Source organism: Chanodichthys erythropterus, chromosome 10 (assembly GCF_024489055.1).
Source record: "Chanodichthys erythropterus isolate Z2021 chromosome 10, ASM2448905v1, whole genome shotgun sequence".
NCBI lineage: Eukaryota > Metazoa > Chordata > Actinopteri > Cypriniformes > Xenocyprididae > Chanodichthys > Chanodichthys erythropterus.
In genome coordinates, this window is record NC_090230.1 from 26,615,745 (window position 1) to 26,887,500 (window position 271,756).

General features: G+C 38.6%; 3 protein-coding genes across 35 annotated transcripts in view; 2 read left to right on the forward strand and 1 right to left on the reverse strand.

Moving 5' to 3' along the window:
• The first annotated feature begins 23,628 nt into the window (after nucleotides 1–23,628).
• ptprsa (protein tyrosine phosphatase receptor type Sa) lies at nucleotides 23,629–233,896 on the forward strand. 32 transcript variants are annotated; one of them, XM_067396814.1, is made up of 39 exons: nucleotides 23,629–23,827; nucleotides 68,163–68,242; nucleotides 108,720–108,888; nucleotides 127,269–127,414; nucleotides 128,505–128,646; nucleotides 147,541–147,729; nucleotides 156,138–156,155; nucleotides 163,565–163,675; nucleotides 165,676–165,687; nucleotides 172,839–173,108; nucleotides 173,216–173,797; nucleotides 174,252–174,388; nucleotides 174,484–174,628; nucleotides 180,155–180,481; nucleotides 184,214–184,407; nucleotides 186,074–186,100; nucleotides 189,218–189,274; nucleotides 189,354–189,471; nucleotides 194,698–195,291; nucleotides 196,205–196,299; nucleotides 196,417–196,670; nucleotides 197,084–197,171; nucleotides 197,607–197,834; nucleotides 197,932–198,092; nucleotides 199,833–199,847; nucleotides 200,942–201,057; nucleotides 204,040–204,087; nucleotides 207,914–208,011; nucleotides 210,119–210,242; nucleotides 212,367–212,569; nucleotides 214,891–215,010; nucleotides 216,688–216,842; nucleotides 217,015–217,300; nucleotides 219,046–219,224; nucleotides 219,328–219,454; nucleotides 219,537–219,662; nucleotides 221,896–222,050; nucleotides 229,939–230,074; nucleotides 230,190–233,896. In XM_067396814.1, the coding sequence occupies exons 3-39, from the start codon at nucleotides 108,804–108,806 to the stop codon at nucleotides 230,256–230,258; spliced, it is 5,937 nt and encodes a 1,978-aa protein (XP_067252915.1). In that variant the 5' UTR covers nucleotides 23,629–23,827; nucleotides 68,163–68,242; nucleotides 108,720–108,803; the 3' UTR covers nucleotides 230,259–233,896. The 32 variants fall into 32 exon arrangements, with proteins under 32 accessions (XP_067252915.1, XP_067252917.1, XP_067252893.1 ...); XM_067396816.1 differs by lacking the exons at nucleotides 23,629–23,827; nucleotides 68,163–68,242 and adding an exon at nucleotides 75,419–75,736; XM_067396792.1 differs by lacking the exons at nucleotides 23,629–23,827; nucleotides 68,163–68,242 and adding an exon at nucleotides 75,419–75,726.
• A 17,488-nt stretch (nucleotides 233,897–251,384) lies between these two features.
• On the forward strand, nucleotides 251,385–264,355 carry tbxa2r (thromboxane A2 receptor). Of its 2 annotated transcripts, XM_067396828.1 has the most exons (4): nucleotides 251,385–251,519; nucleotides 255,701–256,560; nucleotides 258,405–258,538; nucleotides 259,933–260,210. In XM_067396828.1, exons 2-4 carry the CDS (start codon nucleotides 255,775–255,777, stop codon nucleotides 260,063–260,065), a joined length of 1,053 nt encoding a protein of 350 aa, XP_067252929.1. In that variant the 5' UTR covers nucleotides 251,385–251,519; nucleotides 255,701–255,774; the 3' UTR covers nucleotides 260,066–260,210. The 2 variants fall into 2 exon arrangements, with proteins under 2 accessions (XP_067252929.1, XP_067252928.1); XM_067396827.1 differs by lacking the exon at nucleotides 258,405–258,538 and having other exon boundaries at nucleotides 259,933–264,355.
• Nucleotides 264,017–271,756, reverse strand: part of gipc3 (GIPC PDZ domain containing family, member 3) — an 18,679-nt gene continuing 10,939 nt past the window's right edge. The window contains exons 4-8 of the mRNA XM_067396835.1: nucleotides 270,568–270,748; nucleotides 266,338–266,447; nucleotides 266,167–266,248; nucleotides 264,421–264,574; nucleotides 264,017–264,144 (exon numbers count right to left, since the gene is read on the reverse strand). Of these exons, the coding sequence (XP_067252936.1) occupies nucleotides 264,423–264,574; nucleotides 266,167–266,248; nucleotides 266,338–266,447; nucleotides 270,568–270,748 (525 nt within the window). The 3' untranslated portion in view covers nucleotides 264,017–264,144; nucleotides 264,421–264,422. The remainder of the gene's footprint in view (nucleotides 264,145–264,420; nucleotides 264,575–266,166; nucleotides 266,249–266,337; nucleotides 266,448–270,567; nucleotides 270,749–271,756) is intronic.

Here is a 271,756-nt window from a genome sequence, read left to right on the forward strand (position 1 = left end):
TAGCGTTTTTATGCAAACATTTAACCTGAGACCCTGGAGACTGAATTCAGCCCGAACATAATAAGCAGCATTTACAGTCAGGGGAATGGACTAGACGAGATTATTACGCCTTGAAGGTTAGACGAGTATAAAACAAAGAAACGGAGGAGAGACTGAGACAGGCAGCAGCAAACATACACATGAAACAGGCTTTACTCTTTCACGCAAGCGTGACCTTTCCTTTCTCTTTATTTAGGCGGGAACGAACGCGTTCCGCCACGACCGGCTCTTCAAAGTGTCATGCTGGAAAACAAAGATGGGTGACAGGAAGTCATGTCAAGGTTCAAACAGGGGCTGTGAGTGAACGGAGAGAGATTGTGTCATGCAGAACCTGACAATTCTGCTGCAAGTTTACTGGCGCTCTACTCTTAAAATATTTTTATATTATATTATATTGTGATTTTATTAAATCAAATTGTGGAAAGACATATTTTATTATATATCAATATGTAAATAATTCAATTATATTATTGTTATATTATATATAAAAATGTCTTTTTGACCTAGGTGTGAACATTTTTACACATAATCCTGATGGTTATCGTTCCGCAAATGCTAATGATGGGCGACTGATTTAAATACCCTTAAAAACAATTTATCATTCACATTCATGCAAAACAAGAATTAATCTAAAGCGAATTAGCATCCGATGTTTTACATTATCATTTGACTGTGCCAGGCCATGACTAAAGATTGCCCCGGAGACATGCTTTCAATGTGTGCGTGGAATAATAAAACGCATTAAGCCTCTGTTTCAATGTCTGCCACAAACATAATAACATCAACTGTCAAGGTTTCCAGATACAGTCGAACATAGCCTAGCAGGCTTGCTTCGATAGAAAAAGTTCACGCATTTATCAATATTTTTCATAAAGATGGTGCACCTCAGGAAATTACTGATGATCTCTAGAGGTCAGCCATGAAAAACTAAGGTTAATGATGTTTTAGCGATCAATGGCAAGGTGAGACATAGCTAGTTTAATGTATTCATGCTAGCCCTATGTGCTCACATTTCTACTTCATAAAACTCATCTACAAAACTGTTGCTCTATAATTTAATTTAATTTAATAGCGCATGGTGTTAGCAGAAGCTCTTTAACTCCAGTGTGAAAGACACTCAAAATACTCTGTCAATGTTGCACTTACAATTAAGAGTTATACACCATTTTAATCTGTGGAATATCTTCTTTTATTTATATACACTCAAAGTAAAAACAAAATGTTGTGCTTTTTGTAAAATAAAGAAAACTAACATGATGCGTGATCTCTCGTCTCCCTCTGAACAAACTCCAATCTGATAGTTCTCAGAAAATGAACTGTAACTTAGAGAATACTAATCACAAAAAAATTAGACTTATGTCTAAAGAAACGTTGAAATGTCAAGTTTTAAATCGTGCAAGTCAAATCGAAAACAAACCTTCTGTGTTTATGTAGTCTGTATGAAAAGAGAGCCATGTCAGAAGTCCGTGATTCAGCTCATTATCCGCTAATGCGGCCCACGGAGCCAGCGCTATTCAGACGCAAATTCAGAGGCAATACATGCATTCATCGTCTCAATCGTGTATTTATTGTCTTGGCGCTTATTGTCTTGAATAGCCATAGTAAGCGATCTCTGGCCCCTGTTAGTTCAGTTATTTCCTGGATTGCCTATTCTTCTTTAGCATTGTCATTTGTGGACTAAATGTGCACAGAGAGCGCCCTCCGGCTGCAATTATGAATTGAAAACAGTATCCAGCATTCACAGTGATGACAATAAATAATGAATAAATACTCCTCTGTATAGAAAATTGACATAAACATGAGAATCCATCAATATTTCTCCAAATGTGCATGCTTTTAAGCTAAAAGCCTATATGAAATGCCATAGAGGTAACATAATTGTTCAGACACTTTGTATCATAGAAATGCATTATATTTTAATAATAGAATACCATTATTTTAAATTGTAATAATATTTCACAGTATTGCTGTTTTTTTTCTGTATGTTTGATTTACATTATGATGAGCTTGAGACATGATCACATAGGGTTTTTTCACAGCCTACCTGACTGAAAGAGCTCATTAATATGCAAGTCATTTCAGGTCATTATTATGTGATTCTTTTGTGTTCTCAGGTGAGAATCACCCATTATTCATGCAGATTTACGCCTCCACGCATACTGTGTTTCTTGACCAAAGATGTTTTAGAACATTTAAATCTCTCTATTGTTTTTATATGAAGGAGTAGGAATGATATTTTTTACATAATTTTGAAGCAAAAACTCTAGTCTACAACCTCCAATACCCAGAAGTCTTGTGAACAAAGATTTAATATATATTTTTTGGCTTTATTTCAGTGACTTAAGTTTTTTGTTTTTTCAGTAACCACGCATAAACATTATTCCTTCAAAAACACAAACATGTACATACATGTTCCTCACATATTATTGTAGCCTAGTTTGTGCTGAATACAGTGTAATGACACTTTTTCCATTAATATGTTTATGAACAACTGAAAAAAACACAAATGTCAGGGCATGTCAAAACTTCTCCAGGCCCCAAATCAGCCTCAGACCCCTGAGGGTTAAAGTCAAATGTTCTGCAGTTTTGTGTCGGCTCATTGGCTAACAAACTGGTAGCCAGAAACTGGACTTTTCAGTGCACAAATGTGAATTAGCATGTTATTTTGGTGCAGACTTCTAAAGCCAAAATGTTTGAGTAGTCATACATAATGTAGCTGGGTAAAGTTTAAAGGTGCCCTAGAATTTAAAATTGAATTTACCTTGGTATAGTTAAATAATTAGAGTTCTGTACATGGAAATGACATACAGAAAGACCACTGAAAAACAGGCGAATCTCAACATAACGCCGACTGTGACGCAACAGTCGGGATCATTAATATGTACGACCCCAAATTTTGCATATGCCAGCCCATGTTCAAGACATTAAACAAGCCAGTATTAACGTCTGGATCTGTGCACAGCCGATCATCAGACGTTGTGCAGGTAAGCAAGCAAGAATAATAGTGAAAAATGGTAGATGGGGTAATATTAACTGACATGATCCATGAGAACATGATATTTTTAGTGATATTTGTAAATTGTCTTTCTAAATGTTTCATTAGCATGTTGCTAATGTACTGTTAAATGTGGTTAAAGTTACCGTCGTTTCTTACTGTATTTACGTAGACAAGAGCCGTCGCTATTTCCATTATTAAACACTTGCAGTCTGTATAATTCATAAACACAACTTCATTCTTTATAAATCTCTCCAACAGTGTGTAATGTTAGCTTTAGCCATGCAGCATAGCCTCAAACTCACACAGAATCAAACGTAACCATCTAAATAAATACTTTACTCACATAATTCGAAGCATGCATACAGCATGCATGACGAACATCTTGTAAAGATCCATTTGAGGGTTATATTAGCTGTGTGAACTTTGTTTATGCGATGTATATATAGTCGAGAGCTCATGGGGCAGAGGAAGCGCATCTCTTAAAGGGGCCGTGCTGAAAAAATCAGTGCATAGTTAATGATGCCCCAAAATTTGAGCTGAAACTTCACAGACACATTCAGGGGACACCTTAGACTTATATTACATCTTGTAAAAAAACAATCAAGGGCACCTTTAAAGAACAGAAAGTCTTGGATTCAAGAGCCGTTCCATTAAAAGAGCCAGTTTTTGATCAAGTTGATTAGCATTAGCAATCAAATTATCTATTAGCATTAAAATAGTGTTTTAGCACAATTTCAGGTAGAAAATTCCTTTGTTTTGTTGTCAGATGTTATTGCTGATTTGAAATATGCGACTGAAACATAATCTTAGTAGAAAATAGCATCCAGTGGAAATTTCTCCAAGTGAATTGGTGTTAAGTGTCTCAAAAATATCATAATTTGACCTTCTTATTAAATTATACTTGCTTGCTTGTGAGTGAAAACTTAAATTAGATGAGTCGCTGTTTGCATCTAGCCTATCGTTCACAAATGCTTATGACAAGGCAGTGAGTGAACGTAATGTTGTTGTTGCTAACTTTGCCAAAGTTATTTTGTCATTTCGCTGACAGGTCTCTGTACCCACAGGCATTCAGTCCTGACCGTGCTTCAAAAACACCTCAGTTTCTCCTCATAACTCACATCCAGCTGAAGTTAAAGAATAGCGTTAGCACCGCTCTCGCACCCACAGCTGTAACGTTTTAATAACAGCTAATGCTCTTTCATTCATTCATCATGTCGCAGCTTTTCCCGAACACAAGAAAGCCCAAATGACCTGAGGCGAGACCGAAATGTAAGCACAGCATGAGAAATGAAATAATGACCGAAATGCAGGCTGGCTTCGGCGTTCCCGCTGGCTGACAGGTGTTTGTGGAAGAGTCACATTCGCTGCCGCCCGCCGAGCGACACGGGTGATGGGAGTTTCCCCGAGAGGCCACAGATTTATATTTGCACTCGACGCTCGTCTCGTTAAGTTCAGGACTGTTTTTAATAACTAATGATGCGTTATTGCAGCTGGGAATGATTAAGGAAGTGTGGTGTAACGAGGAAGTACGTGACAGGAGAAACATTATTAGTAGGCTACATATTTGGTGGTCGACGTTTGAACAGATTGATTTTGTGACATGATTAAGGGTCACCAGAGGCAGAGGATTTTTTTTCTATTTAAAATGTTCTATTTTATTTTTATATGTTCTGAATTTAAACCATATTGACTATGTTAAAATCTTTTAAATATATTATATAATTAGGCAGCAAGTGAAAATTTTGTCCTCAAAGTTGATGTGTTAGAAGCAGGAAAATTGGGCAAGCGTAAGGATTTGAGCGAGTTTGACAAAGACCAAATTGTGAATGCTAGACGACTGGGTCAGAGCATCTCCAAAACTGCAGCTCTTGTGGGGTGTTCCCGGTCTGCAGTGGTCAGTATCTATCAAAAGTGCTCCAACGAAGGAACAGTGGTGAACCGGCGACAGGATCATGGCTCATTGAGGTGGTGGTTCAATCCAACAGACGAGCTACTGTAGCTCAGATTGCTCCAGAAGTTAATGCTGGTTCTGATAGAAAGGTGTCAGAATACACAGTTCATCAGTTTGTTGCGTATGGAGCTGCATAGCTGCAGACCAGTCAGGGTGATGCTGACCCCTGTCCACCGCCGAAAGAGCCAACAGTGGAGACGTGACCAGTGTGATGCTTTGGGCAATGTCCTGCTGGGAAACCTTGGGTCCTGCCATCCATGTGGATGTTACTTTGACACGTACCATCTACCTAAACATTGTTGCAGACCATGTACAGCCTTTCATGGAAACAGTATTCCCTGGTGCTCCTGCCACAAATCAAAAATGGTTCAGGAATGGTTTGAGGAGCACAACATCGAGTTTGAGGTGTTGACTTGGATCTCAATCCAATCAAGCATCTGTGGGATGTGCTGAACAAACAAGTCCGATCCATGGAGGCTCCACCTCACAACTTACAGGACTTAAAGGATCTGCTGCTAACATCTTGGTGTCAGATACCACAGCACACCTTCAGGGGTCTAGAGGAGTCCATGCCTCGACGGGTCAGGGCTGTTTTGGCAGCAAAAGCGGGACTAAACCAACATTAGGAAGGTGGTCATAATATTACACACACATTTTTACTAAAATAACGGTTTTCAAACAGGTTTCAATCAACAGCATTTATTATAATTTATAGTCAGTTATATATTAGTATATAGTTATTTAGTATATGTTTACTAAAATAATGACAAACAGGTTTCCCTAGCAGTTGGATAAATAGATCGTCCCATATTTGTTGTGTTAGCTGTATATCATCTTTTCTCCTCAGGCTCAGTGCTGCGCAGCATGCAGGATAAAGCAGCTTCATGGGGAACGCTAACCTGCTGTAATATTGTGCATTTTTAAGAAGCTCTTGACATGTAATCACTGCTGATGTCGAGCGGGTGAACAGCTTACAGACCGTCAGCACCGTGAGATTTGTGAGGCGCTACTGAGGGGCTTCTTTAAGTTTGCTGGAGTCTCATAAGTCTGTTTGGTGCCTCGTCTGCAGTAAAATCCCTTTGGCACAGTAACAAAACAATGATTTTTATAAGAATTCGACAGCGTCGGGACTCTTGTTGCAACCTTAATTAAACATTGTGTAGCTCTATAAAGCAGCAGACAAGCTTTTATTCAAAGTCACTCGAGCATGAAAGGCAGACTGAGGATTTTTTCTAGAAACATCTTCTCAGTATAGCATTTTTTCTTCACCAAGGCCTTAATGTTGTTTGTTTTGGACGTGTACTTGTATGCAGTGCGCTGACAGTCCTCTGAGAAAAGCCGTCAGCGCTTGTGAAACAACTCCTTGTTGCTTTTGCTGTCATTTCTGGAGAATGCTGTGAACCATTAGCTTAAAAATCACAGATTGAAACTATTTTTAGCGTGCTTCCCCATGCAAAACTATGGCGTTGGTGTTGCTGATTGATTGCTAAGGTGTTTTGAGTCCTTTTTAACATTTTCTATGTGGTTTCTGGGTGGGTCAGGAGAGAAATTATTAGTAAAATCTGTTTTAGCTGATCTCTGACTTTCTTTTCAAACGATTAAGGGTCAGTGATGTGACAATCATGTTTTGTCCAGACCTATTCATGTATCATTGTTTTTACATTTCTGAATTAAAACCTTTTGTCGTAAAAAAAAGTAAAAAGAAACACGCTGCTATGTGGTTGCTAATGTGTTGTAGGTAGTTTTAGCACATTTTGTTGTTGCTAAGGTGTTCTGGGTAGTTTTAACCTGTTGCTATGTGGTTGGTAAGATGTTCTATGCGGTTTTATCCTATTGATAAGATGTTTTGTTTGTTTTTAGCACATTACGTGGTTGCTAATGTGTTCTGGGTACTTTTAGCCTGTTGCTATGTGGTTACTAAGGTGTTCCAGGTGGTTTTAACCCATTGCTAGGGTGTTTTGGTTGTTTTTTAGCACATTATGTGGTTGCTAAGATGTTCTGGGTAGTTTTAGCATGTTGCTATGTGGTTACTACGTTTTGGGTGGTTTTATCCCACTCATGTTTTGTCCAGACCTATTCATGTATTTCTGAAATAAAACCTTTTGTCATAAAAAGTCATTATAATAAAGAAAAGAAACGTGCTGCTATGTGGTTGCTTAAACGTTGTACTGTAGGTAGTTTTTAGCACATTATGTTGTTGCTAAAATGTTCTGGGTGGTTTTAACCCATTGCTATGGTGTTTTCGTTGTTTTTAGCACATTATGTTGCTGCTAAGGTGTTCTGGGTAGTTTTAACCTGTTGCTTTGTGGTTGCTAAGGTGTTTTATGTGGTTTTAGCCCGTTGCTAAGGTGTTGTTTTTAGCACATTATGTGGTTGCTAAGGTGTTCTGGGTACTTTCAACTTGTTGATATGTGATTGCTAAGGTGTTCTGTGTGGTTTTAACCCATTGCTAAGGTGTTTTCGTTGTTTTTAGCACATTATGTGGTTGCTAAGGTGTTCTGGGTACTTTTAACCTGTTGATATGTGGTTGCTAAGGTGGTATATGTGGTTTTAGCCTGTTGCTAAAGTGTTTTAGTTGTTTTTAGCACATTATGTCGTTGCTAAGGTGTTCTATGTACTTTTAACCTGTTGATATGTGGTTGCTAAGGTGTTCTGGGTGGTTTTAACCCATTGCTAAGGTGTTTTGGTTGTTTTTAGCACATTATGTGGTTGCTTAGGTGTTCTGGGTACTTTTAACCTGTTGCTATGTGGTTGCTAAGGTGTTCTCTGTGGTTTTAACCCATTGCTAAGGTGTTTTGGTTGCTTTTAGCACATTATGTGGTTGCTAAGGTGTTCTGGGTGGTTTTAACCCATTGCTAAGGTGTTTTGGTTGTTTTTAGCACATTATGTTGCTGCTAAGGTGTTCTGGGTAGTTTAAACCTGTTGCTTTGTGGTTGCTAAGGTGTTTTATGTGGTTTTAGCCCCTTGCTAAGGTGTTTTAGTTGTTTTTAGCACACATTATGTGGTTGCTAAGGTGTTCTGGGTACTTTTAACCTGTTGCTATGTGGTTGTTAAGGTGCTCCAGGTGGTTTTTACCTATTGCTAAGGTGTTGTAGGTAGTTTTTAGCACATTATGTTGTTGTTAATGTATTCTAGATGGTTTTAGCCCATTGCTATGTGATTGCTAAGGTGTTCTAGGTGGTTTTAGCCCATTGCTATGTGATTGCTAAGGTGTTCTAGGTGGTCTTAGCTCATTGCTATGTGGTTGCTAAGGTGTTCACATGCTATGTGTTTGTTGAGGTGTTCTGAGGCTTGACAGTACATGTTGGAATGGCTGCCAAGAGAGCATTACTATAGTCCAGTCTGGATAGAACAAGAGCTTGGACGAGAATTTGTGCGGAGTGCCCTGATAGAAATGATCTATAAGGCAAATCTGCAGGACCGGACCGTTGAAGCAGTGTGGTCTGTGAAGTTTAACTGATCATCAGTCACAACTTCAAGGTTCCTGGCTGTCCTGGAAGGAGTCATGGTTGACGAACCTAGATGAAGTGTTGGATTGGCTAATACCACTAGCAGTTCAGCCTTCGCAAGGGTGAGTTGAAGGTGGTGGTCCTTCATCAAGCAAGAAATGTCTGTCAGGCAGGCTGTGATACGAGCAGTTACTGTGGTATCATCTGGCTGGAGTGAGAGGTAGAGTGGTGGGTCATCAGCATAGCAGTGAGAGGAAAAAACATGTTTCTGAATGACAGATCATAGTGATGACACGTAGTTGGAAAAGAGAAGTGGTCCAAGCACTGAGCCCTGAGGCACTCCAGTAGCTAGATGTTGCGACTTGGACATCTCACCCCTCCAAGATACCCTGAAGGACCTACCTTAGAGGTAAGACTTGAACCATTGGAGTGCGGTTCCTGAGATGCCCTTCATCAAGAGGGTTGACAGGAGCTTCTGGTGGTTAACCGTGTCAAAAGCAGCAGACAGATCCAGCAAGATGAGCACTGATATTGAAGCTGCTCTTGCCAGTCTCAGGGCTTCAATAACCAAGAGCAATCTCAATTTTCTAAAAATGCTGGATTTAGTGTGGGTTTCTTTAGTAGTGGGGTTATCCGAGCCTTCTTAAATGCTTCTTCAGGCACAACTGAAGAAGAAATACTAATAGTGATGCTTGCCTTAGCAAATGGCGCTAATAACAACAAAGTAAAGAATTAGCATTTTCTCTTATATTATTTCACAATGGTTTGAGGCTCATATTTTCTTCATCTCAATGCGGTTCACTGGATCATAACAGGCTTTGCTCAGCGGTCGCCCTTCTAATGGACTATATGAAAAGGCATCTTTTATTCCATGTGAAGTATAGGCCTATGTGCGTTTACCATACAACGGGGACAAAATAACAGCGTCCCAACCCCCTTCTAGTCTGAGAGACGGAGAGAATAAAGGAGCTCATGAATTTATATAAGATTCTGTTGAAGTCTGAAGGGAGTGGACAGTGCGGGAGTCTCGCCGAACGCTTATGAATTCATCTAAAGCTAGTGAGCTATAAAATGGACTCTTTGATTCCCCAAATACCGTCCAGCTATCCCTCCATAATTACAGAGAAAACTCACTACCGATCTGAAGTCTGTTTGGTGCATTAAAATGTGCTAAATGTTGCCGGAGCGATATTGAGAATGAATGCTATTGTAGGATTGATTCACTGTGTTTACATTATTAGTGACGTTTACGAAGGCTGAGTGTGCGCGTTTGAATGATTCCTCAGATTGTGTGTTGTTGAGGAGGCATGAGCTGTTACTTTAAGTGATCAGATGCACCATTATTCACATATAAAACATGTGAATAAACCTACAAATTTTAATTTCTGTATTTATTTTTATTGATAATGTATGTAAACCATAGCAACTGCATTGCAACTGACTGACAACCAGTCTTAATTTTTTTTTATTCAACACCCTGGCAGCCAGCCGTTGGAAGCAGGTGAGTAAAACTGTCCGTCACATACTGTAGCTCTTATACTGGTCGCCGTACACCGAGTTTCCTGACATTGTGATGTATATCTGGGCACAGTGCCATTCACTGGAGGATCAATCGCAGCTCACATCCTCTCTCAGCTCACAGCGCCACTGATAAGACCTTTACTCATTGCCCAATAAAAACGGCTTTATCCCAGGACCTGACATCTCCAACAACGCCTGTCACATACTCCATGTGCTTCAGTAGTCTTGATCTGGATGTTCAGGAACATAATCTTGCGTTTTGACAGTTTTTATGCACTGCAATGCAGCTGAATGATTGTGGATGTCAAGATATTTTAGGAAACACTTACAGCACATTGTCATTTAGTAGATGCATTTATCTAAAGTCACCTTGCGTTGATGCTCAGTGGCAGATCAATATTGACCATTGTCGTCATGACGTTGGCTATTTTCCGTGATTGTCAGCTGTTAATGCATTTGCGAAACATGAATGTGCTTCACCTGATCTCCAGCGATACTTTGCAGACTATTAATTGGCGTGACCTATTCCACTCATGGAAATGGAGGACATCCTTCCTAGTCGCTCATTGATTTCCTGTTCAGCGCAAATGAAGTGTTAGTGTTCACTGATGAGTGTGTGCTTAGTTCAACTGCGTTCGGCTCAACGCTTGAATCTTCATTATGTTGCCTTTTTATATCTTCGTCTGGAATTTCAACGTATAAATAGATTTCACTGGGCTTGTGAGGATTTTGGCTTTTCAGTGATTTTGCTAAATATAAACCATTTAAATGGATAAATCTAGTTTGTATGGATGGAAAGTTATATATATATATATATATTTTATATAATGTATAAAATGCAGTTAAAATAAAATAAAAAAATATTGATTTGTTCAAAGAATTACACATCTGATATCATATTTAATTGAATTTATTCAATAAGTTATTCATTTATTTATTTAAACCATTATTGCAGGTTTGTTCAGGTATCCATCCAATATTTAATTATTTATTCTGAGGCCTTTTACATTACACCATTTTTTAACTAAAAATGGAAAATTTTATGCGTTTTGACCATTCAGTTGCATAGCAATTGCGTTTTGGGGGCCTGAAAATGCAAGCGTTTCAAAGTGCATGTTTTTGAAAACGATACTGTTACCTTCTTCGTGTAAACCACAAAAACGTGAATTGGTGAAAACGATGACATGATGCTCATGCGTATTACGTGTTCAGTCTGAAGGCGCGTTGTGTTTCTTTACAAAGTGACATCGCCATCTACTGGCCTGGCAGCAGAATACAGCGTTTTTGGTTGTTTTTGCGGATTCGTGTGAACGGGGGTTGTTTTAACAACGTTATCGTCTGTACATGAAAAAGGCAAAGAAAAAAGGTTTCCGTTTACATTACATTGTTGTCGTGTAAACGTACCCTTATTTATTTATTTATGGCCAATTTGTTTCAAAGAGTTCCATCCCATTTTATTTATTTTATTTATATATTTCAAGCAATTATTACAGGTTTTAATATTTAACACATTTAATATTTATTTACTTATTTAAGCTATTATTGCAGACTTTAAAGTTACACATCCAATATTTGTTTTTATTTATTTATTGTAAGCCATTATTGCAGATTTGTTCAAAGAGTTACAAATCCTGTATTTATTTATTAATTTAAAATTTGATATAATTTAAAACATTTTTTTCCTTTTTTTATTAATTTTAATAGTAAGCGTTTATTTAAAATATTCATTTAAACATCTTGTCTAATTTAGTTTTTAACTAAAAATGTAATAGTTTTTTTTTAATTGTAATTGAGTGTGACTTTTTGAACCTTTCTCTTTCTTAATTTTACTGTGGTTAAGTACTTTTTTTTTTTTTTGTACAAATGCATTTGTTCATACCTCCATCATGTTTATTTATCAGAATTGGATTGTTTATGTCATTTCAATGAAATGCTTAACTATTATAAAATGAATTACACATTCCCCCAAAGAGCTGAACTAATGCTCTATTGATGTCTTTCTCTCATCCGTGATGACGTCAGCGCTGTGGATGAAGACGCCGGTGGTCTCCAGTAACGGCCAGGCGTTTCTCGTCCAGATCTCCCCCACAGCAGCGCTGCAATCAGCTCCGTCATTAGGATTCAGCAGCGGCCTCCTCTGCCACTTTCAATTGGCGCCAACATGGCAGCGGAGTAGTAAATCAAGTCTGGTAGTTCAGCACAGAGACACGGACAGATACCAAGCTGCAGCTTGACTGGATATGTGTAACCGATGCAATTTTGGTGGCTTCCTGATCTTTCTACATGACTGAGTTATTGAACACTACTAATTAATGGCAAGATTAGTGTAGTGATTGCACTGAGAACACATACGTGAATACATGTGATGTGACACAAGCTATACTTACCATCGTCTGAATCACATACGTCGACAAGAGTCAGCCCACATTGCCGTCTAAGTGCCAGGCGTGAATTAACAATTAACCAACTGTTGTTTCATAGCAACCGACACTCATTAAGAAGTTCATCATTGGCTGCTATATTCAGCACACTACCCTTGGGGTGGGCGTACATCCAGCGCAAACATCTCTTATGAAGAGATATATGAAAACATGAAGTGGAAACTAGTGTTGAAAGACTTGTCAAGACATCACATAACAGCCGGTCCCGGGAGAGGCTCTCATTGCGGAGGTGACAGGTTGATTTTTTTTTTTGTGTTTCGGAGCATCTATTTTTTACATTCGGCCCAATTAGATCAAGTCAGCAGAGTTTTAAAATCTGCAAAAATTATTGCATGGGAAAAACTATGAAGAATGCAGATGAGAAACACGAGGTTTGTGCTCCTTGCAAGTGCAAAACTTACGCCTGTGATGCTTGAATATCCTAGTTGGTTTCCAAAACGTTGCCAAATTGTTTTATCATCTGCCAGTGAAGAATTGTGTAAGTTCACTCACTTAAAGGTGCAGTAAGCAATTTCTGAGAAACGCTGTTGATATTTGAAGTCACTAAAACAAACACGCCCCTGCTCAAACGTAACACAGCCCTATTTAGGTAGCTCCGCCCCCAAATTCAAAAACACATTATGCAACACAGGCACCTCCCCTCTAACGAGTGTATAGGTCCCTTACTGCTGATTGACTGTTTGTTGCAACGTGTCAACAAGTTAGCAAACATGCTACCTAGTGTGTAGTTAAAACTCCTTTTAGGCGCGTTAAGTATTTCATTTGGAGTATAACTTGTTGCACCAAATACAACGTAATTTAAATTACAGTTTCTAAGCACATGTTAGCATTAGCAAAGATGTTTATAGCATACTTAAAACTCACATTTAACAATAGCACTTGAAGTTAGCATTAGCAAATATGCTAATAGCATACAATGGGCACTTAAACTGTTTTTGGTCACTTAAAGTATTACATTTGAGGCATAACTTGTTGCACCTACTATGTAATACTATTTTATTATAGTATTACATAGTAGGTATTTCTAACTTCAAGTTAGCATTAGCCAACATGCTAATAACATAATAATAACATGTTAATAACAACTTAAATCTCACATTCCAAATGTAATGGTTTCAGGGTTACTGTCACAGACACGCCAGGCTCCACCTCACCACAGTACCCACGCACCCAATCACCAGCTTATTAATCACCGCCACCTGCACCTCATTCACTCTGCAATCACCAGCACTACAAAGCCACCACTCTCACACACACTCACTGTCCGGTCTCGTTTGCACTACGCCATGTATATGCTTACCTTAAGGACTCCCCTTCAACATACTTACCTGCTCCAGCGATCTCCTTCTTCTCCTTCGTCTCCTAGTCCCTTCGTGTGCTTACCCATCTGTGTGTGTGAGTGTCTCCAACGTCTCCCTCCATCTCAGCTCAACTCCTGGATCCACAAACCACACAAGGACAGTATTACTTTATATTCATCTCTCAAGAACCTGATAACAGCCATTACCACTCTGTGTTCCACATATTGTTCCAATAAACTCACCTGGATTGCTTTTATCTCTGCCTCCGTGTCTATATCATAACAGAAGACCGGACCATAACAACTAACGGCATGATGACAAACGATCCATTCCAGGAACTCGTGGACGTGCTGCGTCGAGCACTCACACCACAGCCCTCAACATCGTCATCCCACAACACGGCTGTCTCCGCACCCACCAGCACCACTCCTTCACCTGCATTCACCGCCAGTCCCATGGCCAAACCGGCGCCCTACTCTGGATCGGCGGAGGAATGCAGCGGATTTCTCCTCCAATGTGAGCTGGTCCTGGAGATGCAGCCGCACCTCTACACCACAGACACGGCTAAAATAGCGTTCATTATTTCACAACTGCAAGGGAAGGCTCTGCAATGGGCAGATTCGTTGTGGACCCAGAAAGGCCCAGTCGTCCAATCCTATTCGGCGTTCGTCTCCCACTTCCGGGAAGTATTCGGGAAACCTCTGACTGATTCCTCGACTGGTGAGAAACTTTATAATCTAAAGCAAAGAAACCTATCTGTTAACGAATATGCCTTGCAGTTTCGAACGCTAGCCGCCACCAGCGGATGGAACGAGCAAGCCCTCATCACCACGTTCCGTCAGGGGCTGGAACCCTCCGTGCGGCTGCATCTCGCTGCATACGAGGACTCCATGGGATTAGAACGCTTCATCCAACTCGCCATCCGCGTGGGGTCCCGTATGCAGTCGTGCATTCAAGAACACCAGGGCCAGTCATCCACCACTAACCTCCTCCGTCGGTCCGAACCCGTCAGCTCCCAGAACCAGCCAACGAACCCATGCAAATTGATCACTCGTCTCACCCCTAACGAAAGACAAAGAAGGCTGGCCCTGAATCTCTGTCTCTATTGCGGAACAATGGGGCATAATCTCTCCACATGCCCAATCCGTCCTCCTCGACCCGTGGTGAGTGCAATATTTCCCTCCATTCAGAAAATGAAACCACTCACTACAACTGTAACTCTTACTGCTGCTAACATCTCTGTTCCAGTGGTGGCGCTCCTTGATTCAGGGTCAGCCGGAAACTTCATCTCAGGCACCCTCTGTAGACAACTCAACCTTAAGATCTCTCCTTCACCGACGAGCTATCAAATCCACTCCATCACGGGCAAACCCCTAAGCCGCAGACACATCCGTCACTGCGTGGGTCCACTACAACTCAGCATCGGTATCCTGCACACTGAACACATCCATTTGCTGGTTCTGGAGGAATCCACCGCTGACGTGGTTCTAGGGCGCCCGTGGCTGGAACAACACAACCCCAACATCTCCTGGCGCACGGGCGAAGTCCTGAAGTGGGGCGATCACTGCTTCCCAGACTGCTTCCCAGCGCTTCCTGTTCCTAAATCTCCACTCTCCAAGTCTCTTCTCGTGAATGCTACGTCCATCGAGAGCCCTGTTGAGAAGCGCTCGGTGGATGTTCCCCCTGACTACGCCCCCTTCAGCGACGTCTACTGCCCGCAACGCGCCTCCAAGCTTCCTCCACACCGGCCATGGGACTGCGCCATCGATCTGCTGCCGGGTGAACCAGTGCCCAGGGGACGCATATACCCCCTGTCCATACCGGAGGAGAAGGCCATGGAGGAATACATCAAGGAGGCACTCGAACAAGGTTACATCCGCCCGTCTACTTCCCCTGCTGCTTCAAGCTTCTTCTTCGTGGCAAAGAAGGACGGAGGCTTGAGGCCATGCATCGATTACCGTGCACTCAATAAGATCACCATCAAGTTCCGATACCCACTTCCCCTCGTCCCAGCGGCCCTGGAACATCTCCGCGGTGCCACTGTGTTCACCAAGTTGGACCTCCGCAGCGCGTATAACCTCATCCGGATACGTGAGGGGGACGAGTGGAAGACCGCCTTCGTCACGCCCACTGGACACTACGAGTACCTCGTGATGCCGTATGGCCTGGTCAACGCCCCTCCGTATTCCAGGATTTCATCCACGAGGTGCTCCGGGAGTTTCTCCATAAGTCCGTTCTGGTTTATATAGATGACATCCTCATCTACTCCCGGAGCTTGGCCGAACATCGCCACCACGTTGCGGAGGTCCTCCAGCGCTTACGGCAGTTCCATCTCTTCCTCAAGGCTGAAAAATGCTCATTCCACCAACCCTCCGTCCAGTTCCTGGGGTACGTGATTGATCACAGTGGCATCCGGATGGACGAGGGGAAGGTCTCCGCCATACAGTCCTGGCCCACTCCTACCACCATCAAAGAACTCCAAAGATTCCTAGGTTTCTCCAATTTCTATCGCCGGTTCATCAAAAACTACAGCACAATCGTCAGTCCACTCACCAACCTCCTCCGTCACCAGCCCAAGTCTCTGTCCTGGTCTCCATTAGCCACCGACGCCTTTGAGACCCTGAAGAAGGCCTTCACCACCGCTCTCTCCTCGTCCACCCTAACCCGGACCTCCCGTTCATAGTAGAGGTGGACGCATCTACCACCGGAGTGGGAGCGGTCCTTTCACAGCAGCAGGGGACACCAAGTAGACTCCATCCATGCGCCTCTTCTTCTCCCGCAAGCTCAACCCGGCGGAGGTCAACTACGACATCGGTGACCGCGAACTCCTGGCCGTCAAGCTTGCCCTTGAGGAGTGGAGGCATTGGTTGGAGGGAGCTACTCACCCATTTCAAGTCCTCACTGATCACAAGAATCTCGAATATCTGAAGGCCGCAAAGAGACTCAATCCTCGCCAAGCTCGCTGGGCTATGTTCTTCTCTAGATTCAACTTCTCCATCTCCTACCGTCCTGGTTCAAAGAATACGAAGGCTGACGCCTTATCTCGCCTCTATGCTCCTGAGGAAAAGCCCGAAGAACCTGATACTATTCTGCCGGAGTCCATCTTCGTGAGCCCCATCCAGTGGTCCGAAGAAACCATTCCCTCCGCCAATGCCTCCACACGCACTCCGCCGGGTTGCCCACCGGGCTTGCAGTACATCACACGGACACGTCGCACTCCACTCCTGCACAACGTTCACTCTTCACTTGGCACTGGTCACCCGGGGGTCAAGGAGACCCTCTCGTTGCTCAAACAACGCTTCTGGTGGCCCAACATGGCCAACGACGTCAGGAGGTACGTGCAGGGCTGCAGGGAGTGTGCCATCTCCAAGAGCCCACGCCATCTTCCCACCGGCAAGCTCTTTCCTCTGCCCGTTCCTGAGAGACCCTGGTCACACCTGGGAGTGGACTTCGTCACCGATCTCCCGAGTCTGACGGTCACACATGCATCCTGGTGGTGGTGGACCGCTTCTCAAAGTCCTGCCGTCTGATACCCCTGGAGGGTCTACCTACCGCCATGGCCACCGCAGAACTAATGTTTAATCATGTTTTTCGCTATTATGGATTACCTGAAGACATCGTCTCCGACAGAGGACCCCAGTTTGTCTCACACGTCTGGAAAGCCTTCTTCTCCCTCCTGGGTGTGACCGTCAGCCTATCGTCTGGATACCATCCTCAGTCGAACGGGCAGACGGAACGGAAGATCCAGGAGATCGGCCGCTTCCTGCGTACCTTCTGTCACGGCCACCAGAACTCCTGGAACCAGTACCTGGGTTGGGCCGAGTACGCACAAAACTCTCTCCGCCAAGCCTCAACGGGACTAACACCCTTCCAGTGCGTACTCGGCTACCAACCCCCGATGTTCCCCTGGGACGGGGAACCCTCCAACGTTCCGGCAGTCGACTACTGGTTCCGGGAGAGCGAGAGGGTGTGGGACTCAGCTCACCACCAGCTGCAGAGGGCCCTGCGCAGACGCAAGATGGCAGCCGACCTTCGACGCTCCGAGGCTCCTGTCTACCAGCCGGGGCAGAAGGTCTGGCTGTCCACCCGGGACATCAGGATGCGTCTGCCCTGCAAAAAGCTGAGTCCCCGCTTCATTGGCCCGTTCACCATCCTTCGGCAGATCAACCCCGTCACCTATCGTCTCCAACTCCCGGCACAGTATAGTAGAATCCATCCTACATTTCACGTGTCTCTACTTAAACCTCACCACCCTTCTGTTGTTCCCTCCACAGAGCCTGACGTGGCAGCCGCCGAGCCCCCCCTTCCACTTCTCCTAGAAGACGGCACAGCCTACGTGGTCCACGAGATCTTGGATTCCCGGCGCCGTGGTGGTAAACTCGAATACCTCGTGGACTGGGAGGACTATGGTCCCGAGGAACGCTCATGGATTCCCAGGAACGATATCCTTGATCCTCTTCTGTTACAGAACTTCCATACCAACCATCCAGACAGACCTGCCCCACGACCCAGGGGAAGACCACCACGACGTCGGGGTCCGCGGCCCTCAGGAGCGGGCCGTGGGAGGGGGGGTACTGTCACAGACACGCCAGGCTCCACCTCACCACAGTACCCACGCACTCAATCACCAGCTTATTAATCACCGCCACCTGCACCTCATTCACTCTGCAATCACCAGCACTACAAAGCCACCACTCTCACACACACTCACTGTCCGGTCTCGTTTGCACTACGCCATGTATATGCTTACCTTAAGGACTCCCCTTCAACATACTTACCTGCTCCAGCGATCTCCTTCTTCTCCTTCGTCTCCTAGTCCCTTCGTGTGCTTACCCATCTGTGTGTGTGAGTGTCTCCAACGTCTCCCTCCATCTCAGCTCAACTCCTGGATCCACAAACCACACAAGGACAGTATTACTTTATATTCATCTCTCAAGAACCTGATAACAGCCATTACCACTCTGTGTTCCACATATTGTTCCAATAAACTCACCTGGATTGCTTTTATCTCTGCCTCCGTGTCTATATCATAACAGTTACGAGTTTCGGTAAAGGGGTTTGTTTCAATTTTTAATTGTGAGCTAGCATTAGCAAACAAGCTAATAAAATACAATGAGTACTTAAAACTATTTGTGGGTTTGTTACAGTTTGTAATTGCATGTTAACATTAGCAAACGTGTTAGTAACATACTTAAAACTCACATTTAGCATTTGAAGTATGACATGTTTTGTGCGGTTTTATGTTCAAAATGTAATACTTTAGGGCTTTAGGGTAACGAGTTTCAGTATAGGAGTTTGTTTCAGTTTCCAGTTGTAAGCTAGTGTTAGCGAACAAGCTAATAACATACAGTGAGTGCTTAAAACACATTCAGCACTTAAAGTATGACATTGTTATGGCGACAAGTTATGCTCAAACTGTAATACTTAGGGTTTTAGGGTTATGAGTTTCGGTATGGGGTTTGTTTCAGTTTCTAATTGTGAGCTAGTGTCAGCGAACAAGCTAATAAAATGCAATGAGTATGTGAAACTCAAATTTAGCACAAAAAGTATGACTTTTTTGTGCAACAAGTTATGCTCAAACTGTAATACTTTAGGGTTTTAGGGTTATTAGTTTCAGTATAGGGGTTTGTTTCAGTTTCTAATTATGAGCTAGCATTAGCAAACAAGCTAATAACATACAATGTGTACTTAAAACTCAAATTCAGCACTTAAAGTATGACATGCTTTGTGTGACAAGTTATGCTCAAATGTAATACAGTAAAGTTTCAGTAAAGGGGTTTGTTTCAGTTTCCAAATGTAAGCTAGTGTTAGCGAACAAGCTAATAACATACAATGAGTACTTAAAACTACTTCTGAACACTTTAAATGTACATTGGAGCGTAACTTGTTGCACCAGACATGTCGTAATTTGAGTTCTGGGTTTGTTCCTGCTTCTTACGCAAGTTAGCATTAGCAAACATGTTAATGACATACAATGGGTACTTTAAAACTCACACTAGACACTTAAAAAAGTATGACATGTTTGGTGTGACAAGTTACGCTCCACTTGCGGGTTTGTTACAGTTTGTAATTGCATGTTAACATTAGCAAACATGCTAATAACATACTGAAAACTTACATTTAACACTTGAAGTATGACGTTTTTTGTGACAAGTTATGCTCAAAATGTAATACTGTGTTAGGGTAACGAGTTTCAGTATAGGGGTTTGTTTCAGTTTCTAATTGTGAGCTAGCATTAGCAAACAAGCTAATAACATACAATGTGTACTTAAAACTCACATCCAGCACTTAAAGTACAAGATGTTTTGTGCAACAAGTTATGCTCAAAATGTAATACTGTTTTAGGGTAACGAGTTTCAGTATAGGGGTTTGTTTCAGTTTCCAATTGTGAGTTAGTGTTGGCGAACAAGCTAAAAAAAATGCAATAAGTATGTGGAACTCAAATTAAGCAACGAAAGTACGACTTGTTTTGTGCAACAAGTTATGTTCAAAATGTAATACTTTAGGGATTTAGGGTTATCAGTTTCAGTATATGGGTTTGTTTCAGTTTTCTAATTATGAGCTAGCATTAGCAAACAAGCTAATAACATACAATGTGTACTTAACTCACATTCAGCACTTAAAGTACAAGATGTTTTGTGCAACAAGTTATGCTCAAAATGTAATACTCTGGGTTTTAGGGTAATGAGTTTCAGTATAGGGGTTTGTTTTTAGTTTCCAATTGTGAGTTAGCATTAGCAAACAAGCTAATAACAATATGTGTACTTAACTCACATTCAGCACTTAAAGTATGATGTTTTGTGAAACAAATTATGCTCAGTGTAATACTTAATGTTTTAGGGTAACGAGTTTCAGTATAGGGGTGTTGTTTTAGTTTCCAATTGTGAGCTAGTGTCAGCAAACAAGCTAATAAAATGCAACGAGTATGTGAAACTCAAATTTAGCACAGAAAGTATGACTTGTTTTGTGCAACAAGTTATGCTCAAACTGTAATACTTTAGGGTTTTAGGGTTATCAGTTTCAGTATAGGGGTTTGTTTCAGTTTCTAATTACGAGTTAACATTAGCAAACAAGCTAATAAAATACAATGTGTACTTAAAACTCACATCCAGCACTTAAAGTACAAGATGTTTTGTGCAACAAGTTATGCTCAAAATGTAATACTGTTTTAGGGTAACACGTTTCAGTATAGGGGTTTGTTTCAGTTTCTAATTGTGAGCTAGCATTAGCAAACAAGCTAAAAAAAAATGCAACGAGTATGTGAAACTCAAATTTAGCAACGAAAGTACGACTTCTTTTGTGCAACAAGTTATGTTCAAAATGTAATACTTTAGGGATTTAGGGTTATCAGTTATATCAGTATAGGGGTTTGTTTCAGTTTCTAATTATGAGCTAGCATTAGCAAACAAGCTAATAACATACAATGTAAAACTTACATTTAGCTCTTAAAATATGACATGCTTTGTGCGACAAGTAATGCCCAAAATGTAATACTTAACATTTTAGGGTTGTCAGTTTCAGTATGGGGATTGTTTCAGTTTCTAATTGTTAGCTAGCATTAGCAAACACTGCTAATAACATATAATATGTAGCAAGCAAGCTTAAAAAGTGTATTTTAACTTTCATCTGTGCTGCTTCAGAGCACATCAAGCTGATTATTCATGGTGCCACATTGCACAAGGTATTTATAGTATTACTGTGGCTGTGGGGATGGTGTTAGTTTTTTTTTTTTTGCCGTTATGCATAAGATTGCAAGCCATCCTTCGACAGAAGGAAGTGCCTCCGTTTTCTGTCAGAGTTTAGCACCCTCGCCTACTTGTGCCATCCGTTAGACAGTTGCCGTAGATATCCCAGAATGCCATAAGCGCAGTAATGCAGAGAAGCTACAGAAAGCTCAGTCTGCCCATTAGCCCGTAAAGCTACTGTTGGGTTAGCGATCGCTCATGTTAGCTAATGAACTGACAGCAACTGTTTGATCGACGGTGTTTTTGACTCTTTTTGGCTTTTACTTCAGTCACCTCGAGCTCCCCGAACATTTATCATTAAATCAGAGTGACGACCCTGCAAACCGAAGCCGCTTTGTGACGGATCAGTAAAAAGAAGGACGAGAGATTTAGTTGTAAGAAGAAGAAGGAGAAGCCTTCAGGGTATCCCTTTCAAAAGTGTAAATGAATCATGAAATCGGCCTGAAACGGAAGAGTGTGTTGTGTAACAGTTGGCAAAATGGCAGGAGAAGGTTTTTTTGTGACTGCTGTGGAGGATTCGAACTGCAGAAGATGTTCTGGTTGCCAAGGCGTTCTGGTGCCGACTGGCCTCCGCTCAGGCTAAGTTTGGCTCTCACGCCAAGTGTGGCAACCCACACGCGTGGCATAGGTATGTATCAGACAGAGGAGGCTAAGAATATGCCTTTATGAAGTTGTTGGAAGTCGAGAGGTCACCGTCAAAACTTTGGGGACTCGTCTTCTTTCTGTCCCTCTGCCAGCTCCAGACTGAATCTAAGTTTTTTTAGTTGTCTTAAAGGGGGAATACACCACTGGCTTTTAATAAAGCTTGGTTGGTTATTAACCCATTCCCACATGACTAGAGAAAACTGTGAAAAAAGGCTGTGGTGGTCTCTTTTGCCAAACACTTCAAATGCACTTTTTCGATTTTGGTGGGTAACATGCTGCGTGTCGTTATTACCGTAATTTAGAGATGACAACACGTGATGTTTGACTTAAAGCTCTTCACGTCTGGGAATTATGCATTTCTAAATGATGACACCATCAACACCTAGATGAATCTGCAGCAGTCAGGTGGTACAAGTAGGAGCTCTCTGAAAATTCCCACTTCACAAGCTGTAATTACGAATTCTATGAGTGCATGAACGCTTTTTACATGTTGGAATCTCATAATTAGGGTAATAACAGCATGGCATAAAACACCTAGATTTCTCCCTACAATCAAAAGAAAATTCAAAATTTTACAGTTTTTACTTCTTTTTTTTTTTTTTTTTTTTTACATTATTTTATATAAATATTACATGTAATTAGCTGTTAAATATCACAACCATTTTAAAACATTTTTACTTTAATAGTTTTACCGTAGCATTTTTTCTTTTAGAAAAGTTTTTTTTTTAATTTTAAAAATGTCATTCTCATTACTGTAATGTGAAACTTATTATTAAAATTATTTGTTTTTATTATTATAATATTTAAAATGTATTATTAATAAATTCATAATAATGGCTTATTAGCTGTTATTTTTGTTTACAATATTTTATACAAAAATTACATGAAATGTGCTGTTAAATCTATTATCATTTTTTACAATAAATATTTGAACCAGTTAATAGTTTTACTGTAGCATTTTTACATTCCAATTGTTTTTAAAATAAAGTCCTTATTACATTAATCAAAAAATCTCATTCTTATTACTGTACTTTGAAAAAGTATAATGACATTATTTTTTATAGCTGTCAAATCTATTAATCGCAATTATTTGCATCTAACAAAATATGTATATATACACCCAAACCTTTTTTATTAGATACGATTAATAAATTTGACGGCATTATTTTTGCAAATTATTAAAATAATTTGAATTCATTAATATGAAATATAATATATATAATAATAATCTTAATTGATAAAAAAATAAAAATCATAAAAATTAACAAAAATGGGAAGTGAAATGGACATTTCTTCACGCGATTAATCCCTTCAGAGGAGTCTAAAGAGGCGTGGCCGGAGTCAGCGCGTTACTGAAATGGGCGGAGTCAGAACAAGCATCTTGCAAGGGATGGGCGGAGTCCGAGAGTGAGAGAGCGCAGGAGAGAGAGTGAGAGAGAGAAAGGGGGGTGGGCGTGTCCATGACGTCACCCTCCAGCTCTCCTCAGCGCGCACAGCTGTGGTTTCTCCGGAGCGGAGCTTGAAATCAGACGCGCCGAGCGAGACGCAGCGCTATCCGGGGGATTTAAACCGTTATTCGCCGCCGTCCACACCCGGAGCTCTCTCTATCTCCTTGGATCTGCCCTCTCCTTGGATTATTATCATTCTTTATTCCTTCGCGCGATGCTCATGAAGATGTAAGGGGGTTTTGCGCGTGCAGAATCGGGGAGAAGACAGGAACGCGCTCGTTAAAACAAGGTAAGAGCAGTTGAAATGTGACAGCACCCACTTGATTTGAATGTCAGAAATGATTGGAAATCAAACTCCCGTTCTTTTCCACTTCATCTGAAGTGTGGGGATATTTTGAAGCGCGTGGAGAAGGTGGTGCCCAGTGCGCAGTTTGCGCTCCAGACGCGTTTTGCGCATTAAGAATAAAGTCAGTTTTGATTCATTTTAAGACTTGACAGCGCGTTTCTCTGTTTTCGGGGGTTGTATTTGGCAGCTCAAGTCCGTGGGACAGTCATCCTCCCCTCCAGACCCCAAAGCCTCGCTTGTGTAAACGGAGAATCGATGCCACCGTGCGCGTGCCAGCCGCGTATATCTGATTTCAAGTACGGGGACGTGTTGAGTTCAGCATATTTCTAATGAAACAAGTGCTGTGTGTTTATGCATCTGATCTGTGCTGCACGCGAGATTCAGTTCGGCAATGCCCACCTGCTGAAAACTCCCTCATTTCAGCATAGGAAATGATTATGATCACATGCAGAGAGTGTTTTAGCAGATGATTTCATCTCCAGAGTAAGAGACCTGCGTCTTCAAGCGCCAGCGATTTACATTTCATGAATGATTTATGAATATCCGTGAGTTTTTAAATCAATTGCATGGTCCAAAACTGGAGAAAATACATGTTTTTTTTTTTTTTTTTTTAATCTTCTAATTAGTGTATTGTGCATATTATAGCTATAATATGCACTGATGTTTAATTGTAAAATGTGGCTTGTTCAGCGTTGTGTTTTATTGTGTCTAGTGAGATAGATCAGTTCAGGCTGATGGGAATCAATATTCAGAATATGAGTTTTCATTGACTAAACATTGGCATTTAGTCCCTCCAGTCTTGAATATGTCGATGGCAGTGATATATGTTTATGAACCAGAGTTGAAGGAAGGGTGTTCTCGTCTCCTCCGCGGGTCATTCTGCTCCGTCTTTAATATTTCATGACGGATGGATTTGTATTTTTGCACAGTAATGGACATGTCGTTTCGGAGTGGTGTGGTTTACAGTGGATCCGATGGGAACTGTGTGTGTGCGTGTGTTTCATTTGCATAAAATGAGGCTTGACAGTAGAGTAATTCAAAGCCACACCCCTTTATGGACTTACATCATCATCTGAAGTGAATCGCATCGCACTTGATTGATTTAAAATGCTTGTTTAGTATCTCTACTTGTATGACTGTGTCTCTAAGTGTCTCTCAAGGGAGATTTTGAGTTCATTTCCACAGGTAAAACTCCCGCACACTAGGCTAAAATCTTGAAGGATTTCCCTGCTCTTTATTTCCGAACGGGATTGATTCCGCCCGAGGAGCTCGTTTGGCTTCCCTGCAGGACATTTCAGTCCATTTATAGGCTGCGGGTCAGTGCCAAAGCCTGAATCAAGTGCGCTTGTATTGTAGTCTCCCGCGCGCAGCATGACGGTCCGGCGATGAATATAGTAGTCGGATTTGTCTTTTGATTTGCGTCTACTTCTCCCGGCAGCAAAGTGGGATAAGTACCTGTCATTCCTCATGTATGAAAATGCTTGTCGTTGCTGCTTGAGTGGACATTGTGTTATTTACGCAGCGCTCCCAGAGGCCCTCTATCGCTCCAGCGCGCGCGGATTGATCTGCAGCAGCCACTGATACAGTCGCTTGTTATTGGAGGGAAAAACTGATGACGTAACACAACTGATTAGCCTGTTATTTTCTAAAATTATTAAAAAATTGTATTAGTATATGTTTTACTATATATTTGTAATAGTACATGCATTATTTATTTCTTTATTTTTAATCATAATTTATTTAGTTGTAAACCCATATTTTATGCAAAACATTTTTTTGAATTATCAAATTTTTTTTGTTGACGTAAGAAAATGGACTATAATGATTAATTTTTACCGAAATGATTTTTTTACAGAAACATTTGTAAACTCAGAGAGCAACTATTTATTTTTTTACGTGAATTTTGGGATATCGCATAAACAACACTGGAAACGCATCATTCATTGAATCAATCCCTCTATGCGCAACAATAAACTCATGTGACTTTGCCTCAGCGGAGGCTGTGATTGGATAACTGGACTAACCAGCGGACCAATCGCATCACAGTATCTTTGTACTGAAGTCATTTATGATGGAGGATAAAAGAGCCACAGTTTCTTCCCGAATTATTTCAGATATTTTGCGGCAGTTTCCCAGGAAGTGATGATTTTTGATGGGAACACTGAAAAATTGGAATATTACATGAAACATTTGCGAATAAAGCAAAGTTAAATTCAGAAACGTAGATGAAGATGGAAACATACAGCTATGCAAAGGAAAAATGAGAAAAAAAGTGATATATCTGCCTGAACAAACAAACATTTTCATTGATGCAAGAAAACGGACTATACGATGATTGATTTTTTTCCAAAATTATCATTTTAGAAAAACATCTGGAAACTCAATCAACAATTTATTTATTTTAAAGTTAGTATTATGTCTGTAAGCTGAAGGAGCAACTATTTATTTATTTATTCGTTTATTTTTTGAAGTTTGTGTTGTGAAAATGAAGCTGTCAATCTTGTATTGCACTCAACCCATATTTTATATATTTTTATTTTATTTTTTTACATAAAACAATCTTACGTTTACTTTAAAACCCATTTGTGCCCAAATTTTTCTGAATGGTTTCATGCATATAGACGTGTTAATAGTGTCCTGTGAACATGTTCTGCATTTATTTTCCACAGGTTTTTGTTTTTTTTTTTCTTAAAAATCGCATTGATTGTGCGGCAGCTAGAGTTGCCTGTGGGCAAATATGTTGTATTCACCGCTTCAATGTCAAATAACATTTGGCATCTAACTCAAAATAACTGCTTTCAACAGATCAATCTTTATTCATAAACACATTTATTATGTATAAACGTCTAAGAACGTTCGATGCGAACCCAAAAAATTTGCATCTAGCTTATAATCTCTTCAATATAAAACACAACAAACAACAAATCCATTTGTCTTAAAGTGGAGGAACACAGTGCAGAACATTAAGTTGCTTCAACAGGGCATTGTGAATCAAAAAGTTAAATAAATAAAAATATATGTGACCCTGGAGCACAAAACCAGTCACGAGTTGCACAGGTATGTTTGTAGCAATAGACAAAAATACAATGTATCGGTCAAAATTATCATTAGGATATTGAGTAAAGATCATGTTCCATGAAGATATTCCTACCATAAATATATCACAAATATATTTTTGTGAGTGGATATGCATTAAGGACTTCATTTGCACAATTTTAAAAGTATTTTTCTCAATATTTACATTTTTTTGCATTGCATTTACATTTTTACTTGATTTATTAACTTATTAACACAGTATTCCCCATTTCCCCATGATATATGTACTTACAAGTCATTTGCCCACTTGGACTTTTGACTGTGTACAAAAAACTATAAAACTCTTGTCAGATTTGTCTTGTTTGCATGATTCGAGAGACCTTCATGATTGTGTAGATATATATATGTCAACAAAAAAATGTATTTAGTAACATGAAAAATACTTACAAAAGAAAAATGACAACTATGCACTACGGAAACTATAGTTGCCGGTGGGCTTAAATGGGTTTTAAAGTAAGAAAACTAATTTTTTGTTTATAAAATTATATTTATTAATTCATAATTATTTTACATTTGATGTATATTATTAAATATAAAATAAATGTCGTATGTATTTGACAGATACATTAGAATATTATTTTAAAATATTATAAATATTATTAGACATGTTTATGTATGCTGTTTAAGCAGATTATTAAATATTAAATTAATTTCCGAGAATTATATATGCTGTAATTATTATATATCAATTTAAATGTAATTCTAAAATAAATATTTTAATCAATCATAAAGGCACGTTAATGTCATGATTTGGTGATTCAGTCTGACTGACATGCTTGGTGTGAGCAGTGATATAGCACGACATGATCTGAGTCTCTTCAGCCTTGAAGCTCTTTCAGAGAGGCTGTTTTTGTTCAGCGTGTCAGACCTCCATTCAGATTGTGTCTCAACACTGAATTACTGTGCTGTTCTCGATCACAGAGTCAGACCTTCAGCGCTCTCCTGAACATGTCAATGATTTGAGGAATATTGTGATCGGCTCTCGTATCCCAGCAGCCCTTGTTGTGTGAAGACGAATGGCCTGTGCTTGTGCTGGAGCTGATAAGGATGAGCGCTTTTCATGAGCTCTTAAAGAGCGACGCTTGCCTCGGTGAATCCATGGCACTACCTGCTGTAAAATAGCCACTTAATGACCAGGAGGAGAGGATTATGGGCCGTGAAACAACACACACATTCACACGCGTGTCCTCGGAGTCGTGCTGTCGGTACGCTGGAGCTCTGCTTTATCATACGGCGGCATGTTCTCAGATACTCTGATCTCAGTTCAGTTTTCTTACACTATGGAAGAGGATTCAGTACATGTGGTCAGATGTAAACTAGTTACTGTAAAAAAAGACTTGTTGGTTTAACTTAAAAAAGTAAGTTTCCTGGTTGCTCTAAAATTTTGAGTTCATTGAAATGAAAAATTTGAGTTAATGCAATGAAAGCGATTGATTTAATCAACAGAAACTGAAAATATTATGTTATCTGAACTACATTAATTATTGAAGTTTATTTCACAAAAGGAAAAATGTTGTGATAACAAATCATGAAAATAAACTTAAAACTATAGTTAAAAGGCAGAAACTATTTATATGCAAACTTGTCAGTTCATGTATTGTTTTTCTGCTAACTGTATTCAGCAAATGATTCACAATAAATTATTTTCCAATATTATTTTAAAAGCTAAAAACCTATGATTTATATACTTTAGAAACATTATTTTTTATTATATTTTAGAAATGAGATCTACATTTTATTTTCTATTTTATACAATTAGAGGATCTAAATAATTTTATTTTTTTTATTTTGTTTTATATTATATTTATGTACTTTGAAAACAAGGGACCTAAATATTATTTTATCTATTTTTATATATATTAATGTGAGGATCTCAATCGTTTTATTTTATTTTTGTTTTATTTTGATTATATGTATTTTAGAAACAATAGATCCAAATTTAATTTTATTTTATACAATTAGAAGGTATAAATTATTTTATTTTTGTTTTATTATTATATTTATGTATTTTAAAAACAAGCGATTTATATTTTATATTTAATCAGAGGATCATTTTATTTTATGATTACATTATATATACTTTAGAAATTAAGTATTTTATTTCAGAGAAATATAGAAACATTTTAGATTTATTTAATTTTTGTTTTATTTTATTTCATGATTATATTATATGTATGTACTTTAAGAGATCAATTTTATTTTAATTGTATTGTTGTTTTATTGTTATTTGATTTTATTACATTTATGTACTTAAAAAATGAGATCTACATTTTATTTTATTTTTTATACTATTAGAGGATCATTTTATTTTATTTTATTTTATTTTTATTTTATTTTATTCTATGATTATTAGCCTATGTTTATATTTATGCACATATGTATATTTATATACTTCAATTTTATTATTTTATTTTATTTTTATTTATTTATTTATTTATTTTATTTTTTTTATGATTATTAGCCTATGTTTATATTTATGCACATATGTATATTTATATACTTCAATTTTATTTTATTTTATTTTATTTTATTTTATTTTATTTTATTTTATTTTATTTTATTTTATTTTATTTTATTTTATTTTATTTTATTTTATTTTATTTTATTTTATTATTTTATTTTCAGTGTTCCAAATCTGTTAGGATTTAGTCTACAAGTGTCTGAACGCACACTTACTGAAGCACACCAGCAGAAGTTGCGTTCCCCCGTCTCTCATTGGCTGCTGTGTGTGAGTGTATCATTTGCTTGCAGTGCATGTGCAGAATGTGCTTTTACACTAGTATGAGCAGACAGTAAAGAGTCTGGGCTCTTATACTTGGACCTCCTGCTTGTTCGTAGCAGAATTTAGCCTTTGCTGGTGTTTCCAGGAAGGCTTCAGGCTTTATGGGTTGGAGCCTGACAGTTTAATGGGTTTGATGTGTACCTGCGCTCGCACAGGGGGCCTGCAGGAGCTACGGGTGCGTATAAAAGAATGATGGGCCGCGGTGTCAGACAAGATGGAGAAAGAGTGTTTCGCACCTCTGGGAATATAAATGCTACGGGCGGATCCAAGTTCATCCATAGTGTAAGGGTCAGCAAGACAAGCAGGGAATAATTATCTTGGCAAAGCACATCATCGGTTATCAAGGGGGCGGGGTTTGTCTTGGAATCAGGTCACAATTTGCATATATGGTGTAAAAAAAAAACTACAAGGACTTGAGAAGGAAAGAGAAGGAAAGTCGCATTTTAATGAAAGACAAATATATGTATTTTTTTGTCTGTAGAGTAATGTGTAGCAGTGAATTGTTTGAAACAAGACCAAGAATGCTTTTTAGGAAGTACATTTTGGAATTGTGGTGTAGGATTTACTTTGAAACCCTTTTTACTCAGAAATTGCTAATAAAGTTCACAAATTTCCACATGAAGTGATGTATTTCTGTTCAATGAAAAAAAATATGGTGCTGCGCTTGATTTTGACTATCTGCAGTTGATTGGATGGAGAAAAGTGTAAAGCAGATGGTTTGAGGGGCGGAGTTAAAAAATATGATGTCATCAGAAAAGGAAAGTCGTTTTAGAGTTGAAAACGGCTGCATTTTAATGAAAGGCAAATATTACTTTGTCTGTCGATAAACGTTTAGCCGTGAAGACTAAAAATGAGTTTTAGGAAATAAACACATTGGAAAAAATGGTGTAGGATTTACTTTTCACTCAGAAATCACTAGTAAACTTCACAAAAAATTATAAGTAGTGGCAAATGGTAGTATTTTAGTATTTATATTATGATTAATGCCCTAATATTCATTTTGCATACTGTAAAGTATGGAAAATGGGTTTAAATTATCTCATTTCACAGATTACAAGATGTTCGCAACCTATTTTACTTTGTAAATATACTTTATTTATATATAATAGGACGGCGAAAAGTTTATGTAAAGTATATGGAGAAAGTACGAGGACTTGATGATGTCATCAGTAAAAGAAAGTCATTCAGAGGTGAAAAAAAAATGCATTTTAATGAATGTTCGCAACCTATTTTACTTCATAAAACAATGTATTTCTGTGAAACAGGATGTTTAATGAGGAAAAAAATGTGGGTTGGGCCTAGATTTATTACTATCTGTTGTTAATAGAATGGCGAAAAGTGCATGTAAAGTATATGGAGAAAATACAAGGACTTGATGATGTCATCAGTAAAGGAAATTCGTCTTAGAGGCGGAAAAAGCAGCATTTCAATAAAAGGCAATTTTTTTTGACTGTAGTGTAACTGACAAACATTAAGCATTTGTTCAGAGAGCGTATTGCGTTAAAACAGCGCGATGACATCGCAGCGCCTCCGTTTAATGTGTGTGTGACTCATGGTAAAGGTCATTTGGAGACTGGGTCAGTAGGAGACGGATGGATGGATGATACGGTGCCTCCCACCGCCCCGTGTTCACACAGAGCACTTAGAAGACGCCGCCGGAGGGGGAGGTCGCGGCGCGCGGCTCATAAAGCTCGAAGGTCACCTCAACATTTCATCCGTCTTCCCGCCCCGCTGAGATCATTCTCCCGACGAGGTCTCCTGAGGTTAATGCATCTGGACAAACAGAGGAAGACAACGTTCGTTTGTTCTCTTCCGTCCGCTGCGTGCTTGTCGTCTGCAGTTTTCGTCTGCTGACATAATATCCATGAATGATTCATCTGCGCTCATGTATAATTGAATGAAGGCAGGCAGCGGCTCGTCTGCCGGTGCGAATGAAACTCACACAGATTCATCTACTCTTTACATCTTTATTGGTCTGTTCTGGGATAATCCGATCAGGATGCATGAGATTGCCATATGGGATCCGTGACCGGGGTTATGTGACGGGAGAATGATGGAGGCTTAGGCATCTCACTCTTTTAAAGCATTAGAGGCACAAATCCCAAGCTTTTGTTTTTGGGAACTAATAAATAAAGTATTATCTGGCAGTAACCGTGCTAGTTTTAAACCTATATAAATACACACACACATATATATATATTTATATTAACTACAAATAAATACATTAATATTAAATTATTAAAACTCTTTATTTTTATCAGTAAAATATATATTTTGTATGTATTTATTAATTTATTTACTTCTGAATATATTAAATATTTATATATTATACATTATATATTTATATAATTTTAAAATATTAATATATAAATAATAATATTTATAATATTATGTGGTAACATATATGTAAATTTAGTAGTATTTAAATAGCAATTTTCTTTAACCATTTTTAAAACCATTTTCAGTCATTATAACAATGTTATATGAATAAAAAATGAAATGACTCATATTTGACCTTTGACCTCCTCATCATTCCTGAAGGTCAAGCAGCTCCTGTCGCTCCACTCGGCTCAATAAAACATTTCCTGAGAGTTTCAGGTTGTTTTTTTGTGTCGAGAGACAAAGCGAGTGCAGTGAAGGTGTAGAAGAGGTGACAGGTGGGATGAAGCCGTCGTGACGGTCATCAGCCGTTATTGATCAGGGAGATTCGTAACACGGGCCGCCCGCTTCACTGTCATCTTCCCATAATCCCTTTCACCTCGTATCATATCCCAGCCATTCCGCACCTCACAATCCCCTGTCTAGTCTTCGGATATACACATATTATGGCCTTATCTGCTTAGTCTAAGATCTGGACACATCTGTATTCACAGAGACATTTAGCAGTTTTATCATTACATATTGAACACACACTGCTCAGCGTGAGCTCAGGCTCTGACAAACTTGCCAAATTAAAACGGGATGGGGATGAAGCACATAAAGACATGTCCAGATCATACTTCACAAAATAAATAAATAAATAATAAACAAATTTTATATATATATATATATATATATATATATATATTATATAAATAGTAAATAAATTTTAAAAAAAATGTCTTTTTTCTATTGTTATTTTCTATTTGAATTTTTTTTTACTATTGTAGTTTTTTCAATGTCAATTTCTCTCTGAAATTGTCAATGAAATGCAGAATGTTTTATCTTTATATTTGTATTATTCTTCTTATTTATTATTGTGCATAATATGAAAATATACTAATATTATTTTTTATTAACATTATTTGTTTAGTATATGATTTTTTGTTTTTTTGTGTGTATATTTATTTGTTTAATTATTCATTTATAAATGATGCATATGTTATTTATTATGATGCATGTGAAAACAAATAATATTTAATATTGTTTGACATTTGATTTTCGATTTTTTTTGTGTGTGTGTGTGTGTGTATGTATATATTTAAAATAAATAAATAAATAAAATTTGCTTTAATTTTCTATTTTAATTATTTAATTGTTTTTAATAGTTTTTTTCCAATGTCAGTTCCCCCTCCCCAGTTATTGAAATGCAGAATAATGTATTATATTTTTTTATTTTATATTTTTATTTATTAATTTGGATATTTTTAGTTTTAAAAAAATAAATACATACATGCATACATACAATTTTAAAAACTTTATTATTATTTAAATGTCAATTTCACCCCCAAATTGTCAATGAAATGCAGAATAATGTTTTATCTTTATATTTTAAGTATTCTTGTTATTTATTATTCTCATTTCTGAGTAATAATATGGAAAGAAAAAAATTAATATTTTTTATCTGTGCATATATATATATATAATATAAATTATTATTATTATTATTATTATTATTATTATTATTATATTAGGGTAATAAAACTGTTTTTCTTTTGATTTTGTGATGACCTGGACATGTGTGTTGCACCCAAAATGACTTTAGCGCTCATTTCTTGTGTCCTAAAGGGTCTCTTTTGGTTTCCACATTTTCATCGTCTTTCTGTTTCTTCTAATTGTCATGTGTGTTTCTGTGCTCCGCTGGGTTCCTGCTCTATTAACAGCGTTTTTTTCCCCTGTAGGTCCTAATGGGCTAGCGTTAGTGAGCACACAAGCGTAGCCGCGTGGCTATCGGTCAAAGATACAGCCCTGTAGGTGATGTGTCCTCTCGTTACGCTCTCGGGATTGATCGTTGCGTGATTGCAGTGACTGACTTTCCTCCAGTTTTGGATACAAAATCAGCATTGGACACAGTGGCAGGGCTGACTCCATTCAACCAAAGCAAAAACGCTGAAAATAATAAGTGCTTTTTGTGAAGTGTCAAGGTAAATTGCCAGCTCATTTACATTTTAAGCAGCGCAACGTTCTTTAATTGAGTCAGTTTATCAGCAGAGTTTAATAGTGCTAATTTTACTTACACATGGGAACACTTAAACAGATACTGTGTGTTTTTCCCCATATTCGAGGAGTATTTGGGGAGGAATGTGAGGAATTTGGCCGCTCGCTCGGTATCAGGTTGTGTTGTGTTTCCCAGGTGCGCAGCGGACAGAGATTTGGGAGCCGGCCAGCGTCGGCTGGTCGAGATGAGGACGTGTGTTGGTCCGGCCGGAGAGAGTCAACAGGATACTCACTCTTTCTCAGGCCTCGTGTTGACAAAATGGGATTTTATCCATCAGAAAACATCCTTAAAACACATTTTCTGATGGATAAAATCAAGTCTTTTAGAAAACTTTTAGAAAACAAAACAAAACTTTTAGAAAGACGCTGCTGTACCTTTAAATATGATTGGCTAACTTTCACCAGTGCGGGTCAAGTTGCTGAAAACAGAAGAGTGCAGCAGTCGGGTTCTGGGAGTAAAAACTCCATTCATTTTCTCCATAAGGGAATAGATTTTTAACGATATCTTATAAACCGTTTAAAGACAGCCTTACTATGTGCGACAAGGTTGTTAATCAAATGTATTTTCATATGTTGAAACCATTAGCCAGCATTATTTACATTTATTCTTAAAATAATCATGTTTAACAGCAGAATTCCTGGTGAAAAACTACATTACCCATGATGCTGTATAGAAAATTCCACCAATCAGAGTCAAAACTAGCAAAATCTTGTTAGCTCCACCCACTGCGAATGACGTAATCGAGTCGGTCACCCTACTCTCTCAAACTACTTAATATTTGAATATAAATGCATAAATTATTGTTATTGTTTAGAAAATATATTCCCTCTCTAAAGCCATTAAGTACAGCCTTGTACCCAGTGTTGGGATAAGTTACTTTTAAAAATAATGCAATATTGCGTTACTTGTTAGTTGCATTACTTAGTTACTTTTTACGGAAAGTAATGCATTACGTTACTTTTGCATTACTTTTTCTGACCTGGGTTGGGCTTGAATGTTTGTTTTTTGGAAAAACAATAAATTTTCATTTGAAAAAGTAACTCTGATATTTTTTGCATTGCTTGTTATATTCAAAAAAGTAATCCGATTACATAACTCAAGTTACTTGTAATGCGTTACGACAACGCTGCTTGTACCTTTGCCATTTTGTCCCATTTTCAAAAGCTATTTTGCTTCAAATCAAAGTTTGCAATTTTGTGATTCGCCTCGTAGCTGGTTAGTTTGGTTCATGGCTTATAACACTTTAACCAAGACTTTTTTAAAAATCCCTATGAATGGAAAAAATACCTCTGGAACCAATGCTGCTGAAAAAGTGGGCGGCACTGTTGCACTCTATTGGCACTGAAAACATATGAAATACAAATTCGGTTACATGTTAATGAGTTGTGATATCATCGCAAATGCAAAATCCGGTTTTCTGTTATATGATCCCATTATTGAATGAGATTTTATGGTTTACATTGGCCTAAAAAGCATTTTGCATGAGGAGTGTTTCGTCTCTCTGTGTTTTGTTTAGTGGATCATTAGCTTTGTGCTGAGTTGTCTCGGGACTCGGGATGTTCAGACGATAAGATCCTTTTTAAGGTAATGCGTTGGGTGGCACTGCTCCGGCAGGAAGAGAGGAAGTGACAGAGACAGGGTCGTTCATTACTCACGAGCTTCAATCCAGAGAGAGCTACTGTTTAATTCATGTGCTGATGCGACAGTGATTCTGTTAACCAGAGGACGTCTGGAGCGTTTGAACCGCTCATAGTCTACCAAACGTTAGCCTGGTTTAATTGATAGTCAGCTACAAACCACCATCTTATAGATGACTTAGCTGGTATTCTGATGAACTTGAGTTCCTAGTGAAAACTTAAAGATTGTTTGCTTATTTATTTATTTAATTATTTATATTTGATTTTTTTTTATTATTATTTATTTGTTTTATGTATTAGTTTATTCATTAGATTTATTTACATATTTATATTTTTACTTGTATTTCTTATATAATTTATTTGATTTATTTACATTATTTTTATGTAACTTGTATTTATTTATTATTTTATTTTGTATTAATTTATTTTTTTATTTAAATGATTTATATTTTTACTTGTATTTATTAGTTTTTATTTGTTTGTATTTATTTAGTATTTATTGTTTTTTTGTTCATTTATTTTATTTACATATTTATATTTGTAATTATTTATTAGTTTTTGTTTATTTTTATTCATTAATTTATTTTATTTATATACATATATATTTTTACTTGTATTTATTAGTTCTTATTTGTTTGTATTTATTTAGTATTTATTGTTATTTTTATTCATTTGTTAGTTTGTTTTTTATTTACATATATATATTTGTATTTATTTATTAGTTTTTAATTTTTTATTTATTTGTTTCATTTACATATAATTTTATTTGTTCATTTCTTTTAATTTACATATTTATATTTTTGTTTGTATTTATTTATTATTTATCATTATTTTATTAGTTTTTATTTATCCATTCATTTATTTCATTTACATATTTATAATTTTATTTGTATTTATTTATTACTTTTTATTTATTTATTCATATTTATTTGTATTTATTTTATTGTTTTACTATATTTGTTTTAGTTTTTAAGCTTGTATTAGTATGTAGTGAGAGTTGGTGTCGTATTGTACTCAACCCATATATTACAAAGTTTTTTGACGTATTTGCCTGAACGATCTACACAAAGTTACCCAATAGTACAACATACTGAATATTTTGTTGATATTTCTCTTCTAATTGAGGTCTGATATTGTTTTATGTCTTTGCCTTCATTTTCTGAGGCATTTTAGGATGATTCTCCTGCTGGTTGAGTGATAGACGCCACGGCCGCAGACTTTTAATTACCGCGTGAATTCGGTCTGTTTTGTGCCGCAGCTTCAGAGGGCAGATGTGAAACTTGCACCTCCTGTTTTCTGTGGCGTATCGTTTCTTCTCATGACTTCCTCTTTTCTTCCCCTCGCATCTATTTGCAGTTCTCTCTGGAGTTTTATTCTCTTTCAGGGCTCACTGGCTTGTCATCTCTCTCGCTGAAGATCTGAAATGTTCTGGAACCTTCCGTTTTAACGAGTCCCAATCAAAACCCGGGGAAATTGGATGGTGCTGTGAATCGGAAAGCGCTCAAGCGATTCTGCAGCTTCAAAAGCCTCGTCGACATGAAATCTTAATTATGCAATAGATAAATGCAGGTGTATGGATGCAGTAATTTCAGTCTGAACTGTTTGTTTGACAGTCTCTGATTATGAACCGTCCCAGTTTCTCTGTTCTCGGCGCCGGTGGTCTCCTGCTGCGTGTTCCTCTATAAGCCAGATCTCATTCACGCTCCCCACTATCATTGTTTTTATCTGCAGTTCTGGAGAGCAATTACCAACATCAGAAACTCTGCTGAATATTCATGAGGCCTCACTGTATTATGCAAGTATGCAGAGAAATATGCAAAGCAGTTTTGTGGCTACAGTGCAGGTACGTTCATGTAACTTACAAGATGCAATTGAAGAAACCTCCAACCCTAAATATAGAACTTTGGTGTTGAGGAATCTTTTGACACCCTACTAACTGCATCACAACTCTTAGAACACCTTAGCACCACCTAGCAACTGCATAGAATATTAGCGTAGAAGCACTTAGTACACCTTAGCAACTGCCTAGCAATGCCTAGAACACCTAGCAACACCCTAGAAACTGCATAACACCTCTTACAACACCTTAGCCCCACCTAGCAATACGCTAGTAACTGCATAACAACTCTTAGAACACTTTGGCAACTGCATAGCAAGTCAGCATAGCAGCTCTGAGAACACATAGCAACCACCTAGCAACTGCATAGCATAGCTCAGAACACCTAGCAACACCCTAGAAACTGCATAGCACCTCTTAAAACACCTTAGCACCACTTAGCAACACCCTAGCAACTACATAACTCATACAACCCTTTAGCAACCAACAAAAAAATTGCATATCAATTTTTAAAAAACCTTAGCAGCCACTTAGTAATTGCATAGCAACTCTTAGAACACCTTACCAACACCCTAGCAACCACATAGCCAATCTAAGAAAACTTTTAGCAAGCGTGTAGCGACTCTTATAACACCTTAGAAACCACCTAGCAACACCCTAGCAACCACATAGCTACTTTTAGTACCCTTTAGCGAGTGCATATTGACTCTTATAACACCTTAGAAAAAAACCTAGCAACACCCTAGCAACCATATAGCTACTTTAAGAACCCTTTACCAAGTGCATGTCGACTCTAGCCACCTAGCAACACCTAGCAACAGCTTAGCAACCACACAGCAACTCTTAGCAACACCCTAGCAACTGCATAGCCTCTCTTAGAACACTTTACTAAGTGCACAGCAACTCAGAACACTTAAGCAACCACACAGCAACACCTTAGCAACCACATAGCCACATTTAGAACCCTTTAGCAAGTGCATATTGACTTTTATAACACCTTAGCAACACCCTAGCAACTGCATAGCCACTCTCAGAACACTTTAGCAAGTGCATAGAGAATCTTAGATCACCTTACAAGCCACCTAGCAACACACTAGCAACTGTACAGCAACTCTTAGAACACTTTAGAAACCACTTAGCAACCAAACACTTAAGACAACACATAACAACATGCTGAAAACATTCGGAACACATTAGTATCCAACCTAGCATTGCAATGTAGTCATTTGTATGTGCAAGTTTCTTCAGAAAAGAACAAAATCCAGTTTTGTTTTCATCATTATTACAATGAGCTACTAAACAGCTCAATGGCGTGTCTCCAATCATGGTGTATTTTGCGTTTCTGTCAAGTTGTACATATTCCTCAAATGTGTCATGATGGATATGTTTTATTATGCAAAAGTTTGCATTGTTCCCCTCCAGTTTGTTTGTGTAAAGCAGGTGGTCGTAAACATCTCCGTGGTCACAGTAAATCAGGAGGCCTGTTATCGTGAGCCATATATCTGCATATTGTCATGAGACGATGCCCGCAGCGCACGTCTGACAGCGTAATGGATGAGATGTTGTGATACGCTTTTATTTGTGCTGCTCCAAGCCTTGACTCCATACTCACTGTGTCTCTTCTCGTTTGACAAATTTGTCCTAATTTATGGTTGTTTATAAAAGCCGGGAGGCAATCCATTCTGAGCTCTCACGCTTGGAAGTGCCTCCCCCCGATCAAACGGCCGGCTGTAGATCAAACCCACTCCAGCGGGCTTTAGCTGCTTTTAGTGTCTTCAACCTGATCTGCGGCTTCTAGAAGATTCACTCAAGGTCACTCCAACCACCTGGAGGAACATTATATTGCTGTTTTGTAGCTCTGGTATACGGAGCTCTGCATACGACATGCAAGAAAAAAAATTTAATTGTGTGCACGATTTACTAAAATGTGCGTGTCACCCCTCACCGAGGTCCTACTCGCCCCGCGGGCTTCGAACCTGGGTCTCCGGCGTGGGAGTTGGACGCTCTAACAAGGAGGCTAAAGGCAGCAACCTCTAGCATCAGTCGCTAGATCATCTCTTGAGATCAGAAGAGTGAGGTTTACTTGCACAGCGACTACTAGCTGGCCTCCGTTACATGCGCACAATTTACTATTTAATATTTTGTTCCCTCGATTTATAAATCATGCGCACATTTTAGTAAATCGAGGGAATGAAATGGTAAATCGTGCGGCATGTAATGGAAGAACGAATTAGTAAATTGTGTGCACAATTTAGCCTACTATTTTTTTCCTACATGTCATGTCCGGGGCTCCCTACTAGTCTAACTAGCTACGAAGCAACAAGTAATTTGTCTGTCACACTGAAAAAGCGAAAATGTTACATGATGTTACACAATCACAGCCAATCACAGTCTCGGATGGTTCTCCTTTTGACTGCAGACTTTTGTGTTGTGGTAAAGCTGACATCTCTTTTGAAACTCTAGATGAGATTACTGGTGGTCTTTTACTCAGGGGAACCATCTAAGCAGGAGATGTAAGTTTCAATTTGCTCTCCATTTAATTCTTTGCTGTATAGTAGAAACAATCTTGCTTGCGTCTGTCCTTCGGTTGACCGTTCCTGTACTGTATGCATATGCTGCAGTTAGTAGAGGGTTCGGTTGGTCACTGTGTCGATGCACTTTTGTGTAGATCAATAATTCCATTCATGGGGCACAAGCACAAGTACAGGACAAAGTGCTTTTCTGATTGCTGCTGTATGGCGCTCATATCGATTCTGGGCTGGAATGTTTTAGCCACACTGATCAGAAAGAATGGCAGATTGCTCCATTTGCCTGCAAGTGAGCCGAATATATTCAATTACATCTGTGGCATAATCATATTCTACAGATATTGTTAAATGGATAGGAATAAGATAGAAGACAAACATCTTCCCCTGCTGTCAAAGCCTGCTTTTGTCCATCTCTAATGCATGTTAAGGCGGTATGGTAATATTTGACAATAGAAATATAGCAACAGGAAGAGATTTTGCAATAGTCATTTTACTATAGTAGCGATATATCCATGTGGCTGTTTGGATATAAAAGTGGTAAAAGGATTTAAGAATGTGAAAATTATAAAAAAAAATTATGATTATTATATCCCTGCTGTATAAAAACTGGTTTGATCGTCTTTCAGCTTGGCCTGATATGCTAGGGGGCCATCAGATTGGGAGACCAGCTGACAAACAAGCTAACCAAGCTGGGAGACCATCCAGACCAGCCTAAAGTGGTTTGCTGTTCTTTTAGCCTGGACTGATTTGCTAGTTTTAGGGGGATTTTGGGGCGTTCAGTTTGGGAGACCTGTTGGCCGACCAGCTAGCAAGGCTGGGAGACCATCTAGACCAGCCTAAAGTGGTTTGCTGGTCTTTCAGCCTGGTCTGATATGCTAGTTTTAGAAGGGTTTTGGGGCTATCAGGTTGGGAGACCAGCTGACAAACCAGCTAACAAGGCAGGGAGACCATCTAAACCAGCCTAAACTGGATTGCTTAACTTTCAGCAAGGTCTGATTTGGAATAGAAGGGTTTTGGGGCGATCAGGTTGGGAGACCAGCTGACAAACCAGCTAACAAGGCTGGGAGACCACCTAGACCAGCCTAAATTGATTTGCTGTTCTTTCAGCCTGGACTAATCTGCTAGTTTTAGAAAGATTCTGGGGTGATCAGGTTAGGAGACCTGCTGGCCGACCAGCTAACATAGCAAGGAGACCATCTAGACCAGCCTACACTGGTTTGCTAGTCTTTCAAAAAGGTCTGATTTGCAAGTTTTAGAAGGGTTTTGGGGTGATCAGGATGGGAGCTAACAATGTTGGGAGACCATCTAGACCAGCTTAGGCTGGCTTAAGACCTGTTATTTCAGCAGGGGTGTAAACCCTTTCTTGTAAAAAGGGGCAAAGGATGACAGAAAATAGGCAATATAGATTGCTCAACCTTATGGTTTCAGTAGGGAACATTTTAAAAGTCACATGACTGCCTCCAGAGCGCACACATGTTTCAGGTTACAACTCTCTCCCTCATTTTTAGTCCAAGGTCACTGTTTTTTTAATACTGCTGTGAAATATGCAGGCGGTGACATTGTTACCCTTGTTGTGACAGGTTTCAGGTGCACACAATAGCGCCATCCATAAGTCAGAGTGATGGATTGGACTCAACGGTAGAGTCTCTAGACATCCACCAAACCCCTAGTAAGTCCTCAAAGAAACCCCCAAACCTTCTCCAAGAGATGCATGCAATAGTACAGCACAGTAAATCTTCCTCACCTTCCTCTTATCGGACCACACTGTGGTCAGTGTGCTTCCTGCGGTCTTAAAGGCCGATTGCACTTTCCTCTTCGCCGTGTTCGAATGCAATAATGCCTCGAGGGGATTCATAATTCAAGCTCCATTGATTTGTGGCCATAGATGTGCATTAGTGTGAAGGTGAAAGAAAACGATTCCTGCTTCCTGAAGAAAAACAGATCCTCACTTTGATCTGAACAGGGATAGTGCTTGTTCCTTTGCACCAACTCAATGAATTAAGCACCGGTGTTCTGAGAAGTATCGAATTGCCCAGATTATGGCTACAAACAAGTGTGGGCGTTAATGAAAGATCACACAGTACACTTTGGGACACGTCCATATGTTGAAGTTCCTCATCAGCGGATTTCATAGCAACACAGCTGGAGCACAAGCTCAGAGATAGTTCAGTCGCATCTATTCCCCAAGTAAAAACGGCGTGAAGTAATTACACCGTGGGTCATCGTCTAATTAACAAGCTCAAACAACACAATCAGTCATCGTGAAAAAATAACAAGCCTCTTGAAATGTACAGGGAGTCTGAAGTGTCAACTTGATGCATTGTGTTTGAAATAAGAGCTATTGGTAACTCCGTCTAGGTCTGTTAGCTCTGTCAATTGACGTTGTGTTTGCTGTTGTTGACCTCCAGTTGTGAACTATATGGATTTGACTGACAAAACCACTGAAGCATTTGAGTCTATTGGAGTCTTGATCCAGATTTTTTGGCGTACAACGCGGGCACATTTGCTGCACTGATAAACTACAAAACAAAACTGCTTCGGCGGGGTGAGGTTTGGTGTTTAAGTAGTGATCAGAGAGAGGGTCATACATCATGTTACATTTTCTCTCTTTCGCTGTGTTGTAGGAATTGAGGGTTTGATGGATAGCAGCCCGCCTGGCACTCTAGAGAGAGAGAGAGAGAGAGACTCGGCTATTGACAGTCTGTGCCCATTAGAAAAAGCTCATTCTTCTCTTTCTGTGTAGTGTGGAGCAGTACATCTTCTGGACGTCTTCAGGGTATATATGAGTGTGATCTTCACAGGGAGGGCTATAATACCTGGAGAAAGCTCTCTGTTTGCGTTCTCATTCACTCAGTGGTTGCTCGACTGATGCACAACACTCCAGTAGTAAACAATTTGACTATTCAAAAGTTGACTTTTAAGGTCTGTCACTGGTAACACATCTACTATAATATCATCAAGTATTATTCACATGTTGCTTGCAGGAAATGGAACCAGATGGAGTATTAGCAGTTAGTTACTACCAGTAGGGGCTAACTAGACCATGTTAACCAACCCAGCCTTGACCCCTTGGTATTCGGTAGTCTAAGCCCCCCTCACTGGCATTATATAGGACTGGCTAAATGATTATTTTTCAGCAGCATCCGTAGTGTTTTTAAAACCAAGCAGTTTTGCCACTAAAAAGCAACAAAACGGCCAAATTGTTTTGCCCGAATTTGATTTTATATATCTGTTTATTTGATTTTTGAAATCATATTTAAAACACAAATATTTTTAAGGTTATTTTCAATGTAGCTAGCAGGTTTTTGTTAGTAGCTTGTAGCTGACAACTTTTGGCTAGCTTGATGATGAGTAGCTTCTAGCTTGACAAGCTACAGCCTCAGCTAATGGAAAGGGGTTGGGAGCATTATTTTCCCCCTTTCTATTGCGTTTTTGATGGATGTGTAGTGTTATGTTGGATGTGAGGGGCCGGAACATTCTGCACAGCCTCACCTGATCTAAACACTTCATCATGAGAGCGAGAAAGATGATTTGATAAAGATAAAGGAGTTGCTATGACAAGGTGCCTGGCACTTAGCCTGTGGGATATGGTTGCCCCCTTCATGTTGAAAATCCATAAATATGTTTTCAGTCTTTGTTTATAGTGTTGGTGAACAATGATGCAGCTAAGTGTTAAAAAGTCTCTGTTACTTCTGTTACAGAGTCACTAGTATTTATTTTAATACTGCTATTTATGTATTTGATTATTTAGTGAATTGTGGGTTTTGTAACATAAATACTTTGTAAAAATTTTAGATATGATTCTTTTTTTAAACACATTAGCTCACTTTTTGTTAGCTTGTAGTCTAGCTATCTTCCACAAAACTATTCATTGGCCTGCCTCGTGTAAGCTAACAGATAGTGATTGTGAGCATTATTTTCCCCCTTTTCTCATTTTCCTCCTTAATTAACATTTTTCTAATAGCATATAGTTAGCTGTTTTTTTTTAGCTTGTGGTTTAGTTAACTAAATCACTTTTTCAGGTTGTTTCCCCCTTAATTAGCATATAGTTAGATGCCTTTTGTTAGTTTGCTCAGTTGAATACTTTCAGATCGTTTCTCTCTAAAATTTTTTTTTTTTTTTTTTTTTTTTTTTTTCGTAATAGCATATATTTCGCTGGTTTTATTTTTTTAGATTGTGGTTTATCTATTTCAGCTTTTTTTTTTTTTTTTAGGTTGTTTCCTCTTAAGTATTACTTATTATTGTTATAAATTTTCAGATATGCTGCGTCTGAAATCGAATACTTCCAGAGTAGTATGTCCGAATTCATTGTATATTCAAAAAACAGTAGGTGAAAGTGACCTACTGCTTCCGGTGAGATTCTGAAGTGTGCATTTGATGGACACTTTATTATCTTATGAGGCCAAGGGAGAGGATTTATTAATGGAGGTGAAGCAAAGTAACTGATGCTGGTAGGTCACGTGACATTACATTCATACTATATAGAACATACTTTTTATTGGTCACAAAATTTCAGACGCACTGATTGTTTCTCTCGTAAATAGCTTTTTTTCCAATAGCATATAGTTAGTTTCTTAATGTTAGCTCGTAGTTTAGCTAACTACTTCTCTTTTCAGCATAAACTTGGCTGTTTAAAGGTGCAATATGTAAGAATTTTGCAGTAACATATCCAAAAACCACTAGGCCTGTGTTATACATTTTGTTCACTTGAGTACTTACTTACAATATCCCAAATGTTTCCAACTATTTGTAAATCGTGAGAAAATTGCGATTTTACCCAAGGACGTGTAAGGAGTCGCCTGTCAATGGCATCACAGGGTAACTGTTACCCTCAGTTTCCGGTTTGATTTTGTAGAAACCATGGAAACACCAAAGATGCTTTAATATTTACATGTTTTAATAGGCAAGGGAACAACTGTTGATATATTTATAGACAGAAAACAAATTATTGTTATATAGCTCAACACCTTCAGTCTTATTGTTTAAATCTAATTTTCTTGATTTTTTGCGAGTACCATGCTTTACCATGCCTCAGAGAAAAACACTGTTTTGTGAAGTAGCTAACATAGCATAATCAGATGCAGCTTTATTTTTAGTAACAGTAATACATCATTTTCTCCATCATACAATACGTTTTAAAATTAATTGCATGCCATTTATCAACACAACCATCCAGCATTTAATATGAAATTGTAAAATGGATCTATCTTACTGCAGTGTGTAACAGTGTCTCTCAGCAGCCGTCGAGCGAACGCACAGAGTAACGTTATAACATCATTTTCAACACTCTCAAATGTATCTAATATGATAAACAGAGCTGCATTACCTCAAACTCCGGAAAAGCGGAAGCGGCGCCGGCGACTGTGTCATAATAAAAGTCCCGCTGCTCGTGAGGCGTGTGTTGATCAATCGCTCCAGCTCCTCGTTCAGCTCCACAACACTCGCTCCTGCTCTGCTTCACACTACAGTAACGTTAATAATGTCATCCATGAACATGATTTCTTCCCAAGTCCTATCCCTATTATTTTGCACTGTCCGTTGAGGTGAAGATCACATGTCCCAAGATTCCTCACTCAAACTTGGCATCATCAAGCTACGCCTTTGTTTTGAATAGGTGACCTCTAGTGGACAGAATTATTACATACTGCACCTTTAACTACCCTTTTTAGGTCGTTTTTCTCTTAAGTAGCGTCATTTCTAATTGTATATACAGCAGTTAGCTGCATAATTTTAGGTCATAGTTTAGCAAACTACTTCCTTTTTTAGGTTGTTTCTCTTTTAAATAGCATTCTTTCTAATAGCAAATACTTAGCTACTTTATGTTAGCTGAGCTATTTCTCCTTATCAGGTGGTTTCCCACTTAAATATCATTCATTCTAAAAAAAAAAAAATAGATAGCTATGTTTTTGTTTTGTTTTTTTGTTTTGTTTTTTAAAAAAGAGTAGCTTAATTGCACCCTAAGTTATGAGTAGCTCCAACATGGCAAGCTTGTTTCACTTCCCCAACACTGCATTAGTTCCACATCTTTGTAATCCACTGAATTCAGCTGTTCCAAGAAAAGGTTGAGTAGTTTGAATGGTTGCGATTTGCTCTGTAAGAGAAGTGATTACATATTCCACTGAAAATCCTGTGGCTTTTGGGACTGTCTGTCTCTAAACATTTAAAATTTGCTATTCATGAAGGAGGGATATTCTTCACCCTGGTGACCATCATCCCAACGGCTGTAGTTTGTTCTGGCAGCAAGGAGGAGAAAGAGAGAACGGGTGTTTTGCTTCTGGTGAGAGAAGACCCTGAATTGACCTTTCTTCAGATAATTCCCACTGACTCTGACTCCTTGTTGTCTGCTAATTAATAATTCAGAGACAGCCCTGTTCATACAGGAGAACATTTCTTCAGATGAGCCTTTGGGCATCTTGGCCTCTACTTTACTCTCTGCCCCTGTTTCTTTAAAAGAACTCAGTTCCAAAACCTAGTGGGCTGAATTGCTGTCTACTGTCTACATAGGCGGAACCCTTCTAAGGAATACCTGATAAAAATAAGCAAAAAGGTGCTCAGAAAAACCACATGAAGATGGTTAGATGCTTAAAATGGAAGCAAACGAAGAGGGATGGTGTATTTCGACTCGCACAAAAGGCCACAGTCTCATTAAACGAGCGCGGGGCGGACGAGAGGTCATGAGCCTTGAGCGCGGCTATTGTGTCTCCATATTGACCGGAATGTAATTCACCACTGCCTCCCATCATGCTCTTGTGAGCCGATAAACATTCCTCCATGTCACCAGAGCCTCTGGAATTCACTCTGATTGCTTAGCCCAGGGCTGATGTGTTTCCTGGGAGAAAAACACAAGATGGATGGTTTTTGTCAAGGGTTTGTTGGAGTGTCAGAGGCTGCGCTGTCGAAAGCCATTTTTAAAGATGTCGACAGAGATGGACCACAGTATTATGTTGACAAAAGACGTTCAAACACCCAAACTGAGGCAAATGAATTGCATTTTTGCTGTCTGCTCCAATTTTAGTAGGTAGTAGACATTTAGCTTATGGTTTTTTTTATCCAAAATACACATATTTTAGCAACAGGCACCCTGAAAATAACATTTCTGACACCAGTCTTCATTTACACATTTACATCACACATTGTTTCAAAACCTGTATGACTTTATTTCTTTTGTAGAGCACAAAATTAGATGTTTCGAAGAATGTTCAAGCTGCTCTTTTCGGTAAAATGAACTCCAAAATTGAGCTCCAAAACTACAAAAAAGCTCCAAAAAAACTTAATGGAAGTAGTCCACAGGACTGAAGTCATGTGATCGCTTTGAGTGAGGAATAGATGCAAGTTTTTCACTTTTATTCAGCAAGGACGCATTAAACTGATCAAAAGTGACAGTAAAATATTCTATTTCAAATGAATGCTGTTATGTAACTTTCTATTCATCAAAGAATTGATAATAATCATAAATGTTTCTTGAGCATCAAATCAGCATATCAGAATGATTTCTGAAGGATCATGTGATACTGAAGACTGGAATAATGATGCTGAAAATTCAGCTTTGATCACAGGAATTACATTACAATTTGCTAAATTACATTTTACTACATATTCACATAGAAAACAGCTATTTTAAATTGTAATAATATTTCACAGGTTTGTTTATTTGTTTGTTTGTTTTTTGTTTGTTTTTTGCTGTATTTTTGATGTAAATAAATGCAGTCTTGGTGAGACTTCTTTCAAACATTTTACAAAATCTTACCAACCCCAAACTTTTAAACTGTACTATATGTTCTGTTTAACATATCTTTTTGTGTTCTACAGAAGAAAGTAAGTCAAAGTGAATTCGGGAAAACTGTGCCTTGTGTCCAGCTCAAGGGTATAATGTTGATTAGCATCGCTGAGCTAAACCACTAGCCATTCAATCATTCTGTGCTATATAAAGTGTATTTTCTGACCTTATTAAGTTCACCGTTTGTCGTGTCACAGGGCCTTGTGGTATTCATAGTGGGGGTTCAAATAAGTTGTATTTTCATTGATTTTTTTTTATATTGGTTTTCTGTGGCTTTGAACCAAATGAAACGTTCGCGGTGGCTGCCTGACTAAGATTGGTTGTTTTAGCGTGTTTTCATTTGCTCGTTTCAGAAAGTGACTGTTAATCAATCAGTGAGAATGAGGAAAAGGTCCTGATGCTAAATGCTAAAGGTAATTCTTACTCAAGAGTGTTTTATAGTGCATGAAATGTCAAAATTAAGAGGTTTTTATTGTTGACTAATGTGTGATAATATCAGCTTCCAAAGTGATCGTTCCACTGTGTTTTATCACACAAACACAACAGGAATTTGTCATATTACAGAGGTAAGAATTTTCTTTGTTCAGAATGAAATGCAGTATACATTGAATATTGCCCATGCATTTTTAAAATAGCACTGTTTATTAATTAATTTATTTTATGATTTTGTGAATAATTTCAAGAAAACAGCTTTTAGTAGTGTTGAAATACAGTTCTAATACTTTTACTTCTGAATAAATGTATCTTGTTTATTAAATTTGAGATTTTAGTTTTTTTGTTTTTACCAAAAGATAATAGATAATATAAAAAAATTATGTTTTTGTATTGTTAAATATTACAAAATAATTCGTAATAATAATAAATTATTTTAAATGTGTGTGTGCGTATATATATATATATATATATATATATATATATATATATATATATATATATATATATATATATATATATATATATATATAATAATTCTGCCTCTGCTGAATTATTTGTTTCCCCGGTGGGGATAAAAGGATCACGGAAAAGGTAACGTAAGGTGATGACGAGGGAGTTTCAGTTGAACAACAGTGAACTGCGGTCAGATGAGATGTTGTCAGGTTATGTCGGTAAAACTCAGAAAAATTAACATGACTGTCCAATCAACCGTTATACTGTGCTCGTGGCGCGCACTCAAGAATTGCATGCGAAAATGCACCGGTGCGCAGTGCATGATTACTAATTGTGCAAAAGAAACTACGAGCAATGACCATCGTTGTTCTGTTGTAAGTCATTAAATGACCAAACATGCTGCCTCAAAACTGCATGCATTTATTTGTTGACATGGTTTTAAATTTTTATCCAATTTGTGGTCCTTAACACGTCTTAAAAATGCACATATGTACACCAGGGAAATCTAAATTTTCTCGGGGGAACATGTCCCCATACCCCCCTAGCAAACTACATTTTCTGACCTCGTTATGAAACCCTGCATACAGCACAGCTTATATTTTATCTAATGAAATCTGAGGTAAATGTGCATTTCTCCAAATGTGCGCACTTTTGGACTTAATTTTTGTATGTGTATGCACTGCGACCAAAAATAAATGGGACCAAACGCAATTGAATGTAAAGGTTTGTGTCTCGTTATTCTGTTAATAACTACCGATTGATTTTGCATTTCTATCAGAAATTAAGAATTATTAGTGTCATTGTCGATAGTGGTGCAAATATCTAAGCTATCTAATACTTCAAATCTCAAGGTTAAATCAGAAGATTTTTTTGTAAAAATGTTTCTGTAAACAGCTGCCAAAAATAGTATGTAGCTCCACTGTGGTTTTTAACAAATTTTCCAAAAAATAAAAAAAAATTACAAATTTTTTTTTCAAAACAACCCCCCTCTGTTTTTTTTTTCACAAATTGCACCCTGTATGTATGTATATATTTATACATATCTAATATATTTGTCTTTGTCTAGCTATGAACTTTGCGAGTTCACATAACATTCAAGGGCACTTTATTTATGTCTGTAGCATTCAGCTCTTTTGTTTGTTTTTTTGGGCCGCTGTAATGGTGTTATCTAAAGTTATTTACAGTTGTGCATGTTAATGAACGAGGCTGCCAGGGACCTTCTGTGTAATATTGAGACAAATGTTTGTGTGTCCGCGCAAGCACTCGGCTGATTAACTCGCCCAGGATGGCGTTTTATCTGTTGTGCCGTTTGATGTATGACATCTTTTTAAGACGCGGTCGAATGCAATCACAGGCTCTTTCATTGCACGGGCCCTTAGTCTCAGCAGATTGCCTGCTGTGTCCCCGGGGACGAGATGCTCCGGAAAATATTGACTGCTCTACGCTGTTTGTGTGTGTGTATGGGAGAGTGTGTGTGTGGGAGTGTGTGTATGTGAATGCGAATGTGTGTGTATGTGAGTGTGATATGCAAACGGTTTGGGATGTCAAACATCTCAAAAAACGCACAGTTTGGGAAGAAAATATTGGAAAAGGAAGGGAAATTTACTTCTGAACATACACAAGAGGCATTAAAGATGATCTTTATCTGAAAGTATGCGTCGTTTCCAATAATTACTGTCAGTCTGAATCACTTTATTTGTTGAATTTTGTAGTTGTTTTTCATATACACCCTGTTCCCTCACATATTGAATTTCACATTGTGGTTTAGTCATGGTTTAAGTCCTTTTCTCGCTGGTTATGTTTTGGTAGGAAATCTGGAGGTATTCATTTCACATGCCAAGATTTCCCATGAAGCACTGCAGCCAACATTGGCAGCAAATGGGCTTCTTACGTAGTTCCTGTATCTGCGACACTCCTAGCATGCAGTATATTCTCACTGAAGAAGAAGGTCATTTTTTTGCAGTGCAGAAGGGAATGTCCAGCGAGTCCAGAGCATCGTAGGGCTCTTTTGTGTTGTAGATCACAGCTGTATGGCCTCTTCAAGGTCTCCTGATGTCCCACACCATGCTTTCTGCTGAATGACAGTGATTATATAGCATATGCCTGATATCTCCATTTGAGGCCCTCAGAGCGGTTTTAGTTACACTCAGTGATCATCCTACCGAAGCTAGCGTGATACGAGGCCCTTGTTCTTCACAGACGGTTTCACACTAATGTGACTCCTTTGCTCTTCGTTATGTTGCATTTGTGCTGAAAAGCTTCCTGTCCTCATCAGGAAATGAAAAGCGAGAGAAATATTGTACTTATATTGTACCATCATTTCTGGGTAGATCACATCATTGTTCATGGCATTGTAAAGATTTTGTATCTTTATGCTTTTTGCTTCAAATCAGAGTTTGTAATAGTGCATTTCATTTTGGAGCTGATAGTTTCTTTGTTTTTTGTTTTTAGTAGATGCCGTTGTCAGATCCTTAACACCTGTGATATCTTGTTTTGGCTAATCAAATCTGCTTTTTTTTTTTTTTACCAGTTTAGTGGTATGTTATAGTAGTTGGCTTTGAAGGCTAAATGAAAACACAAGGGAAAATTCATTATAAACAAGTTAAAAACAAGTGAATAATCTTTTTTAATGATGTTTTAATATCTTAAGCAGTGATTCTTGCAAAGAAAATGTACTGTTTGATCATTTTTTTATATTTTAACTTAAAACAAGATTTGTTTAATTATTTATTTTGTGGTCTAAAATAAAGAACCTCAATTTATTAATAATATTTTTAATTAAAATGTTATTTTATATATATATATATATATATAATATTATTATTATTATAAAAAGTTGTATAATATTTAATCATTTAATATTTTTAAATAATAAAAACCTTTTTAAATAAAAATGTTTTATATAATAATATTTATATAGATTTATGATATATTAACATAATAAAATATTAAAATTTATTTATTTATTTATTTAATTGTTTGTTTATTTTGTGGTCTAAAATAAATAACAGCAATACTTAAAAAAAATACTTTTAATTAATAATTTTTTGTATATATAACTGATATCGCCATCACTGATCTGTGCATTAACAGAAAATGACTTTCAGGTCCAGTCTTGTGAATTGAACTTGCTGTGAAATCAATAAGTGCTGAAAAATCCCTTTCACAGGCTGACAGCACCCATCTCCTCCATGTCTGCTTTGGTTCTTGAAGTTAGGTGAATGAGTTAGCATGCTAGTGGCGGGTGGGTGTCAACTTTCCAAGGAGAGATGGGGTGAAGCGCGTCTTGCTTTCGCCCCCATACTGACTCGCCTGCCAGCAGTGGTTGCATCCGTCAGTTATCCTGTTGTCGCTGAGGGCAAGGTCCTGCCCTCTTAAACACTGAAGAGGGGCTAGGCTAATGCTAGGCTAATGCCCTCCTGGGGCAGATAATAGGAGTTTAATCCTCTTATCCATGCCTGGGGTCGTCTGTAGGAGCAGGACACCTCGGTGCAAATCTCTGGCCCCGCGTTGGGCGCCAAGTCACCCATGACTGTACTCTGGTGTTTGTGGTTCTTCCCTTGGGGAAGATGCAAAAAATTTGCTAGCGGAGAGATGTGAATGCCACATACAAGAGCTACTAGCACCCCAGATTTGATTTTTAGCTAGTTGATGACGTGTAGCATGAATTTCTGATGAATAATGTTGATGCATCTGGGCTGTTTTTTTCTTTTTTTTAAGAAAGGGCTGATTGTGTAGTGATGAATGAATTTATAGTGACACTAACATTGTAGATGAAGTTCAGTGTGTTGGTTCATGCAAATGGAGTCTTTTATACAATAGATCAAGAATTGGTTCTTATTCAGAACCACTTTCATTCACTGTTGGATTATTTTTTTTTGTTAGTTGTCCTTTGATGATTCAGCTGAGATGTGAGCTTGTGATTTTGGAATTTTTCTTATGTAAAAAAAAGTAAAATTTTTATGTAAAATATATTTACAATTATGTACTTACCCATAATACAGCAACAGAAATGCCAGAACACACATTGTTTCTTAGCATAAAACTATTGTGTGGTGCGGATGTGGCATTGAGTGACAGTGACATGTTGTCCAGTATCCTATAGTCTGTGTTTCAACTCGGCTACATATATTCCAGCTCACGACAGGCGGCGATTGAGGCTTTTAGCAGGGATGCTGGTCGCTACACTGGAATACAAATAAGCCAGAGCCGGTCTGGACGCAGCATGGAAAGTGAGGATCAATTCCCATAAAAGCCTCGTTTTACACATTCGCTGTACTTGCTTTAAATCAGACAGAAATTGAATTTGGATGAATTGCATCCTGGTTATGGTGATGTTCGCTGTTACCTCGCTCTCCCTTTTTAAGTGGTTTTTCCTTCCACTTTCCTTTGCGCTGTATAAGTGCATGTTGAGAGTAAACAGTGATGGATACAAATCTTTAAATGGGATTCTAGGAAGGTAGCGGACGGAAGGAAGGGAGGAGGCGAAGCACTGTGTTCGCATTTGACTTTGTCCATCAAGAACGTAATGAGATTCAGGGTCGATAACATGCAGCAGGGTTTCTCGAGATCAAGCGGTTTACCAACTCTTTGGCTAATGCTAGCTCACTCATGTAGCGCACACTCCCCAGAGAGTGACTTATCAATAAGTCCATGTCACTTTACCAAAGCTAGTAATTATTGTTGTAAAGCAGTCTACTGGTTAGCCTCGTGTACAATTAAACTTCTTTTTGTTTTTCTGTGTAACTGCTGTCTACACTGAAGAATACAGAGCCCCTAAAGGGACATGTTTATGGAAAAAAAATATGAAATGGGAGGAAAAATTATATTAATGTTGTCGCTTTCCACTGAGAAACTTTACGTTCATTCACAAAACTTTTGCGTTTGAGTTTACTCATAAATCATTTGCATTTCCCCAAGATACTTTGCGTTTGCTTGTTTGCATTCACTCGCAAAATATTTGCATTCCCCCGAGAAACTTTGCGTTTGCTCAAATGTTTGCGTTCTCCTGAGAAACTTTGCGTTCGCTCAAATGTTTGCGTTCCCCTGAGAAACTTTGTGTTTGCACGAAAAATGTTTGTTTCCCTGAGAAACTTTGCGTTCGCTCGCAAAATGTTTGTGTTCCCCCGAGAAACTTTGCGTTTGCTCAAATGTTTGCGTTCTCCTGAGAAACTTTGCGTTCACTCAAATGTTTGCGTTCCCCTGAGAAACTTTGTGTTTGCACGAAAAATGTTTGTTTCCCCGAGAAACTTTGCTTTCACTCGCAAAATATTTTGAGTTCCCCAAGAAACTTTGTGTTCGCCCGCAAAATGTTTGCGTTTGCTCAAATGTTTGCGTTCTCCTGAGAAATTTTGCGTTCGCTCATAAAATGTTTGCGTTTCCCCGAGAAACTTTGCGTTTGCTCGCAAAATATTTTGAGTTCCCCAAGAACCTTTGTGTTCGCTCGCAAAATGTTTGTTTCCCCGAGAAACTTTGCGTTTGCTCAAATGTTTGCGTTCCCCCGAGAAACTTTGCATTCGCTCGCAAATAGTTTGCGTTCCCCTGAGAAACTTTGCGTTTTCACAAAAAAAATTTTGTTTCCCTGAGAAACTTTGCGTTCACTCGCAAAATATTTTGAGTTCCCCCAAGAAACTTTGCATTCGCTCGCAAAATGTTTGCGTTCCCCCGAGAAACTTTTGCGTTTGCACGAAAAATGTTTGCGTTTCGCTGAGAAACTTTGCGTTTGCTCGAAAAATGTTTGCGTTCCCCCGAGAAACTTTGCGTTTGCATGAAAAATGTTTGCGTTTCCCTGAGAAACTTTGCGTTCGCTCACAAAATGATTGCATTTCCCTGAGAAAATTTGTGTTTGTTTGAAAAACTATTGTGTTACCTTGAGATACTTTGTGTTTGCTCGCAAAATATTTTGAATTCCCCTGACAAACTTTGCGTTTGCTCGGAAAATGTTTGCGTTCCCCCGAGAAACTTTGTGTTCACTCACAAAATGTTTTAATAAATGTTGCGTAAAAGTAATGTTTTAATAGTATTTTCTTGAAAACACATACTCTAATAATCTTTGATATATTTACAATTTTGAAGAAGTGTAGAGATTTTCATTATATTTTAGGTACGTATTAGTTTGGTCCAGATTAAGATGTACTTAGATAAATTTGGTAGATGCAAATGGTTCTTGAAATTTTAAAACTGTGTAATGTTTTCCCGCAGTAGAATTAATCATCCTTTCAGATTAGCATTAGCGTTGATGCTGCCTTCAAGTCATGTCAGTATGATATTTACGAGATGAACGCCACCACAGTGTCATAATTACTAGCAGGAGACTAGGGAATCTCTTTGAGCCTTGACTTTTTGCCAGTTAAGTAATCCTGAAAGCTAATTGGTTTTAGCCATATTGATAAGAATAGTGATAAAACTATAATCAATCTTCGTCATACTTCATTTGTAATAACATAGATAGATGGTGTTAAATTATATTAAAAAGGTTTTACATCTTATCGTCCTCGTGTCTATTTTGATTCGCAACCGAATGACTCTTATGAACTGATTCAATTTTTTAATGAATGAATCAGTTTAAGTACTCAAGGCTAGCTATTTAATATTAATATTTAATAATTGATTCATTTTAAACATTAATATTATTAAATGCTAATTTTATTGCATGTCCTTCATCTGCTGCCCCTCCATCTGTTCCCGGAGAGCCGGATTGCTGACGCCAGTCCTAATGTGCGCTGATGACTCGTTTAATGGACTGTCTGCCTGTAACCTACAGTTGTGTTTTTCCTGCACTAAGCTCTTAAGACGCATTCCCTCACTCCTAACCCATATTCCCAGGATGGTCGGTTCATCCGTGCCGGCATACTTGGCCTCACACATAGGCTTTAGCATTTGGCCTAGATGAGTAGAAAGCTTTTGCTTCTCCTTAGCAAATTCTTGCATGTTGCTTCTCGGAAAGGATAGATCCCCTCCCAAAAACGTGATAAATAATAATTAGTAATGGTTAGTTTAAATATTTTCATGTTTGTAGTCATATTTTTCATTATGCAATTTAATATAATATAATTATACAAATTTCATATTTTCCCAATTATAATTTTCATTACAAATATAATCATAATAATAAACATTTTAATGCTTTTTGATTATATTTCTATTTTAAAAATATAATACTATATTAATTACATTAATAATAACATTTTTCAATCATATTTTTCTTTAAAAAGGAAAATGTAAATATATTAATATTTAATAATATTTAAATGTTTGTAATCATATTTCTTTTTAAGAGAATAATATAATTCTATTACATTTTCAAATTTTGATTTTAATTTAATTAATTATTATTTAAATTGTTGTTCATATCAATAATAATTATATTAGTAAATATATCATTATAGTATTATCATTAAAATAATAAAACATTTTTTTTAAGAAAATTAAAATACTATAATTATATTGATTATAATTATTATATTAAAAATAATATTAAATAATAATACAATCATTTTACAATTTTAAAATGTTTTTCTTTTTAAAACATTAGGCACATTTCATCCAAATATTCTCATTAATGTAATGTAAAAACAATCCCATTCTCTGTATTCAAATATGGAAAAATGTGTTCTTAAAGTTGTATTAGTATTTGTTGTGTTTAGCATTTGGCCTAGATGAGTAGCAAGGGTTCGTTTCTCCTTAGTAAATTCTAGTGTGTTGCTACTGGGAATTGTGAAGACACACAGAAAGGCCATGTGGAAGCGTGAAGGATGGAGAATCGATGGTGTAGGTGAGGCTGTGGGAAACACACACACCCGTTCACCTCCTGTCTAATTATCTCACGGACGAGAGGCCACCGGAGCCGCTGCTGCTGCTTTAAGTGCGATTCATGTTTTGATTAGTTTAATCCAGCTAGAGAAAAGCAGCTCCCCAGGTGACCCTGAACACTGGAGGACCTCGGCGTTGTTATCAGATCATTGCGCTCTTCCTAACGCTTTCCTCTTTCAAGCGCTCTTTTAATGAATCCCCACAGAGATGCTATCATGCTGAACGCTAGGAGCTAACATTGCTCTTGACTGAATCTCCAATCCATCGAACGTGCTCACTTTTATTTATCGGTGGCTAGGGAGGTCAGGACTGAGAGATGGTGTATGTTAGCATTAGCGAATGAGCAGTCTCGGCCTCAGAAGTCACGCCTACGGACCATTGGCTGAACGTCTGATGCATATGGCACACTTAACTGGAAACACTTCAGGATTTTCAAAGTTGTCATCTGGTTGGTTGAATTCTACAGGATGTCCGGGAGATGTGTGTGTTGCCTTCTTTAACGATCCGCCTGGAAACAAATTCTGTGAAGCCAAACCCCCTCATGGAAGAAGAACGCCGTCGTATTTATAACTGTAACAACGAGCGCTAACCAGGATCAACTAAATGCTGGATTTTCAAAAGTATGTAAAGAACTGTGATTGGTTGCGTTTCATGTCAGTCAAACGTCCTCTTGGGCAGCCCTTGACCAATGAAAGCTACGATAGAGTCCCTGACCTTCTGCCGTCAGTCTAAAAGTCTGGCTATGCGAGACTAGCGAATAGCGAAGAAATAGACTAGGATAAGCCTCTAGCGCTAATACTTCAATATTAGCATGTGCGTTGTTTTAAATAAGAAGTAATATTAATAATATTAATAATAAAATAAAATAATAATAAAAATTGTAAAAATCTCAGTAATGAGAATTGTGTTAACAATAATGAAAATAAAAATGGAACAACAATGAAATAGTAATTTATAATAATAAAATATAATACATTCTCAATAATGAGAATCATCCATTGATAATAATGAAAAAGAAAAATATATATAATAATGTAAAAAATCTTAATGAGAATTATGTGTTGGCAATAATGAAAAAAAATCTAGTTGCATTACAGTCATCAGAGTTTGGAGATAAAATAATTTAATTGTCAAGTGTAAAAAAAAGTCTCTTTTTCTTCATTCAAAATGTAGTTGATTTCTTTGTCCTGTAGATTAGTGTGTGAAGTGTGTGCTGGCCAGGTTTCTGACAGATGTCTTGCTCCATTTCTCTATGCGACTGACTGCCTTGTAGTAGGAGACTCATTCTCAGTGGCTTTGTAGTTGGGCCTCAGCAGGCCGTCACACGCGATCAGAGAGAAAACACTCAGCCTTCATACTTTGAACCGACGCAAAACCCAGTCCTCTTCAAGTTGTCCTACTTTTGGATTCGGCCGCGCTGCTTTGTTCGGTCAGAGAGCTCTTTCTGAAGCAGTGAGTCGCGTAAGTAATGGCTCTATTTGTTTGCTGTCTGGGCTGTATATTTTCATAATGGGAGCTGAGAGGAATCTGGCAATAAAATGGCGTATAAATCAATTAGAGCTGAGGTAGATTCATATCTGGCTTCTCCTCCGTCTGAGGCTGAAGTAACTATTGCCATTACTCACACAGAGTCGAGCTGCTGATTACATCGAGACCGCGCTGCTTCCAGTTACTCCGGGCACCTTGCTAAATGGGCTTAAATTTTTAATTTCCACAGGAACAAAGATCACATCTAAGGAGGAGGATAGCATAGCAGTAATTTATTTAAGGAGCGATGGGTTATTTCGGTAGGTGCCAGGTGAACTGGGAGGAAAACGGGACGTCCTGAGTGACAGCAGGATATTGAGTTGATCGAGATCTAAATCAGTGCTTCTCAACTAGTTTCACTTTACCATCCAGACTGGACATCAAATGGCCCAGCTGAACCAGAAAACATCCAAAATGGTCTTAAGATCAGACATAAAAAGTGTCCAGTAGTTCTAGACTTAATTGTTAAAGAAACTTTTTTGTGCAATTATTCACGCTCTTAATGTGAAATCAAGCATACACCATTTATCTTGTTTAACATGTACATTTTGTCATCATTTGCTATAAATAAAACTGTATTTTCTGCCAGCTTTTTTTATAGGTAAATTTAGGTGTCTTTCCAAAAAAGGACACTTTAATAACTAAATGATATAAAGAGTCCATATAATTCATCGATTTTAAGGTGCCGTAGAACATTCTTTCACAAGATGTAATATAAGTCTAAGGTGTCCCCTGAATGTGTTTGTGAAGTTTCAGCTCAAAATAACCCATAGATTTTTTTTAATTAATTTTTTTAACTGCCTATTTTGGGGCATCATTAAATATGCGCCGATTCAGGCTGCGGCCCCTTTAATTCCTCACGTTCCCCGGCCCCGTAGCTCACGCTTGCCTTAAACAGCATAAACAAAGTTCACACAGCTAATATAACCCTCAAAATGGATCTTTACAAAGTGTTCGTCATTACATTTGATTCTGAATGAGTTTGAGGCTATGCTCCATGGCTAAAGCTAACATTACACACTGTTGGAGAGATTTATAAAGAATGAAGTTGTGTTTATGAATTATACAGACTGCAAGTGTTTAAAAATGAAAATAGCAACGGCTTTTCTCTCCGTGAATACAGTAAGAAACAATGGTAACTTTAACCACATTTAACAGTACATTAGCAACATGCTAACGAAACATTTAGAAAGACAATTTACAAATATCACTAAAAATATCATGATATCAAGGATCATGTCAGTTATTATTGCTCCATCTGCCATTTTTCGCTCTTGTTCTTGCTTGCTTACCTAGTCTGATGATTCAGCTGTGCACAGATCCAGACGTTAATACTGGCTGCCCTTGTGTAATGCCTTGAACATGAGCTGGCATATGCAAATATTGGGGGCGTACATATTAATGATCCCGACTGTTACGTAACAGTCGGTGTTATGTTGAGATTCACCTGTTTTTCTGAGGTCGTTTAAACAAATTAGATTTATATAAGAAGGAGGAAACAATGGAGTTTGAGACTCACTGTATGTCATTTCCATGTACTGAACTATGCCAAGATAAATTCAATTTTTAATTCTAGGGCACCTTTAAGCACACCAAAAAAAAAGAAAAAAAAAAACATTACAGAAAACACTTTTCAGAATTCAGTGTTCAGTATGTGTACAGTGCAACAGCAAAGACTTGTTTACTGTTTAGACAAGTCAAGATGTGATACTGAACAGAACCACATGGAGATACCAAAAAACCCTAAACCAACCGCCTTGACCTGACTGCATACTGTATGCCTACTACAGCAAACCAATCCATTCAGAATTACTAAAAACAGCAACATACACATGACAGATAAGAACATTATCCTAAACGTGTGTGGAAACAACTTGAATGTACTGAAACTATGTGTGCTTACTGTACGTCACCGCAATCGTCTTTACCTTGATAAAAAACCACATTCATCAAAACTTTACTAGCGAGACGCTGGTTTGTTTTATCTAGCCGAGAAACATAGTTTGCGTATCATCTAGCCGACAGTGGGATGTTTTGACGTTCAGTCTGTATTTCACACATGGCTCGTGTGCTTCAGAAACAATCACAGATTATGACAGAGCTTGTGTTTTAAAGCAAAACACACACTGAAATTAATAATTCACTGAAAACGCAATGCGAGTCTCTATTCTCTCTGCCATTACTGATAAAATATGCCTGGTTTTCTTTACATTAGCTCTGTTTTTGACTGATTATTTAAATGAATTCACTTACTGGATAACTGAAAACTTTCCCTGAGTTTAGCAACTTAAAATTATCTGATTGCAAACATAGATGCGAAATCGGATTAGAATAGAAATTTTCACCTAGCAGGGTTACAGGTGCTTGCGCCATTGTAGATGCTCAGTTTGATAAACTCACAATTTCTAAGATCATATAACTCAGTGGCGTAAATTACATTAATGCCGCAATTTCACGTGCTACAGTCATTATTTTGCATTAATCAGATGCATTAACGCGTTAACGTCGACATTTATGGTGGTGTTTATTGTGCTGCCGCTTCTGGGAAGTATTGCAGACAATATTTTTGTCCAATCAGATTCTCTGGATTGAGAGCAACACTTTTAATAATAATAATAATAATAATAATAATATAGCTAATTGTAAATATAGCTAATGTATAAACAAAAGCAGAAGTATGAATAGAGTTTTATTAGACGCACAACCTTTGACATCAGCAGCAAAAGATACGGAAAGCATTTTTCTGCTCTTTTGAAGGCCATTTATTTTATTTCACGATTATAAAGTTGGGGGTTACGCATTACAAGTAATGCAAGTTACGTAATCAGATTACTTTTCTCAAGTAACAAGTAACTAAAGTTACTTCTAAATTTACAACAAAATATCAACGTAATATATATATATATATGTTGTGCGCGCTGTGTGAACATGATGCTTATTCTAGACTAGTTCTAGACTAAATGTGAGCATACATTTGCTCTTTACGCCCTATTCTTCTTTGATCAAGAATAGCGGCACTGCTGAAAGGCTTGTTTGTTTGAGCTGCGCCCTCTACAGTTCAGGTGTGAATTTTCATTTCCTTCAGCCTCAGGCTCATTCATTTCACTTTTGGTGTGAGAGGACCTTTACATTTGCCAAACATCAAACATTTTTGTGGTTATAAAAACAAACGAACAAACAAACAGTCCAGCCCAGATGAGAAAATGTAACGCAAAACTAACAAAAGAAGTAAAAAAGTAATGCAATTAGTTACTTTTTTAGGGAGTAATGCAATATTGTAATGCATTGATTTAAAAGTAACTTTCCACAAACACTGGCCGCATATCCTGATTAGCATTCAGCATCGTTTTCCCTCCATTTTCCCTAAAATAGTCAGTTCTGATTGGTTCATAACCTGCTAGTTTAGATCCACCGGTCTTGAGAATCAATCTGTGTACCTCCTGACTGAGTACATTTCTTTCAGAGAAAGATAGACGGCTTTAACAACGCACCCCACTCCTCTTTCGCCGTGTTATTTGCCTTGACAATCTCCTCGAAAATGATCTGATATAGTGTCGTGCCCTGTGAGCGGGAAAGAGAGTGCGAGAGCCGCTTCAGAATGTCAATGCCTCGCACGCCGCAGTAAACTACTTCAGGCCTTTTCATTTGGTTAAAAGCCTCCGGATCCCCTCGAAATCACAACCGCCGCTCCCTCTTCCCGAGATAATGCAGATGTTGTCATTGCAATCATCATTATAAGCACTTTTTTGGCTCCTGCGTGCGTGAGTGGTGGGGGTTATTTACAGGGTCGTAGTATTTTTATTAATTCGCCATCAAAGCCGCTATTTATCCGCAGACGGGATAGGGGTGCGGCGGTATCATACGGCTCATTTCTAATGAGTGCGGATTAGCGTGGATGATCCGGCTCTGGTCCGGCGTTCCCGAGGTCAAAGGCAGGCTGGAATTCCGTGGCAAAAATCCTGAGGCAAGAATGATCTAGTATTAATAAACTAAATGATTTTTCTATAGCACCCCCTCTGCTAGTGCGGGATAAACACAGATTATATATTCATAAGAAAGCTTTGATTAATTTCATGCTGACATGTTAATAATGTGAAGTGTGTGCAGACTTATAAACTCTCTTCAAATGCATTTTCCCTCAATATCTTGTTTAGCAGCAGTGGATTTTGTGTGTCATGCCTCTCAACTTTTATTTGTCTTGCTAAGGTTTATTTCATTGCTAACATTCTAAATACACACATGAAACCCAATGAAAACCTGAAAAAGGCTTTTTAAAGGAGCATAATATGGCCTCATTAAGCAAACACCCAGAGAAAGGAGACGTCATCCGTGTGCTCAGAAAACAGCACGAGCGCCGCTGAAAAGCTTTCCAGGGTTGCAGAACATGAGCGATGAGGCTTTTGGCCGGCCGGCTGTAAACAGGTGTGGGCTGACTGATTTATCGTAATTAATCCGATGTGTCCGTTCCTCCGGCTGGGACACATCTGCGACAGAGCGCCGTTCCCAGTGTCACAATGTCAGCGAAGGGCAATGAGATTACTTTGATTAAACAACTCAAAACAATTAATTTATTTCCAGTGTTTTAGAGCTCCATGATGATCATTACGGCGCTCTTAAGATCTGCTCATTTGCTCTGGCGTTATTGAGCGCACAGCTGTCTGATGCAGCGAAGCCTCTGTCCCGTCCAGATTGGCCCGGATCAACAGCAACTGCAACAAGAACAGCGCTTCTTTTCATTTGGCAGGCTGCGCAGTAATTATTATTTTTTTGCAGTTATGGAAAAGCCTGATTATTTTAAAAGGGAGAGTAGTGGAACTTATCTGTCCAAAACAGGCCCACTAATAAATCTTGAGTCGGAATAGCTTGGGATGGAGAGATTTATTCCCGGAGAAAACAAAACAGAAGGGAGTGAATCTGTCAAATGTCACTGTTCGTAAACGCTAGAGTTCAAACGAACGTGTCCTGGTCATATTTCACTCTATATTGATTTTAATCATTTTGAAGTAATGTAAATGTTACTTTTTATTATAATAGTAATAACATTAATAATTACATATCATGTTGGTGTTTTATATTAATTGTAATCATTTTAATATTTAACATTAATATGTTAATTCAACTTATTTAATATCATTATACTATATTACTACAGCTACTACTAATAAAATATATTTAAATATTTAGTGTGTACAAAATTAATTGATAACAAATATATTTTTTTTATTATATATATATTTATATATTATAAATATACTATATATTTTAGTTAGTTTCTTAGTGGTTAAATTGACCTAATAATAATAATAATAATAATTAAATTGCATATATGTATTATATTAATGTGTTATATATTCATTGTAATAATTGTAATATTTTATATTAATAATACATTGTTGAATATTAATATATTAGATTAATAGATTAATTAATATATTTAAATATTTAGTGTGTACTTAAACATAATTAATTGATAAATATTTATTCTATATTATTATATATAAATTATTTATTCTTTTATTTTTAGTTAGTTAGTGGCTAAATTAACCTAATAATAATAATAATAATAATAATAATAACATGAGTTATATTAATTTGTTATATATTAAATGTAATAATTGTAATATTTAATATTAATACTACATCATGTAATATTAATATATTATATTAATATATTTAACAAAATTGAGAACAAATTTATTATTTATTATTATTATTATTATTTTTATTTACATTATTTAGGTAATAATAATGATAATAATTACATATGATTTATATTAATGTGTTATATATATTAAGTGTAATTGTAATATTTATTACAATATATTAATATTAAATTATTTAATATTAATATATTATATTAATTTATTTAAATATTCAGTATTTACTTTATCAAATTTATTTATTTAGTGGTTAATTGACAACATTAATAATAATAATAATAATAATAATAATAATAATTATTGCATATGCATTATATTAATATGTTATGTATTAATAATATTTATGATATTTATAATATTTAATATAGTATTAATACATTTAATATTATTATATTATATTGATATATTTAATATTTTAACTAAAATATTTAACAGAAATATTTATTATTGAGTGGTTAAGTCGACCTTGTTCTCAGTTGTCTGATTTTAATATATTTTACTCAGATGTTTGTCCTAAAGAGTCAATAGTCGTATGATGTAGAAGTAATTCCGATCGTCTGATGAGAAGTGTTCATCTCTTCTGAGATCCGTGTGGAGTCAGACTTCAGCAGACGTCTTCATGTCCGTGCTGAGAAAACAATAGAGATATGAACGAGGTCTTGTGTGTGAATATTAGCAGGAGCTCCAGTATCCGAACGACATCAAGGAAGCGTTCCCAGGAGCGCAGATGAAAAAACACTAGCCATAAGTTTTCCCTGACTTTGGTGCGCGATCTATTTATCTGCTAACTGAATCAATTTGCTCTTCATTGTGCCGTGACCTCTGGGGCTTGAGCTCGATGCGCCGACACAACACTCAATGTCAGCCGTGCTCCTACTGCAGATCCGTGCTCACTGACGGGAATGGGAATGCTGGAGTCTCACCATCACAATCACAGATTACAATGCCTAATACATAGTGCAGTTAGAGAAATGTTTTCTTTGAAACTGATTATTAAAACAAATAAATGAAGCAATAAACAGTTATTTAAAAAAAAATAAAACATGTTTATGTGTGTATTATGAATAACTTTATAATGCATTATTATTATTATTAACTTAAATTATCTTACAATCATTTATCAAAAATGATTCAGTGTGTTTTAGGAATACTTTTATAATGCATCATATAGAGTCTCCAGGTGAAGTGCTGCTGAATTTGATTGATTTAATTCTAATTTAATGAAGAATCAGTGTGTGAAGCTGCTTCTCTCTCTTGTGCGCTTGTGAAAGTCTGAGCGCTCTTTCTGCGTTCCGATGAAGCCTTTTGCACACTGTTTTTCATCACGCTTCCACCATCTCCCAATTTACCCTGCACCATGATGCTCCGCCATCTGTCGCTGCGCTGACCGGCGCCCGTGCCAGAGCGTCCTGAGAAAACCAGCTACATTCAGACTCTTGTTAGTGTGCGCTCAAGTGCAAGACCCGTTCGAATCGCGAGCGAGCGGTTCGATTCATCACAGACCCTCTCTTAACATTGAGGCTAATGTACTGTCACGTCCCCTGGCGGGCTAGCGCTAGCGTTAGCTCACATCTATGCTATATTCAGCCTGATTAATGAAGCATCTGACGGAGGGAGTGTCTGCAGTGAGGGAGCGGTAGTGCGCCAGCGTGTGGGCGCTGAATAAATGTCGTACATTAAACAAATTCCCGCTCGCTTTGGCAGCGAAAGCAGAGAGGGCGTCACGCGCCCTTCCCTCCCTGCCCCGGGGCCTTGTGGGACTTCTCTCGGCACTCAGCTGTTATGATTGGGTAGTCTCGAATTAAAGCGTCCCGTCAGGACGAGGAATCATGTCCGCCTGCTGGCTGGCCGGTTGTCGTGGAAACCGTGTCCCCAGAGGAGGCTGAGGCTTGTCTACGGGCAGGGAGAGGGATGAGCAGAGAGATAAAGGGAGGAATAAAACTCGCTTCCGACAGCACAACAAGAGCATAAAACCTTTTAAACGGCGAGGAAGCAATACACTAGCCAAAGTGGTGTTTCGCTGGACATTTAAAAAATTAGGAGACTTGATTTGGTGTGTTTTTGCGTTGTAAAATGTATCTGCAAGTCATAATATGACATAATGCATTGCATCGCAACAGGAACTCAAAATGTTGTCTTGGCGATAAACTGGCGAAAGTGAACATTTGCAGTTCGAGGACGCTTGATGTTGTGTTTTTGTGTTGTAAAATGTGCCTGTATTCATGAGATGACACAAGTATGCAGTGCATTGCAACAGGACCTCAAAGTCCCGTTACCGTTTGGTTCGCAATAAACTAGCGAAAGTGGCGTTTTGTTGAATGTTTAAAAGGCGAGGACAGTTGATTTTGTGTAGTAAAATGTGTCTGCATTCATAATACGATACAAGAAGTATGCATTGCAACAGGAACTCAAAATGTTATCTTTGCGATAGAGTAGCGAAAATGGCTTTTCGTTACACATGTACAATGCGAGGATGCTTGTTTTTTTGTTTTTGCATTGTAAAATGTATCTGCAAGTCATAATGCATTGCATGGCAACAGAAGCTCAAAATGTTGTCTTTGCGATAAAGTAGCAAAAGTGGCTTTTCGTTAAATATTTACAAAGTGAAGACGCTTGTTTTTTTTTGTTTGTTTTTGTAAAATGTGCCTGCATTTGCAAAACGACACATTGCATCGTAACAGGAGCTCAAAATCCCATTACTGTTTTGTTCGCAATAAACTAGCGAAAATGGCATTTTGTTGAACGTTTAAAAGGCGAGGACGCTCGATTTTGTGTTTTTGTGTAGTAAAATGTGCCTGTATTCATAACACAACACAAGTATGCATTGCATCGCAATAGGCACTGAAAATGTTGTCTTTGCGATAAACTAGCGAAAGTGGCGTTTTGTTAAACATTTAGAAGTAAGGACACTTGATTTTGTGTGTTTTTGTGTCGTGTCGTATTACGAATACAGGCACGTTTCACAAGTATACATTGCATTTTTTAAACTAGTGAAAGTTGCATTCTGTTGAACGTTTAAAAAGCGAGGAGACTTGATTTGGTGTGTTGTTACATTTAAAAATCTGTCTGCAATTTATAATACAACACAAGTAAACATTCCATCGCAACATGAACTCAAAATCTGTTGTGTTCATGATAAATGGATGAAAATGGCATTTCGTTAAACATTTACAAAGTGAGGAAACTTTATTTTGTTTTTGAGTTGTAAAATGTGTCTGCATGCATAACACGACACAAGTATGCATTGCATTGCAACAGTGAAAGTAGAGCTGCGTGATTCTGGATGAATTCGATACAAACAGAGATTCTGAACAGGCAGCTAAACAAAATAAATAATTTACTAGAGGTTCTGACACAATGCCTATTGCTGCCGTCTATTTAAAATGTTTAATGTGAATTAATTATTATTTAAAAAAAAACGGTTTGAATGAATGATTCAATGACTCACTCATACTGTAAATACTTGTTTTATTACTGGATGAATCAGTGTTTTTGTACAAATCTTTTGAATGATTCAATGACTCACTCATAAAGACTTCTTGTTTCATTGTTGGATGAATCAGTGTTTTTGAATGAATAATTTAATGTCAAAAACATTTTTTAACAGTCACTTGTCAGCACCTACTGGTGTAATGATGTAATTGATACAGTCGTTATTTGAAGCACCAAGTTACTTTCAAAAGGTGGATTTGTTTTATTTTGATCTCTTTCGTAGACATCAGTGTAACTATAAACTTTTATGAAATATTTTAACAGAAATGATGATATTGTGTGGTTGTTTTTTACCTGTACATGAAGTGAGTATGCTTGATTTTGTGTTTTTGCATTCCAGCTCAATTTTGTGTCTTTTATTGGGTTGTGTTATCAATTGACTAGCGAAAGTGACATAAGTTGTGATTTTTAAGGCCTTCTCTTGAGCATTTCAGTGATGCATTTCAGCATTTTGTGTCTGTAATTGATATCAAAAGAGTTTACTGAGCTCAAAATCCTGTTACCGTTGTGTTTTGGTGCGACGTTCAGGTCAAAAATGGCATTCATTTCAAAAGTGATGAATTACATTAAACATGCGTTATGTTACTATGTGAACTTCTAGCTGCACATTACCCACATGATCACAACTGGAAAATCTGGAAATGGTGAAACAAGGAGCCACCCAAGGCTACGTATCAATGGACTAGCGATCAGGGCCGTTCCCTCCAAATGGTCGCTGTGGCATCTTCAGAAAGCTGCCGTTCTTCACTCTGAGCTCAGGAGAAAGCAGGTTCATTTGTCAGTCTTTTTCATTAGCTTTTCTCTTTCTTTCTCCTCTTTATCAAGGTGCAACTGAGGCTGCAGAAGAAAACACCACTAAAACCAGCCGAAGAATGAAGCAGAAGGAATATTAAAACAACCGAGAGGTAAAAACCTTCATGATATCAAACACCATCTGAGCCTATTAATTTTCGGTTATTTTAAAGAAAAATAAGCTATTTTTAAAGTTGATTTATGGTTAATTTTGGTTCAACCAAAGCTTATATATATTTAAACAACATATTTTACTTTTTTTATTTGATATGTAAATGTTATATATTTATTATATTGTGTATTTATATATGTAATTGAAATTGTATTTATGTATTAGTGCTGTCAAACAATTAATCGCATTCAAAATAAAAGTTGTGTTTGCATAATATACGTGTTTGTACTGTGTATGTTTATTATAAATATATAAATACACACACATACATGTATATATTTAACAAAAATATATTTATATATAAAATATTTATATTTATATATAATTTATGCATGTAAATATTTCTTAAATATATACACATGTGTGTGTATTAATATATACATAATAAATATACTCAGTACAAACATGTATATTATGTAATCAACTTTTATTTTGGATGCGATTCATTGCGAATAATCATTTGACAGCGCTTTTTATTTTATATATAGCAACTATTAGTTTTAAATTATATATTATGTTTAAATATTATATATTATGTATGTATTTATTAAACGATTTAACAATTATTTTTATTATTATTATTTATGATTTATATATAATTATATATAAATATTTACATGTATGTAATAACATATATACATATAATATAATTTATACAGTAATTTATAATTTAATATATTTTAATTTTAAATATTCATTTTAAAATATTTATTTTTTGAATAATATATACATATATTACATTTTTAGTTGCAATGTTATTTAGATTTGTGTATTTATATATGTAACTGAAAATATTTGTTTTACATTACATATTGTATTATATATTACATTTATATATGTATGTATTTATCATTAATGGACTTAATTTATATATATATATATATATATATCATCTAGGCTGTCATCTGGCATGTGCGTTTATCAAGATAAACTGCTTTTTCTTGTCTGATGATTTAATGTATATTTATGAATGCTTTGAGGCCACATTTCTTCTTTTTCCTCCTTCCTTTCATCCATTAAGGTAGTTTTTGGGAGCATCTGACACAAACCGTTGGTGGTATGAACATCAAACTCTTTGCAGTGGCTGGTTTCTGTGTGTGATTTCTCATTTGTTTCCGGCCGTCAGTGATGCGTTTCACACAGAGGTATTCGAGTGTGTGCTGTTTGTTTGCTGTCGTTGAGCGTCTGTCACAGATACCAGGCTCTCGAGTCTGCGGCGCTATCAGAGGCCGAACGTTTGCCCAGATTATTTGCGGTCGGTGCCTGTTTCTTCTCAACAAGTGGAGAGCAGAGAAGGTCGGCACATCTGGGCTCGTCGCTGCAGGCTATTTGCGAACCAGAGCAATGCGATCGGCTGAATATTGCATGCCGCACTGCTGTAGAGCTGAGAGTCGGGTAATGCACATGCTTCACAAAGAGCTCATTTCTGCTTTATTACCCTCCACCATCTTCCCCTCGCCGCCGGTAAACAGCGTTTATCCGTATGCCTGCTCATTGAACATGAGAACCGCATCCGCTTGGGTCTTGTTTCTGTTGCTCTCTGCAATTAAACAAAGCCATTAATCTTTACTACACCCATTATATGGCTTCTCTCTGTCACGTCGACTCCGTCCTCCAATTATCAATGCTCTGGTTATTAATGGTGGTATTTAAAGTATTTAATGTGGATGAAGCATCCAGAGGTGGGCTTTTATTTGGTTTATTAATCGTTTTATTCAATCTAAGCATTATGCTGTTCTTCTGTGGTTCTCCGGTTCTTCCTGACTTTATTTCGTAAGCGTTTTTGCAGTGAAGTGAGGTTGGCGGGCTGGAATGGGTGTGGATGTGCCGTGAGCTCTATTGATAACCCAGCTGAAGTGTGTCGCAGGCCTGATCCGGGTCTGAATGCTGGTGATCTGCTGTGCCAGACTGAGTTAGAGTCGCTCGAGGGCACAGTGCATTGTGGGCAAATCCTGCAGGCGTGGGAGTCTCTGCCACACGGGGCCTGTTTGTTTTGGCCCTCCATTGTGTTCAAAGGGCGGACTCTGTGTCACAAACACACCGACATCAGCTGAAAAGAGGAGAGATGGACAGGAATATCTTCTAGATTAATGTTGGTCGAAATATATAATCAGCTGTGGGATTTAGCAATAGATTTTGCAATTTAAAGGATTAGTTCACTTTCAAATAAAAACTAGCTCAAGCTTTACTCACCCTCAAGACATCCTAGGTGTATATGACTTTCTTCTTTCAGATGAACACAATCCAGAATAAAAAAAAATCCATATATAACAAGTTCTAAAGTAAAATATCCAGCTTTACATCGCGTCAGTTACACTTTTTTCATGAGTTGAATAGAGAAGGCGTAGGATGTAGCGCAAGCATTTTGAACTGTGAGAGTTTTATACTTTCTTCATAAGTTGAATATGTTAGGCGGTCTGGCGGAAGCTCGATATTTTACTTCATAACTTGTTAAATATGGATATTTTACTTGCAAAATGACTTTATTAACCCCCCGGAGCCATGTGGAGCACATATTTATGATGGATGTGGATGGAGACACTTTCTTCAGCTCATACTCATTGGTCCCGCTCACTGCCATTATAAAGCTTTGATGCGTAAGGATATTTATTAATATCAGATTGTGTCAGAAAGAAGAAAGTCATATTCACCTAGGATGGTGTGAGCAGGAGTAAAGCTTGGGCTGATTTTCATTTGAAAGTGAACTAATCCGTTAAGAAGCATGTTTTCATACATGAATTTTCATTATTAATTTTATTTAATTATTATAAATATTATTAATAATTACTATGAATACTTGTTAGTGAATAATATATTGTATAAAACATTGCTTGTTTTTTTGTTATTTATAACTATGTACATTTTGCTTCTTGTATTAATAATATAATAATAACAATACCATATATATATATGTATATATATAATATATAGTATATACAATATTATATAATATTAATGCATTTGTTTATTATTATTGCATGTTGATTATTATTATTATCATCATTATTATAAATATTTGTTTTAGTGAATTTAAATACATTTTCCTGTTTATAAAAATCCTGTTGTTTTATATATATATATATATATATATATATATATATATATATATATATATATATATATATATATATATTGTGTGTGTGTGTGTGTGTGTGTGTGTGTGTGTGTGTGTGTGTGTGTGTGTGTGTGTATTTTTATAGTTTTTATCACTTATTATAAACATTTGTTTATTTAATTCTGTGAAAAGGCCCATTCACACCAAGGATGATAAATATAACAATAAAGATATTGTTCTGAATAATTATAATATAGTACACACCACAGCTGCAACAATAACAACACAAAATCATTCTCAAAATCATTGGCATCGCTTTCAGAACTATTTTTTTTTTCCAGCTGATAAATTATAACAACAATGACAGCCAATCAGAATCCATCCCGCTTTTAGATCTCGCAGATGACAAAACTGCAGCGCGCGCTTATATTAAACAGAACGATATCTTTATGGTTATAGTTGGTGTGAATGCACCTTAAAGCCCTTGATTATTTTTTTACTTATTTTTTATTTTCCTTTGTTTTTTGATGCTAGTATTAAACATTTTAAATGGGCACCAGGGCATATTTGCAGTTTCTGCGTGAGAGCGCCCTCTGGCGAAGCATTTACTACTGATCACAGAGCCGTACAGCTCTGACAAGCTGCGCATAAAACAATCGCAGCCTTTGCCAAATCGCGTGCGATAACATTACGATAAATCGCGCAGTCCTACTGCTTTGCTGAAGGTAAAGAACAGATATTATAAGCTATATCGTCTAACCTGAAGTGTATCTAAGAGAGAAGTCCTTTACAGCCTGAGTGTTTGTATGAGACAAATCTTGAGATATGGAGTGTGTGTGTGTGTGTGCTGGAGCAGATATGTGCTGATGAGTTCCTCTCAGTGGCAGGCGGTGTGTTTGCACTGCAGTGCTGCGGTGTAGCGGCCCTCTGACCTGCTGGGTAAACAACCAGAGAGTCGCTGACTCCAAATAAGGCCAACACATCCACGGCACAGAGCAGAGGCAACCTGCCATCCTTTACAGCTCACCGAACACACACACACACACACTCCCTCGCTCCCTTTTTTTTCGTTACTGTCTTTCTGTAGCCTGACTTCTCTCTTCACATGGTTTATTGAAGGGAAATCCTGTCTTTCTTTCTTCTGTAAAACACAAAATAAGATATTTAGCAGAATGTTCACGCTGCTTATTTCCAACAACAGCATACCGTGATCAAGAGCAGTCAAATTCCAGTAAAATAGTCCATATGACTTGTGCACTGTATTTCATATTTTTTTATTTGATTATCATGTTTGTGTTCATTCAGATATTACGCAGGAACACCAGCATTTGACACCAATGATGACTAAATATGCAAATGAGACTTGAGAGCTGAGAGATTTTAATAATATGATATTATTTTCACACTTTCAATAATAAATGATTTTGGTCTGTCCCTAAGCTCTTGTGTGAATATAGCACATATTTATAAAACTTTATATTTCCGTTCAGAAGGTGAACATAGTTTAATGCAGTCAGTGTATGAAAAAGAGGAAAAACAGTCTACTATAAATCTCCTTTTGTGTTCCTCGGAAGATCTCGTCTGGCTTTGAAGTGATTTGAAGGTTGAGTATATTTTTGGGTAAACTATTTCTAAATCCATTCTCTTCCTCCACCTGACTTTCTTTTTCATTCAGCGTCTGAATCGCACTGCCTCACTGGTTCTACTCCTCATAATATGAATGTTGTTTGCTTTTTGCTTTAAGCTCTGAAAAATGCTTTTGCCTTTGAGTCCTTTAAGAATCTTTCTGCTGTTATCCTACTGAGCAACGGACCGCAGGCAGCCTGTGGCATCAACGAGTGTCAAATTTCACATTTTTGGACACGCCCCCCTGTTCCAGGGACCGTTAACTGCAGAAAGCACAGTGCATCTCTAGTCATTTTAGCATTTGAACCTGCTCTCCCTGTGAGGGAAGAATGACCTCACCTTTGCATCTTTTGAAAAACAGTCATATTCTTCTTCGTTCAAAAGCGACAAGACGGTCACTTTAATATTTCTGATACTGATCACAATGACCTCTCCTTTCACTGTGAATATATAGACCCCTTTGTGTGTGTGTGTGTGTGTGTGTGTGTGTGTGTGTGTGTGTGTGTGTGTGTGTGTGTGTGTGTGTGCGGAATGTCTGTAATGAATTCATAATCTCTGCAGTGGGTCTGTGTAGATTTCTATCAGGCAGCAGATAAGATAGTGTGCTCTAATAGCTGTCAGTCTGCTTTCCTTCCTGGCTATGGATCAGTTCACTTTCAGTAGACAATTACACACATATATACACACTCACACACGAGGGGTTGTGTATTCAGAAGCATGTTCTTCGCAAAGTCGCTCTAAAGAGAAAGGCTGATGCATTTTCTGTAGCACGTTGAAAGGAGGTCCCCCAAGGCTCTGTACGAGGCCCCCTACAATTGATGTGTTTTCCCCCCAAAACTTGGCGAACGGGGGCCTCCGTCGTTTTTCTCCACTGTCAAACACGCCCAAAGTTTTGAAAGCACCTCTGCTTTTTGAAAGCAGCTTCAAAGTTCAGCATTCCCATGCCTCCGAAAAACAGTCATTAAATACACTGCGATCGTATGTGCCCTGAAGCTACTGTACTTATGGAAGCTATTAAAACGACTGTGACACTAAACAGTGCTTTGTGAGTTAATGTTGTTTGTTTATTAGCTTCACATATGCTGAATTCGATTAAGCTTTATCTATTGCTTTGCTTGGTTGCTGAAACGTGTTTATCTTTTGTAAAATGTCATATTGTAGTTATACTCTAGCTATATTCAGCAGAATTACTTGGTTCTAAATTTTGACCTATATTACCCTAATTATGTATCTAACTAGATTTTGGATCTAAAAGACAAATAAGCCGCACAATAACAATATAAAAATAGTACTTGGCTGCTTTATCTAGTTGTACACTACATAGACGTTCCTAACCCACACACTGAAATAGCAAAGAGGCAAACATTTCCAGTATACAATGCTCATTATAGTCTTATGGATTGGCTGTGTTGGGAGGTAAGTGATCTTTATCATTTCCCCCAGCGTCTTCAGATGCCTTTTCATCCCGCTGAAATTTACCATGCTAAGCTTTCCACCACCTAGAGAACGGGACGCGCTGTAGCGTTCGATTTATAAGCCTGATTAAACTAGGCAAGGGTGAGTAAGAAACATGAGGGAAATCAACATAAAATCACATCGCGCTTTACGTGGCGTTCCCGCTGATTGGGTCTCGGCCCTTTATGATGGCACAGATCACTGCGGCCCTTAAATAACGAGAAAAATGCGAGTAAACAATACTCCAGGGCTTCTCTGTAAAGGATGAGTTATTGTGCTAGGCCTTTGTTCATTGTTTGGGGCTGTAAGAGGCGCAGGCCTTTAACTTGCGGCGTGTCAACACACTATGTATTGTGAATGTTCCTGATAAACATCCAGTGGTGTGTTTTTTTTCAGTAGCTTCATGGCCCAAAACACAGAGCTCTATTTGAAATTCATCTTTATTTGAATGCTCTGTTTTTTTTTTCAGATGTAAATCATTTAGGCTTCCCAGTTTTCCTTCAATCATAAAATATTTCTCAATGGAAAGAAGTTATATTATTCATCTTATGCAAAAGATTAATAGATTGGGTAAAAAGTAAGTCTGATTTCTTTCAACAGATTTAATTCTGATAGGTCGTATAGTTTCTAAATGTGTTTAGGATAACACCGTTTGTTTTATAGAAACATAGTATGGTCATCCATGGTTTAGCTGTAGTTATTTTCTCTAAATAAATCAATGTAAAACAAATAGGCTATTATAAAGCAAATGAATCCGTTTAGAGTCAGTTTATTCCCTCCCGACTTCTTATTTTGGAGGTGGGATGGTTTTAGTCAGGGTTTCAAATGACAGATAGCTCATCTGTGCGCGCTCATGCAGTGCAGCGCGGTGACGTGAGCGCGCAGAGGCCTCCCCCGCCTGCTCCGCTGTTTTGGGGAGGGTGAGCGGGAGAAAGGGGGGGCAAAAGAAACCCCCACCAAACTGCCCCTACCCCCAGCCGAAGTCCGGGACCTGAAAGAAAAGAATCTGATCCAGCTCTGGGACGCGGTGGACCGACAATCGACCGACATTTAAAGCTCTTTTTAAAGCGCGTGAAGAGTTTCGTGCGCTCTTGGAGAGTTAACGCACGGATGCCGTCGACTTACGCAGGATAACTGTTTTCTCCCGTTGAAAACTTCGCGTATCCAAGGAGTTATTTGGACAAACATCTCTGTTTTACATGGATGCAACATAGGACGCTTTTAAGAGGATTTATATGGTCGTGGTCGCATCTGCATCGATCCGAACTAAACTTATTTGGACCTGTGTGGTGAGTAAAGGTGATTTTCTATAGTCAATTTTTTAGACGGTTTCTAATCATTAAATATACTTATTTCGAGATTTTATCGATCAAATACTTGCTTTCGTTGCCTATCACTTTGTGTATAATGAAACGTCTTGTTTTGGGAACATAATTCGTAGTAATTGAGTCTAACGGTTTTGACATGGCTTGTTAATCTGTTTTATATCCTTCATGTTCTGTTTGAGACCCCCAGTACTCTTTCAATAGCTTCAAAACTTCATGACTTTTCCGCTTCGAGGAGTGATTATAAACTAATTTCATTGTGTATTTCTCATGGAGGACTTTTGAAACGTTGCATTATTTCTGTTTGGACTCTCTGAGACTCCAAGTATAAAAATATGAAATGCATGCAATGAAATCTACATCGTAACTGTTCACTTTTGTCAGTTTAGACTTTTGGTTAGGTTAGAGGAATGCATTTTATATTTCTTAATTTTGAAAACGACTACTAATGATAGATTTTGAACATAAAGACTGTAAAGTCAATCTCTGACAGTGAGGAATATTGGAAAGTAACTTTCCGGAGGTTTGAAGTAATAGCCACATTGACATCAGCTGCTAATGTGGAAATGTGGAGGAGAAAATAATATATTACACTTTTTTTTTTTGGAGATTGTGCATTTTGGTTTTGAATAGGACGCATGAGAAAGTAATTATTGCAGATAATGTTCACTCTATTCATCAAGAGTTGTTCTTGCAAAACTATTATGTTGAGGATTTTTGGCTGTATTTTCCTGGCAGCTTAATACTTTTCTGTAAGTTATGATCTTTTTCAGCCAAGTGTGCCACGGCCTGCAGACTACAGCAGTTTAATGTTTATTTTCTTTTGAAACGGTACCTACGTTCATACAGCAAAGGTTTTGGCGAGACTGGATGAAAGCATAGTGCAGGTATTGTCTTGATTCATTTAGTCACAGATAATGCGGACCTCATTAATCACTGTAATGTGACTTCAGGGGCCCCGCATCAGAATGAGTCTGGACTGAAGTGCTCTGGTTTTGCTTTTGACATAACAGTTTGCTTTGATCTAAAAGAAATTTAGATTTAGACCTTGTTGACGTCTCATCCAATAACTTTGATGGCAAAGATCTACTCTAGGAACTCCTCGAAAAGGACGGCCATCATTGATCCTTTCATGAAATGCGTACCAGCTTATTTTTCGAGCATTAATGGCAAAAACGTGTTTATTTTCAGAGTCAAAAGCTGGCTTTGTTCTTCGTTGCAACTTGCAAACTCACAAGTATGTTGTAGATTCTCAATGTCACTATAATTGGACAATTTATCACAGCTGATCACTGTCAGATCTTGAGAGATGTTAAGACAAATGCGTAGGAATGCAGCCAAACAGAAGCCGTTAACCGTGACTGTGGTCTATAGACCTGTAGTTTGGCTCATTTGTCTTTTGTGGCTAAACAATAAGACACAAGAAATCAATGAAGTCAGATTGAGTCGGAATGAAGAAATGTTTCAGAGGATGTAAAAAACTTGGTTTGGCGAACTAACTTTGATTTCCCGTGTGCACCCTGTGTCACCTCTGGACGAAAAGTTAATTGAATTGAGCTGAGGATATGAGTTCTGGTGAAATGTCTTTTGTAAGGTGTCTTCCCCAAGGTTTTGAAATTCATTTCTGTGAAGTTATTCCTTCTGGTGTCGTTTTTTTGTATGTGTTTTCCTACACTTATCGCTCTAACCTTTTCCCCCCATTTTAAATAGGGATCAAAGGACAGTGCCTCAGAGAGATTCTGGACACACTATGCCAAAATAAATATTCTCCTGACTTTAGAGAGAAGAGAAGGGCAGTGCTCTTGCATTTGCATGCATTACAGATTTGGCCTGCTGTTTACATGAGCTAGAGTAGCTAATCATGCTAAATATAAAATGTGTGTCGTGCTTTAACGACCGCCATCTCTTATTTCATTTTATTGAATGTAGTTTTCTTTTAGCATTACAGACCTTGTAAGGTGTCTTATATCACTTCCTAAAGTACGTAAAGGCACGTTTGATAGAATAGTGTTGTGCACAGCCTTGTATTCAATGGCGCCATAGTGCAGGAAATGCTAATGGAGTGGTAGAAATATCAAAACAACAATTATACAAAAAGCTCCCTCTCACAGTGGTTATTGTAACTCGTGTGTGCCAATGTGATCGTAGTTGTAGATAAAATTAGGCGAGTTTGTGTAACAGCGAGAGCAGTGCAATTATCAGCTTGGGTTTTGAATGGCAGATTCAGTGGTGGTGGTAATGGCAGCTGCGCTACAGCTCCTCACATTATCAGCAGAAAAGGGAGTGGAAGAGAGATGTTCGCCAGCGCCTAAGCTCTGCCAGCTAATTGTGTTTATTCCTCTTAATTTGTCCCGAGTGCTAAATCGGTGCTCTTGAGCTCACGGTGGGTGCAATTTGTCTGGTGGTTATAAAAGAACGAGTGCCTTGTCTTTGAAATGAGCTCTTCTGGTCTTAATGCATCCGTTGCTTGCGTCCACACGCACGGTCGGGTTTTTCTGCCGCGGTTTTGCAGTCTTCCGCCACGACCTGAGGGACAAGCGGTCAGTCTGGCGGAATTATCCAGCACTTGTTGAGACGTGTTCCAGAGAAAATTGCAACATTGCCCATGACAGGCCTTGTTGAAGATGAGGAATAGCCTCTACTGGTAAATTATATTAACTCTCTGGCCTATGTTGCCCATTCAGTCCAACAGGTTAGCACCGAATCCAAGATAAGACGCCGAGCAACCTGCCCCTGCTGACGGGATTGATCCATCTCGCCCAAAGTTTAATTTCATCTCACGGTTGGCCAGTTGCCTACGTGACGCTGCAGGACTGATTGTCCAGTCTATGGGTACTCAGTACTGCAGCGGTGCTGATAAAGCCAAAAGCTACTACCTTCTCCCCACACACCCTTGCAAGGCCTAAGCTTAAACCCCTCACCGCAAGACTGGATTTCAAACCAATGATATGCTCTGCTTGCTCTGATGCCGCTGTGATAATGCGTTCATTACGGTAGGAGGGCATTATATCCGCGTTATACCCTACCCCTCCCAACAGCCTCGATATGTTTAGCTCATTCATTGAGGGCACTTGTTGTTTACCCCCACCATGACGATTTTTCTGCTTTCTGCTCTTTAAGTATGATGACCAGCTGGCACTCCAGGTTGACGGGCATCCCGCCCACCCCCAGGGCTTTTAGACAATGCAGATCTGCCATAAACACGCCCCACCTTGGCTTCGATCTGAGTTATGACCCCAATGAGGGTTGTGGAGACGGTCTCCACCCTGTTCTCCATGGCTGGAGGTCAAGATGCCATCTGTGATTGGTCTGCTTATTCTCCACTTTGGCTCGATAGTTTACAGACCCCAGTGAACCAGATTGAAGGGTTGGATACTTATTTGATAGACTTGGAGTGCTTGTGACCTTTCTGTAGGGCGACTCCAAATGAGGAGCAAAGTCATTAAGGGGAACCAAAACAATAAAGACCACAAATCCAAGATAGAGTCCTCTTGAATATCCCATTGGGCAAATGAAATGCTTCTAGTTTAGGGGTGTGTGCTAGTTTAAAATGGTTATTGCTTGGTGAGGCCTGGGGTGATTGAACTTGCTGGGGCGAAGACAGGGTGTTGGTTCGGCAGGTTTTGTTTGGGACCAAGTAGAGTTGAAGGGGTTTATAGTGACCCTATAGAAACCTCAGGGCCCAGTTAAGGGGACAGTTTTCAGGATGAGGGGCTTTTTCATGTGCTAAAAGCTGCTAATCCGCTGGCCTTTGTATGGGAGCAGAAAGCTCGGGGCAAGATGGGAAAGCCATGGCTTTTTCAGAGCCCAGCCTTTTGTTGTCATTTCACCCAAATCAGGGGACATCTGTTAGGATCGGGGGTAGATTCCCAGCTGACGGTGGGGAACGGGGCTGGAGGAGGAGGAGGAGGAGGGAAGGACAAGATACGCTGGTGGGGGTGGGAATGTTTGAGGGCTGATGGATGTGTGTAATTGTTTGTAATGCAAGCATGAAAACATGGGCCTCTGGGAGCCGGAGCACATTTGTATGTGTGTGGACAGAGGGGCCTTGTAGTTATGAAACAGTCAGTCAAGTGTAGATGGGGTTAAACACGAGTAAATACCTGCCTGTCAATGCGAGCCATGCTCCCTTAATTAGGAATGACAAAATGGTTTGACAGCAGAGAAACAGGGAGCACTATAGCCTCTAACTAGCACAAATGTCAACATGTGATTAAGCTCTGTTGGAAACTCATTACGTTCCTGAAACCCGGATCTGTTTTTCAATAAAAATCGCATCTCTTTTTGTTCTAGTCAGTGCTGAATTAGTGTGTGATCTTACTCAAGTACATTTTTTTTTCATTTGCATGTGTGCATTACGAGTAAGGAGTATTATTGAATTCAAACACTTCCAATGTGGGTGTCACAAAAATGCATCCAAGCTGCATTTAACCCCAAAAATAGAATGGAATTTATTTTATTTATTTATTTTCATAAACAAAAGTTTTTTACGGTTTTGTGACACTATTTGAATGACAATTAAGCACAGTTTTAATCTAAACTCCTATTACTCTTATGCACCTGAATATATTCAAACTAAATTTTGTTATTTGTATTTTTTTATTGCTTAAAATGTGTTTAATTGGTGTATTTGTCTCTCTTCTTGAAGTGTGGTGTCTATGATTATTACTTGGTCCAACTAAATATGATGTTATGTTTTGTTTCGAGCACAAAGAGTTAAAGGTAAAAAAAACAGTATGTTCAGTCCTGCATGGCATTTCGATTATGGCACTTTGTAATTATAGCTGTACTGTGTTCTTGGAGTGAACAAGGATGCGTTCTACACGACTGAGTCAGGGATGCTATGGATTCTGCGTCAGCGGGGTGTAAAAGAGCGAGTGCGAGGGAGTTCGCTCTCTCTGTCTCTTCAAGCGAGAGGGAAAGATGATTTGCTACGAGCAGAACATCCCCCAACCCTGCCCTCATGCGATATGACATTTTGACGTGTAAATACAAGGCCTCCAGGACACCGACTGTCCTCGGGCTGGGCTGATAACATCATTAACTCTGATTTAATTGCAGCATTGAGACACCACCTGAAGATGTTTATTGTATTTGTGTGTGTATTCAGATATGATGCATCACCTTTTTTTTGTGCTACTTTTCTGCTTTTTATCCCTGCCATGGAGAACATAATTGGAAAGGTAGATACAATGAGATGAACAAATCAACTTGTGTATATTGTACTGCATGCACAGATAATCCATTTTAAAAGCAATACTGCCTCTGGGGGAAAAAACCAACAACCTGCCAATATTGCGACACCAGATTAGTTTGTGCCAGGATGGAGCTGGTCATCTTATTTGTTTGTTTTCCTAGAGGCTTCCTTTGCGTTTTGAATTTTTCGTATTCTCCCATTTTGCTCATAAATGAGGCATGGAGCCATACTCGGCGCTTTGTCACATAAGTGGGGATTTGCAGGGAATGAAATCCCTCCACCGCCGAGATTACCGAGACTAATATCACCTTGCGATCTCCTTTTATTAGCTCCATTACATCCTCCGTATTCTGACCTTGTTTCGGCATTGACTGCAGCTCTTACATGGACGTTTTATCTGCCCGTTGGGGACGGGATGGAGCAGAAGGAAGGGGTTGAATCACAGACAGCATGAATGAATGAGGAGATGAATTGCACGTTATCTTCCCCCTGCCTATTCAGAGGTGATAATGTCGACAAACAGAAGGGTGTAGCCTGCGCCGGCGGATTACAGAAAAATAAACGAACAAGAGAATGTGCATTGGATAAAACATGCATGCAGTTTCAGAACTGCTCCTCCACTTGGACATGTCTGTAGCTTTGGGGATATTAGGAAAATTGTTTACACAACACCGGTTTTAAATAAAATCTAGAGATGCACCGAAGTATCGGCCACCAGTTGTTATTGTCCGATAAAAGCTATTATTATCGCTATCGGCTGATTGTTTAAAAATTGATCAGGGCCGATTATATCCTGTCAATAAAAAGGGTGCGGGAAAAGATGTTCAGACTGCAATTCATATGCATACTGTGTGTGAAGAAAATCACTCTTGTGTTGAATTTAGTTAACGCATTAACAGTTAAAAAATAGTGACGTTAAAGCAGGCTCTTTTTGACCCTATGAATCACCAGTAGTTCAAGCCAGGGTTGCCAGGTCTGTTGTTTTGCTACATCATACATTATTTGTAGCGCATCCCATCCAATAATCGTAAAGAGCTTTGTGCTTTGTTAATTCTGATAAGAAAAAAAGTTTCAGTTTTCAAATTCTTTATCACGAAAATTCAAACAATAAAAATTTGACGTGTCAGATCATTGTAATGCCTCAGTTTCTACCTCTTCAATACAAGTTATATCTCGAAAAACATGAAATATATAACACTAGAGAGGAGTGTTAATTATATGTTTGTTTTTTATTTGAGTGTATATCTGAAAATAAACAGCAGCTGAATATAATACCTTTGTTGTTAATTGTAACCTCTAATATCGTGGTGTACCAAATGAGAGGGTTCCCAGTAAAGTTTAAAGCATTGTTTGGAAGAGATTTTTTTCCTTAAGAAAAATCAAACTAACGTTATCTGTATTGCCAGATAAATGTAGTATCGGTGCATCTCTAGTAAAAACTGAATTTTTTTTATGTGATTTGGCCATTCATTTACTCAACAACAGAGTTTTGGGAGCCTGAAAATGCAAGCTTTTGAAAACTGGTTTTCAAAGTGCAAGCTTTTGAAAATGATACGTTATCATCTCTGTGTAAACTACAAAAGTACGAATTTGTGAAAATGTATTACGTGTTCAGGCTATAGCCGCTTGGTGTTTCTTTACAAAGTGACATCACCAGAGTTTGGTCGTTTTTGCGGATCCATGTGAACGGGGATTGTTTTGACAATGTCGTCTGTATGAAAAACACAAAGGAAAAAATGTTTTCATTTTTGGAGACAATAAACATTAGCATTTAGATAAAGTACAAAATTTTGAAGTAGTTCCCCCGAGAAACTTGGCATTCCCTCACGAAACTTTACGTCCCCCTGAGAAGTTTTGTGTTCCCTGAGAAACTTTGCGTTCCTTCACGAAACTTTGCGTTCCTTCACGAAACTTTGCGTTCCTTCACGAAACTTTGCGTTCCTTCACGAAACTTTGCGTTCCTTCACGAAACTTTGCGTTCCCTGTGAAATTTTGCGTTCCCCTGACAAATTTTGTGTTCCCTCGAGAAACTTTGCATTCCCTCGAGAAATTTTGAGTTCCCTCACAAAACTTTGCGTTCCCCGAGAAACTTTGCGTTCCCCCGAGAAATTTTGCGTTCCCCAAAAAATTTTGCATTCCCTCGAGAAATTTTGCGTTCCCTCGAGAAACTTTGCGTTCCCCCGAGAAATTTTGCGTTCCCTCACGAAACTTTGCGTTCCCCCGAGAAATTGCGTTCCCTCGCAAAATTTTGCGTTCCCTTGATAAACTTTGCATTCCCTGTAACGAAGGATTTTTCAAGTAGAAAGACTGAAATAGCATTTTCTCGTAAAACATACTCCAGTAATCTTAGTTTTATTTTATTTTATTTATAACTTTGAATAAATATTTATTACAGTGCATGTTTAGCTTGAAAGTTTACCTTTAACTTGCTAAAATGTCACTTTACAAAAGTCGCTAATTCTATTTTTATGTGGCTTTTCATCTGCCTTTTTACCTTTGAATACGTGTGTATGAGATACGCACGCTGCACAAACTCTCGAACAGCGTGCGCAGCCTTCAAGCTCAGCTAATAAGCTAAGAGGGCCTTACATTGTACATCACTGTGCTCTTGTTCTCTAAATAGTCGTCAGAGAGAGACGTGTTAGTAATTCGTAGCAGAGGGCGGCCTTGTTAGAGTTTAGAGCGACGGGCTTTGAAAGTGATGGATGGCCGTCTTTCCCTTTGTTTATCTCCGCAGATATCTGAATCTTAAAAACCATGAAAGTGGGAGAAAGATCTGGGAAATCAAACTAAATTTATTCAGCCAGAGATCCGAAGGTCAAGCAAACATGTTTTTGTGTGCGTGTGTCGAGCCCCGTGATTCAATTACTGGATGTTTTTAGAAGGGAATTGTGTTGCTCATATAGGCAGATGTATTGTGGATTACATTTTACCTTATAAAGTGCAAAAGAACTGAGCCATCTGATAAGAATATTACATGTATGAATAAAACAAATCACAGACTGTTGTTTGTGCAGCATTTGTAAAAGGTTCTCAATCGATGTAGACAGGAGGCTTCATATTTCAGTTCATGCATCTTCACTTGGATTCCATTTCTGTGGCTTTCTGCTGTGTAGCTCCGCCCACTGAGGAATCTCATTGGTCCAAAATCCTGCTACTCATTAAACATCAAATAGCTTCTGATTGGTTGTGATTGTTTCATCGTGCAGAGTTTCATGGTTATTTTGGACAGGTAATCACTTTTTTTGGAAACGTGTTGCATAACGCTTATTTAGTAGAGAAAAGTAGGATTGGAAATGGGTTGTTTTTGCAATCACTACGCTCAAAAGCCTGTTCTCAAAGAATAACAAATATCAAATCAAATCAAATTAATAATATATATATAAATTTTTTTAAAATAATTAAATAAAAAATAATTGCATTTTTTTTAAATTATCTGACATATTTTTTTTATCATATACACATGGTACTAAATCCAAGGTAATTATTATACTTATTTATTTATTAAAGATAAGAACAAACAATTATATATAATTAATTTTAATTATATATATATATATATATATATATGTATATGTATGTTTAATTGCTTGTTCTTATCTTTAATTAATAAAATAAATAAATAAATAAAGATTACCGTGGATTTACCATGTGTATGTTTTTACAAAATATTTTTTAATGACTTTTGTATTTGTGTTTATTTTTTTGTTCTTATGTTTAATAAATACATGTAATAAATACCCTAGATTTAGTTTGTAACAAGTCAGTCAGTTCCATTATTTTATTCCAGAGCCGGTTCCCGATTCCTGAGCCTAGTGTTTATTTGAGTGCGTTTTCCCCGGTAATGATGACTGCAATGTCTCCTGACAGGAGTTTTAAACACAAGACAAGCAAAACCAGCAATGAATCCTATAAAATCAGCAAGCATTCGTGTCCAAGGAGCGTACGCAGGCATCTGAAATAGAGCGTATCGATTTCCCTGCCTGTGCCAAACATGCATCGCATGCACACATACACACACGCACACACACTCTCTGGAGTGGGAGTGTTGGCAGCGTTCGACGGGATGCATGCAGCAACCCAACATCAGAGACTCCTCTCTTTGTGTCTGCACTCCCGCAGTTCACGGGGTGAGGAGAGACTCGGCCGCTCGCACGGCTTCAGTTGCAGTGTGTGGAGGAGGGTGGTGTGAATGTGCAAGCCGTATATTAATAATCTCTTGCTTCATAGATTCACTGTGGGCTTAATCTCGCTGGTACGTGCTGCGTTTTAGAGGTCAGAACCAGACGCTCGTGTAGCTTCTGAAGGCCGGTGTTTCTGCAAAACCTAGTGAAAGGCTTCACTGCCTACTGAGACGATTTTGTATTTAATTTATCTTTTTAGATTTATTTTTTTCTCCCAACAAAGGGTCAGTGAAAGGAGGTCCTTAACTATATATATATATATATATATATATAATATTTGAAATAAGCAACAAGAATTAAACTTAAAAATGTTTAAAAATAAATAGTTTCCTATTAATTATTAAATATTTAAATATATAATTTACAAATTGTATTAGATTATTATAAATTTTAATAATTTTATTATTATATATTATTTATAAATATTATATTTATAATTTATATTGAAATTTTAAAAATAATAATTACTTAATGACTTTTTAATAATAATTTTTTTAAAAATATTAAAAATATATTATAAATATAATGAAAATTATATACAGTTGGTTTTAACGATTTACAAACAAACAGTTTTTTGTTGTTGCTTTCAGTATTTAGCTTATTTATCATCAACATTTCTTTTTCTACATCTGCCATTTTGGATTGTATTTTTTAGCTATTTACTTTCAGTGAAATTAAATTCTTAAAAGGTTAATTCACCCAAAAATGAAAATAATGTAATTTATTACTCGCCCTCATGCCGTTCCACACCCCTAAGACCTTCATTCATCTTCTAAACACAAATTAAGATATTTTTGATGAAATCCGATGGCTCAGTGAGGCCTGCATAGGGAGCAATGTCATTTCCTCTCCCGAGATCCATTAATGTACTAAAAACATATTTAAATCGGTTCATGTGAGTACAGTGGTTCAATATTAATATTATAAAGAGATGAGAATATTTTTGGTGCACCAAAAAAAAACAAAATAACGACTTATATAGTGATGGCCGATTTCAAAACACTGCTTCATGAAGCTTCGGAGAGTTATGAATCTGTTGTGTCCAGTTAATATAATGAATCTATTATAGTGCATATACGAAATGCTCCCTCTAGAGTTAATTTCTCTAGTGCTGTGGACACTAAATGACTTGCCTGAGGTAAATATAATGCTATGTGAGATATTATTCTATCAAGCTGTTTTACAGATGTCTTTTTGCAGTTGAAACACTGGTTAAGAGATTTACATGAAAACATATCAATCGATTGTCTCTTCTTTTGCATTTTTTACTAGTAGCACACAGCATTGCATTACCGTGTGCGCCCCCTTCTGGATTGGAGTGTGGATCGCCTGCGTTAGACTGTCAAGTCATTTTCATTTATATAGCGCTTTTCACAATACATATTGTTTCAAAGCAGCTTCACAGTGACAATAGGAAAATTCTTATCAAGCTAAAGTTTTAGTTTTTAGTGGCCGCTTAAATGACACATTTCCTAGTGAAAACCGAATACCTTTAATGTATTCTTGCTCTTCATTTACATGTTTAATCTATAGGTTTGCGTGTTTGAGTGTGTATGTGCGCAGAAGCTTGGTCTTTTTTTTTTTTTCAAACTGTATTTGCACTGAGCATGACGTCCACAAGCAGCTTGAGAACAATATTTCACGTAGCATTCCACATTTGGTAAATGTTTTTTTTGCTACTTTTGGTTTTCAGTATATTCATGAACAACATTTTTTTTTTTCTCCAGGCACGTTGCAGTGAATTCTGAGATTTACTGCCAAATATGCATGTGATACTGCCTTCAGATCTGTCCCAAATGAGGCGTCTTAGAAGGTAGCGTAATTACGTTTGGAATAGCTTTAGCTTTGGCCGCGTGCCTATCGTGCGCTTAAGCGCTGCAGTTCATAGTCGTGTTTGGAAGGAGTGTGTGCTAGTTGGTGATATATGTGTAGTGGCAGAGGAATAGATTCCACTCTCCCATGGGCGTCCGGCTTATTACAGTGTGACCAGTGAACAATGGCTGTATACGTCCCATTTATCTATTTGTGTCCTCCGGCGATGTCCAGCACCACATTTATCCGACCGGCTCGGGATAAAGCTGCGCGGAGTGGCCGAATCCACCCTACGCCGAGTCACACGGATGCCCACTCAATTATCAGAGTGCCAGAGATGTGCTCCAATATTCTGTCACCTCCTAATTAAAGGCCGCCTAAATTGAGACCAGAGCATGCGGTTTTTCCTAAGTAAAGTCAATGCCTGGATGAATCAATACACAAACACAGCACCACGAAAAGGGTACAAAATAGAGTTTTACCCTTTTAAAAAGGCATTTTATTTGCTTTTTCAACAGGAGGATGTCCTTAATCTTTCAGAAAATGTTGTTCTCAGTTTTTCAATGATTTAAAGGCTCCAAATGATGTTACTACCATGATGTCACAATTGTATCTAATAGTTCCATAGAACATGGATTCGTGCCTTTATTGCTTTAAAACATAATGAGACCCCAATTTGTATTGCATTGATATTTTAGGGCTGATTCATGAGAGGTGCATTACGACCACATGAAAGAGAGTCCAAATGGTCTCATTCGATATGCTTTGTGTAGATCATAAGATGATGAAATGATCTGTTAGGCTTCGTGTGTGTGTGTGCGTGTTGTTGTTCATGCGTGTGTCGGCGCAGGCAACAGCGTGTGTGCTGGCGGGGAGTTCCGGTCGGTGTGGAACGAGGAGGCGAGCGTGTGAGCGTATGTGATGCACTCATATCCGCCGAAAAGAAGAAAAGGAAATGCAGAAAAAGATAATGAGTGAAAATGGAAATTGCAGTGCATTAAGACTAAAAGTGGCCACAGAAAATATTGAAAGGACACATTTTACTAGGTTTTTACAGCCAGGATGATGTTATACGGTTGCTAATGTGCTCTATACGGTGCTGCTACGTGTTCTGAGACGTTTCTAGGTGGTGGCTTAGGTCAAAAGAGCCTGATATTGTGTTTTAATGGCATACGGATGGTGTCATCTGGTTCTTGATTGTGTCAGATGACTGGATTTGACAATCGTTGAGATGTACATGCCAGTTAAATTAACCACAGCACTCCACTCGAGCTTAGACACACGTATTAGCAATTAAATTGTGTGTCTCTGCATTTGGTGGCAATAAATTTTCATTTCACTTCAGCTTGGTTCGCATTTGCTTAGCTAAAAGTTAGCTTTAGCAAAACAACAAGCTCAAGGTGTCTTGTGACTCAAACACAGGGGCTTTGATAGCTCAGATGGCGGCATGCTTGTAATTTTCCAGAGCTAATATTGTTAACGTCTAAGTGTCTAGTGAACAACATCTCTGTTAGCCATGAGGACACCACAAAGGTTTGTGGCGCTCTTTCAGATTCCAAATAAGGAAGCATCCCAAGTATGTTTCATGTTGTTTGGCGTCTTTCATGTGGCTCCTTTACTATTTCTTCCCATGCAGCCATCTGAGAATCGCGTTTGATGTCCGTTGCCATGTTGTGAGAAGCTTCGTGCGGGACATCTGAATCTTCACGCCAGAAAGTTCCAACAACTCCGAGAAGCAGCATGGTGACTTCCTAAACGACTCTGTGGGTGAAGTGAAAATTTGGGGATCGTTGTGAGCAGCTGGAAAAACTCAAACTAGCCAGTGTTTATTTGAAATAGTTTGGCATAAGCATATTAGAGCTATTATTATGCTTGGGAAAAGTCTGAATTTTAGTGTAACATCTCAAGACTACGATTAAAATAATTTATTATTAGTCTAGGTGACCCACTGGGTTATGTCCTTGGCCCTATTGTTTTTCGCTTGAGGTGAAATTACAGTGGCTTCTGCAAATCAAGCATTAGTCATGTTTTATTTATTTGTTCTGAAGTGAAATACTCCTAGAATATGTGTTCACTAAAAACATCCAGCATAACGGTAATAATTGTGTGTCTAGTGGAGCTGCTCAAGGAGGGCTATTGATTTTCTTCCTCTCTCTCCGGCTTGTTTTTCTTTATTTTGCCTTTGGATTCCAGCTTGGTGTGGTCGGCTCTTTCACAACCCGTTGTGAGGTTTCCTCCTGCTTCTTGGATGCCGTTCAAGCTGGAAAATAGTAACACAAGTGAAATTCGATTACGGTGACAGAAATTATGCTCATTTAAAAGGCATGAAAGTAGCTATCATCAATGGATTGCTTTATCCTAGAAGGGGGTGGCGCTTTTTAAAGATATGAGTGTCTTTTGTTTCGATGGGTGCTGCTGGCATAAACACACATGCTTGTGGTGCATGCATGGTTTCATGCTTGTATTTTCATTTGTTTTCCAGATTTAAAGGCCTAAGTATACTCTCTTTTGTGAGACTAGTATTAAGGCATTTTTTTACTCAAATATTTATGTACTGTGCAGTTAAATGCAATGTTTCTTAATGAAAACATGAAGCATATTAACATAAAAGTTGCAGTAATAACTCAATATGTGTATTTTTAAATGAATTCACCGCATAACAAAAAGACTGTGACTAGTTATGGTTTCTTTTAATGTCATTTTTTATATTTAATTTGTTTTATGTGTCAGTACATGTCTGGCTAATTTTAAAGGATTGACATCCTTTTATTTTTCACGTCTTCTCATTCCTGCCATCGGAACTGCAGTTAGGAGCTTCATTCGGCTTTCTAGATGATAAATATCAAAGACGGCTGACATTTGCCCTCTTAAATTCAGTTAGCAATGAGCAACAGTACGGATAAGCCCGGCAGCTGAATATTAATCTCTTTTCAGTGAATGTGATCAGAATCACTTTGCTTTTAAAGTCATCAGAACGTAGAGACATGTTGTCTGGATTACTGCAAATTATGAACCGTAGTACAAAATTCAGCTGAATATCAGAGGAGCACAAAGCAAATGTGAAATTGAAAAGTGCTAAATCCGACTATCATGAAGGGGAACAAACCTTTGTCATTGGAGCCGTGGTTAGTCCATGTATTCCAGGCACGTTTGGGAAATGCAGATTCAGTTTTGGCATTCTTCATGTTTCGTTCCTGTACTGTCCTTTCGCTAGTAGCAAAAGTTAAGAAATCCATTGTCTTCTCAACAGACAAGTCAAGGTACATGGAAGTCAAGTGTTTCATGGAAATAGCTATAGAGCCTCATGCATATTTCATCCATCCCAAAGTGTCTGAAATGGAGTTTGTGAGTATACGTGTGAGTGTTAAGGGTTTTGTTCAGCTCCAGTGTATATTTCTGTCGTGGTCTCCTCTTCAGATATGCTTTCTCTATAGACAGACAAAGATTCGCTGTAGCTCAGCTTGACGTGAGGGGCTTTAATGCTTACAGAAGCATCCAGTTACCCACACAAGTACCAAAGTAACAGAAATGATGCTAGTCCAAAAAGAGGCACGTTTGTGGTCTTTAATCTGTTTCATTGTGATATAGCCAAAAGTGATAACTTGCTCTGAAACCATCTGACTCTATTATGGTATGTTAACACCATTTCTCACAATCTAACCAATTCCAGATGGATAAAAAACATGTCTCCCCTACATTTTCCTTTCCTAAATATTCAGTTTAGTTCAGAAACGCATTAGTTAAGTTGAAATGATGTCTCAAATTGGTACCTTGGAAAGTTAGTACGCAATCTTTTGTGAATTGAATTGTGATTGGTAATTGTGAATTGAATTGAATTTTGTTGGAAATTGTTTTAGAGATGCCAGGGTGTCTTAGCAAACTTGTTTTCCAGACATTACTTAGTCTTACATGTATCTGTCCTAAAACATAACCCTTTTTGGCTTCTTGTACCCCAATAGAGCAATTCTCAGATCATGTCTGTTGAGCCACAGCCCAGGATCCATTGTTTACAAGATGTTCAATTGTGCAGTAAAGTCATTAATCAGTTTGGGGCCTGGTTGCCTCCGAGTTATTTTTATCTCACAGCAGGCTCTAGAGTTCTTTCAGGGCAACCCTGCTTTTTATTCTAGACGCCCCTCCAGCACTACTGCCAACTTTACCACCAGCCCCGTCTATAAATACATTCACCTCTTCTTTGAGGCTTTGAAGTCCCCATTCATGCTCCTTATGTGCCCCTTCAACTTCAGAGTCCAACGGCAGACAGGAAGTCATGCGGCCCCCTCTCTTTCCAGAGTTGTGCAGGTCACAGGGAATGGCTGGATTACTCCCATGATGGACAGATAAAAAGAGCAATTGCCAAGTGGGCGATGAGGGTCGGTTATAAGCAACCCTTCGGCATGGACTTTTTTCTGTAGTTGCCATGGAGAGCGCCAACTCACCCGACCTTTGACCGAACACTTGACTGAAACCAGACTGCAAATCTGTGGGTGGAGTTTCAGCACCCTCCCATTTGTGTCTGAGCTCCATTTTGTACCATAGATGTTCTCCTAAATGAATATGCTGTAAATTGTAGAAAATATTACCCAGAATAGCTGAAAGCCCCTCCACTCCACACGTCCCCATGTTTTTTCTTTCTACTTCCACCCCATCAGCTCAGTGTCAGACCAAGTTCTCCACAGTTGCAGGGCTAAAAGTGAGTTTTCCCAGTACCTCTATTTTTAGCCTTTGCCTCGGGTGGAGATGAAACGGGAGCTGAAGGAATAGGAGGAATTTGGGTTTTTCAAGAAGCCATCATTTCTTTCTTTTTTTCTCTCCCTTAATCTGCCAATACATGCCTATTGTTTTCAATTTAGCCACTGCTAAAATGGCCAATTCCTTCGACCAGGGAATTCCCAGAATATGGTCTCGTTATGGCATGCACAGTCTAGCTGGAGCGTCTACCTGTTTGCTAAGCTGTTCTGAATTCCCATGGTGCCCTGGGGTCACATCAGGCTAGACAGTTCTGTCAGGGGTCATATCCTGAACGTCAGTGAGGCGTTCTTTAATTTGCAGGGTTGCACGTTCTACTTGTAAGTCTCCTTTCTTTATAACTGTTCATAAACCACCATGTTTTGTATGTATTAATTTCGTTTTTATCAATCAATGTTGTCTCGAGTCCTAGGGAGATTCTATCCGCCACTCCTGTCTGTGCTGAATGTGAAGTGAGCTACTTGACTTGCAAATGGATGCAAACGTGAGTGGCGTATCACGCTCGGGTAACTGAAGAAGGATCAGTGACGCTTCCCAAAGGCAAAGATTTATTGGCGGCTCCCGCCTCTCCAGAGAACGATTCAGCCCTCCCCCTTTCTTTCTGTATGTGTGTAACCTGCAGACTCCCACCTCAGGATTTAATGGAACTTCCGGGAGACTTGCCATTCATGGTACAGCGACTGTTATGCTGCTCTCAACAGCGGCCTTAATTGCTTTCAACACGGTGGCCATTTAGTTAAAACAAGCATGCTGTCAGGGAACATCCTAGCAAATTCCGCCACACGGCTCCCCGAAGCATCTCATGCAGACTAATCTCCGCCACCGCATTGCCACCTTCTTGAACCCACAGTAAAATCCCAAGCAAGGAGCCTTAGATTATCTTTTAGGCCCAGGGAGTCGATGAAATAACTGTGTTAAGCTAGCGTGAAACTTCCAAACCAAGACTCCCCATCTCAGCAACACGTGCTAGCCTAAATGGACCTCTGCAGTTCGGACCGTCTGTTTGACATTGATACTTCTCAGTACATAATTGATATTCACCTGTCTCCTCTTAGACGAGGGTTAGATTAAGGTTAAAACCGGGGGGTTTCGAAATGCCATCCTTAGGTTTATAGGCAGAAGGTTGAAATGGCAAATCAGCTGAGATTGCCACTGTAATGAATTCGTCCCTGGCTGTAAAACCTCTCTCCATACATTAACCTGCTCTTTAAAGGTTGCTGTACACGCTCCTTCCAAGGGTACGTAACCAGCGCTAAGCGCACCACGCACATATTGTTGTCATTGCTGCTGCATGCTCCAACGAGCCTGATTGTCCCCATCATATTGTGTTTATGAAAAGATATTTCTCTCACAGTGGTAGCTGATTAGCTAACTAATTGTAACCGCTGTAAAGGGAGGCCAGGCTCAGACGTTGGCATGCGGAGAGCTACGCTTAACAGTTCCACTCCCACACTCTCATTAAAATACCATTCAGAGTCTGGTTATTTATTTTAGCTGTGGAATGCTGGGAAGGGGGCTGCCTAGCACAGGGAGGAGAGGTAGTTTATGTCGGCCGAGTGGACAGCTGAGTGCGGCTATTTCGCATTGACACGGAATGTAGGATTTGGTTTTTGTCTTCTGCAACGATAATTATCTGCTCTGCAAGCTAATGAGAGTGGAGAGTAAACAAAAGCCTAATGCATTGTCATTTCGGTGAGGATCTCCGAGAGGCTTTCTTAGCACCTGGTCTTGGTCCTGTTCATCGCAGAAGCTATTATGTGAATTATACAATGACTTTTAGGGGTTTTCTACCACAGTTGAGCACAGTTTTCTAGCATAGTTTAGCACACTTATAGCAGTTTAGCTCAGTTTTCAGATGACTTGTAGGAAGTGAAACTGTTTAAAAATCTAATTTTTGTGTTGTAATATGTAGTTTTTAGACTGACTTCCCTGCAGAAGGTTTGCAAAAGATGCAATTCTTGGATGTTTCCTTGCTGTTTTGTTGTTGTTGTTTTGTTTTTTAAAAGGAAAAAGTCCACAAGATTTTTTTTTTAGGTTCTGTGAAACTGCCACCTTTTTGTCTGTTTTCTTCAACAACCATTTCCATTTGCTTATGTGTGTTTATAACGTATTGTGTCTCTGTGACTGCCTTTCAATCGTGTGTGAGGCCGAGAGCCCCCACTTAATGATTGAAGATTGTTTTCTCTAGCCGAGTGGTGGTTGACTGAGAAATCTGGAGCGAAAGCAAGGGATGAGGAATGAGAGGGAGAGCGAGTGGGAGAATGTCAGAATGTCAGGGCAGATGGACAAAAGGGCCAGTGTTATCAGCCCCAGCAGATCGGCCCCCAGAATGCCACAGCTGGTTCACATTTCCACGGGGAGCGATGGCGACCGGCTGCACTCCACTCTAACTGACCCCATCCTTTTCTCTCGCACACATACTAAATCTAGCTCTTAGCACACACTCGCTGAGCTACGCTGCAGCACAGACACACTGGACATGTTCGGAATGGCATACTAGCTTACTAAACATTGTGCTGTATACAGTTGTGGCCAGAATTATTAGACCCCTTCATAAATATGATCAAAGATGACTCTAAAAATAAATCTGCATTGTTTATCCTTTTGATCTTTAATACATAAAATTAGCAAAAATCTAACCTTTCATTGAAGGAAAAGAATTGAAAGTGGGGGGGAAATAACATTAAGAAATAAATGTTTTTCTCCAAAACACATTGCCCACAATTATTAACACCCCTAGAATTTTTTATGAGTAAAATATCTCTGAAGTATATTCCCATTCTTATTTAAATTTTTTTAGCTCACCGGGGTGATCATGAACATGAAATTGGCCAGCCATGACTTCCTGTTCCACAGGAGTATAAACATGAGGAAACACAAAGGCCAAATTCCCTTAATCATTCATCACAATGAGAAAAAACAAAGAATATAGTTCTGATGTGCAGCAAAAGATTGTTGAGCTTCACAAAATAGAAAGTGGCTGTAAGAAAATAGCTGAAGCATTGAAAATCCCCATTTCCACTATCAGGGCAATAATTGAGAAGTTACAATCAACTAAAGATGTTACAAATCTGACTGAAAGAGGACGTGTGTCTAAATCGTCCTAATGCACAGTAAGGAGGAAAGTTTGAGTGTCCAAAGACTCTCCAAGGATCACAGCTGGAGAATTGCAGAGATTAGTTGCGTCTTGAATCTCAGAAAGCCTAAAAAAAATGTATCATAAGCACCTACATCCCCACAAGCTGTTCGGGAGGTTTTCAAGAAAAATCCTCTGCTCTCATCCAGAAACAATCTCCAGCATATTCAGTTGTCAGACAAGACTGGAACTTCAAACGGGACAAGCTTCTATGGTCAGATGAAACTAAAACAAGAGCTTTTTGGCAGCAAACCCACCAGATGGTTTTGGTGCACACATGGATAAAAAGTGCCCCATGCCCACGGTCAAATATACTGCTGGATCTTTAATGTTGTGGGCCTATTTTTGTGCTGGAGGTCCTGGACAACTTGTTCAGATACATGGCATCATGGATTCTACCAAATATCAACAGATAAAAAATCAAAACCTGACCAACTGTGCTAGAAATCTTATAATGGGCTGTGGTTGGATCATCCGTCGGGACAATGATCCAAAACAAACATCAAAACCAGCACAAAAATGGGTCACTGAGCACAAAATGAAGCTTCTGCCATGGTCTTCCCAGTTCCCTGACCTGAACCCTAAAGAAATGAGTGGAGTGAACTGAAGAGAAGAAGCACCAACTTGGAGCTGGGAATCTGAAGGATCTGGAGAGATTCTGTATTGAGGAATTGTCTCTGATCTCTTTCAGGTGTTCTCCAAACTCATCAGGCGTTATAGAAGAAGACTCAGAGCTGTTATCTTGGCAAAAGGAGGTTGCAAAAAGAATTGAATAAAAGGGTGTTAATAATTGTGGGAAACGTGTTTTGGAGAAAAACATTTATTTCATAATGTTACTTCCCCCCACTTTCAATTCTTTTCCTTCAATGAAAGGTTAGATTTTTGCTAATTTTATAAATTAAAGATCAAAAGGATAAACAATGCAGATTTATTTTTAGAGTCATCTTTGATCATATTTATGAAGGGGTCTAATAATTCTGGCCACAACTGTATACTGTGTACTGCATACTACATACTATTCTTTTTTTAAAATAGCATTTCAAAATGGAATACTAGCTTACAGGTTACTAAAAAAGTGTGCTGTATACACTGTACTGCATACTACGTCCTATTTCTTTTTTTGTAAAAAACTTTGAAATGGAATACTATTTTACGTTACTAAAATTTGTGCTGTATACACTGTGTACTGCATACTATTTTTAAAAAATAGCATGTTTGAAATGGAATACTAGCTTACATGTTACAAAAGTGATTCTGTATATACTGTGTACTGCATACTTCATACTAATTTTTTTTTTAAAATAGCATGTTTGAAATGAAATACTAGCTTACATGTTACTAAAAAGTGTGCTGGATACACTGTGTACTGCATACTACATCCTACTTAAAAAATAGCATGTTTGAAATGGAATACTAGCTTACATGTTACAAAAGTGATGCTGTATATACTGTGTACTGCATACTTCATACTATTTTTTTTAAATGGCATATTTGAAATGGAATACTAGCTTACATATTACTAAAAAGTGTGCTGGATACACTGTGTACTGCATACTACATCCTATTTAAAAAAAATAGCATGTTTGAAATGGAATACTAGCTTACCTGTTACAAAAATTATGCGGTATATACTGTGTACTGCATACTTCATACTGTTTTTTTTAAATGGCATGTTTGAAATGGAATACTAGCTTACATGTTACTAAAAAGTGTGCTGGATACACTGCGTACTGCATACTACATCCTATTTTTTTAAATGGAATACTAGCTTATTCATTATTAAAAACTGTGCTGTAAAAACTGTATACTGCACACTAGTTTTTAAAAATAGCATGTGAAACAGAAGGTATTCTGCAACGATTGCTGTATGCTGTATTGTTGACACTTGTTGTTACATTGCATGTTTTTTTTCAGCAAGTAGGATCAAGAAAATATCTTGGAAAAACTAAAAAAAAAAAAAAAAAGCATTTTAAATCCATATCTTGTGTCTGAAATTTGAACAAATAGGTCAAGAAAGAGATGTCGAAAATCGTGGCTGATACAGCTTCTACAGTATGCATACTATAGTATAAATTTTTCCTCCCTATTTCCTCAGTAATTCTGTGTTCTAGTTGCTTTGTGACCCAAACAAAGTCAAATTGTGCCTCAAATAAAAGTTAATTTTGGAGATCTAACAGTGTATTGTTACAGTTTATTGGGTAAAATTAGAGCAATGTTGAGTTTATTGGCTGTGCAATATGTGAATGTTCTTGAGCGTTTTTATAGCAGCATTTCACATTCATCCCTCTAAATAGTCTTCCACATGCAGAAAACTACCCTTAATATGCTCTTTCGGGCAGCACCTTTGTTTTCCAAGTGTATTTGTTCTAGTCTATCATCTTCACGTGACTCCAGCCAAATCTGTTTTCATCCAGATCCAGCATGTACTCCCTGCTTGTGTGTAAGCAGCCCCCCGCCCGTGCGTTTCCGGGGAATAGCTTGCTCTAGTAAACAGGGCTCCCTGCGCTGTTTCTCTCATGTGTGTTCCATACATGAGCTTATTCAATCCCACTCTATAATCCCTACTGCCTGTCTGTTTGGCCCCTCGGGCCTTGTTACCATTCACACTTGCTCAACACACACAGCCACACAATTGCCCTTGCTTTATCAGGCAGGGAGAAAGAATGTTTACCATGCACAAAGCTGTAGTTATACTATATTATGTTTTATGAGTATGTGCGTGTTTAATATAAAAAGCCTGAGAAGCAAATTTACATTTTATTTAATATTAATACATCATGTTTTTGTGAGTGTGTATTTAAGACATATACAAACATGTTTGTTAAATTATTTATATTTGTCTACAAATGTGGCCTTTATAAGCATAAACCTAACTAAATTAAATTCTAATTTATTATTTTTAAACAGCCATTTGTGCTGTGTTGTGTTGTTAAAAAACACAAGACCTTTGTTCGATTTGGTTTGCGGAGCCTGTCTGTAACACACATTTTCACCATGGGAATATGCTCAAGGTTGCTAGGCTTGGGAGAAAGCATCTCCCTTAGCAAGGTATGCTGTGGAAAGTTTTCTTGGACTCAATATCATTTCTAAAGCTCTCTGGAAACTCAACAAAGCAGAGGTTTGCCAAGAAAATACATTTTGGAAAAGACGTCTGCTGCTATTTTAGACAGAACTGGACAGCAGTAACGATGCCCAGCTTGATATTCTGCATAAACATGAGCATTTCATAGTGAAACACAATCACACATTCTCTCATTCTTCCAAACACGCAGGCAGGCAGGCAGTTCTTCCCTTGAGATGGCAGATCCGAGCAAGCCATATGGAGCAGGCTGCATCTTGCTGGGCACGCCTGACGACAGCCGAACAGCTTGGGCTGTACTGGAATGACAGCCTTCAGTTTTTTTTACTAGGTTTTCCAAAACCTGTTTCTTTTGCTCTCTCCCACCCTCTTCATTTTTCGCAGTACTTTCTCCCCCCTCTTCATTACCAAACAGATGGAATGAAGGACTAGCATCACATATTTAGCAAGCAAACACACTTATCTGCTGACAGCTTCATCCTGGCTTAACAATCTGCCTACATTCAAGCATCTCCCTAAATGATGCCACATAACCACCTTTAGCTGTTGTTCCAGAGTGCACTTGAGGGTCTAGAGCTCAGATATCAGGTGCACATAGGTTCAGTTTCCCTCAGAGGAATAGATGATGGGAATAGCAATAACAAAAGAGTGTGCCCCTCGAACACAACCTTCCCCTTCGGAGGAAGTCGTTGCTTTGAGAGCTAGCATGTGGCGGTTGCCAAAATAAAGACAAAAAATAAAGGCAACGTGAGGTTGTGTTTTCCTATTTCATTTCATTCCTTCCTAGCACAGTTGGAGGCTCAACACTTGATGTGTTCAGCTCTTCTTCGGCACCTCCTCCTACCCGTTTCTCTGTAATCAGCAGACGCGCCGCACCAGGTGGCTGGACCGGAGAGACCGGGAGAAAAGAGCGTCACAGCTTCTTAATTTAAAGTATTCAAATTCCTTGCGAGTGATTTTGATTAAGTCGGCCCACACATTCCCGTTCTCGCTCAGCAGGTACTAACGAGACATGGGCGGTGTGAAGGAGAAGGAGGGCTTCCTAGATGGTAGTGAACAGAAAAGCTCTCTGCTTCCTTGTACACACAAAGAAACACTTACCCAAAGTATCGATATTAGGTTTGAAAATAAAGTAGCTGTATCTAAGATAAGAATGTCTATTTGTCCGCATCTGATTGTAGATCTCATGAGAGCTTTGAGTGTTCCTTGGCTAATAGTAGGATCTCTAACAAGTCATTGAACCTATAGTATTGGATTAGCTTTCCCACAATTTCACGTTTTCGGTCAGCGCTGCCAATTGTTACAGTAATGAAAAATTGATTGTTGTGTAATCAGCTCAACTTGCTTGCGGGAAAATGTCCCTCTGTCAATTCCCTCCGCCCAGTCAACCTATCACTGTTATCGATTCATTGGATTGACCTGATTGTGTTCTGTCCTTCCCAGAGCAAGTAAAGATTTACTCATTTCGTTTTCCCTCCCTTATTTAGGCCCGTTGTTCCATGAATGCGGGTCAATTGAGCGTTGTTGATGGAGGGGTTCTGTGAGAGGACAGAGCGAGGCTCCCGGTGAAGCTCTGTCATCCTCTTACCTGTTCATTCTGTGAACGTTTGTCATTTCTATGACCGCTCGGACCCTCTGGACGAGCTGGAGGCCGCAGGGCAGCTGATGCACCACGACTGAGTCGAACTCTAGTGAGAGGTACTGTCTCGCAGCTCAGAGGGCCTGTCAGATCTCTTTAGAGATAAAGAAATGAAGGCGCCTCTTGCGCTCATGCCGAGTACACCTCACACCATGCAGCGCTGACTTAACGCCTGATATGGTGTTAAAAAAGGCCAGTTGCCTGACATGAAAGAGGTGCCTAACGGGGTTGTTCATGGCACGCAATGCTGGCATCTTTTGATGCCGATGTTAGTTATTGTGTGCAAGCGTACTGGTTGAATACATTTGTTTTGATAGCCTTTCAATACTAATCCCAGCCATCCCAGCAAGTATGGTTCCTAACGGCGAGTGCAGGAATGCTGCCTGGTTTAAAAAGGGCTTTTACCAGCTGCTTGACCTCTCACCTTTGATCCCTCCTGCAGATCTTCAGTGGTCTGAAGAGGTAACTTTTTTGGTGGCAAGGGAAGGATTTGTTGGCATTTCTGATTCAACTCAGTGTCAGCGCTAAAAGAACACTGCATGTCCTTCATGGTCATTTTGTAAGGTTGAACTCCAACAATCACCTAGTGTTTCTCTGCCTGTTTATGAGTGGTACTTTCATATGCAGACAGCGTAGTCTCTGTTTCCTCAATGGCTCGTTCAGGGACAAATCAGAATCTCAGGCTGCCCAAGTTGAGGATAACTACTTCTCTACCCAGTTCCTAGTGCTGCCCCAGTGAGTATGTGGGGTCACCTGACCTCTGACCCCTGATCCTGTTCTACAATCCCTCCCTTGTGCAGCTCAGAAGCCCAGTCAGCGAGATTAGCAACATGGGAAAGCGGGCCTGTGGTAGAGCTCCCGGGACTCTGTTTGCCCTTCCTCCTCACAGCTTTTATAATGGCTATAAAAAGTGGCCAGTTGTTATTGTCGAGCTGAGCTGGAGGGAGGTGACAGACAGGAGACACAAACCCAAACCTGGCCATCTGTTTTCTGTCTTCAACACATCTCTCTCTTGCTCACGTTCTCTCGGTTCAGCAGGCTGAGGGGAGGGAACCGCATCTACTCAGCCCAGTCATGAACCCAGGGACACTTACCTCACTCGCACACATTCGCGTCTGCCTCGGTGCATTTTCTCCTGAGGCTCCAGTCGCGGTCATAATGTGATTATACACTCCTGCACCCACTCACCACAGTGCTGTCATGTAATTACAGTGGTGAGGAGTCAACATGCTTGAGCAAAATGGTTTTATTATGGTGAGTAAAGGGGTGAAAAAAGCTGAATTCCCCATTTGTTGCCACGGCCACCATTAGCGTGCCACTCCTCGCCAATTCGGAGCAGGCCCCGTTGAGTGGAGCATGTATAAACAAGGTGATGAATTGACCCCTGGGTTGTTAATTAGCACAATGAAGTTATTTCAGTTAATGGGACTAAGGGGGCGCTGGCGTCCTTCAGGAAAGAGCTCTTAATCTGAACAGCTCCACTTGTGTAGTTCAGGTGCCATTTGTGCAAATACAAACCCAACAACCTCTCAACACAGAGCAGGTTTGCTATTCTGGTGCAAGCCTTGCATTTACACACAACAAAACTACCTGTGTTGTTCAGTTTAGTGCCCAAATACCAGGAAGCACTGAATCCCACCATCACTGCAAGACAGGAGCTTGAATTCATGTTGAGATTTAATGGTTCCTACCATGAGAGCAGGATGTTGTCCGCAGCATAAAACATCCTGCCTGCGGCAGTGTGGTTACACCTAGCCTAAATAGATGCACAGTGCTGGAATGCTAATGCAGCCCATCCACCCCTCCTCGGGCTTTGCCTTCAATAACGGTGAGTGGCAGCCTAATTGTCCACCTTTGAAAGGAACCATCTCATCCTCCAGAGCAGCTGCCAAATCATAGGTTGCCAGGTTCCCAAATAACAATTTATTTACACTGATTTGAATGATTCCATACTGCAATCCCGTAGCATCTATGCGTAGCTGCTATTTACCCATCTAAGAAAAGTATTCCAATTTCCAGGGAGCACCTGCGCTTAATGTAATTTTTTTTCCTTACTGGGGTCCGGAATATGAATACGCGCGATATTTCCGCCTCTAGGTTGGCCCTTGAAAAGCTCTTACTTGAGTCTTAAAGGGCAAGAATTGCATGTAGATGGCTTGGCGAGAGTCCAAAACGTAACGTCATTCTTTCAAGGACTAATGCAGATCACAACCAGGCCGGGTTTGTAATTAAATTGCCTTTTCTGAAAGGTACAGTTGAGCATGTCAAAGACTCAATGACATGTCTTTTAGACAATATGTCTTACACTGAAAATTAAAAATATTCTACTGTTTAACATGGCTTGTCTTTACAAATCAGTTCACCGATCAGGAAATTTGAGGGTGATGCTGATAGGCTAACCAACGTTTTTGCAAACATTACGGACTCTGAAAGTGCTATGTTGACATGTTTCCTCAGTTTGGGCAGGACAAATTGAAAGTTTGGCATTTTAGTTAATTATAACCAAGAAACATTATTTGCTACTTGCTATATCTAGTCAGTTGCAAGTAGTAGTGGGGTGAAGAGACATTGTCATTATAGAGAGTATTTTATTGGACAAAACTATGCACATGACTCTCAATTTTAAATGTGAATATCTTCTAAAGGTTTACTTTATCCCTGTTTAGGAGTTAGCATTAGCATTAAAGCTAAGAAATATGAACTAGATTCCACAAAGCTTTGACTTCACACGAGTGCCTTGTTTGACTGCATTGCAGCATGTCTGTTCCTCTCACAGAAGTGAAAGGACTCTTGGATTTATCTCCCTGAAAGCGCAAAAGGTCAAACGTGCCACCTGGTTTTCTCAGAATGACATATCAGCGTGAAGCACCACTCACTTTGTTCTGATGCACACACATACACTCCCTCCGTTCTGCTTGTACTCGAGAATTATGTAACGGCTGTTTGGAGAGGATATAGGAGAAAGACGTTTTCTTGGCAAAAGCCCCTGCCTGGTTCTCTTTTTTTTTTTACCCCGCCACTGTTCTGCATCTTAAGCGGAGACAGTGCGACTCCTGTGTGTGTTATTTTTCATCAAACATTTCATCTCGGCTCCACGGCACATCTGCAACGCAGGGAAAAGCCGTAGATCATCTTGCTGCCACTGTAAACAAACACAAAGGCAGGAGGCTTTGGTCACAGAAGACATTGCTGTCTTCTCTGAGTCTCTGTGGATTGCAGCCATGATGGCAATAGCAGGTGTATGCCTTGAAATGAGAGGCAATCACCTGATAATGCTGTGATTGTTATGCATCTGTCTGGAGCATTAGAGAGAGGATAGAACTGGCAAAACATATTTACATAATTCTCCCACAAATACATGCAAATGCATATGATTACTCAACATTGGCACTGTGTATCGCGAGGCTTTAGGAGGAATCTCACAAAGTCTGTCAAGAACATGTCCTATTTATACTTTTCACAAGTCAAATTTAACCCAAAAATCAAAAGAAATAAGAAATTATATACATCACATAGTGATCTAAACAAACAGGTTTTATCGTTTACTTTAAATGTAAACTATTCGAATGGAACTGAAGAGGAAATGGTGGTGGAACTGTGAAAGCAACTCTGGCTGAATTTGATTGTGTTTTTTGTTTTGCCACATGGACGGACGTTGGCCTTTCTTTGTGTGCTATTCAAAATGGCAGCTTGGACACCAAAGAGAGACACACACAAACTCAAGCCACCTGGACTACACAGTCAAATCTGGCGCTGACATGAAAGCCAGATGTGTGTGCGCTCAAACTCTCACTTTACTGCTGCGGACAGACACATAAGTGTGTGTGACCGCAGGAGGAGTGTGTGTCCTTGATAATTGGATGGAATCAAGAGCCATTCAGAAGGGCCTCTGTTTAACACAGTGCCTGTAGCATACGGAGGGAACGGCGCCATTACAAGGGACTCTTTAAGGGATATTACATTCGCTCGTAAATAGAAACGGCCACGGCATTGTTTTATGAGACCCCTCTGAGGTCTTTTGTCTTGAATCTGGTTTGAAACCATCACATTTTTAGTGTGTATAATCAGCCAGACCATTTTATTAGTGAAAAATCAGGAACCTGTGTTCCCTTCCACTTTCTTTTGGTGGCTGGATTGTGCGAAATGACTTATTACTCACTTTGTGCAAAATTATCATAGCATACATCATTTCACTTGGGTTCTTTAGCTGCATGCGTAGAATGTTAATTGCCCATCATGCTAACCTTTTTTAAATAAATCCTTTTTTGTGTGCATACTAACATTCATTGGCTTTGAATGCTTGAGGATGCCCTGTTGTTCCTTTTGAGTCACAGATGACTTAGAATTGCAGAGAAGCTGTAGTGCAGCAGGCTTCTTTAATCAATGTAGAAGTGTAATTAGCATTTGGTAGCTTCAAATGCATGCACTTCTATGCTAATGTGGAAGTTAACTTTGTAAAATATATCTTCCTTTGTAGGCATGTTAACAGCATTAGTTGGTTTCAAAATTTGCGGATAGTGTCGTTGATGGCATCTTGTTCCTTTTGAGTCAAAGGTGACTTAAGAGGTTACAGGAACATTGCAGACAAATTGTAGCGCGATGTCTTTGCAAACATGCCCGATTGCGCCGCTATCAGTGGTTTGATCTCTATATTGAGGAACGCTCTCTGGGGCGCTTAATTGGGAGTTTTAATTGGACGTTCGCCATGGTTTCTTCCTTCCATTTCCCTCATACAGACTCACTGGGGACTCCAATCTGGATTTCTCCTTTGATTATCCAGCCTTAAAAATCACACATACATGCACTATCGTCCCTCCAGTCGTTACACAGCTGCATCTGTTTCTTTTCCAAGTGTCTGCATGATGGTTTTTCCTGCTACTAGATTTTTGCATTCTTGCATCAATCTGCAAAATTCAGGACGTACTACTTCATGTACATGCGCTGTCTCTCTGTCTGCAATTCCCGGGAGGATAAACAGCACTGCGGATTTCATAATCATCACTCACGTTAATGCGAACGCATTTAATGCGGCGTGAACCCTCCACAGCTATGGGTTGTATATGGACGGTCCAAGTGTTTATGTCTATTTCAGTGTTCATTTAGAAGATGTTTTGATATTGGTGTGCTAGAATGTAGATTGCAGCTTACTGCATTTTAACATTATTTTTGCAACTGCAGGGCAGTTTGATAGCTTCAAATGCCAGATCTTTCAATCTTTCTCTCTCTCTCTCTCTCTCTCTCTCTCTCTCTCTTTCTTCTCGTATCTCCCCGTTTCAGTGCTGAATCCAACATGTTAGCATTAATAATGCATGGAAACGTGCAGGATTAGGAAGCCAGCCAGTCATGAGCGCAGCCCTGATTACATCTGACTGCTTGTGCTCTCCATTAAACAGAAAACACACAATCATACAGCATATTGGCATTGGCCGGAGGTAGCAACAAAGATGCGGAGATACAACTGAAGATATAGGACCTGGGGGGGCATAAATGCATGTCTCGAGAGGCGCTCGACTGACTCTGTTATCTTCAGGCACTGCATCTTCTTGGCTCATAATGGCATGTTTATAAAATCCTGGGTTGTTTGCATGTTTAAAATATGGAGGTGTAGAGTTTTGCAACAAAGCAGTTCATACCAAGTGTGACTCGATCTGATGCGTGCAACACATTCCCGTTTTGTTAGCGAATGTATGCCAAAACCCAATGGCGTGTTGCAAAAGTTTATAGTGTTGCTGTGCATGTAGTGTCATTCCCCAACAAGTCCATAACATTCGCCTCTCCGTACAGCTCAATTATTCATACACACAGGTCCTTGTGCATATTACATGATGGTGCAGTTGAAATGCGCCTCTTTTCCCAGCCTTTGAGGGCTAGCCAAGGTGGGGGACATGAATTGAGAGCATTCAGTTCGAGGAGTGCCTATATTCTGTTGTTAATAACAGTTGCAACCAAAACTAGGGTCGCATTTATTAGGAATTGCAAACAAGTTTGCTTTATCATGGGCTGAATATGGTGGGGTCAACTATTTCTTTGTAGGGTGCTTTCACACCTGAGCGTTTGTTTTGGAACCTGGTGCGTTTGTTAAGGCATATGTGAACACAGCAATCGCACTCGGACCCGCACCAAAACAATCACTCCGAGACCGCCTGAACGAGGTGGTCTCAGTCTGACTGCAAACGAACTCTGGAGCAGTGTGAAATAAATCCGACCCAACGGACCAACGAACCAAACAATATCATATTTTATAGTGGGAAATGCATTATATGAAATCAAGCAGTGTTCGATTCTGTGAGTGAGCACATTAATTACTGCAGTAAAAAAAAAGTGACATGTGAAGTGAAGTGACATGTGGCCAAGTATGGTGGCCCATACTCGGAATTTGTGCTCTGCATTTAACCCATGCAGCGGCGCCCGGGGAGCAGTTGGGGGTACGGTGCCTTGCTCAAGGGTCTCACCTCAGTCGTGGTATTGAGGATGGGGAGAGCGCTGGACATTCACTCCCCTCACCGACAATCCCTGCTGGACCTGAGACTCGAACCCAAGTCCAACTCTCTATCCATTAGGCCACACCTGCCCCCACACCTCATCATCTTAAAATGTTGTGTAATCGCGCTTATCCGTGCAAGTCTGCATGAACGCTGTCCTGACGAAGCCTTGATTCCCGCTCTTGCTGCATTATAACATTCATATAGTGTTTCAATGCATCTCGGCTACATTCGTATAGTGTTTGCATGTGTCTCAACAGTACAAAAACTTCTCAATCATTTTAATGGATGACACTGAGAAAACTCTGACCAATAAGGGGACAGTTGTACACGCATGTGACTTGCATAAACACATTTTGGTGCGCTTTGAAATATTGCCTTGAGAAAGCAAACCGAACCAAGAAGAAAATGCAACATTGTAATGTAGTCCCTGTTTCGGAACAATGCAATCAATCTACAGGTGTGAAAACACCCTTAATGTCTTGTTGCAGTGAAACTTCACATTCCAGACATGGTGAATGGGAGCTACTTTAGGATTCGGACTTGGGCGGCCAGCGTAGGGGAGCGTCGTAAATCAGCGTGGACATATTCCACCTCTTTGTCTGGGTATGCCGTGCTCGCTTTGGCCCTCTGGTTGTGGCGCTCCAGAGTCGAATCCCTCGACGGACTCTTTCAATTGTTTATGTGGGGCGGAATTTCAAGTGTCGCCATGCAGGTTGACAGGAAACCCCAAGCTGACAAGCCAGCTGTCACTAGGTCCTCACTCGCGCATTATGACTTCCAGGCTTTCTGGAAACGTAACACGCTGCACAACTAGCGGTGCAGACTGACACGGCGTGTGTATGTGATGACTGTGTTATTGTGTTGAAGACACAAAGGACTTATTATTAAAGTTTGAAGTGTCTCACGTGCCTTCTGGGGAGAAGAACAAGAGAGTCCTATAGCAGTGCGTTATGTCAGCACCCGCAGTCAAGATCTTGGCTTTTTGGGGACATTTGACAGTTTGGTTTTTGGTGTTGATGAAGTGTTACAAAGTTTTTTTCTGTAATGAAGTAATGTTTGGGACGTCTCTTTATTTTTTGGAAATCCCATTACATTTACAGTTATAATAAATATTTTTTACTTTAAATATATTGTATACAAAATTATTAGAATGATATTTCGGTCCCAATTTATATTAAGTGGCCTTAACTACTATGTACTTACATTTAAATTAATCATTTGATTCAATGCTCTTATTGTGTACATACACGTTTTTACATTGTACTTATATTTTAAAAACACCTGCATGTAGTTACATCTGTAATTATTTTCTGTAATTACATTTATAATTACATTGTTGACCCATCCCTTAACCCTTACCCCTACCTTTAAACCTACCCATACCACCAAAGCATGATTTATTATTATTAATATTTCATTATTTGTTTTGTTTATCTGTCCATACTGATCAAAATTGTTTAATTATGCTTGTTAGTTTTTTACATTTTAAATGACCTTTTCCTAACTCATTATTTTAAATTCTTAACACAATTCTTTAGCTAACGATAATTTTTGCATATTGTACATTATAATGTTGTGATGCTTGGAGCATTTAGTGTTTTTTGTGTTTGATGTCTAATTTATTTAGATGTTTACATTTATTTTGTAGCTATATAATATTTTATACAATGTTATAAAAAATATTATTTATTTTTTATTAAGACTGCACAATGTGTCAGTACCATGTCTTTGATCATATTATTATTATTATTATTATAATTATTATTACATTTTATTATTTATCCATAATGTCGAATATTGGATATTTTAGTATACATGGTCATTTTTCCTATTTTCACAGTTAAATTATTTTTGCCATCATTTAAAAAACACTTCATTTAATCTTTTAAAATCAGATTTTTCAAATTATTATTTATTATTTTATTATTTATAATTCATTTACATGTTGCATTTAGTGGTTTATTTCTGATTTATTTATTTAATATTGTCCATTTGTCGGTTCGTCTAGTAGTTCCTCAACTTCCACTGTTGGTCCTCCACCAGATCCCGAGGGTACAAATTAAAAAAGGTGCCAGCTTGGACTTGTTTGAACACCCTTATTGAGTCACACAGGCCTGGAGGTTTGTCTACAGAAGACACACTCACTCTTTAGAGTCTCAGTGATTCATGTCAACATCTCTTTCATTCTCGATGTGAGCGAGTGCTTCCGAAAGCAACTACACGTGTTCGCGCGTCTCTTGCCATCTTGCCATCTGATGTTCTTGCCATCTTTAATTAAATGGTGTACAAGCACGTTCGCCGGGTTTCCGCCCCGCCTGTGTGAGAAACACAGCAACCCGCAAGTCGACTCCCGAGGCAAAGAGTGGTGACGGGGGGATTAATCGCAATTTGGCTAAAACAAAGAGACGCCGTCTGAAATATTGATGAGTGTCTTGGTAATTACAAGATGGGCGGATAAGTAAATAATGACGAGATCCAGCGATAATGCCTGACTAATTATGAGTTGTGTAAAACTGCAATTGGGAGTCTGTGAACAGGCTCAAAGTCAACGTTCTGGTAAAGCGTGTGAATGAACTTGATGGTTGGCTGGTGAAAATATGTTAACATACTGGCGTTTATCTCGCCTGTCAGTGAACGCCATTACTCATCAGGATTCTTCTGTTTTGTCTCCTCCAGAGTGCCAAACGTCCAGTGTGCCGACCCCTCGTCTCCAGCCTGTGGGGCCGCGGCTCTCCAGCCAGGTCAAAGGTCATCTGCAACATGATGCCAGCCGGCCACCTGCCCATCCTGCTCTCCCTGAGCGCCCTGCTGCTGTCTCCGCTGCTCACCGGCTCCTTGGCCTTATGTAAGCAAACTAAGATGAAACTCAAGCTTAAAAGTCAAGTTAAAGTCTTGAGTGTCTTAAAAGTCTATAAGTATTATCATTTTGTTCTTTTTTTTACCCCCACCAAGAATTAAGTGTTAGTGTCATGCAGATGTTAAGACTTCATGAGTGATTGGTTAAGGGCAGCCAATGTAGGGTCGACATCAGCGCAGTACCTTTGCAGGCCCACTATTGGCATATCTAGTGGTTGAGGGTGGCCCTTTTTGGGTTGACCACGACGTAGTACCATTGCAGGCCGTAAACTCAAGCCTTAACATGAGGAATGGTTCATAACATCCAATAATCTGCTAATTAATTAGGAGATTTTTTTTGCATTCAAATACTTTTGTAAAGCATTTTTCTTGCATTATGTTTCTGACTAAATTCAAGCTTTACTGAACATTATGGAGGGTTCACGATGGTCAACTAGTTGGCTAATAGCCTGCTAGTCAATTAAGAAATTTGGTAAATTTGCGTAAAATATGTTTCTGGCCTTATGTATACAACGAATTTCAAGGTTAAAACTAAAATCAAGATTTACTGAACATTATGGATGGGTCATGATAGTCAGCTGGTTAAGAAGCCTTCCCATTACCTGCAAGTCGATAAAGAAATGTGACTTTTTTGCATATGTTTACTTGCGTAGGAAATATGTTTCTTGCCTTATGTTTGTGACAATTTTCAAGGTTAAAGCTAAACCTCAACGGACAGTGCAAAATAATAGGGATATGACTCGGGAAGAAATCATGTTCATGGATGTGATTATTAACGTTACTGTAGTATGAAGCAGAGCAGGAGCGAGTGTTGTGGAGCTGAACGAGGAGCTGGAGCGATTGCTCAACACACGCCTCACGAGCAGCGGGACTTTTATTATGACACAGTCGCCGCTTCCGCTTTTCCTGTATGGCTTGTGTTGATAAATGGCATGCAATTAATTTGAAAACGTATTGTATGATGGAGAAATGCTGTATTACCGTTACTAAAAATAAAGCTGCATCTGATTATGCTATGTTAGCTACTTCACAAAATAGTGTTTTTCTCTGAGGCATGGTAAAGCATGAGACTCGCAAAACATCAAGAAAAATAGATTTAAACAATAAGACTAAACATGTTGAGCTATATAACAATAATTAGTTTTCTGTCTATAAATATATCAAAACAGCTGTTCCCTTGTCTATTAAAACATGTAAATATTAAAGCGTCTTTGGTGTTTCCATGGTTTCTACAAAATAAAACCGGAAATCGAGGGTAACGCGGGTATGACGCCATTGACAGACGACTCCTCACACTTCCCGGAGCCTTGGTTAAAATTGCAATTTTCTCATGATATTTTACTGCAAAATCCTTACATATTGCACCTTTAACATTATGGATGGGTAATGATGGTCAACTGGTAAACTAGCTGTCTAGTCGATCAAGAAATTTGGATTTTTGTCAGAAAAGTTGTTTTTTAGGTCCGTTGAACCCAAAACCAAGCTAATTATATAGGGCTTCCTTAAAACTGATTAATCGACTAGTTGTTCAGGCGACCCACTGACTAGTTTTTTTAAAAGTGTATAGTTTCATGTATTCACAGTTTCAAGGATGTTTCATAATCATCAGGAAAAAAAAAAATGAAACGCTGGTGGGTTTAAGGATCTCCCCGTACACGTAGAGACGTAAAGCGCAAGATCACTGTTTATCGGATTATTTCGTCTCTCTTTTCCTGTTTATATCTCTTCATCAGACAGATCGGGGCCTGTGCTGTCTTTTAATTTCCAAGGCTCGAAGTCAGGATTTGTTCTGCACCATTTCTCCCCTAAGATGGGTTTAGAGACGCATTAGGGAAACAAAACAAAGAGTCAAGTGAAGTAAAGAGGGGCGAGTGCGAGCGCGGGATGAAAGCGGAGGTAAAGCCTCCCCCTGCTGCTTTCAAGCCTAAAATAGGTGTAATTCAAGCGCCGCCTGAGAGATAATGTGAGAATGGGCCGCTGTCAGATACGCCACGTCTTTGTGTGCCCAACATTGTTCTGTTCTCCTATTTGTTGGTTTTGTAGGGCGGCCCAGAAAAGAAGGCAACACGTCTGATGCCTTTACTTTGTATGCAATGAGGGTGAGCAAAACTATCACTAGTTGTACGTCTAGTTGATTAATCGACCGGTAAGCTTATTCTAGATTCAGGTTCACATTTATAAGGAGGCGGTTACTTCATATGCTTTCAAAAAATGGCTAGACGTAACAAAATGGATTGGTTTAAAAGAACAATAAACAAAGCTGGGACACGTAAAACAGTGCAAGACTTTGTAATTAACATTCGAGATGGTTCATCTAATAACCTACTAGTTGATTTGGCATTCATATACTTGTGTAAAGCATTTTTCACATATTATATTTACAACTAAACTCAAACTTTACTTAAAGGGTTAGTTCACCCAAAAATGAAAATGATGTCATTAATGACTCACCCTCATGTCGTTCCAAACCCGTAAGACCTCCGTTCATCTTCAGAACACAGTTTAAGATATTTTAGATTTTCTGTCCCTCCATTGAAAATGTATGTACGGTAGACTGTCCATGTCCAGAAAGGTGTCGGCGTTGGTAATGCACTTTTACGTCACTGTGGTTGTTTTTGGCAATTAGGACAACTGCGACATGCAAACTTACGCACCATTTTAAAAAAATATAGCAATACCAAAATACAAACAATGTAGAATAGCTTGAATACAGCGTGCGTCTCCCTCAGACTGTAAACGAAGCTCGGGCACACCGGATAACACGTCAGCAGCGTCACTACGGAGACGCGAACCACACTCCGGAGCAGAAGGGGGCGGTAATGCACCAATAAGCTGAATGCCAACCGCCGTAAAACAGGAAAGAAGAAGCAGCGGAGTCATGAACACGGATTGAAACAGACCCGGAAGAGAATACAATGCTGAAAAAAGTCGTAGTTTTTGTTATTTTTGGACCAAAATGTATTTTTGATGCTTCAAAATGTTGCGGATGTCCTAATCGCCAAAAACAACCACGGTGACGTAAAAGTGCATTACCAACGCCGACAGATGAAAGGATTCAATGGAATCAGTTCAATGGAATCAATTCAGTGGAATCAGTTCAATGGAATCAATTCAATGGAAAGGATTCCGGAAGAGAAGACAATGTTGAATAAAGTCGTATTTTTTTGTTATTTTTGGACCAAAATGTATTTTTGATGCTTCAGAATGTTGCGGATGTCCTAATTGCCGAAATTGAGTGAAAAAATGCATTACCAACGCTGACAGATGAAAGGATTCAATGGAATCAGTTCAATGGAATCAATTCAATGGAAAGGATTCCGGAAGAGAATACAATGCTGAATAAAGTCGTAGTTTTTGTTATTTTTGGACCAAAATGTATTTTCGATGCTTCAAACACTTCTAAATAACCCACTGATGTCACATGGACTACTTTGATGATGTTTTTATTACCTTTCTGGACATGGACAGTATACCGTACATACATTTTCAATGTGTTCTGAAGATGAACAGAGGTCTTACAGGTTTGGAATGACATGAGGGTGAGTCATTAATGACATAATTTTCATTTTTGGGTGAACTAACCCTTTAATATTATACATTCATGTACTTGCATAATTTCTCACCTTATGTTAACAGCTAATCTCGAGGTTAAGATTAAACTCGCAAAACCAGTGCAAGACTTCATAATTATACATTTCAGAAAGCAACGTCACATAAGACCGAGCTAGAAGCGAGTGCGTTTAATAGCATGTGTTTTGGTTTTTATGTTTATTTTTACACAGCCTGTTTGTTTACAGACGTTTGCATCTCTAATTTAAGTTTTAATATTGAAATTTTGTACAAATCAGTTCACGGTTGTTGAGATCTCTTCTTTAGCCTCCGTTTGTTGTTTCTGCTCAGTGTAGTCTGGGAGAAACAGTTGAGACATTTGTTTTAATAACCTGCCTTTCTTTTTATCACCGTAGGGTATATAATCTCTCACTGTCAGTCTCTGTTTTTTAATCGTGACGTGTGTCTCGTGTCTGTGCGCAGACCGCTGTGATTCAGATGTTTACTAGGCAGCACACATCGTCCCAGAGCTCTAATCACTCCACCCCCCCTCAAACCCCCCGGCCACCGAAACCCTCCGCACGCCGCCGTCTGATTGGCTGGGATGTCATCTGCTGTACTCTCACAGGCTCTGATCGCTAATTACTGTCTTGACAGTTTGTCGTACAGCAGCACAACATTTTGTTGTTGTTCTTGTGTCATTTTCAGTGTTGGAGAAGCTTTGAAACTAATTTGTGAAGTTTCCAACACTGATGAATCAATTTCTTTACTTTTTTTTCTTGTTAATATCTCATTTCACTCTGAAATGCATCAAATGCGGATGTAAAAATTGGATTGTGATCTGTTATGCATTGACTTTATAAATCATTTTTGTTCTTATAAGCCCCTGTTTTAAAGGTGCGGCCCACACACGTCATGCAGGTGGACTTGTGGTCGTACAGCTGTGCCACACACGGGCTCTTATTTAGACACACTCACACACAAAGCGAGTAGATGTCACCTCTGCGAGAGGTTGCCAACTGCATGATGTCATCCTTACCGCCTCCCTCACGCTCGCCTGGTGCTCATAAATCAACATGTGGAGGAGACGTTTTTAATCAAAAAGAAAAAAGGGCTGTGAATAAATCTGGCCCGTGGTAATAAAGCTGGGGGCTTGTTTGTGTGTGTGTGTGTGTGTGTGTGCAGAAAGTCCAGCAGCTTTACATTTACATGATTAGCTTATGAGTGCACACACACACACACACACACACACACGCAGTGTCTATCCTAACTATATATACACTGCACGGCTACAAAACAAAAGTTGCTGTTTGGATTTAAATAGGCAAATGATTAAGAGTGCATGACTGGATCATTTTTGCAGTGATTATTGTGTTTCTAGCATGTTATATGTCTGGCAACAGATGTTCTTCTAACCCTAATTGATGGAGTGTGTAGCTTTTCATTTCTTAAACAACCATGTAGGAAGACCCATCATGGCCATGTTAGGGCCCTATGAAATCCATTTTATTTTTTTCCAAATTCCATTTTTTCCATTTTATTTATTTATTTATTTATTTTTTTTCACTTTAAGTTTTTTGGACTTGATTTTAATGGTTACATTAATTTTTAATAATCAAAAAGAATGTCTAATTAATAGAATTCCTGAAAACAACAAATGTATTCATTAAAAAATATATTTTTTATATATTTAGTTTTTTTTTTTTAAGAAATTCTGTTGCGTATTTAAATTTTTCTGGCAATCAAATGAACGGATAACATTAATTGAATTTCTTTTAATCATGAAATTAAACCTTTTTTTGTCAAACAAAGTGCTGCACAACAGACCTTTACTGTTATAATTAAAACATGAAAGAAAAACTGAGATTGTTCCTTAAAAATATAGTTTTAATAGTTTATTATAATTATGATTATACGTCTATTAGTGTTAGTATTACTATTACATTGAAACGTATCTAAATTTTACTGTGCAGAAGTAATATGTTTCTGTCAAGTTCAAACTTTTTTATTTTGACGGGTTGTCAAGAGCTTTGAGTTACTGTGTGTTTATGGTATGACAATAGATTTTCTCAAATAAAACGATAAAATGAAAACACTGCGTGTGTGTGTGTGTGTGTGAGGTAAATGAAACCGACACACAAACATGCAGGATTCATATTTAAATAGTCTTTTTGTGGTTTAATATTCACAGACACTAGTCTATATCGTTATTTAATTTAAGTGCACTGACCTGCTTTTTATTCATTCATCAGAAATGTGACAAATTCCGTGACATTCCGCATTATATAGTAAATTCCGTTTTTATGAATGGATTCCGTGATTCCGTCCGTGTTTTCTGCATCGCGGAAATCACAGGGCCCTACCATATTCCAGGATGACAATGTCAAGATTCATCAGGCTCAAATTGTGAAAGAATGATTGGGAGCGAACATGAAGAATCATCTTCACATGTGAAAATTAAATTAATTGAAAGTCTTTGGGATGTGCTGGAGGAGACTTTACAGAGTGCTCACCTCTTGCATTGTCAATACAAGATCATGAGCAAAAATTGATGCACCTCTTGATGGAAATAACATCACAACATTTATGTCCATCAAGAGGTGCATCAATTTTTGCTCAAGATCTTGTATTGACAATTAGGGCTGCATGATTAATCGCAATTAACATGAAATCATGGTTAAACTGATATGGCTTAGTGCGATTATTAAAATTTGGCTCTGTGATCAGTAGTAAATGGTGCTCTATCTGAAAGCACTGCGATTTTAAGTCACTTATTATGTGCATTTGAAAAAACGACATCTTTCCAAACATGAAAAGCATTTATGAACCTCTTGTCCAACAAAAGACAACATTTAATAACATGTTTTTATTCCAAACTCACTTCATAACGTCAGTTGAGTGTTTGAAAACATCCTTCTGTGAGGTGATGTGGCTTCTTACACAGAATGAGGCAGACAACATGTCGATTATCATTGCATTATAAATATACTTTATTATCATGAAAATACCCAGATAAACCATTTATTGTCGTAGTCGTGTGTTTATTAATCAATCAAAGCATTTCAATCTTCTTGTTTATTCAGCTCCAGCAATAATATGATGCCCGTTGGGATTTCCTGGAATGATGTGGTTATCGTACTTCTGCGGGGCATATCTGCGCAAGAGCGCCCTCTGGCTTTCAGATGGACCATTTACTACTGATCACAGAGCCGTGCTTCACCGACAAGCTGCGCATAAATAAATCGCAGCCTTTGCCAAATCACGTGCGGTTTAATTTGGATTAATCGTGCAGACCTGTTGACAATGCATGAGTCATGTGTGAAAATGAGTCCCTCCCAATCATTCTTTCACAATTTGAGCCTGATGAATCTTGACATTGTCATTCTGGAATATGGCCATGATGGGTCTTCCTACATGGTTGTTTAAGAAATGAAAGCTACACACTCCATCAATTAGGGTTAGAAGAACTGCTGCCAAAAATATATCATGATAATCACTGCAATAATGAGCCTCTTATGCAAACAGTGACCTTTTTTTGGCCGGGCAGTGTACATATGATCATGAGAAATCAGTGTGTCCAGACTTTTGATTGCTAGTGTATGTATTAGCATTATATCAACCCGCGCTTTAGTCTCTATCCTTCAGTCTGGGATGAGGCGTCAGATAGGGGTCCATATTCCCACAATCCTCCACACGAGCTCTAAAAACAGTCCATTCAGCTTGGGTGTGCCTCCGTCTAACCACACAACACCCAATCTGAACCTCTCACCCCCCTGAAAAACCTCCAGACACCCTGTCCAGCGCCGCGCTGACCAGACCAAAATACCCCGTGTCGAAACTGTACACCACAATCTGCACAATGCTGTGGTCCATGAAAATCACGTTTGTGTTTCTGCTCGCTCAGAATCCCATTGCTCAATAACGGAGGCTTGTGTTGTTCTTTCAGTTCCAGTGTTTATGTTCTTGCATGGCGGGAAATCTACAATGATTTCCTGTGGCCGTCGCTATATTAGGAATCCCGCCAAAGGCTTATTTGTTGTCGTTCCTCTGAATGATGCTCGCTACGTCGGGATATTTCGGGAAGCGGCATGCCACGGAACGCTGTAGCGTTTAGCAATCTCCTTAAGTGTCCGCATGCAGCCTGCGCCCTTGCCAGCTCTCCTCCGCTTTGATTGACTCGGGCAGAAAGTGACGAGAGCGATTTCAATAATTTATTTTCCCTTTGAAGTTTCCAAGTGAGAGATTTCAGTCCCCTAAGGGAAAGTAACCCCCCCCCCCTCGCCTTGTCTCTTTAAAGCTATCAGCTAAAACGCCTGAATGTCCCTCATTACCTGCCTTGTACAGTGCTGCGGTTTAACCTCCCCAACACAGCTCGATTGCTAAAGTAAATCTCTGATTTTCACCGCTCAAGGCGGCATCTGTGGACCACACCAAGGTTCATTCAGGTTGCTTGTTAAAGGGATAGTTAGCCGAAAAATAAATCCCGTCATCGTTTACTCACCCTTATGATGTTCTTTCGTAGAGCACCAAAGGAGACGTTTTGTTTGTGCTGCTCAAGGGCATGTCAAGCTCAAGAAACTACAAGAAAAGCACAGTAAAACTGTATTCCAAGTCTTTACAGGCAAAATATGTTGAAGTTTACTTTATTAAAGCAAATAATGACGTATATAACTTTGGCGCTCCTAGTTGGATGCTAATTTCTGCCGTTTGAATATGCGAAAGTACAAATCATATTTCAAAATAGGAGGGTTAGTTTGTTGAAAAAGAAATCCTGCCATCGTTTATTCACCCTCATGTCGTTTCAAACCCAACCTTTTCTTTTGTAGATCGCCAAAGGAGATCTCGACAAATGTTCATGTTGCTCTTTTCCAAGAAGTGTGACTAAGGCATGTCAAGAAGAAGCACAGGAAAACTTGTTTGTATTCCAAATGCATTAATGTCGTAATTAAAAATATTGGTACTACGCGTTGGACGCTAAGTTGGTGCAGATTTCCACGGTTTCTTGTGTTGTCAAGTTTAAATATGCGAAAGTACAAATGAGATTTCAGATTTATGAAAGAAAGAACGTGTTTTGCACTCAAATATATCGTGCAACTTTAAAAGATTTGGAATATATGGATCTTATCGTTTACTCTCCCTCATGGCATTCCAAACCCATGACTCTTTCTTTCATATAGCACCAGAGGAGATGTTTTGACGGATGTTCGTGCTGCTCTTTTCCAATAATTGTGACTAAGGCATGTCAAGCTCAAGAAACTACAAAAAAAGCACAGGAACATTAGTAACACTTCAGTATAGGGAACACATATAAACTATTTACTACGACTTTTCCCTCAATAAACTCCTCATTTACTGCTTATTAATAGTTAGTAATGTAGTTGTTAAGTTTAGGTATTGGGTAGGATTGGGAATGTAGAAAAAAGGTCAAGAGCCACTATTCTAGTAACTAGTTAAAAGACCTTAAAATAAAGTGTTACCGAACATTTTCCCATATGATTTGTGCAAAGTCTTTGCAGGCAAAATACATTGAAATTTGCAAAGTTAAGATGGCTTGAAAAAGCCAACTTACTGTTATGCTATTTTCTCTCTTCCAACTCTAACTCCTCCTAGAGCTTTAACTCTACATACTCCAAACTCGGGTCAGACCTTCAAACTGTTCTGACTTAGTGTGCTATATCTTTTCTAACTGATTGGACACCGATCAGTTTTCCTAAAAAAAAAAAAAAGCTCGGAAAAATCCCATTGACTTTCATTGACAAATGAGCCAAGACTGTTCAAACTCCAATTGTCAAAATTCTAATTTGAACTACGGAAGCCCATTAGACTCAAAAACTCAATTAGACTCAACTGCCATTCTATGTACGATTTCTAATCCATTGAAACTCATTCGAACTCTATCTGTCTATCTATCTATCTGACTATCTATCTATCTATCTATCTATCTATCTATCTATCTATCTATCTATCTATCTATCATCATCAAACTCTATCTATCTATCTATCTATCTATCTATCTATCATCATCAAACTCTATCTATCTATCTATCTATCTATCAAACTAAATCTATCAAACTAAATCTAGCAACACCCTATGAACCACCCCGAGTACCCTAGCAATCGCATAGCAACACCATAGCGACCACCCTGAGTACCTTAGCAACCGCGTAGCAACACCCTAGCGACCACCCCGAGTACCTTAGCAACCGCATAACAACACCCTAGCAACCACGTAGCAACACCCTAGCAACCACCCAGAATACCTTAGCAACCATCCCGAGTACCCTAGCAACCATATAGCAACACTCAGAGTACCCTAGCAACCGCATAGCAAAACCTTAGCAACCACACAGAGTACTCTATCAAAATTACTAAACTAAAACTGAAACTTTCAAACTGAAAACTTTTAAAACTGCTTCAAAATTTCTGGACCGGCTTTTTCAAGCCAACTTAAAGTTTGTCTCGACAAACTTTTTTATCTAGTTATACTTTATCATGTCATTTGCTTTATTTAATAACCTTGGCGCTCCAAGTTGGATGCTAATGGTACGGATTTCTGCCATTTCTTGCGTGAACGTTTGAATAAACGATGACAGGACCTAAAACGTTCACATTCACTCTCACGTCATTCCAAAACCATGACTTTTGCTTTTGTAGATCGCCAAAGGAAGCATTTCAACAAATGTTTGTGCTGCTCTTTTCCAAGAATTGTGGCCAAGAAAGGTCAAGCTCAGGAATCAGCAGAAAGCACTGGACAGTATGCAACTCTTTGCATGTGAAATAGTTGCCTTCAGTGTCCTATAATGATGACCAGATAATGATACCTTTGAACTATTTCCATTCTGTCGGCATCAGAGGCAACTAGAGCAATATATAAACAAACCTTTATGCAGCTGGTCTTCAGTATGTATAGTGAGGCCGAAGATCCATTTTCAGCCAAGGCTGGACAATAAAGTACAACTAAACTAAATATGTTGACATTTGCAAATTTATTAGCTCAGGCGAATAATCAAGAGAATATTGTCATACTTAAAAACGTTGGCACTCCAAGCATTTTTGAATATACAAACACATTATATTTCAGTTTTACAATGGAAAGAACTTAAATTTCTTCCTCGATCACAATATGCTTACAATATTAGATTTCCGCAATTGAGAATTTCAGACATTCATAGGAAAGGACTTAATTTTCTGCCTGTTTCTCATGCAAATCAATCGTATGACGTCAGGAGACTTGGAATATAGTCCTTTGGACTAGTATTATGTTTTTGTTTTTTGCTTTGCTTATATGCTTTCATTGTATGGAAAAGAGCAGCTTGAACACCCATCAAAATATCTTCCACAAAACAGTAGGTTTCAGATGCATGATGGTGTATAAATTACATTTCATCTCTTTAAAATCCTCCTCTAGACGATTTGACCAGCAGATGGCGCCTTGTGGCTCGTGTCACCTCCACCTGCTGTTTATATAGACGCACACACACTTCCTGAGCAGCCCAGATTAATCTTGAAGCAGATTAGCAGGCTCGGATTTGCTGAATGTCAAAAATGATTATTGCATGTCACATTCGTGATCCTGCATCACCAGCTGAGCCCTTTCCCAGAGTCCCATCCGAGTCCATAGATTGAAAAGACTCTCTTTGTGGCTCCAAGATCAGTTTGCAAGCAAATTTGGTGACTGTTTGAATTTCTTTCCGCTTTACAAGAGAGAATAAACAGTTAATCAAGAGGCCTTTGACAGTATTACATGTACTGGAGTGAATATTTGATGATGCTGTTTGTGTTTTTGATCAGAACCCAGACGTTTTAGTTTGTTTATTGTTCTCATTTGCATAATTGATGTCACGGCTACAATTAAAAGCGGTCAACCATTGAATTCAAGCCTGACTGACATAATGATGTTGTTTGTGTTGTCTTTCCTTGGCTCTTTATTCAGCAGTATATCCTGCTTGTCTCCTTCATATCTGTGTATTTTATCATGATCTCCTTGTGAATATTCATGATGTGAGATTCCCACGGCCCGTGCCGTCCACTCCGAGGACTTTAACCCTCGAGCGACTGCAGGTGTCCGTTTTTGCGAGGCCTGTCAACAAGTACCAATCGCCCGAGGACGCTGCAAATCACATTAGATTGTTGCAATTTCCTCCTCGTCTCAGTGGCCCGGCTGTTGCAAAATTGGCCTTATTGTTAAACTTAATTTCCTAAAGCTCTCGGTAGACTTTGACTTACTCACCCCACACCTGCTAAAGATTTTCTTATCCAGACTTCTCCAGAAAAAAGTGGCTCTTTGGGGTCGGCTTGAAGTATCATAATTAGTGGTAATTGTAGTAATATGACAGGAGAATTGTGGGAAGAGGACAAGCACGTCCTGTTGTAGATGGATTGTGCGCTTTCATTTAAGTCCTATTTTCTACTTTATTTTTTGAGAAAACAAAATAGACAATTTTTGACATGCAGATTAAAAATAAGAGATGCACTGAGCTAATAATATTGAGAAGCAAAAGTCCCCATTACTGCAGCAGTAAATCTCATCCGATAATTGAGATGTTTAATATACTGTACCTTGTTTGTTTGTTTGTTTAAAAACTGAAAAGTCATTGTATTAAAGAAACTGGTGTATTTTATAATTTTTTTTATTTTATTTGACTTTTTAAAAGTGAACTCATTGTATTATAAATCGGTGCATGAGAGACAAATGGCATTTTTATTATTATTATTTTACAATCTCAATTTTGTTTTTATTAATTAAATTATTTATCATTATTTTATTTTATTCTACAAAACGCAAATGTGATTTTTATTATTAAAATTGTTTATCATTATTTTATTTTATTTTATATTTTATTTTAAAAATGAACAGTCATTGCATTAGCGAAACTGGTACAGATTTCAATTCAGAGATCTCAATAGTTTTTATTATTAGAATTTTTTAATAATACTTTTTTATGACTGAACTCATTATTTTAAAGAAACCGGTGCATGAATCATAAATGCCGTTTTATTTTATTTTATTTTATTTTATTTTATTTTATTTTATTTTATTTTATTTTATTTTATTTTATTTTATTTTATTTTATTTTATTTTATTTTTATTTTATTTTTATTTTATTTTATTTCCTTATTTATTTTATTATTTTATTTTAATTTATTTTAATTTAATTTAATTTTACTTAATTTTTTCATTTTAAAACTGAAAAGTCAATTCACACAATCTCAATTTTGATTTTATTATTAGAATTATTTATCATTATTTTATTTTATTTTAATGTTTAAGACATTATCTAATAGGAACCGGTGTGTTAGTCCCAAGTGGCGCTGTCATGCTGGGCCGTCTTAAGACCCAAATAACCCGCTTATGGTTAATGATGACCTCATGAAAACATCTGCACAAAAACCACATTTGACCTTTACTGGCATCTGTTTCAAAATCATTTTTGAGTCGATTTAGTTGCTCACAGATGCTCCACAACTGCGTTTCTGAGTCATGCTCTGCATTACGCCGATATTATAACTAGATATTTACAGTCAAACCAAAAATTATTCAGACATTTTTTATATTTTTGATATATTTATACTAGTGGGTGCAGGACATTATAGTTCAATTATGTAAGTGAGGATAGCAAAATAAAGTAAACTGTGACATATCCAAAAATTCTTTATACAGTGACTACCAGTAAAATTGATTACAGTTTGAAACCAAAAATGATTCACTCACTTTGACCTGACCATGTTTTCCTTAAGTGATATTAAGATTATTTTTTTCTGACACAGTTTAACTGAGATCTTGTCATATTTTATTACCATCTTTTTAAACTATAGTGAATAAACTGTATTAATGAATGAAATGTGTCTGATGTTCAAAGTTCAATCGTTCCTCCACATGCTCTCCTGGTTGGGACTGTTAGTCTTCTGCATCTTCTGATGAAGCCTTCACAGCAGACGATTAGCCAGCGCCACTAGTGAGAGACGCCCGAGTCGTATGTTTCCATGGCGATGTCTGAAGTCAGATCTGTTGACCGAAAGGCATGTTGGTTTCATGTGGCCGGAGAGAGAAAGAGAGAGTCCAATTGAACCGCGGTCGGTCTGAAGTCAGTCGAGCACACGGCCACAAATCTCTGCGTTCAAGCAGGCGAAGCTAAACCTGCGGCAGTCCTTTTCCTCTCCAGACACTCGCCAGGACTTTCTCTTCTAGTTTTAATCGTTCGTCACAAAGACTTTCAGTTAAATGACCTCTTTTGTCATTTTGGGGTTGCTGTGAATCTAAAGACGACCTTGTTTGTGTCTATGATTGTAGCAAACGTATGTTAGTGGACAACACCATGGTTTTTACAGGTAGCTTGTTGACCGAAAAAATCATCACATCATGTCGTTCCAAACCCGTCTGACTATTTTTCCTCCATAGAGCGCAAAAGGAGATGTTTTGACGAACGTTCACGCTGTTCTTTTACAAGAATAGACGTGACAAGAATGGTCAAGCTCAAGAAAGGACAGAAAAGGACCTGAACAGTTGTCTGTATCACTCGTGCGATCCATGCAAAGTATGTTGAAATTTGTGAAGTTATTAGCTTTATTAAAGGGTGAAAGACGTGATTGGTCACTTTTTTTGTCCAAAGGCCTTATTAATAATAAGGAGTAAAGATATGACGTCCAAAGTATGTAAGGTAGTACAACTAGATCTCTTTTATTGAATCCAAAAGGTTTTAATTATATTTTGCTACATATAAAGGTATTTTAAAGATTTTGAAGTGGTCATTCGGTTTAACCGTTCAAACGCCAATACAGCCATTTCATTAGTGATTAAAATATCTTAAAATGTAATAAACATGTATATTTTTTTATTCTGGCATGATTTTATATGTCATTGATTTGTTATGAGAAAGAATGTGCAAAAATTCATTTGGAGTAACCGATATAAACGGACCATTTTGGATCAAGTCATGTGGTCAGGATCATGTGACAGGATGTGACATCATTCAGACACCTGCAAAGGACCACATGGTCATGAAGCAAAGAAACTAAATCTCTCTTAACTATTTGAAAAACTCATGTTTTCACTTTCGCTCATATGCATGTCCCGAAACATCAGGTCATTCGGTACAACCGCTATAAAACATGGAAAATGTTGTAATATTTTAAAACCTTGCTAGCTAGATATCAGCCTGTTAGCATTGTTTGAAAATATCGTCATTTGGTATAACCAAAAGTGTCATTCGGTAAAACCGAAATTTTGGTTAAACCGAATGACTTTTTTGGGGACAAATTTTGTCAAAAAAGCAGTTTTAATTGACTATAAAAACCACATAATCTCATTGTTAACACTTAATAAAACGTATATCTCTTTTTTACACTTTTAAAAACCTTATTTGTCAATGACCCTAAAGCAAATAACATCACAATTAAAGACATTATCGCTACCGGTCAGATGCTAAAGGTGCAGATTTCACAAATCTCCATGTTCAAGCAGGTGAAGCTCAACCTGCGACGGTCCTTTTGCTCTCTGTCAGAGTTTTACTCGTATTGTCATCACATAGAAGTCTACAGAGACTCTTTTGTCATTTTGGGCATTGCTGTGAGTATAAAGATGAGCGCGAGGACCTCCTTCGCATCTAGGATTACAGCAAACGCACTTTCCATAATGTTAGCGTCAAACTCGGTATTGTTTTATTATAAGAGCAGGTGCTTGACTTGTATGTAGAGTCAAAACATTACAGATGTTTAGGCCGAAACATGCCGCTCACATTGATTTCTCAAATTACAGCCACTTAGGACATTATCTGGCTCTGGGATCCCCGTAATTGCCTTTTTCAGAGGTAAAGTACATATGATACCGAAATGTGCCTTTTTACCCCTTTCAGATAAGCCTCAATCAGCGGTTGAAAGGTGGCTATTTTAAACAAGATGGGCGGCAAGTGATGCTCTCTCCCCTTTCCTAAAACGCCCCTGATGGGCTGCCATTTTTTGCACCAGCATTTTTCTAATTCTCAGCATAATGGAGCTGTTTTTTATAAGCTTCGAAAGGGTTTTTTTACTCCGTTGATTATGGTGTTAGTCATCTAACCGCGTCTATCACCCCGAGCCTCCCATTATAGGAGACTCACCAAATGGAGGCGGCAGAATCATGTTATTGGAAGCATTTCGAGAGTCCTGCAGTTCCTAACGCCAGAGAAAGAGTCTGAAAGGAGACGAAGCATGTGAGAAAGGCATGAAAATAAATAATGTATGTTTATGTATGTATATCAGCATTTGTTCGGCACATCTGTGCTTTGTTTGTGCCGGCAGGATGATGAAAAAGGTGTTTATTTGGTATTGTTTCTCCTTCAAAGTGTACTGAAAACACAAGTAAGTCTCGGCTAGTGGAAAGGTTAATTGTGCGAGTGATCCTCTTTGTCTGGCGAAGTAGCGCAGCTCGTCAAAGCTTCTCTATTACACTCACAAGCTCTCGTCAGACTCGGCTGTCAGAAAATCCATAACTCGCTGCGCCGCAGGCCGTCGCATGTGGCCGCCAACCGTCATGGGTAAAGCGTCGATACGTGGCCGGTGGGAACGTGTGACCTCGGGCTGCACCGCAGAGGCTAAGCTGTAGGGAGCTAGTCAATCCATCACTCACGGCTGGTTTTTCTGACCCTCGTCTTGTAGCATATGTTTTTGTGCTCTACCAAATAAATTGACTCATACCAACTAAATTGGTAGACCCGTGTGCGTTGGCACTCTGCAAGTTGAGCTTTCGTAACTTCAGAATAAAACAGAAAGACCTCGGGCATCATCTTCTCCACTCTCTGGAACTTCAACGCTTCAAGTGTGTTTATCCGCACCCGGAGATTCAGGGGCTCGCCTGCATGCCCACGGGCGGTTAATAATTAATTTGCCGTGCTTGCCTGACCGTTTGATCATCTCCTCATATCTGTACGCTTTCTGGATTTTAGCATGTTCCCCTAGAGAGCCTCTTCTCATATCTTGTTGTGTCAAGCTTGACCTACTGCCCCGCGGAGAGAAAAAAGCGAGCGCCAGCGGAGGCCCACCGAGAAGAGTCGAGGTAGACGCCATGATAATTTGATGAGCTGAGAACAAACTGTGCTGGGTTCTGATGAAAAAAAACACACATTTTTATTTTCCAAAACTAGCGTAATCCACAAAGAACAAGCGGTAATGGTAGACAGAATGACAGACCAAGCTGGAATAGCTAAGTCACGACAGGAAGGCAGAATGATCCATTGTTACCGACTGTCAGTCCCAATCATCTCTGGATGTCGTTAGCTTACAGCTGGCATGTCTTATGCAAAACGTGTGTGGGGTTTTGGATGCTTCACCTGACAAGGGGCTTTCAAATCGTGGCAGAATTGCAGGTACTTTATTATACATTGGCTAATAAATTATTCACAATGGCGTCGACGTGCGCATTGTCTGTGGTGTAATTACCGGCGTGCTGAAACACAGGCACTTTCCATTTGCGCCGGTTTCTCGCCAACATTTCTATCATAGCAGAACAGGTCACTTGCCCACTTCAGTCCTACTCCTCTCACTCGTTATTTTATGGTTGAATGCACTTTGAGTACTGTTAAATTGCATGTATGTGGGTGTGTGTTCAATTACTCTGTAATTTAATTTAATTGATTTGCTGTTACAATGGCCTTGTGACGAATTGGGCTAGCTTCACTTAAAGCATACTAGCAGCATGCAACTCTTACTATTTCTGCAGTATATACTATGCACAGTATGTACATTTTTTGTATATACTGAATGTATGACATGCTTTATTTGCCAAACAATGTAGGTTTTTTTCCCCCCACAATGCAATGCATCTATCTTGAATCACCATATTCATGTGAACATGAATTAACCTTCTGGTGCTCTTCTGTCTTTTTTTTTTTTTTTTTTTTTTACTTCATCGGAATGGTACAAAACTTGGTAAAGGTTTTGGTACTTGGTGAACATAAAAAAAAAAAAATCATGTACATGATTCAAAAAGGTTATGAAAAAATAGTCATGGTCAAAAATGAGCACATTGGAAATGAATGGGAGACAAATTTCACCTAGTGAAAACTTTTGGTACTGCATCCAAACAAAATCTTACTGAAAGCTCATTTTTTGAGATATCAAGCTCAAATTTGGAACTTTTTTTTTTTAGATTTATGGCTTTGATTTTCTTGCAGTTTTAGAGTAAATTGTGTTTTTGAAAATATTAAATATTTATATTCCATATAAAAAATTAACATCGTATTTTTTGTGCTTTTTTCATAACAGTAAACAACGTTTTGTAACTTTTTTAAGTAAACTTTTTAAAACTTTTTGAAAAGAGATCAAAATTAAGTCTGTGCTCTAAAGCATTCAAAAATGACAGTTCTATGCTCAAAAAGTCAATAAGTGGATTAGAACTACAGCGTAAATATAATTTAGTACTATAAAATCCCCTAAAAATACAAAATATTAAATAAGAAACATTATCAAAATAAAATATAGTACATTTGTTTAATTGAAATAAAAAAAAACTTCTGTCTTGTTTGACCGACACGCGAAGAGCACCAGCTGAAATATCAGCTGTCATATTTCTCTTTCTTGACTCATTTGGCCAGACTGCCCAGATTTTTTTTTTTCCCCGTACAAAGCCGTTACATGCTAATTCAACATGGTGAGGTTACTTGAAAACAGTGTTGTACATGTTAAAACATTTGGCGTAAACTTTAGCGTACTGTTTCACATACTGTTTTTGACTAGATATAGAAGGCAGGATTGTAAATAGTAAGCAAGTATTCCCTTCTACACATTGTTATAGTGATGAGGCTTGAAGCTAAATGCTAATAGTATTTTGCCTGTTTCCTTGTTTAGCTGCACCCCAGTTTACAAAAAGACCTCAAAACATGATCGGCGTCTCCGGGGGTGTTGTATCCTTCGTTTGCCAAGCCACAGGTGACCCCAAGCCACGAGTAACCTGGAACAAGAAAGGGAAGAGGGTGAACTCTCAACGCATAGAGGTAAGACTGGTAGCACTTTAAGGGCAAACGTATCAGTTGAATAATCAACTATTCCTGTAGTATTTCTCACAAAATGTCATCAAAAACATTTGAGTTAGATCTCAAGTGTTTATGAAGCACGCAGCATAGCTTCTGTGTGTATTGAGCAGAGCTAGTCTGTGTCTTTTTTTCCTTGCTTGTTGAATTCTTTTGTCATAACACAGCTGGCAGCTGTAGTGTCTTGATCGATGTTTCGTATATCTTAATTAAAGCTAGCTCTGCATTTAACCATTCTGTCACTATTCAACAAAGATGAAAAACTTCCCTCAAAAAAAGAAAAGATGAACGCAAAAATGCGTTGGCAGTTCCGATCCATTCGTTGGCGCAAACCCAAGAGTATGCTCAAGCTCAAATTATCATCTTTGTTTCGTTTAAAAGTCATTTCGTGAGGGGTTTGAATTAATTCGCTTTCCCTGAAGGCTTTGCTTTGATATTGATCTACACACACTTAGGACAGTGTGCCATCACTGGGCTGCTTCTCATTATCGTAGCCTTGAAAACTCACCAAAAAAAGAAAATGAAGAGAGTTTTGCCACTGGCTTACAAAGAGACTCGTTCCTCTTTGTCATTCCCTATTGATTCGTGTGACTGTTTCGCTACAATGACATCAAATGCGAAAGCACCGCAGGAGCCTAATTAACTCTCTTGCATAATTTGAGCTCACAGCGACATATAGATGTTACAGGATATTTTGGAGCCTTAAAATAGAAGCACAACAATTTTTGTCAGAATTAACTGAATCTAAGCATCACCTGAAAAGAGTTAGGGTTAAGTTAAAAGTTGGGGATGCTGGTTGACCAAGGAAGCGAGAACACCAGCATCTAAAACTTTTCAATTAGGAAATGATGTGTCATTTACCAAGACCAATCCCTCTAGAGCAACCAGGAATTAAGTGCCTTGCTTTCGGGCACTTGGGATCGGTAACGCTCCAGTTCTGGGATTGAATTTATTGCCTTTTTGTCTCTTTAACCACCAGGCAACTGTTAATGACATTTACCATGAAGCTTTTCAATGAAATATTCCAAACCCGCTCTTTATCCCTCTCACACAGACAATAGAGTTTGACGAAGGTGCGGGGGCCGTCCTGAGGATCCAGCCTCTCCGGGCGCCTCGAGATGAGAACGTCTACGAGTGTGTGGCGGAGAACAGCGAAGGCGAAGTCAGTGTGCAAGCTACGCTGTCGATCATTAGAGGTAAGAGTACAGTCATATGGGTTGACAGTCAGATGTGTCCAATCCTGCTTCTAGAGGGCCAACGTCTTGCAGAGTATCTCTGCCTGGAAGTTTCTACACCAAAGACTATAGATATAGAAAGACAGTTCACTTTGCGTACTTAGGAATGGGAGAAACTGCAACACGCAATATGGCGGAATGCGTCCTGCCTGAAAGAGCGAAAGAGCCAATCACAAGTCATTGCATCACTGCAGCTGCCGTTAGAAGCTCCGGTTCCCTCCAGAAACCTGAGACTCGCGCTTAGGAGAGCTTTTTTAATGCTATTTGAGCATAAGAAACAACATTTATGGTATAGCTCATGTCAGATTTTGTTGCTGGTTTGAAATGTTTTATTTAAATGTGAGTTCGGCAAGCAGTTTTTGAGATTTCAGGATTCCCCCATTCAAATAGATAGGACTTGGTCTTGGATGCCCGAAATAGCTGCCTGGAGGTGTTGCAAATATGGCTGCTGACTGAACAGACTTTACTTGAAAGGAACTTTGTCTACACTTTCAGAAAAAAAGGTACAAAAGCTATCACCAAGGCAGTACACTTTTAAAAGATACAACATTGTACCTTATTTACTCATAAATGGTACATATTAGTACCTAAATTGTACATATTAATACCTTTTGAATGGGCACCACACCAGTGACAACTTTCCTCCCCACCTTTTTTTTTCTGAGAGTGTAGTGATACTGAGGAACTTGATTAGTTGGTTCAGGTGTGTTTAATTAGGCCTGGAGGGCGACCCTCGGGAAACAGGATAGGATTCACCTGCTTTAAGTTTGTACTACGTATCCCCCCTGGGATACCCACCTATAAGAATGTTTTAGATATCTCACTAATTAAAACACCTGATTCAACTCATCAGCTTCTTAGTATGATGAATAGGGAACATTCTGAGAGGTGAGTCCAGAGGACTGTAGTTGAGAAACACTGCACAAACCTTAGGATAACTTGACCAGCATTGTCTGGTTAGCTTGAATGTGTCCCAATATTATAGAATATTAATATTGCAGAAACTCTAAATCCGTCCTGGTCGGTTGCAGAACCTCTGTCATGTTCACCATTGAGTTATGCATTTGTTCCCCGTGTGCTGAGGCCTTGTCATTGCCGAGCGCTGGAGCAGGCAGCTTGCAGGCTTGTTCTTGGGCCCAAACCCAAGCCGAGGGTTTTTGTAGGCAGCCCAGTTTTACATGAAAATCCTGGCTTTGGCAAGACCCATGTGGCTCAGGAAGGAACACATGCGGTAGCACTAGGGGGAAAAAAAACGGCTGCTCCCCCCTTCGCTCTCTCATCCCCATCTGCTGTGGGCCCGCATTTACATCGAGCCTTATCACAAGAGCAAGCCCCACATGCACTCGTACAAAGGCAGACACATGTGTCCATGCGCTCCCAAAGGAGAGTGCCTCGGCTCCTGAGCGCCTGCGTGGACATCAATCAAAATCAATTAAACTGTCCACCATCATGCTCAGAATTTGTGGTCTCGAGCGGGCACTTCTTTCATTTTGTCCCTGACCAACTTCTGAAGCTGGTGACTTCATTAAGTACTCAGTCACCTTGCCGTCTTCAGGGTGTGTCCGTCCGCCTGCGGCAGAGACAACACAGAAAGGCTTTGCTGTAAATCTGCCGGTGCTCTTTCCAGGGGCTTAGGTTTGTTTTTAGCTGCCTTCTGGCTGCCCACAAGAGCGGTGAGCAGAATGCTTAAGATGTGCCATCTGCTTTTCCACCGCGTCGCAGAGTCCTCTGAGAGTCCTTGGAGGAGTCTTGGAGAAAACCAAGGCAAAGACACCTGCAACCTTCGCTGCTTCTCCTCTGTGTCACTACGGGTGTTGAACCCTTTCTTCCCCTCCTCTGCTTTCTTCTCTTGTAGCCTCACTGTTTTTCTCTTCATTCTGACCCTGGCTTTGAGTCCTTCTTGGCAGTCTTGTTCACCACCGACCCATAGCTAGCACTTCATACAGTCCAACACCAACAGCAGCCCAGGTTTTGCCATCTGCTCACACCCTCAAGGTGTCAGACGCTCGCACACTTCTTTACACATTCAGGTGTGTCTGGCCTTAACTTGCCCCTGGTCATGCTGTGTGAATGCTGGCTTCAGGGTGCTGGCCAACAAAAGATCAAAATGGTAACTCTGGACCGCACAGCTACGCGTTTGGCATCGTGCAACCCAAATCCAAAGGTGTCAGACCACCTTTCCAAAACATTAGCTCTTGTCCAAAACCCAATACTTTTTTAGACAGCATCTTAGGCTAATGCCAGATGTGAAGGCTTTTGCAGAAGTTAGGCTATGATGCCTAGTGTTAGCAGCAGCGCAGGGTATATTCTGTGTATAAGGCAATCTCAGAATGCATTGCGCCAGGCTCAGTGGGAAAAAAAGTCCATTCAAGATGGAGAGTAACTATTCTACCTAATAATTGTGTGTGCTATGTATATTTAATGCTCTTGGCCTATAATCATTTAATTATTCAATCTTATGTAATAATCAACACTCATATAGGTAAAAACATTTAAATTGCACATAAGGTTTTTATATCAGTTTTTTTAATAACAATCATTTCAACTCCAGTTTGTTGGTGAAATAAAAACATTTAAACAAAAATTACCTGTAATAACTTGTTTTCATGACAGATTTATTCAAACATACATTAACCTGTTAGCCAGCACCCCCTTTTGGAAAATCCCAAGAAATGACATACCCAAACTAAAACAGATACAGTTCATGAACCCTTTGCACTAAAAGCACAAGTATGGTCTCATTTGAAAGCAGACACTTTGCAGTTTATTGTAAAGTCATAATTAATTATTGTCACAATGAAGAAAATAGTTAGCGTCAAAGTTTTGAAAAGTTATTAGAAATGTATTTTTATGAAATATCTTTATGGAAATAAAAGTGAAGTTGGCCTTTTAGCAATCTATAAATGCACTGCAGCTAAAGCCACATGTCTGGCCATGTTACATTTCAAATCTGAAGATGATAAGTTTAAAACTCTGAGTTTTATTAAATGTTTTTCAAGACCATGTCATGAGATTTTATTTAGAAAAGATTAAAATGTTAACTGATGTTTATTGTCACCTATTCAAGTGTATTGTCTATATTGTTTTGTGGTGCTAACTGCCCCATTCAGTGTCAGTCTCCCCTGAACACATTCACACCTCTCCAGCCAGCTTATAGCTCTAATTATTCTTTTCTTTTGTCTTTATTATAATTACTGATGTTCTATTCAAGATGATTTAATCCCTCATTTCTTTCACCAAACTTCTCACTTCACCTTCTTTCAAACTGTATCTAATGCCCTTCTTGAAAAAAAGAAAAAAATCAGTGAGCTGAACAATTCAAAATGATTTATTTGCATTAGCTCAGAACAGGTGCATCCCTGGGCTCGTTAGCATGTTAGCTTAGCACATCAACAAAAAGCGACAATTTATAAGATTAAAACCATGTTTTTGCTACAATTGTACAAGTCGAGTGTTTTAAATAACCTACTGTGATGTGATGTGGCTTCGGATCAAAAATCAAACAGAAAATATATCATTTTAGGCTATTCTGCACAATAAGAAAAGCTATCTCGATTAGCATTGCATTATAAATATAATCTATTATTATAAATACCTGACATGGCGTGAAGAACACAGATAAAAAAACATATCGTCACAATCGTGTATTTATTACTTGCAAAAGTATCGATTTGCACATAATATTCATGATTATAGCATAGGATTATATAGCATAGCGAACTCTGGAAGCCTGTTAGTTCCTGGTATGTCACATGATTGCCTCTCCTTCATCATGTGTCATTTGTGGACTAGTGTGCACAGAGCGCCCTCCGGCTGCAGGTATGAGTTGAAAACACAGTAGATCCGTGTATACAGCGTTAATATGATGACAACTGCGTGTTTTGGGTAAAAATTTAATAAATATTCCATTTATTCTAGCTCTGTATAGAAAATTGACATAAACGTATGAGAATCCTTCAATATTTCTCCAAATGTGCATGCCTTTAAGCTAAAAGCCCCGAGGGATGTTATTTTGTGGAGTTTTTTCATGACGATCTCACAGGAGTTTTTTTCTCAATGGCTGAGGCTGACGCTCATATTTCAATGAAAAGGTAACGACTCCGTTTTTTCATATTCATAACTCCCGACGCATATTAACAAATAACGGTCAAGATACGATGTTGAGAGTAAAATAAAGATTAAAAATTGAAGCTCGAGTCTTAGATCTTTTTAATGATGTATAGTTTGTCAAGGTAATTACATTAAATCTAACAGTAAATTTGAGCTAATTTAAACAAAGAAGCTTCGGTGCGTCGGCGCGCCAGTACAGGTTAACAGGTTAAATAATGAGGACATCACTAACAGGTTAAGTAAAAAATATAATGAATGCAGTGCATATATTTAGCAAGATGCTCTTCTCTAGAGTTATTTTTTCTATCTAACTAATGCATTTATTTATTTATTTTATGTAATAAATGCATAATAACTAATGCATTTATGGGCATTGAATATCTTTCTTGAGGTAAATGTGACATTAATTGACATTGTATAGCCTATAAGCTGTTTAATTGTCGTCTTTCCTTGGTTGAAACACTGATTGAGTGATTACATGAGACAGGATTCATTTTGCTAATTTGTAATGTATCTTTCAATATACCTTCTGATGTTCACCCATGTTTATTTCATGCTGTAACTAGTAGTAAAGAGAAAGAGATGATCGGTTCACATGCCGCTTGATCCGTGCTGTCACAGATCCGTCACGCCATATTAAACGGCACCACAAGGATATTTATTGTTGGAATTTTGTAATAAAATCGGCAGGATTTTAAATTTGAGACTTTGGTTCATGTTAAAAGTAACAACGCTTTTTGTGATTTTTGGATAGCAGTCGCACTACAAATTTGTCTGCATGTAAAAAAAAAAACAAACAAAAAAATTAAAATAGCTCTTTCGGCAGAAACTTTTTGATTAATTCAGTTCATCCATATGTTTCCATGCTTATTTAAGTGTAGCGCTGTTAGCTTAGCAACATGCTAATGGAAAACTCATACTAATGTGAGGAGCACTATTTGACTTGCTGCCTATGAAGAATGTCTTAAATCAGCACTTTATTAGAAGGTTGTAAGTAGACTGTGTTCTTATCTTTTTGGCAGTTTGTCTTGCTTTCTGCGCCTCTTCTCATCTCCAATCTCATCCTTCGCTTCCAGAGTTCGTGCTGTGACCCTTCCTCCTTCAAACTCTGGGCGCAGGAACTCGTTAGCACTGCAGAGCGCCAGAGAGGATGATCTCACCGCGGCCCATGCCCGTTTGATCAGACGCTTTTAATTGGCTGCTACCCTGCAGGACGAGCCGCGTTTGTTCTGTCGCTCCTTGCGCGGTTTTAATTGGACTGTTCTAAACCCCGACGCTCGCCGCAGAACCCCTTTTATTAGCCATTTTTTAATCTCAGCTTTCGCGCTGCCGTTTCCAAATTCGTCCCTGTCTCGTTTGTCGCACTCAAGCACAGTTTGAGCAATCTTAATGTCACGTTTCTCTCTCTGTGTCTGGATTGAAGTGTTTTTCTCTGATCAGAGATGCTCATATCTCATCGTTATACTTCCTTTATACTTATTCTGATATTGAATCATGTTTTTAAGACCCTTAAACGTGTCTGTGGGCCGGTTATGAAATACATTGCTGGGTTTCTCCAGCTCCATTTTGTGGATCAGGGTTAAACGTCTCTCCACATACCTGATAAACCACAGCACTGGATGCCCGGCCCCCGGAGGATTGTGGGTATTAGACTCAGTGTGTTCTTACAGAGCCATGAGTGATTTGAAGTAAAAAGGCATTGCTGATTACCATTCCCGCTGTTCTCAGGTGGAAATGCCTGCGTCCAGTAGCAAAAAGTGCATTATAAAACATCAGTGCGCTGGAGGCCTTAGACACGGACCGCTACTTCCACAGCATGTGGCTACGACTTAGATGCACGGCGTAAGAACAATGCTAAAGCTACATTACCATTACATTGTTTAACGTGTTTATAAAAAAAAATCAGCACCATTTTTTAGGGAGCCGTGTCTTTAAGGTCCAGCAAATCCAGCCAGTCTCTTTCTGCTCTTCTATTGATTCTTCTCTGCGAATAATCTCTCTGTCTGTGGCTGATCCCCGTTGGGTCAATATGAGGCTGTAATTAGCGCTGGCCTGTGTTAGCAGGGCACATGGAGTAGAGTTACAGACACGCGGCTGATGGCTACCTGTTCGTTCAGATCGCTCAGTGTGCTTTCAGTGGTGCTAGTGTGTTTTCAAGCAGATCTATTTTCCATTTTTACTAACTATTGACTCAACCACATGCTGTATGGTCACAAGTGCACTATTTTAACCAGTATTTGGGTAAAACACGTATTGAGTGTTGCGTCATTATCTTAGCAACATGCTAACAAAAAACATGGAAACTTTTTCATAAAAGCATATCCTACCAAGCCCTGGACATGACATGCAGGAAAAAAATAGTTGGCTAAATCGTGCGCTTTATTTACGATTTATTAATTCGTTCCCTGAATTAATTAATTAGGGAATGAAATAGTAAATCGTGTGCATGATTTAGTAAATCGAAGGAAATTTAATTTTTTTTCTTGCATGTCATGTGCGGGGCTCCATAATATCCTAAACGCACTGTGATTTTTTTTTTTTTTTTTTTTTTTCAAAATTGTCAATAAAACAAAGATTATTGGAGTTCATAATACAAAAAAAAATAATTTTCATTCATTTCTGTCTTTCTTAAAAATAAATGTAAAAAATGTAATGTTCTTTGTAAATATTTGTGAAATTTACTAGCTAGCGAAAATTGAAAGTAATTTTCAGTGCAGTTTCTAACCATTTTTTGTTTAAAAATTAATTTTTATTATTTTATTTATTTATTTATTATTATTAAAGTAATGTATTGATAGTGTATTCATTATTTTATTTATTTGGTAACACTTTACGATAATGTTTGATTTATTAACATTATTTAATGTGTTAGGTATCATAAAGTAACAGTATTTTTATGCCATTTATTAATCTATTTTCATATTAATTATAATATTGTTCATTGTTAATTCATGTTTGTTCACAATCCATTAAATAATACTAAGTTATGTGACTTGAAATGTTATTGTATTAGTATATGTACAAATTTACACCAGCTATTAATCTAGGTTAATTTTTGATCATTGATAATTTCCAAAGTAATATTAATCAATCGAACCTCATTAACTATATTTTTGTATTTTTTATTTAATTTTTTATATTGTTATTTATTGTTAGTTATACCATATAATTACAAAGTGGACTAAAATTAATGAATAAGATGTTGTGAAATATTGACATAGCCTAATTAAGTATAATTAAGTATAATTGTAATATTTTTGTATAATTTGTCATCTAAATTGCAATATTTTTAAATATATTTTTCAGTTGTCATCTAAAAAGATATGACATTATAGTCAGGGTAAAGTAAATAAACATGACATTGAAAAAATTGACTTTTTTAATATGTTACTTTAATGTTTTTAATTTAATTTGACGTGTTATTTACTATTTAAATATTATTTTTGGTGTCTAAAAAGATATGCCATTTTAGTCGGGGTAAATTTATGAACATAAAAAAAATGTCCAGAAGATAAAGCATGTGGAAATGAATAATGAATATTGTGTTGCAGTGACTAAAGTGGGTGGACTTCAGTAGTGTCTCTGTCCTTTATCTCTCAGTTGTGGAAGTGAAACACGCTACACTAATGAGAGGAAAAGGAGCAGCGCGTGATAGAAGTAATGAAGATCAGAGAGAAGGATAAGGAGCGGATGACAGGGATTCGATTAGAGTGGAATACAGCTGTATTTGCCCAGTGCATTATGGGCGTCCGCCTCTCATAAACAAAAGCAATTCCCATCCGCGCGCTCTCAGCTGCTCCCCGATGCATAATGCATTTGTTTAGCCGCGTTAAGATCTGCCAAAATGCACGGACTCTGTCGCCTGCGCAGTCCATTATCGTCCGGCGCGTTTGAAAGCAGGAGACAGTCGTTTAGTATCTGACGTCTGATTATAGAGCCTGTGATGTTGTAAGCGTCTCACTGACATCCACTTCCTGTTTGTTACCAAGAGATTATTGACAGCTGAAATGGAGTTCATAAGCTTGCGTTGTTTGACCCTTCAGCGCTCCCGCCAATCTGACGTTGCGCAACTTACGTTTGTTTACGTCACAATGTGATGAGAACAATCTTTCAACTTTCAACGTTACAAACATTTTTTAAAAATAACATTTATAGATATTGATTTTAGTGATTAAACCTTGCTATTTGATCATTAAATATGAATAAATTTTGTTACACAATTGGTTGTAATAATTTTAATTGCCAGAAGTATGTCTTTAATTCACTTTTAAAGATTAAAATAAATGAAGGCTACATTTTTAAGGCTATTTTTTACATTTTTAAGCTTTTTCTTTTAAAAAAATGCTTAATTAACATGCAGAATTAAATTAAAGAGCATTTTTGTTATTTATTTATTAATTAAGCATTAAAAAAAAATTTAATTGGATGGTCTTTTTTAATTAAAGAGTAAAGTATAGACTGCATTTTATTTCATACAGATTTGTATTCAAATTACTGTTGAAAAAAAATTAAATATTTTAAAACATTGTTGAATATTGCCTATCATAAAATTTATAGATATTGATTTTGGTATTTAAATCTCACTATTTAATCATTAAATAGGAATTAGTTTTGTTACAAAATTTATTGTATTAATTTGAATCCGCATTTGCCTTAAAATGACTTTAATTTACTTTTTAGAATTTATTACAATTTGATGTAATTTTGTGGTTTTAAATTTCAGACAGTTTAAGGGTGATTTTTTTTTAAATAAATGCTTTTTAATTAAAATAATGGTTTAGAGTTTAAATATATATTTTTTTTAAATTAAAGAGCAAATTATTTATTATTTATGTATTATTTGTGTATTATTTATTTATTATTTATTAAAGTTTATTAATAAATTATAAATAAATTTATTATTCATGTAAGACATTATTGTTGAGTATATAAGAGTAAAAAGTAGCACGATTTTAAAATAACCTTTATTGATATTGATGTGTTGTTAAAACCTCACTAGTTCATCATTAATCACACTTTTTTAGGGGGAAAGTGAACTGAAGACGCTGGATTAGCATTAGCTGACTATAAAAAGTCTTAAAAACTCTTCAGAAGTATGTGAACTCTGAGGTCAAGCGAATGAATTCACCACATTCATGAATGAATCCAGCTGTGGGTTTCTGTCTGTGATTTTGAGTTTGACCGTTCAGATCTCCCGCTCCCGCTCTTCATCCTGGGCTTTCAGGACGGAGACGGGGATGTGAATTCGCACACAGCGCACGCTCGGCCTCGGAGAGAGGCTCCTGAGGAGATTGGCGGAGACGAGTTTATGGCACTCGGATGCTTTGATCCTATGAACCCGTAGAGCCGTAATCAAGCCTGATTGGCCACGGGGAGCGGACGGGACGCTCGTCTCTGGAGGGGTTTGGTGCTCCTGCTCTCACTGCTGATGCCTTCTCAAGGAGGGCCACTTCGTCCCGCGGGACATGATGAGACGGACCTTCAGGCTTTAGCTTTTACAGAGACGTAAATAGTCAAATTCTCATACATTTGTTGCTCTCAAGTTCTGCTTTCCCAGATCATGTTCTTCTCCTCTGTTGGACACTGAAGTCATCGTTTCTTTGTTGTCGTGTAGCAGGATGTATTTCTCATATATTTTATTTTAATTATTATTATTATTATTTTAAATAGCAATTTCATTCAGGATGAATTTAGTTGAATGTACTATTTATAAAAAAAGACGTACATGTTGAAAACCATGCATATTTTTTTTTTTTTACAGTAAATTATTATTTTTTTGCAAAGAATAATTCTCAAATTTGCCTTTGCAAAGATCATCGAAAAGGCTCTCACTATTTGATAATTAAATATGAATTAGGTTTTTTAAATAAAATGTATTGTATTTATTTTTGGTAGCATTAGTCTTAAAATACTGTAATGTGTGGTTTCAAAACTTTATTTCTCATAATTCTGAGTTTTTCTTAAAATTATTTCTCACTATTCCAACTTTATTTCTCACAATTCCGAGTTTATTTCTCATCATTCTGACTTTATTTTTCACAACTCCTAGTTTTATTTCTCACAATTCTGAGGTTATTTCTTGCAATTCCAACTTTTTTCTCACAATTACGAGTTTCTCTTGCACTTCCGAGTTTATTTTTTGCAGTTCCAAGTTTATTTCTCACAATTCTTAGGTTTTTTCTAGTAATTCCGAGTATATTTCTCATATTTCTTAGTTTATTTCTCACAATTCTTAGGTTTTTTTCTAGTAATTCCGAGTATATTTCTCATATTTCTTAGTTTATTTCTTGCAATTCCGAGTTTCTCTTGCAATTCTGAGTTTATTTCTTGCAATTCAAACTTTATCTCTCACACTTCAGAGTTTATTTCTCACAATTACGAGTTTTTTCTCTCGATTCGGAGTTTATTTCTTGCTATTCCAACTTTATTTCTCACAATTCTGAGTTTCTCTCATAATTCTGACTTTATTTCTCGTCATTCTGACTTTTTTTTTACAGTTCCTATTTTATTTCTCACAATTCTGACTTTATTTCTCTCTATTCTGGCTTTATTTCTCAGGTTTTTGAGTTTATATCTTGCAATTATGATTTTTTTCTAACCATTCTGAGTTTGTCATGCAATTCCAAGTTTATTTCTCACAAATGCAAGAAAAAAATTCAGAACTGTCAGAAATAAATGCATAATTCCGAGAAATGCTTTGTTTTCCTCCCTCTTGTGATTTTGGCCATCCATCAGAAAGTCTCTTAAAGACTGGACACGTGTTGGTGATCCTGTAGACCATCATGTGAACGTTCTCCGGCTGATGTTTGACTCGATTACAGATCTCGGTCGCCCGAGCCGAACTATCCTCCTCAGCAGCAGCAGCTGTAAATATTTAAAGAGCATCTCGTGATGTTGTATCTCCACAGACCTCTTCCGTTCACTGTCTTAGACGGCTTTGGCACTAGACCATGCAAAATGAGCATCTGTTTCCTCAAGCGTACACGTCTTCATTTCAAACTTTAGGCCGAATCGTAGCCGGTAACCGTTTGCGTGGGCAAAGCTGTGGCACCAGGTTTACTCGTCGCTCTAGGATGCGAAGGAACTGCAAGGATCCAGACAGACAGATGAGTCACTTCTTCAAATGCTTGTTATTCCCCTCGAATGTGTGACATGCTCTTTTCCAGTTCATAGACTCGGTGCTTTGCGCTCGAGTTTCACTTCCACGAACACCGGCGCCCTCCCAAGCTGTGTTTGCAATTAAGTGCAATAATAAAAATGGCTCCATTAAGGCATTTTTCCATTTATCCTCCCCAAGAAAGCGCCCTGTTGGGCCATTTAGTCTGTGGACGCAGCTCTGCTGTAATTAGATGCTCGGCTAAAAGCGCACAGAATGAAATGCTCGCGCACAGCTTCTTTCTTTCTTTCTTTCTTTCTTTCTTTCTTTCTTTCTTTCTTTCTTTCTTTCTTTCTTTCTTTAATAAAGAGTAAATTCATCCAGCAGGTTTTTAGCTGTACATGTACTTAAAGAATTAGTTCTAAATTATTTTAATTTAATTTTACTTAATTTTGTTGTTTTATTTTCAAAACAAGCACATTTTTTGTAAACATGCTTAATGTACATTTAGAATTTTATTTAGAAAATATTTAAGTTTAAGTACATATTTTTTGCAAATATGCTTGATGTACAAAAAATGATTTAGAATGTAATTTAATTTATTATATATTAATATATAGAGACTGTCACCATGATATTTTTTGCAAATGTACTTATAAATTAATAAGTAAATGAATTAATTTACTGTTTATTTAAAGTATATTTGCCCAAATGGCCTTGGTAACAGTCTCTATTTAACAGTATTTCCCTCTCGTCCACATAATACAGCATTATCAGTGTGTTACCTTCATTTATCAGGGCTTTATTTGGAGGAAAACCACTTGAATGTATTGAAGGATTGCCGAGACGTCCTGTTACACACGCACCTCGCATTACTAACGAGGCCGACTGAAGCGAGCGACAGCAGGAAATGAGTCCAGGAATGGAAACGGCCTCATTGGCATTGAGCGTTTGTAAGGGTCTGCTGGTCTCCTGTAGTTCGGGCCCGTCCGGAACCAAGCAAATAAAGAAACGCAGGAAGGCAGTTTCCCCTCGTCTTTGAGTCAGGATATTGGACCGGAGCGATTACACTCCTTACCTATTTTTAGCATTATACATGATAATTTGCCTAATATTTGGGAATACTTGATATTTGGGCTTATGTTTATGATTTTAAATTATATTTATGTTTGTATTTAGAATTATGCATGAAATTTGGGATAATAATTAGCATTTTTATATATTTTGGCTTATTTTTAGTATTATACATGATATTCATGAGTATTGTGCCTTATATTTGGTAAAAGATGATATTTGTGCTTAGATTTTTTTTCTAATATTTTAACTTATATTTAGTATTATGCATGAAATTTGAGCTTGTAATTAGTCATTTATATGATTTTTGGGCTTATATTTAGTATTATGCATAATATTCCACCTTAGTTTTAGTATTATACATGATAATTTTACTTTATATTTGGTGTTATAAAAGATTAAATGACTTTGTATATTTTATAATTGTGCTTATTTAAGATTTTATCTATTATTTAAGCTATTTTTTTTAAATAAACAATAAATATGTGTTTATATTTAGTATTTTATATGATATTTAGGATTATATTTAATCTTTTATTTGATATTTAGGCTTATATTTAGATTTTTTTATTATATTTATGCGTATATTAAATATTTTATATGATATTTAGTCTTATATTTAGTATTTTATATGATATTTAGGATTATATTTAATATTTTATTTGAGATTTAGTATTTTATATATATTTATTTGATATTTAGGCTTATATTTAGTATTTAGCATGAAATTTAAGCATATAATTAGCATTTTATATGATATTTAGACTTATATTTAGTATTTTATATGAAAGTTAGGCATATATTTAGTATTATACATAATTTGGGGCTCATATTTAGTGTTTTGTAATATATTTAAGCTTATATTTAGTATTTTATATGAAATTTGAGCTTATATTTAGTATTTAGGCTTATGTTTAGTATTTTTTGTATGATATATAGACTTATATTTATGATTATACACAATATTTGGCCTTATTTTAGTAAAATACATTATATTTGAGTTTATATTTAGTATTACGCATGATATTCCACCTTATTTTTAGGATCAAACGTGATAATTTGCCTTATATTTAGTGTTATATCAGGTCATGCCTTTATTGGCGTTGTGGTCTCGATCGAGCGCCATCTGTACCAGACTGCTACTGTTCTCAAATCTCTGAGCCCTCGTCCCGAGGATTTGGCTCTGTAAATACAGCTGTGAGGTCTCCGACGGGGAGCCACTTAGCGGGCAGGTTGTCACTGTCGCCGAGCGCATCCGTCTCTGTCACAGCGCAGGAGTCTTGCGGTGTGAGTGGCAATGACAGCTATCTCTCCTCGCTGCCTTCCGGTTCAATCTGACGCCTCCCTCGCGACCCCCAGACTCCGAGCAGGCGTTTCCCGCTCCACCTCCTCTGGTACTGATAAGTCAGCGTGGCAGATACTGCTGGGCTCGGTCATCAGCCAGACGTTTCGAACGCAACCATCGCCGCACGCCGCCACCTAATTGTACAGCACCCGACCGAGCCTGCGCGATTGTAGCTTTATCAAAGCCCAACGGGGGACGCCTGCGGGTAACGGGGCATCTGTACACGTCTGCAGCGCCTCTGTAATCCACAACTAAACACACATTGTTTTTGATCGTTTGCACACTGCAGTGAGTAATAGTTTGTAGTCCTTAAAACTGAAAAACCACGGCCTAGCAGTTTACTAGTGTTCTGATTAGCATTAAATAACTAAATAATGTTTTAATATTAGTAAATGTCAATTATAAAGTGATACCTATAGTTTTTAATCTTTATAATTTAGTATTATTCATTATATTTTTATTCTTGTACATTATATTTGGTCTTTTATATAGTTACTATTTTATGACATTTAGTATTTTACATGAAACATGAAAGCTTATAATTAGTATCATACATGATATTAGCCCTTTATACCTATAGTTTTTAATCTTTACATTTACTATTAATTTTTTTTTTTCCTTATACATTATATTTGGGCTTATATTTTGTATTTTATCTGATATTTAAGCATATATTTGCTTTTATGCATGACATTTGGGCTTTTAATTACTTTTTATTATTATTATTATTATTATTATTATTATTATTATTATTAATATATGGAAATCCAAAGTCCAAATTTCCAGCAGTTGACCCCATGGGTTAGGCTTAGTTTGAAATGCTAATGTAAGATGGCTCTGTTTCTGAGAGTCCAAAGAACCCAGAAGAGTGGAAATTAATTATGAAGTATATTGGATATTATTGGGCGATTTAAGAAACTTCTTGAAATTTGGATCGTCAGAGACGGTCTCCTTGATCCTATAGGCATACTATTTGGCAAATACCAATAGGCATGATATTGTGTGCAGAGGTCAGGCTGTGATAGTGTATCTGGAGAAGCTGAAATGGGATTCACGCTCCTTAATGGAGCATTATGTGGTTCCGCCTCGGCCCCGCAGCCCTCGCTCTCTCCGCCCCCAGTCCATTATTGGTTTCCCTGCACTCGTGTCCCTGTGTCCTGTGCAGCAGCGCATAAATACTCTGCAGTGTTTGATGTGACAGGGCAGCCGAACCCACAGCGACTTAAACAAGTAAGCACACAGACTCTCGTCCTATCCTTCATGCACTTCCTGTTATGCTAATTGGGCTGTTTTTTGAGCACAGGAAATTAAATTGACCACCTTGCAAATCCGAACAGCTGGGGCTGCAGATTAGTTAAATGTCGCCTTAGTTCTGCATTCGAAAAACACATCTTCCACCTCCCATCGTATGGTTTATATCCCAGTTTTCTCTCTTTTGCTCTTCCGCCCTCTCCTCCCAGAGTTCTCTGTAATATTAATGTGCTTCCAAAGCCATCTCTGGCTGTGGCGAGAGCTAATCAGTTAACCTGATTAAGGAACTGATGAAATTAAATCATTTCGGTAAGTGAAAATAATAAAATAGCCAATGCAGAGGAGGATACGTCTGCGGAATGTGATGCCACCCCTGAGACTTTTATCAGCAGGAAAGTGTTTGCAGGAGAGCAGTTTTTAAAAATGCACGCTTATCAAAGAATGCTTTGTGTAATTATAAAATGTGTCTCTGGTTGATAAAGCTGTTAACAAGAATGCCACGGTGCCGGCGGAAGGCAGCAGTTGTGTATATATTACCTATTTATTTTGATGCACAAGCTGCAATAGCCATTTTACTTTTAATATGTGATGTGAAATATTACACCTGCACAGATAATGAGCTTCAGAGATCATCGTAAATCAACCAGAACTCATTTGCTTATAAACATCCTGGGTATCATACATGATATTTAGTATTATTTATAGCATTTGCTGTTATATTTCATCTTATGCATAGTAAATGGTCTTTTATTAGTCACTATGGTTGTATTTTAACTCTTTCCCCGCCATTGTCGGAATTTTCCATAACGGACGGCACTTCCCCCCCACTAACGAAAGAGTACAGAATCTTCGGATCAAAACACAAGCAAAAAAGAAGAAACAAGCAATAAAAGTATTGCTTATGCACTTTGTTCAAAATGTAGCTTTTTTTTTCATGAAACTTACTGACATTCATCTGTTGATTAAAAAAAAAAAAAATGCATGAAGCTAGAATAAAATGTTCCAAAAAACGCTGGCGGAGAAGGAGTTAAAAGGATAAATCAGCAGAAGGTTGCATTTGTGTATAGATTGAATAATTGATGTACAAGCTGCAATAGCCATTTTACTTTTAATCTGTGATGTGAAATACTACAGCTGCATGGATAATGAGCTGCAGAGATCATCATGAATCAATCAAAACTCATTTGCTTATTACCATGGATGCACGTCTGCAAATCCACTTGCAATAAACTGACCACTCAGGTTAAGAGGCTTTGCACCTGTCAATTACATAATGCCATTAAATCACAAGCTACAATTAAATGCAATTACAGATAATAACAGCAAGCGTAAAAGCCCATGTCAAAGCTAACGGATTGGAGGTTTGGGGGTGAGGGGCAGGGTTTCAGGACGACTTCAGTGCCCTGCTGAATCGGTAAATACGCAGCTGTTGGCTAAAGTGGCCGGTGCACTCAGCCCGCTACGCTGATCATCATAACAGCATCATTAACATCACGGCTTAACAGCCTCTTAGTCAGGCCAGGGGCGGCCTTCAGAGCCGCCCTGATACAAACCTAGAATGAATGTAGGCCTATAATTGAATTCCGGTGTGTATTTTAAGGAATTATGATGTAGAATTAGCCCTCTGCAAAGTGCACAATCTCGGCTAGCATCTAGGAATGAATGGTGACAGAGAGTGGGGAAAGCTGTGTTTTGTCTAATGGACAAGTATTTGAAAGCCTTCCAATTAAAACTGTTGTTTAGGGTTATGGGATGACACAAGGCTAGTGCACATGCCCAGAACTTAATTATAAATCAACTGGTTGTGACAATATCAAAAATTTGTTGTAGAGACAATAGCTACCTAATTGTGAGATCGGATTGGTGGGGAATGCTGGAGTATAACTCCAGGGCTTTTTTAGCATGAATACAAGCCAGGCAGGACAGGACTAAGGGCTCTTGGCGCGGATATGCATGCCTACTGCCTGATTTCCTTCGTATTTTACCGGAGCAACTGACCCTGAACCAATTTGAGTGTTGGAAGAGTACATCTGCAAGGCAAATTCTATTCCTAGCCGTTCTCCATTACTATTTCCCGAAGAGGACATCTCTACATTGGAGTGCTTGCGGTGAGCCTCTCTTAGCGGATGATTCCAGGTCAGTTGTTGCATCCCGGTGACAATATAGACACTCTTTCCCTTTGCATTCGTATGCCTGCAGTCATTACCGCCGTATAGGCAGCACAGTGACACTGGTATTATTGCCGCTCCTGTCTCGACCTCTTTCACTGACTCTATAATAGAATTTGCATTGCTTTGACATTTCTATCAGTGACTCTGTTTGCTGCTCCCACTCGCCCACCACCACTCAAGACTCCCCAGCACTTGCCGGCTTTAATTAAGCTCAAATCAAATTACTCATCTTGTGTTTAAGGCTTAATTTGTGTGGCTTGATGAGAAATCCTATTCTGGTGTCACAGCATGGATAATCCGGCCATGGATCACATGTACAGTAAGCACAGAATGTCACTCTCCAAAGTACTACAGATTAGCTGCTTTTGAAAGAACAATTACCTGTGTAGTACCTCTTTCCCCCCAAGCAGGAACTTTTAAACATCCTGTCTCCACTGGTTAATAATCAATAGGCAGCCATAATGCTTCCCCAGCCAAAACTGAATAATAGAACATGGAAATAAAAGGTCACTGCACAAAACATTGGCTCAAATCCCCTTTCTTTGGTGTAAAAACCTCAGTTTCCGGTACTAGGTACAGTACTTAGGTTCCTTGTAATGTCATGAGCCTTGGCACACCTTTGTGATTCTCAAAGGGTTCAAAGGATGCGACCTTCACACCTAGAGCCTGACCTGTGCCCACTGGCACAGTCTACAGTGTCCACAGTTCTCTGCCAGGATGTGAGTCACGCCAGATCAAAGTGAGAGGTTTTCCCTTCCCCTTATCAGTCATTGTCTTTACAGCAGATGCCATAAAGAGCGTGAAGGTTTGTGTTCGCCTACAACAGCAGTCATCAGCCATGCTGGATTCTGTTGAAGAGCAAGAGGAGTGAATTGTCAAACTCTATTGTGTGTTTGTATGTCACCTGTCTCTTCAAATTGACTTCTGCTGTAAAGAACTATAGAGGGAGGAACCTGGGTTGAAATGTCACCAGTGATTGCCCCAATTAAACAGCTCTGTTGCTAGTGGTGTAGACTCAGATCTGTAGGGCCCAAACTGTATGTATGATGGTACAAGCAACAGCTCTGTGTGCTCTTTTCTATGCTAATGTTTGATTGCCCCTCAGCAAGTCCCCTTGAGGGTCCCCATAGAACAGGGGTGTCCAAACTCAGTCCTGCAGAGGTTAGCTCCAACTTGCCTCAACATACCTGCCTGGAAGTTTCTAGTATGCCTAGTGAGACCTTAATTAGCTGTTAAAGGATTAGTTCACTTTAAAATGAAACTTACCCTGAGATTTACTTACCCTCAAACCATTCTTGTATATGACTTTCTTAATAAAGGCCTTCTAAAGTGAAGCAATGCTTTTGTGTAAAATAAATAAATAATATTTAACACGTTATAAAGTAAAATAACTAGATTCCGCCAGATCGCCTACGGAAGGAGGTTCCATATTCAACTGCGATTCAACTCTTCAATTCAATGATTCAATTGTATTCATCAGAAAGAAGAAAGTCATATACACCTAGGATGGCTTGAGGGTGAATCTTGGGAACTAAAGTGAACTAATCCTTTAAGGTGTGTTTAATTGGGGCTGGAGCTAAACTCTACAGGACAGTGGCCCTCTGGTAGCAGGATTGGACACCCCTGCAGTAGAAGAACAGGTCCTAGCCAAACCTGACTTGGTTACTCGCTGTTTGCAAGCCAAGTTGGGTCTTCCAAGTAGGTTATTGACATCTCTATGTTTTATCCTACAGACCTCATTCCAGGTTGAGTTGATTCTTTTGTTGAGTTGATTTCTTTTGAGTTGATTCAATTGTTCTCCCCTACAGAGGACCTTCTTCCTGCGGGGTTCCCCAACATTGACATGGGCCCACAGCTGAAGGTGGTGGAACGTACTCGCACGGCTACCATGCTTTGCGCCGCCAGTGGTAACCCTGACCCGGAAATCACCTGGTTCAAAGACTTCCTTCCCATCGACCCCAGCACAAGTAACGGCCGAATAAAACAGCTCAGATCAGGTAAGACCAACGATGGTACTGCTCTGCTAACATTCATCTGTTTATCCCAATGCTTTTGTTTTAGGATTCTGCATGAGTCTTTTTTCTGATTGTAGGCACCCTACGCTCTACCAAAACAACCACCTAGAGCGCTAGCGCAACACACTAAAGTTGCTAGGGAAGCTGAAATGGAAAGATAATGACTTTTAATGAACAGTGTCAGAGGAGCTTAGTCCAGATTTTGTGGCAAGCGTATGATTAATGTCTGGTTTAGGCTAATGAAACTTTATTGAAAGACCCAGTAAAACAGAGTCTAATTATATATCTCATTAAGTCTAGCGCTCCAGTCGCCCCAAGGCCACCGTTGTGGGTCAGTGATTTGTCAGCAACAGAGAAAAGAAAAATCTATTGGGTTGCATTTGATTCAGAGCTGTTGATGCAAATTGGTATGGGCAGTAGATACTCAGCTACCAACCCTTGACCTGAACTTGCTTACCCAGAGTTCCCTTTTTCAGGATCAGTCATGGCATTTTCAAAATAAACTTTCAGATTCAAACAAAATGGTTTGGTGGTTAGTGGCGACATCTGCTCTCACTTATGCTAGACTTAAGTGCTTTGTTTTGTGCCGTGTTAATGGACAGCCTAGACTCACTGAGGGGGTATCACAGGCCTCCGTAACACTGTTGGCTGTGGCACAGGAACACAAATGCCTTTGACTTCTCCGGTTGAGGACTATAATAGTCAACCCTTTTAGCTTCCATTAGTGAAGTCACTAGCCTCAAGGTTAGGACTTGTAGCTCATTTTCAAGCTAATTTCTCTTCCCTGCTAACAGACAAATCTGAGAATGTTTATGTTAGCATACAGCCAAAGCAGTTGTCCTGCTAAAAAGTTAGCATGGCTGTGCGGCCTGTCCTCCCTATGTTTTGTTTGTCTTTACGTCACTGTGTGAGTGGGTCATACATGTTGTTGTGCCTTACTCTCTGCTCTCTTGTTTGTGATGTCTCTGTCTCTATTTCAACATTCACATGCATAACATTGACTAGCCCTCAATAATTAACATACGGGGTTCAAGAGGTGGCGTGAAACATCGACTCCGGAAACACCGGAACAGGTTCCCCTTACCCGTTATTACCCTATCAAAAGTGCGTTCGGTATGCAACAAACTAGATGAACTTATGCTGAGAGCTGAACATGACTTTGAATTTAGACAGAGCAATCTCGTTTGTCTCACAGAAACTTGGCTTAAAAATCACCACTCAACCCCATACTTAACGGGTTATACAACAATAAGTGCGGACAGAGACAAACGTAGCTCATTTAGGAGGAGGGCTGTGTGTGTGTTTTGATAACAGCTGGGCCACACAATACAGTGTACGGGAGGAAGTGTGCGCACCAGACTTTGACATTTTAACAATATCTTTTAGACCATTTTACCTCCGGCGGGAGTTCGGCCAGATCACGGTCATATTTACTTATGTTCCCGATCCTAATGTTGTGGCAGCAGGGGAGAGAATAGCAAAGAGCTATAATGATGCTCTCGCTCGCTCTGCGGATCAACCTGTTTTATGCTTGGGGATTTTAATGCATGTGACTTATCAGAATATCTGCCTACCCTTCCCCAGTATGTGGACTGTCCCACTCGTCTAAACCAGACTACTGATCGCTGTTATGGAAATATATTAAATGCTTATAAAGTGGTATACAGACCCCCCCCCTTGGGAAATCTGACCATAATGTAAGTCATCTTTTGCCCAAATATAAGACTGTAGTGAAAAGGGCAAAGCCTGTTGTTTAGCAAATACGGGTGTGGTCTGATAGAAGTAAAGAGCAACTAAGGGACTGCTTTGAGAAACCTAATTGGGACATTTTATTTCAATCATGAAACAAACTCACAGACACTATTATGTTATATATTAATTTTTGTGAAGATATTGTGTCTGAAACTAAAACTGTGAAAATTTTCACAAATAACAAGCCCTGGGTATCGAAACAGCTAAAAAGCTGTCTTAATGAAAGGAGGTTCGCCTTTTGTTCTGGTAATATAGGTTAGATCCACTTCAGTTTTGCTAAACACAGACCCTGCTAAACACAGTTACAATGCATCTTACGAATCCCAAAGCACATGTCAGGATTTTATTTGTGGATTTCACATCGGCTTTTAATTCAATGAAGTCACACATTCTCTTAAAAAGGCTTGTTGATCTTGATGTTAACACGAGATTAGTTTTATGAATTAGAAACTTTCTTTCCTGCCGTCCACAGAGGGTCTGTGTCAGAGGTGCTCACTTTAAGCACATGTTGCCCACAAGGCAGTGTTCTTTCCCCTGTGCTTTTTTCTTTATTTACTAATGAGTGTTCGATTCAGGAGTAACATTTTAGATTATTAAAATATGCCAATGATATGGACTTAGTTGGCCTATTGGATAAAACTAACTCTCTGCATGACGTTGCCTGTTTCTCTCACACTAAGGCCCTTGAAACTTGGTGTCATTTTAACCAATTAGTAATTCATGTTGTGAAGACAAAATAATTAATCATGTGTACAAAAAGAGACATGACAATCCAGCCAGTTTCACTTGTGGGTCAACAAGTAGAAATTGTGGAGAATTTTAAATATCTCGGCTCAATCCTGGACTCACTGGTGAGCTTTGTCGATAACACTGAGTATATCTTTAAAAGATGTTCACAACTAGACAACTCGGTGGCCTTGGAGTTAGTCAGCATATTTTAGAACTTGTTTACAAATCTGTTGTGGAGAGTGTACTGTCTTATCATATCCCTGCCTGGTATGTACATTTAAACTATAGATCTAAGAATAAGCTTTGTGTCAATGGCAGACCACAGAAGCCCTTAGGACAACTTTTTGTTGAAAGGGCAAGTAAGAAGGTGAGAAGTATTCTTGCAGATAGTTCTCACCCTCTTTTTAGCAAATTTGAGCCCTTGAAATCAGGTAGGCGCTACAGAATACCTCTTGTGAATAAAAATGTGTTTAAGCGATAATTTATTCCAAATGCTATCAAAATTCTCAATTCCGCAAGTGTTTGATAAAATAAATGACAGCAGCATGAGTTGTATGAATACCTTTGGAGTACTACTAATTAGTAAATTCAGTATGCACAGCATACAGCATGTACAAATTAGCTATAATCATGGTCCTAATTCAATTTGTGTGTTAGTGAGTTATCTAAATGCTTTTAGTGGTATTTATTTGGTACGTCTAATTGGTAATTAAATATGCCAAGTTTTTCTAAATCTTTAAAGATGTTTAAAGAATTTAAGGCAGTAATTATTTTAACAAGAGCAATTAGTCTGTCTGTGTTTTCACACACATATATATAAAACATAACCCTAACCTTAACTCTAACCCTAACATATTAGTTTTTGTAAACCTGAAAATTACAGGTTTTGTGAGATTCCCCCATAAATTAAATGTGGTCATTAAACGTGTCTAAAATCTGATCTAACCATCTGACGTGTCATCCTACAAAGGGATCTTCCCCACTAAACTCTATTGATTTCAGGATGTGTGAAGCTGCTGTGAGTCCGACCCTAAAATGTGCTGTTTTATTCTTCCTTTCTCCTTTTTTTTCTGTTTATTATCATTTCCAGAAGCCTTTGGTAAGTGTCTCAGTGAGTGCGCAAGCTTCCTAGTGTCCCTGAAGCAGATGGCATTTTAACTTCGTTTTAAAATGCATGTCCTACCCTCTGCTTTCCCTTTAACGTCTGTCTGTACCCTCCTTATTTCTTTTTCTTCTCCTCGCCCACTAACATGAAACATTTCCCTGTTTCTCTCAAGACTCGACCCAGCTTTTGGGGATGACACACTGCAGAAAGTCTTTGTGTGTGTGTGTGAGATTGCGTGTATGGATTTACTAGTGCAACCGTCTAGTGTTCTTCATTCACATCCAGCTCTCGAGCTCTCGAGAGAATTCCTTCTCTGGCTTTTGCTTCAACTCTTGCCGGCCACAAATATTCAGATGGTTATAAAACAGAAGAATAACAGATTAGAATTTCAGAAGCTCCGGCCAAGCAGTTGCGGTTCTGTTGTTGACCGCTGGACACACCCTCAGTCCGTGTGCCACCGAGAGCTCGCTCGACTCCATCACAATAACATATTTATCATCTGAGCAGAACCAGTCTAGATGTCTGAAAACTGCTGGGGCCTTGGAGCCTTCCGGCCCAACCTGGACCTCTAAAGCAAACATCACCTGAGGTCCCATACACAAGGGATGGACTACATTTGCATGTCCTTCATAGCCCATGTGCTTGAACGGTAAAGTCAACATGAAATGGCATTCAAAAAACATTTTACTTTTGCAAGTCGAGGTGTTTCTTTGATATAAATTAGGAAAATTCATGAAGGAATTGATTGGATTGTGAAAAAGGTGGCTTGATTTTTGCATATACATATGAGACCAGAAAAAAAAAGAATATATTTGGCTATTAATTAACATTATCCCATTTCCTTACAACCTTAATGACCTCAGCTGAAGAAAAGAAAACCCATCTTAATCTAGGCTAAGCTCAGGGCCTAAAGTTAACACTCACCAAGCGTCAAATGCAATTGTGAGAACATGAACATGAATGATGCTCGGGACAGGGAAGTGCTGAATTGTCACGAAAGTTTAAGCATTGCCAAATTAAATATTTAAACTCAAGAAGACTTGAAATGGAACTTAATTTGTTATTCCTTACTGTGTGGGAAGTTTCCTGTGCACAAACACCCAAAGCGCACGCCCTCAATCTGTGTCTCAGACAGCGCAAGAATACTGATTCGAGCTCTCTTTCATGTCTTCTTGTGCTTGAACAGACTTATTCAAACAAAATTATGTCAAAATGCTCGTCTTGGCAAGTATCCTTGTAAACAAAGTCAGTTTTTCTTAACTGAAAGTAAACAGTTGAGAAATAAAATGCACGTGTAACAGTATATTGGATCCGTGCGTTCACTCTTAAAGTGACAGAAGCCTAATATTGCTGCTGTCTGTGTTTTTAATGGTAATCAAAAGATAAAGAATAATCACTCATTGTTCTTGACTGAATAACTTTTGTAACTTTAATAAGGATTAATCTATCTTTCATGGCCGGTAAAATTAATTTATGGCTGGTAAATTTTCTGGCCATTGGCAGGTGTGGCAAAAGTTAGTTTTAGGCCCTGCCTAAGCTGTTGCAAATCTTAGCTGGTCTCCCAGCTTGGTAAAACTGGTCTGTCAGCTGGGTTTAAGAGGGTTTCATTCTGGGAGACCACCTTATCCTAGTTTAACTGGGGGGTTTTGCAGGGAGATGTGGAGTAAGCAAGTAAAAGTGGTTGATTTTGATTTCATGTTGACTTGCTTGTTCATCACGTGCTGTTGTGTTTTTGAAGCTCTTTCAGCAGAGCCCTGAGAGCGAGTGAAGGCATCCTATGTAGGGATGTTTACTTTAGAGAAATCCTGCTTCCCAATCCTCCAACCTGGAGGGATTTATGCTGATGAGAAAAAGGCCTGTAGCCGTCTACGCCAGCCAAGACTCCTGCTTTCCTGTTTTTATCTCTATTCCGAAGTGAAACTGATCTCTTTAGTTTCCAAACCGGGGCCGGAGCCATTTTTCTTGAGAGGAAAACAAGATCTGGCGTGCTTTTGAATAACCCGTGTACTTTCTTTAGTTGGCAGCAGCTGTCACAGTTGTGGCCGTTGTGTGATATATGGATCTGGTCCTGGTGTAGGTACAGCTGCAATTTCTGAAATCACCATAGGTGATACCTTGGGATGAACGAGGGAGAGATAAATGGACAGCTTCCTGCTGCGGTTCGCACTTCCTGTGCACGCTGGCTGGCCGTCTGATTGGAACAGGCCCCGAGGTGCTTGTCTAATTGATGGCTCTGAAGCTCTGCTACAGTGGTTAAGAGCAGGACTCTCACTGTGATGTGATGGACCCAAATGAACCTCTATAGCTTTGCTATATGGTTCTTTGGAGATTAAAGACAATGATGTTGCATTGTTGGTTCTTTAGGTCAGTGTAACAGTTCCAGGTCTTTAAACAGAGGAAATGTCAAGCTCTTTTCATAGGCTTGACCTAGACCAGCTCCACCTCTGTGGACCTAATGGGTGGAGCTTAACCTAATTAGGTTTAGGGTTAGGCTGTAGCTGGACCCTCAAGCTCCACCCATTACATACAGAGAGGCGGAGCTGGATGTCAAGCTCCACCGAGCTAGCAGCCTCTCTAACTGTGAGTCACCGGCCTTTAGATACGATGTTGGCGGTGAGTTTGTCGGTAGATAGAGGCGACATCTGTGCCTTGGTGGAGACATTTTTAAGGTCACTCTGCCTAAACGCATGGCGGCGAGCCGAACTCAGTTTCAGCTGTGCAGATGGATTGAGACCACGGCCAGATTGTCTGCCGCCCCCCTATAAATCCCACTTATATTTCTTGCCAGAGTAGATTGAGAAAGTCTGGTAGCTTCTTTTAGCAAACGACAGCGCGTTTTAGCGTTTTGACCAGTCAATCAGTCTGTGTGATTTTTGTGGCATTTGTGTGTTTGAAAACCTCTAACCTTTAACCTAACCTCACCTAACCAGTTCTTTCCAAACCTTAACCGTAACTTTGACTCTAGCGGGATCAAAAACAAGCTAATTCTGCTGCCTCAACGTCCCTGATACTAACTAAACACTGATGATCCCTGATCCCCGTGCCCTTCTGATTCCTCCTCAACTCCTTAAATATACATAAACAAGTTTTAAATTATAAATATTTTGCCTGCTTTTCAAAAAGAGCCTCAAAGCTCACATGCGTTCGGCTGTAGGTTGAATTATTTAGCACGCTACTCGCAGCGTTGTACATTTTATATTGTATATTGCTGTTAGGAGGCTCATAAATATAAATACTAAATGAAACCTCTTTTATTTACACTCATTTTATTATATTTTGTTTGGCAAGGCACAGCGTCATTTCCAGGCCTGATGTTGGTGTTTTTAAGCAGGAATGTTGAGTAAAATGGTGTGTTTTTGCTCTGCCGGAGCAAGTTAATATCAGGCTGATCGAGAAGCAGGCAAAATATCCTTCACGGCACACAGATGACCTTCATACTGCTGCTGGACAAAAGAGCTCGCTGTGTTTCTAAAGCGCTGGGGTCAGAAAGGGACAGGATTTCAACTAGCTGATGATAGTGGAGAAATAAACCTAAAACAGGCGATTGCGAGGTGTTAAAGATAGGAAGACAAGGGGAAAAGACAGCTTCGCTTGTGAATATTAGATATGATGTCATGTAGATGTTGGTAAGCTAATGCTAACCATTACTGGATACTACTTGCAGCTTCTGCTCGATCTTAAGGCCTCATTTTACATGTCTTGTTACAGTTGTGGAATTTTTATTTGTCTTTGTTTTGATTTGTTTTTGCGGTGCACCCTAGCAAAATGAAATTTAAAAAATAAATTTAATAAAAATAAAACATTATATTTAATGATGTATTTAAATTAATATTTTATTTGAATTACATTTCAATTATTTTATATACATTTTTAATATAATTTATATTATTAATTGATTTTTAGTGAGTCATTTTTAAGAAAAATATAGTTGTTATCATTTTTATTATAGTGTTCTTTTACTTCAGTGGCCCCTAGCCAAAAAAAAATAAATAATAATAATGTATTAAATTAACTAATTATTATTTTAATTAGACATTGATATTTTATTTATGAAACTCAATAATAATAAAATAATAATGAACAGTAGTAAAATTTATAAAATTTAATAAAAAATATTAAAATAAAAAAATATATATTTTGATTATATTTAAACTACTTTCATATTTTATTTATATTATTTATTTATTTATTTAAATTATTTAATCCATAATTTATGGAGGAAAAATAGCCATAGTAATATTAATTGAAGTAAATGAAATAATAAATTACATAAAAAATAAAATAAATACAAATAAATATTATATTTCATTTGTTTTTATAATTAATTGATTTTAATATATTTATGACACAAATATAGTTATTATTGTAAATTTTGTCCTACTATGCTCAGATATTTCATTTGCTAGAAACCACTGTTTATGTGTGGTTTGTATATATATATATATATATATATATATATATATATATATATATATATATATATATATATATATATATATATATATATATAAAGCTCAAATTTTTATAATTGTTGAGAAATTTTTTTTACAAATGTTTGGAAAAGAAAATGAACTGGTCAAAAAGCGCCATTAACCTTCACAGACATATACGATTGTTCGTATACATCTATTAAGTAGAGAAGGGAAAGAAAGATGAATGTTAAGCTCCACGTCCAGCACTGGCAGGTCTTTAACCTTTTACTAAAGCTGTGATGCTGATCTCAAACTAAACTAACCAGTCATAACCTGAACGTACATTAACCGTGAACTAAACTGATGTCTGTTTCGTTTGTGTCTTTTTCCAGAGGGTACTCCCATCCGAGGTAAGACACTAATATAAAAACACAACTAACCTTAACTTAACCACTAACTAATGACTCCAGACGACCTCTTGCTGTCCGAAACGGAGAGCGGCTGTCCTTCTTTCCCCAGCTTTCATTTTGTGTCTTTGTGTGTGTGTTTGTGTCTGTGTCCTGTCTCATGTGTGTTTAATGTCAGTGTTGGGAGTCAGACAGGTGTCGGGGTTGGTGTTTACCTACGTCTGTGACATTTGCGCTGTTTGGCAGGTGCTTTTAGGCCACACTTATCACGCTAATGAGGACACTGGGTAAACGGTGTCGCAGCTTTCCTTTCAGTCCTGATCTCATCTCCAGCTGCAAGCCAAATCACCAATGCTAATGTTACACAAATTTACCTACACTTTTCCAGATAAAAAGTCTCGTTTCCTCAGAGTTTGGAGATGATATCAGGGCTGACTTTCAGAGGGGTCGCTCCAGATCTAGATCAATATTCCTTTCATTATATATGAAAACTGTGTGCAGTTTCTAATGTTAATGAAGTGCCTTCTTTTTCACAGCGAACAGGTAGGTGAGCATCTTTGTTTTGATTTTACATTAGTTTCCTGGGTGAACGAAGCTACAATTCAAATGGTAATCACAATGAATTTTGTGCATTTTTCTTATTCAAATGTTCAATTTTGTATGTTTCCAGGTGCCTAAATTGATCATGCTTGTCTACATTTCTTGAATTTGTCTAAGTTTGTTGATTTAGTTTAGTGCTGGGTTTCATCAACTTCCATTGCGATATGCGCCATGATTTAATATGTGTTGCAATATCATAATTGGATCGCTAGTGAAACTGCATATATATTTATATCTAGTTCCATCATGAAACTCTAGAGGGCGCAGACTGACCGTTCCATTACATCATTACCACATGACTCAAGCTGATGCTGATCCTGCAGCCATTGAGATTGCTTGCTCAGCATTTAAATAGTCTGGTTCAGAGTTTGCTGTAAGCTAGACAGAGTACCTCTGAGCTCCTCCACCTCCCCAGCTCCACCTGCCTAGATCTGCTGCAGGATTTATGTATGTCTTAGTAAATCTTATATTAAATTTAACATAGCCTAATTTGATTTGCTCAGGAACAAATAGTAGATTAAGAAGACCAAAAATTGCCTGTTTTATGTACCCAAAATTAATTATATCTCATGTTTAACCACTATAAGAGCCAGTGGCAAATTCCCGAAGCACTGGCCGAGATGAAGCTGTTCTCGGCGGGTACTCGAGCACTGAGCGAACGCTGACGGCCTGGAACTCCCATCTAAGCAAATTGTAAAATAGGCACTATGATTAAATATGAGTCACAAATTTCAGGTCTAAACTACATTCTTGCCTCTAGTTTTTAAAACTACAGTTCGTGGTACAAGAAGTGTAGTATTTGTAAAAGCTACAGTGGATTTGCATGACAGTCGCTTCAAGCCAACGATGAAAATGTAGGAGTGCTGTTATCACTAGAATATCGCACTTTTCTTAGCCAATCAGATTTGAGAACCAGAAAAAAACTGTTGCATAATTTCATTTAATATTATATGCGATATTTATATAATATACAAATAAGATAAATGTACAGAGCATATTTATTTATAGATAGACTAGGTACTTTTATTAGTACATTATATTGGCCACAGCTAGTAAAGTATACAGCATTAAAGCTCTTTCTTCGATTACACACATCAACATGCATATTTATAATGTAAAAACACTGCTCATTAATCATTTTGCTGCTTGCTAAACTGAACGTGACTTATAAAGCAGCATTTACATAATGAGATTAGTGATCCAGGACACAGCTTTTGCCCAGGGCAGCTTCTACAAATTCAGGCCCGGTCTGGGCTAAATGTGCCGGAGCAGCACAGCTCTGCGTCCGTTTTAGGCACCTAAGCAAAGCTAAATTACTGCGTTTGTTAGCGACTTGGTTACATTTGTGTTTGCATAAGCATTATCTTATGTCATGCCAGTTCGGTCTGTGTTAGTTAGTGGGTGTAGCTGACCTGTGCACTGCTAAATGACAGTCCGAGCTGGATGTGTGCACGAGTCATTGCCGTCTTTATGAGAGCGCTACAAGCCAACAGATGGACGTTGACACCAATTGCATTACGTATCGGCCCCATGATGACGCTCCACATTTAATGACCTTAGTGTGTGTCCGTACGCGTACAGGCACAGTCATTGCGAGCCATCTTTTTAAAGCAGAAGTCCCATTTTTTCACATTTTTCTTTCCATTTTTTGCATGTGATTAGAAGTTTGATTGACAAGAAGTATGCATAAAAATATATTGGCTGTGTTCAGATTGGAATACTAACTTACTACTTACACATATATTGTATGCTGCATACTTTTGTTAAAACAGTAAACTATAAAATGAAATACAGTAGTATGTTTATGTTGGCACTTTTTCAGATTTTCAGTGGGGAAAAAAAATGAAATTCATAAAAAAATTTATTTCAAGCAACACTGCATCAGGTATTAAGGCAAGTTTTCATAAATTAAGTATAGATATTAAAGTGTATTCAACTGTAATGCTTCTGAATTGTTTATCTTGTTTTAGAGATTTTTAGGTATTTTATCTGAAAAATCAATTAAGAATACATTAAGAATAGTATTTTTTATTTTTTCGCAGTGTTGTTATCATCTCTGAAATAAACACATTATTTGGACATTTTTAATTAAATTTATTATAAGATTGTCTTAATTTTTGGTGGTCCAATAAAAAAAAAATAGTAAAGAGCTAAAGTGCTAAATTATAATTATTACTAACTTTCATTAGTCACACTGAAAATGGAAGGTCAACTAAATCGCATTGCATTTTGGGATGCACTAATTGTAGAATTCCTGTTGCTCAAATTGTAGAGCATTTCACTAGCAGGGAACACATGAACTGATCAAATGTATAGCAAGAGTGCAATGCGAGTCACTTTGGATAAAAGCATCAGCGAAATGCGTAAATGTGATGTATACTGCACATTTAAGCAAACCTAGCAGGTCATCCCATTATTCTAAGCATACAAAAGAATTATGCATATAATATCCAGCTAGTATGCTTTTCTGAACATAGCCCAACTCTTCACATCTCTCTCCTAATCAGTTCTGCTCATGCAGGAAAAAAAAAAAAACCAAGAATGCGGTCGATCCCACAAACAAATCAATCATACCCCAGCATCGCCCACTAATTGAATTACACAAATGGGACTGTAGGTGCTGGAAATCATGTGTGTGTGTTGAAGAAGCTCCGGTTCCTTCGGTTGAGAGCTGTTGCTGAGCTTAATCAAGCGTGCCGAGAGCCGTCACGTGCACACAGGCTCTAATAGACAGCTGCATGGTAGCGCTGGTCACGGTTCACCGCTTCCCTCGACTCCACACCTGGCTGCCACGCTCCACGCCCCAGCAGAGCTGCCTCCTGACACGGCCTCCACTTAACAGACAGCCCAGCCTGTTTTCCCCCATGATCCGGGATCGGATGGATGACGGGAGATGACAAGACTGTGTCTCCCAAGGCCATCGCTAAAGCCCCAACCGGTTGCAGGTCAACAGCTACCGCGTGTCCATCAGTCACGGGCTCACACCAACTCCGGCTGATCGTGACAAAAACACTTAATGGCCAGTTTAAAGGACACAGTTCGTATCGACACCGAAGCAGTGGAGAATTCCCAAAAAGTGCTCTCCACACTCTGTGACTAGTTGGATTTGCCGGCATAGCATGATCAGCAGAAGTCATGGTCATCAGCAGACCCACACATTATCTGTGCCTGAGAGATTTCCTCAGAAACATCTACACATCCCTGTGTGCTTGTTTATTAAATGCTAATTTGATTGATTATGCTTTCTCCTACAAACTTCTGCTGATTTTCACCCTGGTCGTCAGCAGTGAAAGTTCTGTCTTTTTCCTTTTGAGTAATTCATAGTACTCTCACAGTTTGCAGAAAGCATTAGAATCCGTTAATATATTCGTTATTGTTCAGCTTCAGATAATAGTTCATAGCTAGAGGGTTCATGTCAGCTAGATCGTTGCTTCGTGGCATGGATATTCAGAAAATGACTTCCACTTGCCTTTTAACAAAAATGGTATTGTGCGGCGTTACGACTCTTTGAGCTCGACACTATTGGTTAAAAAAAGATAACAGCTTGTTTTGTTGTTAGCTGTGCCGCTAACGGAAGGTTACGCTGGCAGCCTCAAAGACGCCACGGGCAGGATGGATAATGGAAATTAAAAATGTAATTATACATAAAAGATAATAGCTGAAAACATTCTTGGGCTGAGTGAAAGGGAGATTTAAAGGAAGAGTGAGGGAGATCAAAGACATTTTGTTCAGTTTCCGACATGTTAAACATAGTCAGGGAATGTTGTTGTTGTTGTTGTTCAATATCCCTCTTGCTTAGTTAGCTAAGGAGTGTTTGGAGAAAAATGAGGACAGTATATGAGCATGCAGAAACCTTAATTAGATTTATGCTAACTTTGCCCGTCCATAACAACGAGCCGTAAGGACAAAGAGATTGATAAACTTGAGAAAGACTGCTAAAGTAGGAACACTGTCATTCCCTCCCCAGATCATATATTCTCAGTGAGCTTATCCGAACTCAAGCGGAAACAGGCAAGGGGGAAAAAAAACACAGCTGCAAATATGTAATGAAGTCAGTGGGGAATCGTCAGCCGGCTGAATAGCAAGCAGGAGTACCCAAAATAGTCCTGTTCAGGCAGGAAGGATCCCTGAGAAAATTTACTTGCTTTGGAGCCGCTGGGAATTCATTTGTATTTAATGAATTTTTCGATATGCTATGTTCTTGCTAAGATTTCCTCAATGACATTACTCAATCATCAGCTAACTGTTCATAGAAAAGGGCATCACAAGAGTTACAACCCCAGCGAAGATGAGAAAGAAAGATGGGGAGAATTCAGAGCTCCCTGAGAGCTTGGCACACCACTGCGCAATGGTTTATTTATCACACCCTGCTCCAGTAACATTAAAATTCGTGCTTGTTTTCTGCAGTCGGAGGCTCCAGAATTGACGGGAGAAGGACGAAGGCTTGGAGATTTCCACCAGATTTTCCGACGGCGTCACGTAGCACAGGTTGCGCGCGAGCGGTTCCCCTTCAGCTGCACACCTGAGGAGACTTTAGAACGCTCTCCAAGCCCACCTGCTGTCGCCCGGCCGCCCGCTGCGCCAATGTGCACATCAAACGATCCGTGTACGAGCGCACACACTTTAGAAACCACCTTCCATTTTTGTCTCTCCCTGCCACGCCTCTAAACTCCCTGATCCCATCATGCTGCTGATCCGCCGCGAGCAGGTGTGAGTCATCGACCCAGAAGCCAGAATCACATTGGCACACAGAATGTTCCACAGGATGCAGACTGTGCGCTTAAACCTCAGCGTGAGTCCCTGCTGTTGATGTCCCATCACCGCATGTGGTAGTATCTGAAGGTTGACGTCTTCGTTCGGCCAGAATGAATGTCTCCCTAGGAGTGAGGACGGTGTTGATGGTACCTGTTGAAATGCAGTGGTGGAATACTCAAAGACAGATAAAGAAGAGCCGGGGTGGGTCGGCCTAGTGGGTAAAGCGCCGGTGGTAATGGAAAGGTTGTCGGTTCCCAAAGAAAGCTAACTGTTAGCATTCTCAGTAATCTCAATCGCTTTTGCTCAGGTGGCATATTCAGACCTGAATTCTGCCACCTTTGCTTCATGAGAGCTCTGTTTAATGCCTGAATCTTTTCAGAAGCAGATGGGAAACCACAGGAAAGTGTTTTGAAAGTGTTCTCAAAACAATTGATCACATATAGTATAATATAATGATAATGTTGCTTGCAAAAAGATGTTTTTCCTAGGCAATCGAAATGGAGTTTGAACTAGGGGGTTGGGTTCGGTGATTTAGTTTCAAAAATCTGGTAACTACAGCATTTTGGTGGTTTTAAAAAAAGCATATTTCTCCATGGGCAAGTATGGTTAAAAAGCAGGAGTGGTTAACTTCCTAAAGCTTCTCAGCAAATCCAACCCCCTATGTTATAAGAGCCCTCAAATCAATTGATTGACATTTAGTATGTTATAATGTTGCTTGCTTAAGATAAAAAAAAAACATTTCCCAGGCAGTCAAAATTCTACTTATGGAGTTTGAACTGGGGGATTGGTGATTTGGCTTCAGAAAATGAGCCCCTGCTGGTAACTACAGCATTTTGATGGCTAAAAAAGCATATAAACTTTGACAAACTTTAAATGTACAACAGGAGTGGTTAACTTCCAGAAGCTAGTCAGTAAATCCAACCCCGAATGTGATAAGAGCCCTCAAATCAACTGATCACATTATAATGTTGCATGCATAAAATAAAATAAACATTTCCCAGGCAGTCAACATACTTCTTATGAAGTTTGAGATGGGGGATTTGGTTTAGTGATTTGGCTTCAGAAAATGAGCCCCTGCTGCTAATTACAGCATTTCAATGGCTAAAAAAGCATACTCCTCCGTTGACAAACTTTTAAAGTACAGCAGGAGTGTCTAAATTCCAGAAGCTACTCAGCAAACCCAACCCCTATTTGAAACTCCATAACCCCTAACCATAGTCCTTAGCATTTGAGTAAGACCTTTATTATGTCTTTGGGTTATTCCAGGGAAACTCATGGTGAAGTTTCTTCAGATGAGAAAGTGAAGGCTAATATAGGCCCTCATCAGGCCCTCGTCATTTACACCAGTTTGTGTTCTGCAACATCTCGAACTGTGTTTTGGCATACATGAAAATGACCTCGGCTTACAACCCAACCCTGGGGCATAATTTTGAGGAATATCAAGTGTTTATCATGTATAGCCAATGGCCATTCTCAGTCCCACAGAATCCACTGACATGAGTCTTACCACAGCTCCTGGGAGACCAGCTGAAATAATTCATGCCGTGGGATTTAAGTGTTGTGTTAAGCTTCAGCCCTGTGCAGCACATCTCGACATGAACTAATGGATGTTCGGCTCACAGCTCAGTCTTGACCCTCACCGACTTCCCTCCCGTTGGGACCGAGCAGCGGTTTATCTCCTTCGACTCCACACCGTGATAGTTCCTGGTACACTGATTGATGCGATCCAGCACTCCTGCGAACACCATAACATTGCTGCTAGTTCTTTTCTGTTGCGTTTGACGGGATGCATTCAGACATATTTAGATCAGTCTAATCTTTCTTGCCTTGAGTGTGGAACTGCTCAGATTCAACAGTGTGTTAGCGTTAAAAGGCAAAGTTGGCTTTCAAACAGCAAAGGCCTTTGAGCAATTTATGAGGATACGTGCTGCACCAAACATACAAAATAAAATAGTTTCTGACAGTCTTGTTACTTTCAAACCTCTAATAGTTTGCCATCTTTTCCCTCTCTCTGTCTTTCATCCCTTTCTTTGGGGTGATTTTTTTTGCTCTCCCAGGTGCCCTGCAGATAGAAAACACTGAGGAAACCGACCAGGGGAAGTACGAGTGCGTGGCGTCTAACATCGAAGGCGTCAGATACTCTTCCCCTGCCAACCTGTATGTGCGAGGTAGGGAGCAACCTGGCCCTGGAGCCCATCGAAAAACAACCAATTAGATCCTCTTATGCACGACTGGTCACACGACCAGTTGTATACAAATCTTATCTAATCTTTAAGCTAAAACACATTGCAGTAACAAAATATGCACAATTTCGAAAACTCAATGGGTAGTATTCAGTCTTCTCTTTGATGGGCGGAAACTTGGGTCGTACAGGTATGTTGATAAAGTTTTCAGCCTGAAGAGGATGATGGTAAGTCTTGATTTTGATTGGCCCATGCAGTAAACCAATCAAAATACTAAACTGATTCCCTACGAAAAGGTAAAAAAGGTAAATTGTTGCAACAAAAGTGTGTTGATCTCCAAATATGCATGTTGCTAATCACATACATAGATGTGTATACATTTGTTCAAAATGTACAAGTAATTGCTAAATCTAAATAATTAACGGTATTATTATAATGGAACGTCTGAGACTGTTTTAAGGCAGATGACTAACCTTAAGAAGAGTTGAATCTCCAGGTTGATGATTTTAATAAATCAAGGCAGATGCATTTTGTGCATGTATTATTTATTTAATGCATATTAAAACCGACAGCGTATGGGATGGGTTTTTACCCGCTGTGTACCAAATAACTTTGTTCCGGATAAATTATTCACTGGCCGTTACATTATGAAATGGGTCAGAGAGTTTTCTTTTCATTATTATAGTTATTATTGTACTCCCACTAGAGAAGATGCAGACGCTCCATCTCAAAACAACAGGGATAGTTTTGATGAAAATTTTGTCATGTCATTTCAGACCTGTTTCAAATTCTTTCTTCTGCAGAATACGCATGATGGTTTTTCTACATTGGACATTTAATTTTGTTGAATAGACAAAAAAGCACAGAGATATTTTTCAAAGTATCATCTTTTATGTTCCATAGAAGAAAGAATAAAGGTTTGGAACAACATGAGGATGAGCATTAATGATAAATTATTGACTTGGTATAAGTTGCCACCATTTTATGACAGCAATAAGCCACAAGAGGCCTTACTTTTACAGCGATTTTTACCATGGTAAGAACCTTATACCTTATTACACCTCTTATTCATGGTAAAGTCAATGTAAAAGTATGGCCTGCTGTGGATTATTGCTGTTTTACTCTCTTCTGAAGACCTGGAAGGAATTTTATTCGTACAATTTCATAAGACCTTAAACAGTGTTCGATGTTCAGCAACATTTGATCTGATTTCTAGTGACATTTCAGTAATTGGGTGACTGGAGATTTCTGAAATCCACTCAAATTACCACAGCAGTAATTAATTCAACATAGGTATGCTAATTTCTCACTGATTATGCGCATACTGCATTAAGACCGTATCCCGTCTCCTTTTGTCTTTTTTTTTTTCAAAGCTTAATTATTGAGTACAATCAAATGTTTTCTGTTCTAGAATTAACGGCACTTGAAATTAGCAGCTACAGTGGAGGAAACAACCCGCCCATTTATAGGAGTAAAACCACGACGAGACCACATTCACATGCATATTCATGTCTGATAATAGCGTAACGCTTTTAGAGTCGGTTGTCTTGATTGTAGCTGCTAACTTTAATGCTAATTATGTGGTTTTCATTTGTACGGTGGCTTTGATTTGGTCTCTACTTTGGGTTGTTTCATTGATTTCTGTTTTTGTCTCTTTGTTTTGTTTCTGTAATTAAAGCCGCAGTGGCAGCTCTTCAGGTGGCTAAAGACCTTGTAATTGTGCATTGTTATAACATGCTTGAATTGACTCCAGTGGCCGAACGCTTTTCCGAGCAACCACTGGGGTGAATCAAACTGTGTGGGTCAAAGCAGGTAAACGCGGCAGACATTGTCGCGTCACGCAATAAATAATCAGGCGACATCAGTCAGAGAAATGTAGCAGCTAAAAGCCTTGAGGTGGCCTTTTTTACTCTCTCTGTGTTTCCCCTATTTTTCTCTTCTCCTCATGTCATTGTGTTCTGCATCAACCCCTTTACATCCCTCAGAGCTTCGAGAAGGTTGGTGTGTTTTTTCTTTTTTCACTTTTTTTAACCCACATTAAATCGAAAAGTCAACATGTATTAAAACCTTAAACTTGACTGATCTATTAGAAGGCTCAGTGGCAATTCGAAGTTTAAAATTAAGCTGCTAAATAAGGTTTAAATTCTGGGAGATTTGATTTAACTGCATAAAACTACTAGTAACTAACCCGCTAATTCGGGTTCGTTTTCCTTTTTACGTTTTTAAGTTTGCATTGTGGGGCCTTTTCTCGTTTGCATCCTTCAGTATTGCTTTTGCCCACAGAATATGCTCATGTGCACATGCTGTCATGGAAATCTCGCATTTGAAAATAAAGAGTACCATGCATGATGGGAGAATGTAACTGCGCTTGCATGCCTCAAGACGCAATTCCTTCGGCTGTCGTGCTTCGTTGCATTCCTGTGTGTTTTATTATTCTCTTTGTTTCGTCCAATTCTCCTGGATTGAGCCTTTGTTGGCGACTCATTCAGTCGCTTCCTTGTGTTGTGGTGTTTGTGTAATGTGCACCCTTAGTTTCGCTCTGTTTTCAACTTCTTTTTTGTTGTAGTTTATGGTTTGTTAGATGTGGTTTGTGTTTCTGTGCATTGTTGTCTCGTGTTTCTGCAGACAGTTTTCCTGCCATCTTCTGAATCACAAAGCCGTCCCTGCACACAAAAGCTTCGTTATGGTTGCAGACTCACTCTGCTAATTAGTTTTGTGTGCCACATGGATCATTGGCAGATATAATGATCTCCGCACTTCACGCAGCCCCCCAGAAAACAGACTTTATTTCACAGCAGCAACTAGCTAGCGATATATCCTTGTGATGACTGACTGCCTCTTGCCCTTTCGCAGTCCGCAGGCTCAATCAAATCAGGATTTATCATTCGCTCGAGCCTTCGTTGCCAGCGTACGTCATTTGAGCTTACATTGCCGCAATGTGCTGTATTAAAACCAAATCGGACCAGAACAAAAAGCGGGTGCTTTGTTTGTGAGTCTGTCTATGTTTATCCTTCACAATGCAGCTGAGCGCAATAATTGCACGCCTGTTCCATATCCATATCGAAGTCTCATCAGCCTTTTGCTTGCATAATATTTTTAGGAGAAACAAGAAAAGACCATTTTCCAATAGAGTAAGAGTAATTCAGTATAATTAACATATATAATTTTGCATCTCAAGTAATATCTTTTCTCTTAATATTTATCAATTTTATCTTAAATGTTTACTAGAAAAAAAGACAAATACTTTGCAGTCATTGGATTACCACCAACATTTAGCATTAAATATCATGTCACTGGATGCGCTAAACTTCCCTTTTCATCATTCTATGGCAGTTGCGATTCATTAATTGGGTTTTTTGGAGCCGTAGAACCAGAAATCAGGCGGAAAGCTCGCATTTAGCCAGACAAGTTTGTGCAATCGTGCGGATGGCTAACTCTCGACTGATATCTCATCCCTCACCCCAGTGTAGTGACGTTTCAGATGGCCGTTTGTCAGGGATAATGACACAGAACAAGACCCTCTGCTTCACTTGGCTAATGCTAAGGTGTTGCCGACTATCTCGTGATGTCTGAGACTAAATGACTCTCTGAATTATTCAGCTTTTACAGACACAGTGTTGTTGGGAGGGGGAGACACCACATGATTTGGGGTTATAAATAATGAAGTGCGCTTTGCCGCTACTCTGTCTCTCAGGGTCTGGCATTTATTGACAGAGCTTTATTTTTCATATCCGGCTGTTCCCACTGTGAAATCTGTGCCACTTTTACCCTGATAGCTTGTTACTGCTACCTAGCATATAGAAAGTCTAACAGTATGAGCGTATTAGCTCTCAGCAACAGTAATAATGCTAAATGAGAAATGTTGTTGTTAGCAGCTGCTAGCCACTAGCCGCGATCAAAAACAGACCAGAAATGCCTAAATAATCACTTCTTTTGAAACAATTGACCAAATTTTGTTTAACTCTCTTAAATGCAGTTTTATGAGCTAATGTTGCCAATGTCATGCTGCAAAATTGCAACCGCTCTTTTCGACTTTCATTCAATATTGTTTGACTCAACAATCTCCTTGTTAGCCATCTACATCAGGCTTGAGAGTCAATTGCTTCCGTATGGCGAAATCCCCCTCTGAGCCTCGACTTATCTAGTTCCCTTCTATTCCGCGCCGAATTAATAACAGAAATTATGATTGTTCTTATTTCAATGTAGCCGCTAATCTTTCATTGTTGCCGCCTGACAATGAAGCCCTCAACCGTTTCGCCATTCAGCTCCACATAATGCCAAAATGTTAAGGATTCAAGTTCCCAGAATGTTTCCAAGAGCATATTAATAGTAATTAGTCCCCAAGACGAGGAAACCGAGACCGCACAGATCCACTCCAGATGCTGGAAGACTTGAGCTGTACCGTACGGCATGCTAAATGTTATGATTATGTTTGGTGTATGCGCATGTAGATGCATGTGAAGCCCACTGCTACCACTTTGGATTGTGTTTGCATGTCCTTGCATGTTTTTTCGGTGTAAAAATAGAAATGCAAGCTAGATCACACCCTATCTACTTGTCGAAACAAAGGCTACTTTGAATAAACAAGTGTTTAGTCCCTGACTTGTATTGAACACTATGCCGTAACCAGCTGATCAGGGGTTGTGGAGTTTTACAAATGCTCAAATTTCCATTACTAGAACTGGTCTGAACCCCTACAGAGGCTGCTTTGCATTGCAGCGGCGGAGGTGTGTGTGTTAATATGGGGGATCCCCTGCCGTCTGCATGCAAATGGCCTCGCTACCTTCAAGCGAAATGGATTATTGTGGGTTTTGGACATCAAACAGGGTGTAATCTCAGCTTCAAGGTGACATTATTGGGGCTGCACATTATTTTGGCTTCCCTTCCTACCTTCATTTTGGGGCTGGACAGGCTGTCTCACCAAAATGGCCACCTTCGAAATGTCCTAGTCAGGAATTACAAGGAGTGAGGCACTCTTTGGCCTTTTTATTTTGTCTTCCTCTGTCCGTTGTTAGAGTTGTCTTTCTCTCCACATTGGGCTTGAAATGGGATTTGGACTCTGGACCTCAAAGAGATCGCTCTCGGCCTGCTGGGCTCCTGGTCTTAGTGAATGAGGACCGTGTCCGTCCAATTGGACTGTTTCTATATTCCTCCGAATATCACAGTGGAGAGCACCATTGCACATCAAACGCCAGGATTTGAGCTATAGGACCATGTGTCAGGACTTAGATAAAGCTTTGTGCAATGGCATTTCAAAGCAAAGGCTGATGCGGAGATAGCGCCAGTCGTAAATGTCGACATGCATCTGAAAACATTAGACCCGCTTATGATTTCGCCACTTCGCCACAGTTTATTCCAGCCTAAGGTGTGGGATGCTTTGTTGCCGGTGACTTTGAAGTTGCCAAGCTCCTCTGCATCTTTTCAAAAGGTCGTTCTGTTTAAAAAATGACCGGATTGAGTCTTATAATTGGGAAAATTCAAGTACGTATTGTACAGTACAAGTTTTGGATTAGGAATAATTCACAAGGTGAAAGGTTGCAGCCCTCATTCGCTCGATTAGCTTATGGTCAATCGAATGTGGCCCTAGGAAGTGAACTTCACTTTTTAGCCTCTTACAGACTTGGTTTTAAGAACGGCCAAATGTTGCATCACCCATCAGCAGGCCCACACGCAATATGTGCCAACAGAATCCATAAAGCATGTTTGTTTATTTAATATATTGCCTTTTTAAGTTCCTTTTATCACATTTCACCATCATTCTGGTGCAGGAAATGCATAAGCATCAGCAGATTACGTCTGGGCCTGTCCATCATTAATCCACAGTAGAAGAATCACACTTGTCTTGTCATTGTTCACTGTGTTTGCTCATTGTTCTCTACAGAGCCTTTAAAGACACTCCTGCACTGTGATTATATGTGTGCGCTGTGACGAATTCACCGATTTCGGCATTTCAATTGTGTGGATTCCCTAGAAATATTGCACTTGGGGAAGGTTGCATGCCATAAACGTGTTGACTGTAGCAGTAGGCCTGGTGGATAGTTTGCCGTTCTGTTGATGTCATTCCTGCAGTCATGCATGCACCTTGTGATACGTGGGCTGCCCTTTCACCTTTGTTGAACATTTGTTCAATATGCATTTATATGGGGGGAGGGGTCATTTCAGTATGTCAGTGTTTAATTTTCTGTTGCTGTTGTTTTTGTTTTCTCAACAAATCAAAAAGTATTTTTCCTTAATGAAAGGAGTGATCTGGGTTAAATACAAATGATGTTCTCTTATATTTGTGGTATAATGTATAAAAAAAGTATTAAAAAATGTATTATAAATTTTTATGATAACCGTCATTATGCTTCCAAATGTCATGGATACAGCTTAACTTGATCCTGGAACTTTCCTTTAAATAAATCACTTTTTAACCTAAAAAAAAAAAAAAAAAAGTGTGTATAAATATATAAAATGGGGAAATTTGATTATAAATCTATTAATATACATTGTTAAATAGATACATTATAAACTAATGACAAAAATTTAACTTGAACTGGCTTTATATAGTGATTATGAAATGGCTCGACTGCGATTTTCACTCACCGGACACCAACCAAGGTCATCCGTCACACTGGCTCTCTGAAACTGTATGGTATAGATGTAACAGTTGAACCTGTAGCCATGACTGTTATTATTCAAAAGTACTTTTACATTTAAATGTTTTAATTGTATGTTAATTTCTAAAGTTTTAAAAAAAATTCAAAATTTTGGTGCCAACATATAAACTAGATTCAAACTGTGCTTTCGATGGTGTTTAATTACAAATTCAAGACTTAATGCTCTTCGACTGCTGGTTTCCAAGGCTATGGTGAACGTTTAATCGTGCATTTCAAGCCCCATTGTGTGAGAAGTCAAACCCACATACTTTTGCTCCAGCTGGCCCAGGGTTACAGTCTCCTCTTTGCCCCAATCCCCACCTCTCACTCCCCGTGTTATTTCCCTTCTGTCTCTAGCCCCACATGTACGTCCACCATTTTGTCCTTCCAGTCTGTCCACCCCCTGTCTGCTGTCTTGCAGCCTAGGTCTTGTTCTGCCTTGTGCCCTGTCTCTACCTGTTGTTTCTGTCCTTGTTTCTGTGTGGGGTTGTGAATTTTCTTTTTTTGTATTAGTTTTTTTTTTTTTTTTTTTCTGAGCTAGCCCTAGTACCCATTGCTGTCCCTCTGTCTTTCCTTTCTCCTCTTGCCAAATGTAAATGAGGCATGACCCCCTCACCACCCGCCATCTTAGGACACATCCTACTACCTGTTCCATTGTCATTCGCGTCCACCGACATCAATAAGGCAGATGCCTTGACGATTCTTGGAGAAACCAGACTCTGAAGTTTAATGTCTAAATTTTGCACATTTTTTTACATGGACAATATTATGCTACTGTCATTCTAAGTCTAATACTCTGTTCCAAAACCTTGCAAGATAACTACTTAAACATCAAGAACATGTACCCAACATTTCATAAGCAGCTTTATCTAGTTTTGGGTGGTAAAAGGTCAATCCAAGAATCTGTTGCAGAAAGCTTATGGAATAATTTCATTCAAGATGTATTTAAATTAAAGGGTGCTGTATTGAAATGCTTGTTAGAATGTCTTGTAATTAGCTTAGCAGCATGTCAAACTCAATTGACAACAGTCAGGTCTTTCTCTACAGTATTTGTGTGGCACATAGAGTTGTTTAGAAAGCTGCCTCAGAACTCAGGTACTGGAACAGAGTCTGTGTATTTTAGAGTCATTTAAGTTTCCATCAGACCTTGATTTTCAATGAGTTATATCAAAAAGCAAGGTTACCAAGAATGAACATGCCAGACAGGCTTTGAAAAAAAAAAGCCTGTTCCACAACCTGGCCAACTTCATCTATGCCATAACTCATATCCAAACCATCCCCCCTACAGATCCTTCATCTTTTCTCTCGTGTGTAGGTTTGGCATCTCAGTAGTTGAGGTGCATCGCTGTCATCCTTGTAGACTAGCATCTGTACCAGTCATGTGCCCTTATTTGGTCAACGTTTTCTTTCTTTTTCTTTGTTTTATTGATGTGTGTGGTAGTTAGTTGAGTTTAATTGACAGCTACTTATTGACTGAATCCAGAATTTCCGCCATAAAACTTTGTGTTATGTCTAGCCAGGACTGCAATGTGACAATACAATCCTGTCACATTACGTCATATTGGCTGGAGACGATAAAAAGCCTTTCTCTGCATTGAAGTGGGTTCCCCCCTCGTTCCTTTTCCCAACCCTTCCCTTTCTTCCTCTTTTGCGCGTTCTACTCTCTTATATTTCTCTTTTTTTCCTCTCCAGTTGTCTTTTGTCTGGGCATGCTAGCGACCCTTCAGTTATATTCCTCTATGCATTTTATCTCAAATACTTCTCTCTGGTTTTATTGTTCCCATTTACTCTTTGGTTGACCTCTACCTATTTCTGCATGATGTCTGTGAAAATGACAGCTGCATCTATCAATGGAAGCGTGTCAGATCTTAAAAAGGCTTTGTCCAGTTGATCTACTCTCAACCACAAAAATCTGATTAAGGTTTCTCATCTTTAGTCCCTCTTGGAGGGGCTTACCATTACCAGTGTATGTACGTACCAACATGTATGTACATATGTAGGGTTACTTTGGCACAGGTAGATTTGAAAAATCGCCAGTGAAGTTTCATACTTCACACTTTCTATACCCTACTACAAAGAGGATTTTCTGTTCACACTGTAGAGCTTTTCCACTTTTTAACAGTAATGCATGTTTTTCTTTTCCTTTACTCTAGTTACAGGTCACATAGATGTCTATTTTTAAAGATGAGAAACTCATAATAGATTTTTGTGCATTTAATCGTGCTGTGATGGGTCAAACATTGGTCAATGGAACCTTGTTGCTATGAATTTGTTGCTTTAATGTCAATCTATATTGTTGGTGAAGCAGTTCTGTTAATTTAGTTACTTTATCATTATTTTAATTTGTATAAACCCAAGTGAAGTTTGTTTAGTCTTGTTTTATTTTATAATTTGTTGTCCTCTCTTTAGACGACAACATGTGCGTTCTAAAGAAAGGCTTGTTTTCATCGACGTGTCTTGTTACCTTTCTCTTTCTCTTTTTCTTGTCGCCATTCCTCCGCCCTTTGCAGTTCGTCGCGTGCCCCCACGTTTCTCCATCATGCCCACCAGCCACGAGATCATGCCGGGCGGTAGTGTCAACATCACTTGCGTAGCTGTGGGCTCGCCTATGCCCTACGTCAAGTGGATGCTTAACTCTGAGGACCTGACGCCTGAGGATGAAATGCCAGTGGGCAGGAACGTTCTGGAGTTAAATGGCGTCCGCGAGTCGGCCAACTACACCTGCGTGGCCATGAGCAGCCTGGGCATCATTGAGGCTGTGGCCCAGATCATTGTCAAGTGTAAGAATCAATTGAATCGAGGGTTCTCTGGTCAAACTAAATTAAAACTAAGCCATATTTTAATTGCTTTCTAGTTCCAGTATTGACTACATTATCCCCCACTACAGCTTTGCCGAAACCTCCAGGTACCCCCGTCGTAACTGAAACTACCGCCACCAGTATCACCATCACCTGGGACAGTGGCAACCCTGAGCCCGTCTCCCATTACATCATCCAGTATCGTGCCAAGTCTCCCGAGAGCAAGTTCGAGACCGTGGACTCCATCACCACCACTCGCTACAGCATTGGAGGACTTTCTCCAAACACCGATTACGAGATCCGCGTGTCAGCCTACAACACCATTGGCCAAGGCCCGCCCAGCGAACCAGTCGAGGCTAGGACTGGGGAGCAAGCTCCCGCCAGCCCACCGCGAAACATCCAAGCCCGTATCATTTCCCAGAACACCATGATGGTACGCTGGGATGAACCCGAGGAGCCCAATGGACAGATCAAGGGTTATCGGGTGTACTACACCATGGACCCATCTCAGCCCATGAGCATGTGGCAGATCCACAATGTACAGGACAGCGTGATCACCACCATTCAGAGTCTGGTGCCCTCCGAGACCTACACCATCAGAGTGCTGGCCTTCACATCCGTAGGAGACGGACCCTTCTCAGATCCCATTCATGTCAAAGTGCTTCAAGGAGGTTTGTTTGTCAATTTTTAGTGTCCATTTTCAGTATTGGGTGAGCAAAAGATTTAGCAAGGTAGGTTTGCTATTGGAAATGTCCATTGTTTGTATTGGGTGAGCTGAGGGTGTAGTAAAGTAAGTTCAACAATTGAAAAATGGTGGGCTAAAAATGAAGCAAGATGAGTATAGCACTCTGTTGTCATTTTGTCTTGATTTTGCTGAAGATGTTTAGCATTTGGAAATTTTTATTGTTGGGGAGTCAAAACTGTAGCATGGTGAGTTAAGTGAATTGGGTATGTTTGTATTGGGTGAGACAAAAATGGAAGTACATTTTCACCTGGTAATTGTCCTAACCCAGTTGCCACGAGGGTAAATGCTTTCTCTAACACTTTCACTAAATATACAGTTGTAAATTTCTGTTTGTTTCATTTCATGTCTATTAAAACTGTCAACACTGGCTCCATTTGTAGTCCCTGGACAGCCAACAAACTTCCAGGTCGGTGAGGTGTCAGACACAAGCGTTGAGCTAACATGGGAACCAGCCTTCGAGAAAGAGGGAATCATCAGTTATGAACTGCATTACAAAGAGGGCAGTCAAGGATCTCAGGTGCCTTCTCAACAGCAAACCTTCTCAAATATATTGTTAGGACTGCTGTTGCACATCCAATTGTGATGTAACTGTTATTATTTCCCACCAAACAGGTAAAGAAATCATTCGGTCCAACCGCTTCCTATGTGGTGGAGGGCCTACGTGCTAATACAGAGTACTACTTCTCTCTGGCTGCCGTCTCCATCAAGGGTATTGGAGCCTTCACCAATGAAATATCCCAAAGGACATCCCAAGCCAGTATGTAGTCCATTTCCTTTCCTAAGGATGCGAATGAAGGGTTGGGGGGATCTAATATTGTATTTTGTTTGAGAAATGCCAAGACATAATGCCTATTTTGAGCTTTCAATGGGGTTGGGATATAACAGCACACTGTTTGAAAGGGCCTCTGTAACCTTCACACCCGTTTCCCAATCCAGGGATATTGTTTATCGACTCCAGAAATGTCAAGAGTAAATGATAATGGTGTGCTTGTATCTGCAGCAGATATGTGTTAAAGACTGGTTGTTAGTCTGATCCCTGATTTTTGACAGGCTCGGGTTTCTGGTATTGGCTCTCATTCCTTTGCGTTGTGTTTGTTTATGCATCTGAATTTGAGCAATACAGCATCACCTTTGAGCCAAAGGAGACTTGTTACATGCAGGCGGCAAAGGTGATGTTGTTTTCTTGAGAATATTTCCAAATGACTTGCCAAAACTTGATGATTTTGAATATTTTTTCTTTGCATGTTTACAAATTGTTTTTAAGAGAAGATAAGTAAGAGCAGAACAAATTTGTGTAAATTGTTCGTAAAAACCTTATGTAAATCATTGCATTCAGTTCAACGCATCAGTTAATGCGAGAATGGTTGTATGGATGATTTGTGCAATTTGTTCTGCTTGCGTTGCATGAATGAGACCCTCTGACTTTGATGTTTTAAACATAATTTATTTTGTGTAAAGCATCTAAAGGTTAAACCTAAACTTTTAAATGACCCGTGTTGTTTAGTTTAATGGATTCCTCGCCCCTTGGCAGGATGGTGTCGTACACTTCTTTTTCTTCTTTGTTTGATGATTCTTTCATCTGGGTCTCTCTATGTCACAGTTATGTACTTCAGAGATTTCCTACATGTGAAACAAACAAATCAATGTGGGCTGATTGATCTGCGGCAAGCGTGCCGTTTGGCTCCCCTGTGCGCTCCCTCCTTTCTTCTGTGTTCGTATTTCTTTTTCATGTGTCAACAGCAAATGCACTTTTTTTCCTCCCATGCGACTGAAGCACACAAAATATTATTGACTCTGGGGTCTGCCATGGCTTTCCACCACATCTAGTCCCTCACTGTGTATTACTGAAAGCAACACAGTCAGTGGCCACTGGCGCCTGCAGGTAGTCAGCATTTATGCTGGGAGACCGTCTGAATTATTCAAGCCTCCGGCCTAAAAATACACCCATGCTGAGTCGCATCATGATTCGGTGCATGAAATCATCGGTGCTTGCCGGGAACCTTGCAGCTGGCATGTGCCCTGTGCTAAAATATTGCAGTTACTTGCATACAGTATTGCGGTACATACATAGTACATAGTTCACTCTGAGAGCATGAGTGAAAGTTCATCTATTTTGCAGTCTTTTCCAATTTAATGCAGAGGTTTTCATTTGAAAGCATAACAGTTTGAGTGAAAAGTTAAACCAAAATTGAGCACAGAAAAATAATGATGGGGTGGAAGGTTTAGCTGGCAGAAGCCTTCCAAGCCAGGTAAACAAAGAAAAAAATTATGTGCACCTTTAAAAACCGGGCCTTTTTTCACGCTTTTATTTTAGTATAAAGGTAAAAAAAAAATAATAATAATTGTTTAAAGTCCACATGAGATGGCATTCAGAACTCATATACTGTAATAACTGATATGTTTCTAAGTGCAGTGGGATATTCAGTCAGGAATTGATTGGACGATTGGAAGGAATTGGAATTGAAAAATAAGAGTTTTCCAAGACATTTTAGTTCTTTAGAATTGTGCACAGAATTGTAATGCATTTTGTTTTCATGTTGACTTTAAATGCTCCTTTGGTTTAAAGATTCCAGTTGTAGGTTTAAATCTTTAGACTTACAGTGGGCGGAAGATGCCAGAAAAGCCATGGCAGCAGACATGGACCATTTTAACTCATCTTCTGTTTCTACCTATGCAGAATGGGTGGGATGGGGTTGGTTGAGTGGGTGCTGGGATGCAGTGAACCTGCTGCATTGACACACAACGTAACACCTGAGCGCGAGAGAGCGGGCACTGAATGCATGTATTACCTCCCCCTACCCCTGGGGGGCGCTCTGTTAATGCACGTTGTACGCTGTGTGTGTCCCCTTCTGTTCCATCTCTATATGTCCGTTCTGCTGTTTGTGTCTTCATATATTGTATTCTGGAACAATGCAGTGCACTTTTTTACCTCCCTTTTGTTTTCTAGCTCTTCGTATGTTTCACTTTGTCTCCAGAAATGAAACTAAAGCTCACCTGCTCCAGCTTGACGTCACCTGGTTTAAATTCATTTCTGTTCAGTACACAGGTTTAAGTTCACTTTATTTCATTTCAGTTTGGTTTACACTTGAGGAAACGGCTCTCAGCATTTGGTTTTTTTGCTCCTTATGTCGGGTTTCATTTTCTGTGACAAGCTCGACATGCAGCAACAGCACTTAGCATTGCCAAAGCAAATCCATTAAACTAAAGGTGAGAGTAAGTATCCCTGTGGGACGACCATAGGCTTCTTGCTTGAGTTACGGGACTTTGTCCCGCAGGGTCTCGCACAGATGGGAGACGTGGTTCACTACATCTGCTGATGTCTTCCCTTGAGCAGAAACTAAAGTAGTGTAGATTTACCCATATCAAGGTCAGGGAGGCGACAAGCTAGGACAGTTAGAGGCAATTTAGCACAAATGCCCCTCAACTTAACACATAAACATTACAGTGTGGATTCCCGTGAGGTAAGTGACTGCGTTCAGAGGAAGCCCAGTCTGCCATCACACCTTTCAGAAGTTGGCCACATAACCAACTTGACAGTCCATATAAGTAGATATATATTGACCTTGAGGTGCAGAACTGTCTTATACACCAGCAATATCCTGTCTTATACCCTTTTGCAATCTAGAAAGAGTGTCATCGTCTTCACTGAGAGTTCCCAAGACATTTATACACTAATTGGGCAGATTATACAAGCGTTCGACACCAGAATTTCCTCTTCGTAGATCTATTTTGCACTACACCAATTGGCAGACTGGTCTTCCTCATGAAGGCGTGAAAGGAAAGTGTATTGTGTTTGTTTCCTTTTTGGTACAGTGCTGTTCAGTTGACACTCAGTCAGGTCAATGTTCGTGGGTCAGCCCACAGTTACGAACCAAAGAACCAAAGCCCCTGCGTTGGTCCGGCAGAGAGTACTCACCTTACCCTCCATATCCCCCAACACTTGTTGAAATACCCTGGGGGATGTGTCCAAACTCTTGAGGGTTAGTGGAGATAGACACTCCTGCCTTGACCAAGTGGGTGGCAGTGGCGTTCTGGGAATTGCACTTAAGAGTCAATGGCTATTGAGTGATGCTCAGGTTTCAAACATGGTCATAGAGGGTCCACAAACTGGGGGCAAGGGTTACCGCACCAATCTTCACGTTGGGTATGGTGCAAGAACATCTTGGAGGTCCCATTTCAGCCAAGTCCAGTCTTTTCAATCAGTTATTACATTCAGTCAGTTGGCAGTGTCTAACAGAGCCAAACAGAGCCAAACAAATCTGTAATTGTTGGCTTTTTTTGTAGCAGCACCACCACTTGGCATGGATCTGGATTATTAAGTCATTATTACAGTTAACACCTTTTATTTTGGTCCTAAGGCACAACCCTTGGTTTTGAAGAGTGATTTCATTTTTGTAACACTGAAATCCATGGCTCTTTTTGTGTTTGATGTGTAATACAGTCATGAGTCTCAATCTTTAGGTAGTTCTGCAACTCTCTGATACCAAACTTTCTTTCCACACTCAAACCAGGTCGATTTATGAGAACTGAATGCAAATACTCCCCAAGAGAGGAAGTACATCTTCAAAATATATCTTCAAACGGAAGATGAAAATCCAGTAAAACTTTAATCCATTAAGCCCATTTGGTGAATAAACAGGGCTCTGAATAACATAGCTCACTGAACTCTGGGACAGGTGACACCTATGATAAAAGCTGGCTGGTGATGGGACAAATCGGTTAACTGTTTCTCAAACAAAAGCACACCAGGGAATGGTTTTATTCAGAAAATAAATGCTTTGGTTGAGGGGGATTATATTACACGGGTATGGATAGTTGGATGTTAGTGAGGTGCTAGCACCCTGATCTCAATCTTGTGGGCCCTCAGGCTAGTGTAAACAGTGAATAGTGCAGCCTGATGAAAGCACAGGGAACGCTCTCTCCCTCCAGCCCCAAAAACATTCCGACTTTATAGGCCACATGACTCATCAAATGGACTAAACAATTGAACGTAAATAGTCTGAATTGAGCTGTATTCAGTGAGCTCAGCAGTAGAGGGAGAGGGCCAAACCCAACCGACTCTAGGGAAATATAGTCTCCCTCGAATCGGGTGCTTGTGGTAAGAAAGTCTTTAAAAATTAGTGTTTGAAGATGTCAGGTACGTATAATGTACAGGAAAATGCTTTGTGTTTGTTGTTTTGTTTTAGTTTCTGCCGTTTTAAATGGTTTTCCTTTCTGTTTGAAGCTTGGTGGCTTTCCATGATTCTTCTGAGTTGACATTTCAGGTCCTAACATTTTCTTTCCAGCCATTATTTTGCAGAGAGTTTTGCTCATTTTCCTGTAATCTGTTTTGAATGATTTTGTTTTGCTTTCCAACGATGGTGCTCATCCATTTGAATTTCAGTCACAAATATATTTTATCCCCGTCTGTCCGTTTCCCCCTCATTCATTTGTGTTACTTATAGCTTCAGGGATCAGTGTGAAAGAGTAACTTTTAATGTTCAATTTACAACGGAGATAAATGTTACGGGCCTTTAAACGATATCCATATGCGCAAGCATTTAGTAAGCGTGGACTCTGCATTTCAAACGAGACTTTTATATTGATTTAGAACAGCAGAGACGTTGTAATTTCTGATATGTGCAGGGGAAGTGCTCAACAAAAACGCCTCGAAATACCGCAATGAACGGCCTTCATTCAAATGCAAATAGCATGATCTATTTTTCCCTCATGGTGGAAATATATCCTGAGAGCCCAGGGTATTTACTGTGAAAGATGGGCTAAATCTTTGGCTTGCATACAGGCGGTTATACACTAGTATTTTCGTCTTCGTTTCCAGTACAAATATTGAAACTTCCTTAAACAAAGATACATTAACTTAAGCAGCAAAAAGATAGTCTTGTTGTCTGAAAAAATTTATATGTCAAGGGGGTCAGAAAAAAAATAATTCAAATGGAAAACAAGATTATTTTTCTGACCCCATTGAAATTACCCCCTTTTTTATCTGTATCTTATGCCCAACATCCCGTGGTGTTACTTCTAGATCTTTGACACAAAAATCAAGCTAATGTTAAACCTTCATGCTTCATATTTATGCATGCATGCAAAACACCCCGACCCCTTCAAAACCAAGCTCTTCTGTTTGCATTTGCCCTTTGTTTTCCTCGTTTTTTCTTCTGTTTCAGTATGTCTCTGCTTGTTTTTTTCAGTTGGTTTTTCCCTTTTATCATTTTCTTTTTCTCTTTCCCATCTTTTCGTTTTTTGTTTTCCACCCCTCCTCTCCCCCCTTCCCAAACCTGAGCAGAGCCCTCCGCCCCCCCTCAAGACATTAAGTGCTCCAGCTCCAGCTCCACCACCCTGCTGGTAAGTTGGCGCCCTCCGCCGGCCGAGAGCCAGAACGGGGTGCTGGCCGGGTACATAGTGCGCTACGCGGTGGTGGGCGGCGGGGCCGAGGTCAGCACGGATCCGGCGGAGGAGCCGGTGGAGGAGCCGGCGGTGCAGTCCAGCGCCGACCGGATCGAGCTGCAGCGGCTGGAGAAATGGACTATGTACCGAGTCACCGTGGCGGCCTCCACCAGCGTGGGTCCGGGCCCCCAGAGCGAGCCGCTGCTCTGCCGCACGGACGAGGACGGTACTGAAATCTTGACTAACATTATTCACTAAAAAAAATTTATTGATTTAAAAATGAAAATAAATAAATACATTTAATAATTAAAAGTTTTAATCAGCAGAAATTTACTTGAGAAGCAACACTGTAAGATACTAAGACTTGTTTTCATTGATTGTGTCTTGAATAGAAATGTGTTTTTTCTTACAGCTCTCGCATATTTTGTTTATACGTAAAATCTGCCAGTGATGACAAAAATATGTTCATATTAAAGGCACATTTTCTGAAAACAAGTATTGATAGCTTATGCAATGTTGCTTCTCGGGTACATTTATCTTGTTTTAAGATATTTTACCTGGAAAATATACAAGTTTTTGCAGTTTTTTTTAGATAGTTCAGGCAAAACAAAATGTTACGAAAGTAAAATGGCCTCTTAAAATGATTTAAACACTGTTTCAATGTCCAACCTAGACAGCATTTTAAGGCATGATACCATGCCAAGATTACGCTTCAATGCAAAACAATACAATCTTACAACATGAAAAATGTTTCGCCTCCTTCAGCTCATTTCATGCCTAAAAAACTGTATGTTACTGAAACACTTACTTTTCTATAGCCACTGTCTTTTCCCAGTGACATTATATGGTCTTTGGCCAAGCTTATTGAGAAAATAAATCCAAGTGGTGGATTAGGTGTGAGAAATGTTGATTATATGTCTGTGTAGACAGCTCACTCTTTTTGGGAGCAGATCTATTGACTAGCATTATGTGATGAAGGAAACATTGACTTAGCATCATTTTCATCTGTCACATCTCTTTGTAAAAGCACTTGGACAGCTTATGAGCAATGAAATAAATCCAGCCAGAGTAAGAAATTGTGTCGGACGTTCCCTGGTGACAGTAGTCTTTCTCTGTGACTGACAGCGCTAGTTCAGAATACAAGCTAGTAATCAATACGGAGCACAGCCTTTCACTGGCGCTGTGGGCCACCCTACGATGGATGGTTTTGACGGGCTGGTCAACCGCTGTAGGCGGGTCAAGAGGTAGGCAACGCTTCCCCAAGACCTCCAATGGGAAATCTTATTTGACCAACCCAACAACATAGAGTTATTTGAGTAGCGATACATTACGACAGTCACATCCTGAGAGACTTGTACTGTTAAAGTGTCTTATACAGTACAGCCAGGCCCCAAAATACAGTACATCCCCTTATGGCGTCTTTTATTGACCGTCCAGGAAATCGGTCTCCTCCTTACAGCAGTACTGAATGACCAGAGGTATTAAACATCAAGGCCTCATATAAAAGGATTTTCATTAGCTCGCAGGTCTGCAGACAGCGAATTGATCAGAGCTCAGATAAGAATGATAGTGAAATGGAAGGGGATGAAATGGTTGCTCGGGTATATGGGGGTGTGATATTACATTTGATTAAATGTCCCTGAAGATGGGCGCTTAATCAGTAACCTGGTTTCACATAATTGAATGTACATACTAGCTGAGACACTAGGGTTTAGTTTCTTTTCAGTCATTATGAGGTGGGTGCGTTGTACAGTCTTAAGGTGCTCAATTAGGGATTGGTACCATTATAAGATCAGCTCTTGGCAAATGTGTCTGCCTGCTTCGACTCAGACATAATTAAGGATGTATGTTATTGCCCTTGCTCAGATTTGTGCTATTTGAGACTTTAAAATATTTCATGCAGATTCAAACATTTTCATATTTTTTAATAGTCAAAAAACATCTGGGAAGCCATGTTAAGGGTATATCATCTCAGGAACCATGATATCTAGCTTTGTTCAAATTGGTAGATTGGTAGAAAAACATGTTCCCTTCAAGTCCAAGTGGTTCGAAGTCCCATCAGAACAGAAATATTTTCAAAACTAGCCTCTAAAGTAGGCAGAAAGTGAAAAATGCGTAGACAAATTAGTGGTAATTGGGTCTTAATTGTGGTAATTAAAGACTAAAGATACAAATAAAAGTGTTTTGATGGTAAAACACACATTTTGATTGACTTTTTTGTCTCTTTTATGTCCCTACAGGGCCAGTTCTAGACATTGGAAGGCCCTAGGCAAAATTTATGTTGGAGGCCCCCTGAGCCACACCCCTCCTAATAAAAAGCATTTAAAACAAATATGATTCCTAACCTTTTTATTAAACATCTGCTATATACACACTTTTATATATATTTTTATATATATATTTTTCCATATTACTCAAACTTTAACTAAGATAATCTCTTATTTGTTTGTTGAGGATGCTATCATGGCCATCATTTGTTTTGTATAAATAATAAATAATTTGTTTGATAATTAATTTACAGTAACACACCCACCAACAGTTTTGCCTACTCTATGCAGTAAAATAAAAAAACATTACATAGCCAAAAAATAATTACAGATCAACACTTCACAGACAAAACTTCAGAAAATTAACATCAGAGCCTTAATCGTTTTTTTTATTTGTTTGTTTGTTTTTTCCTTTGGACAGGATTTCCCCCTCCTATTGAAGCACTGTAGACTATATTGTCATATTATAAATCGCAGTTCAATACCTCAAATATGCACAATATACACAAATTAACTGCTAGTGAAAGAGGCAAACTACTAAGAAGATATAAGCCTACTTAATTTCTTCATAAAAATATGCTTATTTTTCAATAAATATAACAACAGTATTTACGAAGACTGAAATTAGAGCAATAATGTACACATTAGCAGAATTTAGAAGATACAGAGAGTTGAAGGATGTTTTTGAAACATTCAAATGCTATAGTGTGTTTTCTCTTTGACTTTGAACACAGATTTCTTTCCTTTTACTTTACTATTTTGCTAGTCGGCTCCAGACGTGATGTCATTCACTGTATGTGTGAATTCAAAGTGACTACAATCTGGACATGATGACAGATGCTCTTTTACACTCATAATAATCCAGCAAATGATCTATCCCGAAATGACGCTGATTGGCAGAATACATTACAATCACTCCAAAATATATAATGAAAACTCAAACACCTTCATTATGAGCTGCACTTCTTTGCATGCCTGTTTAGCCTTTTGCTTAGCAGCCCTCAAAGGTGTTTATTTCGGCTCCATCATAATTCAGTGACTTAAAGTCACTGATCCCATTGTTTTCATACTGTATGTCCTGAAGGTGGGAGCCACTTTGATACAGTGAAAATAATTGGTTTCATTATGGGTGAGTGACAATTCATCTATATCCAATGCACAAAGAGCCTAGTATTTTGCTGCTCATCTTGACTGGTGGACTACCGATTAGGGAATGTTACGGTTATGGAGGCCTCGCCTCAAAGACCGAGGCCCTAGGCAGTTGACAAAATGGGCCCCTAAAGTTGGTAAAAAGTAAAAAATGTCTAAACCATTGAGTGGTAATTGTGTCTTAATTGTTCATTAATAACTAAAGATACCCATAAATGTGTTTTGATTTGCAAACACAAATTTTGATTCTTTTTTTTTTTTTGTTTCCCAATCATGAAGAAAATTGGTGGATTGGTAGAAAAACATGTTTCCTTCAAATCCAAGTGGTTTAGAGTCTCATCAGGGAAGAAATATTTTCAAAACTGGCTCCTAAAGTTGGTAAAAAAGTGAAAAATGTCTAAACTAGTGAGTGGTGATTGTGTCTTAACTGTGTTCATTAAAGACTTAAGATACTAATAAATGTGTTTTGATTATAAAACAAATTTTGATTGACTTTTTGATCCATTCAATCCCTCATGGCGCGTCATCTTTTCCCACCGCAGTGCCTGGGGCCCCCCCTCGACGTGTGGAGGTCGAGGTGCTCAACTCCACCGCCATCAAGGTGATGTGGCGCTCCCTGTTGCCAGGGAAACAGCACGGGCAGATCCGAGGGTACCAGGTGCACTACGTCCGTGTCGAGAACGGTGAATCCCGCGGCCTGCCCCTCATCAAGGACGTCATGCTAGCCGACGCACAGGTATGTTAGCGCGATTATTAATGTTTCGGGAAAAAACGGCTAGTTAACTGGTAGCCAATAAGCTATTTTTATGGTCCTGTTGCAGCAAAATGTTAAATGCACACATGGCCACTGCAACAAATGTATGAAAATCCTTTTATAAATAATTTCATCTGTGAAGTTCTTTTATAGCCTCTAGAATGCTTTCCAAAAGCAGTCCAAAACATCTTATCAGCCATTAGAATTGCACGGTTTAGTCAAACCTCTAATAAGTTTAACCTCTAAGGCTCTAGTGTCATAGATAAAGTCAACAAAAGCTGATTATGTCTGCCGTATTAAATGCCCCGAGAGCTCCACAAAAACACGAGGCACTTGAGCATTGCGGTCACAATTCAGACTTGATTTAAAAGCACAAGAGGCAAAAAAAAAAACAAAAAAAAGAAAGAAGAAAAAGCAACCAAGCGCCTCTGGCTGCAACCTAAAATTATAATACAAGCTTCTGTCATGAAAACAGCAGTGAAATTACAGATACGAGGCGCCTTATTCTCCTCACAGCTGCAAATATTACAGCTTTGAACAAACCGTGACTAAAGCTTGTGAATTTATGCCTCTTATGTTTATGACAGACTCGTTTACAGTCATCAGTAAGTGGGAATCGGTTGATATTCTACTGATATATGGGTCATGATACAATGATTCTATGTTTATTCTGTACAAACGGAGACGGATTGCGATCTTTTACTTGTTTGTTTCTCTTTATCTGCAGTGGACTACTGAATTGGATTTTACGAATAGAAAGTGTCATTAGTATTATAGTATATTTTATATATTAGTAAATAAAAATAATTTAGTAAATATTTTGTCATCTCATCTTAAATAATTTTTAAATATTTAATAAATATATACAACTTTCTAATACTTTTTGAACAAACCATTAATTTAAATATCTGTTCAATATATAAATATTAGTATTGTGAGGTAAAAGTTTTATTTTTTCTTTTTTTTTTTGTTTGTTTTAGTCACAAATTTATTTTTTCAGTGAAATTAAGTCCATAAAGTCATGTATAATTAATTTGTTTTAAATATTCATGTGAAAAATATAACTGATTTTTTTTTTATATTTATGAATACATTATTAACAATTTAAATATCTTTTTCAATAACTTAAAAATTCTCAGTGTAAAAATATTGTGAGGTAAAATATTGCAAGTTTTTCAGTGTAAATAAGTTAATAAATAGTTGTGTCTTATTCATTCATTTTAAATATTCATGTGAAAAATGTAACTAAAAATATTTTTTTGCTGTAAAATTTTTTTATACATCAAATAAATTTTACATTGCATATGACATCTCTTTGCATATTTCTTAGAAGTTATGATCGGATATCAAACTCGAAAACAGACATTTTTATACTCTTACCAAATAAAATGGCAAGAAAAAAAAACTGCAGGAATGACATGTTCAGATAGCGGCGGCCACTCAATTTCCTGCCTCGTCTTCAATCTTCATGATTTTTTTCACCCTAATCCACACTGACCTACTTTAAAACACTCTGCCGTTCGTCCATTTCCTTGGCACTTTTACCTTGTTTCGTCTTACACTTTCCTCTCTTTCTTTCTGTCTGTCTGTCTTTTCCCTCTCTTTTAAACCGCCCTCCCTCTTTCTCCTCCCGGGTGGGGGATGTTAGTGGGAAATGGACGACACAGCTGAATACGTGAGTATGGCTGTCTGTGATGTGAGAAGCTGTGAAGTTACATCAGACCCTAAACCCACAACTAATCATGATAAGAAAATGATTGACACTTTCAGGCTCATGTAAAGAGTTTTCTTGCATTGTGAGATTTCTATAATGAGCTGATTTTTGTCACAGAGAGAAAACAACTAATGCAACCTCACTACCATTGTGTGTGTGTGATAGAAACATATTAATGGTGCACAGGGAAATGATGTAACATCAGTGCTCTTTTATGCTTGGCATGGACGAGTGTGTTTTGTGCTGTGATGATGTGTCTTCACAAAGAAATGGTGTTTTATTTATTTTTATAAATGGATCATTTGTGTAACCCAAAGACTGCATGAACAGGTTGGATGTGAAGCTCAGTTCTCTCTGAGCTGCGGGACTCGCAGGTGCTTTATTCTCCACAAGCGCTTGGCATTAATTTCCTCTCCGTCATGTGCGCTGATCAAAGCTCACTCGCTTTCACGTGAAATATTGGAAAATAGGGGCCCGTCAGAAGGGCGTGTGTGTGTGTGTGTGTGTGTGTGTGTGTGTGTGTGTGTGTGTGTGTGTGTGTGTGTGTGTGTGTGTGTGTGTGTGTGTGTGTGTGTGTGTGTGTGTGTGTGCGCACAGCTTACCAGCCAACCTCGAGAAATTCATTACTCTGACGCTCTGTTTGCTCAGACTCTGTTGAATTAATTCACAGACATGTGTTATAGATGAGCGGGAATCAGAATCAATAACCTGGTCACACTGGATAAGATGCTAAATACCAATAATAATCCTCCACACTGCAGTATATATCTTTATAATATATATTTATATATTATTAATCAAAATATTGAAATATTTATAATATGATAATATAATTATATATAGAGAGATGTGTGTGTGTGTGTGTGTGTGTGTGTGTGTGTGTGTGTGTGTGTGTGTGTGTGTGTGTGTGTGTGTGTGTGTGTGTGTGTGTGTGTGTGTGTGTGTGTGTGTGTGACAGATAGCAGATGATATACAATAACTACACCATTTTATAGATATATCATTAAATTGTGTAAAATTACATTAATTATGATACAAAAGAGAAAAATGAACCTTAAAGAACATAAAAATACTTTACAGTATTCAATAATATATAATATTTGTTCATTTTAATGTTTTGAAATATTTAACACATAAATATAAACAATAGAAAACATACACTACTGTAAATGTAATTTTTTAAATATATATATATATAAATAAATTATATGTGCGTATGTAAATTATTTATTTATATTATAATATATATATTATATGTGTGCATGTATGAATTATATAAACTGTTACTATTATGTATATTTGTAAATAAATTAAATTTATATATAATATTACATTTAATATTAAATCAGTATATATATTATATATAATTTATCTATATATAATTAATAAATAATAAACAATAAATAAAAAATAATAATTTATTGGTGTGTTTTCTATTTAGGGAAAATTGTTTATTATCATTATATCTAATAATTAAAATTTGCAATAAATACATTAATAATGGTACAGGAGCTTAATGAACCTTAAAGGTGCAATATGTAAGATTTTGCAGTAAAATATCCAAAAACCACTAGGCCAGTGTTATATATTTTGTTCACTTGAGTACTTACAATATCCCAAATGTTTCCAAATATTTGTAAATCAAGGCTCCGGGATGTGTGAGTCGCCGCCTGTCAATGGCGTCATACCCGCGTTACCCTCGGTTTCCGCTTTTATTTTGTAGAAACCATGGAAACACCAAAGATGCTTTAAAATATTACACATTTTAATAGACATAATTATTTGTATTAACTGTAATCCATCATTTTCTCCATCATACAATATGTTTTAAAATTAATTGCATGTCATTTATCAACACAATCATCCAGCATTTAATCTGATATTGTAAAATGGATCTATCTTACTGCAGTGTGTAACAGTGTCTCACAGCAGCCGCCGAGTGAACGCACAGAGTAACATTATAACATCATTTTCAACACTCTCAAATGTATCTAATATGATAAACAGAGCTGCGTTACCTCACACTCATGACCGGAAAAGCGACAGCGACGCCGGCGACTGTATCATAATAAAAGTCCCGCTGCTCGTGAGGCGTTTGTTGATCAATCGCTCCAGCTCCTCGTTCAGCTCCACAACACTCGCTCCTGCTCTGCTTCATACTACAGTATCGTTAATAATCACATCCATGAACATGATTTCTGCCCGAGTCCTATCCCTAGTCTTTTGCACCATCCGTTGAGGTGAAGATCACATGTCCCAAGATTCAGCTCTAAAACTTTGCGTCATCAAGCTACGCCTTTGTTTTGAATAGGCTTCTAGCGACCTCTAGCAGCCAAAATTATTACATATTGTACCTTTTAAGAAAAAAAAATATATATATATTTAATAAAATATAGTATTTATATTAAAAGTTAAGCAAAATATTTAATAGAATATTCAATACAAACATATATACACACACACACACACTAATATAAACTAGTGTGTGTGTGTGTGTGTGTGTGTGTGTGTGTGTGTGTGTGTGTGTGTGTGTGTGTGTGTGTGTGTGTGTGTGTGTGTGTGTGTGTGTGTGTGTGTGTGTGGATTATATAAATAAAATTATTTGTTACTATTATTATTTATTATTATTTTGTAAAGAAATGAAATACATACAGTCAAATCAAAAATGTTGGATATATTTTTACTAGTAGGTACAGTGGGTATTTATTTAAGTGAGGATAGCAAAATAAAGTAAACTGTGACATATTATACCCAAAAATTCTTCATACAGTGGACTATACAATTTGAAACCAAATATTATTCACACACTTTGACCTGATCATGTTTTGCTTAGGTGTTATCTGACATAATTAAGATTTAATTTTTTCTGACACAGTTTAACTCTGAGATCTTGTCATATTTTATTACCATTTTTTTTTAAACTAGTGAATAAACTGTATTAATGAATGAAATATTCAAGGTGTCTGAATAATTTTTGGTTTGACTGTACATGTAATAAAGTTTCCCAAATGAAATGTGATCTCACTTTCTGTATTAATGTGGCAAGTAGGTTAATACGTTTTAAAAAAACCCGCACAGTACAGATTGCAGGTTGTGACATTGAGAAGAGGGGAAACTGACGCCATGCCTGTGCAGGTGACATGTTGTAAAGTCTTTAAAAAAATCAGTTCCCTAACATAGTGCTAACTTCCCTCTTCGTGTCCATTAAACACAGGAGATGGTCATCGGGGGCCTGCAACCTGACACCACATACTCCATCACCGTGGCAGCCTACACCACCAAAGGAGACGGCGCCCGCAGCAAACCCAAGCTGGTGGTGACGAAGGGAGCAGGTCGGTAATAATAACGTTATCATTAGCCGAGCTCCATTGCACCGCGGGCCAGGTGTTATTGGCTACAGGAGCAAAATGAACCTTAAGGGACTTCAATCGAATAAGAAAAAACAAACATGGCCTATATAGTGTGTCTGGAGTACATAAAAACTATAAGGGAATGTAGCTGAGGTTGTGTATTAGTGGTTAGCCACATGTGGCATGCTACTGCAGGAGAAAGTTTAGTTTGTAGAAAACTTGAACTAATGTAGAGTGCTAAAGTCTAAGATAATGATGGGTCAGAAGTAGATTAGCCAGCTAGCAGTGATTTAGTGCGCTTAACAGCATGCTAAAGTAGCATCGTTAAATTCTTCCACCTTTCAAGCTAATTTCTGTTGGACTCAAAGTGTTTTCTAATTGTTGGTTTATGTACACATGCAGATGGAGTTTTTGCTTGTGTCATGAGCGTTGCATTTTTAGGATGATACAGGGACGTAAATTGCCATGCAGTGCTTGTGCCTTGATATCCTTATAAGTACTTTATCTCCGAACACATGCAGACCAACGTGTTTTGGCTGTTGTGTTGCTTCTCGCCGTTTTGTTTTTTTTGTATAACGCCATGAGCGTTTTGTTTTAAGATGGACTGTTAAAGGGATAGTTCACCCAAAAATGGAAATTTGATGTTTATCTGCTTACCCCCAGGGCATTCAAGATGTAGGTGACTTTGTTTCTTCAGTAGAACACAAATGATGATTTTTAACTCCAACCATTGTCAGTCGTATAATGCGTGTCAATGGGAACTTCATCTATAAGAGTCAAAAAACATGCATAGACAAATTAAACCCTGCGGCTTGTGTCGACACATTGATGTCCTGAGACACGAAACGATTGGTTTGTGACCTCACTAACCGAGTGCTGAACGCATTTGGACATAGTGGTGTATTAGAGTTAAAAAAAATTATATAAATACTGTTCGTTTTCTCACACAAACCGATCGTTTGGAGTCTTAGGACATCAATGTATCGTCACGAGCCGCAGGGTTTAATCTGGATTTGTCTGTGCATGTTTTTTGACTCTTAAAGATTGTGTTACCATACCACGAATTATAAGACTGACAGACGGCAACGGTTGGAGTTAAAAATCATCATTGTGTTCTACTGAAGAAACAAAGCTACATCATGGATGCACCCTGGGGGTAAGCAGATAAACATCAAATTTTCATTTTTGGGTGAACTATCCCTTTAAATAGCGCTATGAAGAGTTTGCTGTAATCCTGCCTGATCATACCTGATCCACCTGACAACCAACCAACAAGTTGATTTAAAAATAAATGTTGTATACATCCCTACTGTTAGAATTTAGGAGGTTTTCCTTTCTTAAATGCACCATGGTATTACCAGTACGCTATAGAAAAGTGAATACCATGCTAGTGAATTTTGGACTCCGCCATCATGATAATGCCATGATATTCTCATGATAAGTACCTTTTAAGCAGTATATTATAATGGTAATCAAATAGTAGTGTCGTAGCCTGGCTCATTTTTCGGCTGCAGTTAGCGCTCAAACTCCAGCCGCTGACGAGACAGGTGTGGCGATCGCAGGTGTCAAGTGTGACAGTCCCGCCACATATGCATGTCATTCTCATCACCTATCTCTCACCCTCTCCCTCACGCAGTGATGTGGCGCAGTCGCCGGCTCAAAGGAAGGATGTCCCTGTGCTTCCCGCCTCCGAAAGTGTGGCGAAACGCTTACAGCAGACAAAAGAAATAAATAAATAAACAAGAGCAGACTCAGCCCTACTTAAAGAAGTGGCATTGCGCTCTTTCATGTGCCAGAACAGAGGGGAAGCTTGACCAATGGGGCTCAGAGGAGCCACTCCGGGGCACTTTCATGCCTCATTTCTGCTACATAATGCTGTCAGACAATTTAAGCCCCTGCCTTATTGTATTGATAAGGGCCGACCCGCCTCTTTCAAACCCGAAACCTTCCGCAAGGCCGCCTGTCATCTGAGAGTGCCGTCCGTCCCCGAGCTGCCATTCTGCATGTCGGAGATACACTTCAGAACAGCGACTCTGCACCGCGAAGCCCGTCAGTCAGGCTCAACAGTCACGCCGAGCCATCATTCAAGTTTCAAGTGGCGGAATAATGTGCACTAGAGCGCATATTAGTATTTTCAGTGGTTCAGATTAGCTATTATTGTTAACTAAAACCATAAAAACGTCATTACAACTTATTTTATTTTAGCTAGTTGCTTGTAGGCAACATTTCTCAATTTTGTTTAGTTCAATGTAAAGTACTAAAATAACTAAAACTGAAGTAAAAACTATATATTTAAAACCAAAAAACTAAAACTAATAAAAATGACAAAAACACAGCAAAATTACTTCAACTAAATTAATTAATTAATATAAATTACACCGATCAGGCATAACATTATGAGCACTGACAGGTGAAGTGAATAACACTGATTATCTCTTCATTACAGCACCTGTTAGTGGGTGGATATATTAGGCAGCAAGTGAACATTTTGTCCTCAAAGTTGATGTGTTAGAAGCAGGAAAAATGAGCAAGCCTAAGGATTTGAGCGAGTTTGACAAGGACTAAATTGTGAATGCTAGACGACTGGATCAGAGCATCTCCAAAACTGCAGCTCTTGTGGGGTGTTCCTGGTCTGCAGTGGTCAGTATCTATCAAAAGTGTTCCAAGGAAGGAACATTGGTGAACCGGCGACAGGGTCATGGGTCCGAGGCTCATTGATGCACGTGGGGAGCGAAGGCTGGCCCGTGTGGTCCAATCCAACAGCTACTGTAGATCAAATTGCTCAAGAAGTTAATGCTGGTTCTTATAGAAAGGTGTCAGAATACACAGTTCATCACAGTTTGTTGCGTATGGAGCTGCATAGCTGCAGACCAGTCAGGGTGACCATGCTGACCCCTGTCCACTTCCAATCCATGGAGGCTCCACCTCGCAACTTACAGGACTTAAAGGATCTGCTGCTAACATCTTGGTGCAGATACCACAGCAGACCTTCAGGGGTCTAGAGGAGTCCATGCCTCGACGGGTCAGGGCTGTTTTGGCAGCAAAAGTGGGACTAACACAATATTAGGAAGGTGGTCATAATGTCAGTGTATAATAGTATATTAATGATACCAAAATAACACTGGTACAAATGCAAAAAAAAGAAATAATAAAAATTTGTCATTGTTGTATCATGAAGTATGTGTCAGCCATATTGATGGACATTATTAATGTTGCATTCAAAGAGCTGCGTTATCGGTTAACCGTGCCTTGATCTCAAAGCAGATGTCCTTGTATCGATCTAATTGATGTTGTCTGTTGTCCAAGAGGAACAACATGGAAATGATTGATTCTGTTCTCGTTTCGGAGCAGACAGACTGATTGATGTGTGCGCTGTCAAACCCTTCGTCGCTAATACGCCTTATCATTCGCAATTCCATGTGCATTAAACACAAACTGCAACGTCTTTAAGTTTAGACGTCCCTAGGCCAGATTCCGATCAAGTACAAGCCTTCCTGTTTTTAATTTCCTCCTGTCTCCCTTCATCCTTGTGGGAGATGAGCAGATTGCATGCTAATGCAGAGGCTGGAGGTGTTCTTCACGAGTGCCCGCTTGGACGGCCGCCACGGCTCGGGGACCAGAGAGTCTGGATGACTCACAATCCTCCCGGCACTGTGGTTATTCTCTTCAATTAATTGGTCCACTTAGGGCCACTTGCTCCAGTCCTGATTGTGGAGAGTGAAGCTCCTTGTTGGTCTCTGGAGCTTCTTGTCTAATAGCGTCTGATGACAGGATACTGTGGCATGGAGTTGAACTTTCTGTAGACTGCATTTTTTGGATTATGGGATTACAAACAGGCATTATTGTGTTCCAGCTCTAAAATTAGATTGAATCAGCTGTGTTTGAAATCTATATTAGGTGCTACGTTGCATGGCAACTGTAAGCCAATTTTATTTATTGTGATTATCATTAGTCTTATCAAATCTGATTTGATTAATTAATGTTTTAAGAAACGTAAAATAGGTGATATTGTTTATTGCAATAATTAACATGTGTTTGAATTATTGAACATTTGTGCCTATTACCTTTATAAGCCATGAAATGCTTTGCATCATGCTAATGTGCCTACATACCTTCAACATGGTAAAATCGCTGTAAAATATGGTCTCTTGTGGTGTGTTCCTTTAATTTTTCTACAGTACACAAGAAATAATTAATCAAAAACTTTTAATTATTTTGACCTTTTGTCATCCTGTGCTGAGGACATTAAGTCGGACGGTTATATTCAGACATATTTGGTCAGTTTTGCCCTTGTCTTTTGTATATTTTGATATCAGTTCAACCCAGAATGCAGCGCTGCAGTTTTCTCAGGGCTAAGTCATGTCAGCTGGCAGTCGTGCTTTATACGCCTAATATAACTCACTGTAAGTCCTGTCGGCAGGTTAATTGCATGTTAGCTGAAGGTTATTTTATTTTGTTCTTTTTCGCGGCAGCTCTGGTGCTTCTCCTCTGCTGGAAATGAGAAGGACAGAGAGTGAGAGGGAAGTAGGAAAGGGCGGGTGTGAGCGTGAAACGCAATCCTATCTTAATCAGTGGCTGTGGGTCAACAGTGGCCGTTAATGCAAGGCCTAATGGGAAACGTGCCTGTGGTCCTGTGGAGAGGATTGTGTGTCGTCCAGTGGAGTGGACTGGAGTGCTGTTGGCGAGGGGAAGCGGGCTACAATCACGCCGTCTCTGACCCTCGTTGTCCTCTCGCTGCGGCAGATTGCCATGTTTCCCCGTCACCTTCATCAGCTCTCCTTTTTTTCCTGGAGTAATTCATCCTCCTGTGTGCTCTCCTTCTCTATCATATAGCAGTTAACCCACCATCTTTTAGCCAGTGATCTGTTCAACAACCATCTAGTCACTTCTGTTAACTTAAAATATTCTCAAAACAAGCTGTTCGGACGTACGACTGATTTAGAAACATTTGCAGTTACTTATAGAGTATATATGTGATGTTAATGCCTTTATGGCACTTTGCACAATAAATACATGCTTATGTAACTGTACTTTATAGGAAATGGGTTTGTAATCCTTTTAAATTTGTTTCAGGTGCCTTTTATTTAGTAGGGAGTAACAGGATGAAAAGACATTTGGTTTTGATATAGCAAACTTAAGTGAGATACGGTTCATTTGAACTTAATGTAACGTCCCTCTCTTTCTTTCTCTCTTTCTCTCTCTCTGCAGTGCCGGGGCCCCCTTTTCTCTCCGTCAACCAAAACTCAGAGACTACTGCATTAGTACGCTGGCAACCCCCAGATTTCATCGCTCCGGGTCTCGAGGTACAGGGCTATCGGCTGCAGTTTGGCCGAAAAGATGTAAGCCCCCTGGCCACACTGGAGTTCAGCCCTCAGGAGCTCGAATATTCCATTAGCAATATCCACCATGGGGCCACGTACGTGTTCAAAGTGTCCGCCAAGTCCAGATCGGGATTTGGCGAAGAGGCTACACGAGAACTGAGAGTCCCAGAAGAGGTTCCTCGAGGGTATCCTCAAATAACCGAAGGGTTCAACATCACCTGCTGCTCACTCCAGTTCTCCTGGCTGCCTCCGGTGCTAGCGGAGCGCAATGGTGCTATAACGGAATACACACTGGCCTACCAGGAGGCGGGAACGGCTGGCGGACCCAAGGAACTGCGTCTGCCGGCAAGCGAGAACAGCTACACCCTCAACAGCCTGAGACCCGACGCAGTGTATGATGTGAAAATCCGAGCGCACACCAGTGTAGGTCCAGGGCCCTACAGCCCACCGATCCAGTATCGAACAGTGGACTCTGAAGCAGGTAGGGGTTGCTCATTTCCCCGCCTCAAGGGACAAACCTCTACAATGCAAGCACCTACACCCGATTATATAAAGTTCTCTGGGAGCCACATACCTCACTAACACCCTCCCCCACAACAAGGTAAAATAAGTCAGTAAGCTAAAGTCAGTCAGTTTTGAAAGGGGAGGAGCGTCAATTTTTGCGAGGTAAGTGCCGGTTGGTCAGACACGCCCAGCACATTCACTCATCTAACCACAAAATTTCCCTAGTATCAAGGGTAGGCGAGAACCTCGTCAAGGAGATCACAAATCTGAAGTGGAACTAGGCACATTTGTTTACTTTGTTTGGGTTTTTCTTATTTATTTTTCATTTTCCTCTTTTCTGTACTCACCTTTCCCCTCCCCCCGCTCCAACACTGGGATGGTTTGAAGCATGGCGTCCCATGATGCACTGCTAACAAGTGTGGGCATGACAGTTGTGTTTGGGGTTTGTCCTCGTTCCTGTCGGGCTTTCTGCCACGGCAGTGCCTATCCAAATTTGAGAGTATGCAGCAGAGGGTTACTCAAACATAATGTGGGTTCAGCTATTCTGGAAGCATTCAGGGGGGATTATGGGAACTGCTTGCCAAATGTTCTTGTTGGGGCGGCACTGCCGGGCCAGGGCAGGCAGAGTACTGTGCGATCCTGTGGTTCTGTGTTCACCAGTCCAGTCTAGTGTGCTGTTTGTCCCAACTGAGCGCCTCCCTCCCCTTCACAGCTAACGCCACACTCCGCTCACTCCGAGGGACCAAAGCCCCTTTCCCTTAGGGGGAAAAAAGAAAAATGGTCGCAAATGCTGAACATTCTATCAGCCTTCTTTCCCTTCAGTTTTCCGGTACTTTTTCCATTTCTAAAGTGTTTTTCTCAATTTGTTCCCTCCATTTACCTCTGGACAGTTGTTCCTAAGAACTTCACTGTGAAGCTGGTCACCAAGACCACTGTACTGTTGACCTGGAAGTTTTCAGATATCCGTTTCCCGTTCCGCTGCATGGTAAGCAATTCCTGTTGCGTGATCATTTTTGTCCATCCGGTTCAAATGAGTACCTGCTGAAAACTGATTCAATTTACGTGTTTTGTGAACAATTTATCCACGTACATTCTTCCACAGATCGAGTTCAACCGGCAGAAGGTTGACATTGATGCTAGGATGCACAAAGCTCTCATCACCAACCTACGACCCAACGTCACCTATGAGTTCAGAATCACCTGCCAGGACAGCATCGACGGTGGACCCAAACACAAGCTCATTGCCCGAACGGCACCACCTATTCTGGTCCGAAAGCCTGAGCTGGACCTGAAAAGAGAGCCGGACAGTACGCTGACCATTGTCTTCCCACCGATGGAAAATAAAGACTTGATCAAGTGAGGGAAACCATATACTGTCCTAGGCTAGAAACACACTCTACGCAAGTATACGAATGCAAAGATTAGCGTGGAGTCCTTTCACAGTGTTGATGATGGAGCCATGACAGTAATTGAGCTGATAGAGAAAACTACAGTAGAAGACAGTTTGCGCTATTGTTCGCTATTGTTCGCCACACTGAGAATGCAGTATATACTTGAGTAAAGAAATGCGTTTGAAGCGTTTGCATTCACATGTTTGCGTAAAGTATTTTTCAGGTTTTGTTTGAAATCGTTTAGCTAGATATTCCCATTTTTATGCTCTGAAAGATATGGAAAAGTAGATTTTTTTCAGCCTAATATTTTTATAATACTATCGTTTTTTTTATGTGGGGGGAATTCTTTGTTTTATGAACCATCTTGACCTCTTGCAGGGTAATCTATGTTGTGGTGGTTCCTCTGAAGAAGGGGAGAGGACCGATCAGACACATCAAGAACCCAGATGAGCTGGACTTAGAAGAGGTGAACATACCCTTTTTTCTTCAAGCCTTTGTCCTTGTGTCACAGACTCAGTGGAGCCAGAGTCATGGAAAGTGTTCTCACATGAGCATTGTGGGAATGTTCCCCAGGGGTTTGTCAGGGAGAGGGGACAATTACACAGCTCTCATCCCTACCCGCTGGCAAACTGCCACGCTTGGCCACTTGACCTTGAGCTGTGGATGGCCCAAGGGTGCCTATATTGTTTATATATTATTTTATTCAATGTGATTTCCAAATTAATTGTTTTTTGTTTGTTTGTTTTTAAGTAGATATGCCATTTTGATTATCGTCAGTGCACAAGCACTGCTTATTAGTACTGCTTGAGAGTACGAATGTTGATTTGGTTTTTGATATGGTAGATATGTTGTGTTTTAAATGCTGGTTTCAGTTTTTCTCAAGCAGTCTTTTCTCCCACAGCTGTTGGGCGACAGAAGACTCGGTCAGCGTCACACTAGAACCACCCGTCAGCTCAAGCAGGTGGACGGGAAGCGGCCCTACATCGCTGCCAGCTTCAAGCCCTCATCCATGCCGCCGTCCTTCACCCTGGGTGACCAGAGAGTACACAGCGGCTTTGAAAACAGGGCTCTGGACCCTGGGCAGGAATATGTGTTCTTCATCCTAGCCGAGCTTAACACCACTGGAGGGGTGAGTAAAATATAAAGAAAAAGCCTTTTTAATCCATCACAAATTGGTGTTTTGATATGTTATGACAACCAACTGTTAACCATTTTCACTTGTGCAGAGATCATTTGCGTCCAGCCCCTACACAGACCCAATCACAGCTCCTGATGTGGACCCTCAGCCTGTGGAGACAGGAGGGGATGGACTCATCTGGGTGGTGGGACCCGTTCTCGCTGTGGTCTTCATAATCTGTATTGTTATTGCGATTCTCCTCTATAAGAAGTGAGTGGACTTTTGACGTCATAATGAATTAAAAAAAAAAATAATTTTTGTTTTTCCTTACCATTTACAGTACCTACAAATATGGGATATTTGACCTAATACATTTATAAATATTATTTATTTATTATTGTAAGTAGAAATGCACCAATACTAAATGTCTTATTAAGAATGAGATCTGCTGACACCGAAATCTCACCCAAATAATGCTGTAAACTATACAGGGAAACCTCTCAATTGTTACATTAATATTAAGAGATTAAAATTACCAACAGATCTATTATATTCAACTGCCTTTTTTAAGGTATAATAGTTACACTTAAAAACTGAATTGTTTGCATGCAACTCAGCTGCACATAAGGTAGTTTTATAAGCACTTGTCTTTATGGTGACATGATATGGTTTTCAGTAAGTTGTACTGTATCTTTTAACATACTTTCTGATGTTCATGCATTTTTTTTTTTGTGCTGTAGAAAAGTGGAAGAAAATACTTGTGCTTTGCACTGCCGCTTGAACTGAGCCATTACAGTTATCTGTCACGCCACATTTAAGAGGGTCAAAACGCTGTTTGTTTGTTTGTTTGAATTTTGTGATAAAATGGACAATCTGCATTGTAAAAAGCGCTATATAAATAAGGGTGACTTGACTTGACTTGACTTGACAAAATTTGAAAGCTAAGACTTTGTTTCTTATCAGAAGAAACAACGCACAAAGCTCTTTGCAATTATTGGATGTGATACTCGTAACAAATAATGTTTGGTGTAGGGGAAAACCGCGGACCTGGCAACCGTGGCTTGAACTATGGGTGATTCATAGCGTCATATAAAGCCTGCTTTAACGTCGCTATTTTTTACTGTTAATGCTTTATTGTTGCATTAACTTGCCCTAAATTCAACATTAGAGATTTTCTTCAAACACAGTAGGAGTTGCAGTCTGAACATAAGACTTTTTTCTACTGTTTTCCCACTCCCATTTGCTTGACAGGATATAATCGGCCCTGATCATCGGCTGTTTTTAAACAATCGACAAATGGCCGATAGTGAAAATAATTGCTTTTATCGGCCAATACCGATTATTGGCCAATATATCGGTGCATCTCTAATTATAATATAATTTATTATAAATTTTGGTTTCAGTCATAGATTTTCATTTTAGTTCTTTATATAACAAGTAGGTGGAACTATGTTCAAACAAACACACTGTAAATTCATTATGAGGTGAAGAAATGCTAAAAGAACGATTTAATCTTTTATTAGAAATGTTGCCCTCAGCCGTTAGCATAGTTTGGAGAAGTTCAAAGCAGAGCTGAGGAGAGCAATCAATTCGATCTTATCAAAATTTAATGAGGTGATGGCTAATAGCTAATAGCTTCAGAGGATGGCCAAAGCAGACCACTTTGACTTTTAGCATACAAACGTGCTCAAACTCAAAGGGAAGCTATTCCTCATTAGCACCTCACGAATGAGGTTAAAAGCAGACGAATCCTGGCTAGTATTTCCTCCCTCAGCAGGACCTTGAGTTTGACCTCTGGTGTCTGGAGATCGTATAGCCCCCCGGTGGGCGCAAACACACATCTTTTACAGGTCTGTCCAAATGCAGATGAGCCTAATCTGGCACCGCTAGCCTGCCCTGTGAATTTAAATGCACTCTATTGATTTTTTTCCCCTCTCTCCTCTCCCTTGTTCTCTTGTTGTGTTTTCTCCCTTTTATATATTTATTTCACTTCAATGCTTTCTTCGGAAGCAGCAAGCCTGACAGGTAAGGCTTAGCAGTATTTTATTGCTGTTTTCAAGGGGGCAAAAGAAAACAACCTGCCTCAGCATAAAAGCAAGTTTTAATTAGATGGCAGAAAAAAACAGTGCAATGAAATAGCGGGTTCAACCAATGTGCCTCTCGGCTGTGTTGTGTGTGGACATAGCTTTGTTTGTGTTAGCATCTAGCTTCCTCTATATAAACTATAAACACAGTGTTTTCTGCAGTATATACATATATACACCGATCAGGCATAACATCATGAGACAGGTGAAGTGAATAACACTGATCATCTCCTCATCACGGCACCTGTTAGTGGGTGGATATATTAAGCAGCAAGTGAACATTTTGTCCTCAAAGTTGATGTGTTAGAAGCAGGAAAAATGGGCAAGCGTAAGGATTTGAGCGAGTTTGACAAGGGTGAAATTGTGAATGCTAGACAACTGGATCAGAGCATCTCCAAAACTGGAGCTCTTGTGGGGTGTTCCCGGTCTGCAGCGGTCAGTATCTGTCAAAAGTGCTCCAAGGAAGGAACAGTGGTGAACCGGCGACAGGATCATGGGCGGCCGAGTCTCTTTGAAGACCAACAGACGAGCTCCTGTAGCTCAAATTGCTCAAGAAGTTAATGCTGGTTCTGATAGAAAGTTGTCAGAATACACAGTTCATCACAGTTTGTTGCGTATGGAGCTGCATAGCTTGCAGACCAGTCAGGGTGCCCATGCTGACCCCTGTCCACCACCACTGCTGCTAACATCTTGGTGTCAGAGACAACAGCACACCTTCAGGGGTCGTGTGGAGTACATGCTTCGACAGGTCAGGGCTGTTTTGACAGCAAAAGGGGACCAACACAATATTAGAAAGGTGGTCATAATGTTATGTCTGATCAGTGTAGATAGATAGACCATGTTTATTGAATCAGTCAAAACTGATTGAAGAATCATTCAAAAGTCATTTATCCGAACTATGGAGTCGTGGATCTGAATTATGAACTGAATCGGTCAGAAAACACTGGGTGTTCATTTTGTGATTTGATTTACTTGTTTTATGACTCATTTGTCAGTTTTCATTTAGTCTCCATGTATTTCTTTCCTTTTTTAAAGCAGCAAACGGAAAGAGTCGGAGCCAAGGACAAAGTGCATGCTGAACAACGCTGAAATCACCCCTCACCACCCCACAGATCCCGTAGAGATGAGACGAATCAACTTCCAAACCCCAGGTATATGCACATGAACGGACAATTACTTTAAACAAGAACTACTGCTTCATCTCATGAAACCTGTCATTTTTTTTAGGTCATATTTCACCCTTCAAATCTAAAGAAAAAACTAAAGAATTATATTTTGCATGAAGAAAATACAGCCTTTTTGACAATATTTTAATATTCTCCTTTCAAACACGCATTCACTTTGAAGTGCGCAGGAGTGACATATATTGTCAATTAACTTTAATTTAACTGTCAATTTCAGGTGCACCTGCTGCTATTTCTAATTTGCATCTCTACTGATGCGGTTTATTAGTTAATAATTGTGTACAGCCTGTCAGTCATTTTTATTTTATATTTGGTTCAGGGGTTGCTTACAACATTCCTCCAACTCTGAACGAAATCCAACGTCCAGGTCATGTCAGATATGTATTTGCCATCGCCATCCTTGTCTCGCCTCAACTCATTCAAAAGCAGACAATCTTTTGTCTCCTCCAAATCCTCCAGTTCAAAGAGCATTCTCATTTTCGCTGGCTTTGGATGCTAAACCTAGTCTGACATTTCTCCGTGGCTCCTTGAAGTAAATTTGTCGAAGGCGTCTCTCTCCTGTCCGCTCTCGGCGTCTCCCCATCAAACAGCTCTTGTTTCAAAGGCGGTAATCTCGCCGCGGCCGCCCGAGGAGGTCATAACGCGGCCTCTGCCGAGAGCTCTCCTCCTACGGCGGGGATAAAACGAGAGCCAGATGAGAAATGGAGGTGGAGAAAGCAAGAAAGCCGCTATCGCCACCTCATTTCCCATAATCACCTGTCCATTGTGGGGCATCTTGTCCGGTAGCCACCTAATAACACATCTGAAATGAGCCTGGCATGCTTTCATCTTATTTCTCGCCTTTTCCGTCTGCTTCAACACTATCAGAGGTTCTCCTCGTTGAAGTCGTCCTCGTTGGACTTTATTAATTGAGGAGCATTCAATTTGTGACGCGACGTTGTTCTTTTTAAGCGCTGGATGTCATTATCTCTTTGCTTGGTGAATTTTTATTTAAGTGGACATTTTAGCCCAATTAACTGGGACGGGGAAACATTTGCGACATTTCCATTTGCTAATAGGGGCCATTGTTCAAAGGAGCACACTTCAGTTCACTTGGATGACTGGCACATATGGCGCCCAACGCGGGGCTCAACTACTGCGCTTATCCTAATGAGACAAGACACTGACATTCTGTTTGTTTCATAATACATTTAGGGTCAGATTGTGCTCCGTTCTTTTGCCTCCTCTTTAGTCTGTCTGCATGCAAAGTAATGCTTTAGAAAACAAACATTTTTATTAGCAAACTGTTTAATACAACACGATAAGCAAACATACACCGCTCACTTTTTTCAAGCCTGTGATAAATTATCTTTAAATAGAAGATTTGTAATTCTCGTCATTTTTTTTTTAGGCTGCTTGCAAAAATCTTAACACACATCACTGTTTTTTTTTTTCATCATTGATTTTAAAATCAAGGCAATGCACTGATGTAGACATTTTAAAACAATAACCGTTTAAGTTTTTTTTTTTTGTTTTTTTTTATGGTCACCAGTATACTATGCATTCTATTTATAATGTTAATTATAATATTTATCCTGAATTATAATGATAATTTATCCACTCAATAAAGTATTAAATAATTTCTGCTAATACCAATGCACAGAAATAAATAACCGATATTCTTACGTTACAAATGATAACCGATATGACTGTCACATTTCTAAATCTATACTGTTTTGCCTTTTTAAATGTTTATTTTGGCTAATGCAAACATGACCACCAATAAAACATACATACAGTACATAAATAACTGAATTAAATAAACTTAAAAAATATAATAATCCTATTTTTTTTCTTGCATATGTTTTATGCATTCATATTTATAAGGCTAATTATAATATTAATCTTGAATTACAATGATAATTCACCCACTCGATAAAGTATTAAATAATTTCTGCTATTACCAATGCACCGATATAGATATTTTGGCAGATAGAGAGAACCGATAAATATTCTTATGTTACAAATGATAACTAATATGACTGTTGAATTTATACATTTTTACAGGTTTGCCTTTTTTATTTTGATTAATGCAAACATGGTCACAAATAAAAGAGAATCTTATTTTAACTAATCTTATTTTTCCTATATTTCTGTTTTTTATTGTCAACAGTCATTTTAGCTAACATGCAGCATAAAAAGTGCATTTCACTTTTGTTCTCTAAACTGTACTTATAATGCTAATTATAATGCTAATTCAAATGTGATCCACTTGCTAACGTGTTAATCTGGCCCGTCTGCATAGGTGTCGTGTGCCTAAAGTCATCACAGATGGTTCAGACCTCGACAACAGAAGTTAAAGACATTTCTCTTCCGCTCACTCTCCAGACAGCTGGACAGACGTCGAGCACTAAACAGTGACCGTATGTCATTTTACCGCTCGATCGGCACTGCCATCTGATATTTTGAGAATTTATTCTTTGAAAAACCACCATGAAGTCAGGTAGATGCTATAGTGAAATGTTTGTATCTTAATGTCAGACTTTTCGAAATGCATCGCTGTATAAACAGTATCTCCAGCGGTTCATAGCGTCATTCTGTATGTCTAACAAACATCAGCGGCGCTGAAGTTGGATGAAGGATGGCTGATATATGAGTGAGTGTCCTACTTTCACTGTCTGACAGACTGCTTGGCGTCGGATCCAACACCGAGGACCCTCACGAGGATTACCGCCTTCATTCAAAGCAGGGGTGGTCCATTCTCCTGCCTGTTTAAAAATGCACAATATAGTTTTAAAAATTAATTAGAGGGAGCAAATGTATAAAGGAGAAGTTCTATGTTCTGCTCATTAATTTCCTTGCATTTTCCCATTTATTTCAGTCCATTTCAAGATTTTGTTCTCAACTAATTATCAGTGCATTTAAAAGGGATGCTTTTATTTTGTTTTTGGTGTTTGCTGTTTTTCACAGATTCGGGTCTAAGCAGTCCTGTCAGTGAAGCCGGTTTTGACTATGAAAGTTAGTGCTCACATCTCGCGCTGAGCTTTGGTGTTTTCTTATCTTTTTTTAATGCGTCTGCCCCACATCCGAAATAATGGGTTGTGTTCTCCGACTACATTTGCATATGACTTTTTTTTCCCCCCTCCCTTCACAAACTGCCGGATCTGCGCTAATGTTCACTCCCGTAACCCTGGGAAAGTTAAAAGGAGTCGTACCTCAAATGAAACCTAAGACTGCATCTCATTAGAAATGGCTATTCCTATATGAGGTGCATGATTTAGGATAAAATAAAGTAAATAATAGCATTATAATACCCTTTTTTATTTGATTTTTGTTGCTTAAAAGACACAATGTTAGCCAACATTAATCATAGAAAGTTCACAACATATATATATTTGTCTTTTATATATCCTAGACCTTTGTTCTGCGTTATGCATCTGTAGTAAGTTAAAATGCAAATGCAGTTAACTGTTTCATCTTAATTATGACTGCTTTTAACTTTCATTCGTAACACGGCTTTTGATTTTTCCTTTTTAATTTGTTCAGTATTTCTGCTTGTCGATTGCTTTGTTCTTCCAGGCTGTTGGCTGCACTCTATTAATCCACAGTAAAAGCACTGCAGTCACAGCTGATGATGTACAGCTGTACAGTTTTTACACAGGTCTCCACACATTTCAGCATTCTTTTCCCACCCCTTCAGCTCAGCTGTCCGTTCGGCCCCCCATTCCACTCTTCACCGATGGGGTCGTTCTGCAGGCAGAGATAACGAGTCGAATTAATTAAACCCTCCGCAAACAATAGTCCGACATTTGATACATCCCTCCCGCCCCCCAGCGAAGCAGAGGAAAGAGAAACACAGCTCCCTTTTTTTGTTGTTTTTATAGGGAAATATACCAAGTGTTTTTCCTTTTATATGTAAATGAACAATCGCATAAAATCGTTTCGCGAACAGCGGCAGAGGATATCAAAAGGATTTGTTATTTGCATCACCTGTCAAGCGCAAATAAGAGACTGAAAATATGTAATTAGACAGTTTGCTTCTCTTTCGCTCCGTGATCTTGAGCTTGATTGCATGGGATAAAAAGACTCCACGGTGAAGACGCAAAAATCCTGGCAGAGAGAGCAGATAGAAAATGAACAGCAACAGGAATTTGCCCTTGAAAGAGTTATATACCTCACTTAAAAAGACTTGAAATAGACTTTTTAGTAGTCATGTACATAATGCCAATGAGTTTAATTATCTTCATTTGGGGGGTTTTCTTAGTAAATGTTGATGTGCAGTTTTAATTGATTGACAGCCCTAGTACAGCAAATACATACAACATTTTGATCACAATGAAAACTTTGTCATCTGCAGAGGTTAAAGCACTTTTTGCACCCCAATCGGATTAATCGTAATTGTTTTTTACGTCTTGAAGAGAGAAAATTCCTGAGAACAAACAAATAACGGCTTGTTTATGAAATAGAAAGATGGAAGATGAGTAATTGTTGTTGACACGGAGCAAAGTTGAGGAATAGGTTGACATTGGAAAGAGTTTGTTGGGCTTCGATTGGGTCTAGATGGCCTTTCACATTGCATTACGGAGGCTGTTGTCATTTAGCATGCAGGTCTGATCTCAGGTTGTTTGCCAAAGTTGCCCTTCGCATCTTTTTCGAGAGTGCTTTGGCATACATTACCTTGGTTCACCTTAAGAGGTTAAAGCAGATTCCAGACAATCTCTAAGAGCTTGGCCAGGCTGATGAAAATAACATTTGTAGACTAACAAAAGTGTTAGTGTCCGGAAATTCAGCAAATTCTCACATACTGGCAGTGGAAAAGTGATTTTTAAGTGGACAACTGTTATTAGCATAGCTTGGTTAGCTTTGTTCTGAGGGAAATACTGAAAAATAACAGCCAGATCTTTTCACGAGGCATCTTGTCGAGTGGCATTATGGGTCATTTGCATCGTTTTTTTGTGTGTGTCGTAACGTCCAATTAGCAAGTTCAATCTCAATCAAACACAAGCGAAGTCATTTGCAGCATACAATATTTAGAGAAGGAAAAAAGTGTCAACTGGAGGTCAAATTGAGCATGGCTAATGTGATTATGCAGATTATCCATGCTTAATTAAATCACAGTACTCTCCTGAAGGAAGATGTCAACATTTAGCCAACTTTTGACCTCTGAAGCAGACGATGAATGAAAGTCCAGTGACCTCTGTAAATAAGTTAGCGTCCATCTCAGCAACAGCTTGTTGATGATATGTCTGTTTCCTGCTTCATTCCATTACTAATTATTAACTAGATTAACTCCACATTAAGGCCTAGGGTTTTTTATTTTGTTATGTCTGAGCAAACGTGCTAACTAGTGCTTGTTTGAGGAAAGGTCTTGGAAGCTGTTGCAGAGTTAGCATGGGCGGCTGCTTCTGTGACACGCTTGCTTAGCTTTGACTGAACTGAAGCAGAGAACACGGCACCGGTACCATCGGGTCATCTTAACCCAGGCCAGAACTCTCAAATAAAGCCCCTACCTTACCCTGATTACCCCCATCATCAGCCCTGCACCTCAAGAACTTTATTTCCCATCATCACTCAAACAAAGGATTACATAAGGAAATTATTGCAAGCTTCTGCCAAAAGGAAAGCTGTTAGAAATATTAAGCAAGATGTTTCCTCCAGGGAAAGGCAATATTGTATTTTCTACCATTCGCTTGCTTGCATTTTTTTTGTGTTTAGTGTGGAAGCATTCCAGATTTTCCCCCCACAGCAGCAAGACAACAAAGTAAGAACAGTTAGTCCGAATTTCGTTTTTGGAATTTCTTTCTTGCAAGACCATAAATGGCATGAAAAGTAGTCCTTTTGGTGAAATGCAAGACCAAAGCTTGTATCAGACTGCCAGAACTGCCTACTTGACAGGGTTAGAGTTATGGTTAGGTCAGGGGTGTCCAATCTTGCTCCTGGAGGGCCACTTTCCTGCCTAGATGTTTCTGGTGAACCTTAAGATCTTAATTGGCTCAAAAGGGATCAAGCTAAAAACCCTATTGGTAGGTGGTCCTCCAGGAGCAGGATTGGACAACCCTGGTTTAGAGTAACAAAGGGTTAGCCCTACATAGGGAACACAGATACCATTCCCTCATTCCCGTCACCATCGCTGTGAACAATATACATACGGTGTCTCGCCTCGGTGAAATAGAAGTTTTCAGATTTGCATTTGATTAAATCTATTATGTTTCAGCTCTGCAGACATGAACATATTTCTCAAGGGCAGATCTTAGGGGTTGTTTCAATTTTATTGTTCCTGAGACTCGGTTGGAGAGGAGATTTGTTTGGTTTTGCGCAGGCAACCAAGCGCATTATTTCATTTGTCTTAGCCCACTGAGTACAAACGTATGGTTTGTCTAAGTGTATGGAGTGTCCTCATGCTCATCAGTTTTAGCTACAGTGGAGTGAGAAACAAGACATTTCATTGCTTTGGCAATATTGCAAAGCTATTAGGAACCATTTGACCCCCTATCAGCGTTGTAATTGGTCTGGGGTTTTTGTTGCACCTTAGCAATCATCCTTAGGTCCTTTTCCTTCATATTGTCAGTATAAAGGCAGTGTTTTTCTTTCTGTATTAGGATGATCCTGATTGGACGGATTGATGATGTAGAGCTCTGGCCTGGTCACACTGTGTCCCTAACATCACCCACTGTTCCTCACTCCAGTCCCACCTCATTGTCTTACCTGCTTGGGTGTCTTCCCTCCACCCCTTATCCTACTTTCGCCACCAACTTTTCGGATTTTGCTTCTAACTGCCTTTCTTGGCTGTGGTGGTCTTACTGACCTTGTCTTTCTGTGTCTTCTTCTCCTGATTGGTGCACAGGTATGATGAACCACCCTCCCATACCCATTTCGGAGCTAGCTGAGCACACGGAACTACTAAAGGCCAACGACAACCTGAAGCTCTCCCAGGAGTACGAGGTACGGCATATTTTGCAAAAAATACTATTTTGTGTTAATAAAAAGATTGTTGGCTGTTCAGAACGGTGCAGCTGTCGGTTTTCCTAACAAACCAATGCCGATTGAGAATTTTTTTTTACTGATCACATGGCAGTTACTCACGTACCATGGGGTTTTGCAGTGGCACGGATGTCTCTGTTTGGAGTGCTGGGCTCGTACATGTAGCGGCTGTTGATTAGCCCTCACTATTGCTGAATCAGCCTTCATTTGCATAGAGCAAATGTCGTCGTCCATCTTAAATCACAGCGTGCTACAGCAGCGCTGCCATCACCACCCCCGGGGCTTAATGCCGTCTTAAATGGCTCCTAGCGTGAGCCAGGCCTGATATCTCAGCAGGAACACGGGCACGCTTGAGTTGAGCCAACCCGCTATCATTTTTGGGACATTGGCTTAGCATATAGATTAGCATTAGCTGCATATGCTAACCAAATGAAGGAAAGTCATTCTTAAGCAGCCTGAGTAGTAGATTGTTGAATATTTAGTTTCTGACCTCGCTACCTGAGTAAACAATGGCGTAATTCAGCAAAGTCACCTTCAACCAGAAATTAGCTTCAATTAGTTTCATAAATTGCTACAGGAAATTTGATCTGCTCTGGCTTCGTGAAAAATGCTGCCTTCACGTGCTATCCGAAATGTGATAATTCCCACTTCTAAAGTTGTGATTACGAGCTAATCGCGTTCAAGTTTTGAAATGGGAGGGTGTTCATGTGCAGTTTTTAACTAGGAAACTCGTATTTACGACAATTCTGAGAGCATGCGAAGGCAGCATTAGACAGTCATTTCTTCTGGAACAGGTTTTCTCAAAGGGAACACCTAGAGGTCTACAATGGAACTGCATTTATTTATTCATTTATCGAGAGGTTGAAAATCCCTTTAAACTCGCATTTCGCAAGAACATAATTGAGGGCAGCTGAAGTTAAAGTTTGGGAACTGCTGCTCTAGAAGAAAAAATGGAAGGAATGTAGTTTTTGATCTTCAATGTACACTAGTATGCTAATAGTAGCTCTTAAATCAAAGAGTGATGTAGAAAACTAGGCTAGAGAAGGGAAGAAAGGTTAGAGATGGATTGCTGATGTGGAGCAAAAAAAAAAGGTGTGGTGCAAAGAGTTTGGTCAGATATGAGGATGTGGGCTGGGTGTTATGCAAAAAAGCATGCTGTGGATTACCAAACTCTGGATTATGGCATCAGGCTTCCGTTCATTTGTGATCTGTTATGTTACAGCACAGTCTGGCATTTGGCTTGGAGCAGAACCAAACCAATCCAGAGTGTGCGTTAAAACCCACAAGCGGTTTTCAGGGTTGATGATAAGAGAGACATGTTTGAGAGCACGGACAACCTGTGGAGGATCCGTGCTCTGTTATTTGTGCCTGTAATCATCGCAGGGTAAACAGTTACATCAAACCCCTCATTGTGGGTTATTTAGTCCCAGTTTCAGCATGCAAAGACGGTCGCCTAAATGAAAAAATCCCTCAAGCTAGAAGAGCTGGGACGGAGCCATTGCCCGAGAACAGGCTCGGAATCATAATGGAATACTAAATTACCCCGACAGGGGAATAGAATATTTATTCAGAAATTCTCATATTGGGAATGTGGTGGCATTTATCTTGCTGGCGCCAGATAATTCACCCCCTCACAGGAAGGAACAGACTCTTTTATCAGCGTTTCCTTTGCTATTATTCACTGTCCACGTAACGGTCCCTACAAAGCTACCTGGCCGAATGCTCGTGAATATTTTAAAACGATAGCAGACAGCTTTTAATTACACTTTAATGTGTGCTCTGATTGCGGCAGGAGCAGGACTTTTATCTTGTTGTGAATGTTTATCTGAGCTGCTTTGTGAAGGATTCTCATTTCTTTCCCACCCGCCAGTTTCCGTTAGTTTTAGTCCTCCATGGCCTCACTCAACCCCGCTTTCTGAATGTTGAACTCTCCTCTGTTTCTCCACCTTCTTCTGATGTTCTAGCGGATGCAAACTCACTCTCTTCTCACATTAGTATTCATGCCAGTGATGCTGAGGGATTGGGAAAAGCCCTAAGGGTGGTTTCATTCCGTACTTTCTCTCCACAGTCCATCGATCCGGGTCAGCAGTTCACCTGGGAGCATTCCAACCTGGAGGTCAACAAACCCAAGAACCGATACGCCAACGTCATCGCCTACGACCACTCCCGCGTAATCCTGGCGCCCATCGAAGGTCGGGCAGAACTGCACATACACACACACACACACACTGATTTTTTTCAAAGAAATCCGTCTAAATACATTGCACGTAAAGGTTCCAGAATGACTGAACTTTGTTGTCGCCCCCACAGATCCGTCTGGCTTAAAAAAAAAAAAAAGCTGTTTAGAGAAATTTATTTTGCTGCAAGATCTTAAAATCTTTCAGAAGAACCTGATCTAGCATGTGCATTTGGGAGTATTTTATGTCTTTATTATGCGTTTTTATAGTGTTTATCCGTATAAATCAATTTACTTTCTCCCCTTCCCACACAATTTTATTGTCTGGTCACGCACACACAAGAAACTAGAGTCAGATAATTCACAAGCAGTCAAAATTAAACTAGCAGGCAAATGGTATAGTGCACAGCCATATCCCAGAGTGCCTTCGTTTGAGGTATGGAAGCTGTCAGGCTTTTTGGATGAAACATAAAATGTCAGTGGAAAATCAGGAGAGATTCTGCTGTTATGTTGGTAAAACGCCCATATTTTTTCCATCCAGAGGCGACTGTCAATGCTCAACGCTCTCTTTTGCTGTTTACAGTTATTTTTCCCCCAGGTTCCCTCCCTCATTGTCGCATCACCTTGATTTTCGCCACACTTCTCCACGACCCAATTTAGATGAGCAATAACGCAGCGTAACAGAATCATCACAAAAACGGCACCCATAAATGCATAAATTAATCAAGTTCGAAATTTCCATTTTACAGTGCAGTGATTTCGCCATTAGACACAGCGGTGGAACAATTCGTGCAGGCAGCCGTGCTCTGTTCACTTAGCTATGACTAAAGCGAAACACTCCCACGATCGCTTTGTGAGACGGGGAAGAGGCTTTTAATGGCATTCTTTTTTTCCCCTGATTGCTAATTTTGTCTTTTTCACCGACGTAGCGGGGGCTAGAAAATGAGCACGGCCAAGTGTTTCATTGTTCGTTGTTAAAGCACGAAAACAACAATTTAGCACCGCGGGCCTGTGTTTGTGATTGAAGCTTTTGTGTTGGATAAACTGTACAATTAAATATGCCTCTCATAGGTTATTTTGCCAGAGGTCTGAAGCGAGTGCGGACCCCAAGTGTAAATTAATGGCATTTGCATCTACAGAGGGATCTGAACAAACCCCTAACATTAAGTATTGAATTTGTTGCATAATTTATCCTGCACCATTTGTGCTACATAATTGACACATCAAATCACAAAAATATATTTACATTTGCTTGTTAAATCACCTATATTATTATGATGATTATCCAGCAATAGACCCTGAGATCCAAATTTTGAGGGCCAAGGCCACATTTATGTGGTCTCAGGACCTAAGATTGTTACCTCTATCAGTGGCACACAAGGGCTTTACTTCTATTCCTGCTGCCTCACGGATCCTGAGCTTAGAAGGGAGAATGTTTGGCTGCTTTATGGGAGATTTACTGCTGGCCGCCCAGAGCGATGGCAGAAAGAGAGCGAGACAGGGTCCGGCGTGGGTTCTGCTCGCTGATTTAGTCCTAGTCCAGCCTAATTCCATCGTATAGTATCTGGCCCTAAATCAGATGCTGTTGGCCGGCCCTCAGAGAGCTAGACAGGGCCGAAAAAGCTGGAAGGAAGTGAAAAAAATCAGTGAAGGGGCTCAATGGCTTTTCTTTCTTGGGGATTATTTTCTATGATGGATATCTGTCACAAGCTCTACAATAGCCTCTAACCAGACTGTGACTGTATATCACGTTAGTGGACTATCAAGTTTTTCACCAGTTACGAGACTCACACAGCAACATTGTCAGCCATTTTGGAACTGCCTAGAAACAGGGGTATTAAACCACACTTTTGAAGTCAACACGTAATGTTAGTCAAGTTTTCTTTTTCGTGGGAAAACAGACATTTCCAGATGCCTGCGCTATTATACATTTAACACAAATTTTTTTAATGTGAAATCAGGACCGCTTTACTACATACATGTCAGCATATAAATCTGATTGGTCATGTGTTATGTTCTGATAATTTTCTCATAAAGTTTGTGTTCCAACAATCAAAATAGTTTATTTCAAAATCCTGCTTTTTATGATATGTCCCTTTTAAAGTGAACGTCTCTGTCATTCTGACTCTAACTTTCACAGTTACCAACCTTCATGCTTCGTTTCAAGGTATCACAGGCAGCGACTACATCAACGCTAACTACATCGACGGCTACAGGAAGCAGAATGCATACATAGCCACGCAGGGGCCACTGCCAGAGACCTTTGGAGACTTCTGGAGGATGGTGTGGGAGCAACGAGCCGCCACCGTAGTCATGATGACCAGACTGGAAGAGAAGTCACGGGTGAGGCTAGTCAAAAAACAGACATCATTTGTGGTTTAATACAGGATTGTTTCAGAATTGTAGTAAATATCATTCTCCTGACATCAAAAGTCAAAAATAATTTGCTCTTATTAGCTCTGTTCAAAAACTAGCTAGCTGTATTGCTCCCTACTAGGCAGCAAACTCACCAAAATGGAGCCTTAGAATGGACTGATTTGGAACAGTATACATAGACAGCACAAAATAAAATGCTACTCATTCTCCACTAAGCATATATATGCAGCATAGTTGATTTTGATATGTATTAATACTGAATTATCTGAAATGGTTCCAATACTCCTTTTCTGTCAACGGCGAATTCACACAAACCCTCCTCTTCTCACTCACTCGTCTCATTCGCTTCGGTTGAATAGTGCTTGTATTGCACATAATTTTAGTCATTCCTGCAAGTTTCATGTTCACACCAAAAGCGTGCGCACTGCTAATCTATATAGGTAGTGCTTTCATAAAACCTCCTCAAACAGCGTGCAAGTACCAAAATGAGTTATTTTTTGCGGCTTATTGAGCTTAAACAGTCAAATACATTCAAAATTATGTCAAAATTCCCATCTTGCTGAGTATTCAGGTAAATACAGTCAGTTTTGGAATGTAAATAGCTGAGAGAAAACACATGTTGTGTAAAAGTATATTGGATCTGTGCATAAATTCTTAAAGTGACAGCAGCCTAATATTCTTGCTGCTGTCTGTCACTCGCTGCTTCTGACTGAATAACTTTTGTAACTTTAATTGTAATTATTAATCTATATTTAATTTTTACAATGAAATGCATTGCAATGTTATTTTACATTTGCTAATTTAATGTCTGTAGTTTTTATGACCTGAATATACTGTTAGACCCACCTGAGAAACGTAAAGCTGTTTATTTAATGTCTCTTTATTCTGTTGTATTTATTTATGCTATTGTTTGCATTTTATTTGTTCATATTTTATTACTGACTGTTTGTCTTTTTTTGTAAATATAGTTCAACGATTCAAATAAAGCCTCCCTGTGCTGTGTGTAAAAGCTATTACAACAAAATTACCAAAATTATCAAAATATTATGAGATAATAAATTACCTGTATGGCAGTTTTCCCCATGGTATCGAATAACGATAATTTTCAGGGTATCATATCGAAGTTGGAAATTCCAGTTTCTTGACAACACTAACACATTACAGTTTTGCCAAATCTCACATTTTGAAACAACCTTTGCATACGGAGTGTGCTTGTGATGCCTAAAAATACCGTCTAGCTAGGCAGCTCACTAGGTTGTGGAAGAGAGCTAATAGTCCCTAAAAATATAATAGGCCTTAAATCCTTGTTAAAAAGACAGAGCTTCATACTGAACAAATTGACATTATTCCAGTTGAAATGCCATTGCCGGTTGAATGAATGAGCAAAAAAGGATGAAGAAAAATGAAGGGAAATAAAAAAAGGGGCTCTCCGATAACAACCTGGGAATCATCTCTCGGCTCTATCAGGAGGCAGTTCAGCTCATTTACCACAAAAAATGGAGAGAGAGAGAGAGAGAGAGAGAGAGAAAGAGAGGAAGTTAAGAAGCCCTCATCTTGAAGACTTCCTCAGCCGTGACGTCCAGAAGTTCATTGAAGACGATTCTGTCACACCCTAGACTGTCAGGCTCAGCAAACTCAGTCAGTATCTCAGGACACCCCCTTGCTCTCTCTCACCATCTTAGCGGGCGTCACATGGCGTATTAGAGCTCTGTCAGATGCGATCAGAGTGAGCCGTTCAATCTGCAGCATAAGCGCAAAGAACGCATTAAACCTGCACATTTTTGAAGAAGCGGGCTGTCACATCGTATCAGGGCACGGGGGCGGCCCGACTGCTTGCCATGCTCCATATTGAGTGAATCTTTATTTGGGCTGTGGCGGGCCAAGGGTCTGTCAATGTGCCAGGTGTCAGAGGCAGGAAGGAAAACATTATTCGAGGGTAACTGATCTGACATGGGCAGACAAGAAGGGTTTGTGATTTCAGGTGTGAACCCCCATGAATCTGTACGGCTACTATTATGGGTCTTCTCATTTCAAGAATCAGAAGTAATTTGGTGTCATTGCAAAAGGCTTTAGTTGGCTCCCATATGATTATTTGACCAAAAAAATAAAAAAGGAGCAGGATCTCAGTGAGGTTAAGTTCAATAGCAACGTAATGCCTCAGCACACTGAAATTTGGGAGGTATTTGCATAGAAATGTCTGGGTAAATCCGAGTCAGTGACCTCCAACAAAGGCAGCCAAACCAACTTGAAAGACATCAGGTATGCTAACATTCCCTCACCCTCCACAGATAAAGTGCGACCAATATTGGCCGAGTAGAGGGACGGAGACCTACGGTATGATTCAAGTGACGCTCTTGGACACCATCGAACTCGCCACCTTCTGCGTGCGCACCTTCTCTCTACACAAGGTAAGACTTTTTGTGTCTACCCGTGTAATAGTGCCACCTAGCATGCTCTCATATCAAAGAAAACAGCCTTAGATTCGATCCAAGCGCTGTCTACGGCAGGCGTGCCTAATCCTACTCCTAGAGGGCCAGTGTCCTACAGAGTTTAGCTCCAGCGCTAATTAAAGCTAATCAAGTTCTTCAGGATTCTTAGAGACTTCCAGGGAGGTGTCTTTGAGCTGGTCTACACAAGGCGGATGCATCACACAGTTTTGCTTTCGGCCCCAACAGATGTACGCAACCGGGTTGATTGCAAATGGTTGAGGCGGATGAGACATTTTTTCCCGAAACCCTCCCCGGGTTCTAATCTCAACTGTATACACCAACACACGCACATGTTTTTATAATCTCCTTGTTCCACATCCATCATCTTTTAATGTTACGCCTGCCAAAGAGAGGCACTTAGCTAAGTGGCCAGAGCAAAACGGCTCCATGCAAAATTGGCATCCCAGACAGCGCAGCGGTCAAGTAAACATGAAGTGGTTGGGAGCGAGGAAGAGAAATAGAGAGGGGTCAGTGAGTTGCACGGTCAGACGGTAACGTGAATTAAAATGGATTGAGCTTTTACTGTAGTTGAAGGGCGCCCATAAGACACAAGCCGAAGCATTGATTAAAGAAAGACTGTCGTACAGCGCATGAAGAGTGCGCTCATGGTTACGGGATTAAGCTTTCATTTTAAACCCACAGGAAAGAGAAATGAGATCTCTTCAATATCTCAATTGATTCTCCTAGACAGCACGGACAGTAATTGGATCTTCTCAGATTTGTCCCAGAAATGAAAACCCCAGTATTCCACTAGTTTCAGAAGAGATCTCCAGAGATCTCCTAAGCTATGAATAAGCAATTAAATTGTCTTCTTGGACAGTTTAGATTAGACATAATGGCTTATTTAGTCATATCACAGTGTCTTTACTAAAGGGACATCTTGAATACAGACGACGTGTTTTTTTGCACCACAGTTTGTTGTATTGCATTGCAAGGCTGAATAGTCAGAGTTTGCTTACAACCCTTACACACACACACACACACATACTCGCTAGAACACCGAGGTGTATTTATGTGTGCGCATATCCTGCAGTCGCACACACAGTCAACCCAGAGTCATGAATTCTTAAAAACAATCCTGCACAAGCCCATCCACTGCAGAGAAACACAGCCCGCAGAAGACAGCCAGAGAAAAAAAGTATCCGGCAAAACTGGGCCAGTTTGCTCTTAATTACATCGTTTATTTATTCATTTATTCAAAGGGAGCCTCTGTTGGAACAGCAGCGACATTGAAATGCAAAACCTCCCTTTAAAGACGTCCAGGATGAGAAACAAATGCTTGCAGTTAGAACTAGCAGGACACTGATGTCTGTCCCTCTTCTTACTGAAATCTCCTCTGCGGCAGATATGTTCCTGGCTCGCTTGTTTGCATTGAAATACAATGTAGAAGACATTTTGGTGACACAAGGAGATGCCAGAACACATGTGTATCATTGTCTCATGTTGACGTAGCATGACTTGTCATAGCTGAAAGGTGCTTGACTATGCTAACGCAATTAAATCATCCATTGCTAGAACTAGGACTAATGTATCGCAATAGGATTCGTTCCTGTGAATTCATGCAACTTAACATAAAGGTAATTGCTCTTGTTTCAGAATGGTTCTAGTGAAAAGCGAGAGGTTCGACAGTTCCAGTTCACCGCCTGGCCGGACCACGGCGTTCCCGAGTATCCCACTCCATTCCTGGCCTTCCTCAGGAGGGTGAAAACCTGCAATCCACCAGATGCCGGTCCCATCATTGCCCACTGCAGGTCTGAACCCTGTTCCTACTTCTCAAGGCTCCTGAATCCAAAAACTTTTGGTCTAGAACAAGTCTAGTTGTTCAAACAGTTGCAGTTGATTTCCCCCGTGGTCCTTAGCAAAGAAAACCAAACTTGCATGCAACTTTCCCTCATCCCTGACTTGTACAACATGTGTTTTCAGTGCTGGTGTGGGCCGCACGGGCTGCTTCATCGTGATCGACGCTATGCTAGAACGCATCAAGCATGAGAAGACTGTAGACATCTATGGTCATGTGACCCTCATGCGCTCCCAGAGGAACTACATGGTGCAGACGGAAGACCAGTACAGCTTCATCCACGATGCCCTTCTGGAGGCCGTCGCCTGTGGGAACACGGAGGTGGCGGCACGAAGCCTCTTCTCCTACATCCAGAAGCTGGCACAGGTGGAGACCGGAGAGCACGTCAGCGGCATGGAACTGGAGTTTAAGGTAACCAGAAGGCATTGCAATTAGGAACACCAAAGATAAAGTCTTATTGTGCGCAACTAGCCACGCAAAAGTAGCTCTCACCTCTAATTACATCTCATCAGACGAGATGGTCTGGAAGGTGTTGATCTGGAGGGTGCAAGATAATCGAATGTGCCACATAGGAAAGTTAATAACAATCCGCCTCTCTCGGGAGCATCTTTTGTTACCATTGATGGAGATGTGAAAATCTAGCTCTAGTTGTAACAAAAACGACTTAAAGATGTCGCCTAGTTGATAGCAGCCAAAGAGGGATTCTGGGAAGGGTAATTAACACCCGACTAAGAGGATGTTGAGGAGAAGCGATGCGTTCACTAATGAGCAGACAGGGATTGTGGATTCCATTTGGCAACTTGAACAGTCCTGCAGGTTTCTGGCCTCTGAGACCTTGAAAAGCTTTTACTTCTTCCCAGTTTTTTTTTTTTTTTTTTTTTTTGCTCTTTCCAGGCTTTGTCCCTCATTCTGAGTCTATTTCTTTAGCCTGGAACAAAGTAATGCTCACCAGCTCAGGGAGCACTGTTGGGGACTAGCATTAGTGAGGTAACAAAGCAATTAGTTGAGCAACGCGTCTCAGTAACAAGGTTGTACCATTGCTATTTCGAAAATCACGTAACGTTTCAGTAACAAAGCCCTCTGTTTTCTGAAAGGTAAATCACAACTAACAATGTCCAGTTTGTTAATGAATGAGTCGGTTCTTTTAAAAGGGTTTCCAGACTACCTAGGAAAAGGTCTGAATTGGTTCTCAAATTGGTTAGAATCAGTTCCTCTCATAAATGAACAAAAATATAAAGTAGCATCAGTGTAGCGAGATAATTGGGTAGTGGTATGCCTTACTAGCCATAAAATCAACCCGGCCCACTAAACCAGCCAGCTAAAGTGTGTGTGCTTATTATTTCAAAAGCTCAGTTCATGGCTGCCGCTTCCCACCGGAATGCCTCATGCCCTTCCAGGTCCCTCTTTGAAAGCTACTCAAAGACTCAAAGGAAAGACAAACAGCCAGTGGCCGCTACTGAAAGAAAGAGAGAAAGACTAGGCCTGGAGCAGGAACTGAATGGATTTATAACGGGGCAAAGGCATTACCTGGCAGAACATAGGAGAGAGAGCGAGCGAGAGCGAGGCACAGTTTCTAGATGTGCCAGGCTCGTCCAGTTAAAAGGAGACAATCCTTCCAGACAACTGACCTAGAAACGAAGAAGAATCACGGGTACTGTGGCTTGGTTGATGTTAATTGATGGTTACAAGCTCTAATTTGGATCATGACATGAGAGTACGAGGTGTATGTGTGCATACAAAACGGTAGTGTTCTGTCACAGTATCAATACGAAGCAGCATCCTAAAAATGACAGTGACCCATTTCGGTGATTGTCGGCAAAGTTTTGTGTGACTTTCCAGTTTTTCGGAGCAGGGTTACGTACCACCCGATGGACGATAAATTGGGTTTTTGATAATTATAACAGCAATGAGCGCTGACAGGTTCCTGCAACCCCATGTAAACTGGGTCACCCAGTCTCGCCTGTTTATAAACAGTCTGAGAAGAACAGAGAACAGGTGGAAAGGAAAAAATAGAGCCATTACACCAAAAATAAAAAGTTAAACGACTGTCTGAGACTCCCATGCAGCTAGTTGTGTCCTTCAAGCCTAAATATCCGTAACCTCGTTGGAAGTAAGCTCAATTTAGTTATCATGTTTGTGTTTTTCTTTTCCCACAGCGTTTAGCGAACTCCAAAGCCCACACGTCCAGATTCATAAGTGCCAATCTGCCATGCAACAAATTTAAAAACCGCCTGGTCAACATCATGCCGTACGAGACCACTCGAGTGTGCCTTCAGCCAATCAGAGGGCTGGAAGGGTCCGACTATATCAACGCCAGCTTTATCGATGGATACAGGTATGCAGACAGCGACCTTCAGCCACGAAGCAACCTGAAGTCATTCATTTTGCCAATTTGAGCACATTTCTGTTGCATTTAATTGACTTTCCCGTTCCTGTAGACAACAGAAGGCGTATATAGCCACACAGGGCCCATTAGCCGAGACCACCGAGGACTTCTGGAGGATGTTGTGGGAGAACAACTCCACCATTGTGGTGATGCTGACCAAACTGAGAGAGATGGGACGAGTGAGTGCTGCTCTTCTTCAAGACCAACAGCTTTCAGCTTCTGGATGATGTAATTTAATTGCGCTTTGATTTGTTTTTGCAGGAAAAGTGTCACCAGTACTGGCCGGCAGAGCGTTCGGCTAGATATCAGTACTTTGTGGTGGATCCCATGGCAGAGTACAACATGCCACAGTACATCCTCAGAGAGTTTAAAGTGACGGATGCCCGGGTGAGTCCTGAAAAATACCACAAAAATGTCTGAATTTTTCTCAATTTTTTTTTTTTTTTTTTTTTAGTAAATGTTATGGTATCCATACTACAAATGGTGCTAGCATGGTATTTTGGACATTTACCATATAAAAGCCACAGTATATGAATTTCAGTACCATGGTATATGTCAGAATACCATAGTGATGACAGTAATGATATCAGATGGTAATACTCTGTATTTTTGTAAAGGAAATATTTACACATAATTCCAATAATATTATCGTTTTAACATGGTGCATGTCTAAAAAAACACAGTATTACCATGGTACCATGTTTGAAATCATCTAAATAACATGGTACATTGATTTTGTGGTACTAAATATTACTATATTCAAATCATGTGGTAAAAACATGGTAAATCTGTGGTGTTTTATGTATAGTTAAAAATAATTGTTGCATTTTTATTGATTTTGGAACTGGTGCATGTTTTAATATACATTTTATAATAATATTAATTACACTTTTATTAAATATATAAAATTGCACAATTATATATACAAAAGTCTTTTTATATTTCAATTTTTATTATAATTTTATTGATATTTGTATTATGTATGAATTAATATTGATTTTGTATATAATATTAAAATATGGTATCATATTATATTATAATGTAATATAAATCATGTGGTAAAAACATGATGATACCATGGTATTTTTGAAAGTGACCCTCCTAATTTTCCCTTGCTTTTGGAAACACATTACTGCCGATTATACAGATGTTTTTTAAGGAAATTTTCGTCTGTAGATAGCCAAAATGTGGTTAGCCATCTTATAATTGTGCTTCCCACGAGTCTCAGCAGTAGGTCTTCCTCTAGAAATGGTTGAATATCCTATCAGCTGAGCGACCGTTAGCAGAAGCGCTCGAGCCCTCATCAGTCGAGTGCCTTTCCAGCAAACCGTTAAAGCCAAACACTCTGACTGTCACCGTACGTGCAAACGCGAGCGGACAGGCCCGAGACGAAATGAGCATCCCGAGCGTCGCTCACTCTAGCCAAGCACTTTAATTGTGATTGAATCATCCAGACAGACTCTCCAGTAATCAGACTGCAGAGCGAGGCCCGCCAAATCAATGAGAACTTTAATCAGAGCGGACTGGTGGAGGCGGGGCCTGGACTGAGGCATGATGGGAGGATGCGGGGCTCACTTTGGCAGCGAACAAGTCACGTATTTAATCACACGATTGGACACACATGGCTCGGCCTGTGGGTTGTGCACGCTCAATTCGGTTCGGGCTCTTTTCTGCCTCGTTTTCTTTCACCCTTCATGTTTTGCAACAAAAACAAACTGCTTGTTTCAGTTGATCAGAAGGGGGTCATGAGGAGATAATGTGGACATTATTCAGTATATTTGTTCATGTTTATGTATTTGTTCTGGAAGAAAGCATAGAGATCAATTAGAAGAACCATGATTTTGTATCGAGTTAAAAAATAATCGATGCATGTTTGATAACTGGCGGATGTTTTAATGAATGCAAGGAAGAATTCACTGTATTAATTGAAACCTGTAGTTTGAACTGATTCATGAAAATCAAAAAAAAGCGCCCAGCCTAGGAAATAGAAATGTAGAGGAAATGGACAAGCTTTTGTCTGCTCCGTAATGCATGCGTGATCCAAAAAGCCTGAAGTTAGGCTGTGATTAAGTTTGGACTCGGCCGGTTTGATCCGTCAGCCTCGCTTATAGACTCTCTCTGCAGGGATGAGTGAATATTTCCAGCCCCTTCTGCACGATTTAATTGTGCCTCGTTCTGCCTGAGCTTCCCTTCGATTGCTTGCTTTCTCTCGCTCTGCGAAACAGGCCTCATCCGTCGCCGGGTGTCTTTGCTCTCCTCTCATCCGTCAGTGCCGGAGCTGCAGGGTTTCTCCAAACCTCGAGTCGCACCATCGATCACCCGCCCGGATCACTCCATTTAGCAGCGTCTCCACGAGACGACACTCGTCACGGCAGACGCACCATCGATTTCCCTTAACTGAGAGTTATTCCAGCCAAAGAAAGGACAACAAAAGGCAGAAGGGTGTGGAGTTGGCTCAGATCGGAGAGTAGATGTTTGCCGTAGTTTCTCCCGTATCTGTTGTGCCTGTCAGCGTCCGTCTGGATGAAGCCAACGATTGACTGATTCGGGATTGTCGGAGTAAAAGGAACGGATGGGACTCAACATTTATGTAACTGTTTGTTTGTTCTCTCGCTCACAGGACGGCCAGTCCAGGACCGTACGGCAGTTCCAGTTCACTGATTGGCCGGAGCAAGGCGTACCCAAATCAGGAGAGGGATTCATTGACTTTATTGGCCAGGTGCATAAAACTAAGGAGCAGTTTGGCCAGGACGGGCCCATTTCTGTCCACTGCAGGTGAGAACACATGCAAACATGGTTTAACATCCTATAAAATCAAAGCTTTGAAGACCTTTTCACACCAAGAATGATAAGATATTACCATCTATATTAGCATCAACACCAAAGCCCTATATGGTTCTGTTTATTATAAGCATGTTTTGTCGTCTGTCGATTTGAATGCTCGAGCAGACGGATTCTGATTGGCTGTCAATGTTTTTTTTGTTCATCAGCTGGAAAAAAATCATTCTGGATGGGATTCCAACAATCTTATTTCTCTGTTATTGTTATATTTGTTTTACAGTTAGAACAATTTTTATAACTAGTTATCGTCCTATAATGTGTGTGTGTGTATATGTGTGTGTGTGTGTATATATATATATAATATGAATATTTTTATAGTAACTAAACTAAAAAACTAAAACCATAAAAAATACTTTACTCAAAATAATATAAACTGAAATAAAATAAAAATATATAAACCTCGCCAAAGCAACAGTTATCATTTCTATTTAAATTAATTTCATATACTAAAATAACTAAAAGTAAACCTGAAATAAAAAATGATTTAAAAAAAATACATATTTTTAAAAATGTATAAAAAACACAAAACAAAATTACTAAAACTTTAACTAAAATTTAAATTAAAAAAAACGATATAATGATACAGAAATAAAATATATATATATACATTGTCTGAAAAAATAAGTTGCATCTTTCTAATAAAATTATTCAGAAATAATGGTAAATAAAATGAAAGTTTTACAAAAATTATAATCACTATAAATATGTATTTTACTTTCCCTCACTGAACAACAAATATAATGTTATTCAGAACAGAATAGGAATGAAAAATACAAGCATAAAACATACATAAATTACAGTGGAATTCATTATAAACATTGATTATAAATGTCAAACAAATTTATTTAAAGTGAATCTGACACTATCTGTCTCATTCGGCTTGTGTGCTCGATGTTAATTGTATTATGTAAAAAAACAGATATGAGAAATGCATGTGATGTTACAAACAAGACATTTGAGCAGAATGTTCACGCTGCTCTTCTTAATACAGTAAGCTCTAAAAGTACTGTTAATATGACCAAAAAAAGTGCATTCTCATATTTTTTTTTTTTTTTTTTTTTTTTTCACATTTTAAACCAGATATTTCTAATTCTGAATGCGGGTTGGTCAGAACAGCCGACATCATTCACTAGAAGCTTGTTTTTGTCTGAACCTCTCTTCAAAATAAACACAAACTAGCACACATGCTCGCGTGGGACGGCTGCTTTTATCATAGGTACAATAATAGCACATAAAGATTAAAAAAAGAATCCCTGGCCGTCATCAAAAATGATGCATGTGACTCCATTACGGCGCTATGAGCTGCTGTTCCTCATTACAGATATGACTAGCAACTAAAGTGTCCTTCACCATGGCCAGCGTTTAACAAGCAAATCGTAACTCTTCTAAAGAAGACATCGTCCAGCCGCACATAAATCACGGTGTGTCCCTGTGAGCCTCCGTCCGAGTCTGATTCCTGCTCCTGTAGATATGACTGATGCTCTGCTGCATGTTAAACTGCATTATACAGCACTTGTGTTCAGTGAAGACTGCAGTATAGAGAGAGAAAACTTCAAATTTGACTTCATGTATGAGAAAGTACAAGGTTGATTATTTATTTCTATCTATCTATATATATATTAGGGTTGTGACGGTGAAGAAATTTTCCTACCAGTTAATCGACATTTAAAATGCTAATTCGAAAGAGAAATGCACCCTGTATTGGCGATAATTTGAAAGCGAAAATAAATTGTACAAGGCTGCACGGGCATTCATAACAGTGCGGAGCAGAGATAGCGTTTTCAATTAATTCCTGTAGAAGTTGAGCTTCCATATGAATGAACTGAAATAGGGCTGTCAAAAGAATTCATGATGGGTTAATATTACATTTGTTGTTAACAGGTTAATCTAACATTTCCCATTCCATGACTAGTAAAATAATCGCAACTTACTCTCTGTAAAATGGCGTAACGTTAATCTGCAGAATTAACACGATATGGATATTTCACACTTCAAATGTCACGATTGTCGCCAATACCGGTGTATTGTCACACCCTAAATTAACACGATATCGATATTTCAGGCTTCAAATGTCACGATTATCGCCAATACCGTTATATTGTCACACCCTAAATTAACATGATATCGATATTTCAGGCTTCAAATGTCACGATTATCGCCAATACCGGTGTATTGCTACACCCTAAAGTAACACGACATTGATATTTCACGCTTTGAATATCACGATTATCGTCAATACCGGTATATTGTCACACCCTAAATTAACCCTATATAGATATTTCACGCTTCAAATATCACGATTATCGTCAATACCGGTATATTGTCACACCCTAAAGTAACACGACATTGATATTTCACGCTTCAAATATCACGATTGTCGTCAATACCGGCATATTGTCACACCCTAAATTAACACAACATCGATATTTCACGCTTCGAATATCACGATTGTCCCCAATAACGGTATATTGTCACACCCTAAGTTAACACAACATCGATATTTCACGCTTCAAATATCACGATTGTCGTCAATACCGGTATATTGTCACACCCTAAATTAACCCTATATCGATATTTCACGCTTCAAATATCACGATTGTCGTCAATACCGGTATATTGTCACACCCTAAATTAACACGACATCGATATTTCACGCTTCGAATATCACGATTATCACCAATACCGGTATATTGTCACACCCTAAATTAACACGACATCGATATTTCATGCTTCGAATATCACGATTGTCGCCAATACCGGTATATTGTCACACCCTAAATTAACACGATACCGATATTTCATGCTTCAAATATCACAATTATCGCCAATACCGTTATATTGTCACACCCTAAATTAACCCTATATCGATATTTCACGCTTCAAATATCACGATTGTCGTCAATACCGGTATATTGTCACACCCTAAATTAACCCTATATCGATATTTCACGCTTCAAATATCACGATTGTCGTCAATACCGGTATATTGTCACACCCTAAATTAACACGACATCGATATTTCACGCTTCGAATATCACGATTATCACCAATACCGGTATATTGTCACACCCTAAATTAACACGACATCGATATTTCATGCTTCAAATATCACGATTATCGCCAATACCGGTATATTGTCACACCCTAAATTAACACGATACCGATATTTCATGCTTCAAATATCACAATTATCGCCAATACCGTTATATTGTCACACCCTAAATTAACCCTATATCGATATTTCACGCTTCAAATATCACGATTGTCGTCAATACCGGTATATTGTCACACCCTAAATTAACCCTATATCGATATTTCACGCTTCAAATATCACGATTGTCATCAATACCGGTATATTGTCACACCCTAAATTAACACAACATTGATATTTCACGCTTCGAATATCACGATTATCACCAATACCGGTATATTGTCACACCCTAAATTAACACGACATCGATATTTCATGCTTCGAATATCACGATTATCACCAATACCGGTATATTGTCACACCCTAAATCAACACGATACCGATATTTCGCGCATCGAATATCACGATTGTCGCCAATACCGGTATATTGTCACACCCTAAATTAACACGACAACGATATTTCACGCTTCGAATATCACGATTATCGCCAATACCGGTATATTGTCACACCCTAAATTAACACGATACCGATATTTCATGCTTCAAATATCACAATTATCGCCAATACCGTTATATTGTCACACCCTAAATTAACACGACAACGATATTTCACGCTTCGAATATCACGATTATCGCCAATACCGGTATATTGTCACACCCTAAATTAACACGATACCGATATTTCATGCTTCAAATATCACAATTATCGCCAATACCGTTATATTGTCACACCCTAAATTAACACAACAACGATATTTCACGCTTCGAATATCACGATTATCGTCAATACCGGTATATTGTCACACCCTAAATTAACACAACATCCATATTTCACGCTTCGAATATCACGATTATCGCCAATACCGGTATATTGTCACACCCTAAATTAACACGATACCGATATTTCATGCTTCAAATATCACAATTATCGCCAATACCGTTATATTGTCACACCCTAAATTAACCCTATATCGATATTTCACGCTTCAAATATCACGATTGTCGTCAATACCGGTATATTGTCACACCCTAAATTAACCCTATATCGATATTTCACGCTTCAAATATCACGATTGTCGTCAATACCGGTATATTGTCACACCCTAAATTAACACGACATCGATATTTCACGCTTCGAATATCACGATTATCACCAATACCGGTATATTGTCACACCCTAAATTAACACGACATCGATATTTCATGCTTCAAATATCACGATTATCACCAATACCGGTATATTGTCACACCCTAAATTAACACGATACCGATATTTCGCGCATCGAATATCACGATTGTCGCCAATACCGGTATATTGTCACACCCTAAATTAACACGACAACGATATTTCACGCTTCGAATATCACGATTATCGCCAATACCGGTATATTGTCACACCCTAAATTAACACGATACCGATATTTCATGCTTCAAATATCACAATTATCGCCAATACCGTTATATTGTCACACCCTAAATTAACGACAACGATATTTCACGCTTCGAATATCACGATTATCGCCAATACCGGTATATTGTCACACCCTAAATTAACACAATACCGATATTTCATGCTTCAAATATCACGATTGTCGTCAATACCGGTATATTGTCACACCCTAAATTAACCCTATATCGATATTTCACGCTTCGAATATCACGATTATCACCAATACCGGTATATTGTCACACCCTAAATTAACACGACATCGATATTTCACGCTTCGAATATCACGATTATCACCAATACCGGTATATTGTCACACCCCAAATTAACACGATATCGATATTTGACGCTTCAAATGTCAAGATTATCATCAATACTGTTTTATTGTCACACCTTAAATTAAAACAATATCAAAATTTCACACTTAAATATAAAACTGAAAACACTCCGCACCAGTAGACACACACCATTATGAATACCTGTGCGCAATTTACTTTCGCTTTCAAATTAGCGCCAATGCGGGGGCAGCAATTGCTTCAATGGTTGGTTCATTATTATTCTTAATGAGAAACACAACAACTAGAAAAACACAACTAATCCTTTGCAGGTTCCCTATTAGCACTGGGTTTAAATCCAAAATACTGCAAAAATCCAAAAAATCTTCAGCTATCGTCTTGTCAGTCAGCTCCTCACTCTTGTGAGAAATAAATTGTGACTCCTGCTGCTGATCTGTGCTGTTTGTTTGTTTTTGGGTCCATGCATGTGTGTGTGTGTGTGTCAGTGAGTGTGTGTGTGTTCAGATTTGCCGTTGCTCTGACATTATACAGACGCTCTCTGTTTGCCGGTTTAACTCTCACTCTCACTCATCAGTGGATCCTGCCGTTCATCAGCACTGCTGTTTCACTCACTCGTTCCAGACACAGTAATAGCTCTCACCTGCTTCAGCTCCCGCTCACGTCATTTACACACGTCTGTGTTTATAGAGCTGCTGGAGTCTGGCCACTTCTTGTCTTTACTGTCCTTTTATCTTCCATCCATCTTTCTCACTGTGTCTCTCTCTCTCTCTTCAGCTTGTGTTTCATGTGGTGCCGCATCTCCATCAAAGGGATGTTTTTATAGGGTTTTGGGTTCTTTTTGGATTTTGACAGCATTACTTTACAAAACAAAAATCTGTGTTTTTTCCAGTAAAAATATCTAAACGTCCTTAAAATGAGTTCTATTTACTTGAGAAGAAAAATTCCATAAAATATTAAGACTTTAGGGCTTCAAGAATGTATTTTGATTGGTTTGATGAAGTTTTTCTTTCTTGCTAGTAAATTTCTGCAAGTATCTGGAATTAAACATGAAATATTGAAGTTGAAAGACTGAAATGTATTTTCTTAAAACATACTCAGATATTTTATTTACAACTTTAAAAAATATTTTTACAGTGTAGTTTCACTTGTACTTAAAATTGCTTATGGTTTAAGAAAAATACATGAACACTTAATTAAAAAAATTAATAACTTACACAATTTTGTTTGTCAAGTGGATTGAAGGATGTTTCCACTGGAAAACTGATTATTAAATGTTTTTTTCTTCTTCAAATTTTCACCTTTTGTGTTCCCCAGGCAAAGATAACACAAGGGTGACAGTTTTCAGTGTCGTATGAACTATTTCTTTAATCTTCTCTCCTTATTCTCCCTTTCTCTCATATTTCTCTCCTCTCCATCCATCTCTCCCCCAGATTTCATATCTAATAGAGCCACATGGTTTTGTCATTAATTGCATGATTACGTACACTGAATGGAAGTGTAAATCCTCTCATTCAGTGCGCCTTCACGCCTGTCAGATTTGAAAGTCTATCTATTTAACCAGTGCTTCGGTGAAGTCTGAGAGCCATGCGATGCCAAGAGAGCCACTTCTTTCTTTCTTTTCCATTCTTCTGCCCCCTTTTTGTAGGATCTTGGCAACATGGACGGACAGAACCGTCAAATGCGTTTTGTTTTCCTGACAGTCACTGTCGTGAGAGTCCAAACTGGCTTTTCATTAGAACTCTTACGTCATCCTAACGCTGCGCTGTGATTGGTCGTGTGCCGTAGTCGACCTGCAACTGTCCATTCTTCGCTTTCAGCCTCCCTCCCCTCTTTTCCAAGCCATTTTGTCACTTTCAATCTCGCCAAGTGGAGGCAAAGGGAAAAATAAGCCCGTTGTCATATCAATTATTGTTGGCTTGGTGAAATCGCTCGATGCCAAAGCAGCTTATGAAGGCAGCCTTGAAAAATCAGACTTAAGACTCCTCCTATTTCAAGCGCTGTCATAGCGAGACCGGCTTAGCATGTGTGCGTTTGCGTGTGTGTTTGTTCAAATGAAACGTCTGTAATTTATTCTATGGTTCTGCTATTTATGTAGATGGCTATTGGGTGAATTTGTGAAATAATGTAGTACGCAGTATTTATAATGTGCAGAGTGTGTGAGTCTGTATCCCACAATGCAGTGCAAATAAATGGACTCAATGTCATGATTTTTTTTTTTTTTTAAATCTTAATTTATTGGGTCAGACCAAAACAACTTTTTATTTATTTATTTATTTATTTATTTATTTCAAAATCTGATGTATTTAATTTCCTTCTATTTTATATATAGATTTTTTCTTTTTTTCACTTTTAATTGTATTTATTTTGTTATATTTTTATTTTATATGTATTTTTTAATGGATTGAAAAGTGGAATTTTTTCATATTATATGTATAATTAATTTTTATATCATTTATTTTTTTATCTTTTATTATTTGTGTATTTGTATTATTTGTGCATTTATTTTTATTATGCATTTTATTTATTATTTAATTGTTTACAAATGGATTAAAAGTGCAAAAAGATGTAAAGTGGATGCAATTTAGTGAGGTCATGTGACAGTACAGCATACTATTTCACATATTAATTTTTTTTTAAGTTGTATGTGCAAATGAATGCAATATACCAGTATGCTTGTATTCCATTCCAAACATACAGTATATTTGCACTTAAAATAAGAGAAATCAATTTGCTAGTAGGATAGGGACCAATCTAAATATATTACATAATTATGTTTGTAAGTAAATGCATCTTGTTTAAGTACATTTAGATGTTTCCACTGTTAAAATGATTTTTGCAGGAAAGATTCCTCATGTGACAACATACTTTTTCACAAAGAAAGATATTAGCAGTTATGTTAACAAACTATACATGTTTTCCTCAACGCAGTGCCGGTGTGGGACGGACTGGGGTCTTCATCACGCTAAGCATCGTGCTGGAGAGGATGCGCTACGAGGGTGTGGTGGACATCTTCCAAACGGTAAAAATGCTGAGAACGCAACGGCCAGCAATGGTGCAAACAGAGGTGAGAGTCTAGAGCTTCTGTTTTACTGCAGATTGTCTTGTTTATTAGCTCATCGGTTGGCGATTTGAAGTAATAGCCAACGTTTATGCTGATGTCTTTGTGTTTCCCTCTACAGGACGAGTACCAGTTTTGCTATCAGGCGGCTCTGGAGTACCTTGGAAGTTTTGATCACTATGCAACGTAAAAAGCCATTTTTGTTCCCCCCTGCCCCACAATCCCCCTCCCCCCAACAGCCTCCTGAGCCATAAAAACTTGCTTGAAAACATGAAACGATGACAACTATACAAAATTCATACGGTTTTTTTGAAGAATCGTCTTTTGGAACCAATCAAAACATGTCGTGAGTAACCCCAATTGGACAGCAACACTGGAGAAGCGCAAATGGATCCCAAACACTTCTACATCCCAAACTCATGATGGAGGAACCAAACGTATTGGCTCAGGCTGGAGGGTGGGAATGATGTAGGTGTCGGACCACTAACATTACCTCAAGTGTTCTGATGTGGAGGACAAACATCATTTCTTTCCAAACTAACTCTGTGAACATACTACAAAAAGACAGAAAATGAAGGAAAAGTTGGTGCGATACAACAAATAAACTACACCGATAAATGATGAGCACCTAATTGGTTGGTTGGCATCTGAAATCCTTCCTTGTTTACTAAAATGGCAGTGTTTCCAATGAAACGGACATCTGTCAGTCTAGCAGCGGACATCATTGACGTCTTCAAGAGTGTACTCAATAGAGAAGTTGGAGGAATGGTACAAACAAGTTGGAAAAGACTTCTTTTGCTGCTCACGTCTTGGGTTCAAGTCTCTCCTTGTGACATGTTACCATTCGGACAAAATTGGGAGCCTCTTTAGAAGCAATTTCGAAGAAAACCGTTCATCCACTTGAGAAAGTAACCCTCCTCTCGAAACCACTGGAGCTGAGAAGAGTCGCCAAACACGTCTTGAGGCATTCAAAGAAATGGTTGAATCCTAATCGCATCCCGTAAACGCATCGGTTTCTTGAGTGCTTTCAAGGACATGCTAGCAAATGTTTTTACCAATGTAGCTCCATCTCCATCATCTTAAGAGCCAGTGGGAGCTTGAACTATTGGGTCAAATGGAGATTAGGACCAGAGGAGCCACCACCGAAGTCTGGAGTTTCTTTGCCGACTACTACCGTGACTAGTCTCTCCATTGACGTACACCATGTATTTGGCGAGCCGGATAGGGGGTGCGTGGCTACGTCTTGCTTTCGGTACTTTGACGTCCCCGGTGACCAACATTCTTTGCCATCGTTTCAAATGACTTTTTATCTTACAACTTTGTTATTTGGTTTTGTTTTGCTCTTGATACCAAACATGCTGCTTTCGCTCCATTATGCTGTACGTGTACATTTGAAGAGTCTAACGGATGGAAGTGTGCGAGAGTGTGATGACGAGTGTTGGTCCCACCTCTCGATCCATTTCCTTATGGCCCAATGGTCGCCCAGGATGAAACCGCATGTCCAAATTTATTTTATCATCAACATCATCAAAACGACCCATTCCTGGTTACTTTGGGATTTCTTGCATTTATTTGCTGGTTCTTTTTGGGAACGTTTTTCTTCAATGGATTTCGGCTAACAAAGAGCAAGAAACGGGCATGTATTTGCATCATGAAATTGCGGTACAACTATCTTGTGAATCTGTTGTTGTAGGTGGGACTGTTCTACACACTCATGCATATGTGTGTGAGGGGGAGGGGTCTCCTCTCCACGGTCAGAGCTGATTGGCTGTTCTGGAGAATGCTTGAACCTGGAGTGTTCTGATTGGTGAGAGAATGAAAGGAGCCGTGTGTAATCTTATTTCCAAAAAGCCTTATTCTTATAACATCATAGGGGAAAAAAATATATTACTGTTGTATTATTTTGACTATTATCTTCTCACTTAACAAACTTTTGATTTATTTCTTGGTTTAGTGTTTTGTTTTTTTTTAACAAAGATACTTTACTCATTTTTTTTAATTAGCAAGAAAAATAATGCTCATTTTGCTCATATTATGTTAAAAGACATTCTATTTTTTCACTGTAGAAATGCTACGTGAGATGTGTTTGTGTGCATGTATACATAAACGAATGGGACATGAATGTATACATACACACTCACAATATATTTAAATGCAGAATATAAAGATGTATCCAAATCTTCATATGAATAGCCTTTTTTTCTTTTTTGAAGTGGGCACTCGTTTTTATACCACCATGAAATTGTGAAATTATTGCGTGTATGAAATCATGAATGACTTTTTATTGTTTTGTTTTTTGTTTGATTTCTTTAAAGAGTTTGGGAAATGCATTTTCAGAAATGCAGAGATTTCCCATAATTCATTGCGGGGGAGAACTTTGACTTCCTGTTGCCCAATAATGAAGGATGGATTACGATTTCAATCCTATTGTTATTCATCAATAGTACGAGTATTAACTGAAGTATTACTTTTATAAGAGATGTAGAACTGGTTTACTAAATATTGAATTGAACAAAAAAATATACAATCTATACTTTCCAAATTTTACTAAAAAACAAACAAAAAAAAACTCTAATTTTGTTACAACCCATCTTTGTGAAAGATTTCACCTTTTTTTTTTTACTTTTCAAGCCACCGAATGTTTGATCGTTTGTTAGATATCAACTATGATCCTGAATATAATGCCTGTAAATAAACAAATATATATTATATGTATTTGTATAATTTGACCCACAAGATTTTTGTCTTTGAACAATACTGAGATAAACAACAACAACAAAAAAAGTTTATGCTAATGGAAACCTTCCACAGTTTTGAAAGAAGCTTTGTCTCACGCTAACAGCCCTGTTTATCTCTCTTCCTTCATTCCTCGTTTTTTCCTGATCCATTTGTTCATTTATTTTTCCCAATTCTTCACTTTTTGTTCTTATCTTAGCCTCCACACACTGCAGTCCAGTGGTGAGAGAAATCACAATGGTTGTCCTTTTCCAATAAGACTTAGTGGGTCTTACTGGTCTCAAAAAAAGACTTGGCTTTCTCCAAGCAAAATATAATTTCTCATTGAAATGTTTCATGAGATTCCCCCCAAAATGAATCACTTTTTTACCCATCCCAAGCCTAAAGCAGTAATCATTTTGTGTTTTTCTCATTCTGAGTGATTCTTTTGTTAGATTCGGATGATGAAGGGCTAGTGTGCCCAGTGCCTATAAAATGCCATATGAACAGCGAGAGCGAAATGCCTTGAATTGGTTGCGTGTTTGGTGATTAGCTTCACGTCATTATCGCTAGTGTAAAGACAAGCCCCTCTCTCACCACTGCCTCTGTGCTCCATCTTTTATTTAAATCATTAGTTCATTGCAAAGCTCTAGAAGTTTACAGATGCATGCCATGTTTCGTTCATTTGTTTGTTTTTTTACTCTGAGGATTTTGCGTTAAGGGACGAAGTACGAGAGAACTTGGAATCTGGAAATTTCAGCGCTGCCTTTTAAACTGTTGGGAGTTTTGTGCGTTTCTAACAGACTTTTCCTTGGGAGGGAAAATGCGAAGGACACTCGTGCGATTGGACTTGTCGGACTGATCTCCTAAATCTACATCGGCAGAGGTGCTCGGAAGTTCTGTTTGTCCTGATGCAAGGACGTTGGACCTTTGACAACAGGAGCCAAACTTATGAATCGATTAGCGTACAAATAATGAAGAACCAATATTCAAAAGTGAACGTATTAATAACATGGCCAACAAAAAAGAAGAAAAAAAAGCCAAACTCGAACGTGAAAATAGTTTTTCTTTGTACGAAGGCCAAGTGCTATCGCTTTCAAACTGTTACTTCTGATGGACACAATAACTGGTTTGAAACCACTGTGTATGTAGATATGTTGACTTTGTATTAAAGAACTGTTGTCTGAAAATGATGGTGTGCCTCATATTTCATCTGAAAATATTCAGTTAATATTAAGTCACTCACATCTAGCAACATGTTTGCATTATATTTCCACAGGATCATTAAAATTTCATAAGCTCAGTTTGACAAGGCAGATGGCGAAATGAAATTGCATATACGAGGACCAATCAGCTGTCATCGCACATGGCATCTCAACTGAACAATCAATTATTTCGCAATCTGGCCTGATACCTGAATTGTAAACACATCCATAAGCTCAACATGCTACATAATCTAACATCCCATCTCGATGCATTTTGCCACCCGCCGCTCGCAATTTCAACATGAAGACCTGGGGATGTAATTGACGTGGATTGGCTACAAGTTTCCACATTTGTGTATAAACCACTAGCTAACACAGATAAAACACTTGTTTAATTGTTTTTGCATCCAATTATATGCATAATTAGTCAGTTGAGTTGGTGATCTGAACAACTAAATTCTCATGATGTTGTAGAACATCTTTATTTGCAAAGTCTAGAATTAATGATCTTTTGCTTCATTTGTGCCAGTTTATGTTAATATCACAGTGCAAATCCTCAACAAATGCCACTGGGCTTGCCAGAAGGCTTGAACCTTTCACCTGATGCTATTTTTTTTTTTTCCCTTCAGTCTGTGATGCTTCAGTCGAGAAAGCAAAACATGGATTCTATTTCATATGAATTCAAAAAGACTTTAGTAATGCATGTAGAATCTGATTTGTTAATGTTGTTAATAATAATTAAAAGTCCCACAAAATGTATTTATCTTTTCCACTGCACTACTTTTACATTATATATATATATATATAATGTATGTATATATATGTGTGTGTGTGTGTGCTAGACGGACATGTTTGGCCATTGCTCTCATGTCTTTTGCAGCATCTTGTGCATGACGCAGCAATCAAGTTAACTTTTGTGTCTCTAGACCTTGCATTTTTTGTTCCACCGTTTTTCTATAGGGGCTTTCCCACAGGGTCGTTATAGGAACTAGCCACCAGGGTGGTCCCCTGAGAACTACATTTTCCCCTGCATTCGCACCGCCAATAGGAACTCAGAAGTGACATAAACTTTCACTTAGCGCCATATTTACTAAACGAGAAAGCAATTCCACAAATGTGCAACTTGTTACATGTAATCTGACAAACACGTACACACACACACACACATATATATATATATATATATATATATATATATATATATATATATATATATATATATATATATATATATATATATATATATATATAGGCCAACATGTCAAAATATATGTTTGGATAACGTCTTGTCACAAAATGGGTTAAGACAGTGCTTTTTTTGGGGTGTTAAATAATGGCGCAAATACCAGTAAATTGACTAGCATAAACATTAGTAAATTGCGTTATATACTCTCCCATAAATTTTGCGTCTGAAGGGAAACTCCTACAAATGTATATGCAATAAGGTCAGCAGCAAAATCAACTTGGCACGTCAATTTGGCACTGTGTGTCTATAGCAAATCCTTACAGTAGTTTTTTAACGCCAAAAGAGGGTTGAGAACGGATTAGCCAGAGTCTGAGCACGAAGTGCTCCTATTCTCCATCTTCAGTAGTTTATGATGTTTAATACTCCTCTCTACATAGTTATTAGATAGAACTGTTAATGGTATGTGAAAAAGTATTAGGGGAGAGTGGGGTAAGATGAGCCATTTTTTTAACTTATGTGGTCCTCACGATAAAGGAAAATGAGGCAGAAGTACAATGAAAGCATTTAAAGTAATTTCAGGATGTTTCCTATCATTTTAAATGATCAGAATAGTTCTATGACAAAGTGTTCCTGTGGCTCAATTTGCCCCAGGTTAGGGGTAAGTTGAGCCGAGTCAGCAGGTGGGTGTAAACTGACCATCTGAATCAAACCCATGCGAAATTTTAAAGATAACCTCTTTTAAAAGATTACCTAATTTAATAATCAAATATCCATTTACAAATATTTTATATTTATTTTCTTAAAGCTACCTTGAACAACAAAACCAAATAAATGAAGTTGAATTTCAATATCTTTAATTGTTCGCATTTCTGAAACTATGTTGAACACCAAAGTTGTACCCTTCCCAAAAAACTTTGAATTTGAGTAAAATTAAATAAAAACTGAATTAGAATGAATAAATGTCACTGAAACTAATAAATATTTTAGTTAAAATGTCCTTGGTAGTCCTGATAGTTTTCTGCAATGTTGACCATGTTAGGCCATTAGGGACTACTGGTGGAAAGACATAAATGATGAAACATCTTCTGGTTCATATCAGAGAAGGATTTGGTGGACTTGTACACTGTTCCTATCAAATAAACAAAAAGGAAAACAGAAAAAAACCCAGCTGCATATTATTACATTGAAATTATAGAAGTTTATACTTCAGAGATTAAACTCGCACTGTAAATTCAGAGCCTTATGGTGGGGTAAACACTGGCTCAATTTACCCCACAGCATTTGGCTCTTTTTGCCCCGTAGCTGCCATTTTTGGAAAAACAAACTAGCTTACCAATTCAGGATAATATTTAGCTAAATTACTTGCATGGTTTTATATATTGCTAAATCACCAATATGATTCATAAATATTTTTAGACATGGACAAATTTGCAATGTAACAGCCATTACATTATTGGCTGTTATTATTGTTACAAATACATTAATGTTGATGTATTTCATTTTTCCAGGAGCTCATTGCTTCTACCTTAAAATAAAATGCTAACAGTATTTGTAAATTAATTGCACACATTTTTTTGACATGCATTCTCTGTAAAGCTGCTTTGAAACGATATGTATAGTGAAAAGCGCTATACAAATAAATGTGAATTGAATTGAATTACATCTGTTATGCTAAAATTGTTTTTAAAGTAAACTGGTGCCTTCCACTCCTCCCATGTGCTTCTCCTTTTCACAGTCTGGCAGAAATAATGTGTAGTTCCAAAATATATGTTCACATGGCAATAAAAGGGAACGGTTGCCAAGATACAGGGGGTGGGTCAACTTACCCACTGGCTCATCTTACCTCACTCTCCCTTATAGTGTTTGCCATGTAGTTGATGCCTAATGTCGCTAGCTGAGCAGAAATACATAGTCATGTTTCACATGGTCTCTTCAAAGTTGCAGTGTATTACCTCAGTGTAAAGGTTGAGAAGGGACTGGACTTCAGCGTCGGCCCATCTATCGCAGTTTTCCGTGTTTTTGGAGTAAATAGGCTATCAACTGTGTATTTACACAGCTTTAGTAAAAATGGCGGGTGCCGGTGTTTCACATGCATTCAGCCAATCAATGTACACTTGCATCTCTGGTAGTTTCTATTGTGCTAGGTTAGATCCTACTCTAATCTAGCTAATTTACTTCCATCAAAAGGCATTTCTATGATTAAAATCATTCCCAGTTGCAGCGGTACGAACACGCCACAAAACAGGTACTTCTGCCATTAGTCATAGGAACTATGAAAACATTCCTCCAGTGCAAAGGCCCCTTATGTAAAATCGCTAGACGGACCATTGTTTGACCCTTGCGATTGCGTCTTTTGCACCGTCTCGTGCATGAAATGCCATTTTTAAAACCATGCCATTATTTTTTTTTTTAATTCCACTGCCTTGTGTCTTACATTTTAACTGCAAAAACACGTTCTGTGTGAACTGGCCCTAAGAAACGTAATTTTTCTAGACAATGCAAAAGAGAAGGTGAAGGAGATCTGGGGCTAATTGCTTTTCTCGTCACTCATATAACTCATTAGCACTGTTCCTCGGGAGCCCATCAAAGCGCCGTTTGCATCAGAGCAGCCAAAAGCCATGGAAATTTCTAATAAATGAGAAAGAAGTAAATTGGACCCTCCGCCGCCCGTGGCAGAGCTGAGCTACAAATGGCACATCAATTGAATCAAGGCATGGAAAAGTAATCCTGGAGAAAGAGCCAGACATCATCTTTGGGCGATGAACAAGATAGACTGCATTTTGCTCAGAGTAATTGCTTAGAAATTGTTCAATGCACTTGTATTCGGATCTAATCAAGACTGAGTTCTTTCAAATGCATTTGTTACAGCAATGGGTTGATTTGTTTTCATGAGTTCTTTTGGTTAGCAGAGCACTATTCTTGAGACATGGGGAAAAACAGTTTTATGTTAGTTTAGAAAACAGCAACATTTACTCTTTAATATCAGTCGAAATTATCTCTAGAATTTTAGTTAATTGTACAACATTTTATTCAATTATCACTCACTCCTCACAGACCATTTGTTTCACTTTTATTTAAAAAAAAATGTAATTTCACAGCTGTAAATTTACTATTTCTGATTTAATAATGAAAATGTTCAAATGTCAAAGTCAGTCTTCATCTTGAATATAATCTTTCCATATTTTGCCTGCTAGGAGTTAGAACATAAGTAAAAACTGAGATAAAATGTCAATATATTTTTGTCAAAATTTTGACTCTGTATGTAATAATTTCAACTTTTCATCTCATAAATATGATTCAGTATGTCATAATTATTAGTTAAAAACTTGGTGGTGGAAATGGGCTTCCATAGAATCACCTCCATTACAGATGTTTCACAGCATTTCTAGTGCGCATAGCTACAAATACATGATCAAATGTTACTGAATTCAGTAACAGAAAGCAGCATTTATTTTATGCTAATCCAATTCTTAAGCAACCTTAGCCGAGACCTTTTTGGGGAAGCAAATGGTTTCTTTTTGAAAATTCACTTGAATACACTTACGGTTTATCTCGGCGAGAGGAGAGTGGCTGCTCTCCGAGTTTATTATGCAAATGAGACAATTTGACAGATTGCACGCAACCCTTCATAATCACTGTTCACGGACGACTGGCTGCGGCACGAGACGTTTCACTGGGCGGCACGCATATTTATTCTGAGCTTCTGGGCTCTTTTAACTACATATGTTCTCAAAAACACTTTCATAGCACTTACGTTATACATCCCAATCATGATGGGTCAACAGCTTTTATTGGCCCTGGAACAACTATCCTTATAACAAAAACCCACAATTAAGGTGATGGTTGGTTTAAGCTATAGGCTAGTCATGTAGTGCACTAACAGAAACGTTCAGAGAGTTATCAAATGGAATGTTCCCTTAATGTTTGCATAACCAAGAAAAAAACTTTTTAAAAACTAGACTCTAAACATACAGAGAACATTTAGAAAATATAGCTGCAAGCAGCAAATATCGGGGTTCAAGCACTTTAAGGCCTTTAAGCACTTGCGCAAAAAGATCTTACGTTTTATTTAGCAAGCCTTTAACCACTAAATTCGTAGAAGGAAAAGACCATTTACAGCCAATACAGGCAATTTACCATTGGAAATATATGGGTTTTAAAGCTTTTTAACAGTTATAGCGCCACCTATAGTCCAATCTTCATTAAAGTTTGCATGCTTGTTTAGAATCATATGTTGCATGTGCTCACCTATTTTCATGAAGTTCCAAGCTTTCGTTTAGGAGTTATAGGCTTTTGTGGTCACTTGGCCACGCCCCTTTTCTAATAGGCCCAAGAATCGGAAATCACGTGACGCAGGGTAAAGTTAGTTCCGCTATGCGTCTACGGCTATTAGATTGATATGCTCTTTTCTCAAATATCGCTTCTTACCTTTTATGTTTTGTCTGTTTTCCAAGTCGCTTTGGTATAATCTACAAAGAAATTATTTTCTACTGGTTTGTAGCTTGTACGGCCGCTAAGACCGTTGCTCGAATTTACCGGCAGGTGGATTATATTACCAGCTGTCATACAGTAAAGGCTACGCAGCTACTCATTCAGCTATTCCCCCGATCGTATTACCTACGACGAACATTATTTATATAATTTATTAATTAAAAAATAACTCCCAATATATACTTTAATGGGGGATATAAAATCGAGATACATAATATTGTCGTGAGTTTAATATGTTTTAAAAATATATAGCATGTAATCTCATATGGCATCATCCCACATTCAAGCATATGTTATAACTAATCCTGATCGATTAAAATGATTAAACTAAGACATAATTAATTTCCAACACCACATTGTAGAACTATCAGTCTTTGCATTAATGTTGCAACAGCACAATAATACTGCACATAATACACACTTTAAGATGACGACAGGAAAATGAGTGAGAGACTGAAGTGTTTATATCATAGACTGTAAGGTTTATATCCAGAAATATCAGGGTGCGAGTGGTCCTGTTTCATGAATCAGAGGATCTTGTGTGATAACGGAGCTTCCAGCTGATCATTTCCCCAGCACGTCGCTAAAAGCACTCTATACTCCCAAAGTGCATACTATCCACCCTAAATAGCACTGAATATTAGTACACATAGACTACTATTTACTATTTTATTACACATAGACTAGCACTTTGAGACGCAGGCACCGTATGTACAGCACATAGAGCGCGATAATGCACAGCCACGCCAAACAGGCACGAAGAATATAACCAGTTTAACCACCATCACTTCAAATTATTTATTAAATTTTTCTCTTAATGAGAGCTCTGTAGTCTCACCAATAATTCACCAAGAACGTTCAAACATTTTCATGACATTTAATTCGTAAAACGACTTTGATTCCCGAGCTGGTTCTGATCGAGGCTATCTATCACTGTAACCGGAAAAAGTTTTACACTGCGTGGATCGTTCCGGAAGCCAAAAACCCGGAAGTGTGAAATTGGCCTATTGACCCTCTTATAGCTACCCAAAGGGTAAAGTTCAACTTTTTTTGATAATTATTGATATAGAGTGTCCAGAGAATTGTCCTGGACTAGTTTTGTTCCGATCGGGCGAAAACCCTAGGACGAGTCTGCAAAAGTTGTTTTTTACATAATTGCGAATATTTAACTAATGATTTGATTGACAGCAGTAATTCTTGAGGCAAATGTGTTCAGCATGAGGAGATCTATCAAATGATATGAATATTGTGTGGATGTGTGAAACACCACGTGGTTACAGGGGCGTAAAACTCACCGAGGTTCATTCAGATCGGCCACCATTAACCTTGTCTAATAGGTGCTCAAATTTCATTGGCCGACAGCTGACATGTTTTTTGAAATGCATCAGTGTCGTCATAGACAGTTGTGGCCCCTCGGACGAAGACGCGGAACACCAATTTTCAAATCGATCGGACTAACGGTTGTGTAGTTATAGCCGTTTTCATGTTTTTGTCCTGTCATAGTGCCACCTAGAGGCCAATCGCCACAATTATTTTTATTTATTTATTTTTTTTTTACTGTGACCAAAGATTGAGCCCATAGACAGGTGTTCCGAGTTTGGTGAAAATATCTTATTCCGTTTATAAGATTTTACCATTTTAGTAAAAGTGGCCCCGCCCACTTCAAACGTTTTGGCGGCCCTAAGCGACTGTGAATAAAAAATTCTACTTTTTTTGATAACATTTAATATTCAGACTCCAGAGAATCTTTCTGCACTGGTTTGGTTCCATTTGGGCAAGAAACCTAGGACTTAGGTAGGTTTTTCAAAAAAATCCAAAGTAACTGAAAATTTCGACAAGCGAATCCGAGGCATGAGCCAAGGATTCCCGCCTTGAGCCAGGGAATTCCAACGATATACGACACTTGAGCCTAGGCCTAACAGAGTTTGTAGCCATTTCATATTTTCCACCGCTGTAGCGCCCCCATCAGGCCGATCGGGGCGAGCCTTGGTGACGTTGTAGGTAGCTACCAGGCCTCAAAGTTTCAAGTCTCTACGATTTAGAGGAGAAAGCTGATCCTTGGAAATTTTAACAGTTACAATAGGGCGCTATGCTCTTGGACCTAATAACATTTTTATAAATCAAATGTCATAAAGGCATCATGATAGGCTATACTTTTTCTTAGGCAAAGCAGGAATAGTCTCTACCGCGCATGTGCTATCGGTCTAACCTTAATTTGTTATTCGAAGATATTTAGTGTTATAGGCTAATTGTATTTGTTCATTTTGCTCTGTGCAGGTTTTAGAGTTATAAACAGCTAAACAATTAATGTGCGTTTCATAATTGCTCGTTATGGTGATGATTAAGTGTTTTTTTTCTGTTTTGTGCCCTCAGTTAAAGAATTGTATTGTGTGTAAGTGGGTGGTTGTGATTCATTATGTGCTATGAGGCTAAAGTGAAAAGTAAGACTGAGGTTTTGTGAAGTTTGTAATATGACTCAAAACCACTTACGTGTCAAATATTTTTATTTTACTCACGGCAATACAATTTCTGCACGACGAAGTACGTCTTCTCACTCTCTCTGGGGATATTTGTCATTTTAGTTTTATTCACTAGCTTGACACTGTGCTGCCCTCTTGTGACAGACAATGGAAGCGATTTAATTTTGGAAATTATTTACTGTAAACGAAGCCAAACCCATATGATTTCAGGTCCATATAGAGACATGTTGCTCAAAATGCTTTTTTTAAATATAATTTAACCCTAATAACAATAATTATTGCATAAGAATAACATAACAATTGTGACATGAGATGATCTCATATTAATGAATTCTTTGGAAATGCCAGAAACAGAATCTCTTATTGTGGAGTTTTTCTTTATTTGAGGTTTATGAATTCTAGTCCAACTGTATTTAATATTTCACAGGTTTTACAGAACCTAATGTGGATTTGTAAAATGTTTGTGGATGATGGCAACATTATGCAATATAATTGCATAATGAACTGGTTTGAGATGTAAGATGACAGATGATATTGTTTTATTCTCATTATTATATAATGATATTCCGCCTTACCACCTGTCTTACCGCCTTTCCCTGCATCGACCAGATGCATGCTGGGATAGACTCCTGCTGGGACAGAAATTGAAGCTGGTGTGGATATCGTTACTTACTGTGCTAAATTTCATAATAATTCAAAAGAACTAACTAAAAAGTACATCGGAACGTTTTGGCAAGGTTCTTCCAGTGACATTAATAGAACGTTCGTTACCTGGTCTTAAATAATGTTCTCAAAACGTAATGTTTGTATAGAGTGTATGCATGTGACGTCACGGTCAGCAGTTATGACTGCGGATACGCCCACTGCGTGGCAGCATTGGTTTTCAGCGTGAATGCAGCGAAAAACACACAAAACACATCCAAAACAGGAAAGAGACTGTACAAATAGATTTGACACGAAATCTGAGGTATATTTTTACAGACTGCCGAATTAAGCTACAGAAAAAAAGAAGAAAATGGATCGCAGCAGAACTGGACTCCAGGCAGAGAAAAGTGGATTTGCAGTTATTACCCATTTTGTCAATATGTTGAATTTTGGGGTAAAATCATACCCCATATAGCTATTGTATTGTTAGACTATTGTATTAACTATTAAATATTTACAGTCTTCTGCATAATTGGGTGTTTTTTAAATAAAAACACCCAGTTATGGGCGATATGACTATATAAGATCACTCCGATTTAGACCTACCTATGTTGCAGTTATATATATAAAGCATTCACAGGCAGATTTGCTATTTCCCCGGAGTCAAAAGCAGGCACATATAAATGTCAGGAAACACGATTCCTGAGTGGCTGCATGTCAATATCCATGGATTAGGTTTCTTTGACAAGTTGTAAGGAACACTATCCTATCGAGTCCAACCTTTACAGTAATCGCTTGTTTTAATCGCGTTTTCGCAGTTTCCTCTATTAAATCCAGTCATGCAGCAGCTTCTTTTGCCACTCAGTCCCGCTGAGGGAGCGTGTTCTGGCGGGAAAGTGACGTCAACGCATACCCTCTATACTTTATTCATGTAACGTTTTTCTAAAACGTTTTAGTTAATGTTTTTTTTTTTATGTTACAGTTTCAGAACGCTCAGAGAACATTCAAAAGTAACATGTCAAAATGTTTTCTTTAACATTGACATAGCCAAAAAAAATGTTGAAAGTTCAGAAGACCATTATCAAAACGTTCTTACTACTTATTTTTGTTAGCTACCATAGTATAGGGATGGTATCAGATGATAATATATGGTACTTTGAAATAGCCTATACCATACATTATCTTTCCAAGATCCTGTATTGTCTATAACCTTTTTTGTATGCTTTATATGTTTGATTTCTTATTCACTTCTTATTCTGTTCTATTTTATTACATATTTATTATCTGTCTTGTTGCTGTCATCCTGTCTGTACTGTGGAAACTTCTGTCACCAAGACAAATTCCTTCTAAGCATATTTGGCAATAAAGCTCTTTCTGATTATGTAACACCATGATATTTTTATGTTCACATATCATGGTATTATCACAGTAGCCTATTCTGAGGTAAAAAGGGGTTACTACAAAGATACAAAACTTAATGATCTACCGTTTTGTGTATCGGTATCAGTCGGATTCTAAAAAACAAACAAACAAAAACAGATCGTTTTCTGAACGTTTTCTGTTCTTAATGGTGTGTTTTGAAGAGTTCAGATCTTCACACATGTCAGCACAAAGATTTAGACTTCAGGCCAATTTATTTGTTTTTGGAAGCATTTCCTGCAGCAGTTCAGAGGTCAGAATTCATCACCAGCAGCCTTATTTGGTAGATCTTCAGTTTATTGCTGGAGGCTCTGCGCTGATTGATGAGTCACTTAAGAGTTACTTCACATGTCTGGGGATGTTTGTGCAATAATTAATGATCAGTATCAGTTTTGTGGTAATACGGATCTGTGCCTTGTCTTTGTTCGCATGTAGAAATAATTTAATCTACATCTTTACAGCGTGCAAGCCTTTGAGCACGGATGGACGCGACCAACGCATGCGCAGTACCACGCACTCTTCCCGCGTCTAGCAAAATCGGACCGCATGCGAGACGAAAATTAACACCGAATCGCGAAGTATATCTCCACATCGTCGGAGCGATGTGTAAACAATCCAACAGCATTTTATGTGTTGCTTAAGAGAGCGTTCATCTGAAATTGATGACAAGACCGGAATAAAAATAACAGCGTGAATAATCGGTTGTATAGAAAACTTAATAATATTTCAGATAATACCCTTTGTAATACTCTAAAAATGCTGGTGAAAATGTAGGTTTAGCATAAAACAAAATATGTTTAATGTTTATGAATATAAGGAAACGTGTATATTTTAGGTGTTTTTACATGCCACATTTTCTTTGAATTTATTTTATTGTATTGCTGAATATTAAGTCTATTCCATGTAGAGCTCATACAACTGTATGTAAAGTAGGACTAATAGTTTTAGATGCATTACAACACTAAGACAGTGTTTAAAAATTTCCTGTCAGCTACCCAGATATCCATCATGATCCGTCTGGAATTGTGCCGTGTGGAATTTTTCTGTTCAAGTTCAAATAAAGGGCGTCTGTAAAACCCCACCTCCCACAAACCCTTCTGGGTAATAAATGAGGAGAGCGCTGCTCTTAAAGGTACCTGCTTGCGATGGAGGCTTAACACTGTTCTCTCCTGGAGCCGTGAGTGTGTGTGTGTGTGTGTGTGTGTTCGCACACCGTGTTGTGAAACAGTGGGATGGCCATGACCTTGATCTGTACCCGTGCGCCAGGGTGCCAGCATGGGCATCAGGTGTTGGCATCTGCGCTGCAGGTGCCTGTGCCCAATTAAAGGGGCGGCTTGACAAGCTGCCCGGTGGGCATGGCAGCAGGCCTTTAATTTAATTACATGGAAATGCACTGATTCAGGGTGAAATGAAGCAGAACGTGTCTGTTTGTTAGCCGCAGATGACTGCCACTTGACTGACAGAGCGCTTGGAATCTGGCTGATGTTTTTTTTTTTTTTTTTTTGGTTATTAACACGGGTTCACTGCGCTGGAGGACCTACCGCGGCGTATCATGGATCTGTCTGTCTGATGAAGTAATAAATAGCTGAATTTACTTGTGTAGACTTAAGGCCCATTCACACCAAGGATGATAACTAGAGTGCTGCAGGGATGATGTATTTTTGTAGGCCAAAACCTGGAAACGAGTTGCATTTTAGCTCTTCGAGTTTCATCGTCCTGAAGTCAGTGGGGGTTTATAAAGTTCTGTGGTGAACACAAGCTCAGGATATTTTCACGTTTTATTCGACAACATAAAATACATCAGTAATATCTCCCTGTGATTTTTTTTTAAAAGCTTTTATTTTTCGCTAACAAGTGGCTAAACGGGACTACAGAGGTTGTCGGGGACATTAAACATCATCACGCTGAACAGGTAAACTCATCTACACACTAGTCCACTTTCACAGCCATTGTGTTTATAATCACACTCTTGCAAACTCTTCTAACTCAAACTTTCAGGGAAAATGTTTATAAATTAAGACTGAAAGAGCTTAACGGTGGTGACACTGAAGTCAAGCAACTGCAGTTTAGTTCGTTTATAGCCTACACTTAGCTTTTTACTTCCAATGCTTGAATTTAGGAATCAAAATTCACAAAGACTGGTTCAGTTGTGATTATCATGATGGACAAAATGTGTTAGAATCATAAACTTTTGATGATCACATGCAGCTTGGGGAAACTAGGGTGAAGCGTATTTCCAGGTTGGCCTACAAAAAACATACTCATTGCAGCACTTTATAAAGATATATCGTTGAAAGAAATAATTTTGGGTTGGACTATCCCTTTAAGGTTTCCTTTGGGTTACCAAATTTAAAGTCAACATGAAAGCAAAATTAAATTTTCAATATTTTATGGAATATTGCAGTGTTTATTGGTGCACATCATTATTTTTAAATTAATGTTCCTCGTAATCTTGAAATCGAATAACTTCCCCTCGCTCCTGCAGCGACATCTCTTCTCTGATGAAGAGGGCGGGGCAACCTGTCACTCACATGAGATCCACCAATAGCAAACCAAAACCATCCAATCAATTCCCAACAGACAAAATCAAGCCCCGCCCTACATTTGTTCTTGTTCCAGAAGCTGTTTCATTCGGATACACATCACAGTAGGGAAGAAAATACAATCGCAACTTCTGACTTTAATTAATTGCGAGTTCTACGCAGCAAAATCTCCAGAGTTAAATCAACTCTGCTCAGAGTACATATGGCCCCTCTCTAAATAGTGTTAAAATAACACTGAAGCAGAGTTAAAGTTAATGAGATAATTAAGCAATTAATTAAATGATGATTGTGCATTAGTGATGAACACCTGCTGTTAACAAGCAGAATCACTGAAGAAAAGAGAAACACAAGAACTACAACTGACTTCAATAACAGCCTTATTAATTGCTTAATTATCTCATTAACTTTAACTCTGCTTCAGTGTTACTTTAACACTATTTAGAGAGGGAGCATATGTACTCTGAGCAGAGTTGATTTAACTCTGGGGATTTCCCTGTGTACGCTCCTAAAAATAGATTTCAGTTGCATTTGAAGATGTATTTTAAGTAAGCATGTTCACAGAAATCACAGCATACTCCCACATTGCTACTTTTACATTGCTAGCTTGCAGTGTAGCATGTTTTAATCCAAAAATAAGAAGCTGTTCAGAAGCAGCATATGTAACTTGGAGGAAAATCAAAGTGCATGACGCAAGCGAACAATCATGCTGGAATATATCATACCGCCCTTCCCTGGAGACACTCAAACGCCACTTGGAGTTCACAATCACCACTCTGAGAGATAGTTCAGATGAGTTATAAAACTCTTAACGCCTGCTCTTAACTTGGCTGAGAGTCAGCGTCTGCAAATAACCATAGACGTGCCATAAAAGTCAGCAGCATAAAGTAAATCAGGTCATAAGTTCAGCTGTATGTGTTTGGATTATAGTGTCTCATTTGGTCATATGGTTTGTGTTATTCATGAGGGGAGTGATCGGCTAAGCCTGGCAGGTCTCGTGAAGAATGAGTGTGTGAGGTGAACATCTGAATACACTGATGCCGAAAAGAGTATTAATCATCAAAGACACAAGAGCAATAAACATATGTCTTTACGTTAGAGTTTATTTACAAACCCAAACTATGCAGAGAATGTGTTTTTCTTGTTAATTGCGTAGGCTTGCAAAATGGCAGATGTTTAGCACTGATTGCAGATGTTTATTTTTGCATTGTGTGTCAAATGACCCAGCAGACAAAAATATGTTACGAAAACATTTCTGAATGTTTTGTGTCTCTTAGTTAAACATTCCATTTTATCATTCTTTAAATGTTATGGGACCAATTCAAGTCTTTGAGCATACGTGACATAAAACTCGTACCATTTTCAGATCCAGCAGTATGGGGATTCAAATTCTTCCTCCGGCCACTATGAAGGAGCGGATGGCTCGACTTTGGGCTTTGACTGCTCTGGAACAACAGGGGATGGAGGTAGGAGGCTTTGCCCATTCGTTTTGGACCATGGCGGTGGGGCTGGGTTATAATGATACGGCACTGAAGGATATCTTTAATAACTGCCTTGATGACTCTTTACCTCTTTACCTATTCACCTTTCACAGAGACTTTCCAACCGTGCCTCCCTCAATGAGTCAAGACCCTGGCTTTCTGAGTCCCACTGGTAAGCTCCAGCTCATGAGTCCGCTCCAGAGCCGGCTCCAGCCCGTGAATCCGCTCCAAAGCCCATTCTTGTGCCACCCAATCTCCTTGCCCTGCCAATGCCACCCAAGCTGTCTGCCCTGTCGACGCCACCCATGCTCCACCTCCAAACCTGCTGAAGCCTGCCTGGTCTGTTCCTCCGGCTGCACCCTGGCCCTCAGGGACTCTGGACCTGGCCCACCATCCCTCCCCCTGGTCCTCTTCCAGTTCACCTCCCTCCTGAGAGTTTGTTTTATTTTGCCATTTGGAGCGTCTGGTATCTGCTCAGTAGAGAGGGGGTACTGTCATGATCACCAGTTGGAGTGCCCTGTTTAGCCACCAGACGGCACTCCGCCCCGGGCTTACCACTTCGGACTTCATTTCCCATAACCCACTTCCCGGACTCATTATCACTTCATTGCACCCATCCTGTCTTGAGTTATGTTATTAGGGTCTGTCTATTTATACTGAGTTTGTTTCTGCCTTTGTTGGCGAGTTTTAATCTATTGTCACATGTTTTACTGAGCACTCTCTTTTGGTTTTTTGTTCTGTGTTTTTTTTTTGTTTTTGTTTTTTGCTTTATGTGTGGACTGTATGGGGATTCAAATTCTTCCTCCGGCCACTATGAAGGAGCGGATGGCTCGACTTTGGGCTTTGACTGCTCTGCAACAACAGGGGATGGAGGTAGGAGGCTTTCCCCATTCGTTTTGGACCATGGAGGTGGGGCTGGGTTATAATGATACGGCACTGAAGGATATCTTTAATAACTGCCTTGATGACTCTTTACCTCTATTCACCTTTCACAGAGACTTTCCAACCGTGCCTTCCTCAATGAGTCGAGACCCTGGCTTTCTGAGTCCCACTGGTAAGCTCCAGGCCCGTGAGTCCGCTCCAGAGCCGGCTCCAGGCCCGTGAGTCCGCTCCAGAGCCGGCTCCAGGCCCGTGAGTCCGCTCCAGAGCCGGCTCCAGGCCCGTGAGTCCGCTCCAGAGCCGGCTCCAGGCCCGTGAGTCCGCTCCAGAGCCGGCTCCAGGCCCGTGAGTCCGCTCCAGAGCCGGCTCCAGGCCCGTGAGTCCGCTCCAGAGCCGGCTCCAGGCCCGTGAGTCCGCTCCAGAGCCGGCTCCAGGCCCGTGAGTCCGCTCCAGAGCCGGCTCCAGGCCCGTGAGTCTGCTCCAGAGCCGGCTCCAGGCCCGTGAGTCCACTCCAGAGTCCGCTGTAGGCCCGGAGGCCGCCTCAGAGCCCATTCTTGTGCCACCCAAGCTCCTTGCCCTGCCAACGCCACCCAAGCTGTCTGCCCTGTCGATGCTACCAATGCTCAAGCTCCACCCCCAAACCTGCTGGAGCCTGCCTGGTCTGTTCCTCCGGCTCCACCCTGGCCCTCAGGGACTCTGGACCTGGCCCACCATCCCTCCCCCTGGTCCTCTTCCAGTCCACCTCCCTCCTGAGAGTTTGTTTTATTTTGCCATTCGGAGCATCTGGTATCCGCTCCGTAGAGAGGGGGTACTGTCATGATCACCAGTTGGAGTGCCCTGGTTAGCCACCAGACGGCACTCCACCCCGGGCTTACCACTTCGGACTTCATTTCCCATAACCCACTTCCCGGACTCATTAGCACTTCATTGCACGCATCCTGTCTTGAGTTATGTTATTAGGGTCTGTCTATTTATACTGAGTTTGTTTCTGCCTTTGTTATCGAGTTTTAATCTATTGTCACATGTTTTACTGAGCACAGTTTTTTTTTTTTTTTTTTTTTTTTTTTTTGCTTCATGTGTGGACTGTTTAAATGGTGTTTGACTCTTGCCTGGATGAGTACGATTTTGGATTTCCCTAATAAATGCTGCAATTGGATATTACCACCATGTGACACCCTGAACATTCTGAAACATGTAGTAAGATTTAAAAAAGTTTTTGTGCTGTTTTAAGAACATTTTTAAAGACCAGATAACTTTGAACGAACGTACTATTAACGTTACTGGAAAATTTGTTCATAACGTTGAGAGTTCTGAGAACAAACATTCCCTGTTTGTTGGAAATCATTACTTGACTGTTCCATAGATAAATAAAAAGAGTGAGATAGGGCTATGAAAAAAATAGCATTGTGGTGGCAGCTAGCAGCTAATCGCACCAGAACACATGTTGTCTTATGATGTTTATGAACGCATTTAGCATGCTATGCTACAATGATCCCTCAGCTAATTGGAAACAGACATTATAAAGGTCCAGCAGACCTATGAGATCTGGCTGTTTATTGCGGTCATAAATGCTGATGGGGCTTTTAGCTTCACTCCACAGAAGTATCTGATCTAGCGCTAATACATTGCAGAAGAACAGACCCTTTGAAGAAAAGGTAAGAGTAAAAAGAGAAGTTTTTTAGACTTGAAAGAACTAATATTTAAGCACAGTTTGAGATTTCTTTCACTAGTTTTTATTATTTTTATTCACATATTAAGGTTTTTGTTGGTGACTAGCAAGTTGATTACTTGTCTCTTTAATGCTTATAAAGATATTCCTGATCTGTTTGTCACGATCCCAAGAATACTTCCAGTCATTCGTCACTTTAAAAAGCGTTTCGGTTTAATGCATAATTAAAATATAAAGATGCATAAGCATTTTCCACAAATCAATATCCGTTCATGCAATATTAATGTCATTTGAGCTGCTGGTACACAGATTATACCACAAAAAAGTACTATGGTGATCGAAAACATGTTTGGGTAAATAAATGGTCTCTAAATATTTCAACCCAAATTGTGTTGGTATTGAAAGCTAGGCTATGAAAAAAAGTATCGGAAATGGGCTTTCATTTCATTTCGGAGAGTTTCTGGTAGTCTATTGATTGTAGTTGTTGTTGGCGGAAGGCCAAAGATTCTTTCATGATCATCCCGCGGCTCTTCCGGGAATAGCGGCGCTAAAGCGCGAGGAAGGAGGAACAGGATGGTGTGTCTCATCATCATCATCATCATCACAGTCATGCGCGTATTTGAGTCAAAGAGCGGATGAGTTTGAGTGCGTATCAGGATGGAGGTGATGGAGGATCTCTGGAGACGCCGGGATCCGCGGAGAGACTGAAGGAATGCGCGCCGGTCTTTAACGGTTTCTCAGGTAAAATGTGACGTTTTGAACTCATTAATAAGTGCATCGCTGTCAACTTTAACTTGCGATTTGAACGTAGTTTTATGTTTACTCTGGATGTAGACACGGTTTTACTCGTTGTGCATGTGCTTCTGCTAAAAACCAATCTGTTTTTGTAAACTTGTCAACCACAACAACATCAGTCCCAGGTGAAAAAATACTATAAATACTATAGTGTTTTTGAACCATATACTAAAGTACTTGAAATAATTTGTTGTGGTAATACTAAAGTTGCTGTGGTAATATAACAACTATAGCCTAGTAATATAAACAAATTACTTTACCCAGTGCTGTTTTCTACAACTATATGGTATATTACTACAATACAATACAGTTTATTGTAGTAAAAACTAAAGTATACTACAGTATTTATTACAGTTTATCAGTTCACTATTCTTAATACTACAGTATGCTGTAGCATTCATTAACAAAGTATTGTAAATACTATATAGGCTACTACAATTTAGTATAGTATGGTTCAAAAACACTAGGCTATAGTATTTACTATAAATTACTATAGTATTTTTTCAACTGGGATGCCAAAATTGAATCACATGCAATTGGTAGGGTAGACTACATACAAAGTTTAACAGTTAGTCGGCAGGTGCAAAACGTTATATATGACGTGAATAATTTTTTATCTGTTTATGTAGGCTAGGCTAAATGAGTGGAAGATTTTGTATGTGACACAAATGTATGATACAGTCTTGATGTTTTACATTTTTTTTAAAGATTATTTTAATCTTGAGTTTGAACTATGTTATGCACGGGTGAGAAAATTAAGAACAGTAATTGGTCTTACAAAAATTAACACAAAATTATCTGGCAAAAATGCTAATTTTTAAATACATATTTTTAAAAATGCACGTTTAAAATGATCGAGGACCCATAGTGCTTTATTGTTATCTAACATTTGACATTTATCTTAATAAATAATAACAGATATTTTAATATTTTAACCAAAACAATCATTTAAAGAAATTTTAATTAGCATTTTATTATTAACTTTAGTTAATAAGTGTTGCTGCAATATCATATTGAATCATATAATGATGTGATTATGCAACAAAACAACATATAGCCTAGCCATAATCATGTTTGATAAATAATACCCCCCATCTCTTTGCTGATGTTTCACACATTAAGATGCAGCTTCACATTGAAATCCTTAAAGATGTGAATGCATGGATTTCCCAGCCCACTCTCTGGCGCTGACATTCGCTAAGCTTATTTCTGGGCTTTATTTTATCGAATTTGATTAGAAGCGCACTGTGGAAAGGTCTGTGTTTGGCTAATAGAGTTTGTTTTGGAATTACGCTGCTAAGAGAGACACATAAACACCATCACCAGCCTCAGGTTTCTGTGTGTTGTATCCTCATTAGTAGCGTTTACAGGAACCCACGAGTGGAGACGGCATCCTCAGTCCCTGTATTCAGATGTTTAGTCTTTTGCCTCATGAAAAATAATGGCTGAGGTAACGGCACTATAGGGTATCGATCTTAAGCGGTTTGTGGATGAAGGCACTCATGTTTAATGACGATAGTGGAGAGGAACTACTTCACATTCCTTAGGGAAACGCCAGAGACAGATTTATGTTTTTTAAATAAGGTGTGGCTCATCCATGAGACCTTGGTGTTTTTATGTAGATCCAGGAAACCTTACATACGCTTTAGGGCTAAATATATATTGAGACGGTTTGTTTTAGTATGATGGGTAATAAAGCAACAAGGACACACATTAAAGTGAGTTCAAATGTTTAAGGAAACTTAATAGGGAAAAAGAGGGCCTAAAATCACTGTAATTCATGGCTTCGATTCAAGTTTTTTTTGTACTCTGAGAGTAGAAGAGAGCGCTGTTCTTTCACTTTCATGCCAGTACTGAGACTCGAACCCGCAACCTTCGGGTTATAACTCTCTAACCATTAGGCCACAACTGCCTAATGGTGATAATGTTACTTACTGGAAGAATGCTTTTATATTATTAATGATATTAATAGGCTGAATATATATAATAATAACTATTATGAATAATAATAGGTTAGGTTCATTATATAGAATGTTTTTATAATAATAAGTAAAGTTTGTGAACCATGTTTGATGTTGGCTTTACAAAGCCAAAAAAGTGGTGAAAGTTTGAAATAACCTAAAAGCACATTGCTAGCATGTTATTAGCATGTTTAACACATTGCTAGTATGATTTAACATGTTGCTAGCATGATTTTGCATTTTACTATCATGTTTAAACATGTTGATAACATGATTAGCATATTGCATGCATGATTTAACATGTTGATAGCATGTTGATAGCATGATTAGCATATTGCATGCATGATTAAACATGTTGCTAGCATGTTTTAACATGTTGATAGCATGATTAGCATATTGCATGCATGATTTAACATGTTGATAGCATGATTAGCATATTGCATGCATGATTTAACATGTTAGCACATTTTAACATGTATGTTGTTAGCATGATTAGCACTTTGCTAGCATGTTTAACAAATTGCTAGTATGATTTTGCATGTTACTAACGTGATTTAACACATTGCTAGCATGATTTAACATGTTAGCATATTTTAACATGTTTGCTAGCATAATTTAGCACATTGTTAACATGTCCTCCCTTTCGCTGGCAATGAAAGATACAACAGATGGATCCTTTGCAGTTTTGCCTATCCCAGAATTTATTGCACGCCAGTAATGACAGTATTTTTATATTGCAGAATTATACATTTAAACATAAGTATTGGGTTTTAACTTACTCAAATAGCCAATGATACAAATGTAAAAATAATTTAAAAAAAACTTTAAATTGGTTCAAATGTTGACTCATGTCTCATGCCATTATATATCCCATTTAACAACGCTTGTTCCGACCATAACGGCTTTCGAAGGATGCAGCCTCTGAATTGTGACAGCTGCTGTTAGCATGTTTTAGGTTAATTATAATACTTCATGGACAAATTGTTTATTGTAATTATTATTATTGATTATTGACAATATATTTTGTTTTTAATTTCCCCTTTACTTTAGCAAATGTTATGATTGTGCTTGTTCATTGTTGATTTGATCTTACATATTTGAAAAGAACCATCACAATAAGTGAATTTATCCGTAGATTGGATTCGTCAGATATTTAATGTTTCCTGTTGACGTCAAAAGTGGCACATTTTGTCCATGTTTTAGTCTCTGTTTGCATTTGAACGTCTGCTTGGAATCATGTGTCCTGTACCATTGCACAAGACTTTGGGAAAACAACACACAGGGATGTGACTAGTTTTCCCCGTTTGCTAGGAAAACAATGTTCCAAAATGAGTCATGTGGCGTACATAAGTACACAATTCTAGCAAATACAGTGCTTAGCAATGTTTACTAAAGGGTTAGTTTCATCCAATAAAATGAAAGTTCTGTCATTATTTATTCACCCTCATGTCGTTCCAAACCGGTAAGACTTTCATTCATCTTTGGAACACAAATGAAGATATTTTTAATGAAATTAAGAGATTTCTGTCCCTCCATTGAAAGTCTATTCACCCAAAACACACATAAAACACATATTTAATTTAGTTTTTAATTGAACTTTTATTCACATATAAACCTTGATTAGCGAACATAACTAGAGCTCTCAACTTTAGTAATGGAAGCTCAACCATAATTGCATGACATGCAGAAAGCAATGAGGTTTGTTCTTGCATGTCGAACAAGTATGGAGATTCCAATCATATAAAGCGATCGTGTCTCTCCAGAAGACTTGGGCTGCTATAGTAGATACTACATTTCGTTTGAAATTGACTTCACGACTGTTAAAAAGTACGTTCTATATAGTATAATTGTGTGGAGTATGAATAAAATTCAGACGTACTACATCCACCATGTTGTCACTGTCATGTGACCTGTGGTGTCAGTTGCGTTGCTTCACCGTCATTCACAAATCCTCTCCCGTGGCATCATGGGATAGTACAGTATCCATATATATATAAGTGTCCAGTAATATGTCATCTGGGTACTTTTCGCCTACTATGTATTCAGACATACTACTGCAGTTTGTGTTGAATATAGTAGGGAAGTATTCAATTTCCAATGAAAGTCTTATGGGTTTGGAAAGAGATTGAAAGAAATAACCCGTTTCCATTTTCTTTTTGTCCACAGGATGAAATAAACCCCCTAGAGAAGAGAATTCAACTTCTGCCACCATAGTTTCATTGCTGTTCTCCATCGATAAAATGGTCCCTCCAAGCAACTCGACTCCACTTTGCTTCTCCATCAACAGCCCTCCTTTCAAACACAACCACACCATCGCCTCCGCGTACTTCTCTGCGGTCTTCAGCGGGCTCGGATTGAGCTCCAACCTCTTCGCCCTGGTGGTTCTGGCCAAGACGTTTCACCACACCAAGAGCCGCTCACGTTCCTCGTTCCTGCTCTTCCTCGGCGGCCTGGTGTTCACCGACTTTATGGGACTGTTGGTCACCGGGTCCATCGTGGTGTCCTTCCACATCACGCACTTCAACTGGCGCCAGCTGGACCCTCACTGCCACTTCTGCAACTTCATGGGCATGTCCATGGTGTTCTACGGACTTTGCCCACTGCTTCTCGGCGCCGCCATGGCCATAGAGCGTTTCATAGGCATCAACCGACCCTTCTCACGTTCCACCACCATGTCCAACTCGAGAGCGTGCTCAATGGTGGCCATAGTGTGGGTCACGGCCGGTTGCATCAGCCTTTTGCCGTTGGTGGGGTTGGGAAACTACCACCTCCAGTTGCCTGGCTCCTGGTGCTTCCTCAACATCAGTTCCAAACCTCTAGACATGACCTTCAGCTTGATCTTCTCGCTCGTCGGCCTGCTGTCGCTGGCCGTGTCATTCCTGCTCAACACAGTGAGTGTGATTACCCTCCTGAGGGTGTGTTGCGGACAGGACAGCAGTCAACGGAGGCGAGATTACGAGGTGGAGATGATGGTGCAGCTCATCTTGATCATGGCCATTGCCTCCATCTGCTGGTGCCCTTTACTGGTGAGTTCTCAATACTAAGTCCAAATTGACCAGCTGTTTTTGAATCGTTTCCGAAATCTACTCTTAAAAAGGTTCCAAAAGGTTGTTTTTTTTTTCACAGCGATGCCTTAGAAGAACCATTTTTGGTCCTTTTTTCAACTTTTTTCACATTTTATGCAATGGAAATGTTACAAGGATCTCCATGGAACCATTGATACCAATAAAGAACCTTTAGTTTTAAGAGTGAACCTAGATACCTAGATAGTAGGCGACCAAGACGGAATCTCGTAGAGCAATATTAAGGGTTCAGTACAAGTACAAGTTAAGCTAAATCCATAAAGCATTTGTGAAATAATGTTGATTACCAAATAATGAAGTTCCACTGCTTTTCTCAAAAATAGAAGAGAAAAAGCATACAACTTTCAATGGATGTGAATGGGGTCAATCCGTAAACATCAAAATACTCACCATTTCAATAGTATAGCTACAAGATGTGAACAATATCCATGCCAACATGATTTTAGTGTGTAAAAAAAAGCATGTCATGTCCAATTTTACGGCTTTCTTGCAATGACAATGCAACGCCATTAACTATAAGAGATTTAAGCAGCTTTACAACTCAAATAACACACGTTTGAACAGAAGAAATACAGTTATAAGCTTCTCATTTCTGCTTTCTACATTCTTTAAAAATTGGCATTATTGGTATCAATCAATATCATTCAGTGTCTGAATTTGAATGCAACTTCTTTCGCGCTACACAGTTGATTCCAGTAGAGTTGGTGCAACACTCTAGAATGCATAAAAATTGGAATAATTTCCAATTCCAAAAATATGAAATTGGAACTATTACCATTAATAGCTTTAAATGACTCCCCCACCATCTTGAATGCATTTTTCATTAAGCTCAGTGCAATGCATTCTTGGATAAGTGTGTCCGTCACTGTAAAGGACACATGTGCTTCTATATTACAATTTGGCCCAAAGAATTTGGCCAATGGCTGCAGCTTGGGAACAGTCACTAAAAAAGGCAAAAAGTTGCCTTGAACGTAGACATATCTGATTTCAACTGCACAGACGTTAGTTGTCGAGTTCTTATCTGACTTCAGACGATCTGTATACTTAACATGCTGTTCTGTAAATCCAACCCATTTTAGTTCCAGATGTTGGTGGCATCTGGTACATACTTGCGACGTCACATTATGAGTACTGCATCTTGCAATCGTCCAAATCCATTTTAATTGTCCGTGACGGTGCTTGTTTTAAGTCCTGCTTGTTGTTAAGTATTTGTTTATCTAAATGTAGAGCAGAAATACTGCTGCGTGACACAGGTGCATTACTGTGGACGTAATTTCAGACGCTTTACTTGTCAAATAATGCATTCAGAGGTTGTTCACGCAGGAAACTCTCCATGTTTTGGAACATGAAGGAGTTGTGTGATAACTGCTGATAAGACTAATGGGAAGAAGCTATTTCCTGTTGAGGAGAAGAACAGGAAGTCCACACCAACACACACACACTCAAATTATTTTTAACACAACATTCATCATTAGCCAATTGTTGCTAAATTAGCTCTCATTAGTATTAGTAGACTGTAAGATTAGGGTTAGTAAAATAAATTGACATGTAATAGTCAGTAGAATGTCTAAAGTAGAAGCCTAGAAATCTAGAGATCCAAAATTGGCCATAATTACACAAGCACCGTCCACTTTTAGACAATCATCTGTAATCTGAAATGGAACTTTGGGAATAAACACTCTGAAACTCCTTGTTGCTATTATAATGATGTCATGATGATGTGTGACATAAACGGGAACAGGCTTTCTGTGACCTGTGACGCATCTAACCTTGTTTCTTCCGGACAGATGTACATTTTGAAGACCGTCGTGTCCTCCGTAGACATCGACCCCTATTGCGTTCTGTTCTACCTTCGATTGGCCACCTGCAATCAGATATGTGACCCTTGGATTTACATCCTATGTCAAGAGTCTAGCCTGAGGCGAGTAAAGCTGCCCATCCGGTTAATGTGTAATTCAGATTGTAATCTGAATTAACAGTGACTGCCATTCACACTCGCTCACTCATCAGATTGCTTCAAACTGTTTGTGGCGCTGGTTCATCTGGGAATGACCGCTGGTTAACTAAAAACCTTCATCCACGCTAATCATAGTTTCTGCCAAAATAGCACAGTTATGAGCATAACTTTATGCATATACATTTATATATATGATATGTGTGTGTGTACTTGTTACTTTTATTTTATTAAATAAACCTATATGTAAGTATATCATATGAAATAAATATATACTATAAATGTATGCCTTTATGAATGTGTTTATAAATAAATATACATCTTTTTATGTCTTGTTAAATAAATATACATTAAAATATATATTAAATATTTAAATGCATGTAATATAGATGTACGTGTGTGTGTATATAACTATTTGGCAGAAACTGTACTTACCATGGTAAATGTGTCTTTTTTGTCATGTTCCACCAAATGCACTACATGTGTGTGTGTGTGTGTGTGTGTGTGTGTGTGTGTGTGTGTGTGTGTTTGAGCATGTGTATTTTGTCGAGTGAACACTGCAAAGGTCAATGATTTAAAACTGCTTAGCTCACTACTTTTACTGCTGTATTCGCTGCATTATTGTTAAGTGTTCATGTTATCAACAAACCCATTTGGTATCTTGCTGGAATTATCCAAAAAGGTCATGTGAGAGCAGCCAGTTTCATCCTAAAAAAAGCTTTGCAGTGTCCAAATGAGAAATCACACCTGGCCTCACACGGCTCTTTTTATTTCCAGTATCTCCATTTGTTTTATTTTTTTCACAGTAATATGATAAATCGTAACTAAACTAAAAGGATATTATATTTTATTATTGTTATGACCATTAAGCAAATTTCCCCACAAATTCTCTTACATTTTATTTTAATTATTTTGCAATTAACAATTTTAAGTATTATTAATTAAATAACAGAATATTTAATTTGAACCAAAAAAATAATAATAATTGTAATTGCATTATGATAAAGAGAACTGGTGATTGCAATTTCTTATTTATTTCTTTTTGATTTTAGGGTGAAACACGTCTTTGATTCAGATTTCGTGAAAATAAATTAAAAACATGACCAATTATATTAAGTATCAGCATGATGCCAGTAATTTTGTTCCTGTAAACTGTATGTTCAGAAACCCCAGATGACATTCTGGTTATTCTCGTTTCAAAAATCCTCTCGTTTTTATAAACATTTCGATATGACAAAGCCTGCAGTTGTTTGTTTTAGTAACGGACTCAAGTGGAGTTTAAGCGTTGGCTCGCGCTCAATGTTTGTGCTTGCGTTTCTCTAACTTATTCACCATCCTCTCGTTGTTTTTGCTTTCAACAGGTGTTTATTGCGCAGACAGTGCTGTCGGGCAGCAAGCTCGAAGTTCTTAAACTGCTTCTCTGGCTTCGTTTTGCGACGTGGAACCAGATCCTGGATCCCTGGGTCTACATCCTCTTCCGACGTGCCGTACTGAAGCGCATCTCGCCCAAGATGGACTGGTCCCGCGGCTCCATCATGAGCATCTACCCTACGCTCTCGACATCCTTCCGCAGGCTCACACGTACCTCCCTGGGAGGAACGATTGACCGTTTGGAGCACCTCCGGCCAAATTCAGACAAAGCCAGACGAGAGGATACGCCCTTACCTGTGCAGAACATCCCTGCGTCATCCTGTTCCATTGAGCAAACCAGGACTTGCATCTAGCTCAACATCTGTGATGATTAAACGTCTCATGGAAAGATCTAATGTGGAGCCAAATGTAGGGCATTCCCAACTTTTTGACCCTTTTCTTGATGCATTGTTTTCAAAGAGGTGCTGATGTCCAGCCTGGCAAACTCTTCTCAGACTAGGTGTGTGCGATATTGACAAAAAATAATATCTCGAATATTTTCTGGGATTTTGTCAATAACATTGATCAGATGATATTTTGCTAAGTGTGTTATTGTGCTGCCGTTGACAGCTGACTCCTAAGTTTTTGTTTTTCTTCATATTTTGTGCGGTGGTTAGTTGACAGACATTTTCCAATAAGTTTTATCTGCATCATTTATTACATTTTTACAGACACTTTTGATCTTTAACTAATTCAATGAAATCAGTATCAACTAAATGCGTCTTTGCAGTGCTGAGGAAACAGAAGCTGCATCTGAAGTGGCATTTAGATGTATTTACACGGACTGTTTAATGCAGCTCAGAGGGGACACAAATGCATTTAACCTGCAGTTATAAATGCATAAAAATGGTTTTAAAAGTAAAACGATGATATATGAAATTTTAAAATTGAAAAGATACTATAAATATGAAATTAAAACAGCCAGTCACTGTTAATGAGCAAATCATTAATTCAAATGTTTCATTCAAATGGACTGATTCATTCAGTAATGAAGCATTTGACTTTCTTAATGAGTAACTGAATCAATAGGCTTGTTCGAGAATCATCGGCACTGCGCAGACCGGTCGGCATATGACATCAAAGTGCATTTGGAGAGCATACGACTCATTCGGTAACAAAGCATTTGACTTTCTTAATGAGTGAGTCATTGAAACATTCATTCAACTGATTCATTCAGACAGCTGATCATTTCAGGAAGGATGCAATTTGACTTTCTTAATGAGTGAGTCATTGAATCATCCATTTAACCAATTCATTCAAATGGCCGATCATTTCAAGAAGGAAGCATTTGATTTTCTTAATGAGTGAGTCATTGAATCATTCATTCAACCGATTCATTCAAATGGCCGATCATTTCAAGAAGGAAGCATTTGACTTTATTAATGAGTGAGTCATTGAATCATTCATTCAACTGATTTGTTCAAAAGGCTGATAATTTCAGGAAGGAAGCCTTTGACTTTATTAATGAGTGAGTCATTGAATCATTGATTTAACCAATTCGTTCAAATGGACTGATTCATTCAGTAACAAACTAAATCATGTTTGTAACAATTTTTGTCAACAAAATGGAGCAAAACAGGCAATATTGTGTCTAAAATGTAAGTCACTTAAACTGTTGCATAAAATCAATATCACATTTGCAGTCGTGCTCTTTGTGTGATTGCTTAACTATATCATGTGATATAAATATAGCCTAAAATAATTCTCACACAGGGGCATTTTTACTGTAATTTATTAGAGTAAATCGCTCTAAATGTGCATGCGCAGTAGTCTAACCTAAACCGAAAAGGCTACATCACGCAGTGTATGCACTCTCTAGGCATTTTTTAGCAAAGTGATCAATAATCAATAATGTCAGATTGCACATTGTTAAAACAACAATTACGATATTATCGTAGACTATATATATCGCACACCCCTATGTCAGACACGTTCAAGAAGCACATGTTTGAGCTCTTTAGATGTGGTGAACTCGCATGCATTCGTATGTAAAAACAAAAAAAAAAGAAGCACAGTAGAAACTGCAGTTTTGGCTCCCTTCCTAGACATATACACTCCTTTTCCTTGCTGATAAGACAATGTGGACCACACACTCGGTTAAAATGCCATTGAAACACCCAACTTTAGCTGTGAAGGCCATTCTGACTTATGTCTAGTCTTGTCATGAACATTCTTGTCTTGAGGAATCAAACAATTATAATTTCTAGCACAAAGTTGGTTACTCTTATGTAAGGAAACACAACGTTAGCATCAAATGCTGTTGGACTGAATAATCTGTTCTGATCTTGTATTTATATTGTGTGTAAACCCAAACTCATTATTCAACCCATTTTTGTTTAGATTGCATTGGCCAATTGTTCTCTCAAGTATTTGTATCTTTGGTAGAGATGATTTTTGGCAAACAATGTAACTGTGACCTAGCGCACACTGCAAATAGATGCTCGTCCACTCGTGTACATTTAAAGTCAGTTTCTTGCGTGTAAACAACAAGGATATGCTTTTTGCACCAATTTCCAGGATACAAAGCCATCTGTGCAGCAGTTTGATCTTTGCGAGAAAAAACACGAGATGACTTGGACTCTGCGACTCAAAAACATGAGTATGCGAGTTGCTACGATAAGGGCTTTTTGTTACTGTGAATGGCAGTGAAGCGACACAACTGACACTGTAGGTCACATGATAATGACACTTTTATTCATACTCCACACAATCATATATAGAACATACTTTAAGTCGCAAAGTAAGTTTCAAACCAAATTTCAGACATAGTGTGGGTTTTAAAGTCAACATGAAGCAGTCGCAAATCATTTTACTTCTGTAACGTGATTTTTTTTATGTGTAGAAAAGTGGGCGGGGCTTGATTTTATTAGTTAGCCAGTGATTTGATGTAATTTTTGGGGCGGTGCCTTTGTGCAGTAGAGTTGCATTAGAGGCCGCCCACTTTTTCAGTGGTTCCTGGACTGTTTTTCCTATTTATTTTCCCCTTAGGGTTTTTTTTTAATTTTTTTTATCTAAGTTAAAGAGTTAAAAGCCTTGAATCAAACCAACCAGTCACAAGGTGAAACACAAGACTGATTTGAAGCAAAAAAGTATTTGAAAATCTGACAAAAATACAAGACTGTGTACTTAACAGCTTCAGTGAAGGAAAGAACTACAATTCCCAGAAGAACTGCGAATAATTTAATTAAAAACTATGGAGAAGTACAAAAATACTGACTTAAATATGTTTAGTGTGTATCTAAAGACAACATATTTTATGTTGATTGCATAAAAATGTATATTTATACAAATATTTTAAGTAGTTTATGAGCATAGGGATTCGCAGTGATTCACGGGAGTGGGCGGAGTTTTTTATCGCAATTCTCTGATTGGTGGAATTTCTCTGCAGAATCATGGGTAATGTAGTTTTTCACTTCTGGAACCAGACCGTTGCAGTATAAGAGGTGGAAAAAGAATTAAGAAAGTAAATAGTGTCAAAATTATTTCACATTGACTGAAGGACTTTTATGAGCCATTTTTTGAGAGACTATCTTTGATGTGTATGAATTGCGAATGTACAAAAAGTCTGCGGACTCACAATTTGTGGTATGCTGGAGCGTTTTTAATCTTTAAATATATTCAAATATGTCACATCAAGTCATGTAAAAGGGGTACGTACACTGTAAAACACGATATACAATGCGCAAACACTTAGCAGATTTTTGACTTAAATAGCTACACATTAAATGTGTACATATAATTAATTCAAATGTGTCAAAAAGTGATGATTCATATATACACAAGCCATTCGTGTCACAAGATCTCATTAATCGTAAAAGATCATTCATTTCACCTGTGACACGATGTAATTATACATAACACAAAAGACAGAACAAACAAAGGCTAGGCTAAGCTAATCATATACTTGATTGTAATGCTTCTAAAGTCAAATATATAATGTAAAACACGTAAAAGATTGGTTTAAACCCTACTTAGCTATACACATCGGTGGGAAATATAGTTTGACCTACTTCATACTGCTCTACACACTTTAGCCCACAGTTTATTCGCTAATACCTTGACGTTCTCCATTCCTCAGGATCAGTGTGGGAATTGTGAGGATTGAGTATATGAAAACAGATGACAGACGTCATAAATCAGCCTCTCAGATGTCTTTACTTACTCTGAAACAAAAAAACAGGAGGAAAAGCATGTGCTTGTGTGAGATAGCGTTAGCCTGTGAAGTCTGACGTTGAGCTTCTAATGGCGTTTGTCCAGAGTTGCTAATGGTTTTCTGTGAGTGTGTTGCTGTGAAGATGTAAATAAACGCCTCCTGAGATGACCTGGTTTATTTGTTCTCTGCGTACTTTTCTTCCACAAATGTCAACAAATATCTGAAACCATGTAGCTTTCAGGCTGATTTTTTTTTCCCTCTACAAATATTTTAGGCCAGGCATTACCTCTAAATCCGCCCGTTCTTGACGTCTCCCAGAGCGCCCCACACGTCGAACAGAAAGACGTCAGGAAAGCCGAAGTCCCCCAGAACGGAGTCGAGCGCCTCTGCGAAATCATCCGGGTTCTGCTTGTTCTTCCCGGCTTCCACTATGGTCGTCGCTGTACGACATGAGCGAGATACGAAATTAAAAACACCTCCTAACAAAATGATCTGTGATGTGTTTACCTGCCATATTGGCTCATGTTCGAGACTATATATTTATATAGAGGGTTTACGTCAGTCCTTGAGGGTTTATGTCATTCCACGTCACAGTTGAGGGACTCAAACACAACGAGTCCCTCAATTGTCCTCAGTGTGAAAAGATGGATCTCAAAATCATGCATTTACTGCTGGAAAGGGTTCAAGTATGCAGAAGATGCTCGAAAACTGAAGAATCTGCAGGATTTTTCTGAAGAAGCTCTTTGTGTATATATATATATATATATATATATATATATATATATATATATATATATATATATATATATATATATATATATACAAACATAATACAATCTAGGGCTGGGTAAAAAATATTGATTTCTCGATTTTAATCGATTCTCATTTTTACGAACCGATATTGATTCTTAAATCCCAAGAATCGATTAGTCTTGTCTGTTTTCAGTTGATGAATGAGCAGAATATGTAGCGCCTCCCATCCAATAAATCGCAATAATCTTTGTTACTTTTGATATGAAGCAAAGTCTCAGATTTCAAATGACGTCCATCTTATTATGAGATTCAAAAAATAAATACCGTTTTGGCGCTGTTTAATGTGGCGTGACGGATCGCTTTAGCTCCTCAGTTAAAGAGAAGCATGTGATCATCCTCTCCTCCGCTTTAATACCAGTTACAGCGAAATAAACATGAACATCTGAAGGTATGTTAAAATATACAGTACAACTTACTGAAATCCGTATCATGTCTCGTGTAATCGCTCAATCAGTGCTTCAACCTCGGAAAGACGTCAATAAAACAGCTTCAATGTCACGTGACGTCACATTTACCTCAGAAAAACATATTCAGTGACCATAAACTTATTAGTCAGCTAGAAAAGTGACTCTAGAAAGCAGCATTCTGATAAATATAGCTATGCACCGTTACATATTCATTATAATTCTTCAATATTTAATGCATGTTTGAATAAATCAGCCATTTTTATTTAAAAAAAAAACCCGAATTGGAGTAGAAATATGATTATGTAATTCTAAACTTTTTTTATAATAAAAACATAATTGAGTGTAATTTAAGTGTTTGTATATAAATAAGTTAATTTAACCTTTAATATTATTATAGTAGTACCAGCTGACTGTCATGTGTAGTTTACAGCATTAGTGTAACTGAAATACATCCAAAATAATCGATATCGAATCGAATCGAAATCATAATCGAATCGAATCACAAGCATGTGAATAGAAATCGAATCAAATTGTGAATATTGTCTCAATACCCAGCCCTAATACAATCTAATAATACAATAAATGATAAAAATATCATTAATTGTTACATTCCTGCCTTGATGAAGACGGACCAAAAGTAAACATTCACTCAGTCATCTTCATTTATTTTTGGAATGATTCGGTCCCAAGAGCCAACAAATACTTTCAATAATGCTCATGATGTAATGCAGTGAATTCATGGGAATCAGAGGGACGTTTTCTCAAGCCTTTTACGGGAACGTCCAGATACTAAAGGTCAAATGTCATCTCACCGAGTTCAAGGTCACGAATCCCCATGTAGCTCTCGAGAAGATCATCGACCTTCCTGATAGCCTTGTCTTCGAACTCACTGGGCTGGTGGAAGACAAATGGATGGAGATGAGTTGAAACAGAGGACATTTTGGCAAGCAAAAGTTGGCCTGGAATTTGCACCCTGAACTCACGATTTCCTCCACGGTGGCTGAACCTTTGGAGCGCAGACGCAGAGTCTCTTTCCCGCTCACCATCTTGCCCTCGCCGGACTTGGGCGCTCGTGTCCTCTGGCCTATCATGTCTGATCCACACACAAACACACACACACACATCAAACATCTCAGTCACTTCAGATTGGCATCTGGATCGCATTTGAAAGTGGGCACAACAAAAACAGGAAAACAGATTGAATCACCAATAGCAATTGATGAAAGTAAATTCCAGGCTTCAGCTTCCTGTTTATGGATGGGAAATGTCTGAGGAAATGTATGCGCTCTTGTACAGCGGGATTACTGTAACTGTGAGCTTGGTATTTTATTAACATTCAATTTGATTTGTTTTTGTATTATTATATCGCATTTTATCGTACTATTATCAATGCACACACAAACACACACACACACAAACACATATATATAGATATATAATATATATATTAATGAGCATAAGAGACTTCGATCAAACACAATAAAATAAGTAATGTTTCCAAACTTTTGACTGGTAGTGTGTATAAATATATATATATATATACACCCTTGCAGAAAAAACACATGAATTTCACATGTGCAAAATCACATGTATATGTGAAGTTCATGTGTTTTTTCTGTAAGGGTATATATATATATTTATACACACTACCAGTCAAAAGTTTGGAAACATTATTTTTATTGTGTTTGATCGAAGTCTCTTATGCTCATTAAGGCTGCATTTATTTCATAATAAATACAGAAAAAACAGTAATATTGTAAAAAAATATTTTTACAATTTAAAATTATGGTTTTCTATTTTAATACACTTTCAAATATAATTTATTCCTGTGATCAAAGCTGAATTTTCAGCATCATTACTCCAGTCTTCAGTGTCACATGATCCTTCAGAAATCATTCTGATATGATGATTTATTATCAATGTTGGAAACAGTTGTGCTGCTTCATATTTTTTTGGAACCTGTGATACTTTTTTCAGGATTCATTGATGAATAAAAGGTTAAAAAGAACAGCATTTATTCAAAATATAAATCTTTTCTAACAATATAAATCTTTACTATCACTTTTTATTAATTTAACACATTTGTGCAGAATAAAAGTATATTAATTTCTTTCAAAAAAAAGAAAAAAACAAATTACTGACCCCAAACTTTTGAACAGTAGCGTATATTGCTAAAAAAGATTTCTATTTTAAATAAATGCTGATATTTTTTTTAAACTTTTTATTCATCAAAGAATCCTGAAAAGTATCACAGGTTATTAAGCAGCTTGATTGATAATAAATCATCATATTAGAATGATTTCTGAAGGACCATAATTTTAAATTATAAAAATATTTTACAATATTATTGTTTTTTCTGTATTTATTATTAAATAAATGCAGCATTAATGAGCATATATATATATATATATATAGGTTATTACTAAAAATTACTTTAAACAATATTTAAAAACAAACTTTACATAAATATTTTATATATTATAAATATTTAAATATTATTTCATTATATTCAATATATTAATATTAACATATGGTGTAAAAATGGTTATATACATTTTTACTGTTTATTATATTGTTTATTTATATTTATACTTAATAATAATATTAATGTTTCAGTCGTATTTTTTGTTACTTAAAAAGAATACTTAAATTAATATATATATATATATATTTATTTAATTCATATTTAAATATTATTTATATTCATATTTAATTATATATTTATTATATTTTGAATATATGTTATATATTATTATGTTGTAAAAATTGTTTTATACATTTTTGCTGTTAATTATATTATTTATAGTCATACTTATTAATATTTATATGAACATACATATGCGTATTTTGTATAAGGTGTCAATTAGCTGTTCAAGTTTAACGCTTATGAAATCGTTGAATAATTTGTTTGTAGTATAGTTAACTACACTTTCAGAAGGTTAACTTGATTTTAGCTTAAATAAGGACTAGCAAAACACTCCTAATTTACAATATAGTTCAACTACGATCAAGCTAAACCGTAAAAAAGGAGTTAGCTATGCTACATACATACAAACAAACAAAAAGCAGTTTGAGAGGGCAACATCTATGCTAAATAAACAATGCTAAGCTTAACTAAACTACTCATGCTACTGAAAAGTAGACAGCAGTCACTACTTTTAGCTAAGGTAGCTTTCGGTAGCGTCAAATTAGCCGATGCTATGGCTTTGATCTTCTATGTACAAACACAGAGAGGGAATTCAGTGCGCGTTCGGGAGTGTAATTACCCGCCTTTCTCTCACAAAGGCTAATCCATCACTCTAAAACATCCAATTAGCTAATGCTATAATGATAATCAAAGGCCTTTCAATTATTAACAGCAGTAATTTGCTGTCACAGAAAGCAGAAGCCGCCACGCTCGTTTCTGCCGCCGCATATTAAGGCTAATTCTGAATTTGCTCAGTCTGCCGAGCGTGTCGAGGTGCAGAGATGGAGATTAGTGTTTGTTTTTCAGACCTGTGGGAGGAAAACCGCCGTCTAATTATTAGTATTTACTGCTTAGAAACTGTAATTACGGCAGGAGGAATCAGACCTGCGGAGCAATTACAAGCTCATATATATATATAGGCTATCGTTCACGATTCCTTATGCATATAACGCTGCGACTTTCTCAAGCGGTGCGTGTTAAACCGTTTCTTATGATGTCAGATTCCCTAAAAGCTTCCCGTCTGCCTCGCTTTGAACCCTGGGAACGTTTCCTTGACTAACGATGCTGCAATGTGACTTTCCGTTCGTCTCTGTGATTCAAAACAGAATCCATTGAAAAGCACAATTTCAGGAAATCTCCTCTTTATGATTATGAGTTACTCCTATTTCCTCACTGCCCTGAGATCATTTATTTATAATATAATATACCTCATGTAATATCCCAAGTGAAAAAATACTATAGTAAATAGTAAATAAAATTTTTGAACCATACTAAAGTACTTGAATTAATTTGTTGTGGTAATATAACAACTAATATAAACAAATTACTTTACACAATACTGTACTGTAAGTTTTATACAACTCTAGGGTATATTATACTACAATATACACTACAGTTTACTTTAGGTAAAACTAAAGGGTTGTAAATACTATAATATATACAGTATACTACAATTTACTATAGTATGGTTCAAAAACACTATAGTATTTAGGCTACTATAGTATTTTTTCACCTGGGATGATATAATTAAATATGTATATTAAATTGTTTATTAAAAATATGATGTGAAATACTTTTACATAAAATAGCTACCACATGATGGCGCTGTACTCTTATATATACATATATATATATATATATATATATATATATATATATATATATATATATATATATATATATATATATATATATATATATATATATTATGGCTGTTAAACAATAATTGTGATTATCGTGTACAAAATAAGAGAGTATTTGCATAATATATGCATGTTTTGTGTATAATTATTATGTATATATAAATAAACATACGTTCATGTATATATTTAAGAAAAATATATTTTTTCTATAAAAATTAACATATATAATATAAAAATATAAATATATATATACATATACATATATATTTATACATTCATATAACTTAAATATATACAAGTATGTGTGTATTTATATATACATAATATTTATACACAGAAAAAACACATATTTTGTACACGATAATCACAATTATCATTGAACAGCCCTAATATTATTATATATATATATATATATATATATATATATATATATATATATATATATATATATATAGCCTAAGCCTACTAATATATCCTCATAACATGTTTGTATTCATGAGCATAAATAAATATAAATATATATGTATTTATGATTTTACATGTTTATGTTTATACATATGTGCATATTTTAAAATAAATATATGTATAATTATTCATTTGAAATTATAATTAACAAAATTAGCAATATAAAATTATTTCAACAGTAAATCCACATTCAGAAGCGTGTTATTCATAGTCTGACCACGCGATGGCGCTGTCCTCTTAAATATAAGCTCTAGCGAGCGTTGCCTACATGGTTCATACTTTGTAAACACAACCAGCAATAGATGAGTGTCAGACAAAATATTAAGATAGGCAACTCCTTTTATGAAACAAGCAGTTAATTTGCACAGATGTTCTTGATGACAGCAGATATGATTTGAGATATTTATATCCAGACTCACCGAAGGCTTTTTTGGGCTCCACCAGGCGTAGGGTGAAGGGCGTTCCTCTCGTCTGCTCCTTCAGCATCTTAGCCACTTCATAATGTCGACATCCCACAATGCTCTGGTCATTAATGGCCTCGATGTGATCGCCGATACACACCGTTTTTATTCTGTCAATGGTGCTGCCTTCCTTTATCCTCTAAAAGAAAAGATTCCCCCCCATCACCCACACAAACTTTTACAGAATGTATAAATTACCTTTGATACAATTGTTAGTAATATTTTTTTTAAAGTGTCATTAATGTAAAATACTAAATAAAGTATTGTAGGCAATTTATTTATTTTTGACAATTTAGTTGATAATAATTGAATTAATGATGACAGACAATGCAGAATCCCAGTAAAAGAGATTCATCTGAAAGATAAAGTTATACAGGCAAATAAATATTTAATTGCCCATATTTTAATTGAATATGTGGAATCAAATTGAATGATTTCACTCAACTAACCTATAGGTTTTAATGAAAGCAAAGATGTCTGAATACATCTAATTTGTGGAAATATTAAATATTAACCCTGTTCATTACAGTAAGTATTAAATTTAAAAATAATAACACTAGTAACAACATGCCACAAGGGGCCGTCTGTGGCAATTCTGGGTGGCCCAAAAAAAACAAAAACAATTCTGGGTGGCCCATCTTACCCACGGGGTCTAATTTTATCTCTTTAATTCAAAATAAAAACATTTACTTCAACAATCTAAACACATTGATTTTCTCATTAACAAACGTTGATATTCAACATTATTCAATGTCATAGGTCAATATTTTCCAGAGACACAAAATTAGATTAAAACTGTTTCAACTGACTAAATTCCACACAAATGTTGATATTCAGATGAAATGACAATTAAAATAGCATAGCCATTCGTCAGAAGTGCTGGGGGTAAGTGCCACCCTAATATCCATGAACATATCATATCACAGTTGGAAAAAAAATACGCTTCTATAATGTACTTAAAGTGCATTGCACTAATTTCCATGCACTAATTTTGTACTTAATATACTAAAAATTCTTCTTTAGTACTTCTTAAGATCATCTTAAGAACATCTAAGTGTACTCAACTGTGCTATTTTGAGACACCATGAACTAAAATGTGCTTTTAATATCCTCTGTATTTAAAAAATATATATTTAGTTACCACTTG

Bases quoted from the DNA above. Each gene is read 5' to 3' on its own strand.
- tbxa2r (XM_067396827.1), top strand. From the start codon at position 255,775: ATGGTCCCTCCAAGCAACTCGACTCCACTTTGCTTCTCCATCAACAGC. The intron at 256,561-259,932 runs GTGAGTTCTCAA...TGCTTTCAACAG, and splicing joins TCTGCTGGTGCCCTTTACTG to GTGTTTATTGCGCAGACAGT.
- ptprsa (XM_067396792.1), top strand. From the start codon at position 75,673: ATGGTCGTGGTCGCATCTGCATCGATCCGAACTAAACTTATTTGGACC. The intron at 186,101-189,217 runs GTGAGTATGGCT...AAACCCGCACAG, and splicing joins TGGACGACACAGCTGAATAC to TACAGATTGCAGGTTGTGAC. The intron at 215,011-216,687 runs GTAAGACTTTTT...CTCTTGTTTCAG, and splicing joins GCACCTTCTCTCTACACAAG to AATGGTTCTAGTGAAAAGCG.